Source organism: Mustela putorius, unplaced genomic scaffold (genome assembly GCF_011764305.1).
Source record: "Mustela putorius furo isolate JIRA1106 unplaced genomic scaffold, ASM1176430v1.1 tig00000854_pilon_pilon_pilon, whole genome shotgun sequence".
NCBI classification, from domain to species: domain Eukaryota; kingdom Metazoa; phylum Chordata; class Mammalia; order Carnivora; family Mustelidae; genus Mustela; species Mustela putorius.
Window position 1 is genome coordinate 7,212,800 of NW_025421496.1, and position 234,647 is coordinate 7,447,446.

General features: G+C 40.8%; 1 protein-coding gene and 1 pseudogene across 1 annotated transcript; both read left to right on the forward strand.

Moving 5' to 3' along the window:
• The first annotated feature begins 35,517 nt into the window (after positions 1–35,517).
• On the forward strand, positions 35,518–210,203 carry TRPM6 (transient receptor potential cation channel subfamily M member 6). Its single transcript, XM_045085383.1, has 39 exons — positions 35,518–35,780; positions 90,234–90,313; positions 93,578–93,616; positions 98,806–98,983; positions 102,518–102,731; positions 105,993–106,117; positions 109,578–109,749; positions 114,717–114,885; positions 116,252–116,375; positions 126,026–126,098; positions 126,216–126,316; positions 128,663–128,797; positions 129,874–129,927; positions 132,714–132,854; positions 136,771–136,905; positions 138,006–138,286; positions 139,531–139,759; positions 143,667–143,816; positions 149,120–149,266; positions 152,424–152,552; positions 154,004–154,255; positions 155,827–156,001; positions 156,207–156,321; positions 159,883–160,076; positions 164,135–164,267; positions 171,805–172,946; positions 173,593–173,705; positions 178,501–178,624; positions 181,852–181,943; positions 183,396–183,454; positions 185,024–185,049; positions 187,895–187,945; positions 189,394–189,459; positions 191,721–192,007; positions 192,287–192,369; positions 193,137–193,342; positions 200,455–200,506; positions 204,992–205,098; positions 207,498–210,203. Exons 1-39 carry the CDS (start codon positions 35,772–35,774, stop codon positions 207,629–207,631), a joined length of 6,096 nt encoding a protein of 2,031 aa, XP_044941318.1. The 5' UTR covers positions 35,518–35,771; the 3' UTR covers positions 207,632–210,203.
• LOC106007480 lies at positions 134,665–136,190 on the forward strand (annotated as a pseudogene).
• Positions 210,204–234,647: the final 24,444 nt, after the last annotated feature.

Consider the following 234,647-nt stretch of genomic DNA (forward strand, 5'->3'; position numbering starts at 1 on the left):
ATCTTATTCCATTAGCACAGTACAATTACGGAAATGAGAAAATTAATGTTCATATATTTCTATAATGCTATTATGAGGACATGGAAAGAGTGACTTCAGGCAAGTCTTAAGGGATATGTCAAAAAATGTACAAATACTAGACTTTTCAAATTTTACCGCCATCTCACTAACACCCTTTTTCTGGCCCAAGGTTCAATCCAGGGTCACAATTTATTTTTTACCTGTAGTATCTCTTCAATCTCCTTTAAATCAGTTCCTCAGAATTTATTTGCCTTTCATGACCTTAGTACTTTTTGCAGAGTACTGATCAGTTATTTCATAGGGTAGCCCTGGATTTTGGTTTGTCTGATGTTTCTCAGAATTACGCATTTTTGGTGAGAACTCTGTAGAAGCAATGTATCCTCAATGCGTTCACCCCAGAAGGCACTGGATATCAACCTGTCTTGTCACTGGTGACTATAAATTAATTACTTGGTTAACTTGATGTTGGCCAGGTTTCTCTGTTATAAAGTTAGTATTTTCTCCTACGTAATAATTATCCTCTAGAAGACACTTTGAGACTATGTAAATATCCCATTTCTCATCATATTCTGAATGAATTTTAGGATATGTTGATGATTCTTACATGACATATTTATTGCTCTGGCATATGTCAAATGGTAACTTGGTATTTCCATTATCCTTCCTACATCTATTAACTGGAATTCTGTAAAGCATCACCTTTCCTTTCACCCCCATTTTTTATTTAGTGATTTATAGCAGTATAGATTAGCAGGCATATATTTTATTATATGAATTATAACATGTTGCCATCATTATTTTGTTGTACAAATTATCGCAACAGATCTAGCCATATGGGAGGCCCTCTGAATTGGTTCTTGTGCCCTTCTTCTTTTTCTGACATTTATTGTGAATACTGGTCAACATTGTCAATGTACTTTTGCATTTACAAGATTAATGGATGAAAATTGTGCCACCTGTGCAATGCTGTGATTTTAACTGAACAGTTTGAACCTTGGCATCCTCTTCAGAGAATGGGGACACTAATAACCACCTCAGAGGAACAAAGTGGGGATGAAATGATGTGTGATGGTGATGGGTGATGGGTTATGCCGCAGCCTTCGGCCATAGTGGGCACTAAGTATATATATCTCAGCGGAGCGCCTCCTTCCCTCTAGTACTCTGAAAATCCATCTACTTGTGATTTCTCTCTGCAAATAAATAGGTAAATCTTTAAAAAAAAAAAAAAAGTGATCTCTGATGTGATGGTTATGCAGAACCCATAGTGGGCACTAAGTATATATATCTCTTCCTTATAGTACTTGAAAATGCACATTTTTGCCATCTTGCAGATACATAGGTAGATAGACTATTAGTGATCTCTGACAATACCTGAAACTGAGGCAAATGTTAAGACTACTTTTAAAGAATTTTAACAATTACCTGGAGTCCACAGACATAAATGGCAGTGTTCTAGCAATTTCAGTTTATTGGTTGCTGTATCTTGTCTTTTTGATACAACCCTGTGCTAGAAAGAATTCTAAAATGGGCCCCAAGATTGCCAGAGCACAGTGTATCCAGTCATTTGTTCAAACACTGATTAAGATACTACTGTGAGAAATTCTGCAGATGTCATTAAAGTTCCAAGTCAGTTGATCATGAGATGAAATGATCCATATGGGTATGACTTAATTACATGAGCCCTTTAAATATGGTGGGGAGCTCAGAGACAGAAGTTAGTGCAAAACGTGAAAGGGATTCAATATAAAAGCAATTCTGACTTCGAAGATGAAGGGAACCATGTGACAACCTCCCAACAGCCTCCACGGCTGAGAGAGCCAGCAAGGAAACAGGGACCTCAGTCCTACAACCTCAAGGATGTGAATTCAGCCAACTTGAATGAACATGGGAGTGGAGTCTTCCCTGGAGCCTTCAGAGAGGAACACAGCCTGGCTGGTACCTTGATTTCATCTTTTTGGCACTTTGGCCTGGCAAGTGGGACTTCTGACCTCCTGGATTAAACTGACTCTGTGTGTGTGTGTGTGTGTGTGTGTGTGTGTTAAGCTGCTAAATTTGTGGTAATTTGTTATGCAGCAACAGAAAACTTATATGGACTCATCATTTTTATAACTTCCATACCTTTTCACGCAGATGTTTTGGCACAAACATTTATCTTGTAGTATCTCCACTCTAGTTGTGGAATCATTTCTCCAAACAGCCCTGGTTCTTTTACTGAGAATGGTACTTAGAAGTGAAGATCTGGGTGTAAGATCTTCTCACTGTACTCCGTATCACTGCTTCAAGATCCTCTCAGTTGACAGAGCTACAAGATGTATGTGTATACGACTATATGTATTTCTTTATCAGTATACTTGTATCTGTATATATACTTAAAAAATGAGTTCACACTGATACTTCCAATCCAATACCACAGTGTTCATTATAAATGCCCTTATTTTTAATTCCTTTGAAAATTAGACCTCATATCCACCCATCCATCCATTCTTCCATCCATCCTTCCTTCATTTCCTCAATCCTCAAATACACATACCATAGTTTAGAAACTGCTAAGCTATACTCCTTATTCCAAACAGGCTTGCTATTGGAGTAGAATATCTGTACATACTTCTTTTGTGTTTAGCCTTTGGATATTCAATTAACATTGTGTTCTAAAGTTAGGTTGGTTGGTTCTTTTCCATCCTTCCCTTCCAAGTGGTTAAGTTATTGTAATACAGTTGGGTTCATTTGTTTCTGTTTTTATATCAGTTTTGACTCCCCATCTATGTTTTTTTTTTTAAAGTCTGTAAAACATTCACATGATTCTGTGCGCCAGAACTCTACAAAAATGTATAATCAGAGATGTGTCACCCTAATAATCAGAGATGTCTCCCCCATTTTCATTCCTCTGTTTTTCCTACTCTGTTCCCCTTACTCCTCCATAAATAAACAATTTTATTAGTTTCTGGTTTGTTCTACTGTTTTTCTTTTGGCCTAATAGGCAAATACACATATAATTTCTTTATATATTTATAACTCATACAAATTTATAATAAAACTATAATTCTAATAACTGGGTAATAGACATAGAAAAATAGTTTACAAAAGAAAAAATACACATGAGCATAAAAAAAACATTTTTGCTTTATTATGGTCTCAAATTTTAAACAAGAATCTATTTTTCTATATAAATTGGCAAAAGTTGCCCATAACACTTTATTTTTAGTAAAGCCTTTCTGAAGAGCAGCTTGGTAATACACTTTAAGAGCCTTATCATAATCTTTGAATTAGTTTTCTTTCTGTATCTAAAAATATATCTTGGGACGCCTGGGTGGCTCAGTTGGTTGGACGACTGCCTTCGGCTCAGGTCATGATCCCGGAGTCCCGGGATCGAGTCCCGCATCGGGCTCCCAGCTCCACGGGGAGTCTGCTTCTCCCTCTGACCTTCTCCTTGCTCATGCTCTCTCTCACTGTCTCTCTCTCAAATAAATAAATAAAATCTTTAAAAAAAAAAATAAAAAATAAAAATATATCTTAAGTAATCAGAAAACTAGATGCAAATTTACACATCACTGTAATAGTAAAAAATTAGAAATAAAAAATAGCTTGAGAAAATTGATGGATAATTAAAATACGCATGCTAGACTATAATGTGCTCATAAGTTGATGTTATTAGGAGTTTCAGTGATACAGAAAAGTGCTCAAAAATATTAGGACTTTCAGAGCTGATCAAACTCCCTCCCACTAAATACAACTAAAAGCCCAACTAAAATACACTCTTGGTCATGGAAAACTAAACGGAGACATTACTGGATAGAGAATGGAAGTCCAGCTTAGCAAAGCAACTCCTATGGAGTAAAGTTTTATGGCTTTGTTTTTCACTCTCCCAGCTTTGAACCAAGAGTGACTGCCCAGTAGAACTGCAGTGGCCAGCATGGACCGCCTAAACTCTTGAGAGAAACTCATCTTTTTGGCTAGAAGACTGGGAAAGGGAGCTCCTCTGAGCAAGAGTGCAAGAATTCTGGAGATGAGAAATCTGGGTAAGCGATCCCATAAGTCTCTATATAAACTGGTACTAGTTACTAGTCCTGAGATTTTTTTTTTTTCCTTTTCTTTTTTTAAGTAGTTTCTAACTGAGTTACTCGGGCTCCCCAATCCTGGGTTCATTCTTGAGATCTTATTTATTTATTTATTTGACAGAGACACAGTGAGATAGGGAATGCAAGCAGGCAAGCAGGGGGATTGGGAAAGGGAGAAACAGTCTTCTGGTAGAGTAGGGAGCCCAACATGGGGCTCCATCCCAGGACCCTGGGATCATGACCTGAGCCAAAGCCAGACACTTAATGACTGAGCCACCCAGGCATCCTGGGCTCATTCTTGAGGGACATGTGGCAAAGAATTTGAGAACTAAAATAAAATATAAACCTATGCTCAAATCCCTTTCTGATGTCTGAGTGATGCATGCATGGAACAGACCTAAACTACATAGCCAAGAGTTTGAAAATGGGCCTTAAAACCATGTCCATGGAAAAAGAGACTTTTTATGGTACAAAACTAAGGTTTGAGTAGGGGAAAAAAAATCAATATCATCTAGAAGGTTTTAATAAGACCCATAGTCTCAAAGTAATATTCAGGACACAATCCAAAATACTTGACATTGAAAGAATTAAAAAAAAAAAAAAATGTGGCTTGTTTTAAAGGGAAAGACAGTAGTCAACATTCAAACCAGGAAAATGTGACCAGTTTTCAAAGACAATTAATAGATGTCAATTCCAGGATGACCCAAATATTAGAATTACTCCAAATTTTATTTTATTTTATTTTTTTAAAGATTTTATTTATTTATCACAGAGAGAGAGATCACAAGTAGGCAGAGAGGCAGGCAGAGAGAAGGGGGAAGCAGGCTCCCTGCTGATCCCATGACCCTGAGATCATGACCCTGAGATCATGACCCAAAGGCAGAGGCTTAACCCACTGAGCCACCCAGGTGCCCCTTATTTTATTTTAATTTTAAAGATTCTATTTATTTATTTGTCAGAGAGAGAGAACGCGCGCATAGGGGAGCTTCAGGTAGAGGGAGAAGCAGTCTCTCCACTGAGCAAGGAACCCAATGTGGAATTTGATCCCAGGATCCTGAAATCATGACCAGAGCCAAAGGCAGATGCTTAACTGAGCCAACCAGGCATTCCAAAATTACTCCAGACTTTAAAGCAGCTTTCAAAACTGTGCTCCATAAAGAAAATGAACTGAATGAAACCATAAAATTTCTCAAAAGAGAACTATAAACAATAAAAAAAGAAACAAATGAAAATTTTAGAAGAGAAAAATACAAAACCTGAAAGAAAAGATTTAGTAAATGTGCTAAGTAGCAGAATATAGATGACAGACGAAAGAATCAGTGAATGGGAAGATAGATCAGTAGAGATTCTCCAATTTAAAAAAAGAAGAAGAAAATTAAAAATGAACAGAATCTGTAACATATGAGTGTGTATATATCTGTGTCACTGGAGTCCCAGATGTTATGAACAACTTTATTCCTATATATTTGACAACTTAGATGAAGTGAACAAATTTTTCAAAAGCATAAATTACCAAGACCATTAAAAAAAACAACAGAGATGGGGCGACTGGGTGGCTCAGCGGGTTAAGCCTCTGCCTTCGGCTCAGGTCATGATCTCATGAACTCGGAGTCCTGGGATCGAGCCCCACATCGGGCTCTCTGCTCAGCAGGGAGCCTGCTTCCTCCTCTCTCTCTGCCTGCCTCTCTGCCTGCTTGTGATCTCTCTCAAATAAATAAATAAAATCTTTAAAAAAAAAAAAGAAACAACAACAACAGAGGGACGCCTGGGTGGCTCAGTTGGTTAAGCAGATGCCTTCGGCTCAGGTCGTGAACCCAGCGTCCTGGGATCGAGTCCCATATCGGGCTCCTTCCTCCGCAGGGAGCCTGCTTCTCCGTCTCACTCTGCCTTCCACTCTGTCTGCCTGTGCTCGCTCTCGCTCGCTCTCTCTGACAAATAAATAAAATCTTTAAAAAAAAAACAAAAACAACAGATAATCAGAATAGTTTTTTATCTGTTTTAAAGAAATTGAACGCCTAGTTAAAAACCTTCCAAAAGTAAACCTCCAGACTTACATGTTTTTACTGGAGAATTCTACCAGATTTTTAAGCAAGAAATAATATAATCTCTTAGAGATTATATTGATATGAAAAGAGAACCCTTTTCAATTCATTTTATGAGGTCAGCATTACCCTGATACCACAACCAGATGAATATATTGCAAGAAAAATGTACAGATCAATACCTTTTATGAACACAAACACAAAAATTCTCAAGAAAATACTGACATAGCCAACAATATATTTAAAGGATAATATAGAGGAAGATGGCGAGAGATTAGGAGGACCCTAGGCTCTCTTCATCCTATGAACACAACTACATAACCATCAAGTCACCCAAAATACCTCAGAAATTGACCTGAACACGGACACAACCCCGGAAATTGACCTGAAGATTGAAAGAACAGACTCCACAACTAAAAGAGAGGAGGTAGGGAGTATACCAAAGAAGGTAAGAAGTGCAGAGATGTGGTTTCAGGGAGAAAAGGATCACAGCTGCTGCAGAGGGGAGGGAGCCATTGTTATGGAAAAGGACTGGAGAGAAGAGTAGAAGGGAATGCAGAAGGAAAACTTGTCCCAGAATTGGCTGGCTGAATTTCTAAAAATGAGAGGGCTGCATTTTATGAATTCTTGGAACCAGTGGGGCTTAAAGCCTGAAGTTTTAAAGGGTAGAGGGTTTGGCTGGAATACAGCCCAGAGGGCACTGTACCTGTTCCTGGAGAGAAGACAGACAATCCGGGGGCAGACAGTGTGGCAAGAGTGATCTGGAGAACACCTGGGGCACACAGGGGAGATTATTCACTCTTCTCCAAGTGCATCCCTGAGAGGCAGCATTCAGGGAGATGCCTCTCTGGGAATCAAGGAGCTGGCCAGCACCATTTCCCTCTCTTGCCCCTCAGCGTAAACACAGAGTCACCTGCAGGAAGTAGCACAGCACCAACACTGGTTACGGTAACTTGTTTACAAAGCCCCACCACTCTACACTCTGGTCTACACTCTGGTGGAACAGCCCTTCTCAGTCATGCTTGCTTTAGTCCCGGCACAGCAGACTCCTCCCTAAGAAGACCAGCACAAACCTCTGCCCACACCACATTTCTCAACCAGAGAGTTCTTCACGGCCTCAGTTCTGGTGAGGTGACGTTGGGTCTCATTTCACAACAGACCACAGCATACCTAGTTAAAACTCATCACATTCAAGCAAGGATCAAACACAGCCCACAGCAGGCAAGGAGACCCTTTGCAGATGACTGGCCTGAAGGATAGAACAGCCAAAACACAGTAGTAGAGTGCACACAGCACACAGCAAATATACTTCCTGAAGCTCCAGTACCTGGGTACCACATGACCTCCTCATAAAGTCATTAACTGCAGGAGCAAGAGACATAACTGGCTTTTCTAACACAGAGAAGGCAGAAATGGAGGAGTTGATCCCAAATGAATAATAAGTCAAAAGAAAATCAGAGTAGATTTTAAAATAACAAAGGGGACTATATAGTCATAAAGGGGACAATCCAACAAAAATAAAAAACAATCATAAATATTTATACCCCCAACATGGGAGTACCCAAATATATAAAACAATAACAAACATAAAGGAACTAATTGATGATAATATAATAATAATAGAGGATTTTAATATCCTACTTACATCAATGGACAGATTATCTAAACAGAAAATAAACAAGAAAACAATGGCTTTGAATGACACACTGAACCAGATAACATGTATTCAGAGCATTCCATCCTAAAACAGCAGAATACACATTCTTTTCAAATGCACATGGAACATACTGCAGAATAGATTACGTATTAGGTCACAAAACAGGCCTCAACAAGTACAAAAAAGATTGAAGTCATACCATGCACCTTTTCTGACCACAATGCTATAAAGCTAGAACTGGAAGCAACAACAAGAAAAAAATCTGGAAAGGACACACACACTTGTAGCTAGCACAACATGCTTCTAAACAATGAATGGGTCTACCAGGAAATCAAAGGACTTAAAAAAAAAAAAATACATGGAAACAAATGAAAATGAAAACAGATGTCCAAAACTTTTGAGGTGCACCAGAAGCAGTTCTAAGAGGGAAGTGTATAGCAATATGGGCCTACCTCAAGAAATAAGAAAAATCTCAAACTACCTAACCTTATACCTACAGAAGCTAGAAAAAGAACAACAAATGAAGCTACAGCCAACAGAAGGAAGGAAATAGTGAAAATTTGAGCAGAAATAACTGATATAGAAACTAAAACAAAACAAAAACAATAGAAAAGACCAATGAAACTAGGAGCTGGTTCTTCGAAAAAAATTAATAAAATTGATAAACCTCTACAGAGACTTGCCAAAAAGAAAAGAGAAAGGGTTCAAGACACATTATAATTAAAATGTCAAAGTTAAAGACAAGGAGAGAATATGAAAAGTAGCAAAAAGAAAGGGAAAAAAACTTATTACATCCAAGGGAACCCCCATAAGACCATCAGCAGATTTTTCAGCAACAACTTTGTAGGTCTGAAGGGAGTGGTTTGACATACTCAAAGTGCTGAAGGAAAAAACTTCAACCAAAAATACTCTACCTAGTGAAGTTATCATTCAGAAGGGGAGGAGAGATACAGAATTTTCCAGACAAGCAAAAGCTAAAGGAGCACAGCACCACTAAACTGGCCTTATAAGAACTGTTAAAGAGACTTTTTTAAGCTAAAAAGAAAGGGCACTAATTTGTACAATAACACGTATGAAAGAATGAAATTCACTTGTTAAGATAAATATATAAGTAAAGGTAGAGTTGCTTAGTCACTTACAAAGCTACAATGAAGGTTACAAAATTAAAGTACTAAAAGCTATGATTATAATGATTAAGGTATACACAAGATAAAAAGATGTAAAATGTGACATTAAAAACACAATATGTGGCGGGTGGGGGGGGATAATAACGTTGAGCTTCCCAGTGGACACAAACTTAAGTTGTTATCAGCTTAAAATAGACTGCTAGAGATGTAAGTTGTTATACAGAAGTAAAAATCCTAAAGTAAATACACAAAAGATAAAGAAAAAGGAATATAAGCATATAACTAAAGTACGTCATCAAACCACAAAAGAAGAAAGCAAAACAAGACTATAGAGGAACTACAAAAACAGACAGAAAGTAATTAACCAAATGGTGAGTTTAGTCCATTTACATTTAAAGTCATTATTGATAGATAAGTGTATGCCTATCAATAATGGCTTTAAATGTAAATGGACTCAATTCTACAATTAAAAGGTATAAAGTGGCTGAATAGATGTAAAAAGGGGACCCTTCTCTGTGCTGCCTAGAAGACACTCACTGTAGATAAAAGGACACACACAGACTAGAAGTGAAGGGATGGAAAAAGTTATTCCATTCAAATGGAAACCTAAAGAAAGCTGGAGTAGCTATACTTATATCAGAAAAAATAGACATTAAAACAAAGATTGTAATAAGAGACAAAGAAGGATATTACATAATGATAAAGAGTCAATCCAACAAGAAAATATAACATTTGTAAATATTTCTGTACCTAGCATTGGAACACCTACTATGTAAAACAAATATTAACAGACCCAGCAAGAGAAATAGAGAGCAATACAATAATAGCAGAGAATTTCAATATCCTACTTATGTCAGTGGATAGATCATTCAAACAGAAAACCAATATGGAAACATTGGCCATAAATGACCCATTGGACCAGATGGGCTCGACAGATATTTATAGAACATTTTACCCCAAAACAACAGAATATACATTTTTCTCAAGCACTCATGGAACACTTCCCAAGATAGATCATATGTTAGGCCACAAAATAAATCTTAATAAATTTTAGAGGACTGAAATCATATCAAGCATTTTGTTCTGACCATAATGGTGTGAAACTAGAAATTAATTACATGAATAAAATTGGAAAATACACAAAAATGTGGTGATTGAACAACAGGATACTGAATAACCAATGGGTCATTGAAGAAATCAAAGGAGATAGCAAAAAATAATTTCAGGTAAATGAAAATAGAAATGTAAAACACTACAATTTATGGTAGGCAGCAAAAGCAGTTCTTTTTTTTTTTTTTTTTTTTAAAGATTTTATTTATTTATTTGAGAGAGAGACAGTGAGAGAGAACATGAGCGAGAAGGTCAGAGGGAGAAGCAGACTCCCCATGGAGTTGGGAGCCCGATGTGGGACTCGATCCCGGGACTCCAGGATCATGACCTGAGCTGAGGGCAGTCGTCCACCAACTGAGCCACCCAGGCACTCCAGCAAAAGCAGTTCTAAGAGGGGAGTTCATAGTAATAAATGCCCACTCAAGAAACAAAAAAAGGTTTAAAATAATCTAACTTTAGCCTCAAGAAACTAGATAAAAAGAACAAATGAAGCTCAACATTAGTAGGGGGAAGGAAATAAAGATTAGAGCAGAAATAAATAGATTTAAAATATAACAGAAAAGATCAATGAAACTAAGAGCCAGTTCTTTGAAAAGATAAATCTTTGACAAACCATTGGTTAGACTCACCAAGAAAAAGTGGGAGGGGGCTCAAAGGAATAAAATCAAAAATGAAAGATACCACAGAATACAAAGAACCTAGGAGACTAGTAGGAACAATTATATGCCAACAAATGAAATAACCTAAAAGAAATAGATAAATTTCTGCAAACATATATCGTACCAAGACTGAATAATGATGAAATAGAAAATCTGAATAAATTATTAGCAAGGGGGTTGAATAAGTCATTAAAAGCCTCCCAAAAAATAAAAGTCCAGGACCAAACGACTTCATAGGTGAATTCTACCAAACTTTCAAAGAAGAATTAAGGCCAATCCTTCTCAAATTCTAAAAAACAGATTAGGATGGAGCTCTTCCAAATTCATTTTACAAGGCTGGCATTACCTTAATATGAAAGCCAGACAAGGATGCCACAAAGAAAGAAAATTACAGGCCAAGATCTCTGATGAATGTGGATGGGAAAATCCTCAACGAAATATTAGCAAACCAAAATTTAAAAATACATTAAAAGAATCATACGCCATGATGAAGTGGGATTTATTCCAGGGATGCAAGGAAGGTTCAACATCCACAAATCAGTCAATGTCATACATCACCACCAAACATACAATTACCTAAATAGTTGCAGAAAAAGCATTTGGCAAAATTCAACAACCATTTATGATAAAAACTCTAAACAAAGTGGGTATAAGAGGGAATGTACCTCAGCATAATAAAGCTAACATCATACTCAGTGGTGAAAAGCTGAAAGCTTGGAGCACCTGGGTGGCTCAGGTTAAGCCTCTGCCTTCAGCTCTGGTCATGATCCCAGGGTCCTGGGATCAAGTCCCGAGTCGGGCTCTCTGCTCAGGGGGGGCCTGCTTCCCCCTCTCTCTCTCTCTGCCTGCCTCTCTGCCTACTTGTGATCTCTCTCTATCAAATAAATAAATAAAATCTTAAAAAAAAAAAAAGCTGAAAGCTTGTTGTTAGAGTTCAAGAACAATACAAGACATCCCATTGCTAAGAAATGGAAAGATACTTCATGTTCAAGATTGAAAGAGTTAATATTGTTAAAATGTGCAAACTTGGGGCACCTGAGTGGCTCAGTCAGTTAAATATCTACCTTTAGCTCAGGTCATGATCTCAGGATCCTTGGATGGAGCCCCACAGTGGGCTGGCTCCCTGCTTGCCAGGGATCTGCTTTTCTTTTTCCCTCTGCCCCCTCCCCCTACATATGCTCTCTCTCACTCTCTCATGAATAAATAAAATCTTTTAAAAAATAAAAATGACAAAATTCTGAAAAGAAATCTACAGGTTCGATGTAAAAATAAATGAGACTAAATTAAAACCTTTCTGCACAAGAAAGAAAACCATCTAAAAAATTAAAAGCAACCTATTGATTGTAAGAAAATATTTATAAATCATATATCTGATAAGGGGCTATTAGCCAAAATATATAAATAACTCAAGCCACTTAATGGCGAAAAACAGTCCAATAAAAAATTGGGCAGTCCTGCTCTTACATTGTTGATGAGAATGCAAACTGGTGCAGCCCTCTGGAACATAGTATGAGATTCCTCAAAAAGTTAAAAATAGAACTATCCTAGACCCAGAAATTGCACTACTAGATATTTACCCAAAGAAGGTAAGTACTGATTCAAAGGGGCACATGCACCCCAATATTTATAGCAGCATTATCTATTATCATTATAGCCAAATGATGGAAAGAGTCCAAATGTCTATCAACTGATGAATGGATAAAGATGTGGTATAATATTACAGAATGACATCTTGCCATTTAGAATGATATGGGTGGAGTTAGAGTGCATTCTGCTAAAAATAACCATATTATTTCATTCATATGTGGAATTTAAGAAATAAAACAGATAAACATAGGGGAAGGAGGAAAAAGAGAGGTAAGCAAGCCATAAAGAGACTCTCAACTATAGAGAACAAACTGAAGGTTGATGGAGGATTAGTGGGGAGGGGTGCGGTGGGCTACACACGGGTGATGGGTATTTATTAAGGAAGGCACTTGGGATGAGCACGGGGTGTGATATGTAAGTGATGAATCACTGAATTCTACTCCCAAAATCAGTACTATGCTATATGTTAAGTAACTAGAATTTAAATAAAAACTTGAAACTAACTAACTAAATAATAAAAATCAGGCAGATCTGAATAGACATTTTTCCAAAGAAGACATATGTTGGCCAACAGGTGCATGAGAAGAGGCTCTGCAACATTAATCATCAAGAAACAACAATTGTTAGCAAGGGTGTGGAGAAAGAGAAACACCTGTGCACTGTTGGTGATGATGTAAATTGGTGCAATCACAAAGGGAAACAGTATGGAGGGTCCTCTAAATTTTAAAACTAGAACTACATATGACCCTGTGTATTTATTCTGCTTCCATGTATTTATCCAAACAAATCAAAAAAAACTAACTTGAAAAGATATATGCACCTCCACGTTCATTTCACCATTATTTATCAATAACCAAGACATGAAAATAATCTATCTCCATCCATGGTTGAATGAATAAAGAAGCTGTGGTATACCTATATCTATCTATCTATCTATCTATATCTATATCTATACCTATAGATATAGGTATATAGGTATAGATATATCTATCTATCTATATATCTATATCTATCTATATCTATATCTATACCTATATCTATCTATCTATCTATATCTATATCTATACCTATATCTATCTATCTAGATAGATAGATAGATGACCTCTTCTATAGATAGATAGATTTTATTCAATATTATCCAGCCACAAAAAAGAATGAAATCTTGCCATTTGCAACAACATGGATAGCCCTAGTAAGAATTATGCTGAGTGAAGTCAGACAAGTCAGAAAAAAATAATTACTGCATGATCTTTCTTACATTTTGAATCTATAAATTAAATAAATAATAAATTAATAAACCAAGCTCACAGATACAGATTCATGATTGCCAGATGTGGTGAGTGAGGGGTGGAAGAAACAGGGAAAAAATAAACGGATAGTTATGTACAGATAGAGAGCCATGTATTACACTGCTATGTTTGCCTGCAAGACTTCACAGGTGCCTATTTAACAATGGACATACAGTAATCAAATGGTGTCTGTAAAGCTCAGGGTTGGAATGACATTAGACTTTATTGGACACACCTACAATTTCACCCCTGCTGGCTTACAAGCTCGAGTTAGAAAACCTATCATGTTAGTAAAAATAAAAATATTGTTTTCAAATCTTAATAAGCATTACAGAGTTATGTAATAATGCCCTTTGTGATTCCAATAATTGCCACCTTTCTTCTAGAGGGTAAGCCAACATATTTTAAAGAGGTAATTAAAAAATATAGGGCCACTTTTATGGAGAGCAATACTATTTAAAATACACCAAGTGTTCAAAAGACTCGTTAAATCTTAGAAATACTCAAAATACTCAGCATCATTCTAACTTAGACTAAAAACCAAAAGACAAACAAAAATCAGAATTAGTTTAATATGAGGATGAAAGAATAATGTTTATATCTATTCAACTTATTCTAGTAGATCAGAGAGGAGTATCTATCCTATCCTTTTATTTTTTCAAGTTTTTATTTGAATTCCAGTTAGTCAACATGCACTGTAATATGAGTTTCAGCTGCACCATATGGGGTTTCAACACTTCCATAGAACACCCCGTGCTCATCACAACAAGTGCTCTCCTTACCCCCACCACCTGCTTCCCCATCCCTCACCCACCTTCCCTCTGGTAACCATCAGTTTGTTCTCTCTAGTTGTCTTAACTTTCTACTGTTTCTTGGTCTGCTGCTCTCTCTCTCTCCTTATCCTACTTTGCTCATTTGTTTCTTAAATTCCACATATGAGTGAAATCATATGGTATTTGTCATTCTCTGTCTCATTTTGCTTACCATAATACTCATAGCACCATCCGCGTTGTTGCATATGGCAAGTTCCATTCTTTATTATGTTTGAGTAATATCCCATTGTATATGTGTGTGTGTGCATGTGTGTGTGTGTGTATGCATACAGATACATATATCTTTGCATATATGGTCCAGTTTCATTCTTCTGCATTTTGTGTTCAGTTTTCCCAACATCATTTGTTGAAGAGACTGTCTTTTTCCTGTTGGATATCTTCTCCTCTGTTAAAGATTAATCGGCCATATAGTTGTGGGTTTATTTCTGGGATTTGTATTCTGTTCTATTGACCTCTGTGTCTATTTTTGTGCCAGCGCCATGCTGTTTTGATCACCACAACTTTGTAATACAACATGGAGTCGGGAATTATGATGCCTTCAGGTCTGCCTTTTTCTTTTTCAATCTTGCTTTGACTTTTCGGGGTCTTTTGTCATTTCATAAATTTTAGGATTGTTTGTTCTAGCTCTGAGAAAAAATGCTGTTGGAATTTTGATAGGGATTGCATTAAATGTGTAGATTGCTTTGGGTAGCAGAGAATTTTAAGAATATTTGTTCTTAAAAAAAAAAGAATATTTGTTCTTCTTCCAATCCATATGCATGGAATGTCTTTTCATTTCTTTCTGTCATCTCCAATTTCTTTCATCAATATTTTAGAATTTCCAAGTACAAGTCTTTGACCTCTTCAGTTAGGTTTATTCCTAGGCATTTTATTGGTTTTGGTGCAATTGTAAGTGGGACTGATTCCTTAATTTCTCTTTCTGCTGCTTCATTATAGATTTCTAGAAATTCCTCAGATTTCTGTGTGTTCATTTTGTATCCTGTACATTTACTGAATTATTTTATCAGTTCTAGCAGTTTTTTTGGTGGAGACTTTCAGGTTTTCTGTATAGAGTATTGTGTCACCTGCAAATAGGGGAAGTTTTACTTCTTTGCTGATTCAGATGCCTTTGATTTCTTTTTTTGTTGTTTGAGTGCTGTGGCTAGGATGTCCAGTACTATGTTCAATAACTGGCGAGAGTGGACATCCCTGTCTTGTTCCTCATAGTTAAGGAAAAGCTCTCAGTTTTTTTCCATTGAGGGCGTTATTAGTTATGGGGTTTTCATATGTGATCTTTATTATGTTGAGGTATGTTTACTCTCAACCTACTTGGCTGAGTTTTTCTCATGAATGGATGTTGTACTTTGTTAAGTGCTTTTTTTTTTGCATATTTTGAAATGATCCTATGGTTCTTATCCCTTCTTTTATTAATGTGATGTATCACATTGCTTGATTTGCAAATACTGAAGTACCCCGGAAAGCCAGGAATAAATCCCACTTGATTGTGGCGAATTATTTTTTAAACGTATTGTTAGATTTGGTTTGCTATTATTTCATTGAGAATTTTCACACCTGGATTCATCAGGGATATTAGCCTGTCATTCTTTTTTTTTTTTTTTTTAAGATTTTATTCATGTATTTGACAGATCACAAGTAGGCAGAAAGGCAGGCAGAGAGAGGGGGAAGCAGGCTCTCCGCTGAGCAGAGAGCCCGATGCGGGGCTCCATCCCAGGACCCTGAGATCATGACCTGAGCTGAAGGCAGAGGCTTTAACCCACTGAGCCACCCCAGGTACCCCCTGTCATTCTCTTTTTAAATGGAGTCTTTATTTGGTTTTGCTGTCAGGGTAATCCTGGCCACATAAAATAAAATCAGATATTTACCTTCCTTTTCTATTTTTTAGAATAGTTTGAGAAGATTGGGTATCAATTCTTCTTTAAATGTTTGGTAGAATTCGCCTGTGAAGCAATCTGGCCCTGAACTTTTGTTTGTTGGGAATTTTGCATTGTTGAGGTTCTCACTGCGTTCCATTCTTCTCCCAAGTTCACTGAGCATCTTTATGAACATTCCTTTGAGTTCTTTATCAGGTAAATTACTTATCTCCATTTCATTAAGCTTTTTTTTTTCCCTGAGGTTTTATCTTGATTTTACATTTAGGACGTATTTCTTTGTTTCTTCATTTTGCCTTAGTCTGTTTGGTTTCTATAGCAGATGAAACAGCCACCTCTCCCAGTCTTGAAGGAGTGGCCTTGTATAGGACATGAATCTTATTGTTCAACCCTACCTCGGCTCTTGCTTGGCTCTCAAACCTTTGTACTCATTCAAGCAGCCTATTATATTTTTAATAGCTCCTACTTGTTCAGGATGTGCCAAGACCTGTCAGTGTTCCATTCCAGCTGACTGAAAGCCAGATCCTCAGGCATCAGCTTTTAAAACTGTGCAACTATATGCAGTCCTATGGGACCATAAACATAAACCTGGTCACCAGGGCTGGGTGATCTGGAGGTGTCCATTGTACAACAGTCACAAAATCGGGGCTCCAAATGAGTGTGAAAGCCCCTTTCTGGGAGATTCTTGAAAACTGAAGCAAGGCAGAAGGAGAGCACCAAGGTGGCATCCACAGCCTACATTCCTGGAGAGCAGCTCCATTAGCCATTAAATGTCTGCCATACCGGAAATGTGCTCCTCAGACCAAAGCTCCAGGGCAAGTAAAGGAGCTTTCTTCACTGAAAGATTGGGGGTTGTACCTCAGCCTGCTATCCGGGTAGTACCTTGGGAGCAGTAGTCTGCAAGGAGCCATCTTTCCGATTGCCAACGTCCTGTGAGACCTAGGACTGCAAGCACTCATGGCCACCACAATTAGGTGATCAAGAGTTGTCCCCTGGGTGGCAGCCATGAAAACCAGTGTCTTAGACAGATTTGTGTAAAGCTGCCCTTCAGGAGACAGTGGTGGTCCTCAGCGTATCAGCAGGTGAGCGTGAATATAGTACCTGCCCTTTGAGGTCTCTGGAAAGGATTCCAGTCAGTCCCAAGATGTATGCTTAGTTAAATTAAAGTCCTTTTCCTAAAGAAAACCATGGTTAATATTTTAGCTTGTTTTTTAATCTATAGTTTTATTTATGTATTTGAATTCTTTATTTCTTTAGTTAATCAAAGTAACAGACAGGCTTAAATATATATTATATATATATATTTTTCCAAATTTACATTGTTATTAAAATACTCTTGAATTGTTTTAACATGTTCTTCTTTTGTAACCTTTCTGTGAACTCAAAATTTCCAAATATTAAAAAATATAAATGCTTTCACTTTATTAAAAAGGAGCATAGTAAATATTTAAGCAATAAATTAATAAAAGGAGAATGTAAAAAAAAATGTCAACATTATTACTTAGAGAAGTAACATTTGATAACATTGAGAATCCATTTAGCACCCCTTAATGGATAGGGGAATGGCTAGATGGAAATACAGAGTGGAAAGTAGAAAGATAGAAGTAGTTTGGTTTTTTTAAAAAACATTTTATTTATTTATTTGACATAGAGACACAGTGAGAGAGGGAACACAAACAAGGAAAGTGGGAAAATGGGAAAGCAGAATTCCAACTGAGCAGGGAGCCTGATATGGGGCTTGATCCCAGGACCCTGGGAACATGACCTGAGCCAAATACAGATACTTAATGACTGACACTTAATGACAGACACTTAATGAGCCACCCAGGCACCCCGATAGAAGTAGTTTTTATAAACTTGCATCATAAAAGGAATTACAGGGAGTTCTAATTGAATTTAATAGAAGACGTTGAAGTAAAATAGAAGAAATAGCTAAACCTCAGATAAACATTTCTTCATCATTAAATTTTTTAGCTAATAAATATTATCAGAGGGTCGCCTGGGTGGCTCAGTTGGTTGAGCATCTGCCTTAGGCTCAGGTCATGATTCCCAGGCTGCTGGGATAGATTCCCCACTTTGAAGGCGGGCTCTCTGCTCAGTGGGGAGCCTACTTCTCCTTCTCCCTCTGCCTGCTTGTGTTTTCTTTCTCTCTGTCCAAAAAATAAACAAAAACCAAAACCCAAAATGGAAAAACAAAGAAACATTATCTGAAGTTAAAAAGGAAAGACCACGAAGAATATGCATGACCTAGATGCTCTAATTTAGATTCCACTGATTGATTTCCATGATTAAAATACAAGGAATTTAACAGTCTTTTTTTAAAATTAACATATATGTATTATTTGCACCAGGGGTACAGGTCTGTGAATCGTCAGGCTTACACATTTCACAACACTCACATAGCACATACCCTCCCCAATGTCCATAACCCAACCACCTTCTCCATACTCCCATCCCCCCGGCAACCCTCCATTTGTTTTGTGAAATTAAGAGTCTCTTGTGGTTTAATTTCCCTCCCGATCCCATCTTGTTTCATTTTTTCCTTCCCTAACCCCCACCACCCCATTTTGCCTCTCAAATTCTTCATATCAGGGAGATCGATCATATGATAATTGTCTTTCTCTGATTGACTTATTTCACTCAGCATTATACCCTCTAGTTCCATCCACATTGTTGCAAATGGCAAGATTTCATTTCTTTTGATGGCTGCATAGTATTCCAGTGTGTGTGTGTGCGCACGCGCGTGCATGTGTGTGTGTGTATACCACATCTTCTTTATCCATTCTTCTGTTGATGGCCATCTTGGTTCTTTCCATAGTTTGGCTACTGTCGACATTGCTGCTATAAAATTTGGGTGCACGTGCCCCTTCAGATCACTACATTTGTATCTTTAGGGTAAATACCCAGTGGGTCATAGGGTAGCTCTATTTTCAACTTTTTGAGGAACCTCCAAGCTGTTTTCCAGAGTGGCTTGCACCAGCTTGGATTCCCACCAACAGTGTAGGAGGGTTCCCCTTTCTCTGCATCCTTGCCAACACCTGTCATTTCCTTACTTGTTAATTTGAGCCATTCTGACTGGTGTGAGGTGGTATCTCACTGTGGTTTTGATTTGTATTTCCCTGATGCCGAGTGATGTTGAGCACTTTTTCATGTGTCTTTTGGCTATCTGGATGTCTTCTTTGCAGAAATGTCTATTCATGTCCTCTGCCCATTTCTTGATTGGGTTATTTGTTCTTTGGGTGTTGAGTTTGATAAGTTCTTTATAGATTTTGGATTCTAATCCTTTATCTGATATGTTGTTTGCAAATATCTTCTCCCATTCTGTCAGTTGTCTTTTGGTTTTGTTGACTGTTTCCTTTGCTGTGTAAAAGCTTTCAATCTTGATGAAGTCCCAATAGTTCATTTTTTCCCTTGCTTTCCTTGCCTTTGGCGATGTTTCTAGAAAGAAGTTACAGCAGCTGAGGCTGAAGAGGTTTTTGCCTGTGTTCTCCTCAAGGGTTTGGATGGATTCCTTTCTCACATTGTGGTCTTTCATCCATTTTGGGTCTATTTTTTTGTGTGTGGTGTAAGGAAATGGTCCAGTTTCATTTTTCTGCATGTGGCTGTCCACTTTTCCCAACACCATTTGTTGAAGAGACGTTCTCTTTTCCATTGGAAATTCTTTCCTGCTTTGTCAAAGATTAGTTAACCATAGAGTTGAGGGTCTGTTTCTGAGCTCTGTATTCTGTTCCATCGATCTATGTGTCTGTTTTTGTGATAATCCCATACTGTCTTGATGATGACAGCTTTGTAATAGAGCTTGAAGTCTGGAATTGTGATGCCACCAACTCTGGCTTTCTTTTTCAACATTCCTCTGGCTATTTTGGGTCTTTTCTGGTTCCATATAAATTTTAGGATTATTTCTTCCATTTCTTTGGAAAAAATTGATGGTATTTTGATAGGGATTGCATTAAATGTGTAGCTTGGTCTAGGTAGCATAGACATTTTCACAATATTTTCCATGGGGAATGATATTCACTGTTGGGTTTTCATAGATGGCTTTGATTATATAGAGGTATGTACCTCCTATCCCTATCCTTTGAAGAGTTTTGATCAAGAAAGAATGCTGTACTTTGGCAAATGTTTTTTTAGCATCTATTGAGAGTATCATATGTTTTGTGCTCTTTCTTTTATTAATGTACTATATTACATTGATTGATTCACGGATGTTGAATCAACCTTGCAGTCCAAGAATAAATCTCATTTGGTCGTGGTGAATAATCCTTTCAATGTACTGTTGGATCCTATTGGCTAGTATTTTGGTGAGAATTTTTGCATCTGTGTTCACAAGGATATTGGTCTGCAGTTCTCTTTTTGATGGGGTCTTTGTCTGGTTTTGGGATCAAGAAAATGCTGGCCTCATAAAATGAGTTTGGAAGTTTTCCTTCCATATCTATTTTTTGGAACAGTTTTGGGAGAATAGGTATTAATTCTTCTGTAATTGTTTGGTAGAATTCCCCTGGGAAGCCGTCTGGCCCTGGGCTCTTGTTTGTTGGGAGATTTTTGATGACTGCTTCAATCTCCTTATTTGTTTTGGGTCTGTTCAGGTTTTCTATTTCTTCGTGGTTCAGTTTTGGTCATTTATACATCTCTAGGAATGCATCCATTTCTTCCAGATTGTCAAATTTGCTGGCGTAGAATTGCTCGTAATATGTTCTTATAATTGTTTGTATTTCTTTGGTGGTATTGTGATCTCTTGTCTTTCATTTATGATTTGATTTATTTGAATCCTTTCTCTTTTCTTTTTGTAAGTCTGGACAGGGGTTTATCAATCTTATTAATTCTTTCAAAGAACAAGTTCCTAGTTTTGTTGATTTGTTCTACTTTTTTGTTTGTTTGTTTCTATTTCATTGATTTATGCTCTGATCTTTATTATTTCTCTTCTCCTGCTGGGTTTGGGCTTTCTTTGCTGTTTTCTCCAACTCCTTTAGGTGTAGGGTTAGGTTGTGTCATTGAGACCTATCTTGTTTCTTGAGAAAGGGTTGTATCGTATATACTTTTCTCTCAGGTCCGCCTTTGCTGTGACCCACAGATTTTGAACCGTTGTGTTTTCATTATCATTTGTTTCCATGAATTTTTTCAATTCTTCTTTAATTTTCTAGTTGACCCATTCATTCTTTAGTAGAATGCTCTTTAGCCTCCATGTATTTGAGTTCTTTCCAACATTTCTCTTGTGACTGAGTTCTAGCTTCAGAGCATTGTGGTCTGAAAATATGCAGGAATGATCCCAGTGTTTTGGTACCGGTTGAGACCTGATTTATGACCCAGGATATGATATGTTCTGGAGAATGTTCCCTGCGCACTAGAGAAGATGGATATTCTGTTGCTTTAGGATGGAATGTTCTGAATATATCTGTGATGTCCATTTGGTCCAGTGTGTCCTTTAAGGCCCTTATTTCCTTGTTGATCTTTTGCTTGCATGATCTGTACATTTCAGTGAGGGAGGTATTAAAGTCCCTTACTATTGTATTATTGTTGATGTGTTTCTTTGATTTTGATATTAATTGGTTTATATAGTTGGCTGCTCCCATGTTAGGGGCATAGATATTTATGATTGTTAGATCTTCTTGTTGGACAGACTCTTTGAGTATGATATAATGTCCTTCCTCATCTCTTATTATAGTCTTTGGCTTAGAATCTAATTTATCTGATATAAGAATTGCTACCCCAGCTTTCTTTTGATGTCCACTAGCATGATAAATTGTCCCCCCCCCTCACTTTAAATCTGGAGGTGTCTTTAGGTCTAAAATGAGTTTCTTGTAGACAGCATATTGATGGGTTTTGTTTTTTATCCATTCTGATTCCCTGTGTCTTTTGATTGGGGGCATTTAGCCCATTAACATTCAGGGTAACTATTGAGAGATATGAATTTAGTGCCAATGTACTGCCTGTAAGGTGACTTTTACTGTATATTGTCACTGTTCCTTTAAGGTATACTACTTTTAGGCTCTCTCTTTACTTAGAGGACCCCTTTCAATATTTCCTGTAGGGTGGTTTGGTGTTTGCAAATTATTTAATTTTTGCTTGTCCTGGAAGCTTTTTATCTCTCCTTCTATTTTCAATGATAGCCTCACTGGATATAGTATTCTTGGCTGCATGTTTTTCTCATTTAGTGCTCTGAATTTATTATGCTATTTCTTTCTGGCCTGCCAGGTGTCTGTGGATAATTCTGCTGCCAATCTAATATTTTTACCATTGTTTGTTGCAGACTTCTTTTCCCGAGCTGCTTTCAGGATTTTCTCTTTGTCACTAAGACTAGTAAGTTTTACTATTAGATGTTGGGGTGTGGGCCTATTTGTATTGATTTTGAGGAGGGTTTGCTGTGACTCTTGGATTTTGATGCTTGTTCCCTTTGTCATATTAGTGAAATTCTCTACTATAATTCACTCCTATATACCTTCTGCCCCTTCTCTCTATATATACTTCTTCTGGAATCCCAATTATTATAATATTGTTTCATCTTATGGTATCACTTATCTCTTAAATTCTACCCTGTGGTCTAGTAGTTGTCTCTCTTTCGCTCAGCTTCTTTATTCTCTGTCATTTGGTCTTCTATTTCTCTAATTCTCTCTTCTGCCTCATTTATCGTAGCAGTAAGAGCCTCCATTTTTTAATTGCACCTCATTAATAGCTTTTTTGATTTCAGCTTGGTTAGATTTTGGTTCTTTTATTTCTCCAGAAAGGGGTTTTATTTCTCCAGTCAGGATTTCTCTAATATCTTCCATGCCTTTTTCAAGCCCAGCTAGCACCTTGAAAATAGTCATTCTGAACTCTAGATCTGACATATTACCAATGTCCTTATTGGTTAGGTCCCTAGGCTTCAATACTGCCTCTTGTTCTTTTTTTTGTGGTGAGTTTTTCTACCTTGTCATTTTATCCAGATAAGAATGTATGAATGAACAAAAAGAATATATAAATGAGAGAGTAAAATACTAAAAGGTTGGCAAAGACCTCAGAGAAATGTACGCTAACCAAATCAGAAGAGACCCCAAATCGGGGGGAGAAGAAAGGTGGTAAAAAGAAATGAAAAAAAAAATATATATATATATATAAATATATATTAGACTGGTGAATAGAAGAGAGCCACCCACTTGATTTTGGGAGTATTTTGGTCATTTAGAAGAAAATACCTTCCAAAATTTTAAAGAAATAAAAACTTATGTATATATAAAAATAAGGATAAACACAATGAAGGGTTGGAATAGGACTGTAAAGATGAAAATTTTTTTAAAAATTATAAATACATAATTGATAAAATAAGTTGGTTGGAAAAAGAAAGAAAAAGTGAAGAGAATTTGCTCAGGAGACTAAAACAGAGCCCTGTGCTAGATTTAGGGTATATTTTAATCTATTAGAAGAAATTGTATCTCAAAATTTTTTAGAAGGAAAAACCCTATATATATACAAGAAAGAAAGTTAGATACTATGAAGGATAAAATATGACTATAATAATGAAGGTTTAAAAAGATTTTTTTAAAGAAAGGTATTGTTAAGATAAACTAGTTATAAAATGTTAAAAGAGGAAAGAGGAAAAGTTTAAAAAATTAGAATAAGAAAAAAAATCTTAAAAATTTAATTAACTTTTCAAGACTGAAGAATCATGGGGAGAAAGCCATGAATTCCATGCTTTACTTTCCTCTCCTCTGGAATTCCACTGTTCTCTTTGATCAGTGAACTTGGTCTTGTCTGGATGTTCTTGCTGATCTCCTTGGGGAGGGACCTGCTGTAGTGATTCTCAAATGTCTTTGCCGGAGGCTGAATTGCGCTGCCCTTGCTAGGGGCTGGGCTAAGTGATCTGCTCAGGTTCACTCTTGGGAGCTTTTACTCCCTGAACACTTTCGGTAGAGCTCTGGAGGATGGAAATGAAAATGGTAGCCTCCCAGTATCCACCCAGAGGATCCTAGAGCTCAGTACACCCTCTGAGAAAAGCAGTGAATCCTTCCCTTCTCCCTGGTCTCTGGCCATGCTCCGAGCTCACCTGGCCTGTGACCCAGTGTTTCTGTCTCTGGCACCCAGCCCCATTTGGAGTCTCAAAACCCAGCAGATCCCTGCCTCCAGAGGAGGAAAATGAGTCTCCTTGGATCCGACACTTGTGGGGTCCCTGGTCAAAGAGCAGTGCCTGACTGTGCCATGGATCCAGTTTAAGGTAACCCAAGCTGCAAGCTCACTCCTTGGCTCTTTCTCTGTAGTTGGCTTCCCTGCTCTGATACCTGTGAACTCTGCTATACTCAGATATCCCTGATCCTTCTGTGACCCCATGGGACCTGAGACCACACTGTCCCTGGGAGGGCTCCACCCCCACTTCGCCTCTGAAATGATGTCCCCCAGTGGAGCAGACTTCTAAAAGTTCAGATTTTGTGCTCCATTGCTCCACTGCTTGCTGGGAGCTGGCCCTTCCCCCCGTGGTCTACCTTCCCATCACTTCAGATTCACTTCTCCACACATCCTACCTTTCAGGAAATCATCGATTTTCTGTTTCTAGAATTGCTGCTCATCTTCTCTTCGATCTCTTGTTGGCTTCATAGGTGTTTGGAATGGTTTGATAACTATCTAGCTGAACTCCTACGACCTGATGTCATCTCAGTCTGCTACTCCTCCACCATCTTGACTCTCAAATTCCCAAAGTTAACATTCTTATACTTTTTTGTTTCCCATCTCTTTCTTTTTGTTACTTATATTATTTTTACTTTGTCAAATAAAAACATTTACTTTCCCTCTGTAATCATAATTTCCATTTTTATTTACTTTTAGTTCTTCATGTAAGTGCATTAAATACTTGACTTTTTTTTTTTTTTAAATCACATCCCATCCATCCTAGAGGATTAAAAAGTAAATTCATCTCTCGGTTGGCTGATTTTACTGCTATATGTTTTTTTTAAAGTTCATTTTAATATGTGTTGCTTGCTTGTTCAAGAGTGCCTATGCCCTAGTCTTATATTTCTATTAGAACTTGGATAGCATACCTTTTTAAGTTAAATGATCTTTCCTGGAGAACAGACACTACAGATATTATTACCTTATGGTATTTATGTGTGTTCTAGTTCTTTACCAAAAGTTTCTCCTTTCATTTTGTATTCTCTAGAATTCATAATTGAGGAATATTTTGAAGAAGAGTGCTCAGTTACCATATTTCTTTGGCTCTTGTTTGGTGGACATTGTCTTCCTCTTGCCTTCACATGTGAACAAAAGTTGACTGGGAATAATATTTTTGACATAACATTTTCCCTCTCAGAACTTCTTAGGCATTATTCTAAGTAAAACACAAATTAAAAAAAAAAACTACTTAAAAGTGATAAATACCATGCTGAACAACAACAACAAAAGGGTTGAGGCATTCTTTAGTAAAAGAAAAAATGATATAAAAAGATACCGTATCATCATTATTATTCACCATTGTTTTGGCATTCCTACAAATATAATTGATCCTTGAACAATGCAGGGGTTAGAGGTGCCTACCTTCATGCAGGCAAAAATCTGTGTGTACTTTTTAGCTCCACAAAAACTTACCTACTGATAGCCTACTGTTGACCAGAAGCCTAACTGATAAGATAAAAAGTTGATTAACATATTTTGTATGTTGTGTGTATAATGCACTGAATTCTTCTAATAAAGCAAGCTAGAGAAAATAAAATGTTATTGAGAAAATAACAAGGAAGATAAAATACATTTACAATGCTCTACTGTATTTATCAAAAAAAACCTTGCATATAAGTAGACCCATATAGTTCAAACCCATGTTGTTCAAGGGCCAACTGTACAATGAAAATGAAATAAAATAGTGAATTACTCAATCATTTTCTAGAGAAATTAAGTGCAATGTGGAATGTCCAACATCACTATTTTAAAATTTCCTAGAGGCTTCAACTCTTCCTACTGATCATTTTGTTTTATAGCTCCATATCCCTAAATAATATGCTTTTCTTACTATTTCTTGGGTAGCTTTAGGTATTATGCTTTGACGTTTCACATGAAAGGTAAAGGTTCAACTCTCTTTTATGAACCCCAGTTCACATACACACTCATGTCCCTATATAGATGTATTATATATAAGCTTGTTTAGTTCAGTGTTCAGGACTTACAGTGTCATGACTAAGTAAGTGCTATTCGCAGATGAGTTATGCAGTATACTATGATTACTTTTCCTCATCTTCAGAGAAAAGGAAAAGGCATAAAAAGACTTTTCTTTTCCTGAAATTAATAATACCTTTTTCTTGCTTGTTCAGTTTTTTTAATGTATTTACTAGAATTTTAAGCCCAAACTCTCCCCAAATTTGTAATTTATTTTCAATATGTTCTAGGAATTTTATTACCTACAACTTATTGAAGCAAATTTTCCTGCAATTTCCAGACCTGCTCAGGTAGGCCTCATTGAACCTGCCATACAGTTCTCATCTTGTCTTCCCTTTCACTGCTATAGTGGATTCTCTTCACTTTTTCTTGTACTGGATTTCATTCCCTGAATACCATGCTTTTTAAAAAAATTTTATTTATTTCCTTGATAGAGAACTAGACTGCAAGAAAGGGAATAGAAGCAAGGGGAATGGGAGAGGGAGAAGCAGGCTTCCACTGAGCAGGGAGCCTGACACAAGGCTCGATGACCTGAGCCAAAGACAGATGCTTCAGCAACGGAGCCACCCATCCTTTCCTAATCTTGATTTATTCCTTTGTTTTTATAGAGCCAGTCCTCCAGTAGCCTCTTAGGAAGGGGAGCCTGGGGAAAGAATTTTGGGATCTTGCGTACCTAAAAATGTCTTTATTTGATCTTACATTTTACAGTGTAGCTGGATTTGTTATTTTAGACTGGAAATAATTTTCCCTCAAAATTTTGAAGTCATTGCACTAGTCTTACAGCTCCCAATATTGCTGTTGGGATATTTAATGACCTTCTGATTCTTCAGTTTTTGTATGATGCTTTTCTCTTAAAAGCTTATAGGAGCTTTTATTTGTTACCACTTTCCTAGAATTTCATAGTAGTTTGACTCACTTTTCATCCTTGGTTTAGATGTTCAATAGGCTCATTCAATCTGGAAATTTAGATTCTTGTATTCTAGGAAAAGGTTTTGAATTTGTTATTTGATATTGTCCTTGACTTTGGTTTTTCTCTTCTATCTTGACCTCTTGGCTTGGTCTCCTAATTTTCTTAGTTTTTCCAGCCATTTTTTCACATCATTGTCTTTCCATCCTACTTTATGTAAGATTTATTCAACTTTATCTTCTAATCATCCTGTTAATTTTTTTTATTTCTGGTACCAGACTTTAATTATTAGAGGTGGTCTTTTTTTTTTTTTTTTAAGATTATTTATTTATTTATTTGACAGACAGAGGCCACAAGTAGGCAGAGATGCAGGCAGAGAGAGAGAGAGAAAGGGAAGCAGGCTCCCTGTGGAGCAGAGAGCCCAATTCAGGACTCGATCCCAGGACGCTGAGATCATGACCTGAGCCGAAGGCAGCGGCTTAACCCACTGAGCTACCCAGGCGCCCCTCAATCAGTTTTTCTACCCTCATTTGTGCTTAGTGTTTCCTAGTATGACCGTTCTCTCTTTTTTAAAGGAAATGTTTTAATTGAAATATAACATACAAACAGAAAGTACACGCACATGGTATATATCAATGAATTCTTACATAGGGAACACTCGTGTGTAAGCACCACCCAGATCAAGACATAAAACATAATCAGTGCCTCAGATGACTACCTTGTGCATCTTCCCAGCCATTCCCCTCCACCACCAAAGGCAATTAACATTCTGACTTCTGTCCTTCTAGATGAGTTTTTGCCTGTTGTTTAAACACACACACACACACACACACACACACAACAGAGAAATAAATGGAATTTCCTTTTGTGTTGGCTTTCTTTACTCAACATTCTGTTTTTAAGATTTTTTATTTTTTTAAAGATTTTATTTATTTATTTGACAGACAGAGATCACAAGTAGGCAGAGAGGCAGGCAGAGAGAGAGAGAGAGGAGGAAGCAGGATCCCTGCTGAGTAGAGAGCCCGATGCGGGACTCGATCCCAGGACCCTGGGATCATGACCTGAGCCAAAGGCAGCGGCTTAACCCACTGAGCCACCCAGGCGCCCCTGTTTTTAAGATTTTTTAAAAAAAGATTTAATTTATTTATTTGAGAGAGAGAGAGAATGAGAGAGAGTGAGCATGAGAGAGGGAATGTCCGAAGAAGAAGCAGACCTCCTGCCAAGCAAGGATTCTGATGCAGGATTGAATCCTGTGACTCCTGACCTGAGCTGAAGGCCATTGCTCAACCAACTGAGCCACCCAGGTGCCCCCATTATGTTACTGAGATTTATCCATATTATTACATGTAGCTATTGAGAATTTATAATATCCAGTGGAGCTATTTAGAATTTTAATATTGAAAGGCAACTGAATTAGGGCCAAAGAAGTATGGTTCTATATTTCAGTTACTGTGTTTTTTAATTTTAACTTTTTGAGGAATAATTGACAATCATAATTATGTAATTATATTTAAACTATATAACATGTTGTTTTGATATCTGTGTCTATAGTAGAGTGATTACCAATATCGAGATAATTAACATATTTGTCACCTGACACAGTTAATGTAGAGAACTCTTTTTTGTGGTGAGAATGCTTTAGCTCTACCCTCAGCCACCTTTAAGTACACAGTATTGTATTATTAACTATAGTCACCACCATGCTGTGAATTAGATCTCCAGAACTTTTTCTTATAACTGAAAATTTGTTCGCTTTGACTTTCCCCTCCCCTTTCCTTGGCAACCACCATTCTATTCTCTGTATTTAAGATATCAGTCAAGCAATGTGTCAAATGCTTTATGTATGTGATCTTACATATTCATAACAATCCTAGAGTTAGGTCTTTTATTCTTTCATTCATTCCTTCATTTGTTTCTCATTCAATTAACAAATAATTTTTACCTGTTATATACCAGGTGCTGGTATATGGTGAGTGTTGGGACATCAGCCAAAAGAAAGAGACATATATCTATGAATAGTTAACCCAAAACAGTCAAGAATCTATACTTGCCTGGAGCTTACATTTTATAAGCAAAATATTTGATATATTAGATATGGATAAATGTTGCTGAGAAAAATAAAACAAGGAAGGGGATGTAAGGAGCTGATGATAAAGGAGGGATGTTTATAATTTTTTTAATTTTTTTTTTTTTTTTTTTTGAGGGAGAGAGAGAGAGAGCACGAGCACACCCGTGGGGAGTGAAGGGGGACTTGGAGGGAGAGGGAGAGAGAGAATCCCAGCAGACTCCACACCCAGCACAGCACCGGACATGGGGCTCTATCTCATGACCCTGAGATCATGACCTGAGATGAAATGAAGAGTCAGATGCTTAACTGACTGTGCTACCCCAGCCAGGCGCCCCAGCACTTTCACAATTTTAGATAGTGGGTGAAGGAAGATACCACTGATAAAAAGAGCTTTGAGTCCAAGCTTAAAGGAGGTGAGGGAGTAAGCCATGCAACTCTCCAGAAGAAGAACATTCTGGGCAGAAGAAAAGGCAAGAGTAAAAGCCTACAAGAGGAAGCTTTTAGGGTGTTCTGAAAACAAGGAGGGGGTTGGGGTGCCTGGGTGGCTCAGTGGGTTAAAGCCCTGCTTTTGGCTCGGGTCATGATCCCAGGGTCCTGGGATCGAGCCCCGCATCGGGCTTCTCTGCTCAGCGGGGAGCCTGCTTCCTCCTCTCTCTCTGCCTGCCTCTCTGCCTACTTGTGATCTCTGTCTGTCAAATAAATAAATAAAATCTTAAAAAAAAAAAAAAAAAACAAGGAGGGTGGTGTGGCTAGGAGAGTGTAAGGAGCTACAGTTGTGCAGGCAAAGGCTGGGTCAGATCTTGCAGAAAACTAACTGTAAGGACTTTCTTTTTGCCTAAATGAGACATTGGGGTCTTTGATCAGAGGAGGGACGTGATTGTACCTACATATTAATTAAGTCATTCTGTCTGTTTTATTGAATGGGGCAAGAATAAAGGCTGGGGGGCCTGTTATTAGCTATTAGTGTCCCCATGTGGCAGGTGAGGAGAATGAAACTTGGACATGACCCAGGTCATAAACTCAGCACAAGCAGAGCTGCACCATCCACATCACCTGGGACCTAGAAAGGCAGGCTCTCAGGTCCTACCGCAGACCAGCTGAATCCCAGTCTGCATTTTAGGAAGAACCTCAAGTGATTCCCCTGCACATGAAAGTTTGAAAAGCTTTGGTAAGCCTCTAAGAGATGACTGTTGTTGAAGCTCATTGATCAGGGAGGAATACTACGGAAGTGATGTTCTAATGGAATGTTACTTGGTAGCAAATAAATAAGTTTAAGAGAGTGGAATACCAACCAGGAGGAAAGATAATACCACAAAGTGTGGGGGTGAATGGCTGAAGTAAGATAATAACAATAGGAATGAAAAATAATTTTTAACAAGGAATGGAGGGAGGTGTTTTTTAAAGAAGGAAAAAGCCCATTAACTTAAGCAATGACCACATATACTAGTGTTTGGGAAGGGACCATGAGAGAGAGAGTTAGATAAAACATGGCACTGAATTTTCAAACCTTGGTAAGAGAGGAACTGGACCACTCCTGGAAAAAGAGAAGTAAGAACAGGCATTGCGAAGATGAGGTAAAAGCAAGTTTCAAATTGCTGAACTGAACTTGGTGCTGGTTGCAGATGTTCAGCAGGTGGTGGTTGCAAATCTTCTGGACGGAGAAGACTTGGCATTGAAGTACTGGTTTTGGAGTCATTTGCCTGGAGGTGCCCATTGAAGCAATAGGAGCGCTTGAGATACTGGGGGAGAAGACAGAAGGAAGACTGTGGCCACATACCTAGGACGTGTACCCCTTATAGAAAGGGTAGGAGACCGAGGAAGGGCAGTCAGAGGGAGGAAGAGAGTGTAACATCTCTAAAACCAAGAGCAGGGAGAGAGTTTCTATTTAGTTACATGCCGTGGAGGTTAGGAGCAGTAAAAAAGTTGGAGCTTCGTAGAAGTCAAATAAAGCTGTTGGTATATTTCAAAGAATGATTTCTCAGGGATGAAAGCCAGAGGCTTATAGAGAAGGTGGATGGTCAGGAAACATAATCTTCACCCTCAGAGATGTCTCAGTTACCAGAAAGGTAGACAGGATAACCCCATTAGGTAATTATCTGAGAAGATGCACTTATTGACAACTGCACATATATATAGGTCTGATTCATATTAGGTTTTTTTTTGTAACCCATCAACGTATTATAAAGATATATGTATGGTGCTGGGATTTGCAAAGCTCTAAATGGAAGTCAAACTTCAGATAAGATATATTTCTCTTCGGCCTTTCGAAAAACCTGATTAGAATTTTTTTGGTCACATTTTATCTGATGAGTGCACACTTTTACTGTGGCTCTCATTGTTTTTCGTTGCTGGTTACTTAGTGTAAGAGTTGTGTTTTTGTGTGTTGTTTGTTTACATGTTTGTTTTGGTTCATCTTGCTGCTTATCAAGTGTTACTCTGACAGTGATTCCATTGTTATGTAGCGCTAACGGCTCTGTGAAGCAATCAGCCCTGTGTAAATGGACCAAGAGCTATAGCTTCATGGGGCCAAAGGTCACTCAGTGATGCCAAGTCAAAGGAATGCTTTAAGAGCTGCCCTTGCAGTAAAAATCCCTCATGTCTCACTCATGGGTTACATTTCTATCAGAATCATAGTCATCACAGATTTTATTTACACTAAATAAATATTGGACAGCATTCTATTCAATGGCTTCTTAAAGATTAAATATGTCTACATACATCTTTTAGAAAAGATGTGGCTGAAAATATGAAAAATGTGAATATGAAAAATATGAAAGTATTTAAAAAGCATGAATATTAAAGTGCTTACAATTCCACTTTTTTCAAAGAAGCCATAAAAGTGTTTATTGTTGTCTCTAGCTCCTTGCCCTGGTGACGGCTCTGGACTGGCCTGTCTCACGCTTATACTTGAAGGGCTGTGTGTGTGCGCAGGTGAACTGCTTGTGGACTCTTGGAGAAGAGATCAGATAGGCAGCAAGTGTAGTATTTCTTCAGAAAATACAGAAGAAATAAAGGTTTACAATAAATAAGATGAAACAGAAGTAAAAGATATAATCCCATAAGGAAAATTAGGGAGTCCTGGTCTACTTCTTTCCAAGTCACACTGCTTTGACTTTAAGAGGATTTGGTCTGTGAAATGGGAATAATTATACTGTCCATCCTATAGTGTTGTTGTGAAGAATAAATGAGAAAAATGACTATAAAGCAGACCCGGTGTTTAATAGGTGCTTGAGGAAGGATGGTGCTCATGCTCCTCCTCCCACACGCGCTCTCCTCCACAGCGTTGGTGGGGAAGAATTGGATTTGCTTTCTCTCCTGTGGAAGAACTTTGAGGCAGGGTGGAAGCTGGTAAACCTATGGAATCTTTCTAGAAAGGGAGCGAAAGCTGTGTAAGAAGGAAAGGTCCCCGCCTCCTCCGGCCGCCTGGTTCCCACAGAGACCGTGGATGGGATGGTGAGAAGGAATCCATCAGGACTCAGGGAGCACCCCCGCATATGCTTACAGCTGGTGTTGGGGTTATCGCCACTATTGACAAATTCAAGCATGGAAAGAGAGAAATTTGATTTGACAACGTATTGGTAATGTGGGTTTCAGGCACTTGCATTTTCTTATCATTTGTGTCTTACCTTATAACACCGCACACACACACACACATATATGGCTATCATTAACCGACTCTGACTCAGTTGAATCTGCACCATGATCGTCTGTTCATTTGTGTTTTATGTTATAATGATAGTAACCTTATAATATTTATATATAAAAAACAAAGGTAATGATATTGTGTGTTCCTCAAAATAGTTAATATTTTGTTTTACCATAATACAGAGATAATATAATCCTTTCCTGATAATCTCGCTCCACCTCCAGAGTCTACTTGATGAGCCTCCACCCTGGAGACTGTATTTATTTCCTCCCTCCCCCCATGTCCCCCCTTTTTTGAGACTACATCTTTTTAAAACTTCTTCATGGTGGTGGTTCTTGCCCTTTTTTTTTTTTTTAAAGATTTTATTTATTTGACAGAGAGAGAAATCACAAGTAGGCAGAGAGAGAGAGAGAAGCAGGCTCCCCGCTGAGCAAAGAGCCCGATGCGGGGCTCGATCCCAGGACACTGAGATCATGACCTGAGCCGAAGGCAGCGGCTTAATCCACTGAGCCACCCAGGCGTGGTGGTTCTTGCCCTTTTATGTGTGTGTCATTGACACATTAAATTAAGCATCTGATGACCCCTAATTCCCTTTCTCCCAGGAAAAAATACATGTAATCATAAATTTTACATACAACTTTGGGTTCAGAGGACCTTTGGTTCCCTTAAAATTTATATTAAGAATCTCGGTTCTGGGGCACCTGGGTGGCTCAGTGGGTTAAGCCGCTGCCTTCGGCTCAGGTCATGATCTCGGGGATCCTGGGATCGAGTCCTGCATCAGGCTCTCTGCTCAGCAGGGAGCCTGCTTCCTCCTCTCTCTCTCTCTCTCTCTCTCTCTCTGCCTGCCTCTCTGCCTACTTGTGATCTCTGTCAAATAAATAAATAAAATCTTTAAAAAAAAAAAAGAATCTCGGTTCTGGAAGATTTGGAATTTTTTTTTTCATAGGGACAACAGAATAATAACGGCAAATGAGTATTTGGTGCTTACGATGTGCCAGACACTGTTAAAACAATAAACAAGAATAAACAAGGAAGATGCCTTAAACCTTGCGCATGCGTGTGTGTGTGTGTGTGTGTGTGTGTGCACACACATAGCATTTTTCTCCGACTTCCAGCTGTTTGTTGTGGCCCAACAAAAGGAAATGAGGGGTAGCAGTAAAGACTTTAAAGTGCTCATCATTGTAGGTACACTACGAGTATGTGAGATTTGCTTAGGGAACTTGCTAAATTTCAGAGACAGCAATATATGGGTGCAGAGGGAGAAACTCACTGGATTTATTTGGAATGCTTTGACAGCATTGAAACAGTTCCTGCGTGCTGTCTTGGGTGGAGGGAGAGAGGCTGTAGGAGGGCGGCCTGGTGATGCAACCGAGTTCCTAAAATGAGCTTGGCAATTCGTGGAAAATACCTCAGGAAGGGTGATAAGAACTCTGAGTCATCAGTTTACTTCCAAGTCAGCAGTCTAAGGGCTATGAGGAAAATGAAGTTTATAGCATAATAAACACATCCCACAGCTAGCTCTGAAGTTCCCTATTCAGCACTATGTTTAAGACCCTAGTTTTCCCTTTCCTCAGACACTCCACAGGAAATGCATCATCGACTTTGCCCTGTTGGTGGAGTGGAATTGCACCTAAAAGAAACCATGTGTTTGCAGATCCTGTATCAGTCTCCCGAGCACAAGGTAGCTGCACCGTTTATCTAAATAAACCTCGGCCATTTCTTTCTCAAATCTGGGTGAGGTTTCTTTCCCCCACCCCTGCTTCTTCTAGAAGCATTTATGATGGACTGATCCCATAGTAGTGGCTCTTTGAGGCAACCATCTAAAGAAAAAGAACATTCCGTTGATGACATGTGTACGTGTTCACTAGTTCTTCCTCATCTTTCCGTGCCCCTGGTTTCCAGAAAGGCAAGAAATGGCAGTTCAGAAAGGCACTGAAGTTTTTTGTTTGTCTTTTGTTGTTGTTGTTGTTGTTTTAAGATTTTATTTATTTGACAGACAGAGATCACAAGTAGGCAGAGAGGCAGGCAGAGAGAGAGGGAAGCAGGCTCCCTGCTCAGCAGAGAGCCCAATGCGGGGCTCGATCCCACTGAGATCACGACCCGAGCTGAAGGCAGAGGCTTAACCCACTGAGCCCCCCCAGGCGCCCCAGTGCTGAAGTTTTTAGACTCAAGCATAGTGGGGAAGAAAACAAGGCTAAGGGAACCCAGAGACCCTGCTAACGTTTCCGATAAAATTTAGGAATTTTAAGAAAAAGGATCTAAATGACAGCCCATTTTTCAAGGTGGGGCACCGCAATGAACAGTAAATACAAGCCTTTTTACACTTCAGTGAAAATAACCACTAACAAAGTTGGCAGAGGTTCTAAATCCATTTTTATTTTATATAACTTAATGCCAAAGTCGAACTCAGCGCGCTGATGAGCTGCGCAGGGAAGCACGCTCAAGTGCAGATGCTTAGCGTTGATGAGGTTCCCTCGGCCTGGGAGCTCTAGCAGAGTGATGACGACAGGAGTGTTAATCATTGCCCTGGCCAGGCAATCTTAGTCACAAGTTCCTGCTGAAAGTGAAATCACCCCCTCTGGTTTAAAAACGGCTAAAAACATTTTACTCCATTCACATTGCCATTTCTCCCTTTCAGGTTAAGTACATGGAAATTTGTTCAGCAATTCTTTTTACAGCACCATTTCCATTAGTGGCTCCCACAAGCTGGAGATTATCTGATTGCGCGGTGGATGGAAACTTCAGGATAAAATTCAATGGCCGAAGGCTGAGTGAAGTTTACCCTGGCTGTGGTTATGAAGAGGGTAAGTGAATGAACCTCTTTGTTGCTCTTGTGTTTATTTTCTCTTACACGAGATTTTACACGCCATAAAATGCAAAAGGCATACTCTTGCAATTACAGTTAACCATTGAGATTTGCTTGATGACTATTTTTAAGTGATCACAGGCCAAAACCGAGAAATTGAAACACACAATTAAGCATGCATGCCAAACAAAATTGCTTCAGTTTCCTCTTGACAAAAATATTTTTATTAATTAAACAGTCTGTTTAGTTAATTGAACTGTTAGCGAAATGTCTTTCTGCATTGATGGAAGGTTGAACTGTTCAGTAAACAGATTTCTTCAAGGCCTAGAACAGTCCTGGGCGCATAGAAGATTTTGTGGAAATAGCTAATGATTATTTCTCTCTCTCACTCTCTCTCTTTTTTTTTTTTTTTTACTCTGCACTACATTAATGGGTTGTAGAAGGTATTTTCCAGCCATTTGCATAAAATCTTATGTACTTGATACATCAGTGATGAATGAAAAAGGAAGTAGAAAATAAGACTTGTACTTAAAAATAATTTCACATCTTTTGCACTATGATTCCAACTATGATTCTGTTTTTGAGAACACTTCTGACTGTTCAAAAATTACTGCAGTTACACATGTTTTACAACATTGCCTGTCATTGTGAAAACTGGAAACAACCAGATACATGTTCACAAACAGGATGGTGACTAAATACACTGGAATACTATGTGACCATAAAAAAGAAGGGAGAATCTGTATTTATTAACATGAAACCCGCCCAGATTATATTGCTAAGTTAAAAAAAGCAAGTTTCTAAAAAATAAGGCATTAGTAAGTATAGCATATTTCCTCCTCCTCCTCCTTCTTCTTCTTCTTCTTCTTCTTGTTTTTTGTAAAAACAAGTACCACTATCTAGGTATGCAAGTCTGTAGTGATATTCACCAAACCATTTACAGTGGCTACTTCTGGGGCGCTGAATACAAAAGTTTTCCATCTATTCTTAGTCATTAGAATGCAAGTAGTAGGGATATTGTAGTATTTAGTGCTAAAACCTCAGTGTATATAAATAATTGTTTCTGGTACATATAGGCGTGCAATAAATAGTGTCGACTGAATGAATGCATGAATGAAGAGATTTCTATAATATTTCAGTTGTTGAGACCTGACATGGGTAATTTGCAAGGAAATACATTCACAAAATACCTTAATTTTTAAGTATAAAAAGTGATTTAGAACAACTTCCAAAGCCTCTAATACTTCTTTCCCACTTTTTGCAATACTTTCCCTCATTTTCCTAGTTAATTTTGCAAAGGAAAAGAAAATGTTGTAGTGCCTATGCTCACCTAAGAGCTTCTGCTGAGGCTTACTTTGGGTTTGATGTCTGCCCTCAGAAATGTGTGCATCTCACATCCCAGATTGCTCTTTATCTTCTTATGCACATGCCATCCTTCCAATTTGATTACAAACCCTGAAGATACAGACCCTGTCTGACAATCTTTTCTGTCCTCAATACTTAGCACAAGGCCCCCCTAATAGTAGGGGAATAGTTATATTTCCAGGTATTCTTTCCAGAAACATCTGTGAGGTTCTTAGCGGTGGAGAACTACTGGAATCCCTCCTCATAAGCCAAGCATTGCATATAATAAGGCCCCCCGGTGTGTGTTTGTTGAATGAATCACTGGGGCTTGATCCTGGCACGTAATCTCTGCATACACAGGTGATTAGATTTGGTTTTGAGGGGGTGGGAGGAGGCTGTATCAGTTTGGAATTGTTTCCATTGCCATTAACAGAACACCTGACTGGGATCAAACTGGCAGAAGCAGAAGAGAAAGGGAATTTATTGGTGCCCATGGCAGTTTGTTAGTGCAGCTGGCTTTAGAAATGGCTACCCACTGTGCCTCAAAATGACATCTCTGTCTCTCTCTTACTCTGTTCTCAGGCAGACTTTCTCTTTTGAGCTTGTAAAATAGCTGCCCCAATCTCTTCAAACCATATTCTTTTGATTGCAATCCAGCGGAAAACGTGTCTTTTGTTTCAACAGTCCTCTCTGGAAAATGAAATCAGGACACTCCGTAAACTAACACTGAGTGTACCCAGGAGACTTCCCGTGCACTGGCTTCATGAGATTCGAGGGCGAGGGGGAAAGCCTCAAGCAGGCCAGGGGGACTGAGGGGACAGCTGGAGCCCCGAGGAGAAGTCAAGGCTGTTGCCATGGGAAAGGGGAATGGATGCCTGATAGTTGAATGGCAAAGGTCAAATGCAAAGGAAGATGACTATATATCATTCTTTTCTTTTCCATTCTCCCTAACTATATACAAATAGGAGTAAGTAACAGATACAAGAACGGATCAGCTCTAGCTCTGTAAAGATGCGCATATCGGCAGTAACGGTCACAAAGGTGGCAGATGGAAGATGGAGGGATGAATTGAGTAAAGCCAGAATCACAGTATAGAGCAATGACTCCCAAATTTGTTCCCGACCGAAATTATCTGGGGATCATTCTGATGCACATACCACTCTTTATAACCCTTATCAGAATATCTAGTGTCAGGACCCAAGCTTCAGTACTTTCAAGCTCTCGAGTAAATTGTACAGTAGCCAAGTTTGAGAACCAGTGGCCAAGAGAGATGGTTTGAGAGGTACCAGAAAGTGTGCTTTGAATGTAGTAGATCCTCAATAAATAATCCGATAATGGGATTTACAGGCAGAAAAGAACACGACTGAACACAGCAGGGGCTATTTGTGAACTGGTTACGGTGTGTAGACATCACATTCTTTTCTCAACATTTATTTCTCCCCTCATAGTCAGGATCAAAAAATATATGCCTCTATTCACATTGAGGAACTAGAGGTTTAAACAGACAAACTTGTCAAAAGGCTAACCAATGAGTAAAATAGGTCCATTGGGCCCCAAATTGCATATTCTCTCGCAACGCTCTAGAGACATGGGTTTAAAGGTGAAGTCAGATGTTGGATGTAGCAACTAAATTTATCTGACTGAAGAATGGAGTATGTGAAGGCAGTCCTGGAAAATTGAGAAAGGTGACATTATCTGCAGCATGGATTGGCAACGTAGGGCCCATGGGCCAAATCCAGTCCACAGCTGCCTTCATAAACCAGATCTTACGGGGACACAGCCATGCACTGCTTACATATTGTCTACAGCTGCTTTTGTGCTATGTAGCAGAACTGAGAGTCATAACAGATACCGTATGGCTTGCAGAGCCTAAGGTATTTACTGCCTAGCACTTTGTAGAAGAAGTGTGCTGACCTGTGGCCTAGAGTTCACATTTTTGTGTGACCAGCAGTTCTGGGAAGGGGTGAGATTGCCATTATCCATTCAGGACTGATAATAACTCTTAGTCTTGTATGAGTGGGATTCTCCAAGCATCCACTCATTCATTCAATCAGTTAACATTTCCTTTCTTGAGCATTTACAAAGTGTCAAGCACTCTGAACTCATAGTCTATGAGACAGATAAAACAGCTGAAATACAGTGCAATAATTTCTACAATGAAAAATAGGATACTGAGGTATGATGACTTTTCTCTCTGTGTCTAGGCTACATGAGGGCAGGCTTTGGTTCTGTTTTACTTATCATTGTGCGCTCAGCTTCTAGAAGAGTGCCCAGCACGCAGCAGTAGGGGATCCGTAAGCATTTGATGAATGAACTAATGAATGAATCAGTTAATATGATCGAGGTAACCATAGGATGCTAGGAGAACATACCTAACCCAAACTCTGAGAGGATGAGGTCAGGTTATGAAGTTGAAGTAGAAAAAGTAAAGCGGGTTTGGGGAGTAGCAAAGAGAGCAAAGTGGCAGGAGATCCGTGGCCTCACCTTGGCCGTCCACCGCAAAGTCTACCACTCTGGGACTGGATGGAAAGAGAACTGTGAGCCTGAGCAGTATTTGCTGGGAGATTTGATGTGACAAGTGAAATAGACAACTCTGTCCGGTTTTGACTCAAATACCTCCAAAAGCTTCCTGTTGTCTACAGGATAAGATCAAGTCCTCCAGAACTTGTTTGCTGCTAATTTGGTTTTATTGTCCTTACTTTCTTATGTCATTTCCCATTGTCTAGTTTGATGCTTTCTGATTGCGTTTCATTTGGTCTTAACTGTGCTTTGTAGAAAGATACGCTTCCCCCTTAGGATGTCTCTTGCTCTCTCTCTAATCTATACTGCTCATCCTATAAGGCCCAACACAACTATGGCGCGTCAGGCAGATTTTCTTCCTACCCACCCTGAGCCTCGCTGACACCTCGCTCTTGCATCTGTGGCTTCCATCACACATCGACACCCACCACTCATTCTCAGATTTAGTAATCAGGACTGCCTTGGGCTGCTTCGTGCCATTTCATGGGCTAACGCTTTGCAGGAAGGTTCATTAGAATGTGGGTTCCTGGAAAGAGGGAGCAGGAGAGGTTTCCCTCATACTCTCTTAGTACCCAGAACAATATGTACATAATATTTGAGTAGACACTTACATACTTATTGAAAAAATACACAAATGAGTCAGATGATAAAAAGTCATGAGGTTGGCAATGCTGCCAAAAAGGGGAACTCAGAGAATGGAAAATAATTAGAGGAGATGCTAATAAGATAGGTATTTGTAATTAGAGTATTCGCAAAAAGTTTACGTTTGGAGGGCAAATATTTAAGTTTATTTTTAAAAATTTTTGGTAGAAATTCAAATGTGGGGAAATGAGTTAATCGGCTTTTCAGTTTAGGGCAATTAATCATTGATCTGTGTAAGGTACTGACCTTCTTTTTCATGTATTCATTTGTTTATTTACATACGTGTATGTTTTCCTTACTGTCTTCTTTCCCTATTACCATTCCCCTTCACTACCACAGGAATGGCTCTAATGGGATTGATGTGTATCTTCTTTTTGTGTCTGTTTATGAAAACTTCCTTTTATTTGTTTTTTAACATGTATTTAAAACCTTTAGATATGGGGTGATATGTTATGAATCTCAAACTGCTTCTTACCTTTTTAATGAAGCATTAGGTGTTGAAGATCTATACATATTCCTGTAGTTAGACCTATCATTTCTGTTGCTACATCATACTTCATGAAGTGAATTTTACACCTCCAGTGATGGAAACCAGCACTGCCTCCAACCTCTGTTACTACACATTATGAGGAACATCCTTGTATTGTTCCCTCCTAGACCTAGTGTGAGAATTTATTTGGAAAAAATCTCAAGGAATGGCACTGCTGGATCACAGGGTAAATGTCTGTTTAATTTGACTAAGGAGGACCAGATTCCCCTGCAGAGTGGTGGCGTTAGTTTATGCCCATGTCCCCTTCCTGCCCCATAACATAGTTTCTATAAACTATAACCCTACTAATACTTAGTGTTACCAGCTTTCTAATTTTTGTTATTCTAACAGTTAAAAATTAATATTTCATTGTTGTTTTAATTAGTGTTACTGTGTTTATGAAAAAGTTTCAAAATCTTGCTTGACTCAGTTTCTTTGAGTTTTTTTCCCCATAAATTACCTGTTTGTAAATATTTCTCCATTTTTTCCCCAAGGGAATTCTTATCTTTGTTGTTAATTAATAATTAAGTGCTTAATAAGTCATTTTTCAACCAAGAATATTTACTTAAACTGTAGCATTGAATCACTTTGCTGAATACCTCTTACTTAACTTAATAACTTTATTATTATTAAACATTATTTCTGATTTTGAGGAGATAGCAGTAGCTGTATAGTTGTTAGTCTTCCTAAATCCCCACATATAAAATACATGGTAAAAATTAAAACTCATGAACAACATTTGCTACAAAACTAAGTAGACTTCAGTCTCTCTTTTGGCATGTAAGGAGATAAGATGTGGTATGTAAGGCATACTCCTGATTAGAATATCAGGCATATTCCTGATGCCACAATAAGAAAATAGCTGAACAAACTGAAAGTTAACAGCTGCTCTTTGAAGAAAAGTCACTACTGAAACTGAAATGCAAAGAGAAAAAAGGAATGAAAAAGAAACGGATATCTGGTTCTCTGAGACAAGTGCAAAATGTTTAACGTGTGTAATGGGAGAAGTGGGAAGGGTACACAGAAATATTTGAAGCAGTAATGACTGGGAATTTCCCAAAATTCGTAACAAACACCAAACCACAGTTCCATCCAGGAACTCAGAGAACGCCAAGCAAGATAAATACCAAATTAAGTGACAAGTGAGCACTAGGAAACCCCAAATACAACCGAGTGGAGAGAATTGCCAATAACCAGACTGTATATTATCATTATCTCTGTGGGAGATAGCAAAGGGAGGCAACAGGGTGGCAGGTAGAGTAAGAACAGGAGAAACTCAAAGGGGCCAACAGATAGTCACTGACAAGTATGGTACGTTAATCAGACCAGCAGATAAAACCAGGAGGGGTTTGCCTATACTAGGGAGAGGTGGCGAGTGTCCTTGTTGTAAAACGCAAAGAGACTTTTGAACTCTCAAAATGGACCCTCTATAGTTTCTTTCCAGAAAGGTCAAGGTAGGAGAAAAATTACTGGGAATGAAACCAAAATTGAGCAAGAGGAGAAACCAGAGAAAGAAGAAAGAGAAGATCCCAGTAAAAGTTGGAAGTTGGGGGTGGAGTCAAGAAATCTCAGAGTTAGCATATTTCTGTACAGTACATGGAAACCATAAGAGAGGGAGCTCTGTGAAGACTTAAAAACTGTCCTAACTTTTCATCCTTCTAAAATATCAGGAAAATTCATTTTACATAAAATGAGCAATAGCAAAGTATTCAGTTAAAATCTCACACAAAATTGCTGTAAGAAATAAAGAGAATGAGAGTCACAATAACATCCTTAGACAACGAAAGTGTCTCAGAAAATATGATTAAAAAATAGATAAAAACTGTAATGATTTCAAAACATACTAACAGGCAATAAGGAAATAATACAAGCCATGAGAGAGCAATATAAATCAGAAATAGAAAAATTCAGAAATGAGGCAACAGGACTTAAGAAAGAATAAATCAACAATAAATTTAATGACTAGAAGATATAAGAGAGTACATAAACACAGAAAATAATGTCTTTATAGAAATAGAAGAATTGGAGAAAAAAATAGAAAAAGGAGAAAAAAAGAAGGAGGGAAAACAGAATTTGAGGGGGAAAAAGAACAAATATTGAAGATAGAGATGATTTGACACATGGTTCATAGGAGTTGCTGAAGAAGAAAACCTAAGTAGGAGAACAGAACAAATATTAAAAAGTATAATTTAAAAAATGTATAATTTTAAAGATTTCCTGAAACTAAAAAAAAAAAAAATTGAAATCTGTACTGAAAGAACACGGTGTGTATCTGAGGGCATTGATATAGAATAATGATGACCCAGTCTTATTCTGGTAAAACTGATGAACTTAAAAGGAAAAAAAAAAAACCACATAGTAATCTTTGGTCATCAAGAAAAAAAATCATGTGAGGTATAAGAGAAAGAAAATAATATTATCATCAGACAGTTTGAGAGCAATAATTTATGCCAGAAGATAAGACAATAACATATTTCTGATACTCAATGAAAGCACCTATGGGCTGAGGATTTTATACCCAACAGAACTGGCCTTCAAGTATGAAGTGCATAAGCTGTTAGCAACACGCCAAGGACTCAGCTTTTTCATGAGCTTTTCCTGAGTAATCTACTAAAGAACAGCTTAACCAAAATGCTGTGAGAGACATCATCATGAGTACTGGTGGTGGCATTAATTATACTGTGTGATTACTTGTAGAATTAATAATGAATGAGCTTTAAAAAGGGACAGTGTATATAGTATGTAATAGCTATGTGATCTGAGAATGGAGACACGGCACAACTATGGAAGAGGGAGACTTATGGTGGCATGGGCAAATTTTTTTCAGAAATCAAAACATCAGTGATAGTATTAGAATTGAACTGCTGTGTTTGCGTGGAATAAAGTAATGAAAAATTAATAGGTATTTTATTTTATCGACTCTGTCCTTGAGAAGCAAGATTCTTTGGGTAGTTGAACAGTTTACAGATTTAATATAAAGGAAATTAAATTTAAAAAATGTTTAATCTGAATTTCAGTTGTAAGTATGAACTAACAAGATATTTTATTTCTCTACTGAGAAAGTTCTAGAAATAATGACCAACCAAGCTCCACAGTGGCATCTAGACTATGGTCTTCCTCAAGTGAACCAAGACTTCTTAGAGAAATAGTAAATTCTAGTTTTGGAGCTATTAAAATTAAAATAGAAGAATTAAATTAGAATTATCTCAAATAACTCAAGAGACAATGAGAAGAGGCCCTCACTGACCAGAAATGGGACAGATTGAGTAGACTGAGTTTCAATAATGGTAAGAATGGCCGTGGATTGCAAATTGGTTATCTGGTGCTGTGTAACAACTGTTCTGAACCCTTGCTTAAAGCCAGATGCATTATATCACACAGTTTCTCAAAGTCCGGAGTCCCAGCTTAACTCCCTTACCTCTGTCCCAGAGTCTCTAATGAGATTGCGGTTAGGCCATTCACTGTACATTCATTTGCGTTTGGGCGTGGAAGTGCACAGCAGAAGATCACTCTTGTGGCTCTTGGAAGGATGCTCCTCCTCCTCACTGGTGCGGCCTCTCCGCAGGGCTGCGTACAATATGACTTGCCTCTGAGTGCAGAGAAACAGCGAGAGCAATGCAGTGAGTGAGCACCAAAGATGGAAGCTGCCAGCGTTTACAGCCTGATCTGAGAAGTGACACACCATCACTTCTGCTGTAGTGTATTGGCTACACAGACCAAACCCCCTTTTTTGGGTAAAGGACTGTGCAAGATGTGAAGGCCAGAAGGCAACGAGCATGAGGGGCCCTCTTGGACTCTGGCTTCTACAGTAGGAAACCCATCAGATACGTTTAAATCCATGAGTTCACAATAATGTTCAAAAACCAAAAGCCTAGTTGGTCTCTTGAGGATATGTTATCTTGAGAACTGGGGAAATGAAAGAATCAAGCTTTCCTATACAAACTGTAACTAGAGTGTTGAGCAAGCAGAGTAGATGAGTGAAGGATTCTTTTATAAAATTATTTCAGCTGGGGGTGCCTGAGTGGCTCAGTGGGTTAGGCCTCTGCCTTCGGCTCAGGTCATGATCTCAGGGTCCTGGTATGGAGCCCCATATTGGGCTCTCTGCTCAGCCAGGATCCTGCATCCCCCCTCTCTCTGCCTGCTGCTCTGTTTACTTGTGATCTCTTTGTGTCAAATAAATTTTTAAAAAATCTTAAAAAAAATTATTTTAGCTAAAGAGATGAAATGATAGGGTTGAAATTTTACATATTATTACAATCCCCCAGTAAATGAATGAATGTGGGCAGTGACCATGAAATGCTGCTGACAATGAAGAACAAAGAAAACCAGACGCATGTGCCATTGAGGAAAGACCAGGTGACCACCCCGACCTTGCGGAAGGGACGGAAGCTAAGTCCCATCGGGCCTGTGGATTCATTCGTCAATTTGCCGTGGAAGCAATAGGAGGAACACATTGAACTATACGGCGAGTGTGTCATCAGCGCACTCCAGACGAGGAAATCTCTACAGGCCAAGCGGCCTGGGTTATTCAACAGAAAAAGTGAAAGGAAAGAAAGGGATGGAGGGAAATACAAGCAACCGAAAAGAACAATTAAAAAAAAAATGGGCCAGACGACAGCAGCTAGGAATGCATTCTTGGTTGATAAAATTAGATAGAAATGCATGGAAGTTATCAAAGCCAGGACAGTGGAAGAAGGAAGGGGATTCCTATGTACGTCAAGACAGTGGTTACGGGGCACTTGGGTGGCTCAGTGGGTTAAGCCTCTGCCTTCGGCTCAGGTCATGATCTCAGGGTCCTGGGATCGAGCCCCACATCGGGCTCTCTGCTCAGCGGGGAGCCTGTTTCCTCCTCTCTCTCTCTCTGCCTGCCTCTCTGCCTGCTTGTGATCTCTGTGTCAAATAAATAAAATCTTTAAAAAAAAAAAAAAGACAGTGGTTGCTTTGGAGTGGAGGACAGGACTGTGATGAAGGGGCATGAGGAGAGGCTTCTGGGTGGCTGGCAAACTTTTATGTCTTGACCCAGTAGGTAACTATCAGAGCACTTACCTCATAATCACTCACTAATGTATTAATTTGTTTTGTTTTTTTTTAAGATTTTATTTATTTATTTGTCAGAGAGAGATCACAAGTAGGCAGAGAGGCAGGCAGAGAGAGAGAGAGAGGAGGAAGCAGGCTCCCCGCTGAGCAGAGAGCCCGATGCGGGACTCAATCCCAGGACCCTGAGATCATGACCTGAGCCGAAGGCAGAGGCTTAACCCACTGAGCCACCCAGGTGCCCCTGTATTAATTTGTTTTATATGATGTCCTTTATCTGTGTTTTATCTTATGATAAAAAGATTTTTAAAAGTTTCTGAAGATAATGTGTGACCCTAGTAAAATATTCAAATAGTGAAAAGATCTATAAAGTAAAAAGTTTTTCTCCTCCCCAACCTCAGTCTTTGAATTTCTTTTCCCCTAGAGGTAGCCACAGTCACCTGCTTCTTGTCTATCTATCCAGAGAGATCTCATGCATATAAAATCTCACACACACATGCGTGCTTGTTATATATGTATGTGTGTGTGTGTGTGTGTGTGTGTATGAACATATGTAATATGTATAATTCCCTCTCGTTTTAAAAGTATAAATGGGGGGGGGGCACCTGGGTGGCTCAGTGGGTTAAGCCTCTGCCTTTGGCTCAGGTCATGATCGCAGGGTCCTGGGATCGAGCCCCGCATCGGGCTCTCTGCTCAGCGGGGAGCCTGCTTCCCCCCACCCCCTCTCTCTGCCTGCCTCTCTGCCTACTTATGATCTCTGTTTGTGGAATGAATAAATAAATAAAATCTTAAAAAAAAAGCATAAATGGTAGAAGTAGAAGGCCATGCATGTGTTCTGATCTTTATTCTACTGAATATTTTGTAGACTGTTCGCTATCCCCTAGGGTCAAATTAGATAAAACCGATAACATCAGTCCTTCTTCCCAGGCTGCAACCAACATATTTTGACCTGTAAATAGAGTTTAAATAAGCAGGTACCTTTTCTAAGAATATACTTTATATTGTGTTCCTAGTTTCTCAATGTGGAGCTACTAGTCATATTGATTTTAAAGGTATACCTTTTTCGTAAAACTTAAAATGCACATGTCCTTTTTTTTTTTTTTTTTAAACTCAAGGTTTCGGGTTAAACAAACCTGCTCACCCTTTCATAAACAAGATCACCCCAAGGGAAGGGTGGTGGATTCTAGAGTTAGCAAAGTGCTCCTTCAGCATTTCCCTGAATGAACTCAGAGGTATTTTATGACAGGTGTCAAAACAGCCCACGTGTGACTAACCTTTGTGCTTCTCAGTTGATAACCACCTGTTTGTGGTGGTAAGTAGGATTAGGGCAGACAGACATGCCTTTAAACTCTAATCTTGGGCTAGGAAATATTTTCTGGGCATCAGATTGTCTTCTTAAAAAACAAAAAAATCTTGGTGAATTATTTTAACTATATCTCTATTTGCTTTTAATATTTTTTTCCTCTTTCAATCACCTAGGTAATATCTGTTGCGTACTTACCGTGCACTTAGCACTGGGCAGTATCCCAGTATCCCAAGGAAGGAGGTACGAAGACAGAACTTACAGTCTTGCTTGGGATTTGCGATACACACACATCTGAAACAGCTAGTGAACAGGAGAGTATTGTACAATCTGTGTGTCTGTCTCGGTGGAAGCACACATGTGTTAATACATGGAACACACATAGAAATACACAGGTAGGGGCACCTGGGTGGCTCAGTGGATTAAGCCGCTGCCTTCGGCTCAGGTCATGATCTCAGGGTCCTGGGATCGAGCCCCGCATCGGGCTCTTTGCTCAGCGGGAGCCTGCTTCTCTCTCTCTCTCTCTGCCTGACTCTCCGCCTACTTGTGATCTCTCTCTCTGTCAAATAAATAAATAAATAAAATCTTTAAAAAAAAAAAAAAAAGAAATACACAGGTATACCAAGCAGTGTGGCATGGATGATTAGAAAGCAGGCAAGGGTTTGGGAATTATGTGAAGGGATGGTAAGCCAGAGCTGGTTGTTGGGTAAGACTCTGTGTGGAAAGCTCTGGAACTGAGCTTTTATTTTTCTTCTGAAATGATTATAGATTCATTGGCAGTAGCAAGAGTGGCACACAGAAGTCCCAGGGACCCTTTGCTGAGCTTCCCCTAATCGTAACAGCCTACATATAACTATAGTACAATATCAGATCTGGCATGTGGACTGTGGGACAATGTATACGTCCTTTCCAAGTTCGCATGCATACACTTCTGTGGAACTGAGCTTTGATAAATGAAGTTCAAAAGACAAAGAAGAGGAATAAGGAAAAAAGCGAATAAGCAAAGCTCACAGGGTAGTTGCTTTCCAGAAATGTCCTCTTTCTCTCTCCTTCCAACTTGTAGGCATCCCACAGAATCCAATGTCCATTAATCACACCTCCTTCCCCACCAGGGTTGGCTTGCTACCTCCTCTTCACAAATGTTACCCGAGCACGATGTGTTCTTATTCCAGAGGTCCAAACACAGGCTGTCTTGTCTCCCTTCCAGAAATCATTCGCTCTGTGAGGTCATTTGTTGGGAAGTGGTCCGGAGCCCAGAACTGATTTTCCCATGGATTCGGAGGTGCATAGGGGATGGGTCCCCCGGCCTCTCTCCAGGCCTGTGTTAACTCAGAACATAACTAAGCGCCCTTCAGAGCACTATCTTGTCATTGCTGTCCGTGGTGGCAGTGTGGGGCTTCTGGGAGTTAGGGAGAAGGCTTCTCTGCTGTGTCAGATGGACTCCTGTCTTAACACGTCCCATTCTATTGCTACAAAGTGCCACTGTGTACAGTGGGTAATGTTAAAGGGAAAGCCCTTTTATTGACTTTTTTAATCACCCCAGATAAAATCTTTTGTAATTCAAGTACCAACCCACTTAGCCATCAGTTCCATAAGAAATAGGAAGTGCAAGACAGGGAGCTGATGAGGAGAATGAGGCAGAGAGATACTGAAAAGAGAAAAGAGAGCTTCTAGAAGGAATATCTGAGAGCAGGAATTAGCAGGGATTCCTTCTTCGTATTCTCTCTTTCTGTCCCCCGTGTATCTTCCTGAATCCTCCAAATTCTCTACAACGAACCCTTACTCCCTTTATAATCAGAAAAATCAGAGTGCTTCTGGGGTGAAAGGTGCATGCAGGTTTGTGACGCGGTTTCTAGCACGGCTAGGAGATGAGGGGACCCTGGACAGTGTGCTCCTTAAGGCAGAGGTGAAGCCCTTTCCAGCTCCAGCAGCTTCCGGTAGGAGGTCTGGAAACACGCAGCACATACACAGTTCAGAACTTCAGAGGAGAAGTGTCTACGCAGACAAAGAACAGAGGCCGCCCTCTCTTTGGTTTTCCTGATGAAATATGAAGGCTCCATGGCACCTGCGGACAGAGGCCTACCAGAGTCAAAAAAGGAAGCCAATTCTTTCTGGGTCACAAGTCCTTTAAACCCTTCACAACATCATTCCAGAAGTTACTCTGGAAACCTTGCACTTCCATTAAGGCAGGGACAAACACTGTGGTCTTTCAGTTCTTATACGGAACCTGCTAGCCCTAAGTGTTCGTGCTCAGCTAGGGGAAGAGAAGAGCCGGTCCAGACACTCTCTGGGTCATAGCCACCCCTGAGAGCTTTCGTTTTCTTGGGTTGTCCTGTTACTGGTTTGGTTCCATGCTCATGACTATAGATCCTTTTCTATATTATCTAGATTTTAATTTTCTTTTTCTTTTCAAATTTTTATTTAATTTCTAGTTAACATAAAGTGCTATACTGTTTTTAGTGGGTACACTTTTTTTTTTTAAGATTTTATTTATTTATTTGACAGAGATCACAAGTAGGCAGAGAGTCAGGCAGAGAGAGAGGAGGAAGCAGACTCCCCACTGAGCAGAGATCCCGATATGGGGCTCTATTCCAGGACCCTGGGATCATGACCTGAGCCAAAAGCAGAGGCTTTAACCCACTGAACCACCCAGGCGCCCCCAGTGGGGGGGGGGGCACTCCTTAATGCACCTAGATCACCTACTTAACCCATCCCTTACCCAGCTTCCTCCATCAGCCCTCAGATGGTTTTCTATCATTAGGAGTCCTGGAGGGGATGTTTAAGTCTATAAATACTTATTTCAGTCCCTTTTTATTTTCTTTTATTTATTTGAGAGGGAGAGAGTATGTGTAAGCGAGAGCTCAAGAGAAGGGAACAGACTCCCCTGATCCCTGGTTGCCAGGATCATGGCCTGAGCCCAAGGCAGACAATCAATTGAGCCACCCAGGTACCCCTGTCAGTCCCTTTCCATATAGTTTACAGCCCACAGGAAAGTATGTGTCTTCTAATCTCTGCTCATTTTACTGATGAGGTACATTATTTGCAGTAATCTTACTCTCCGTTTGTGTTTTTTAATTTCCATTATGCTAGTACAACTTCATAAAGCATTTTATTGAAATATGATACTCACCGTTGCGCAAGTCTGGTTTTTCTCTGTAGATACAGTCATGCTGGTCTAAGCATACTAATGCCATAAAAAGTTAAATGTTTCACTTGCTTTGTTCTTCATACTTTTTTAGTGAGAATTCCTGAACCACATAAAATATACTCAGCAATTTACATCTGTGTCCTGATGACTTTTAAAGTAAGAGAGTGTAGTTTGGAGCAAGCATGATACTTTACTAAAGAGTTATAGGTAATAAAGCTCTTATTTACACTTAGTTGGATTGAGTAAGCATTTCTTGCACACTGGGCCACGTAAAGGCTTGGTGATACAAAGAGAAAGAAGTGGTTCCTGTCTATACAAGGTACAACGGTATAGTCAAAACAAAAGGTGGTGAAAGCTGTTGAATGAATACCCCTTTTGTCATTGCACCAAGGGGGGAGTCTGTAATATTCAGAGGCCAAAGCGATTGGAAAGAACCTCTTGGCTGAAGGGAAGGGGGGTGTAGGAAGAACTGTGGGGTGTAGGTAGAATGAGTACATAAACATGGACCATTTTGAGAATAAAAAAGGGTGCTATTCATATTTATGCTTGTGTAGGAGGTATTATCTGGGTCTCTTTTAGGGCAACAAGGAGTTATGATGCCCCTCATTAAAAGGCCAGATTTAGGGCGAATCGTCATGAATCCAAATGGTGGAAAAGTGTATTAGTTTGCATGGCTGCCATAAACGGATGGCCTGCAGGGTGGAAATTTTATTGTCTTGTGGTTCTGGAAGTCAGAAGTTGAACATTGAGGTGTCAGCAGCGTTGGTCCTTCTGAGAGCTGTGAGGGAAGGTTCTATTCCAGGTCCTTCTCCTTGGCTTGTCGGAGGTTGTCTTCTCCCTGTGTCTTCATATCATCTCCCCTCTCCGCACATCTGTGCACATGTCCACGTTTTCCCTTTGCATAGCGACACAAGTCATACTGGGTTAGAGTCCAATTTAACGGCCTCATTTTAGCTTGTTACCTCTGTAAAAATCCTGTCGCCAAGTAATGTCAAATTCTGAGGTACTGGGGGTTAGGATGCCAACATACCTTTCTGCGAGGGTTACAATTTCAACAAATAACAGGAAGGATGGTAGAAAATTGGCGAGAGCACCATGGTGTAGCGAAGTTAACATGTGGATAGTTGGTGGACACTAGCTTCCTGGTACATATCATGATCAGGAGGCAAATCTAGGTGGTTTTTAAAAAATTTTTTAGTTTATTTTTTATTTTTTTAAAGATTTTATTTATTTACTTGACAGACAGAGGTCACAAGTAGGCAGAGAGGCAGGAGGCGGGGGCGGGGGGGGGGTGGTTTGCGGGAAGCAGGCTCCCAGCTGAGCAGAGAGCCCAATGCGGGACTTGATCCCAGGTCCCTGAGATCATGACCTCAGCTGAAGGCAGAGGTTTATGAGCCACCCAGGTGCCCCAAATTTAGGTTTTAATAAGTTTTGAGGGGAGGTAATAAACAAAATGAAGGATCATGAGAGAGATAGAGACTTTTACTTTGAGGAGTTATTTGTGTTCTAAGAGTCTTCTTTCCAGATAGGTAATAAAGATTGGATGCTGGTGATGGAGGGATCCTCAAGTGACAGTTGACTAGAGCATACTGAGTCATGGGATGCCATATCTGGGAGGTACAACAAACAGGCTGGCCACATTTTAGCACAGTAATTGATAATTCTCTGCTGTGAAAACTGATTTCATTTACTAATGAAATTAAAGCTATTTTACCCTTCTCCTGTCCCCACAGGGACTTTATGGTTCACAGAGTAAGGAATGTGTGATGAATTCTGAGCTCTGTGAAGGAACCATCTTGAGTTAGTTCAAAGTGTCTATAGCGACAAAAATTTGGGGGCACATTCAAGAAATAACATAAAAAGTTGAGCGGTTATACCTGCAAAGTTGTATGTAGACAAAAAGTCAGGGAGAGGAATATACACATTGCTTGGTGTAGGTATTAGGGGCTTAAAGAAATATCAGACCTTCATGTTCTTGCGAAGTGTAAGCTGTTGTCTGTGTCATTATTATAAAAGGCCAATGGGAAACTTCATAAACTATGACAATATGTGGATTCCTGCTGAAATTCACATAGAAATGTTTTCATTCTTATGTTGCTGCACTTTCATCATTTATCTCTAACTCCGTAAGTATTGATGAAATAGTGGTGCACACATTTCTTTGGCAAAGAAGAAATTGGCATCAGGGTTGTCTGATTGAATGGCTATAGCCAGAACAAAATTATCCTAGCCTGTGTGGTTGAGAAGCACCGGGCTATGGAGTGTAATACATGAACCATAAAACATAAAAATAATAGCACTGGTACTGAACTTTAGGCTCAAATGGTCTGGGATATGAGTGAAACTCATATTTTATTCACAAGGGAGAATGAATGATCAGAAAAAGTATAAAATGCTATAAAAAAGCATAAAATTTTAGGTAATCCCATGAGTCATTCCAAGATATGTGAGTTTTTCACTTTTAATTAATTTTAAAAATTGTAAAAATAATAAGACCACAGTACAGGATACTTGGAAAAACAAAAAGGAGACATTTCCAAATTTTTTCTACATAATTTTTTTACACAGTTGTACTCAACATAATATATACTCTATTCTAGCTCCCTTTTTGGCCTTCTTTTAGAATCTTCATTATTAGCAGTTTTCAACAGCCACATAATTACACATCTAGTAATTTAATCACTCCTCTAATAATAGACTTTCAGCTAATTTCTAACATACTGTATAGTTTTGATATAAATATCTTATTCAAATTAGCATCATATGTAAGATTTTTTGGGGGAGGTGAGAGTTCTAGATATGATCTTCATGGGTCACAAGATTGTAAAGCCTTTTATGACCACATTTTACTCTTAGGTGAGTAAAACAATCTCCATTTTGCCAGAGCTGTGAAGTTCCCAAGTGTAGGCCTTCAGTGGGCCCAGAGCTTCAGCCAATCCCTCACGTCAGGATACCCTAGGCCACCATCGGAAGAAAGACCACATGGAGAGACCAGCCGACCCTCAGGATTGATTTACTTAAGATGGCCAGATAAATTTCGTGGTTGGATTATAGTGACTCCAGACTTAATATCTAGACATAATGACCTGGTCTCAAAAAGGTTTGAATTATTATACCTTCAAGGATATTACTGCAATGCTTGGGCATGTTTACCATTACGTAAATCACACTCAATTTGTTTAGAGAAGGACATAATCTAAAGATCTCATCAGACCTGGATGCCTGAGGTTTCCTTTGCTGTGTGGATCTGCTACCGTACTGAAAGTTAGTTGGAAAAAAATGATTCTTTGCTCAGAGTTTATAAATACTTTCATTGAAGTAACATTAAAACAAAAGCAAAATGAAACCTCAGTAGTAAATAGAAGTTGAGATTATTCTGGGTAGGAACTCTAATAGGATGGAAACACCATGGGCCTTGGAGTCAGACAAACTGTTTTGGAATTTCAGTTTTACTTTCTCTGGACAAGTGTTGACTTTTTGGAAACCCCATTATTATATAAAATGGTGGTTAATAATGTGTTAAATAAAAATAAAGCATAGGCCTGGGTGGCTCAGTCTCTTAACCACCCAACTCTTGATTTTGGCTCAGGTCATTATCTCAGGGTGGTGAGATCAAGTCCTGCATTGGGCTCCATGCTGAGTGTGGAGCCTGCTTGGGATTCTGTCTCTCTCTCTCTCCCTCTGCCCCTCCCCTCCTCCTCTCCCCCTGTAAAATAAATAAGTAAATAAAAATTTAAAACATAAGGTGTGTATCAAAGTACCTAGCCCACAGTGAGTGCCCAATAAGTAGTAATGTCTTCCCTCCTTTATTCATGGCACCCATTGATAATGTAAACAATACTGCAGAAGGAATACTTAAAATATTGTCAATTTAAAATGCTTTCAAAAGCCCCTCATTTTAGTTCAAGGGATCCTATATGTGCTTTTTGTAACTCTCTGAGGTTCTAGTCATTTAAAAATAAGTTAAAGGAAAAAACAGTGCTGGATAAATGAGATAGGTGTGGAGGGTTTAATTAGTTGGTTTCTTCTAGTTAAGCCATGTATTATTATTATTTTTTTTTTTGTCCTTCAGTTTTCTCAACTAAAATGGAATAACAAAACTTCTTAAGCTACTAGAGAACTTGTTCCATGGATGAACAACTATGGTTCACCTTTCAGGGACAACAATAATAGGTTGAGTAGTGTTTTTTGTTCTCTCCCCGCTTCCCCACAGTTAAAAAAAAAAAATCTAAAGGTTAAAATTTTTAGTCATAGTAGACATTTCCTGTCAAATAGATATATTCTTAATTCTAATATATGCAGGTAATAAAAACCGACTTCTGATTCATTCAGTTAGTTACCCAACTAAATTGTAATGAATGCTCATTATGTTCAAGGTGTGTATAAAAACAAAAATACTATGGACTTTTACAGCCACGTAGACCTGTGTTTAAATTTTCATTGGCTTCACACCTTACAAGTTGAGAAATTGGTGAGACTCACAAAGAAGCTTGCTGACCTTCAGTGAATCCTCAGAGATTCAGAAATTTAAAGCAGAGATTTCATGAGGAAAAAAACTGAGGAAAACAATGAGAAAAGAAACTGAGTTCTGTATTGCTTCAGATGAAGTTAACCTCCAAATTGAGTAGCTTCAAATAACATTGGTTGATTATGCTTCAGGATTCTGAGGGTTGTCTGCGTACTTTTGAGGGCTGGCACCTCCACGTGGTCTAGCGTAGTGTTGCACGAGGGGAAGGCCGAAAGTTCAGGGCCACTTGAGGCCTAGACTCAGGAACTTTGGCACTTTGGCCATATTTTATTGGCCACAAGTCTGCTTCAGATTTAGGGCTGTGGAGAAGAGACTGGGCCTCTTCATGGGGCATGGGGAGGCTGTTGCAAAGTCCCATTGCAAAGAGGTGTGTGCTGGGATGGGGGGCGTTTGTGGTCATTGGACAAAGAATAGTATACACTATGTTTGTATTAAAGAAGCTGAAGAAGACGGTATCTACCCGCTGGCCTGGCATCTCGTTATAGGTGCTCAATCAGTTTTAAGACCCTTCTTTCCTTCTCTTCAAGAATCATTCAACATTGAACGTGAAGGTACCCGTCCTAATGGAGCTTAAGTTCGGTGTCACTATAAGGCACTCTTGAAACAGCCCCCATAGCTGCCTAAAGCTACCAAAGCAGGCTTGGCGGAACCTTGTGGGGCAGGATGTCTGGTTAAATTCAAATTTCAGATAAGCAATGAATATTTTTTTTAGTAGAAATATGTCTTCCCTTGTTAGCAGCTTGGCATATATTGTTCTAGAACTTTCCTGTGAATATTCCAACCTACACATAAAACTCTTAAAAAAATGAAATGATATTTGCTTTGACTAGTTGCTGTTTTCCCTTTCCCTATCTATGTACCTTTAGATCTAGGTCATTCTTCTGAAAGCCACATGTGCTGCACGGCCTGCACACACCAGAGTTGACTTATGTCAACATTCACCGGTGGCAGTGTGCGTTATTAGGGATTCCTCTACATTACAGAAAGTGCTACTACACGTATCCGTACTGACATATCTTTGTGTATTTCTGATGTACAAAGTTCTGGGATTGGCACTGTGACAAGAAAGGGCATGCCTTGAATCTGGAACACCTTCCAAAGGGTATCGTTTTAAACTGTCACCAAAAGTATGTGAAAGTTCCAATACTTCCACCTTGCCAGCCATCACTGTTCTAATCTTTGCTTACATAACAGGAGGAATAAACCATTTTCACAGCAAATAGAGAACCTAATTGGAAGCAGATTCCCTTTAGAAGAACTGAATAGGAGAGAAATTTATTCAGTGAGCAGAAGAAAACAGATCGCTTCCTTTCAGAAGGAAGTTTGGTTTGTAGCTTGTTTGCACACACAAATGCATGAAATTCAAACTCAACCCTTTGGGTTGAATAGGGAAGTCTAAAAACAGAAACAGTTACACAGGAATGGACTGGGAGGACTGGATGGCATCCCTCATTGCTGGTGATACACCCTCACTGGACTTCTTCAGTAAATTGCCCAGACCTTTAAACTTTCCCCACTGTGGAACCCACTGTAGCTTACCATATTTGCCACCACCCCATTCAGAATAACATGCACTTGTTCTGTTTCCTTTATGACTCAGAGAGGAAAGGGGTGAACGACCACCCAGGGTGAGGACCACAAACCAAAGATGATAACACACCCTTGATGCCAGAGATTCCCTGTGGTGCTTTTTCTTCTTCTTGGTGCAAAGGAACAGAGCTTTTTTTTTTTTTTTTTTTTTTTTTCTCATTTTTCCTGCTGCACTGTCCAGAGGGGATGGGAAGTATTACTATGCAGAAATCCCAATGACTCTCACTCCTGTCCAAAGAAACCCAATCAAAACCAAGTCCAAGCTGAAACAAATTTCTTCAAGAGAAGAATGCATATATATATATATATATATATATATATAATACATATATATCTATATCTATATCTATCTATCTATCTATATATATATATATATAAACTGCCCCTTAGTGGGCTCCAGTTACTGGGACTCGTTAAGATCTTGACACATTAAAAAATGTTGTCATACCCATTTTTCTCTACTGAAAAATCAGCTGTTCCTTTCCATTTTGAAATCATTAGACTGACTTTAAAAGTTGGAACAGTATCTTAAAACCATATTGGGTCTGGAAACAAACGTTTACAATGCCTGGGATAAAAAGCTAGGTCCGACAGAGAAGACGACATAGGAGTTAAGACTGGGAAGAGGAAGAAAGGGATACGGGAGGGCCACGAATGAGAAAATATAGCACTGTTTCTATTGACTAGGGTTACCAATGGCGCCCCAGGTACTGTTTCATTTTTTATTGTTCCTCCTCCTACAAACTTAAACTCCTTGTAGACTGGACAATGTCTTATTCATCTTTGTTTTCCCAGCACCCAGCAGGATACCTGACAAACAGTCTGTGTTCAGGAAATATTTTTTGGCCTGAGTCAAGTCACACTAGATTACTAATGACCATTCTAAAGTTTAAATTTCAGAGCTAGTTTTTGGGCATCAGTATGTTCGTGGTCTTAAGACTTCTATAGATAAAAGCCTTTAAATCGATTGAGGCACCTGTGAAAGATGCACATTCCTGGGCCCTACCCCAGAGATTCCAAAACCAGTAGTCTGGGAGGGGTGGGTGGGGCCTTGGGAATCTGTGTGTGTGTTTTTTTTTTAATTTTTTATAAACATATATTTTTATCCCCAGGGGTACAGGTCTGTGAGTCGCCAGGTTTACACACTTCACAGCACTCACCAAAGCACATACCCTCCCCAATGTCCATAACCCCACCCCCCTTTTCCCAGCCCCCCTCCCCCCAGCAATCCTCAGTTTGTTTTGTGAGATTAAGAGTCACTTATGGTTTGTCTCCCTCCCAATCCCATCTTGTTTCATTGATTCTTCTCCTACCCACTTAAGCCCCCAGGGAATCTGTGGTTTTAACAGATTCCTCAGGTGCTGCTGGTAACAGCTTGGGAACCCGGGGCAGCTTGTCGTCAAGCACAGCAGATGCCTTAAGCCCTGGGATGGCCGTGGTGTATCCTGGAATCGCCCTGGTAGTTTGGACTTTGTGCCTTGCAGCTTGATCAGAAAAGAACATGTAATCATAGTAACATGTACATTTACTAAAGACATTAAACTAGAAGTTAGTGATCCCAGTGCACCAAGATCTTAAGAATCTTGGGTCTTAAATGTCCAGTTTTCTTAGTGGGTCTGCAGATTTCTGAGTGCTCCCAGGGTCTAGCACTGTGAGAGACCTAACAGGCCGACGGGCTTCTGAACCTGATAACACCCTATATATCATTACCATTTTGAAGGAGATGGGTCAAGGAAAGAGTGAATGGGTTAATAGGAAAACAAAATGTTACGGCACATAGGAGATGTTTAAGTTTTCTAAAAAATGTTGGTTAAAACCAGGCTGAGAAATGGGGGGAAACCTGTTAACCATGTCTGCAAATGTGAGCTCACTGGGCAGAAACTCAGAATGGAGTAAAAGGGTAGATGCCCCCCATCTGAAGTCAGTCATCTGGGATAAAGGGCAAGCATTGTTAATTACAGCACCAGTTAATTACAACTAGCATTGTAATTACAAGTGAGCATCACCTGCCAACATACCAGATCTACCCAGAGTCACCCACCCAACCTAAATCAAGGCTGCCTCGCTAGAAGAACGCACCGAAAACAACAGAAATCAGGAAAGCATTTGGATGGTAGCTTACGGATTCCTTTTGTTCAGTGGAACCTCTGAGGAAGGTGAGCTTATTCGCTGTCCTTCCCACCGCATAGATAAGTAAACTCGGGCGCTGAGGGGGTCCCTTGACATACCCAGTAACTCCCAGATAGTACAAGTGCGGCTGTAAGGCTAACTCTTTCATGTCCTCCCCCTACCACTGGGACTCGACGGGAACAAAATAATACCGCAGATATGTCTGTTACTGAACATTCTTTTTGGCCCTCACTTTGATTTAGGTCAGGTTAGAAATACACCTCTTTCCTACACGGGAGGTACATGAGGCGAAAGCGTATCTTGACCATTCCACGGGCCGTAAAAGGCAGCGTGTGGAGGTGGAGCCCAGATCCGACTCCACAGGTCAGAAGCTCAGAGGAGGCTTTGCTAGCAGGCCGGCCCGTCAAGGATGAAAGCCCGACCAGCTGTGGAGCGCTTACAGGTGGGTAGGGCGGCCCCGGCCCGGCGGGGCAAAAGGGCTTCAGGCCATTTACCTGATCTGCACCCGGGGCCCCGGGCGGCTGTGGGTGGGGCCAGTCGCGCACGTATCTAAGTGGGATCTAGAATAGCTAGGACTTACGAAACACCTGCCTGCCGGTCCTCAGGTCCCCACCTGAAGCTGATTATCATCTCTGAGGTTTCGGCGAACGCAGGGCACCCACTCAAGGGCAGGTCCCGCAGTCCCCGTTCCAGGAGCTGGAATGGGGCCAGCGCGGAGGCGGTGTCCCAGCGGAAACCTAACGGGGCCCGGGGCTCGGCTGGGCGCGGTGGGGACAGGTCTCCGGAGAGGAGGTAGCGCTGCGGTTCCGCTCGCGACCGGCGGCGGAGGAGACCGGACGTGGCGTGAGCCGGCCGCGGGGAGGAGAAAAGGCGCAGCCCCGAGCGGCAAGGGCCGGTCTGGCCGGAGGGGATCGGGACGAGCCGGGCGCGGCGGTTCCCCGGAGGCCGCGGGAGAAGCGTTGCGCCGGCGGTGTGCGCCCGGCGCCGGAGGCCCGGAGCGATGAGAGTGCTGGTCAAGGTAAACTCCGGCCCCCACCGGCCGCTCATCCCTCGGCTCGCGCCGCCGGGGCTCGAGCCTCGGGACCCGCAGCCTCGGGACCCGCAGCCTCGGGACCCGCAGCCTCGGGACCCGCAGCCTCGGGACCCGCGGACGGGCTCCCCTCCGCTCGTGGCCCGGGGCGCCACTGGAAGTTCTGGCGGCTTGGAGAGGGAGGGCGCCCCCAGCCTCTGGGGACGCTGGGGACTAGGGAGAGGAGCGGAGACCCTGGTCCTGGCTTTGTCTCACAAGGCAAGCGAGCCTCACCCGGGCTCTCACTTAGCTACTCTGGAGGGGCACGCGCTGTGTGTGAATGCCTGGCGTTCGGGGCGCGCGCTGCATTTGCCGTGTTTCGGCACAGCCTGGTTCCGAGCACTGTCTGCGGAGCCAGAGCACCTGAGCGAGCTTACCTGCTCCACCACCGACTATGATCCTGAGCAAGTTACTTAGTCGGTGTAATTCTTCCTGATCTGGAAAGCGGGGTAATATTTATAATTGGAAGATTAAGTCCGATGCTCTATATGCTTGGCACTTAGAAAATGATGCCTGACCTACTTAGCGGGGTGCCAAAGTTTGTCACGGTTAACACCTCACCTTGGCAATAACCCTGTGAGGTCCACCCCACCGGTTTCCAGGTGAGGAAAACGAAGCTGAAGGAGGAAAATAAAGCAGCAAACCCAGGGCAGTGCTTTAAAACACTAAGAATGTGAGTATTCTGGCCGCACCTAGGATTTTGATCATTTGTTCCTAGGGAGAAGGAGGGTCACCCGTAACTGCCAAAGTGGGAGCTGAATTTTTTAGTTTCTTTTCCCTGGTGTATGAATTTTGATGTGAATGTTTCATCTGCTTTGGATTCTACCACAGCTGGTAAAGCATTAAATATTCTGATTAGACTGACTCCTGGGTTTGACTGTGAAGAGTCTGGACGTTTCTTCTCTTCCTACCCCTACCAGCCCCTATCTTCTAGGGATTATAAATCATTCCCGATGGCACTCGGCAGGAGCCTCCTTTTGGGGGCCAAAATTAGGGATCAGTTCTCTGGAATTAAACTCGCCTTGATACAAAGGGTATGAATAGCACTTTGAGTTCATCGTACCCTGGAGGAGAAGGAAAAGACCCCATACAGCACACTGGCGATTTGCCACAAATTTGGGTTTTATCTTGACTATTTGCAGTTTTATATCGTGGCTCATGTTTTTGGCAAGACATCTGTGCCAAAACTCTCAAGGACCTGAAATATGTCACTGGATTTTTTTTTTTTTTTTAAGATTTTATTTGTCAGAAAGAGAGAGAGATCACAAGTAGGAGGAGAGGCAGGCAGAGACAGAGGAAGAAGCAGGTTCCCTGCCAAGCAAGGACCCCAATATGGGACTCGATCCCAGGATGCTGGGATCGTGACCTGAGCCAAAGGCAGCGACTTAACCAACTGAGCCACCCAGGCGTCCCTGTTGCTGGATTTTTTGATCATGGGTGTTGAGGATAGGCTGAAGAGCCAATCTGAGAGTGACTTTCATTACACTTCTGTAGACTCATCCAGTGTTGGAACTCCCAAATGTCCATGCGCCCTGTATCTGTTACCATTATTTTTTCGTGTCCCATCAGAAATCTACATGGCAACTATTTCGTATTAAAAAAAAAATCATGTTAGGTAAGATATTCCAAAGTGGGTCTCAGTTGTGGCTTTTTTTTTTTTAACTTCTTAATTTTATTGAAGTTGTATATGTAGTTCAGAGTCTAATAATTCCATAAAGTTCGTTACTAAAAACAGCAGAACCCTCCATCATTTCCTGCTTTTCTGAAACTGCAATCATGTTCATCTCTTTTAGCTTGTTGATGCTTGTTCATGCCTCTGGATAATACTTATGTGGCTCCTTGATTTTTCACGTGTAGTCATTGGAATACTTTCCAGATGGAATATAAGGATTTAGATTTCTTTTGCATTCCTGCATATACCATTCACATGGTCCTTCCTGTTCATAACATCTACAGAATACAGCTGTCCATAATTTTTAGTTAGGTCAATATTTAGTCTGGTCCACATTATTATGCTTTCCTACACACACACACACACACACACACACACACAGTATTAAAAGCTAAGTTAAGTAGTTTATGATTACTCCCCCTTTCTATCTTTATATAGAAAGACAGAGTGGTCTTTGCGTGTTTCCAGAATTTTCTATGGTGTTTTCACTGATATAACTAAAAAGTTCTTTGCCTATATCTCCTCTCAAGATGATCTCATGTAATATCTGTTTTAACCAACTTGATCTTGAGTACAGCTTTCTGACTTGCTTCGCCTGTCCAGACCTTTCCAGTCTTGATGTTGGATGCACAAATGCAGATTCCCTTTTCCTCTTATGCTGGTTCCTGTTTCTTATATCCCATGTCCTTGTTACTTTTTCCCCCCCATCATTTTGGTGGAGCACTTTTTCCAGTAGCTTTCTGAGAAAGGGTACATGTCAGGTACATTGAATTGGTGTATTGTTATGACAAATTATCCACTTAGACTTTTTTCCCTTAAAGTTCTGCTAATAATGCAAAAATAATTTCTTGTGGTAAACCTTTCAAGTGTTAATAGAAATTCAAACAGAAAGTTCCCTTTCTCTCTCTCATCTTTATATCTCTCTCCAATCCAGAGGTATTCAAACGGTTGGATTTGAAGCATTTAATCACTCTTTGGATTCATTCAGTCAACAGATATTTATGAATTTATAAGTGCCAACTGTGTGCTGAGACCTATTCCAGAACTTGGGAATAGACAGCGAACAAAACTTCTTTTTGAGCTGGGGGGGAATGGTGTGCTGCTTCTCGATGCTGGACCTGAGCTTTACTGCTGCTTTGGTTAGCTGCTTTTTCTTCTCTTGGAATACAAACCTCACACAATCCAGGGTCTCTCTGTCTGTCTCTCTTTTCCTTTCTCGGTATAAAATCATGACCGTTACAAATTGAACTGCATAGCTGTGTGTCACTAGAGCACCAACATCCCAGAAATAGATTTTCTGAATGGATAAACACAATGTGGTGTGTTTACACGCGCATACACACACACGCACACGCAGTGGAATATTTAGCCTTAAAGAGGAAAGAAATTCCGACACATGATACAACATGGATGAACCTTGAAGATGTTATGCTAAGTAAAAGAGGCACTCATCAAAAGACAAATATTGTATGATTTCACTTTATATGAGGTATATAAAGTAGTCCAATTCATAGAAAGAAAAAGTAGAATGAAGGTCATCAAAAGCTGGGAGAGAGGGAAATGAGGTGTTATTTAATGAGTGTAGAGTTGCAGTGTTGCAGGATGAAAAGTTTTGGAGATTGGTTGCACAAATATGTGAATATATTTAACAGTACTAACCTGGACTCTTTTTTTTTAAATTTTTTTTTTTTTTTTTCCTTCATTTTTTTTTTTTTTTTATTTTTTATAAACATATATTTTTATCCCCAGGGGTACAGGTCTGTGAATCACCAGGTTTACACACTTCACAGCACTCACCAAATCACATACCCTCCCCAATGTCCATAATCCCACCCCCTTCTCCCAAACCCCCTCCCCCCAGCAACCCTCAGTTTGTTTTGTGAGATTAAGAGTCACTTATGGTTTGTCTCCCTCCCAATCCCATCTTGTTTCATTTATTCTCCTACCCACTTAAGCCTCCATGTTGCATCACCACTTCCTCATATCAGGGAGATCATATGATAGTTGTCTTTCTCTGCTTGACTTATTTCGCTAAGCATGATACGCTCTAGTTCCATCCATGTTGTTGCAAATGGCAAGATTTCATTTCTTTTGATGGCTGCATAGTATTCCATTGTGTATATATACCACATCTTCTTGATCCATTCATCTGTTGATGGACATCTAGGTTCTTTCCATAGTTTGGCTATTGTGGACATTGCTGCTATAAACATTCGGGTGCATGTGTCCCTTTGGATCACTACATTTGTATCTTTAGGGTAAATACCCAATAGTGCAATTGCTGGGTCATAGGGCAGTTCTATTTTCAACATTTTGAGGAACCTCCATGCTGTTTTTCCAGAGTGGCTGCACCAGCTTGCATTCCCACCAACAGTGTAGGAGGGTTCCCCTTTCTCCGCATCCTCGCCAGCATCTGTCATTTCCTGACTTGTTGATTTTAGCCATTCTGACTGGTGTGAGGTGATATCTCATTGTGGTTTTGATTTGTATTTCCCTGATGCCGAGTGATATGGAGCACTTTTTCATGTGTCTGTTGGCCATCTGGATGTCTTCTTTGCAGAAATGTCTGTTCATGTCTTCTGCCCATTTCTTGATTGGATTATTTGTTCTTTGGGTGTTGAGTTTGCTAAGTTCTTTATAGATTCTGGACACTAGTCCTTTATCTGATATGTCGTTTGCAAATATCTTCTCCCATTCTGTCAGTTGTCTTTTGATTTTGTTAACTGTTTCCTTTGCTGTGCAAAAGCTTTTGATCTTGATGAAATCCCAATAGTTCATTTTTGCCCTTGCTTCCCTTGCCTTTTGCGTTGTTCCTAGGAAGATGTTGCTGCGGCAGAGGTCGAAGAGGTTGCTGCCCGTGTTCTCCTCAAGGATTTTGATGGATTCCTTTCGTACATTGAGGTCCTTCATCCATTTTGAGTCTATTTTTGTGTGTGGTGTAAGGAAATGGTCCAATTTCATTTTTCTGCATGTGGCTGTCCAATTTTCCCAGCACCATTTATTGAAAAGGCTGTCTTTTTTCCATTGGACATTCTTTCCTGCTTTGTCGAAGATTAGTTGACCATAGATTTGAGGGTCTATTTCTGGGCTCTCTATTCTGTTCCATTGATCTATGTGTCTGTTTTTGTGCCAGTACCATGCTGTCTTGATGATGACAGCTTTGTAATAGAGCTTGAAGTCCGGAATTGTGATGCCACCAACGTTGGCTTTCTTTTTCAATATCCCTTTGGCTATTCGAGGTCTTTTCTGGTTCCATATGAATTTTAGAATTATTTGTTCCATTTCTTTGAAAAAGATGGATGGTACTTTGATAGGAATTGCATTAAATGTGTAGATTGCTTTAGGTAGCATAGACATTTTCACAATATTTATTCTTCCAATCCAGGAGCATGGAACATTTTTCCATTTCTTTGTGTCTTCCTCAATTTCTTTCATGAGTACTTTATAGTTTTCTGAGTATAGATTCTGTGTCTCTTTGGTTAGGTTTATTCCTAGGTATCTTATGGTTTTGGATGCAATTGTAAATGGGATTGACTCCTTAATATCTCTTTCTTCTGTCTTGCTGTTGGTGTAGAGAAATGCAACTGATTTCTGTGCATTGATTTTATATCCTGACACTTTACTGAATTCCTGTATAAGTTCTAGCAGTTTTTGGAGTGGAGTCTTTTGGGTTTTCCACATATAGTATCATATCATCTGCGAAGAGTGATAATTTGACTTCTTCTTTGCCGATTTGGATGCCTTTAATTTCCTTTTGTTGTCTGATTGCTGAGGCTAGGACCTCTAGTACGATGTTGAATAGCAGTGGTGATAATGGACATCCCTGCCGTGTTCCTGACCTTAGCGGAAAAGCTTTCAGTTTTTCTCCATTGAGAATGATATTTGCGGTGGGTTTTTCATAGATGGCTTTGATGATATTGAGGTATGTGCCCTCTATCCCTACACTTTGAAGAGTTTTGATCAGGAAGGGATGTTGTACTTTGTCAAATGCTTTTTCAGCATCTATTGAGAGTATCATATGGTTCTTGTTCTTACTTTTATTGATGTGTTGTATCACATTGACTGATTTGCGGATGTTGAACCAACCTTGCAGCCCTGGAATAAATCCCACTTGGTCGTGGTGAATAATCTTTTTAATGTACTGTTGAATCCTATTGGCTAGTATTTTGTTGAGTATTTTTGCATCTGTGTTCATCAAGGATATCGGTCTATAGCTCTCTTTTTTGGTGGGATCCTTGTCTGGTTTTGGGATCAAGGTGATGCTGGCCTCATAAAATGAGTTTGGAAGTTTTCCTTCCATTTCTATTTTTTGGAACAGTTTCAGGAGAATAGGAATTAGTTCTTCTTTAAATGTTTGGTAGAATTCCCCCGGGAAGCCGTCTGGCCCTGGGCTTTTGTTTGTTTGGAGATTTTTAATGACTGTTTCAATCTCCCTACTGGTTATGGGTCTGTTCAGGCTTTCTATTTCTTCCTGGTTCAGTTGTGGTAGTTTATATGTTTCTAGGAATGCATCCATTTCTTCCAGATTGTCAAATTTATTGCCGTAGAGTTGCTCATAGTATGTTCTTATAATAGTTTGTATTTCTTTGGTGTTAGTTGTGATCTCTCCTCTTTCATTCATGATTTTATTTATTTGGGTCCTTTCTCTTTTCTTTTTGATAAGTCGGGCCAGGGGTTTATCAATTTTTTATTAATTCTTTCAAAGAACCAGCTCCTAGTTTCGTTGATTTGTTCTATTGTTTTTTTTGGTTTCTATTTCATTGATTTCTGCTCTGATCTTTATGATTTCTCTTCTCCTGCTGGGCTTAGGGTTTCTTTCTTGTTCTTTCTCCAGCTCCTTTAGGTGTAGGGTTAGGTTGTGTACCTGAGACCTTTCTTGTTTCTTGAGAAAGGCTTGTACCGCTATATATTTTCCTCTCAGGACTGCCTTTGTTGTGTCCCACAGATTTTGAACCGTTGTGTTTTCATTATCATTTGTTTCCATGATTTTTTTCAATTCTTCTTTAATTTCCCGGTTGACCCATTCATTCTTTAGAAGGATACTGTTTAGTCTCCATGTATTTGGGTTCTTTCCAAACTTCCTTTTGTGGTTGAGTTCTAGCTTTAGAGCATTGTGGTCTGAAAATATGCAGGGAATGATCCCAATCTTTTGATACCGGTTGAGTCCTGATTTAGGACCGAGGATGTGATCTATTCTGGAGAATGTTCCATGTGCACTAGAGAAGAATGTGTATTCTGTTGCTTTGGGATGAAATATTCTGAATATATCTGTGATGTCCATCTGGTCCAGTGTGTCATTTAAGGCCTTTATATCCTTGCTGATCTTTTGCTTGGATGACCTGTCCATTTCAGTGAGGGGAGTGTTAAAGTCCCCTACTATCATTGTATTATTGTTGATGTGTTTCTTTGATTTTGTTATTAATTGGTTTATATAGTTGGCTGCTCCCACATTGGGGGCATAGATATTTAAAATTGTTAAATCTTCTTGTTGGACAGACCCTTTGAGTATGATATAGTGTCCTTCCTCATCTCTTATTATAGTCTTTGGCTTAAAATCTAATTGATCTGATATAAGGATTGCCACTCCTGCTTTCTTCTGATGTCCATTAGCATGGTAAATTCTTTTCCACCCCCTCACTTTAAATCTGGAGGTGTCTTCGGGCTTAAAATGTGTTTCTTGGAGGCAACATATAGATGGGTTTTGTTTTTTTATCCATTCTGATACCCTGTGTCTTTTGACAGGGGCATTTAGCCCATTCACATTCAGGGTAACTATTGAGAGATAAGAATTTAGTGCCATTGTATTGCCTGTAAGGTGACTGTTACTGTATATGGTCTCTGTTCCTTTCTGATCTACCACTTGTAGGCTCTCTCTTTGCTTAGAGGACCCCTTTCAAGATTTCCTGTAGAGCTGGTTTGGTATTTGCAAATTCTTTCAGTTGTTGTTTGTCCTGGAAGCTTTTAATCTCTCCTTCTATTTTCAATGATAGCCTAGCTGGATATAGTATTCTTGGCTGCATGTTTTTCTCGTTTAGTGCTCTGAAAATATCATGCCAGCTCTTTCTGGCCTGCCAGGTCTCTGTGGATAAGTCAGCTGCCAATCTAATATTTTTACCATTGTATGTTACAGACTTCTTTTCCCGGGCTGCTTTCAGGATTTTCTCTCTGTCATTGAGACTTGTAAATTTTACTATTAGGTGACGGGGTGTGGGCCTATTCTTATTGATTTTGAGGGGCATTCTCTGAACCTCCTGAATTTTGATGCTCGTTCCCTTTGCCATATTGGGGAAATTCTCCCCAATAATTCTCTCCAGTATACCTTCTGCTCCCCTCTCACTTTCTTCTTCTTCTGGAATCCCAATTAATCTAATGTTGTTTCGTCTTATGGTGTCACTTATCTCTCGAATTCTCCCCTCATGGTCCAGTAGCTGTTTGTCCCTCTTTTGCTCAGCTTCTTTATTCTCTGTCATTTGGTCTTCTATATCACTAATTCTTTCTTCTCTGCCTCATTTATCCTAGCAGTGAGAGCCTCCATTTTTGATTGCACCTCATTAATAGCTTTTTTGATTTCACCTTGGTTAGATTTTAGTTCTTTTATTTCTCCAGAAAGGGCTTTTATATCTCTCGAGAGGGTTTCTCTAATATCTTCCATGCCTTTTTCGAGCCCGGCTAGAACCTTGAGAATTGTCATTCTGAACTCTAGATCTGACATATTACCGATGTCTGTATTGATTAGGTCCCTAGCCTTCGGTACTGCCTCTTGTTCTTTTTTTTGTGTTGAATTTTTACGTCTTGTCATTTTGTCCAGATAAGAGTAAATGAAGGGGCAAGTAAAATACTAAAAGGGTGGCAACAACCCCAGGAAAATATGCTTTAACCAAATTAGAAGAGATCCAAAATCGTGAGTGGGGAGAAAGGGGATAAAAAGTGGTTCAAAAAGGAAAGAGAGAAAAAAGAAAAAAAAAAAAAAAAAAAAAAAAAAAAAAAAAAAAAAAAGAAAAGAAAAGAAAAGAATTTTAAAAAAAAGAAAACACCTAAGAAAAATGTAAAAAAAATATATATATATATATTAGATAAACTAGTAAAAAATCGTTAAAAAAAAAAAAAGGTAACAGTTTAAAAAAAAAAAATTTTACCCGAAGGCGAGAGAAAAAAAAAAAAAATGAAAAAGAAAAAATTAAATTAACTGCAACACTAAAAAAATTCACAGGAAAAAAGCCACGAGTTCCGTGCTTGGCTTTCTCCTCCTCTGGAATTCTGCTGCTGTCCTTGGTATTGAAACCGCACTCCTTGGTAGGTGAACTTGGTCTCGGCTGGATTTCTTGTTGATCTTCTGGGGGAGGGGCCTGTTGTAGTGATTCTCAAGTGTCTTTGCCCCAGGCGGAATTACACCGCCCTTATCCGGGGCCGGGGTGAGTAATCCGCTCGGGTTTGCTTTCAGGAGCTTTTGTTCCCTGAGCGCTTTCCGTAGAGTTCCAGAGGACGGGAATACAAATGGCGGCCTCCTGGTCTCCGGCCCGGAGGAGCCGAGAGCCCAGGGCCGCACTCCTCAGTGCGCCCTCAGAGAACAGCGCCCAGTTACTCCCGTCTGCCTGACCTCCGGCCGCGCTCCGAGCTCACCGAGCCTGCGACCGGTTCAAGGTAAACCCGAGCTGCGAGCTGACTGTCAGCTCTGTCTCTGTAGCCGGCTTTCCCGTTCCAATACCCGCAAGCTCTGCGACACTCAGACACCCCCGATCCTTCTGTGACCCTGCGGGACCTGAGGCCACGCTGACCCCGCGTGGGCTTCGCCCCGGTTTAGCCTCTGGAGCGATGTCCCTCAGCGGAACAGACTTTTAAAAGTCCTGATTTTGTGCGCGGTTGCTCCGCCGCTTGCCGGGAGCCGGCCCCTCCCCCCGGGGTCTATCTTCCCGTCGCTTTGGATTCACTTCTCCGCCGGTCCTACCTTTCAGAAAGTGGTTGATTTTCTGTTTCCAGAATTGCTGTTCTTCTTCTCTTCGATCTGCCGATGGATTTTCAGGTGTTTGCAATCTTTAGATAAGCTATCTAGCTGATCTCCGGCTAGCTGAAGTAGTCTCAGCTTGCTACTTCTCCGCCATCTTGACTCCTCCCCTTTTTTAAATTTTTTTTATTTATTTATTTGACAGACAGAGATCACAAGTAGGCAGAGAGGCAAGAAGAGAGAGAGGGGAAGCAGGCTTCCCGTGGAACAGAGAGCCCAATGCGGGACTCGATCCCAGGACCTGAGATCATGACCTGAGCCGAAGGCAGCGGCTTAACCCACTGAGCCACCCAGGCGCCCCTAACCTGGACTCTTAAAAATAGTTAAGATGGGGGGCACTTGGGTGGCTCAGTCAGTTAAGCATCTGCATTTGGGCTCTGGTCACAATCCTGGGGTCCCAGGATCAAGTCCTGCTTTGGAATCCCTGCTTACAGGGGAGTCTGCTTCTCCCTCTGCCTGCTGCTCCACCTGGCTTGTGTTCTCTCTCTGACAAATAAATAAATATTAAAAAAATAGTGAAGAAGGCAAATTCTATATTATGTGCATTTTATCACAATTAAATGAAAACAAACAAAAACCCAGAAGTTTTCATGCAAACTCCATAATGGGATGCATCCTGTAATTTGATGAGGGTGATGGAATCTGCTTGCAGCTGGGTTCAGCTACTGCCCGGAATCTGTGGTTTCTAGGGTATGCGGAGTGGGTAGCAATGGATTGCCCTGGAACTTTCTTTTGATGCACTTAGCACTAGAACGTTTGGCAGGTCACCTTGTTGGAGTGGACTAATGCTGCTTTCTCTTTCTTCCATGGGATTTCCATATCTCTGGGGAAGAGGCCCTCAGTTATTTATAGTGCTGATAAACTAACTCTGAGACTGTTGGAGTGCCGTGACCGGTTATGCACCTGGGAGCAGCAAGAAGTGGTAGTTTTGTTTGGCTTAGGGGTTACATTCTTTTTATGAGTTTGTAAGCATGTGCCTCTTGAGAGTCTCCTAACCCATTTCGACTGGAAACGAAGAGGTTTTCTTGGTAGCACCAGGAGGTGCCTTCCCCGCAATTTCCCTGTCTGTGTTTGCTCTACAGCTCTGTGCTCTGGTTCTTCAGACGTCCAGGCGTGGGCGTCAAATCCAGGTATCCCAGGATTGCAGTGGTGCTGTGTGTCTTGGCTGCAGATATCAGCCTGGTGGATGTGGCTGTGCTCTGTTCTACCTCTTTGTAAACTATGTATGGCCGTCACACGGAATTTTCTTCCAGGGACACCCGGGGGTCTCAATCTGTTAAGCGTCCTACTCTTGGTTTTGGCTCAGATCATGATTTCCAGGTTGTGAGATCAAGCTCTGCTTGGGGTTCTCTTTCTCCCTCTCCCTTCCCATTTACCCCCACCCCCTAGAAAAAGAATTTTCTTCCTGGCAAACTCAAAGCCCAGTGGGAGGAATGACTATGGGCAACTGTTGGGTCCCCCCAAAATTGGGTACCCCAGTAATGGGTCCGTGATTAAAGGAGCGAGACTGATACAAAGCGAAGGTCAAGCAAAGCTTTATTTCGCAACAAGCATCAGGAATCAGACCGGCCGTCAAACAGACCAGTTGGGGACGCCCCTCCAGAGAGGACGACCCCTCCCTGCTTCCCAGACTAACTCTTATAGAGTAAGAGCCATGTGGTTGGGCCTGGCCACACACAGGTGGCCAATGAGATTGTAACACACACAGGAAACTCCACAGTGATGGTAGGCGACAAATTAAATTACAGTTTATCCTGGTAGACACTTGAACCAGCCTATCACACCTTGGTTAGGATTGGCACCAAAAGGCTCCCAAAGGGTGGGGGCCCATACTCCGTGGTAGCTAAGGAGACAGTATGTGCCCCCACTGATTGAATACCTCCACCTGGCCTGACCCACCCTTGTACTTGGACTTGGTAACCTGGGACTGGTTTCCCGGACTTGCTTTTAAGTAAGTTCCCTGGTGGGGGTGGGGGGGGGGCAAGGTCAATTTAAGCTTTACAGCAAAATGGCAGTTCAACCAGGGTGGGGCTGCTCTGGCTGAATAGGCCCTTACACAACCCAAGTTCTCTGTTCAGTTTGCTGATGGTGGATTCAGAGTTTCTTAAAATGGTCATTTTTGACATGAGCAAACCACCTGGTACAGGGGTAGAAACATCCCTGTCTGAGACTTCTGCTTCTGTGCAGGTGTGTGGGGTGACCTTGGAGAAAATACCCTTTCTTAGTATTTTATTCCCCTGCCATGTGTGCAAGATCAACATTCTTTTTATCTTTCCTAGTATCGGAACGTGTTGGGATAAGGGCCAGGAGGGCCCCCTTAAATTGCCCATACCAGCTAAAGGGTCAGAGCTAGGCAAAAGTTTCCTTGTGATTAGATCATGGAGCCTGATAAGAACACACCATTTTGGAATGCCTGGCATGCTCTTCATCACTGATTTTCCTTACTTGTAATAAAAAAAAGGGGCAGAATGTGGTAATTAAATCTCTAGAAGTATCAGCAGCAAGGTGAGAAGAGTAATAAAAGGAATACTGGGAAAAGGTAGTTTTACTGCTGGCTGCATGCCCTTTCGCCTTAGGGAAGCTACCTCAGTTTCCTTAACTATAAAGCAAATAGCTACCTTTCACTGGTCACCTCCTTCTAAGAGCTCCTAATGTGTTTTGAGGCAGAAATTCCTTTGAAAATCCAAAGGAAGCGATAGATCCAGGAGCTCAAAAACTCAAACTCAAAAACCAGGCCTGCTGCGGACTCAGGTTTACTGGTCATTATAAGCCTCGACTAAACATGGCGGCCCACAGTTGGCCCCAGCTGACCGTTGCCAAGTTGAAATGCAAGCCAAGTACTGCCGGATTCTGTGCCCCTCTTCCTTTTTATAGAAAATGCAGATAAAAAGATTCTTTCTTGAATGTGAAACCTCTTGGTTTTTTACATTTCAGTAGTTGCTTCAGAAGATTTTTAGAAGAACTGTATTGGTTGAATGCAACACCTTTGTGGTCTAATTTCTTTCTGCCGGTGGGCCATTACTTACTTATTAAATACAGTAGTCCCTTCTTGTCTTTGGTGGTTTTCTGCGGTTTTAGTCAACCACAGTGTGGAAGCAGATGATCCTCCTTCCAGCAAATCATCGCGAAGCTGAGTCATCTCACGTACATTACTGTGCCTTTGTCATTCAGCTCATCAGCTCACTTCATCTCCTCACACAGGGATTCTAGCATCCCACATCGTCCTGGTCGTAAGGATGAGTACAATACAATAAGATTTTGAGGGAGGGAGAGCACATTTACATACCTTATTGTAATTATTTATTATTAGTTATTGTGCCTTATTTATTTATTTATTTATTTCTTAAAGCTCTTATTTATTTATTTGACAGAGAGCACAACTAAGCAGAGAGGCAGGCAGAGGGTGAGGGAGAAGCAGGCTCCCTGCTGAGCAGGGAGTCCCTGCAGGACTCCATCCCAGGACCCTGGGATCATGGCCTGAACCACCCAGGTGCCCTATGCTTCATTTACAAATTAAACTTCATCATAGGTATGTGGGTCCAGGAAAAAAAATATAGCATACATAGTATCCAATACTACCTGCTCTTTCCAGCATCCACTGGGAGTCTTGGAATGTATCTGCCATGGATTAGGGGGACTATTGTGGTTTTCTGTGATGGGTCAGTCTTTTTCTTTGCCTGTGCTTCTCCCCACTTAAAAAGTTTTGAGATATAATTCAGATATCCCATTATCCACCTATTTATTTATTTTTAGGTAGTCTTCACACCCAGTTTGGGTCTTGAACTCCTCACCCTGAGATAAGGAATCACATGCTCTACCAACTGAGCCATCCAGGTACCCCTAGTTCACCTAGTTAAAGTATACAATTTAGTGGCTTTTAGTATATTCACAGAATCATCCATCTATCACTACAGTCCATTTTATAACATCTGTCATCTCTAAAAGAAGCCCCAGACCCCTTAGCTGTCAACTCTTTGTCCCTATATCCCCACCAGCCCTAGGCAACCACTGATCTACCTTCTGCCACTATAGATCTGTCTCTTCCAGGCATCGTATATAGATGGCCACCTACAAGAAGTTTTCCTTTTTATTTGTTTCTTTCATTTATCTTAAGGTTTTCAGAGTTCATCCATGTAGGGTGTTTTTTTTTGTATTGCTGCATAATATTCCATATCACATTTTATTTGTCCATCAGTTGGTGGACATTTGGGTTGTTTGTGATCTTTGGCTATTTTGAATAATGTTTCTGTGGACATTTGTGTATAGGGTTTCATATGGACATACATTTTCATTTCTCTCAGGTAGGTACCCAGAAGTGGAGTTAGTAATTCTATGTTTAGCGTTTTGAAGAACTGCCAGACTGTTTTCCAGACAGATTGTGCACAGTGTATATGATAGTTTCAGTTTCTCCCCATCCCTTATATGATCTTACTTGTTGAGTATAGTATTCCCAGTGTGAAGAGGTGTCTCATTGTGGTTTAGATTTGCATTTCCTTCATGAGTAATGATGTTGAGGATATTCATGTGTTTATTAGCCATTTGTCTGTCTTCTTTGGAAAACTGTTGGTTCAGACCCTTAGTGTGGCCCTTATGTTTGACCCAGCTCTTGAGATTTTCTCCTGAGAAACACACATTTCACATCGGCACAAGAGGGGATATGTTCTTTTTATTATTTTAATTTTAATTTAATTAACAAAAGGGAATATGTCCTAAGTAAGACCCCCCCCCCAATGAATACCTGAAACTGTGGGTAGTATCAAACCCAAGACCTACATACTGTTTTTTCCTATATGTACACACTTACGGTGTGTACACACTATAGTAAGAGAGTAAGGAGATGACTGTAGCAAATAATAAACAATTCTAAGAATATACTGTAATAAAAGTTGTGTGAATGTGGTGTCTTGCTAAATATCTTCTCTTACCGTCCTTCCCCTTCCTGTGATGATGTGAGACGAGGTGAGATAAGAATATCGGCTTCATGACGTAGCATCAGGCTACTGTTGGTCTTTTGATGATTTGTTACACTGGGGTTGACGGCAGGTCACTAAAACCGTGGACAAGGGGGGACCGCTGTACACAGTTTTCAGGGGTTCATGACCCTCTTGATATTTCTCTGTGAGTCTGAGGATACTCACAGTAAGCCTCTGGTATAGCAGGGATTTTTCTGGGCATTTCACATGCTTGATCTTAGTCATATTATCTTTGAGGGACCTCATGGGACTCATGTGAGGATCAGATGCTCAGGAAAGTGATTTGTAAACCATAAAACAAGGTACAGCTTCGGGGGTTGCTATAAGTGCAAGCTCTGTAGGTGAGTGATAGTGAACTGACACTGGTAAGGGCATGGACGGAGTCGGGCGGCCATGTTTGAATCCTAGTGTCGCTTTTATGAGCCATTGTGTTTTGGGGCAGTTCAACTTCTCTGACTCTGTTTTCATTTGTAAAATGGAGTTAGTAACTGACCTACTTCCCACGTCTTCTTGAGCAGTTAACATAATAAAAGTACTTCGTGTGGTGCAGGTGGGTACACAGAAAGTGCTGCAATACGTGGTTACCATGTTGCCGTGGACTATTTGTGTCTCCCAAAATGTGTATGTTGAAGCCCTGATCTGTGCGGTGGTATTCAGAGGTGGAGCCTTTGGGAGGTAATTAGTCTTGAGGGTGAAGCCCTCACAACAGGGAGGGATGCCCTTATAAGAAGGCACACGGGAGAGATGATCTCTGTCGTGTGAAAATACAGTGAGAAGGCAAGCACTGCAAACCATGAAGACGGCTCACACCAGAACTTGACCGTCTGGGCGCCCTGATTTGGGACTTCTGTTCTCCAGAACTGTAAGAAATAAACATCTGTAGTATAAAGCACAGGTGTATGGTATTCTGTGGTTTGTAGTAGCCCAAACTGACTAAACCAGCTGCTATTAATAATATCTTGCAGAATGAACTAGGCATATTGTAGTGGAGCAGGTTGGTCTTTGAATATGGAAATATCTTCCTTCTTTCTGGAAAAAATAGGTGTCCTCCATGGATCTTTAAAAGAACCAAGAAGTTTTTGTAAATCAAATCTTAGAATCTTAGGAAAGAGAATTTTACTCCCCTAAGAACATAAGCCCACAGTATACTTCATAGATCCTTGGTCTAGCTCAGATATTCCTCTCCAAATTTTTCACTACTGTTAGTGTGTGCTTAGAAGTGATGTAAAAAAAACAAAACAAAACAAAAAAACAAAAACAAAAAAACCCAAAGCCACACCCTGCCCACTGCTTCCCCATAATCTTTGTCCTTACCTGGCCTAGAGGAACTCAGGATTCCAGGTGATTTTGCTCTGTGGCAGGAGGGTCAAGCAAGTAGGCATTGTTGTATTAAAGCAGAGAGGCATGTCCTAAATCGTAAAATTTAAACTTTCTAAAATTTGTTAGAGTCTTTAGGCCAGCAAACTAGGAGAGAATGGTGAATTGGCCTAAGATGTTGTAGAGTGGATCTTTGATTTTCAATGTAATAAGAACCATTCAGGCTCTTATTTTGGTCTCCTGCGCTTGTAGCCACTGCCCTTCAGAGGGAAACCACATTCTTGAAAAGCAACTCTTAGAGTAGACATTTTTCAGACAAAAATTGTATCTCTCTGGCTGGTGTTTGGGTTCAGCAAACATGGAGTGTGATAGGCAATAGGTGAGCCCTCTGAGGTCCACTCCGTGGAGTCATCTTCTTTTTTTTTTTTTTTTTAAAGTGGCCAAATAGGTAAGGATTTCTTTTTTTTTTTTTTTAAAGATTTTATTTATTTACTTGAGAGAGACAGTGAGAGAGAACATGAACAAGGAGAAGGTCAGAGAGAGAAGCAGACTCCCCATGGAGCTGGGAGTCCGATGCGGGACTCGATCCTGGGACTCGAGGATCATGACCTGAGCCGAAGGCAGTCGTCCAACCAACTGAGCCACCCAGGCGTCCCCCGTGGAGTCATCTTGATGTCAGAGTCTATCTTCCAGTTTAACTAAAGGGAGAAGCTCTGTAGGCTTCAGTCTACCAGAGAGTTCCTGAGAGTTACTGGGATGCCAATGTCTTGGGAGTTTTGTTCTCAGACCTACAGAGTGAGTGAGTGTGTGTGTGTGTCTTGGATTTTACTAAAGAAAACATTTTCATGACACTTGTTAAAGATGGTAAGGAAGATTTTCTTCAAGGGGGTCTGCTGCAGTGGGGGTTTTGCAGTGAGAGACGGGGCTCAACTCCTAGTACAACAACAAGTGGAGATGGATAGTGGGGGAGCGAAGTGGGGGGGGGGTCAGTGAATGGAAAATTACAAGAGAAAAGATTAAAGCCAGAAGGATTCTTGCTAAACCAACTCAACAGGATTCTTGCTGAAGGTAGGCCAGGGTGATGAGATACGAAGGGTGGGGGATTTTCACTTACTGACCCAGCAGATTCTTGCTAAAACTGCCTCAGCGGGGCCAACTACAAGGCCTAAGGGTTTCGGCCTAGTCAGAAAAAGGACTCAGCTCAGGAAGAGCCTGAACCAAGTTTGGTCAAGGAGAGAGTCTTGGTTGGTTTGAGACACGAGGTGGCTAAGGCAGACTGTTCCTGTTTACGTAATACAATCACAAAATACTGTGAGCATTTGAGGGACACGGCCTTAAAAGAGAAAAGCTGCTTTTCTTTTGTTTAATCCCTCTCTTATAATTGCCTTCTTGGGTCATTTCAAGGTCTTTCCCTTATGGATATAATATATTTCTTCCCGTTTTACAATAGCAGAAGACATACAGAAGAAATAGCCTAATGACTAAAACTCCGTGATAAGGAAAAGCTGCTCTGTAGTTTGGCTCCTCGGTGACAGAGAATGAGAAAGGCATCGTGTGGTAGTTATCTTCCCTTTTCCTTCCTGAATTGCACTGAAAGAACAGTCAGTTTCTAAACAACACTGGAATTTTGAAAACCAAGTGTAACAGCCAGAAAGAGTTGGGAAATGTCATCCTAGCAAATGGCCATTTCTCATCTGGCAGCCTCCATTATAAGTTCTCGGCATCCCACTGACAGACTTGTGATTCTCAACTTCCAGGACCACACCATTTTATTAAAACATCATTTTTCTTACGGAATACTAGTGGAATTAGTTATTGTGGATGAGAATTCTTTTCTTCTGAAGAAAACAAAAACAAACCCGGACTTAAATCTTTTAGCTTAAATTAAGATAAAAATCTTAAAGGTTTCTGTCCTTTAAATCAACTTAAACATCTCAAAGATTTTTTTTTTAAGAAGTAAGCTGAAAATCTTAGATAAACATCTTAACATTAGGGTATAAGAATTAGGGGAGGGAATATTCTGAAATGAGAGCTGGCAGAAATCTCTTGGAAAAGAGTCTGCCAAAATTGTACCCCGTTCAAACAAGTGTGTATACCCTCATAGATGATTCTTGGTCAAATACATTTAGGGGACCAATGGATAATAATGGATTTCTTTCTTCTGGAGAGTACACTATTTGCATATGTTTATAAAGCCACAAAACATTTTCTTTTCATCTCATGCAATACCTTTGTTCTCTAGGATATACTTAAACTCTGGTAAAGTGTTCGAATGTGTACCCAGAACTCAGGTGGACATTGGGGATACTACAATCAACAAGACAGTTCCCCATGTTCTGGGGCTTAGAGTATAGTTAGTCTAAATGGGTCAGGTTGTACAGGACCTGGGGGCAAACACCGAAGGCTCAGGGGGCACAGGGAAGGGAATCCTGATTCAGAGAGTTTCTATGAAGGTTTTCATGTTATCTCTCTCTCTATCTCTCTCTCTCTTTTTTTAAATTTTATTTATTTATTTGAGAGAGAGTGTGAGAGTGGAGAGGTCGGAGGAAGAGCAGATTCCCCGCCGCGCAGGGAGTTGGATGCGGGACTTGATCCTGGGACTCCAGGATCATGACCTGAGCCGAAGGCAGTTGCTCAACCAACTGAGCCACCCAGGCACTCCTCATGTTGTCTCTCTTGATGGCAAAAGGGGCGGAGTGGAGAATGTCCTTAGCAGAGAACAGCGTGGAAGGAGCGGGAGGCGAATGCGGAGAATTCGAAGTTGTTCGTTATATTTAGAATGTAGAGACTGAAGCAGGGAGAGGGAAGAGATGAGGGAGCAGCTCGGATGTGGTGCGCAGTGGGCTGCACACATGGTGAAGGACTTTTAAACATTCCTCATGACCTTGGGAGAACCACTGAAAGGTTTTAGGTGAGAATGACATGTTGACTGCTTCACTTTAAGAAGGCTGGAGGCTTGGGACGCCTGGGTTGGGTGTCTGCCTTTGGCTCAGGTCCTGATCCCAGGGTTCTGGGCTGGGTCCCCTATGAGGCTGCCCCTGCTCTGTGGGGAGTCTTCTCCCTCTCCCTCTGCCTGCCACGCCCCCTGCTTGTACTCTTGCTTGCTTGCTCTTCCAGGCTTTCTCTCGGGCAAATAAATAGGTCGAATCTTAAAAAACAAAAACAAAACAAAACAAAACAAAAAACCCTCTAGGCTTTACTGCAGAGAATGGATCAGAGAAGGGAAATCTGGAGGCAGAAAGACTGAAGGGAGGCCCATCTAGCCAAGAATTCATGGTGACTTTAGGATCCTGGCGATATAAATGCAGAGGTGGGCAGATGCTAGAGATATTGAAGAAATAGATACTAAGAAATAGAATCAATAGGTCGTGATGGTTGACTGGGAAGTACGGATGGGGAGGAATGAACGATGATGCTCTGCTTTCCCACTTGGACGCCTCGATATGCGGTCGAGCCCTTGGGGCAGGGAGGTGGGGGATAGGTTTGGTGGGGGAAACCAGGGAGACAGACATGGACAGGTTACTTTGAAGTAGCATAATCCTTTGTTCCCTTTAAAACCTGCTGAGGTCACTAAGGTGGGTTTTATATATCCCGCCACCAAATTGCATACCGTGAATGGACTGCCATAGTCAATGGGTGACTAAAACAGCCCCCCCCCCACCTCGCCCCATACTCTACCTCCTCCTCCTGTCCTTTCTCTGCTGTAACCCACGACTTCTCAAAGATGTGACTTCCATAGATAACAGTCAGCAAACCAGTACTCTCTTCACGGAAGTCCTTTGAAGTCTTCTGGTCCTCAGTTGTCTTGCTGCTATTCAAATTTTCATATATTTTCAAAGTTCTCTCAGAAATACTTTATAACTTCTGAACATTAAAGCCATTTTGGATGCTTGAGATTCTTGTTCCTCGGGCAAGTGCGTATTTCGGTATTTTATTTTATTTTACAGCTATTTTTAAATTGAAGGAATCTGGTCACTTCAAATTTTTACTTGGAAGGAAGTTGAGTATTAATAAAAAAATACTGTATACAGTGTATCCTCAGTGTATACACAGTATATTCTCTAATATTTTCTCTAGTTTCTCTAATATTCTCTACAGTGTAGTCTCTAACATTTAAGGGTTATTAGTAACTCAAACCTTTTTTTAAAATTTTTTTTTAATTTATTTGACAGAGAGAAATCACAAGTAGGCAGAGAGGCAGGCAGAGAGAGAGAGAGAGGGAAGCAGGCTCCCTGCTGAGCAGAGGACCTGATGCAGGACTCCATCCCAGGACCCCGAGATCATGGCCCTAGCCAAAGGCAGTGGCTTAACCCACTGAGCCACATGGGTGCCCCTCAAACCTTTTGCTTATAAATTGGCACACCTTCAATGGAGGACAACGTGGCAGTATTTGAATTCACTCAGACATTTTACTGGTAGGTTTTTATCTGATAGATACACATGTACGTAAAAGCTATGGTGTACGGATTTTAGCTAAATAAATTATGAGACTTCCATACAAAGGGATACTGGTCAGCCCCCCAAAGAATGAAGGAACTCTATGTGTACAAATATTTAAGAATGTCCAAATTGTTAGTGAAGAAAAAGCAAGGTGCACGACAATGTGTATAATATACCTCTGTGTAAAATATTATTTTTTGGTATATGCTTATAAATGCATAGAATATCTTCGGAAGAACACATAACAAAGTGTAACAGGTTCCTTTGGGGAAGGGAAGTGAGATGTCTGGAATACAGGGGTAGGAGAAAGAGTTCATTTTTCCCTGTATCATCTACTATACTTGTCAATTTTATACCCCTTTTAAAGTTATCTGTTAAAAAAAAATGTTTCTGAGTCCTGGCTTAGGTGTTCTACAAGTGATAGAGTGAAGGCTTACAATACAAGGACCAACACTATAGTAAATCTTGTTTGTTTTTTGCTATGTGGCAGTTAGGCACACAGTCGTAAAAGGTTTACCTGAAGTGATTATAATTAATTCTTTTTAAAAATAAAAGTGCCTATTTCTAGGTGTATCTAAAGGAATGAAGAATTTATAGCTGGACAGGTGGAGGTTTGTCTGACAACCTCTGGGGGTCAGTCACCCAGGAAGAAAAAGATTTCTCGAGTTTGCTGATAGAGATTTCTGACAGGCTGGCAAAGAAAGTGCATTTACTGTATACCTTGCCCGGGCAGTCCAACCGCCCAGTGATCTCTAGTTACATTTGCTCTTACACTTTACTCTGAATTCTTATTTGCTTAGTGTGGGTGTCTGCAGACCCACAGAGGAACACATTTTTAGGTTAGTGTATCGGGGACATCCTTGGAATATTGCAGGGCCGTTTGCTCCGAAGCCTATCCAATGGGATCCTACTGGCGTTCCCTGTCTATCTTAACTTGGGTGGATCCTCTGTTGAGAGAGTATCCCTATGCTTTGTGATTCGTAGAACGCATGGTATATGGCGTATTGTGCTGTTTCCTGTGAAGGGCTCGTCATGAAAAGGGAAAGTATGGTTGCACAGGCTTATCTTCTGCCTCCCATCTTCTCCCTTGATAAGAGGGGCAAAGGAGAATGCTGAGCTTTGCAGCCTTTGGGGTGACATGGGCTGACTTCTGATCCGTACATACGTAATGGGGTCTTGGGCAAAATTAAAAGAAGGAGGGGCACCTGGGTGGCTCAGTAGGTTAAAGCCTCTGCCTTCAGCTCAGGCCATGATCCCAGGGTCCTGGGATCGAGCCCCGCATCGGGCTCTCTGCTCAGTGGGGAGCCTGCTTCCTCCTCTCTCTCTGCCCGCCTCTCTGCCTACTTGTGATCTCTGTCTGTCAAATAAATAAAATAAAATCTTTAAAAAAATCCTTTAAAAAAAAATTAAAAGAAGGAAACGTCTGTCACCCTCTCTTTGCTTCCATCAGGAGAGGAAGCATTTTCTTCCAGGTTGAGCCTTCCTGCTCTGCTGTTCATACCTTTTTTTCACCTAACCCCTACCCCCACCCCCAGAAGTCTCTAAAGTCATGTCATTCTCTCTTGTATTTTCTCCCTTTATTGACTTCTCTCTTACCTACAAACAAGTAAGGTAGGTAAGGTACTAGGCCTTCCCAACATAATATATTGGTTCTTTCAACTTTGCCTCTTAAACATCTTGCAGAAGAGCTCCAGAATTGGTGTTTGGTAGCACCTGCTCCTCCTCCATTAAGAGGTAGTAATAATTGTACCCCTCCCTCAGTCGTGAATATTACTGTAGCTAAAGCACATAAAGCACTTAGCACAGCCTTTGGCAGATACAAAAGGCTTACACACTCGATGGCTTTTGCTTGATACTGTTGAGTTAGTGGCTGTTCTTAATACTGTTTTCCCAAGGGCATATTACACTAGCTGCCTCCTGTTTTGCAACCTATTTCTTTCTTTTTTTTTTTTTAAATAGAGTTTATTCTATGTTTTTATATATTTTTTTAAAGTAGGCCTCACACCCACCGTGGAGCCTAATGTGGGGCTGGAACTCCTAACCCTGAGATTAAGACCTGAGGTCAAGAGATTGAGTCGGACACTTAATCATCTGAACCGCTCATCTGCCCCTGCAACCTATTTCCTAAATCTCTCTCAATCTGCTCAGTGATCATGGCCAAAATTGCCATTCTGCTTCCTTCTTTCCTTCCTTCCTTCCCTCCTTCCTTTGATTTTATTTATTTGGCAGAGAGCGAGAACAAGCAGGGAGAATGAGAGGGAGAAGCAGGCTCCCTGCTCTTGGGGCTTGATCCCAGGACCCTGAGACCATGACCCTAGCCAAAGGAAGACACCCAACTGATTGAGCCACCCAGGTGCCTCTCTCGTTATTTTCTTGTCAGTATTAAACTTCTTGGCTTTTCTTTGCAACATCCTACTTTCATAATCACATTTAAAAAATTTTTTTATTTAAGAGAGAAACTTGCTCTCTTCTCTACTTCAGGTATCATGTCACCATCCTGTTAGTAACTCTTTGTTTGTTATCCCCTGAACTCTTTTACACCACATGTTTAGCTGTTTCCAGAAGTTCTTGGCTCTTTCATTTTCTCTGTTCTCTGCTCCCCAGTGACCTCATGGCTTTTACCAGAAGTGTTCTCTGAATTCTCCTCCAGGCTGAAATCTCTGCATTTCTAACCCCTGTGGCATTCTATCACCACCTCCTAAAACCTCTGTCCTCTTTCAAGGACTTTCCCAAGTCTCTTGTTCTCCCAGATACCTGCAGGCAGAGGGATTTCTGCTTCCAAGGAGCCCCACATACTTTTTTCTCCTTTGGTGTTGGTCTTCGGGACACAGTTTTACTTGTTTTTATTAGTATAATATATACCAACCAAAGTATTTTTGAATGAATGAATAAATGAATGAATGATGCTATTATTCTTAGAGATATTGATATTTTAAAGGAAGAATGGATGAACAGATAAACTATATGCTACCTATGGGTTCTCAAGGGCTCATCTCCCAAGGGCTCATCTCCCACTTATACTGCAGTGACATCTTTGGGATGGAGAATTTGGTAGGCACTAAAGTCAGCCATACAGTTAGAAATGAATACAGTTATCAAAATATCTTTCAAAAGTAACTCCATTGCTCATAAAGTATCATATGTGAAGATTTGATCTCTAATTGATTTCTCTATGTTGAAAAAAATAGATAAAAACTTTATGAATCTTAATATTTTTTTCATGAAAAGTATATATATTAACTAATAGGTAAACAGATTTATTACTGTTATTTAAAATGGGGCGCCCAGGTGGCTCAGTGGGTTAAGCCTCTGCCTTCGGCTCAGGTCATGATCTCAGGGTCCTGAGATCGAGCCCCACATCGGGCTCTCTGCTCAGCGGGGAGCCTGCTCCCCCACCCCCCCGCCTCTCTGCTTGCTTGTGATCTCTCTCTTTGTCAAATAAATGAATGAATAAAAATCTAAAAAAAAAAATAAAATGAACTAATGAGTAAATATCTTAAGAAGTCCTAGTTCTAAATTCTGGTACATAAAGGTTAGTAGAAATTCTCCTAAAAATGAAAGTTTTTTGGAGGTCCTTGGTAATGAATATGAAGGGGTTCCAAGCTCCAAAAGTTTGAGAACTGATGCTCTTGGGAATTGTGTACTTCTGAACTTAAAATCATATTGATCACACTTAGGTTTTTTTTTTTCCTCCTCCTCACGCTTCTTTTACCTCTTACTTACTCCTTTAGCAAAAATTTTAAATTCATCCAAGTTAAATGTGTGGTATGTGTCTCTGCTGAACTTCAGGAAGTGAAATCCTATTGCAATGGTCTTTCTGCTGTGCTGCACATATATAAACCTTACTATGGATGATCTAAATAAAATTGCCTTTAATCTGTAATTCCAAATAAAGGTGTTCTTGTCCCATAGTGTGGCGGGTTTCCAAAAAGTCAATTATTTAAGAGGATAGCTTCACTAATAACAACACTTGTAAAAGAGTATAGCTCTACCTCAAGAAAAGGCTTTTTAGACTATGTAGCTCACTCCGATGAAGTTCTAATCAAGTTTTAGATAATTTAACAGGATATTTGGAGCATCATTTAAGACCATCTGGGTACATGGGTACTCAGGGGTAGTTTGCTACTTGGAAATTGGAGAACACTGATGGTGTTAGAGGATTCCTTTTCCTTGGGTGCCCTGGTTCTTGGTCATATCCCTTCAAAGAATGAAGAGGTAGACCAGACGGAGAGTGGTGAGCAGCAAAGCAAAGGTTATTGAGCGACAGGCACAAAGCTCCTGGAAAGGGAGGGGAACTGAGAAGGTTGCCACCATAGTTTCTAAGTCTAGGGGTTTTTATGGGCTTGTTGGAAGGCTGCTTTAATTTGATGAACCTTTCATGAGCCTGTCACTCAGTCAGCGTTTTATCGTGTACGTATATGTTCCGATCATGTGGGAGCGAGTAGAGCCTCCTTCCACGGGGATGTAAAATCTTTTCAAGGATGGTTTCCTCTTAGGGAAGGGGCCCTTGTCCCTGGCTGCCTTTCTTCCAATTAGCCTGCATTAATTGCATCTGATTTGAAAATATTACCAGATTAGAGTAGTTACGTAACAAATAGGCCTGGCATTCGGTTAAACGCTGTGTGTTATTCTCCAGGGACAGCTGTAAAGAATACACATAAATGAACTTCTATATCTTTTCCCTTTTTAACAAAACGATTTAACATGATCAGAGATTATAAACATTTTATTTGCAAGTTGTATTCCCCCAGGGAACTGGATAAAGCCGAAGCCTATGTGACAACAGAGGAAAAGATGTCCTAATTGTGTTAGTGCTGACATAATGGGGACTTTCACCAGTTTGGGAAGGGGTAGGATTGAGTAAGACATCAGTTTAGTGTGAACCTTTATGATATGCTCTATTTGGCTGGTCACTGTTGAGTTCTTCTGATTCCCCATTAGGCCCCGTGGGGAATTCATAAATGTTTTACTCGTGTGCTTATGAATTTATATAACATAGACGTCCGTTCCGAAGTTCTAAATGCCTTTGCTTGACAAGACAGGAAATGAAAATATCAGCTAAAGAGGAGAACTGGCATTTTAGGAGATTTTCAGTTATTTAATGGACATTCTGTTTTTAATGATGCTACCAAAATAACAAAAACAAAAACAAAAAACAATCATTACCAGCAAAAATAGTGCTCACTTTTTTTTTTTAACCTCAAAAGAAGAAAACATGTAAGATTATTTTTTATGAAGTTTGCCTAAATGCTGCCTGCTGGAAAGAGTACTCATTGAAAGTGAGATCAACTTGTGGCACTGTTGGCGAAACAGATCCTTGGGTTTAGGTTATTATAGGTTTGCCCGAGACCATTAATCTTGGATCAAGGGCGTCAGATGAACTATCCCTGTAGGACGTGGGCAGAACCCCACAGGAGACCCTGAGCGGACTCTTCCTGTAGATGGACTTGCTTTGCCCTGAAGCGGTTCCCCTGAGCCAAGAGATGGCGCAAGTCGGTCCACCTGTGACTCGTTTGAAGCGGTCCTTGCTCCAGAGGCGAAGCTGTATAGAGGAGACACCAGATGTCCATCTGGAGTCTGAAAACACTGCTTCTCTGCTTGGTCTGTTTTGGTGCCTCCCTGCATATTGTAGATTCAAGATAACTAATCCAACACTTTATCCTTGTAGATTCAAGATAACTAATCCAACACTTTATCCTAACGTACATTATGATAACTTTAAGAGAAAAACAACTGTTGTGCAATTAAGCATTGTTCGTGCTATGATATGTAGAAGATAGTGTGTGGGAAACATAAAAAGGGGAGTAAGTAGTCTGCTTCACTTGGAAAAGTATTTGTTACACATTAGATTTTTTTTTTTAAGTACAAAAGAATTTTAAAAAAGAAAACAAATGACCGATAATCTGTGCAACCCGTCACCCCCGATCACCCAGCCCTCTGGATGTTAAAAAAGCAATTCATGCATACTTGTAGGATTTTTTTTTTTTAAATTAAGGAATACATCTAAAAACTATGCCTATGAGATCCCCTGAGAGAGAATTTTTTCTCTGGAAGATCTGAAAAGCCATAGTATAGAAAACTTTCAGGGAGGGGAAGGATTTGTTTTTGGACATTTCTGTGCTGTTGGCTACCCTCACCTCAGGCCTGGGATTGTAAGTAAAATCTGATTATGTTATAGGGTGAGCCACACATTGAGCCTGAGACCAACAGTTTTCCTTTTTTGTCCTCTGCCTTTCCCTCCTCCGAATAATAATGACAATCAGCAAGCACCTCCCCTCACTCTGCGGTGTGTGGGATGTGTGTGTCTGTGTGTGTGTATGTATGTATACACACGTATACATACAAATATCTATATAATGTATATATGCTATATAGAGATACGTTATGTATGATAATATATAATATATATATATTATATATAATACATATATATATAAACACCCAGCTTTGTAGGCTGCCGTGATGGCAGCAGAAATGGCATAATCTCCACTGTCAACCACAATCCATGACCGTTTTCTGCTCCAGGTGGTAGAAGCCAGCTCACTGGACATTTGTCCTCAATAGATATGGGCTATTGAATTAAAACCAACAAACATTTGGTTTCTAGTTCTCTGTTGTCCTAAACATGGGAGCCTCTTCTACATGTGCTTTAGAATATATTGAAAAGGCTATCACAATGAGGTGGGGGGGGGAGTAAGATTCAAAATTGGCAATTGTCTGAAACTCTTTCAAATTCGGCCTGCTTTTCTTTTCCTGTAGTATTGAGATAAGATCCTGAGAGTTGCCGAAGCAGAGTTTCCATGTTCTTATTAAGGCTCAGGCTTCCTGTTTACACCTTTGAAGGGAAAATTGTATTCATGGATTCCTGAGGTTCTAGTCTAGGTGTGTTCATTCTGTTGTTCATTCAGTAATGATTGGGCTGGGCCTTGGGGCAGCAGAAGTGACTGGCACAGGGCCTGTGGGCGCTGGAGTCCAGTGGGGAAAGTGGACCTGCAGAAGTCATTCATTTCTAGTATGAGAGGTCCCAGGAGGAGGATTTGGAGGTCAGGAAGTATTTTTTAGGGGAAAAAAAAATACATCAAAGTTAAGTTCCCTGGCCACCCACCAAAACCTAATTTTTTTTTCTTTTTGATATACTACTAATAATAGCTAAGCCGTATAGCCTTAGTAAGTCCCAGGGAGAATTCTAAGCCTTTAATTTATCTATTCCTTTCAACAGAGCTATGAGGTATTATTATTGCTATTATCTCCATTTTTAACATATAAGCAAACAGACATGAAGAAATTAGTTTGCTCAGATAGTCCTACCAGATGTCTAGTCTTGTAAAGAAATGAATGACAGCACAGCCTGCTTAATTTGTGTCTTATATGAGAGACCCGTTTTTGAGATTTTAATTTATTTCTTATTTATTTTTATTTTTAAGTAATTTTTATTTATTTGTTTGACAGAGCACAGGCAGGCAGAGTAGCAGGTAGAGGGAGGGTAAGAAGCAGGTTCCCAGTGAGCAGAGAGCCTGATGTGGTATTCCATTCCATTCAGACCATGATCCGAGCTGAAGGCAGCCACTTAACCAACTGAGCTACCCAGGCGCCCCTGGAGCTCCTTTTTAATAGTTAATTTGTGTACATGCAGTTTAATGATATCAATTCATTATCTGTTTCCTTCTTTGTATTCCAAGTTCCATCAGAGCCAACATCTTGTCTTACCTGCTGTAGTATTCCCAGCGTGCAGCTTGGCCTATCCAGTATATTGGTTGAATAAATTCAGCATGAAGAGCTCTTTGAGAGCATACTAATTCCCCTGTCACCCTTTTTCTCAGTGCTTTGCAAAAATTAGGGACTTAATTAATCTTGGCAGAATGAATAAATGAAATTGTTAGTTTTTGAAGAGGGGATAGGGCTTACCAATTCCAAAAGATTGTATTATTTTCTTACTATAATAAGTAGATTTTGAGTTTACTTTGTTTAGTTCATTCCAAGTTCTGTGACTCTGAATTTTTCCAAGTTTGTATGTTTTCAGTGCTTTCCCAATTTAGCAAATGTCTTTTAAAAAACTGCTGACTATGCAAAAGGGTTAAGAGGTAGAATGATTTTAAGATAAACTGAGTTTGATTTGGGAAGTTTTCCTTGTCTATAGTTTGGTTCCTGTGCATTTTAAACATATCAGTCAGTGCCCCTCCCCCCTTTTTGCTTAACAAGATCTGGATTCTGTTTACATACCATTATATTCAGTAGTCAACACTTAGGTTTAAGGTTGGTGAATATTGAACAAAATCCATGAGTTTAATATTAAAGTATACAGAGGATTCCATAACTGCCTCATGTATAATTAATTGTGGGAGAAGAAAAACTTTGCTCTTTCAGGTTTGATGGCTGGGTCTGTGAGGCAAATGGACAAGAAAAGATACCCAAGTTTATTAATTTTTAATATTGTGGTCATGACAGCATCCCAGAAAAACAGAAGTGAATACCCCAGAGATGATGATATTTGGGAATTTACATACTGTCTTCCTAGGGGAAGGGTTGGGAGATGTAGGCAATTTCAAAGAGAGTAAATGATTTTTAGAAAAGGGGAAGGGGATCCTAGAAGAAAAGGTGGGAGATACGGTAGTTAGAGACCAGGTTTGTCTGGGTGCGGTGTTGACTTCTCCTTCCTTCTCTAGAGATAAGAGTCCTTTTGGGCTGATAAAACTCCCAGGGATTTATGACAGTTGAGATCCTCTTGGAAGATCTGTCTTTAGGCAGATATAGAGAGTTCAGAGGAAGCCTCTCACTGCATCTGCTGTTTTTCAAGTGCCTCAAAATCACAGCTGAAAATCCCCTCTACACCAAAGCAGCATGTTATAGGGCGGCATGTCCTGAACATCGGGCACCTGAGGACGGTGTGATAAGGAGGTGGCACAGCTGGGACACAGATCGATTTGTAACCCCTTGTCTGGTGCCGGGCATTCCCTGGGACTGTAGGACGAGAACAGGGGGTCCGAGGGGGGCACTGCCCTGCCATGGAGCTTAAGAAGGCTCCCTTGCAGGTTCCCGTGCACCACCCTTTCGCCACCGCTGTAACACCTGTGTGTAAAACGTTGTATCTGTATTTCTATTTTTACACCACACAGAGCTAAAAGATTTTCATATTATAAGAAGGCCAAACTCATCCGTTGGTTGGGGTGTATTGTGGGTCAAGTCTCCTCTGCTTTTGGACTTCTGCTTACGGAGGAGCTTGGCTATGACTTGTACGTAGTGTAGTAGAGTGGGGGAGAGACTTTATTAAGGGGATGAGCACGGACCAGTGTCCCACCTGGATTCACGAAGGGTCGGGGTGGTGCAGATTGAAGCAGCACAGTCTGTGGTACGCCATGCTTACAGAATGCGTGTCAGGTTGTCTATCCAGTTAGGAGGTAAACTGAGGCAAACTGTAATGACGAGAAATCGAATTGATTCGAGAGGAGGGAAAGAATTACAATTCAGGAAAACAGTGGGGCAAGCTACCTGGGAGTCCATTGAAGGCTTGGGGTGGTTTATATTTACCGGCGAGGAGTGTGAAGAGGGGAAAGTCCAGCTAGGGTCCCGGCGGTAAGTTCACTGGCTTGAGGATGGAGAGAGATTCTTGGCAAATGTTCGCTGCTCAGGAGGTAAGGCTCAGTCTTCTGGAAATAAGGCATTTACTGGAAATCGGTGTTTTAGTTTTTAAGTTCTCTTCTGCTGAGGGTACATGTGTGAGATTCTACTTTTCCATATCCTCCAGGTCCTAGTTTTAGAGGAAATCCTTTCACAGAATCTTAATGAGGTTCCAGCTTCCATGATAGCTTAATCAAAGTGGGACTTTATATGTGAGAATTTTGAAATTTGAGAGCTTGAAATTCACTCTGTAGGGCTATGGCACAAGATTTTAGAGTGACTTTTAGCAGAATTAAGGGAATGCTTTAGTTATAACATGACTTCCTTCCTAGAGTTTTGTGCATTTATGGACATTTTGATGAAAACGAGATTATGGATGTATTAATTTTGTGAATGTTTTTGTGTTCACATTTGGTTCATTTGTGTCTGTGATGTGTGTGATAGAAGCCAATAAATGCTTAGCCTGTTTGGGGTTGATCTTGGCATTTTAATTCATCTTGATGATACTTGAATATATCTTGTCTACCTGAACTACTGTGGTTACATTGCTTTCTCATTTAATTATAAGGTAAAAATAACTACACTTTTTCTTTAGTCCCAGAAATCCTGGATTGAAGGAGTGTTCAACAAGAGAGAATGTAACAAAATCATACCTAGCTCAAAAGACCCTCACAGGTACAATTTTTAATTATATTTTTTCGTTTTATTTTAAGATTTTTTTTATTTATTTGACAGACAGAGATCACAAGTAGGCAGAGAGGCAGGCAGAGAGAGAGGAAGGGAAACAGGCTTCCTGCTGAGCAGAGAGCCTGACTCAGGGCTCGATCCCAGGACCCCGGGATCATGACCTGAGCCAAAGGCAGAGGCTTAATCCACTGAGCCACCCAGGGGCCCCTATATTTTTTCATTTTAAAACAACACTATTTTGAGTGACTGTTTAGGGAAAACAGTATACAGTGAATTGTCTAGAGGATTTAATCATACCTGTGAAGTTAGCATTTATTTATTTTTAATCAGTATTTGTTTGTCTTTATAAAAATAATATGTGATTATTGTAGACAAACTGGTACGATCAGGGACCTTGTTGTCAGTTTCGTACCTGACTGCAAGCCCAGAGCCTATGACAGTGCCCGTTGTGTGGAAGGCTCCTGATAGACATCTGTTTAATGACTTAATGAGGTATAAAGAAGAAAAAATTGATCATAATGACATCACTGGGATGGAGCCACTGTTAATTTTGTGGTGACTTTCATGTCTTTAATGCTCCTGTTTCTCTTAGTGGAAGAATAGAAATTAGGGAGTATTATGCTACATGAAATAATTACATTTGGCAGAGAAAGACAAACACCATATGATTTCATTCTTATGTGGAATTTAAGAAACAAAGAAAATGAGCAAAGGGGGAAAAAAAGAAACCAAGAAACAGATTTTTTAAAAATATTTATTTATTTGACAGACAGAGATCACAAGTAGGCAGAGAGGCAGGCAGAGAGAGAGGGGGAGGCAGCCTCCCTGCTGAGCAGAGAACCTGATGCGGGGCTGGATCCCAGGATCCTGGGATCATGACCTGAGCCGAAGGCAGAGGCTTTAACCCACGGAGCCATCCAGGTGCCCCGAAGAAACAGATTCTTAACTATAGTGAACAAATTGGTGGTTACCGGAGGGGAGGTGGTGGGGGCATGGGTTAAATAGGTGAAGGGGATTGAGATGCTCTTATCAGAATGAGCACTGAGTACTGTACAGAATTGTTGGATCACTATATTGTACACCTAAAACTAACATGATACTGTGTTAACTATACTGTAATTAAAATTTTAAAAACTTAATTAAAAAAAGGTATTAGGGAAATATCTAGTGCTATATCCATTCCACCATTCCATTCCCCACAACTTCTGAATACTGAATATTCAAAATACTGTGAATATGTCTTATCCCCAACTCAAGTGTTTATGGAAAATTGTGACAACAGTGACAGTTTGGGATATTTTAGGACACTGTATTCAGATTATGCGGACAATTCCACATTTCCTGTAAAGTCTTTTTGCTTGAGCAGATAATGGATGGCAGAATGGAATGACTTGAGTTTGACCGCTCTGAGTTGTTGAGAACCATTTGGAAGCTCTACTTGTAGAACAAAGTTCAAAATAGCAGCCAGTGAAAGATAGGAGAATAAAGGGCTATGGAAAATTCCCCAGGGTAATTGGGTAATTGGGTTCCTGAAATTAAGATTGGGTGGCATTGCCCTTGGAGAGTAGAAATTAGAAGGAAGGGAAAAATAGAAGAGCAGTATTGTAATTAGGGGGACCACTCTATTTTTAGGCTCTTTTTAGCATTTGACCTTATATTCATTTAAAGTTTAGAAATCACAGTTGTATGCCTATGAAGGGTAGCATGGTGAGGTCACTGCAATTCTTGTTCTTTGGGGATGACTAAAACAGTGTTCCTTGCTTTTGTTAAATATTTACTAGCCCTACCCTCACTGAATTACCTGGGGTTTGTAAGCCCCATGATTGGAAGTTCTCATTTTTCCCCCTAATAAAATGTTTACAGAATGGCAGGGTAAACTCACTTTTCCCCCTTCATCTTTTACGGTATCTTGTAATGTGGTGGTGGTTACAATGGAAGGCAGACTGAGCTCACACAGTCCATCTGTTTCTGTAATGGAATCATAATTATAATCATCTTCATAATCTTAAACGTCATGAAATATGATAACCTATAGGCCATTAGTCCACAGACTCAAGAAGAATATCGATGATCATAATTTCATATTATGGAATGGTCCAAGATCTGCATTTTATGTAAAAAGGTGGTCTTTATGTGATTGTGGAAAAAAAATTATTGGGTGATTACGGATCTTGCTTTGCCATTCTTTTTCTTAGATCCCAGTAAGAATCTCAAATTTGTAGCTTTTATGAATTTTTCTTCTTGATGGTGCAGAAGAAAAAAGTGGTAGTTTGTGATTTTAAATTTAGATAAAAGTTGATCTTTTATCAGTTATTTTTATGGTTCCTCATAAGAAACAGAAATGATAGATTTGATTACAGTGCCTTTTTCCTTCTTATTTTGAAATTGTTCTTGAAGTGAAGCTTCTGAGAAAAGATAGTCCCAAAAGGCTAGGACGGGAAGAAATGAAAGGCCTAAGTATTTGTTTCTGAATAATGTAGAATAACCCTGAGTCTTTGAATGCTGTCCTTTCTTGCATTGTTTTAGCTAGTATTCTCTTCTAGTTAAAACTTCTTTATACCTAAAATAAGACCTTTGATGATCACGATGATCCCCTAACTTCAGAAGGTTCTTTTTGAATCATGAAAAGAAAGATTAATAAGGATAATACTTACAATCATACCAACTGTCTTTTGATTTGATAGTGTTTTATGGTTTTAAAATAGTATCTATATTGTATTATAACTAATATATAATATATATTTAACATATAAATATATATTATATATTAAATATGATTATATGTCTATATATTGTATATTTATAAATATATAAACATATTTTTTAATTCTCAGAATTCTCAAGAATTCTGTCACCTTCATAAGTGTAATGAAAATAACAGCCACCAATAGTATATATACTGCAGTGTATCACTGTGAGACACATTACACACATCTCAGGTAATCCTCTTAATAACCTTACAGGCCAGATACTACTTCCAAATGCAGAAACCAGTGCTTAGAGAAATTGTTAAATACATGAGATTTCAATCCAGGTATTTAGGTTCCAAATTCAGCATTCTGTTAGTTAGGTCATGGTTGCTGCAGTGTAATTTGGAAAACAACATATGGGACTGTTTGGGGATGACATAGGAAGTACTCAGCAAACCCTGATTTTTAGACCAAGGAAAACAATGGGTATTTATGGTACAAGCATTGAATATACTTTCAGATATATCACTAACCTAACAGAGGTTTTGTGTTTTTAATTTAGATGTACTGCAGGATGCCAGGTCTGCCAGAATTTAATCAGGTAAGACCTAGATAAATAAGATTTCTGTTAATATTTAGGCGCTTGGTTTAAAACTTATTGAGACAGCTCTCTTACAACTTGAATGGACTCAGTGAAAGGGCTTTATTGGTGTGTCCTATTTACCTTGCCAAAGGAAGATTTTTGTTTGTTTGTTTAGATTTTATTTATTTATTTATTTATTTGAAATCGAGAGCACGAGCTAGGGGGTAGGGCAGAGGTAGAGGGAGAAAAAAGCAGGCTCTCCCCACCCGGATCGGGGACCCTGGGATCACGACCTGAGCTGGAGGCAGACACTTAACTGACCGAGCTGCCCAGGTGCCCCTCCAAGGGAAGTTTAAAAAAGAGATGTGGGAATTTTTTGAAGGATGGTGATTATTTGAATGCAATAGATTGATTACTTAAATTACCGAGACATGTAAATGGCAAGGGCCTTTGGCAAGAGCTTCTACCAACTGAAATACTTATAAAGCATCGCATTTTCATTTGCTTATGTTCTATTTTATTTGTCTGTTTGAGAGAGTGAGAGAGTATGAGCGGTGGGGAGGGGGCCGAGGGGCAGAGGCAGAGGGAGAGGGAGAGAGGATGTCGCAGGCTCCACACTCAGTGCAGAGTCTGAAGCGGGGCTCCATCTCAGCACTCTGAGACCACGACCTGAGCCAGCGTCAAGAGTCAGACACAGCTGGGCCACCCGGCTGCCCCTCTATTGTATTTGGGTCACAAAGATGGTTTGTTCCTGTAGAGCACTGTGTTTGACCTATGGTTTGTGATCATACCAAGCTCTATTTCTGACACCAGTTTTGACATGTGTGTGTTTTTTCCCAACACACCACCAGGTAATTAACTAGATTCTGCCAGCGTCTACATGGAGATAGCATCAGTTCCCATGGGTTAAGAGCCTAGTCACACTAGACTACCCTTCCTCCCCCTAGGTCAGGGGCCAGTCACAAGTCCACGTTATCACCTGTGCTTCTGACTGATAGGCTAGAGATCAGAGGTTCCCAAGAACTCTTCCATGGGTTCAGTTAGTGTGCTAGCTGGGCTCCCAGATCCCAGAGAAACATTTGCTTACAGTTTCTTAAAAAGGATGTTATAAAAGATAAACAGCCAGATGGAAGAGATGCATAAGGCCAGCTGTGTGCGAAGGGGCTGAGCTCTTTCTCAGCAAGCCACTCTTCTAGCACACCCACCCCCCCAACCCCCAATCACCAACCTGAAGTCTCTGAATGCCATCCTTTTGGGGTTTTATGGAGGCTTCATTATGTAGGTAGGATTGGCTGAGTCATTGGCCATTGGTGGTTGATTCTGGTTGAATCATTGTCATTCATGGTTGATTCAACCTTCAGCATCTTTATCTTTCTTAGCAGTTAGGAGATCTCAAGGGTTTTGGGCATCTGTGCCAGAAACGTAGGGTAAAGACCAAGTCTGTGTTTATTATAAATCATAATACATAACCTCATGGACAGAAATAACTCCAGCAGATTACAAATATTAGTGGTGATTTGCATTTTATTTTATTTATTTTTTTAAAAAGATTTTATTTATTTATTTGACAGGCAGAGATTACAAGTAGGCAGAGAGGCAGACAGAGAGGGGGGGGGGGGAAGCAGGCTCCCCGCTGATGCGGGGCTCGATCCCAGGACTCTGGGACCATGACCTGAGCCTAAGGCAGAGGCTTTAACCCACTGAGCCACCCAGGCGCCCCGTGATTTGCATTTTAAACTACATGTTAGTAACTGGTTTTACCTTTCTCTTTTGTTAATGGAGGAAAATGAAAATTTCCTTAATTTTGGTCCTAGTTCACCTTATGGATTGGCTCAATGTTAAATTTATTTTTGTAAAAGAAAAAATCTGGAATCCCAAGTTTGGCAAATCATGGGGAAAGGAAAACACCATCATCCACAGATGGAGGTGTAGAGGAAGGATAAGGTTGCTGGGTGTATTGGTCTGCTCAGGCTGCCGTAATAGACGACCACAGACTGGGTGGTTTAAACAATAACAGTTTTATCTCAGAGCTGTGTAAGTCTAAGATCGAGGTGCCATCAGAGTTGGTTTCTGATGAGGCCTCTCTTATTCTGCAGGAAGCTGTGTCTTCACATGGCCTTTGCTCTGTACCCTGATAGAGTTCTTGTGTCTCCTTCTCTTTTATAGACACTATCCCTATCAGGTTAGAGTCCCACCTCCAAGACCTCATTTCAACTATTACTGCCTTGTAGGCTCTGTCTCCAGACATAGGCACACGGGGGATTAGGATTTCAAAATAACAGATTCTGGGTGACTCGATTCATTTCCTCACACTGAATGAAGCTTTTCCATTTGACTAACCTCTTTTACCTTTCCTCCAATTATTTTTTATTTTTACTTTTTAGTAATTTACAATTTGCTAAAATTGAAAGCAAGTATAAGACTATATTGAAAAGAAGTGAAAAGGCTACGTTTACTCCTTCTGCTTCCTACTTTATTCTCCAGAACATTTCCCGGGCAATATTTTCCCAACTTTGCAATCTTCAGAGGTAACGAATATGAATGATACTAGAAAAACATCTATTTCACACTATCCAGAAATTAAAAGTTGTCGAAACTTATCATTTTGGAACAAAGCTAAGACCTTTTTTCATGTGGAGGGTGAAATATCCTGGGGTAGTTACTGAGCAGTCTGTCCTAGCCATTTCTGGTGTCATTTCTGTTATACAACAAATTCCCATGTTTGTGGCTCTGTTTCTAAGCTTTTTTCTTTTAGTGCCTTTGATCTACTTCTTTTCCTGGTAAATGCAACTGTTCTTCATTATTACAGTTTTGTAATGTATCTTAATATCTGACAGGGCGAGTCCTCTGCACTTTATTTTTTTTTAATACCAGCTTACTCTTTTAGACAACTTGCACATTCGTATGAATATTAGAATCGCTTTGTCAGATTCTCTGAAAAATTCTTTTAAGATTTTGATGGGTATTTTGTAGAATTTATTAAAATAATTTGGGAGGGATTTGGCATTTGGCAGCTTTACAGAGTTGGTTCTCAAGGTAAACTTTTAGTTAGTGATGTATAATTTGGAACTTCTGAAAGTTTTAATTCTAAAAGGATGGGACATGGATGCTTTAAAAAAAATTAGGGGTAATTGGTTTCTTCTATGGGGTCATCATGCCGCAATTTAATGACCTGGTAAAAACTGGAATGAACCTGTATTGATTCAAGTGAAATGGATTAGGCTCGAAAAATACTTAGAGCAAAGAGGGTTCAAACTGAAAAATGGTCCTTTGCAAGGTCAGTGACTTATCTTTCCAGGTGTGAATTAGGGTTGCCTGCAGTCGTTCATGTTCTGTTTAGAAAAACTCACAGGGAAGTGAATCATTCAGCTTATGAATAGATGTTTTTCCTTTTTGAAGACTATCGCTCATTCTGAAAGATAAGCAGGTGATACATTTCTCTCTAGCAGATTCTGATTATGTGTGTTCTGTGAATTTGAGATTATTACTCCAGCCTTTGAGTCAGGGGCCCTCCATATACAACTCCGAAATGGTCCTCTGACTTCTTGTTGTCATCCTGTTTCCTTGCTTAGTTGAACCCCATAACTTGTACACGTTTTTATGTTGCTTTTCACACATACACATACAAAAAAGCCTGAATCACTCAAAAAGCTGAATAACTTCTTTACATATAATAGATATATGAAAGTTCTACATGCTCAAATTTTAATTTTTCTTCCTGATTTTTTAAATTAATGAAACAGGAGAAGGTTATTGTCCTGTCACCAGTATGATGATTGTTATAGTTAGTTTTTATATAGTTTTACTTATTTAATTTATTTACCTTTTTAAAGATTTTATTTATTTATTTGTAAGAGAGAGATCACAAGCAGACAGAGGCAGGCAGAGAGAGAGAGAGGGAAGCAGGCTCCTGCTGAGCAGAGAGCCCGATGCCGGCCTCGATCTCAGGACCCTGAGATCATGACCTGAGCCGAAGGCAGCGGCTTAACCCACTGAGCCACCCAGGCGCCCATTTTTTATATAGTTTTAGTTTCAAAGAGATTTAACCCTCTAATTTGCTTCGTTTTGTTACACAATAGAAATTATGGCCATGTATCGAAAATAATTTTTAAAACTTTATTTGCAGGAACATTTATTAAATATTCCTTGGTAATTATATCGCCTATATTTATTATTTAATTTATATTCATAGTCAAGCCTCGTATATGGCTATTTTCTTGTGGCAGCTCTGTATTTATTCTCTGAAGTTGAATGTTTTTCAGCATTAATGTTCTTTCCTTTTGATGTACATATTATGTTTTACATGAAAACATTTTCTGAGTCTCCTTAAGTATTGTACGTTAGAGATTTTTAGTTTTTTTTCTTAACAGTCTTGTTGAGATATAATTGATATGAAATAAACCGCACGTATTTAAAATGTACAATTTGATTTTTTTTTTTACCATCTTAACCCTTTTAAGTGTATAGTTCAGTGGTGTTAAGTATATTTCTGTTGTTGTACAATAGAACTTTTTCATCTTGCAAAACAGAAATTCTGTGTCCATTAAACAATAACTCCCCGTTGGCTGCTCCTTCCAGTCCCTGGCCACCACCATTCTACTGTCTGTCTCCTTGGATTTAACTACTCTAGGTACCTCAAATAAGTGGAATCCTACAGTACTTGTTTTATGACTGATTCATTTCATTTAGCATAATATCCTCAAGATTTATCCCTATTGTAGCGTATTACAGGTTTCTTCCCTTTTTAAGACTGAATAATATATATATATATATATATATATATATATATATATATATATATATATATATATACCATGTTTTGTTTACCCATTCATCTGGATAAACTTGGTATTATGAATAATACTTTATAATACTTACATGAACAATGGACACTTGGTATTATGAATAATGCTTTATAATGCTTACATGAACATGGGTGTGCACAAGATTTTTAGCATTTTTTTTTTAAACATTCACTAGATGATTTTAAGGTGCACCTAAGGGCGAGGCCCACTGAGGGGGTTTCAAAACTCAGAAGATAACCTAGTGATATTAAATCTAATCTAAATCTTATGTGAGGTTTTAAAAAAATTGTCATATATGCCATCTGTATATTACCTTAGGAAAGTGTAGAAACATTACACCTGCTTTCTGTTTTGACATTGTGTGTTTTCTATTCTGAAACTGGTTTTCATCCCATATTTAAGGTGTTACTGTGGGCGACTGATTGGAGACCATCAGGGGATAGATTATTCCTGGGCCATCTCAGCTGCCAACGGTAATGAAAATGAACAATGGTCTGTTGAAAAGCATACGACAAAAAGCCCTACAGACACATTTGGCACTATTAATTTTCAAGATGGAGAGCACACCCACCACGCCAAGGTTTGCTAATAACTCACATTATTTTTGCTTGTTTTTAACAGAGGATAACCTCCAAATGTTTCTGCAAATCTTCTCTCCAAGTGTAGATGATCAGATAACTGAGTTTTATTGCAAAAATTATCTGTGTTATTGACCTCTTTGTGAAAATGACCTGACCCGTCTCTCTCCTTTCTGTCTGAGGGACATGGGACCTTTCCCGGGTGTGGTGTGGCAAGCTTTTTATTTGACCCGTTTTAGCAAGCTTATGCCTTCTCTATGGGGAATAGCTTATAGCTCTTGAGACAGTTGCAAAAGGGCTGTCCTTTTGTTAAGGAATGGAGGAAAGTCCCTGCCAAAGGCATGGTTTTAGCTGAAGCAAGGGCGTAGCCATCACTAGTACCTTGTGGCTGTTCCTGCCTGCTATGTCCTTATGATGATTGTCCGTAGGCTTTCCAGGCCAGTTTTGTTCCTGTCCCTAATAAGATAATTTTGCATGTAATTTGCATAATACTTAAGGGTCAGGTATCTCTGAGGTGTTTTTTCTTGAGCTTATTAATCACCTGCTGCTTTTTCGGTGTCCACTCCAGGAAAGCTTAGAATCAGCTGTGCCCTGGAGTGTGACCATCAGTTGGATGGATTTGAAACAACAGTTCTTAAGAATGCAATCATAATCAAGTTTTGTGATACAGTAATCTACACTTCCAGTTTTTAATTCTCTGTGTTTAGCTTTGTGTATTAGCTTTTTGTATTGGTGTTCTCTTTAGTTGGTGAGAAAACTGTCCTTATCTTCCTCTGTAATCTTTTTTAAAAGCTGACTCTCACATAACGCTGCATGTAATTTTCCCCTAAAGTTTTTGTCTTCTTCCTTTTGCTTTTATGTTGATTCATGATCCCCTTCATTTCCTCATTTTTTTCATCCACTTGACAAAGATTTATTAGGTGCTCATAATTTGCTATGCCCCAAAGAGCTTATGTTCCATGTACTAACTGCTTACAGTCTAGTGAGGGAAACAGGAGATAAATATACAATTACCCCGTGTAATTGTAGGGTGTGTATGGGGGTGCTCTGGCTGGGAATATAGGGTTCTTTGAGAAAATGGAAAGTGTAACTCCCGGTTTTCTGAGGCAGTGTGTGTGGGTCAAGGAAGCCATCGGGAAGTAGGGACAGCTAAGCTGAGATCAGAAAGGTGAGTGAGGTGTTTGATGCCAGCTGAGTTAGAGGACTAAGAACATTCTGGGCTTAGGGGAAGGCCAAGGGAGAATATGGTGCATACTGGAGAACGGAGAATATGGTGCATACTGGAGAACGGAGAATATGGTGCATACTGGAGAACTGAAAATACGGTTCAGTGGATCTCCTGATCACTCTAATGCTAATGCTTAGCATTAGATCCTGAATATCTGAATGAATTTTACTCGCTCTCTCAGAAGAGAAGAAGCTCCCTTTTATATGAAAGCCCAGAACTGTACTGCTTGCTCACTGTGATAAGCAGGAAAGCTGCGAGATCTGGTTACTCATTTCCCACCCAGCATTGTCCTTCCCAGCTTTATCCCTACCACCTCATTCCACAAAGGATTTGAGGGAAATCTATGTCTGAGTTCCTTATAAAGGAGGGGGCGGGGCAAGAAAGTCATTAACCTTCGGCACCATCTTGGCACCATCTTCCGTTGGCCTTTGGAAGAAAAGACTAGTGCTGATAATTTAGTTAATCGAGGTTGTTTATCTGACATCTCAAGGAGGAATATCTTCTAGGACTAAAAGGACTTTTAAATGAAAGAGAGGCACCTGAGAGAGAGTTGAGCTCAGTGGACACACGTCAGAGCTGTCTCCTCTGCCCTTATTCAAGATCTGGAGCAGCACAAACCATTTCTCAAAGGTCAACTTGTATTTTTTCCCATTACTTGAATATGTAATAAAGCCGTGGCAACTCATTTTCCTCACTTGCAAACTGAATCCTGATTATCCTTAGGTTCTATTATATTCTGTGATGGCTGTACCAACTCGATGTTCAGTCTAACATTTTAATAAAGGGATTATGTTTTAAGAATTTCAAAGGTAAATAGGCAATTGTTTTAAGTCACTAGTACATTCTGGAAGATAGGTGATGATTCTATTTGCCTTTGTATGAAGGTCTCGACCTGTGGTTCTTTATGGTATAGTTTCCTAATTCATGGTTTATTGTCCTTATTCCTATAAATCTGACTTGGTCTTGTTAGCTTATGCTTGAGGATGGCACACTCCTCTCATTATGATTTTAGGTCTGTATGTGGCTGCGTCTGTTGGGAAAAGAGAGCCATACACCGTGGTCTTGGGCAAAACACAAAATGATTCTGGTCTTACCTGCTGATTCAGATTTCTCTGATCTTTTCTTTGTGTTGCACTCCCTAGTCAAAAATATGACTCTTATGAAAAGTACTTATTTTGGAAAAATGATGGGCTAGTCCTATATAAAGGGAATGGTTAGAATTTAAATTTATAGCAAATATACATGCTCCTGGATCATAATTTGATTTAAATTATGGAAATGTATGAAATACTCAAGTCTATTAGAAGTCATGGTGATGTGTTTTTTAGAATATAGGTGAGGTTCGGTGGGTGAGGTCCAGAGCCCACCACCAAGAAAGAATTCTTGAGCCATCTTTGGTGCAAAATGGTGGTTTATTAAAGCACGAGGACAGGACCCTGTAGGCGGAAAGAGCTGAGGCACTGAGGCCCTGAGGTGTGGCATATATATATATATATATATATATATATATACATATATACATATATACATATGTATATATACATATATACATATATACATATATACATATACATACATATACATACATATACATATACATATACATACATATACATATATACATATATACATATACATATATACATATATACATATATACATATATATATATATATACATGTATATATATATATATATATATATACACACTAGGGAGTTGGGGTCATAAAAGGGAGGTTTCAAATGCAGAAGAGGACCTACAAGATAATGGAGGCCTTCCCATTGTAAGTTAAGGTTGTTTCCCCTCTAGCAATGTATTAGCATTACAATAGTTGGGAGAGCCCTGGAAGAATGTCACACACATCCCACACAGGGGTGGGGTGGGGGTGGGGTCAGCTTGTGCTTTGTCTTCAGCTAACTTCCTGCTCCCTCATCAATAACATGTATGAAAAACCCCACTTCACCTATTTCTAAAAGCTTTTTAAAAAAATGGGTTTCCTAGAGTAGTGGTTTTTGCCAGTTTGAAGCATTTCTGCCTCATCTCAGACCTTCTGGAGAACATTGGTGGGCCAACCCTGAGAGTCAGAGGAAGCCTTCCTACCGTGACTTGCAATTCCCAGAAGGAACTTACAGGGGGTGTGGGATCCTTTCAAAGTAAATGTTTCCATTATACAAAGATGAACTTTTAAAGAAATTTCAGACACTTCCTTTTAATTTTTGGCCATTTCAGTGGCCCTGCTGTGTGCTCATTGTTACTGGCATGTAGTTTTTCCTATTTTATGTACATGTGTCTGTGCATATTTTCCAGTATATTAGGACTTCTTATGATACAAAGTTGGATCATCTGTTACATTTAATGTTGAAAGAGTGGAAGATGGAACTGCCAAAGCTGGTGATCTCTGTCCATGGGGGCATCCAGAACTTCAAGATGCCCTCCAAACTTAAAGAGATCTTCAGCCATGGTTTGGTCAAAGCTGCAGAGACAACAGGAGCGTGGATAATAACAGAAGGCATTAATACTGGTAAAGTGCATTCCCTGCTTCACTTAAAAAAAAAAAAATCCCTCTTTATAACTGAATCTGGTAAGTGTGGCTCCCAATCTCTGCTGTGCAGAGCTCCCAGGAGACATGGTGACATGCGCAAGAAAGACAAAAAGCGTAATGACTAGGAAAGAACCCAGAACAGTCATAGACCTTTCCTGGAATGCATTTTTGCCATTGTTAAATTATGCTATTTTAACACAACTTTGGGTAAACTTCTGGCGAGGAAGATAGTCTTTTCCTGAACTTAAACCATGGTGAGGTTTGAAAGGATGCGGAATCCTTCAAGTATGGAGTATGTGGGCTGGGGCGTCAGGTTCAACAACAGAAATACAACCGAGTAAATCTGAAGATCGGTTGGCTTTATTAAGCAATTTATGAATTAAGCAGCAACCTATTCAAGTAAAGAGATGCTCACCGGTTTAAGAAATGGAAGGTTTTTATAGGAAGGGGAGTGGGCCAAGGAAGTTATTAGCAAAAGAAAAGGAAGGATTGTTACAAGGAAGGTCCTCTTCCTTCAAGGGGAATGGCAGGGGGTCTAATCGTGCAGATTACCTCATCTTCCTTTGTTGGGTGGAGGGGGGAAGGTTGGGATGAGGAGAGTTCTTGTGACCGATTACCTCGTTGGTACTGATCAGAAATTTTCCAAATGAAAGGTTAAGACTACATTTCTGGGGGAGGTTGGAACTACAATTAGGTTAGATTAGGTATTAAGCCCCAGTCTGATAACTTGGCATAAGTGATTCCATTTTGGCCCCATGGTGTCCCTTTTTAAGAACATAGCCTTTATTTTACGTACTGCTCGTGTGTGTGTGTGTGTGTGTGTGTATGTGTGTGTTTTAAGTGAAGACCGATTAAGGAATACAAATACAACAGTGTGAAGACTATTAAAATAGTTCATATAAACAAAAGAAATGAGAAATGAGACATACTAGGAGCTTTCTTAAGCAATAATCGGGATCTGACCCCATACAACCACAGCTCCTTGGGGCCTGACTGCTCAGGAAGGGACATCAGCAGCAGAATCCCCTGGAGCTTGCTGGGAATCTCAGATACTTCCCAGATCTCAGATACTTCCCAGACCAGCAGGACCAGGATCTGCATGTTGACAACACCCCCGGGTGATTCTTACACACATTTCAGTTTGAGACTTGTCACTTAGCAGCTTCTGCCTGTTCTTGAGCTGCTCCTCAACTGTTGTTGAACATTATCTGGCACGAAAGTTTGACATTTAATTGGATGCCAGAAGCCTTATGTATAAAGCATTTGGATAGATGCTGTGGATGAAAAATAAGTAAGATACCGGCCCTGGGTTTAGTGACAAGGTGGACTGTGATAAGAGTGAGCAACTAAGCACCATCAGTGCTGACTGGGTCATGGTTGAGGTACAGAGCACGTGTTGGGAATATAAGGAAGAGGAAGACACCTCCCACTTCCTCCTGAGGGCACCCAAGGAGGCATGGAGAAGGATATAGCACTTGCTGTTGGCCTTGAAGGAAGGGTAGGAAGGATCCTCCTAGACAGAGGTGGCAGTTCAAGGCCAGCCACACAGCTGGAGGTGAAGGCACAGGTAGAAAGAGGCAATAAGGCTACAGGTTGGATGTGCCCGTGGCAGAGGACAGGGACATGGGAGACGGAGCCAGACTGGGTGCCCTGCTGATGGGACTGAGGTTTTATTTTCTGTATAGCCTGGGGCCTCAAAGGAATTTAGACAGGAAAATGCATAGGAAATGATGCAGTCAGACTGGTTTTATAGAGAGTCTCAGTAGACAGTATGTACTAGGCCCACATGTGGGATGCCGAAGTGCATCCACCAGCCCCACCGTGCCGGTAGCCCAGGCCAGACCAAGGGAGTCCCGATCTCTACTGCCGCGTATGGCGGCATAGCTGATGCTGATACTCGCCGGTGCTCCCCATCCCCGATTCTAGAAAATGGCTCTGGGAAAAGTGCAAAAGATAGGGAGGGTTGGAAGATGGCAGAGAGGGGGAATGATGAGGCGCTGCGCGTCAGATGGTTGCGGCAGGTAGAGAGTGTGTGTGTGTGCGCGCGCGTGTGTGCGTGTGTACGTGTGTGTCTGTGCTAATGACACATACAGGACCCGGACTATAGATAACAAGGGTCAGTGGCGCAGTGCAGTGTTGTCATTAAAAGGCAGATGGAGCCCATTTCAAAGCCACATACGGCAGGATTCTAACAATATGACATCCTGGAAAAGGCGAAACTGGAGACAGGGAAACGATCAGTGGTTGCCAGGGCTGGTGGCAGGGGGTGAATAAGCGGAACACAGAGGACTTTTAGGGCCGTGAATCTGTTCTGTTTGATTGACAGCGACGGGTATAGATCATTATGTATTTGTTCACACCTGTGGAATCTACAGCCCCCATCCCAACATAAACTGTGGTCTTTGGGTGAGAATGATGTGTCAGTGTGGGTTCATCAGCTGTGACAAATGTACCATGGGGGGAGGTGTTTAGATTAGGGGTACAAAGGAAGTCTGTACTACTGGCTCAGTTTTATGTAAACCTGAGCCTAAAATTGTTTTAGAAATAATGTCTGTTTAAAAAAGAAAAGTCAAATATCCTGGATTGGAATACAAGCTCTACAAATTACCAACTCTATAACATTGGGCTAATTATGTAACTTCTTTATGACTCAATTCTTGCCTTTAAAATAGATTAAAGTTTCTACTTAAAGAGTAAATACCTGTGAAACACCTAAAAAAAAAAAAAAAAGCACCTGGTGCATTTTAAGTGTTTGATCAATGCTGGCTATTATTATTATTATTGCTATTAATTCTAGAAGGTCAAATATGAATGCATTAGTTCTGGAATATTTATGTCTATAAACCTATTAACTTAATTTGCTTCCATGAAGCAGGGCCATTTCTGTAGGATGTTCTGCTGGGACAGTTGAGAAGGTTAGAGGAAAAAAAACATATTTAGAACATTCATGTTGGCATCACAGGGCTTTCTGGTCAGTGAAAACTAGGGGCAGAACTGAGGTTGTAAGCCAAAATTGCCCAAAGGGAGAGGAGAATTGTTTAGGTAAAGAGGTGAGTGATAGGAGAAAGAGGTGTTAAAAGAGAACAGGAAGCCAGGATATCAGAAATTCATTCCACTGCCCTAGCAACTTTCCCTAAGAATGGTCCTTTGCATATACCCATGCCCATTTGTCTCTTTCCAGCAATCACACCAGTGTTTTGCATGATTTGCATGTTAAAGTTTGATCTCTGTTGTTCATAGGTGTGTCCAAACATGTTGGGGATGCCCTGAAAGCCCATTCCTTCCAGTCCTTGAGAAAAATCTGGACAGTTGGAATCCCTCCATGGGGCGTCATTGAGAACCAGAGAGACCTTATTGGAAAAGATGTAAGTGGGCATCCCATTCACAGCCAAAGGCAACGAATGTGTATCTAACTGCCAACTCAGCGCTATCCCTGGGTTTCTTCCTTTCTTTCTTGTTTTTTTTTTTTTTTTTAAAGATTTTATTTATGTATTTGACAGACAGAAATCACAAGTAGGCAGAGAGAGAGGAGGAAGAAGGCTCCCTGCTGAGCAGGGAGCCCGATGCGGGGCTCGATCCCAGGATCCTGGGATCATGACCTGAGCCAAAGGCAGAGGCTTTAACCCACTGAGCCACCCAGGCGCCCTAACGCTATACCTGGGTTTCTAGAAGGTATCTCAATGTAGTATACCCAAGTCAACTTTCGTCTTCCTACTTGGCCTATCTTAGAAAATGATCTTATCCTTGCAGTTGTTGAAGCCAAAAACCTCAGACTAATCCTGGAATGATCTGTCTCAATACCTCAAACGTAATCCATCAGTAAATTATCTCAGCTTCACTTTAAATATAAAAATATACCTGGAATGATCTCTTTCACTACCCCACTGTAACTGAGCAGGTCCAAACCACCATCATCTGACCCCTGGACGATTGTAGTAATAAGCCTTCCTTTCTCTTGTGCTTCTCACTTCTTGTCATCTAATCTCAACACAGTAGCCAAAATGATTCTTCTAAAATATAAATCAGATCATGCTATTCCCCTATGAAAAACCCTTCAATGGCTCCTGTCTTGCTGAGAGTAATGGTCGAGTTTCTTGTCGTGGTGTGTCTGATAAAACAAGGACCATTCATGAACTGACCCTTCTCTTTCCTTATCTTGTACTGCTCTCTGCTTTATTCATTCCTGTGTATTGATTCTTTGATCCTGGTTTTTTTTCTAAATAAGGAACAGACTTGTCTAGGTCTGTGTATAAGAATAGTGTGTGTGTGTGTGTGTATTTTAAGGTTTTATTTATTTATTTGACAGACAGAGATCACAAGCAGGCAGAGAGGCAGGCAGAGAGAGAGGAGGAAGCAGGCTCCCTGCCAAGCAGAGAGCCCAATGCAGGGCTCGATCCCAGGACCCTGGGATCATGACCGGAGCTGAAGGCAGAGGCTTTAACCCACTGAGCCACTCAGGCGCCCCAATAGTGTATATTTTTGGTGAAAATTACCAAAGGTATGAAGAGGAAGTATAACCACCATTAATATCTTGGTGTGTAGAATTTTTTCTACATATGTGTACGTATGTATAATAAAAAAATTTACATAAAAAAGTAGTAACAGAAACCCATCAAGGTAAATCTGTTTTTTATTTTTATTTGTTTTTGTGGATTGTTCTTTGGATTAACTATTTAACAGTTACTTCTCTATATCAATTAGCATAGACATGTGTATGGTTTAACTTTCATTTTGGAAAATCTCACACACATTAAGGAGTAGAGAGATTAAAATAATGAAATCCTGTGTACCCATCTCCCAGCTTCAGCAATTATGAAATTAGACCAGTTTTGTCTCCTCTCTTCTTTATCCATTCCCCACCTCTTCACTCCAATATTTTGAAGCAAATTCCAGACATCACATAGTGTCTCTGCTAAATATTTTAACCAGTATTTCTAATTTAGCAATTGATTTACCAATACTTTGCTATTTCTTTTTTTTTTTTTTTAAAGATTTTATTTATTTGACAGAGATCACAAGTAGGTATAGAGGCAGGTAGAGAGAGAGAGAGGAGGAAGCAGGCTCCCCGCTGAGCGGAGAGCCCAATGCAGGGCTCAATCCCAGGACCCTGGGATCATGACCTGAACCGAAGGCAGAGGCTTTAACCCACTGAGCCACCCAGGTGCCCCTACTTTGCTATTTCTAAATACCAATAAGTAGATATTTCTGAAATATATGGACAATTAAAAATATATAAAGACATTGCCATTTTCATGCCTAAAAAATTAAAAATTAATTCCTAAATATCAACAAATAGCTAGTCTATTTTCAATGTTCTGGTTGTGTTTAATTCCTTTTTAAAAAAAATATTTATTTACTTGAAGGAGTGAGAGACGAAGAAAGAGAGAGAGTGCAAGTAGGTAGGAGGGCAGAGGGACAAGCAGAGTCCGTGCTGAGCAGGGAGCCCAACGCCTGGCTTGATCCCAGGACCTGAGCTAAAGGCAGATGTTTAACCAATTGAGCCTCCCAGGTACCCTAGTTGTTTGCTTTCATTATCCAGAAAAGTTTCCTGTATTGTGATGGGTTGAGATGTCTCCTGAGTCACTTTCAGTCTTTTTTTTTTTTTTTTTAAATTGTTGTTAGAGAAGGAGAGGAAGAGGAGCTGAGGACAGAGGGAATCCCAAGCAGGCTCCATGCCTAGCATGAAGCCCGATGCAAGGCTGATCTCATGACCCTGAGATCATGACCTGAGCTGAAATCAAGAGTTGGATTTCAGCTGGCTGAGCTACGCAGGTGCCCTGCAGTCATTTATTTGACAGAGATCACAAGTAGGCAGAGAGGCAGGAAGGGAAGCAGGCTCCCTGCTGAGCAGAGAGCCCCATGTGGGGCTTGATCCCAGGACCCTGGGATCATGACCCGAGCCGAAGGCAGAGGCTTTAACCCACTGAGCCACCCAGGTGCCCACCACCACCCCCCACCCCCCGCAGTCATTTTTAACCTATGGATTGTCCCTCCTTCTCTCCCTCTCTCTCTCTCTCTTTTTTTTTTTTTTTTTTTTGGTGCAGTTTATTTGTTAAAGAACTAGGTCATTTTTCCTGAAGAATTTCCCATAGTTTGCATTTTACAAATTTAGCCTGTTATAGTAGGGTTTAATGTATTTCTCTGTCTCTTGTTTTTCCTGTAAATTGGTAGTTTGATCCAGAGGTATGATCAAATACAAGTTATTTTGTGCGAGTTTATGCCGTAAGAGATGGGTCCTTTCCTTGTAACTTATGATCATCTTTCTTTTTATGATGTCCTTGCGTAGATTCATGATCTCAACTGAGTTGCAAATGATGATATTTAATTATAGTGTTCTTTATTAGCTAAACACTCTGTAAAGAGAAACATATTCTCATCAACGATTTGTTTTTACTTTGTGGTACAGTTGTATGAGAAAAGGCAGAATGCTTGATTCTTTCTCTTTATCTTCCAGTTCTCAAAGCAATGATTCATTATCTATCATCCTTCAAGGTGAACAGTGAGATTTTTTTGGTTCATGAATTGAAACATACCGAATATTAAATATGTTTCAATTCATCTATTCTAGTTATTACTCTTAATTATGTCTGAGCTATCCCATTTTGGCCAGTGGAAAATTTTCAAATTGTCTTCTGAGTCCTTTTAACACAATTCTAGTTGTTTTTCATGACTTCCTTGTGTTTTAGTACTAAAAAAAGTTTCAGGCTAATGGTGCATATTTTTTTCCTCCTTGAGAATGGCTGGTTGCTTTTATTGGGAAATTGTATTCTGGGGTCAGAGTCAAGGTCCTTCTCTGACCTTCCCTCATATCTTTACTCTCTTCAGGTAGTGTGCCTGTACCAGACGCTGGGCAACCCCCTCAGCAAGCTCACCACACTCAACAGCATGCATTCTCACTTCATCTTGTCCGATGACGGGACTGTGGGCAAGTATGGAAATGAGATGAAGCTCAGGAGGAACCTGGAAAAGTACCTGTCTCTGCAGAAAATACACAGTCGTGAGTACCACAGAGGCTCAGCCACCAGGGCCTGGCTTGGGGATACTATGGAGAAAGGCATTCCTTTGTCATCCATACAGAGTAGAGAGGTCCAAGCTACTCCCTGCCTTAAATTAACATACGTGAACCCACAGTCAGAAGAAAGCAGAAATGTGGAATTGTGGGTGACAGGAGAGAGAGGAAGAAGTCTTGGGGGACAGCATAGTCAGGAGAGGTTTTCTGGAACAATGGAGACTTAGCGTAGCCTCCAGCTGTCCACAGGGCAGGATGGGTGGAGGATGGTTGTGTGTGTGGTGGGGGAGGTGTTGACCCCAGCATGGAGATGACTGAAGAGCCGGAAGGAGACTGGCCTGGGAAGAGTCGGGCATGAGTTTGACTGTCAGGGAAGATGCGTTTCATATATGGTGGCATGCCCCAGATAGGAGAGCATTAAAACCAGACAGGGCTTTTAGCAATAGGACCTTTGAAGGTTTTCAGTGTTGTGTGCTGCTTCCACGATGCTTCGAGATGGCCATTTTGGTAGTGTTAAAAAAACAAAATTCAGTTGAGTAAACTGAAAGATCTTACTAGCCTTCTTCAGTGATTCATCAGTTGGGTGGCATCCCATCTGGCAGGTGGAGAGGAATTCCAAGGAGCAGGACAGAGTGGAAGACTTTTATAAAAGGCAGAAGGAGGTGTGGCAAGGGAGTTCTTCTAACAAGGAGTGGATTGTTTTGGGCAAGGTCACCTTCCTTTGGGGGAAGGTGGGGTGGGCGTGGGGGTCCTACCAGGCAGATGACCTCACTAGTGCCAACCAGATAATTCCAGATGGACTGGTTAAAGGTTACATTCCTGGGAGAGGTTGCAACTGCAATTAAGTTGAGTATTATGTCTTGGTTTGCTGATGTGGAGCTTAGCACAAGTGACTCTATTTTGGACCTATTGTCTCTTCTTTAATAGTAGTATCTGCAGGAGGGAGAAGGGGGGAGAGGGCCAGAATCAGCAAACATCTTTGGGTGGAGAGGTGGAAACTAGGTGCTGCCTGAGCAATGGAGACGTTTTGTCCAAGGCAGCAGAAAGTGGGCTTCTGCCTCTTTCCGTGAGTTAAATCTTCCACAAAATCTCCCCACTGTTGGGGCAGAAGACCAGGGAGCCAAGGCCCTAGGGAGGCTCAAGTCCTGTTTAGTCTTTGACTTTGGCCTTATATGTTGAATGTCCTTTGAGTTTTTCACCTTGATCTTCTGAGGCAGAAGAATGTATGAGGTCAGATAGATCAAAGAAGCTGTATCATCTACTATCTATGTTCTTGGCCAAGGGAGTTAACATCTGTTAAACAGTGCTCTTAATATAAAAGGGAGGAAACTGTCTACCTTTCATTGTGAAAATTGAGATAATGTACGCTTGCTGTGCCTGCAATAGTGTTGGGTGCATAGTAGGCCCTCAGTAAATGTCTGTTTCTTTCTTTCCTTTTATCTTCCTTTGATACAGGTGTAATCTAGTCTGCGGAGGCCATGGTGGTGGGGTAGTGTGGGAGGGACCCTGGGAATTGTTGCCAGTCACTTAGAGCATAGTGTTAATGAAGGTTGGAGGCTCATTTAGGTAAGGAAAGGGGAGAGGGGATCAGGCATGTGGTCCTCTGTGGAGTGGGTGTAGGTGGGGGGGAAGGAGAGCCACAGAGCAGAGAAGATGAGGACAGGTGAGAGACTGACCTGAAGAAGAGTCTTTGCAGGAGGGCTCCCTCGGGGTCCCAACTCTCAATTACCTGAAATGTCCTGTTGCCTCTGCTGACCCATGCCCACCACCGAAATTGCTTAGGGTTTTCGTACAGCGTCATAATGTGTGCCCCCGGAGAGCAAAGTCTTGTCTTTCTTATTGCCTGCTGATTCTCCATTTGTGCATACAACCTGAAGCTTCCACATAGCATCAAGTAACATTTCTACTTTCAAAGATCTTGAAACTTGGGACTTATTTGGAGAGTTTTACTTTGTGTGTAAAAAGTCCATTTTGTGTGTGTAGTCCATTCCCGTGGATTGGTAACAATTATTATTCTAAGGAGAACCAATAGGAAGGAACAAAAACCGTTAAGACACCTACATGCACACACATAGGAAAGGAAGAAAGGAAGGAGCGAGAAGAAGGAGGAGGAGAAGAAGGAAGAGAAGAAGAAAGAAAAGAAAAGCCTCCAACAGACACCAAATTCTTACATAGCAGAGCTGGTCTTCGTGCCCACCATGCCCACTGGGGAGGCTTTCTACCATATTTGTACTGCTTAAAGAGGATTTATTTGGATGGAAAAGACTTAAATATTTTGTTGATTTCTTTCATTTCTTTTCAGCTGGACTTCTTGGAGTCCCTGGAAAACCCTTGGTACTCGCCAAGAGTACTCAGAAAAAAAAAAACCCCAAACCCTGACATCATAAAGTTGCTATAGGAATTCCTGGGTTTCGCCATTTGAAATGTGGCCATTGTCAGTTCCTAAGCCCCTGAGGATAGAAAGCATATAATCAGATGCCTCTGTATCTCTTTAATATCCAACTCTCAGTGGGGGAGAGTGCTTTCCTGGGATGTCCATCCTAGGACCTTTTAATCTGGAGCATGATATCATATTCCTGCCTAATCCTGGGGTCCAAGGGTAGAGGGAGCTTCCTGGTAAGATTTTTCAGCAAGAAATTGACATTTTTCTCTTTTTTCTTTTCTTAAACAAATTTAATTAGTAGCATCAGTAAGATCCTTCTTGTGGAAAACAATCACAAATATTTTTAGTTTTGTGGGAATTAGTTATCACTTCTAGAAAGACATACCTAATAGAAATTGAATTCCCTCTTTACCCTTATTCTTTTGTGATGATAAAAGTGCTATATACTGTCATATTCAGGTAAAGCAAAGATAACATATAGTAGAAGGAAGGGTTTTCCATAATTTCACACACACAAAAACCTAACCATTGTCACCTTTTTCATATATATGCTTTCAGAAATTTTCTACACGCCCACAAAGCAATATTTTTTTTAAAATGAACGCTAGGTTTGTATAATATCCATGCTGCTTTTGTAGTCTTCCCCTCCCCATGAATGCATTCCCACATCAGCAAGCATAGTTCAAAACATTTTTAATGGCTGTGTAGTATTTCATTATATAAGGTATAAGATATTCTCTTATAAAAGTTTTTTCCATCCATGTCAATAATTTATGATTAAGGGAATATTTATTTGAATTTTCTTCTAGTACTTCTATGTGTTAAGTATAATTTTCTTCATCTCATTTAGCTTTTATAAGACTATATTGTTAGAGGAATCCCATGACTATCAATTGATGTATCTTAGATTAACTTTTTAGTGACAGGGAGAGAATAATGAGGTAGAAGTATATGGAGGAGGAAAAGAAGTAGAATCTCAGAGCAATCAGACAGACTGAACTCCATGTTTGGATACCTGCTAAGGCACCTCCCTCACCCCCAGCTCCCACCCCCACCAGATATTTGTGGAGTCCAGGACAGGGTACACAGGAAAGCCCACATATTATCTGTTAGAATATTTAAAAGCTTTAAACCAAGCTAACAAACTGTATAATGTTTTATCCTTTTACATTTGTCCATATAGCTGGAAGGCCAAGGTTTGAGTTCAGCATCTGGGAAATTCGGGAGTTCTGAGCCAGAGCCAGGACTGTCTCGCCAGCCTACATACAGCCTGGTCTCTGCTTCTCTTTCTGCCCTTGGCTCCATCCCTCTGTGCCAAGGGCTTCACACATGTACTCACCTGCACACCCCAGCCTGTATGTCCAAGCTCGACCCACCTCTCCCCTATGCCCCAGAGTCATGGGCAAGTATGTCCTGCAGGAGGACGTAGCTGGAGCAGAGGCTTTGGAAGCCCCTAAAGGCAGGAATTTGGGGGTTGAGGTCAACTCTGGGAAATAGGGAAGAGGGCATAGAGGCGTCCCTCAAACGTTGGTCCTGTAGACTCTTCACTGTGAGGGGAGGGGCGAGACTAGACGAGGGCCTGTTAAAGTTGGGGCCCAGGAAAACATCCTCTGATGGCCAGGTGAGTGTGATATTGCCTGCTGATTTTTCTGCTTTTAAAAAATAAAAATAATGATTTAAATATATCGATGCATGCACTGTGTAGAATTTAAAGAGGTCTATAGAATAAATAAGGTCCCTTTCGAATGTTTCTCCAAATCCTGCCCTCCCTCTCCAGTATTAGTAGTTTGATGTGTACACTTCCAGAGTTTTCTGGTTTTATATATATATTCCATATATATCCAATGTGGATATGTATGTGTATAAAAATGTGTTTGTATATATACACACACACACGGGTATTTGGATATATAAAAATGTATATATGTATATATATAATAAATGCATATGTAACTGTATATATGGATATGTATGTATAATAAACATACATTTATACACCTATATGTATTGGGCAAGCATACACAGAAATATATATAATGCAAATATTTATAAATATATACTCATGTATGTGGTTTTAAAAATATAAAAAGGATCATACTATATATTTCATTCTGTAACATTTTTTCACCCAATATCTTTTCTTTAAAAGAGTTATCCATCCCATCTTGTTCTTAGAATCAGACTTAGAAGTTGATTAAATTAGCAAAAGGTTTATCATTTTAGCAGGTGAGTGATAGATGCATTGGGATCCATTATATCATTCTGTTTTTTCTTTTTTTAAAGACATGTTTGAAGTTTTCCACAATGAAAAATAGAGATTTCTCGAAGACTATTTAAAAAAATTTTTTTTAAACTAGTGAAAACCCTTAGCTACCTTTTTAGTCGGGGAAAAGCTTGAAGATGCTCTCACCATTATTTCTGCAACTTTATGGAAAGTGCAAGCTTCTGGCTTGGTCTTGAACTAGGGAAGCCTGGGGTGATTGAAAGACTTGTGTCCAGGAAATCAAAATGGATGATGGGCCAGCGTAAGGTTTCTCTGTAACACTTTGGTATCACTTGTCCTCTGAAACAGGTTCAAGACAAGGTGTGCCCGTGGTGGGGCTTGTGGTGGAAGGAGGTCCCAACGTCATCCTCGCCGTGTGGGAGACTGTGAGGGACAAAGATCCCGTGGTGGTGTGTGACGGCACCGGCAGGGCCGCCGACCTCCTGGCCTTTACCCACAAACACCTAGCAGATGAAGGGTGAGTTGTGGACTCCTCAGCTGTCAAACCACAGTAACTATTTATTCCTCAATTTTATTCCTCCATTGAAGCTCTGTGTTTGGGTGGGACGCATATCCTGGGGAGACAGAGATTAGACAGGAATTAATTTTTCAGTGATTTTTATATGTATGGATTAATGCCCAAATGCCCTCCACTGATACAAGTCGCTGTTTCTTTCGCTGAAGAATGGCCTGCTTCTCTCAGGGGTTCTTGAACCTTGCAGGGGATCGGAGTGGGGGGTGAGGGAGCACTTCCACAGGGGAGTGAGGGAGAGAGTGCTCCGGCAGTTGCTCCATAAAGTTGAAAAAACCCTGCAGTGAGTGAGACCAGCGTGGGCCCCAGATCACCTTTAGGATCATTTGTCATTAGTGAGAACAGAGGAACTGGGGAAATCAGCAACCCAGCATTAAACTATGGTCTTTTTATGAAAGGTTTTAAATCTTTAAAAAAAAAAAAAAAAAAAGCAAGATTTTATTTATTTATTTATTTATTTATTTGAGAGAGAGAGTGAGAGAGTATGAGCAGGGGTGAAGGAGAAGGAGACTCCCTGCTGAGCAGGGAGCCCCATGTGGACTTGATCCCAGGATCTTGGGATCATGACTTGCAACATGGGGGCTTAAGTGGGTAGGAGAAGAATCAATGAAACAAGATGGGATTGGGAGGGAGACAAACCATAAGTGACTCTTAATCTCACAAAACAAACTGAGGGTTGCTGGGGGGAGGGGGTTTGGGAGAAGGGGGTGGGATTATGGACATTGGGGAGGGTATGTGCTTTGGTGAGTGCTGTGAAGTGTGTAAACCTGGTGATTCACAGACCTGTACCCCTGGGGATAAAAATATATGTTTATAAAAAATAAAAAAATTAAAAAAAAAAAAGTAGATGCTTAACTGCCTGAGCCACCCAGGTGCCCTAAGGTTTTAATTCTTTAGCCTTTCCAAATGAAAAAAAAAATCTTTTTTCTAGCTATCCCTATATCTAGTGTGGTATTTCCAATTTCAAAAGTGTGGTATTTCTCCTGTTTAAGTAAATATAATGCCTATGAACTAAAATGTCGACCCCACCAATTTACTTAAGTAGACATGGATTGGAGCTCTGTCCGCTCAGGAGCCTTGCCCAAGAGTGCGTTCTTTCCAGGACCATGGCAGATCCGTCCGTGCTCGCTTTCAAATTCAGCCTCTCCTGGTACCTTCCTTCCCTCTGCTTCCTGCCCACTTGCTCTCAGAGCAGAAGTGTCCACGGAAAGCTTCTCATTCAGAGGCGACCCACAGGTGCTCTTGCCTGAAGTTACTGGCTTGTTCCCTCCTCTGCACTGTGCCAAGTCGTGACCTTTTCTCTCTCTCCCAGGGCTCTGCGGCCTCAGGTGAAGGAGGAGATCATCTGCATGATTCAGAACACTTTCAACTTTAGTCATAAACAGTCCAAGCACCTTTTTCAAATTCTAATGGAGTGTATGGTGCACAGGGATTCTGTGAGTATGATAACTCAAATGACTTTAAAACTGATAATTTGTACCAATCATAGTATCTGTTTCCACAAATTTTAAAAATAAGAACTTTTAAATTATTTATTTATTTTAAAATATTTTTTATTAACATATAATGTATTATTTGCCCCAGGGGTACAGGTCTGTGGATCATCAGGCTTACACATTTCACAGCAGTCACCATAGCACATACCTTCCCAGTGTCCATCACCCAGCCACCCTATCCCTCCCCCTAATCCCCCCAGCAACCCTCAGTTTGTTTCCTGAGGTTAAGGGTCTCTTATAGTTTGTTTCCCTCCCGATCCCACCTTGTTTCATTTTTTCCTTCCCTACCCCCCATAACCCCCTGCCCTGCCTCTCAAATTCCTCATATAAGGGAGATCATATGATAATTGTCTTGCTCTGATTGACTTATTTAACTCAGTATAATACCCTCTGGTTCCATCCACATCTTTGCAAATGGCAAGATTTCATTTCTTTTGATGGCTGCATAGTATTCCATTGTGTGTGTGTGTGTGTGTGTGTATGTGTGTGTACCATATCTTCTTTATCCATTCATCTGTTGATGGGCATCTAGGTTCTTTCCATAATTTGGCTGTTGTGAACATTGCTGCTATAAACATTCGGGTGCACATGCCCCTTTGGATCACTACATTTGTTATCTTTAGGGTGAATACCCAGTAGTGCGATTGCTGGGTCGTAGGGTAGCTCTATTTTCAACTTTTTGAGGAACCTCCATACTGTTTTCCAGAGTGGTTGTACCAGCTTGCATTCCCACCAACAGTGTAGAAGGGCTCCCCTTTCTCTGCATCCTCGTCAGCATCTGTCATTTCCTAACTTGTTAATTTTAGCCATTCTGACTGGTGTGAGGTGGTATCTCACTGTGGTTTTGATTTGTATTTCCCTGATGCCGAGTGATGTGGAGCACTTTTTCATGTGTCTGTTGGCCATTTGGATGTCTTATTTGCAGAAATGTCTGTTCATGTCCTCTGCCCATTTCTTGATTGGATTATTTGTTCTTTGGGTGTTGAGTTTGATAAGTTCTTCATAGATTTTGGATACTAGTTCTTTATCTGATATGTTGTTTGGTTTTGTTGACTGTTTCCTTTGCTGTGCAAAAGCTTTCAATCTTATGAAGTCCCAATAGTTCATTTTTGCCCTTGCTTCCCTTGCCTTTGACGATTTTCTAGAAAGAAGTTGTAGCAGTTGAGGCTGAAGAGGTTGCTGCCCGTGTTCTCCTCAAGGGTTTGGATGGATTCCTTTCTCACATTGTGGTCTTTCATCCATTTTGCGTCTGTTTTTGTGTGTGGTATAAGGAAATGATCCAGTTTCATTTTTCTGCATGTGGCTGTCCACTTTTCCCAACACCATTTGTTGGAGAGACTGTCTTTTTTCCACTGGACATTCTTTCCTGCTTTGTCAAAGATGAGTTGACCATAGAGTTGAGGGTCTCTTTCTGGGCTCTCTATTGTGTTCCACTGATCTATGTGTCTGTTTTTGGGCCAATACCATACTGTCTTGATGATGGTCACTTTGTAATAGAGCTTGAAGTCTGGAATTGTGATGCCACCAACCTTGGCTTTCTTTTTCAACATTCCTCTTGCTATTCGAGGTCTTTTCTGGTTCCATATAAATTTTGGGATTATTTGTTCCATTTCTTTGAAAAAAATGGATGGTATTTTGATAGGGATTGCATTAAACATGTAGATCGCCTTAGGTAGCATAGACATTTTCACAATATTTGTTTTTCCAATTCATGAGCATGGAACATTTTTCCATTTCTTTGTGTCTTCCTCAATTTCTTTGATGAGTACTTTATAGTTTTCTGAGTACAGATTCTTTGCCTCTTTGGTTAGGTTTATTCCTATGTATCTTATGGTTTTGGGTACAATTGTAAATGGGATCAACTCCTTAATTTCTCTTTCTTCTGTCTTGTTGTTGGTATATAGAAATGCAACTGATTTCTGAGCACTGATTTTATATCCTGACACTTTACTGAATTCCTGTCTGAGTTCTAGAAGTTTTGGAGTGGAGTCTTTCGGTTTTCCACATAAAGTACCGTATCATCTGCAAAGAGTGAGAGTTTGACTTCTTTGCCGATTTGGGTGCTTTTTATCTTTTTGTTGTCTGATTGCTGAGGCTAGGATTTCTAGTACTATGTTGAATAGCAGTGATGATAGTGGACATCTCTGCCATGTTTCTGACCTTGGGGGAAAGCTCTCAGTTTTTCCCCATTGAGAATGATATTTGCTGTGGGTTTTTTCATAGATGGCTTTGATGGTATTGAGGTATGAGCCCTCTATCCCTACAGTTTGAAGAGTTTTGATCAAGGAAGGATGCTGTACTTTGTCAAATGCTTTTTCAGCATCAATTGAGAGTATCATAGGGCTTTTTGTTTTCGTTTTTAAAGATTTTATTTATTCATTTAACAGAGAGGGAGAGTCCAACAGGGAGAGCAGCTGGCAGAGTGGGAGGGAGAAGCAGGTTCCCTGCTGAGCCAGGAGCTGGATGTGGAACTCGATCCCAGGATCATGACCTGAGCCACCTAGGAGTCCCGAGAGTATCATATGGTTCTTGTTCTTTCTTTTATTAATATATTGTATCACATTGATTGATTTGTGGATATTGAACCAACCTTGCAGCCCAGGAATAAATCCCACTTGGTTGTAGTGAATAATCCTTTAAATGTACTGTTGGATCCTATGGCTAGTATTTTCGTGAGAATTTTTGCATCCATGTTCATCAAGGATATCGGTCTGTAATTCTCCTTTTTTTTTTTTTTTTAAGATTTTTTATTTGACAGAGAGAGAGACAGAGTAGGCAGAGAGGCAGGCAGAGGCAGAGAGAGAAGCAGGCTCCACACTGAGCAGAGAGCCTGATGTGGGGCTCGATCCCAGGACCCTGAGATCATGACCTGAGCTAAAGGCAGTGGCTTAACCCACTGAGCCACCCAGGCGCCCTGTAATTCTCCTTTTTAAACTCTCCTTTTTAAACCCAATCTGGTTTTGGGATCAAGGTAATGCTGCGCTCATAAAATGAGTTTGGAAGTTTTCCTTTCATTTCTGTTTTTTGGAACAGTTTTGGGAGAATAGGTATTCTCCTTTAAATGTTTGGTAGAATTCCCCTAGGAAACCATCTGACCCTAGGCTCTTGTTTGTTGGGAGATTTTTGATGACTGCTTCAATCTCCTAATTGGTTATGGGTCTGTTCAGGTTTTCTGTTTCTTCCTGGTTCAGTTTTGATAGTTTATATGTCTCTAGAAATTGTCAAATTTGCTGGCATATGGTTGCTCATAATATGTTCTTATAATTGTTTGTATTCTTTGGTGTTTGTTGTGATTTCTCCTCTTCCATGCATGTTTTTATTGATTTACGTCCTTTCTCTTTTCTTCTTGATATGTCTGGTCAGTGGTTTATCAGTCTTACTAATTCTTTCACAGAGCCAGATCCTAGTTTTGTTGATTTGTTCTACTGTTCTTTTGGTTTCTATTTCATTGATATCTGCTCTGATCTTTATGATTTCTCTCTCCTGCTGAGTGTAGGCTTTCTTTGCTGTTCTTTTTCCAGCTCTTTTAGGTGTAGTGTTAGGTTGTGTACTTGAGACCATTCTTGTTTATTGAGAAAGGCTTGTATCGCTATATACTTTGCTCTCAAGACCATCTTTGCTGTGTTGCAAAGATTTTGAACAGTTGTGTTTTCATTTTCATTTGTTCCCATGAATTTTTTTAGTTGTTCTTTAATTTCCTCGTTGACCCATCCATTACTTAGTAGGATGCTCTTTAACCTCCATGTATTTGAGTTCTTTCCAACTTTCCTCTTGTAATTGAGTTCTAGCTTCAGAGCACTGTGGTCTGAAAATATGCATGGAATGATCCCAATCTTTTGGTACCAGTTGACACCTGATTTGTGACCCAGGATACATTCAGGAGAATGTTCCATGTGAGAAGATGTGTATCTGTTGCTTTGGAATGGAATGTTCTTAACATATCTGTGATGTCCATCTGGTCCAGTGTGTCATTTAAGGCCTTTATTTCCTTGTTAATCTTTTGCTTAGATGATCTGTCCAATTCAGTGAAGGGGGTGTTAAAGTCCTCTACTATTATTGTATTATTGTCAGTGTGTTTCTTTGATTTTGTTTTTAATTGGTTTATATAATTGGCTGCTCCCTTGTTAGGGACGTAGATATTTAAAATTGTTAGATCTTGTTGGACAGACCCTTTAAGTATGATAAAGTGTCCTTCCTCATCTCTTATTATATCATTGGCATAAAATCTAATTTATCTGATACAAGAATTGCTACCCTAACTTTCTTTTGATCTCCATTACCATGGCAAATAGTTTTCCACTCCCTCACTTTAAATCTGGAGTTGTCTTTGGGTCTAATATGAGTTTCTTGTAGATAGCATATTGATGGATTTTGTTTTTTTATCCATTCTGATACCCTCTGTCTTTTGACTGGGGCATTTACATTCAGGATAACTATTGAAAGATATGAATTTAGTGCCATTGTATTGCCTGTAAGCTGACTCTTACTGTACATTGTCTCTGTTCCTCTCTGGTATGTTACTTTTAGGCTCACTTTCTGCTTAGAGGACCCTTTTCAATATTTCCTGTAGGGCTGGTTTGGTGTTAGCAAATTCTTGTAGTTTTTGTTTGTCATGGAAGATTTTTATCTCTCCTTCTATTTTCAATGATAGCCTAGATGGATATAGTATTCTTGGCTGCATTTTTTCCTCGTTTAGTGCTCTGAATATATCATGCCAGTCCTCAGTCCTTTCTGGCCTGCCAAGTCTCTGTGGATAAGTCTGCTGTCAGTCTGCTATTCGTACCATTGTATGTTACAGACTTCTTGTCCCGAGCTGCTTTCAGGATTTTCTCTTTGTCACTAAGATTTGTATGTTTTACTATTAGATGATGGGTTATGACTGTATTTTTACTGATTTTGAGGGTGGTTCTCTGTGACTCCTGGATGTTGATACTTGTCCCCTTTGTCATATTAGGATATTTATCTATTATAATTTGCTCCAATATACCTTCTGCCCCTTTCTCTCTTCTTCTAGGTTCCCAATTATTCTAATATTGTTTCGTCTTATGGTATCACTTATCTCTGAGATTCTCTGCTCGTGGTCCAGTAGTTGTCTCTCTTTTCCTCAGCTTCTTTATTCTCCATCATTTGTTCTTCTATATCACTAATTTTCTCTTCTGCCTCATTTTTTGTGGCAGTAAGAGCCTCCATTTTTTATTGCACCTCATTAATAGCTTTTTAAAATTTCAACTTGGTTAGATTTTAATTCTTTGTTTCTCCAGAAAGGGATTTTATTTCTCCAGAAAGATATTCTCTAATATCTTCCATGCCTTTTTTTTTTTTTTAATCCCGCCCCTCCCCTTCCATGCCTTTTTTGAGCCCACCTAGCACCTTGATAATCATCATTCTGAACTATAGTTCTAACATTACCAGTGTCCATATTGATTAGGTTCCTAGCCATTGGTGCTACCTTTTGTTCTTTTTTTTTTCCCCCTGTGGTGAGTATTTCTGCCTTGTCATTTTATCCAGATAAGAATACATGAAAGAGTGAGTGAAATACTAATAAGTTTGCAAAGACCCCAGGAAAATATACACTGACCAGATTAGAAGAGACCTGAAACTGGGGGAGATAAAAGTGGAAAAATAAGAACTAATATATATATACATATGTGTGTGTATATATATATATATATATATATATATATATGTTAGATTGGTGAATAGATGTATTCCAGTCTCTTAGAAGAAACTACCTCCCAAAATTTTAAAGAAAGAAAAAAAAATGTATATGTATGCAAAAATAAGAGTTAACACAATGAAGGGATAGAATATGATTATAAAGATGAAAATTTAAAAACATTTTAAAAAAGGAATTGCTATAAGTTAGTTGGAAAAAGAAGGAAAAAAAAGAGAATGTGATCAGTCTGGAGCTAGATTTGGGTATATTTTGATCTGTTAGAAGAAATTGTATCCCAACATTTTAAAGAAAAAGAATTTACACAAAAAATAAGGTTAAATACAATGAGGGAATAAAATATGACAGTAACAATTAAAATTTTAAAAAGTTATTTTTAAACGGTATTGATAATAGTTAAAAAGAACATTAAAAGAAGAAAGAGGAAAAGTTAATAAAATAGAATAAGAAAAAAAAATTTTTAAATTTAACTTAGCAGGACTAAAAGATCATGAGAAAAAGCCATGAATTCTATGTGTTGCTTTCCCCTAGCTCTGGATATCTACAGTTCTCGTTAATAGGTAAACTTGGTCTTGGCTGGATGTTCTTGCTGATCTTCTGGGGGCAGGGCCTGTTGCAGTGATTTTCAAATGTCTTTGCCTGAGGTGGAATTGGACTGCCCTTGTCAGGGGCCAGGCTCAGTTACCTGCTTGGGTTCAGTCTCAGGAGATTTTGTTCCCTGAATGTTTTCCGTAGAGCTTTGGAGGACGGGAATGAAGATGGCAACCTCCCAACCTCTGGCCTGGAGGAGCCGAGTGCTCAGGGCTCCCCTCCTCAGTGCACCCTCAGAAAAAAGCAGTCACTCCCTCCCGTCTCCCTGGTCTCTGGCTATGCTCTGTGCTCACATGGCCTGTGACCGAGCATTTCTATCTCTGGTGCACAACCCTGTTTGGAGTCTCCAAACCCAGCAGATTCCTGCCACATGCTTGCATGCCACTTCTCCTGGAGGAGGAAGGATGGGGGGTCTCTCTCGATCTGCCACTTGTGGGGTCCCTGCTCGAAGAGCAGTGGCCGGGCTGTGCCTTGGATCATGGTTTAAGGTAACCCCGAGATGAGAACCCACTCCTTGGCTCCATCTCTGTAGCCAGCCTCCCCATGGCAATACCTGGGAGCTCTGCCAAACTCAGACACCCCCGGTCTTTCTGTGACCCCATGGGTCCCTGAGACCACACTCTCCCCATGAGGGCTCCCCTCATGCTTAGCCACTAAAGCAATGTTCCTCAGTGGAGTGGACTTCTAAAAGTTCAGATTTTGTGCTCCACTGCTCTACTGCTTGCCAGGAGCCAGCCGTCTGCCCACGGTTTATCTTCCTGTTCACTTCACATTCATTTCTCTGCATGTCCTCCCTTCTAGAAAGTGGTAGTTTTTCTGTTCCTAGAATTTCTGCTCTTCTTCTCTTCTATCTCCTGTTGAGTTTGTAGGTATTGGGAATGGGTTGATAACTATCTAGCTGAACTCCTGGGACCTAATGCTATTTCAGTCTCCTACTCCTCTGCCATCTTACTTCCTCTAAAAATAAGGGTTTTTTTAAAAAAAGATTTTATTTTATAGTTTCAAGTGATCTCTACACCAGTGTGGGACTTGAACTCATTACCCCGAGATCAAGAGCCTTGAAGTTAAGATCAATGCTCTTCCACCTGAGCCAGCCAGGCACCCCCCCCAAATAAGGAGTTTTTAATTTTAATTTGATTGTATATAACTCTGTAGAAGTTTGACCCTTAGTTGAGTAAACTTGACTTTTTATTCCCTCCTGTGACCACCTCCCCAAAATGCTTCAAATTTCAGACTGCAGTTAGGAAAACAACAACAACAACAAAACTCAGGGTACCAATATTACAGAAAAATGACCATATTTAGTGATGATCACACCTAAATATTGTCAGAGGGTTAAAGAACAGCTCCATGTGAAGTCCTGTCTGCTGGCTTAGATGACTATATCAGAACACCCAAGTACATCCTGCAGGAGATCTTTAGGGATACAATGAACAATGGGAAGTCCGAGATTATTCTCTGGGACAGAAAATGGAGGCTGCAAACTAGGGGCTGTCACCATAATGTAGATTCAGGAAAAGATTTTAGGTTTTTAGGGTACTTTGATCAAAATTTTGATCAATGACTTGGGTGAGATGAAACCAACAATTCTAGCAAATATGCCAATATGTCATGATTTATAGTGATCTTTCCAGATTTCAAAGGCTAGACCACATCATTCAAGATTTTGGTAATACCTAACCACTTGGCCTCAAAAAAAAAAGCACAAAAATAAACAAATGAACCAGTTTGGGCTAGAGAAAGCCTGGTTAAGCATAGTGATAAACACTTAGCTTCAGTGGACCCAATAACAACAAAAATAACAGCCATGTCTACAGTTAACAACTTTTTTCAGATACATTTTTTTCACCTTGTAGTGGCCCCATGAGTGAGTTCAGTATGGCAGTAATTGTTTCAGAGATGCCAAAGCTGCAACCTAGAGAATATAAGTGATTTGCCCCAAGTCATGAAGTTACAGAATGGTTGAACAGATACATGGGCTAAGAGTTGAAATCCTGTATATGGTCTACTACGTTTGATACTTCCTATATTTCGTATTGAGAAATCAATAAGAAATGAACATCTTAAAGAGATCACCCTTATATTTGTGTCTTCCCATCATCAAAGAGAGTAATGAAGGGTGTAATGATCAAGAGGGGACTAAAGTAGGTGCTAAAGGGTTTGCCCATATAAGGAATTAGGTCCTCAGCTCCTGCATAATTGAGAATTGATTTTATTCATGCACATAGAGGGGTGGTTAGTTGAAGGGAAACAATACCTGGATTGTGGAAGCATAGTTTTTCTACCTTTATGGGACCTTGGAGATTATTTAGTGGGTTCTTCTCACCTTGTGGATAAGAAATCTGAGATTCAGTGTGGATAAGAAATCTGAGATTAGTGGCCTTAAAATGTTTCCTTCAGACTGGCTAGTTAGTGGTGTATCTGGGCTTGCCAGACATGGCTCTTTGTGTTGAATAGTTCCCTTTACTATATAAAACACATTTTTTACTTAGATACATTTATTAACATTCATTAACAGCAGGCAAACTTTTTTTCTTTTTATTTATTTATTTGAGGAGAGGGGGGCAGAGGGAGAGAGAATCGTGAGCAGATTCTGCACTGAGCATGGAGCCCCACACAGGGCTTGATCTTAGACCCTGAGATTGTTGCCTGAGCCAAAACCAAGAGTTAGGCACTCAGCCAATCAGTTGACCCACCAGGCACTTTTACAATCAGAAACAAAAGCCTTATTTGTCTTACAGAAATTATTGTCTTACAAAAATTAGTATCATGGCAGGCGGCAGGAGGCACTACGCATTTCACAATGTGTACATTGTGACGACTGTCTGTCCTGCTCTTTCTACTTGTTCACCGGGCACATTGTAATTGCCTCACTTGTTTTACGATGAATCCTTAAGGACTCATCTCTCATTAACAAGCAAAAATCTTAGTCTCTAAGGTAAGGTGAGCAGAAGGATGTCCTATGGTATCTCTTCAAAAGGAATGATTGTTTTTTTCATTATCATTAGGAATTGACAATGAGTTTCTTCATTCTAGGCTGTACTTGGTAAATTCAGTGTAGTAATGTGTTACCAAGTGTTTCCTGTATTCCATGTAAGAAATCCCATGGATTTCTTGGTTTTTTTTCCCCCCCACTGAGTGTTCACAATTCTCCATTACCCTATTAAAAAAGTTTTCTGTAAAGTAAAAAGCGAGAGTAATCAAGAAGATTAAGTCTCAAGTTTCTCAACTCATTAGCTGTAGAGCACATTTTGTGGGGACTTTTTGAAAACATTTCTTTACTAGTTCCCAAAATGTATGGCTTCCTATTTTTCAACTGTTACAGATTACCATATTTGATGCTGATTCCGAGGAGTCTCAAGACCTTGATTTAGCAATCCTAACAGCTCTGCTCAAGGGTGAGTGTCTGAAGAGGGTTACATCTCTTCCACATTTCCTCTTTTCATGTTCCATGGAAAATTTTTTTTTCATATTGATATTTTAAATAAAATATATGATCCCTTCTTTTAAATTAGGCACAAATTTAACAGCATCAGAACAACTAAATCTGGCAATGACTTGGGACAGAATGGACATAGCCAAGAAACACATCCTGATTTATGGACAACATTGGAAGGTAGAGTGAAGATGAAGTTATTTGAGAAAAATATTTTGTGTTGGCTTTTTGGGCGGGTGGCTCAGAAGAAAAAAATTGAAGGATAGATAGATTGGTTTGGGAGGTGTGTGTAGATAGCTTCTGGGTAGCTGGGTGTCCACAGATACCTGAGACATTTCTTTCATCAACTTTGCCTCCCTAAAGTAATTTTTCCCCCCTCAGGCTCTGTAGCCTAATTGAAACTGGCAAATGAAGTTGGGAGAAGGACAGAATGGAAGGATATTTCATTTATGTTTTTATATGGTTGTATTTTTATATTGTTATTTAATACTTGAAGCTCTTCTTATTTTTGCATTAAAGTGTGATATGTACTCACAACATAAATAAGTGAAAACAGAGAAGAGCAGAAGAAAGTTACTTATAGTGGTAATGATAATCACTATTAACATTCCATTTTTAAAGATTGCAATTGTGACTGTACCCCAGGTATAATACATGCATATTAGTTAAAACATCTAATGGTACTAAAAGGCTACTAAAATAACAGTAGTTCCCTGCCCTGCTAATTACAAGAGTAAAGTATTTTTGACATTTTTGGATTGTATTGACATTTATAAATCTCCATAGTTTTAAATAGCAAGTCATATTGCTGTTTTCTGATTCATTCATTTTAGAGTCCTCTCAACATTTCTGTCTGTGGTCTGTCCTCACTGCTACAATCTGGACTGGTTGCCTGCTGTTCCTGATTTTGGGCTGTCATCCTGAGATCTACCATCATCATATTGGAGATTCCCTTTGCCTCTCTCCTGTGTTAGAAACCCCGCTTTCTTTATCCCGTGTCATCTTCTTCCCTGGTTTACTCCTTTATTTTAAGGGGGTGCATCCTTTAGTAGCTTTCTGAGAAAGGCAACATGGAAGATAAACATTTTGAGAGCTTACACGTTTGGATATATTTCAGTTAAAGATCAGAACTAATTTGCCTGAAGAATTTTGAATAGTTAGCTGCTAGCATTCAACATTTCTGATTTTTTGTTTGTTTGGACTATTTTGTTTCCCCTCTCTGGAAGTTCAAACAAATATCTTTCCAGTGTTTTGAGATTTCACAGTGCTGTGTGCTATTATGAGTCTCTATATCCATTATGCTGAGCACATGCTTTCAGCTTAGGAATTATGGGTTTCCATGCTGGGAAATTACCTTCCTGTTTTCTCTGTTTTCTTTCTGGAATTCATAACATTTAAATGTTGGACCTAAGGACTGTTCCTCTAATCTTACCTTTTTCCTTTAATCTTCCATATTTTTCTTTTTTTGATTTCTTCAACTTTAATTTTCATGCCTTATATGGAGCATTTGGTTTCTGGAAGCATACTACTAATTTCTATGAGCAAATTTTTTTTTTTTTTTTTTAAGAATCCTGAATGTAATATCTTATTTCACTGAGAGTATTAATGACAGTTTTTTCAAAGTTTTCTTCTTCTTGCATTGTCTGAGTCTTACTGATTGATGTTTTGTGGTGTGTTTATTCTGGACTTTTTATTTTAAGAGTGGAGGAGAGAAAGCTCTAGAAATTTGGAGCCTGTAGGTGAGACTTTACTGTAGGTTTGAGCTTCACAGAGGAGTGATGTGGCCTCCATTTGTTGGGGGGGGACCAGAGATGACAGCATAGTCCTGCCTTTTCTCTTAGTCCCTTTACTGAAAAGAATCCTCTAATCCCCTACCTAGATAAGGTAAACCTTGCTGCTAGTGTTAATGGAAGTCAAATTGGGGAAGATGAATGGGAAGGTCTCAACATTAGGGATTCAGTATATATACATTTATTTCATCCTGAAGCTGCCAGAATTCTGTGGCATAGATTTGTTTGGTTCTCGGCTTTTTCTAGTTTCAGTTTCTGAGGACTTTCATCTAGTTTTCTGGGGGACAGTTAAGCCTATTACCACTTGACCATCTGCTTTCCAGCTTTCAAAATATGACACTCTTGTGGACTCATTTCTTTTAAAAAATCCTTTTACAATAATTTTACTGAAATTTTGGGTCAGAGTAGAAGTAAATGAGTGTGTTCAATTTCCCTTATATGTTTAGAAACTGGGTATAGTCTAAATCCAAACATGCCAAGTTAAAAGAACAACAACAAAAGAAGCCTTGAGTTTTTTTTTTTTAGAATTGCATTAAACCTATGTGGGAAGCAATGAGATCTTTACAATTATCTGTCTCTGATATAAGAATGGATTTACTTCTGCAAGTATCTTTTATGCCTTTAAGTTCACTTTTTGTTATTTCTTCCATCAGGTCCTGAACATTTCTTAGTAAGACTGTATTTTATGATTGTTACTTTATTAATTATCTCTCTTATTTATTTCTACATTCTGAAGGCTGGTGCACTGGAACAAGCAATGTTAGATGCCTTAGTGATGGATCGAGTGGATTTTGTGAAGCTCTTAATAGAATATGGAGTGAACCTCCATCGCTTTCTTACCATCCCCCGACTGGAGGAGCTCTATAACACAGTGAGTATTGGAAAATTCTATCAGTCGCCTCCCTTAAGATTCATTTATTAATTAGCTTAATATTTAGCTTAACCTAAATATTGAATGTTCAAGTCTTCTTGAATATTGACATACAAAGATTATTTAGAGACAGATTTCTCAACCAGAGGACAAACATTCTTACCAAATCCATTTTATCCTATGGTCATTTCTGCATTTCTTATTTTAATTAATTGCACAGAGTAGAAACAAACCAAGTTAAGAAAATACAACAGGAAGACCATAATTAAAGCCAGTGATGTAAATAAGAACAAATTGCTTTTATTAAATTGTTGGAAGCATCTTGACCTACAGCCACTGTGAAAATTCTATTCCTGCAACTTTCCTATGCAGACCCTTTATTGAAACCAGACTAGCTTACTCATTGTAAAAGCACCAATTGCTCAAGCCAAGTGCCCTCCTTGCAATGTCCTTCCTTGTTCTTTGAATCTTAACCTTTCTTTAAAGCCCTCTTCAAGTTCTTTTTGAATACTCCAGTTTTCACTGATCTATTCCTATGGTACAAATTTTTTTGCAACTCTTTCCAAGCATACACCTTTGTAATTATTTTTTCATGTAAGTCCCCCCTCTCTTCAATTAGACTGTAAAAACTTTAAACAAAGTACTTATATTCTTCATTGGCTCCCTCAAAAGCTGAATTGAACATAGAGTGTTCAATAAGTAATTGTTGATGGAGTGTAATTGTGTGATGGGGTTTGTCATGGTGTAGTTTATATATGATAAAGGATAGTTATGAATTACTTAAAATTTATTTTTGTCTCTTGAAAGAAATAAAGTTAATTAAATTTTTACTACCTGCATGTGCGCGCGCGTGCGCACATACACACACACACACACATTTTACATCTTATTTTGAAAAATATTTCTAATTATATCTTCTTCTAGAAATAACTTATAATTAATTGAGGTAAACCTTATTACTAAGGATGTTGAAGAAAATTTTCAGTATTCTGGGTTATGTATACATTCTGAAATAAAATATTTTCCCCGAGCATATGGTAATTAAAAGGAATAAATTTTTTCTTTCCCTATTATAGAAACAAGGACCTACTAATATGCTCTTGCATCATCTTGTCCAAGATGTAAAACAGGTAACCTAATTATAAATGTGTGCAAATTTCTTTGTGTATTGTTTTAGCTCTGTGATTGAGGTATTGCCAGATTTTGCTTTGTAAAATGTCGATTTGGATTTTCTAGTGAGTTACCTACCCACTTTGCCTAGGAGTTTGAGCAATTTCATCACCAAACCATACTCTTAAGTTTTTTTACTTGTAATTTATTTTATATTTTAAAGATTTGATCCACCAGGTAAGTGGCATTACTAATAATTATTTTCTCTTACAAAATATGGATCAGGGACATATAAAACTTTCAATCAGAACTTTACCTCAACATGATACAACAGTATTTCCAAAGATAATAATGCTTGCTGAAAATAAAGACATTTCCTTGTCCTGTCATGTTAATTAGAGGACTGATATGTGATTTTCATTGTTTTTTTTTGTTGTTGTTACTGTTTTGACTATGAGTGATGGCTTGGAGGCCCTGCTGCCTTTGTGAATCTGAGCATTGTTTTAGGGAGCCAGGATGAGTCCTACTAGTCAGTACCCTTGCTCATATTTTGCTCATGGTGCTTTCCCTGAACTTTGAGTTAAATCAGACTTAAAATCAAATCATCTTCTGTTAGTTACTAAACCTTTAACAATCTCTTATGCTTTAATTGCTTCTCTTTTAATCACCAAGAACTTCTATTTACATCTGCAGAAAACTAGAAGAGATGTTTTTTTGTCCCCATGATTAAACTCCGTCCATGGCACACTTTAAGAGTACTTGCTCATTTCTTGGAAGTGTGGTATCTTGATGGAGAGATTGCGGGCATTCTGGCTGTGTTGTTTTGGTGGGAGAGCCAGAGTAAAAGGCTAGAGAGGAAGACATTTAGTTGGCAAATTAGAAGTAAGCAAAAGTATCCATGCTGATGTAAATTTAGTTTGCATGATTTATGCCAGATCAAGATGATTTTCCTTAAATTATTTCCTTGAACTTTGATTCCTTTACAGTAAACTGAAGAAAAAGGAATAGAATAGGTTAAATATGCTTTTAACTAGTAGCAACTAAGAGCATTAGTTTTGGTGTTCCTTAAAAAAGGTAAATTATGCATGTATTTGCATTTATTCATATATGAATCAATGTAATAACCTTAATCGGTGAAGGGTAAGATTAAGAGGTATAAACTCGCAGTTAGACAACAAAGAAGTCATGGGGGTGTAATGGATAGCATAAGGAATATAGTTAATAGTATTGTAATAACTTTGTATGGCAACAGATAGTATCTAGACTTATCATAATGTATAAAAATATTAAATCACTATGATACACACCTGAAACTAGTAGGATATTATATGTCAATTATACTTTAATGAAAGAAAGTACTGTGAATGGTAGTTGAGAAGTAATGATTATGAAGAGGTAGTAAGGCAAGTTTTTAAGTGGTCAGTTACCTTCATTTAGACTAAGACTCATATACTTGGAGATCTGCTACTCAGCCCTCTAATCAGCCATAACATTTATTTTGGCACAGCCTCATATTTTGATCTTATTTTATTCTGCCATACCATGTTTTTTATTTCTATGTGTTCTACCTCCTTCCATATTCTCATTTTGTGTATGATGTAGTCAACACAGTGCCAAGTGCTATAGCCAATTCAATAGAAAAATGGAAGTTCTAAGCCAATGTTAATTTTGAATCACTTACATTCAGTATATTGAAGGGGAGGAAGAAATTTTCCCCAGTCTATGGTTCTTCCAGCTAACCTAAGAATTAATTGTTATATGATATAGATTAACAGGAGAAAAAAATCAGAGTTTTATTGTGTGCACATAGAGGCCCAATGATGAAATTGAGACCTCAAGAAATGACCAAGGTGGGGAATTTTTATACTTTTCAGACAAAGAGACAATAAATGTGTGAAGAATTGACAAGACAAAGAAAACTTAACATTGGAGCTTCAATTAGTAAGGAATTCTAAACAGAATTTCACCTGGGGTAGTAAATTAGTAAAAAGTAACGAGGGTCCCTTATACAACCTTCTTTGCTCTAAATTTCTCGTCTCTGGTGATAAGGATGTCTCTTTATCTCCCGGGACAGGGATGGTACCTGTCACATGGGGGAGTTATTTCCTGCTTTTGGGAAACAGAAGAGGATCTGAGTGTCCTTCTTGTATGGGCTGTCTCTCAAATAACTTTTACTTAATATAATCAGTATATCAAAATGGCACATTTTGGCAATATCCTCCAATGATTTTACTTCTGTTGTAATAGTTATATAATTTCCAGTTAAAAACAATCTTTTATACTATATTTAAGTGTGTTTTAGTATAAAGTGTATGTATGCATGAAAGAAAGAGAAAAAAGTGTTGAATGAGCAGATATAACCACATACTTGGTATCTGTGAAATTAAAAACACATTAAGACTAGGTTTTTTCGGGACGCCTGGGTGGCTCAGTTGGTTAAGCGGCTGCCTTCGGCTCAGGTCATGATCCCAGCGTCCTGGGATCGAGTCCCACATCGGGCTCCTTGCTTGGCGGGGAGCCTGCTTCTCCCTCTGCCTCTGCCTGCCACTCTGTCTGCCTGTGCTTTCTCTCGCTTCTCTCTCTATGACAAATAAATAAATAAAATCTTTAAAAAAAAATAGGCTTTTTCCCCTCTGAACAAGCAGACTGTATCAGTGGTTGGTCACATGAATCGATCAGTTTGTAAAGATGCTTGAAAAGTATGAGTCTGCCTCTTTGCAGATGATTGGGTTATGTTCTAACAGATGGCAAAGGAGACACAGCACGGGAACTGAAAGTTACAATGCATTGCATGGTTTTGTTTCAGCATGCCCTTCTCTCAGGCTACAGAATAACACTGATTGACATTGGACTAGTAATCGAGTACCTCATCGGTGGAGCATATCGCAGCAGCTACACTAGGAAAAGTTTCAGAGCCCTCTACAACAACCTCTACAGAAAACACAAGGTACCACCACTGATTAGTACCCTCATAAACTATGGGATATCTAGGAGTTAGACTTTTAGAAAAGTGGCTTAGGAAGTTCAGATGGGAATAGCTTCTAAAATGGACGTATATATTTTTCAACATTCACTGAGTCTCTGCTACATGTAAATTACAGCGCTGGCTTAGCATGAGCTTGAAGACCAGGAGTTCAGAAACTCTCAGAGGAGACGGATTTATGAATAAATCTTACTCATTATAAAATGAATAAATAAAATAAATGAAAAAATAAATGAATAAAAAATCTTATTATAAAATCTTATTCATTCTATTTATAAATAAAATCTTATTCGTTATAAAGGTTTATGTATAACTAGCCATCACACAGAACAGGATACAGCATGTGCTATATTGACATAGAAGAAATGTCCTGAGAAAGATTTGAGGGAGAGAGAACCAGTTTTTTTCTTTCCTTTTGAAAATGTAGAAGACAAAAGCCTAATGGGCTTCCATCTATAAACTCATACTAGTCCGTAACCTGGAGACAACAAACTTGGGACAGGTGTGTAGAGGTTATGTTGGAAAATGCATGCAGGAAGTCTATGTAAAAATATTTCATTTGCCATCAAGATTTTTGAAAGTCTAGGAATGTAAAGTCAGAGTTGCTCCCTGGCTGATTAGCTGAGAAAACATCGCTTGTTTTCAAAGAGAGCCTTTCTTCTTGAAGGATAATGGAAGGTGTTAGAAAGCAGCGTTTGGGCATTTGGGTTGAGGGAAGAGCAGAGGCAGTGAAAGGCACAGTGCTCTGGACCTCTGGATACGTTTTTGCAGTGATGGGGGGGGGGGCCTTTGTTGCCATCAATGTACTAGAAGGTAGTGAAGGCTAAGACTGGAAAGGTGGTTTTGGATCACAGAAAAGTCCAGAATATCAAGCCACTTTTGACCTTTAATTATAAAGAATCAGGTGATGTGAAAGCCTAACTTGTCTTTAAGAAATAAAAGAACAAAACAAAAGAAACTCAAATTTCACAGAGAAAATGATGTTCCTTACGATCTCAAGAGGCATAGAGATGCACCTGAGGTATCAGTTCCTTCACTAAAACCAAATACATCTTGCTGTGAGGTTACCTGTGACAGGTGTGAGGAGACTGTGCCCTTGCTGTAGCCCAGTGGGGAGTTTGCGAGGCAAGTACCCCTCGTGCTTGTTTTCCTTCTGAAATGGTGTGAGTTACTGCCCATTTCTCTGACTGTTTTCTAGGGAAGGAGTAGAGTTTAGTAGTGAAGTCTCATAGTAAGTTAGGTCATAGCAGTTACAAATACATGGTTTGGAGTCAGAAGGATTTGGGATGGAGTTTTAGTTTTGCTCGTTAGTAGTTATGAAGTCTTGAGTAGAAGCTTAACCTCTCTGTGTGTCACATTCCTTATCTATAAAATGGGGATAATAATATCTCATAAATTTATAAAAAGGATTAAATTATACCTGGAAAACCTATATTCCTGGTACACAGAGTGTACAACACAACTGTTAATAATAGTCAGTACGATCACTCCTGATGATGCTATTAATTCTGTATTACAACCATCATAATAATAATTTGAGTATGACTGTTTAGAAGCCAGGACCCATCACTTCTTTGTGTAATTTATATCCATAAAATGCAAATGAAAATAAATGTGTAAATACAGGAGCTTGGGCAGGACGGAGGTGGCTTCCAGGTGCTGCATTTGCTGCTGAACCCGTGGGGTCGCGCAGGCCAGGGGTTCCCCAGGGAGGCCCTCAGTTGCTGGGTTGAGAAAGGGACCAGGCCTCAGATGTGTCGCAAGCCGCGCTACCATGAGGCTGCGCGCAAGGCGGGGAGAGTGCTGTGGGAAGTTCTCCGCTAATCTTTCTGTGTCTCTGGATCGTGTGCCTTCAGAAATTTTGCCAAAGATCTTTTCCCACTTGGATGCTGGAACCCTGCTGTGTACTGGATGCATGACTAGGCGCTTTTATCATCTGACCAATGACCATTTTAATTGGATCACAATCTCTTCAACTGCTTTTTCACCTAAAAGATCTACCTGGAAAATTGCTTCAGCAGAGAAGACTGCTGAATCTATGAACTTACTATTGGTCAAGGATAAAGAAGCTGGGTACGGGAAGAAAGAATCTCTCAGAAGACAAAGAGCTTTTGCAAAAGCCACGCTAACTCAGGTTCTCCAGCTGGTCAACCCTTCCACAGGCCGTGCAGTTCAAACCAAAGAGGCCCTCAGAATATCTGGTTCAGGTTGGGTAATTATGGTGAAAGAAAAAAGTGGAAAAGAATCCATCATGGAGGGCATTGACCTCTCCATATAAGATTCTTCAGTGAGGATTATGTTGTACGGCCAGAACTGGCCATAGCTAGCCATGTTGTCAACCTTAGATTTGTGTGCTATGACACCAGTTGTTATGGACCAGTCTAAAACCCCCTCCAAAAATGGACCTCAGTGGCATTGTTGAATTGCAAAATACAACCTGAGTAACTTGGCTGGATCCACCATGATTGGCTGGGACAGACTCCTTGGGTTCTTCTGCTTAAACCCAGGCCTCCTGGTGGGGCTGTGGAAGGAGGAGGAAAAATGGGCTTTTGTTATAGCAGATCTTCATTTCCATCACTTTGTGGAAAAGAGCACATTAGGCTCAGCCACTGATCCTTTGAGCTACCTCCTCCTACGCCCCCTGTGGATGACAACCCAGAATATGGACTACCTGGCCACCAATTCTGTGCTGATTTGCATAGCAGTGGAATGTTCTACCTGTGTGGCACATTTCTCCATCTCTTTACCAAGAAAGGATACATTGAAAATGGATATGTGAAGCTTGCTGTTTTAAAATTATTTTATTATTTTATTATTTATTATTTTAAAAATAATGCAGAAAACTACCTCTTACTGGAAAAGATGGCCTCTCTTGGAGAACTGGTATTTTCAAAGGCTGTATAAAGAGTTGTTCTGTGTGGCCCTAATAAGTCTGTGGGATGAATATGGGAAACCCTTTTGGTCTTTCAGTTCCCTGGTTTGTATGAGATTTCTGGTCCTCTGATGGTCCTAATTTCTTGGGACAGACTTACTATGTTGACTATGTGGACACACAAGGAAAAAATGCTCATGGTGTGGATTAAAGAGACAGAATACTTCATCGTCAGCCTGGTCCTTTTCCTGAGGATAGCAAAAATAAGCCATTGCTTTGGGACAACATATTAAGTATTAGCAGAAGGTGGCAAATGATTGTTGCTGTTTGTTTGTTTTGGACTAATCAGCTTTGTTCTTGGTGTTGGAAGTTGACATAAAGCGGTAGTCTGTTTGATGCCTTCTTATTTCGAAAAATAAATAAATGAAGTATCTCAAAGACCATGGTATCATCCATTTTATATCAGCCCCTTTAAGAATGCTTCTTTTATTTTCTCATTGAAGAAAGTTTCATGCTGATAAGCAATAAATTATGTTGTTATTGGGCTTAATCCCTGGAATTCCAGTGGTGCTGTGTAACATCTGGGGAAGTTCCATAACTTTCTAACTTAACCTTGGAGTTGTTTGCGAATGGGAACTTTTTCTTATCAGAACTGTGAATCTTTACTGCCTATTCTGAACTTGTTCCAGGTATAGAAACTCCATTGATTTTTAATGGAATTTCCACATAGAGAAGGAATGCAGATATATAATAGGGAACAAAAGATTATGTTCTCTGGGATGTTAGGAAATAACATTGTGCTTAATAAGGAGGAGATCATGAGAGGCTTTTGTTGGACGAGTAATTAAATACTAATCATGGGCTAGAGACAGAACCTTGGGATACTTGGTAGGACACAATATTATATTTTGTTTTCATTACTGTCTGGAAATGAAATGTTCATTGTTACCATGATAATCTTTTTTTTCCCTTTTTTTTTTTTCTTAAAAATAAAATAACACCTTCCAGCGAGTGACCAGTTTTGCTCAAAGCCTTTCCCAGCCCCCTCTTCACCGAAGACGCCCCTCAGGAAATAGAAAAGAATCTGCAGAAAGCACACTTCATTCCCAGTTCATTAGAACTGCCCAGCCTTACAAATTCAAGGTACCACTTACTTCTTTTTAGATGTGAAAATAAAATTGTTCTTGCAGGCTAGACCATTTCTTCAATTTAAAGTTGGAGGAAAGAGCTACAAACAGGTCAGTTAGAAGTACCCTAAATAGATGTGTGCTGGTCAGCAGCGTAACAACAAGGGAGTGATGTGAACAGTGTCGTTAATCCAACTCTCCTCATATTAACTCAGTCCCACTTTCCTCCGGGGACGAATGGATCTGCTCAGGAGTTTCTATATAAATGATACTCATGTTGGCTGAAAGGGGTTTACTTTCCATAATTCCTAGGATGAAAAGATATTTTATAAAATTATCCTTGATCACCAGCAATGAATGAAAATTTCCTTTTATTTATAGAAATAGAGGAAATGTATAATTTTCTCTTTTTCCTTTTATTAAAAGGATTATCAAATCCTATTACTTACCAGGCAATATGTTGGGTGCTTGGTTAAATTTGGGAGAAGGTATAATGATGATGGAGAAATGATCCCCCTCTCCCCAAAGTAATAACCATATTGCCATATAATGAATATTGAAATAGAAATACATACATAGTGACATAGAAGAACATACAGCTCATAGTTGAGATGAGCTGTAAAGGGTTAGTTTACATGGTGAAGAGTATTGCGGAAGGAAAGGAAACTTAAAGCCAATCAGTCTGGATGCATTTTGGCAATGCTAGTGACATTTTCCTAAGGGAAAGATAATTTATTTATAAAGTGAGGTTAGAACTTTGTTTTCTTTTCTTTTTTTTAATACGTCTCATCTATCCAATGTTATTTCAACCCATTTCCTTGAGACATTGAAAATTCTCATGTAGTTATTGGGTCTATCCAAAAGGTGTAGTGTTTTAAGTTGTGCTGAATGAACACAAGGTATCTCAGCTTGTAGACCCTGGATCTATCAGACACAACAAGAAGTGGATCACCTAAAAGGCCAAAATTTTGGTTTCTGATTTATAAAGTTGTATTGTTATTTCCATCTCTTTTCTGAGATTTAAAAAATATTCTTAGGATACCAGATATGTTTCATTAGGTCACATACCATGCATCTGACTCTTTGGGAATCTGTTGCTATTTTATTTTCCAACAGGAAAAGTCTGTAGTCCTTCATAAATCAAGGAGGAAGTCAAAAGAAGAACAAAACGTATCAGATGACCCTGAGTCTACTGGCTTTATTTACCCTTACAATGACCTGCTGGTTTGGGCTGTGCTCATGAAAAGACAGAAGATGGCCATGTTCTTCTGGCAGCATGGAGAGGAGGCTACGGTCAAGGCAGTGATTGCCTATAAACTCTACCGAGCCATGGCCCAAGAAGCTAAGGAGAGCAACATGATGGATGATGCCTCAGAAGAGCTGAAAAATTACTCAAAGTAGGAGTTCTCTCTTCACTTCATACTAAACATCGACAGTGCTTAGAATGGTTAGACACTTTTATCTCCCTTGCCTTAGAACTTGTAAGATGCGTGGACTTGCTGCCAGCATTTCCTAGGCCCTCCTACAAATAGTGGTCTTTTTTTTTTTTTTAAGATTTTATTGATTTATTTGACAGAGAACATAATTAGGCAGCGAGGCAGGCAGAGAGAGAGAGGAGGAAGCAGGCTTCCCGCTGAGCAGAGAGCCCGATGCGGGGCTTGATCCCAGGACCCTGAGATCATGACCTGAGCCAAAGGCAGAGGCTTTAACCCACTGAGCAAGCCAGGCGCCCCCAAATAGTGGTCTTTAGGTATTTCAAGGAGCTTTGTGGAGTAAAGGGAAGAGAGGTAGCCCTCCAGTCAGGAGACCTGGCTTCGGTCCTCGTCCAGCTATTTACTAATTGGGCAACTCAGCTGGCCAGATTTTGGGACTCTAGTTTCCTCACACAGAAAGTTCACTTAATGATTTTGAAAGTCCCTTCTAACTCCCAAACCCTTTGATGCTATGCTATGTGAAAACTTGTCTACTTTTAGTACCTCTCAGGCAGGAAAATAAATAAATATGTTATGTACAAAAGAACTGGAGCTTGATGGCAAAAGATAGAAAAGTTGGAAAACTTTTTGAAAACTCAGCATTGTAATAGAGAAGGGGAGCTAGAGTTCATAGAAACTCATGTATAATTGTGAATTTAAAAGTCCTAGAGAGTAAGTGTCTATCTACTTTTTAGAGAAAACAACCTCCCAGGAAATATCTCCATGTCTAGCTTGTTACTTAAGTCATCTATGTATTTTCTAGAAAAATAAAAAAAAAAGGTGGCCCCACGATTTCCCTTAATTCCTTATTCAGTATTGAATAGTCTTTTCTTTGTAAAAATTCTCTACTTGGTCTTGTCAGGGAGTCCCAAACCAAGCTATATGTAGCCTGTTTTGTGGTGTGGAGAGGCTTCTCCCCATGGGTAGATAGCTCAGCCACTCCTGGTGTAAACCAAATTCCGTATACTGTGGTGTAAACCCTCCTGCAAAGGGAGAACGTCCATTTCCTGAGCTGCAACCACTTTGAAATGGCTTCTGTAGTCTGAGGCGTATGTTATTGTTCATTCTTTGGTATTGCTTTTTGCTGAGGCTCATAGCTAATCTTTTAAAGTGTTTCTGGGACTCTGACCTGCATTTTTTTTTTGCCGCTCACCGCTGTGTCATCACAGACAGTTCGGCCAGCTCGCCCTGGATGTGCTGGAGAAGGCCTTCAAGCAGAATGAAAGAATGGCCATGAAACTGTTGACCTATGAACTCAAGAACTGGAGCAATTCTACCTGTCTGAAGCTGGCCGCGTCTGGAAGATTGCGGCCCTTCGTTTCGCATACTTGCACCCAAATGCTGCTGACTGACATGTGGACTGGGCGCCTGAAAATGAGGAAGAACTCTTGGTTAAAGGTACACCGACTTCCAGAGAAAAAACTGGTGGTTGCCAGAGGAGAGGAGGTTGGGGGTTGGGCAAAATGGCTGAAGGGAGTGGGAGACACAGGCTTCCAGTGATGGAATGAATACGTCACAGGGATAAAGGTAGAGTGTAGGGAATAGTCAGTCAGTGGTACCGGGATGGTGTTGTGTGGAGACCAGTGGTAGCTACAACGGCGGTGAGCACAGCGTAACTTATAGATGTGTCAAATCACTGTTCTGTAGGCCCTTGTGTATCAATTGTACTTCAATTTTTTAAAAAAAGGGTATATTTACTGGCTTTCAGAGTTTAACAGTTATTTATTTGAAGGTCTGTACTCTTGAGTTCATTTTTCCCTTGTTCTACAAGACTCCATTCAGGAAAACCAGTTAGTATCTTTGGTTCTCACAGATGAACTGGGTTCTTCCCAGTGGAATCCTGACAATGACATCATCTCCCACCACCACAGTTTCTTTTTTTCTTTTTTTTTTTTTTAATATTTTATTTATTTATTTGAGAGAGAGACAGTGAGAGAGAGCATGAGCGAGGAGAAGGTCAGAGAGAGAAGCAGACTCCCCATGGAGCCGGGAGCCCGATGCGGGACTCGATCCCAGGAATCCAGGATCATGACCTGAGCCGAAGGCAGTCGTCCAACCAACTGAGCCACCCAGGCGTCCCCCACAGTTTCTTTTTAAGAAATGGGGCTGATTACACAAGCTCTATCCATCAAAAGGCATTCTCTTGTGCAGATGGTTGGAAGTTAAAAGCAGATAAAAGCATCTACAAGATTCCATTCTTAGTACACTCTATGACCTCTGATAATTATAAAAGAAGTAAATGAGCCTTTTTAGTGAAAAATATTTCAGCTTAAGAGCATTAATCAATAATATACTAAATTAAATTAGCAATTTCTGGTCTGTTCATCCAGTGTGATGTTTGAGAGAATAGATGCTCCTCTTGTTAAAGCGCTTCCCTGAAACACCTATTTCCAAATTCTTCTATCAATTATAGTTTGGCCTCATCTCTCATCTTGAATCATCAAGAGTAGTTTAGTTAACTACTAAAGACATTTAACTTTTAACATCACACCTAGCCTAAAGCTTTAGGTTGTGGTCAAGCTTCTGAAGTATGTAAGCTTATAAAACTGAATGAAAAGGTAGAAAGCATGAGCATTAAAAGCATCGTAAAACTATATATTTCAGTTGTAGTCTTCCTACAATTTTAAAAAATAGAATGACTTAAATTTTTTTTCTTGGACACACCATAGAAAACACAAAGGAATAAGACTTACTATATAAAATATATAGAAGAACTTGCACATTTGAAATCCACTTATGAAATTACAAAAATAAGAGAAATGTGAATCAAAAGTTATTTCACATAAATTCCTCTTTAAAAAATACTGAAGAGGGAAGCCTAGGTAGCTCATTCATTCAGCGTCTGCCTTCAGCTCAGGTCATGATCCCAGAGTCTTGGGATCGAGTTCCACATCCGGCTCCTTGCTCAGCAGGAAGACTGCTTCTCTCTCCCTCACTCCCCCTGCTTGTGCCCGCTCTCTCACTGTGTCTCTCTCTGTCAAATAAATAAATAAAACCTTGGGGGGGAAAAAAACCCAATGGAAGAAATAACAGTTATTTCCAGAAAAAGTTCTCCTTTGGTCTGTTTTGATTTCAGCCTTGGAAGTGATGAAACAGAGAAGTGAATGGGTCCACCTCAAGCCCCAGAAACCCTGACAATAATTCTTCTTAAATGTGTAGAGAGCAAGATTGGGTATAGATGGCTGCAAGTATGAGCAGTAATTTCCCCCACAACTGTTTTCTGTACAGCCGTGGGGAAAATTATACCATTTTGCTCCTCATATACCTTATGTCAGTAAAGAGACGTAAGCGAAGCAAGGCTGAATATTTTGTCCCCCAAAACAGTGAATGGGCGAAGAAGGCTGAATTAGCTACTTAAAATCTCTGAGCTGCTGGACATTGCTCTCTCTGCCTAGATTGTAATTCATCAGTGCTGGACTTAGAGGGGTTTTTAGGAACACGTTTGCCAATAAGTGTTAAGATACCCTGGTTTGATTAATTCCAAGGATAAAGACCAGAGGAAGACCTTATTGGGTCTTGGAAGAGAAAACTCACCTAAGTACGTTTAGTGGGATAGGCTCCAACAGATCCCTTGGGAAGGGGATACCGATGTCAGTGAACACTGTTTCGTGAGCCAGTTGTTCTGAGATGGACAAAGGCAACAGATTGTGGAGCCTTTTCAGGGAGAGGGTTAGGAAGTAATGTGACATTATCAGTGGGCCTGATATCTGTGGTGTTTCCAAACCTAGAAGCCTGTAGGTATCTTGGGTTCTGCATCTGAAGAGAAAGCTTATACTTGCACATAAACAAAAAACCTTGTCAGAACTGGATGTCCCGAAAAACTTCGCAGGAGTTCAGGCTTTAAAACCAAACAAAAGGTCATTTCAGCAATGAAAGTTGGCAAAGATAAGACTTCATTTTATTTCCTCATGTATGGTAGACAGTTAGGGTGAATCTTCTTTTTGTTCAGAATCCCAGAATACTAAGGCCTAATTTAGCTTGAAAGAGGTAGTATGCAACAAGTTGATTTTATAACATTTAGTCGATCTCCTGAACTGTTTACTCTGAAAGGCCATACAGATTGAACATAAATATTCCTTTGAATAGCCTATAAATAAATTCATGAATGATAGTAATAGAATGAAAAATTACAGATCTGTACCTTCCTTGGGTTTTACTGGCAAAGAAAATAAATATTTTTATTTAAGTTAAGCATCAGTTAAACATCTGCCTTTGGCTCAGTTCATGATACCAGTGTCCTGGGATCGAGACCTGCACCCGGCTTCCTGTTCAGCAGGGAATCTGCTTCTCCCTCTGCGCACCCCCCCTTCCCTGCTTGTGGACACGCACACACACACTCTCTCTCTCTCTCTCACAGAAATAAATAAAATCTTTAAAAAAATAAGTATTTGTGTAGGCTGTGAGATAAATTTAACAAAGTGACAGTATGTTTTTGTATTCTTGATTTTTTTTTAAAGATTTTATTTATTTATTTGACAGAGAGAGAGCACAAGCAGGCAGAGAGGCAGGCAGAGAGAGAGAGGAGGAAGCAGGCTCCCTGCTGAGCAGAGAGCCTGGTGCGAGGCTCAATCCCAGGACTCTGAGATCATGACCTGAGCCGAAGGCAGTGGCTTAACCCACTGAGCCATCCAGGCGCCCCTGTATTCTTGATTTTATAATATGAATAAGCTTTAATGTGTTTTATGGGATAATAATTACTTAATTGCTTTAAAGAATTATGAAAGCAATCTGCTTATGTTCTTTGAAAAGTAATACTTCTCACTGCACCGCCCTGGGGATAAATAATAACAGTGTGGTATACAAATTTTTAAACCTTTAAATGTATATATATTTATGAACATATCTTTTCTAATTTTTAATTTTCTTTTTGTACGATAATGGGATCGCACTATACATATTATTATATAACTTCCCTTTATTCATTTAACAATATAACTTGGATGTCTTCATTACACTGAGAAGGGATTTTTATCCTTTTAATGATTGCATAATATTCCACTGTTAGGTTGTCCCCCACCAGCTAGCCCTCTATATAGATAGATATGTAGGTTGACAGATATTTTTGCTATTACACATAACCCTGCAGTGGACTTCCCTATACACATAGGCTTGCATTTATGACTTTCTGGGGGAGACACTGCTAGATTTGGAATTGAGTCAAAAAATATCTACAGAATCAGGGTATCAACTGATGTCGGGATAGGTCTGGTGCTTTATGTACATCAAAATCATCATTTGTTGATTTGACTACTACTTGTGCCTTGTTTTATAATCCCTCCTACTTATCTTGCTTTTTCTTTTAAAGATCATCATAAGTATTCTTTTTCCACCCACCATTTTGTCGTTGGAATTTAAAAGCCGAGCAGAGATGTCACATGTTCCCCAGTCGCAGGACTTCCAGTTCGCGTGGTATTACGGCGACCAGAACCCCGGCGCGAAAGAAAGCGCTTCTGTGGTTAGTACAGTATCCTGATGAATGTCGTTTTCATGGTATGGACCACACCCAAACACACACATGCACAAAGGTTGCTTATTAAACAATGTAGTTAGTGGTCTTAATCATATTATCTATGATCGGGTATAGCACGTATGATACATCTAATTTACCCCCATATATGATTAAGCAAAATATCCTGTTCTTTGGGAAAGAATATCATTATTATATCTTGGCAGGCGCTTAACTTTTTATTTTCCTTTGTAACTAGTAGAATAAATAGAGTCACTATTTCTCTAAAGGGACAATGAAGAGGAGCACCTCATGGGCTCAGCTGGTTAAGTGTCAGACTCTTGATTTCGATTCAGGTCATGACCTCAGCCTGTGAGATCCGCCCTGCATCAGGCTCCACACTGGGCGAGGAGCCTGTTTAAGATTTTCTGTCCCTCAGCCCCTCCCTCATTCTCAACCTTTCTTTAAAAAAAAAAAGAAAAAAAAAAGGAAGTTATAATGAAGAATGCCTCATATCCTTCAGGTTTAGGTTTTGCATTACCTCCAGAACATTGAATCTTGTCTGGCACAGAGCCTGCTTCTCTCTCTGCCTCTGCCTGCCATTCTGTCTGCCTGTGCTCACTCTCTCGCCCTCTCTCTGATAAATAAATAAAATATTAAAAAAAATAAATAAATAAAATAAAATTGCACTCAGTAAGTATTGGGGCACCTGGATGGCTCAGTGAGTTAAGCCTCTGCCTTCGGCTCAGGTCATGATCTCAGGGTCCTGGGATCGAGCCCCCGCATTGGGCTCTCTACTCAGCAGGGAACCTGCTTCCCCCACTCTCTCTCTCTGCCTGCTGCTCTGCCTACTTGTGATCTCTCTCTCTGTCAAATAAATAAAAGCTTTAAAAAAATGCACTCAGTAGGTATTAAATGAAAAATAAGTAATTATAAGTAATCATTAGTTTGTCTGGCTGCCATCTGTTGTGATGGGGTGAGAATCCATTCTGATTTGTTAATGCCTCTACCAGATCAGCTGTTAAATATTTTGACCTTTGTGCCTGCCTGGGGATTCCTCTCCTTTACCCTCCCCTGCTTCCTTCCATCCCCGCTTCACTAAGCCCGAGCGTTCTATTTGGGGTTCTCAGAATACAAGAGATGACAGGTACATTTTAACCTCTGTGGAATGTGTGAGCAATTATCTTACAAAGCTGGGCAGTCAAGTTATTACAATTGTGATTGTTCTGGCTTAATGATCTGGTTCATAAGCTTAGACCACTTCAAAATTTCTTTAAGGAAGGATAAGAAATGTAGTGTTGACTTAACATCTTTAGAAATAAAATGAAATCTTTATATGTGAGATATTTTGTTTGATTTTGCTTATTTATGTGTTCATGTTTAGTTAGTTTGTTGAAATGAAAAATGGAGAGAGTTGCTTATCTGCCTACCTGTCTATCTATAAACAAATATGTAAATATGTTGGCAGTTGGTAGCAAATTGTGGTTTGCAAGTGGATGTTGCTTCACTTTTGGCACCTATAAGGTTCACGGAAAGATAAGCTCTCATGAACACTTAAGTCCTTGTAGATGGCTGGAACATTCCCCTAAGTAGTTGTTAAAGGGAAGCTTGTAGAGAAGAAAGTCCTTCCTTAAATGGCAATTAACACGCTTTTAACATTAAAAAATGTAGTAAGTTCTCACAGGTTCCTGAAAAATTAAACTTTGGCTGTAGTGTAGTGGTCCTTTTTATCACGTTGCCCATCTGGATGGCTGGGACATGGCCATATTGATTTATTAATTCATTGACTATTTAATGGCCACTGCTCATGTGCCAGACAAGATTCAATGTTCTGGAACACTGCAGTAACTAAGGCAGACGTGACCCTTGCCACCACAGAGGTAACCAGAGATAACCAGAGATAACCAGAGGTAACCAGAGATAACCAGAGGTAACCAGAGATAACCAGAGATAACCAGAGGTAACCAGAGGTAACCAGAGAGGATATCCTTGATACCTCAGCATTATTCAATTTAAAACTTTTATTGAAAAGTGCCCCAGACCTGCTCTGTTATGAATTATAATCACAACAACAATGTTCTTTTGCCTTTGAATTTAAATCAGAGCAGTAGTTTTTGATTACCTGCTCTGTTTGGAACATTGCTAAGCAGAGAGAGTGTGGGTGGCATCAACATTAGATGGAATGTGGAAGATTTCACATTCCTGGTTAAAGATGATACATGTGGGGCACCTGGGTGGCTCAGTGGGTTAGGCCGCTGCCTTCGGCTCAGGTCATGATCCCAGCGTCCTGGGATCGAGTCCCACATTGGGCTCTCTGCTCAGTGGGGAGCCTGCTTCCTCCTCTTTCTCTGCCTGCCTCTCCGTCTACTTGTGATTTCTGTCTGTCAAATAAATAAATAAAATCTTAAAAAAAAAAAAGTTATAAAAAAAAATAAAGATGATACATGTGATTAGTTGAGGAACACAATTTGTGTTACAGATTTTGGAAGCAAAATGAAGACAGGTGAGATGGAGATGTTCTTTGAGTGGATCTCGGTGCTTTGGCCCTGTGGTCATCGTGGGTGTTAATGGAGAAGGAAGGCCATTGTCCTGAAGCTGGATAGAGTCAACTTCTGCATCTGCCTCATGAAGTTTTATAAAAGTCCTTGCTGAAGCCTCTACAGGCAAAAGAACTTTGCCGTGTGAACTTTCAATCTCTCTAGCTGCTAGCCCTTTAAAAACGTGACTTTTGATGACTTGAGCTTTCTTATAGCAAGATGGCAGAATGGCTTAACTAGGAGAAGAAGAAGAAGAAGAAGAAGGTTCTTCTCACTTGGGGTGAGCGAGGATTACAGGCTGGTGGCAGCTTCGTGCACGAGGTGGTAGATAAGCTGGGGCTTGACAATGTGTGGAAATAGCATTTCCTTGGGGAGATGGACAGTAAGTAGGGGTACAGAGGTAGGAAATGCAAGGCATGTGTCAAGCACTGTAAGTTCTATGGTTTGACTTGAGTCTAGGTTGTAGTGGATATGGGACAAGGAGGGACTATTTGCAGGTATGGCTGGGAAGGTAGATGGAGGCTAGATCATGGAGACTCCTGTATATGCTATGAAGGAATGTGGTGTTTTTTCTATAGGTAATGGAGATCCAGGGACGCACATGACCAGAGTAGCAGGATGATCTGACCATTAGGAGAATTATTCTGCCTCCAGTGAATAGGATGACTTAGCAGGAAGATAGGCTGAAAGCAGGGAGAGTGTCAGCTGACAAAACTGTCCAAATGAGAAGGATTAAGGGCTTTGACCAGAGTTAGTAGCAATGGGCATAGAGAGGAAAAGAGAGCTCTTAAGTGAAGAATCAGGTAACGTTTGAACGCGGGGCATGGGTAGAATGGAGATCGCAAATACGATGGAGAGGCTGATGGTTAAAACAAGGCCATCTTGAAGGGCTATGGGGGTGATTGGAAAAGAAGCAGCTTTGGAAGGAGAAAGACAAAATTAGTCTTAGACATGTTGATCAACCACAGTGCAAAAATAGTTTCTAAAGTTGAACAATAAGCTATTTTATCAGAATGTCATTAAGTGGAAATGACAACAGTGACCACGATGGAAAATAGGTATGAGTTGCGGTAGAGTTGATTGTGGCAGCTGTGGTTGTATTCTGCGTGCCTGCTGATCAGAGTCCGGTCCGAGCGAGAGGAGACAGAGAGGATGGGGAGGGGGAAGGACGGGGACAGGAAGGCGGAGAGGACGGAAGGCAGAGACAAAGAGAGTTGGATTGATTATGTTGAGATTTGAGTAGAATAAAAGCTAGGTACGTGAAATATTCTTGTTTGCCTTCTTCTAAGGTGAGGCGAGGAGGAGGATGTTCTGAATCTGAACTTACATTCTTACATGGTCTTCGTCATGGTAGCTGGTGTCTTGGGAGTTCAGCTGAGAGAGAAGCTCAGTTAGGACTTTATAATCCATACCAAACCGTCAAGGGTAAATAATACCTAATGAGAAACTCCTAGGAGAAAAAAAGAAAAGAGAGTTATTTAATTACATAGTCATTACTGAAATTGCTTTCTGGGGTCTTTTTGAAGTGGTACTGATGTCATTAAAATCACAGTAAATGATGACTTTTCTCATTGGCTGTAAGCTATTTTAAGTCTAGACAGGTTCAGACCTGTTAAGAACCAGGTCATTTCCTACACTTTGAGTCACAGTGCCAATTTCACTGCCCAAAACGAAGTGAATGACAGCAGTCTGTCAGGCCATCCCAATGCCTGAGACCCCCCAAATTCCATTTGATCAGGGTTATGGACAATTCAAGCAACATTGATTGATTTCTTGGCAGGTAAAATCATACCAGTCTTGCCGGTGTGACACTAGACGGACATCTTTTGTGGATAGGTCAAAGAAATGGATTCATCTAAGAAGCAGCAGAAAACATTGCTGTGTTTTCATTTAGTATTTTTTCAAATCACCCAAGTAGTGCATTTCCTGTTTAAAAATTAGAACCACACAGAGCTCCATAAAGTAGGGTGACATCTCTTTGGCTTCTCTTTTACCTTCCCTAAATTCCCTCTTCCTAAAAGCAACCGGGCTACAGGTGATTTTTTTTCTTTTCAGTTCTCCGCCCTTCCGCCCCGACTTTATAAAAGGCTCTTCTCTGTGCACACCCATAGGGCACTACACAGCCACTTGTCTGCCTCTGAGATGCTTACTACTCATCACAGACAAGGGTTAACCTCTTTGGACTGACACACACACCCCTAGCAGAATGTGTGTATAACACAAATACTTGCTTATAGTCTCAGGAAGTTCAAGGAACTCTGGAAGCTCCAAGAGTCCATGAACTTCAGGCAAAGCACCTCTGCTATCAAAGCTAGAATTCTGAAAGTAATGCTGTGCCCAACTTTCCTGGGAATTGGAAACTGTATCTGATGGATGTCCATTTTGACCTCCTCTATTACGGAAGTAATTATCTGTTAATGATTTCATTGGGGGTTTTATGATATTTTTAGATTCTAAAATACCAATAAAGGAGACTAGGCAGAACAGGAATGGGGACCATTTTTAAATCCTTGGAACTATCCTTAGTTTGACTAGGTTTTGCAGTTGGAGACTTAGCTCGCATTTCAGAGAAGCCTGTGCTCCTTACCCCAAAGTCAGAGGTTTATACAATACACAGTTTTCTTTCTTCCAAGACTAAGATTCTAATTTGGCAGGTGGGTGCCCAGTTAATTCCTAATATATTTATTATCTTCATATAGATTATATATTTTGGATACTTGCAAATGTTAGTATTTTACTTAAGGCTCTAACAATAAATCTTTATGTATTTTGCAGAAAGACTATGATTTGGAAAGAGGCCCCGATGAGAAACCAGATGAAAATCAGCACTTTGATTTAAAGAGCGATCCCCAAAGCCTTCCATGGACCAGGAAAATCTATGAGTTCTACAGTGCTCCAATTGTCAAGTTCTGGTTTTATACGGTTGGTCTCAGTGCAGCAATTAAATATAGTCTTCATGCTGGCCAGTAGTCAATGATGATTTTGGCAATGATATGCTTGGTTTTGTCAACTTGCGAGAAAATGAAGAAATTCAGTGAGGGAAAAACAAAAAACCCCAAATGAAAAAGGGGTTAGCAAAGAAGATTGGAGGGAGGTGAGGAAAGGTTAGAGCCCATCTCTCCCACCATGGGAATGAAGGAACAAGCGTTTTCTTCTTTCCTGAGTGCTTCCATTAGCTCTGCTGGGACTGAGGGAAAAAGTGGTGAAAGTGGTTGTAGAATTAATGGTGGGGTGGATTCTTTTCTCATCTTGGGCAAAGAAATCAGCAGTTGAATTGATTTTTCTGTTTGTTAGAAACAATGTGTAATATAGACAGGAAAAATGCGAAGTGTTTGCTTTTTGTCTTCAATAACATAGGACTATAAATATATAAATATATAGGACTATAAATATATATAAATATATTTATATATTTTATTTATATTTATATTTATATATAGAGAGAGGACAATAAAATTTTATTTTATTTTATCCTCTTTATTTTATTTTATCCTCTGACACTATCCCCCCCACCTTTTGGAGGACATTAAAATTGTAGAAGTTAAATTTATGAACAAATACTATATCTAATATTGATTATAGTAATATAGAGAGATCATTAATAGCACTTTAAATGTGATAAGTGATTTTCACATTTATTTAAGAGCATTTTTCTAATGCTTATATATACTTTAAATTTCTCATGGCCAAGATCGTATTTCTAAAACATTTGAAGTGTGATTATAGAAGGACATTTCTCTAAATGTGTTGTATTTCAGAATATTTACTCGCCCATTCAAACATTTGTTGCATATACTTACTAAATATGTACATAGCTCTGTTTTCAAAAATCAAATATTCCTTCAAACGATGAAGTTTCATCATTTTTGCGAATATGCAACAAAATATTCCAAAGGCTCTGATAGTAGCTTCAAGAGATTTTTAACTGTAGTCACATCATTGGGAAAAGAGTATTCAAGTATTTATGTCTGTAGAGATTTCCAGCTGGTGAACTCTTAAAGAACTATTTATTTATTTGACAGAGAGAAAAGAAGAATACACAAGCCGGGTAAAGGGCAGAGGCAGAGAATGTCCAAATAGACTCCTGAGTGGGGAGCCGGATACAGGGCTTGATCTCACGACCCTGAGATTAGGATCTGCACAGGACCTGTGCCGGATCCAAGAGCCAGATGCTTAACTGACTGAGCCACTGAGCACCCCCAGCTGATGAACTCTAAGAGACAGGAGTAAAGCTCAGAAAATAGAATAACAACAACAAAGAGTTAACAAAGGGAACCAATTAGCCAGCCAGGTCTGCCCACCATAATGGAAGGGAGCATGGGCATTTTTGTCTTGGCTATCACATTGCTGTGTTACGATGTGTGTGCTTTACTGAAGCAGTGTCTTGTTATATATGTGCTGGTGAAGAAACAAAAAATGTAAACATGTTTGGATCTTAAGATGGAAAGAAATCAAGTGTCGGGAACAATATTACCAGTATTTGTGGTGGTTTAGGATCTTGCCACCGTGAAGCCAAAGAGAAAAATTAAAAAGAAAGAAAGAAAGAAAGAAAGAACAAATTTATTTAATTATGTGTCTAAGCAGTCATCAAACATGCTTAGACTTTGAGGCATAAGCCTAGAGAAATAAAGAATTAATAGAATTTACCTTAACTTTCTTCTATGCTTTTCTAGCAGGTTCTTTATCTCAGAGGCAGCAATACCCATCATACTTCATGCATGCCTCAGGCACCGCCTGTTGGATATATGGCTTCCCAGCACACACACACATTCTCTCTATTGATCTGGCACTTTGATGCATCTGAGGCTATTTAAAGAACTGCCCTGTCAGGGTGCCTGGGTGGCTCAGTGGGTTAAAACCTCTGCCTTGGGCTCAGGTCATGATCTCAGGGTCCTGAGATTGAGCCCTGCATCGGGGTCTCTGTTCAGCAGGGAGCCTGCTTTCCCCTCCCTCTCTGCCTGCCTTTCTTCCTACTTGTGATCTCTGTCTGTCAAAAAAATAAATGAATCTAAAAAAAAAAAATAAAAATAAAAAACTGCCCTGTCTCATGCATTGCTGGTTTTTGTGGAAATTGGTAAAGCCTTTTTGGTGGACAGTTGAGTAATATGTGTCGTGGTTTTAAAGGTGTATGCCCAGCGATTCTACTTCTGAGAATATATTTTAAGAAAATAAGACTTTAGATAAGATTGCAAAGCTATTCATCACAATGTATATTTATGTGTGTGCTTACTGTGCCTTAATTCTTTGGAGATCTTGGAGATCTAGTTTTAATATGAACAGTTAGTAATTAAACATGCATTTCTGGAATGTCTACCATGTGTTAGGCCAAGTGCTGAGTGCTGAAGATACAAATGCCAACAGTCTTTAATTACAAGGACTCACAGTTGGACAGTACTTTCCCACTGACCAGTATGTTTTAATCACATAAAATAAAGCTCCCAGAAGGGGCATCTGGGTGGCTCAGTTTGCTCGTTGTCTGCCTTCAGCTCAGGTCATGACTCCTGGGATCGAGCCCCGAGTTGGGCTCCCTGCTCGGTGGGGTGTTTGTTTGTCCCTCTGCTCCTCCTCCCTCTTGTACTGTCTCATGCTCTCTCTCTCTTTCAAATAAATGGAAAAAAAAAAGTTTTAAAAAACCAACCTCCAACAAAAGTAAATGTCACAATTTATGACATTTGAAAATAGACACCTACGGCTACTGCTCATTGGTATTGGTGTGTTTGGGATACATGTTTTCTATGCTTAGATGGAGGGGAAGTGTGTGGTTCTTTCCTGGCTTCTTGGCATGCTGTCATGTGCAGGATTCTGGAAATTCCAGTCAGGAGCATACAAGAAGAGACAGTGTCCCCTTCCATGCATTTGGGAACAGTGACCTTCATTCCTTCCTTTGAATTCTGGGACAGAAACTAGAGATTGTTCTGCCTTCCTTGAAACCAGCTTATCGATTGGGGGGCAGTCCCAGTTACATTGCCATGTTATGACGTTGATGTTCCTGTGTGTTTCTGACTGGCTGTTTGTCTCTGCTTGGCCTTCTCCATTACGACTCTCACTCACATCCAGGGAATGTGTGTCCCCCTCCTAGATGGCATATTTGGCGTTCCTCATGCTGTTCACTTACACTGTGTTGGTGGAAATGCAGCCCCAGCCCACCGTGCAAGAGTGGCTCGTTATCATTTATATCTTCACCAATGCCATTGAGAAAGTCAGGGAGGTGAGTCACGCCTTCTACCTTTGTCTTCACCTCTGCAATGAGGTGTTTGGGGCTCATAATGAAAACGGGCAGATGGGTCAAGAGTAGGGGTGAGACAGGCAATGCTAATCCTAATTTGCTTGCTACAGGAAGGGTATTCAGGGGAACATCTTGGAGCTCAACCCTTACTCTTTGCCATATACTTGGCTGGTTGCTGTTCCTTGAAAGCAGTTATTTTTAAAGATGTCCTTATGTGTTTATCAGTCTTAGAGGGACACTATCTAATTATTGTTAGACCCGTCAACTATTTGACTTCCCAGAAGTTTTTTTTTTTTTTTAATGAGATTGATTTTTGTAGCCTACCATCACTTGCCCGTTGTCAGCTCCATTTCACACAAGGCATGGAAATGGCCGGGCTGTGCAATAGGTAAAGACTTCATTTATAGCTTTTGAATTATTTTACTAACACCTTTGAAAATTGAAGCTGCAAATCCCTGAGGCAAGGAGTCCAAAAAAAAACAAAACAAAATGTTTATTTTTAGTTTTGCAAATGAGTCACTTAAAAAAAAAATAACTTAGCATCCATGCCATTGTACCTGCAATCAGTTACGTACAGGACAGTTAGGACTTTGTTTTCCGTATCGATGTCTGTGTATCTCGGTGTGTATGTATCTCTGTGTCTATGCACTTAGACACTTATTTTGTCCTGGAGCTGATATGACCAACATTATACACCAAGTAAATGGATTCTTGGTAATTATACCTAAATCGCCTGCTAGTTACTATTGTGGAGTCTATAAAGAACAATTGAGAAATATAAAACAATTACCTGAATTCCACCATTTTTTAATGCTCCAGGGGAAGAAAGTTAATTATTTTACATTTGAATTTGATACTCTGTTGCAGGGGTAATTCCTTAGTAGTGACTTCTACTATGACCTTCTTAATAATTTCTCAGCAACTCACTAAGTAGCAGGAGCAGGACCAAATTGCAACATTTCTTCATTTCAAACCAGTCTCCTCTGCACTTGACTATCCCTCACAATGATAGAATTGTAGGTATATAGCTCTGCTGTAATAATTGAATTTTAAAATGTTTTTCTGGTCCCTTAGCTTAGGATTAATGAAAGCTAGGAAAAACTTTATTATTATTATTATTATTATTATTATTTTGACTTCTGGTTTGTTTCTCAAATAGCTGGTTCACACTAGCAATGACATTAAAACACACTTACAGAATTGTTTTAATAATTCATTACCCAAGGATCACTGAAGTCTTTAAAATATCTAAGTGATCGTGTGATCGTGTCTCGGCCTTTGGCTAAGGTCAAGTGTAAAATATCTAAGTGATCTAAGGTTTGGTGGGATTCAAATTACTCTTTAAGGGAGGAGTTGATGGACCAAAGAACATTATTGTGAGTCTCTTGGGTTATGCCCCATTCTTTAAATTTCCCCCTTTCTATCTTCTTTAGGTCTGTATTTCAGAACCTGGGAAGTTTACTCAAAAGGTGAAGGTATGGATTGGTGAGTACTGGAACATAATAGAAACTGTGGCTATTGGCCTATTTTCAGTTGGTTTCGGCCTTCGGTGGGGCGACCCTCCTTTGCACACAGCTGGAAGACTCATCTACTGCATAGACATCATATTCTGGTTCTCACGGCTCCTGGACTTCTTTGCTGTGAATCAACATGTAGGTCCGTATGTGACCATGATTGCAAAAATGGTGAGTACGATCTGCTTGTATATTCTGGAGTCCTTTGTAGTGGTTCTTTCATGGTTCACATCCAACAGTTTAACTTTTAGAATTATTCATGGAAGCACAGACATCCAGCTCATTTTGTCTCTGCTTTCTTTATAGCCACAAACTCCTATTTAACAAATGTCCTTGGAGAGTATATTGGTTGGTTGATTTGGATACTCTGCTTATTAGCTTTTTGGGTAGGGGCCAGATAATATGGTTGAATCAAATTTGTCTCTAAGCACAGTAATTCTCGAGGGTGAGATTTGCCTGAGGCTATCACCAGTAATATTTTCTGCTAAAATAGCAATTTCTCTCTTTATCTGCTCACCTCTGGCAGACTCTTAAATAGTCCATATTATGGGCCGCACCTTGTTCTAAGTACTTTGTACCTATTAACTCATTTAATCTTCAAAATGACTTTATGAGATAGGTACTATTATTATCCACATTTTGCATATAAGGAAATGGAGAGGAAGCAAATCTCCCAAGGGCATTAGTAGGGGAGTCAGGATTCAAATCGGGGCTGCCCGGCTCTGTGCGGCTGGGGTTAGCCTTCTCCAGCGGGCTCTGTACAGGGCCTGAGACCCACCCTCTGGGAAGCACAGTACTTCCAGATCATCTTTGGCTCTTCTTCCTGGAATACTCACTGCAGGGAAGGGGCAGGTTCTGGAGAAAGAAGGTTGGTACGAAAACAAAGGAGAACAGAAAAGGGAGCGCCTCCAGGACTCCAAAGACAGACTTTTTCTTTACGCTTTCAGACAGCAGTGTTTTCTCTGGTCTTGGTGACCCTGGCATTTATCAGATGGGCTATACTGAGCTAACTAATACATCTTAGTGACTTAGCACAAGTTTATTTCTCCCTAATGCAAAGTTTAATGAGTGTTCATGGGGGCTGACCTCTACGCTATAGCTCAGGGATCCAGAATCTTCCATCTTGGGATGGAGCCACGTCTGCATGTGGCTTCCAAGGTCTCCTATGGTGGGGAATGAGAGGGATGGAGAAAGTCTAACAGCTTTGAACTGTTCTGGACAGGAAGTAAAATAACTTCCTGTCACTCCACAGGCCATCGGCTAGGTAAGTCATGTGGTCCCAGCTTCGTGGAAGGCAGGCTAAGAATTGTGGAGGAGCTCACGGAATCCCCATGGCACAATTGTCTCTGCTACAGTGAACAAATGGGTCGAGTTGATGTACATTTGTAAGTGAAATGAACCCGACCTGATCAATTTCTCAGACTATCACCAACTCCTGAAGACAGTCGTCAGGATCAGGACTCATTTGACTAATTTGAATACTCCCTATTTTTTGTTTAAGCACAGATTCTTTACCCTCAGCACAGTTAATTTTTTCCTGTAGACCCCATGGACATGGAACATATGCGCAGAGAGAAGGAGATGATTTAGCCAGAGGAAGCCCAGCTCTTCATGGCCTGGGACACTGTGCTCAGTGACTAGACAGTCTTCTTACTGGGGAGGCATAATCATGAATGCTGCTAGTGTTTGTTTTAAATTTCAAGTCTGCGGTAAAATTCGGGTCGTGCCTTGCTCTTTTGCAGACTGCAAACATGTTCTACATTGTGATCCTGATGGCCATCATCCTGCTGAGCTTCGGAGTGGCACGCAAGGCCATCCTCTCACCAAAGCAGCCTCCGTCTTGGAGCCTTGCTCGAGACATTGTGTTTGAGCCATACTGGATGATTTACGGAGAAGTCTATGCTTCAGATATAGATGGTAGGCAGGGGGTTTTGCCCTCGTGCCGAAATCAAACCTTTGTAGGTAGACTACAAAAGCAAAAAAACCTGGAAAACATTCATCTGCCTCATGCAGATGTCAAAAATTGGTGGTATTCTGCTAAGTTAATGTGCTAAGTATTTCTGTGGAGCCGTAGGACTGTGATTCACCGTATCTCTCGTTCTTTTAAATTCTTTATTTGTAGTTTGTGCAAGCCAACCGTCTTGCCCTCCTGGTTCTTTTCTTACTCCGTTCCTCCAAGCTGTCTATCTCTTCGTGCAATACATCATCATGGTGAACCTGCTGATTGCTTTTTTCAAGTAGGTCATTTTAATTAAATGTGCTTATTTTATTTAAATCAAAATCAAAATTACATCAAGATGATTTCATTTAAATCAATATCAATTTTGAGTAGATGCTCATATTTGGAGTATGTAGCCTTTGGTTTTTGTGTGTTCCATTTTTTTTCCTTTCTCACTGTAGTTTTAACACGTGGGCATGAAACTATGGGTAGGAAGAGAGCAGGGCAGGAGGAAAAAGGAAAAACACAGTAAATGGACAGAAAGCAATACAAGCAGAATGAAAGGAGATCACACATTGTAGTAAAGGAATAAGTTGGAATCATGGAAGAATAACAGTTGCTAAGATTAAAAACTGGCTGAGGGGTTCTTGATGTCTTTTCTTTACTTGGCTCCAATGTCTCTTCTTCTACCTCACTTTTCATTTCTTCTTGGTCTGCTTTTCTGGGTCATCTCCTTCTCCTCAGTCTTGTAACATTGGAACATGCCCTGGGCCCAGATCTTGCGCATTTCTTATTTACATGTTGTTTGGTGATCTTGGTCAGTTTCCTGTATTGCCGACAAAGTCCAATGTCTGTCTCCAGCCCAGATCTCTTCCTCACACTCCAATCACAGATCCAACTGCCCCCTTTGAGCACCAGTTGCTCGTATAATAGAATTCTAAAATTCTAAATGTTCAAACTCCCGATCTCCTCTCTTTCCCAGAATAGACTTCCTCTACTCCTCATCTGTCCCAGATCTATGGAGAAGACCCACAAATTTCTGTCAAGTCTCCATTTCCCCAGTTTCTGGCATCAGAAGCCTTGGAGTCATTCTCAACACTTACCTCTCTACCTCTGCTCTGTCAGGACTGCCTGTTGACTCTGCCTTCAAACAGATCATGAACTCAACCACCCCTTGCCACCCCACTGCCACTAGAGAGCCTCCTACTTATTTCTCTGCTTCTGTCTTGGGCCTATAGTCTTTTCTCAACACAGTAGCCCCTGGTGACTCTTTAAAAACGTATGTCAGATGATGTCACTACTCTGCTCCAAACTCTCAGTGGTTTCCCATTTCAAAGCTCCTGAAGAGACCTAGAGAGCCCCGGTGACCTGGCTTCCCTGCGGCTTTTCCAGTCATGCCTCACACGACTCTTCCCCTGACCCTCTGCTCTCCAATCACAACGGCCCCTTGGAGGTTTTCAACCAGCACAGGTGTGTTTGCAGCTGCTGTTCCCTTGGCCTGCGGTGCTCTTCCTTCAGGTGTCCCTGCGGCCCATTTTCTCAGCCCCTTTCGAGACATGGCTCAGCCGTTTCCTTTGTCATTAGGCCTAGTCTAAGGATGACATTTGAAAGTGCAGCCCCCTCTCCTTCAGCCATCTCTGTGGCATGCCGGGTCCCCCTTACTCTTCTTTATACCCACTTATAAATACAAATATATTTTATTATTTATACTTTTTTTGCTGTTTATTTGTCTCCTCTATTATAATATAAGTCCTACAAGGACAAGATATTTTATTGTCTTTTTTTGCTGATGAATTTTCCCCAAGTACCAAAAAGAGTGTTTAATGGACGAAAGAAATCAGGTGAAGAGATGGGAAGAAATGAGTATTTTTTGAATGCTTCATTGATGCCAGGCACGATGCTGGGTGTTTTAAAGATTTTATTAATTTATTTGACAGACAGAGATCACAAGTAGGCAGAGAAGCAGGCAGAGAGAGAGGAGGAAGCAGGCTCCCTCTGAGCAGAGAGCAAGATGCGGGGCTCGATCCCAGGACCCTGAGATTACCACCTGAGCCGAAGGCAGAGGCTTAACCCACTGAGCCACCCAGGCGCCCCAATGCTAGGTATTTTATGCATTAATTATTTCACTGAAGAGGGAAAGATAAATCAGTGCAATGGAATCTAAGTAAAAAAAAAAAAAAAAAAAAAAAGCAAAAATATATCAGAATACTTAAAAAAAAAGACTATTGTTATAAATATACAAGGAAGACCTATCTCCCTCTTTGTTACAAGATCATACAATAGCTGTCATCTCTTTTAGCCCCACCATTCTATCTAACATTTACTGGTGTTAGTTAATATGGCTGGGGTTTTTTGTTTTTTTTTTTTTTGACATTTCAAATAACATTCAGAGAGGGTGTGAGACTTTTGTTTCTCACAAATGACAGGTGTCCAAAGAGAGGTTGAGAAATCCTCACAGACCAGTTGTCGCTCTCTAGAGAGGGAAAGACGGAGGACCAAACAAGCTGAGAAACCCCAGATCTGATTGTCCAGGGCCCCATTCCAGATTCTCCTTAGCGAGAATTACAAAAACCCCTGACCTACACTGTGAAGATCGCCACCTGCTGGTGGGCAAGGTGTAGTCTCACGCGGAATGAGCGCGTTTAACTGTGGTGGTTCTCCAGCTAGATGGTACCGGAGAATCTCCCGGAGGGCTTGTGGAGACCTTGCCGTAATGTCTCTTCTGGAGTTTCTGATTCAGTGGTTCTGGGTTAGGGCCCCAGAATTTGCATTTCTGACACGTCCTTAGGTGATGCTAATTCTGTGGTTCCGGCCACACTTGGGAGAACATTGAAACTCAGTTTTCTATCTTCCCATCATCTGCTTTACAGAGTCTGTGAAACTTTCTCCCTTGCTCTTATTCTCAGCTGGCTTTCTCCAGGATAGTTCTGCTTTCTTCTCTTTATCATGGCCCAAGGGTAGGGCTGCCTGTATTTTTATTGGCTCGTTCTGGCTTTCCTCCTCTAGTACTTCTTTGCCATCTTTCTCTAGAGAGACTAAACATTAGCCTCCGCAGAATGTTAGGATAGACATCCCATGGGGTCCTCTCCCCACCCCCATGATGGTGTAGACTTACAGGTAAGTAATTAGGAGATGGCACATTGTTTTAGAATAATGCACCACCCACCACAACTTCCATTGCCAGTTCTATGGTATCAGTATTTAACATACTATCTGCATATTAAAATTGATGTCATGAAAGGGATAATCCAGGTGGCCTACCCATAAGGGATTATTTTCATTGTAAAGTTAATGTAAATAATTTTTATGTAGTTTCTAAATCAGAGTTCTGCTTTTTGATTATTTTAGGATGAACCGATTTTTCTTCTTTGTCTCTTCATTAGTATTCTTTCATTTGGGTGTGTTAACTAGGATTATTCTGTCGGTTCTCACATTTGACATTGGGAGAATCTCTTCTAGTTCGTTAATGATACAGAGAAACGTTAGCAGTTTTTACTGTGAATGGCAAATTATGGACTGAAAAGAGCTGCTTATTTGAGAAGAGATGGTGAACCAAGAATAGTGTTAAGTTCCAGAGGGCAGTTTTATGTTCATTGCATTTAAAACATTAGCATTTTTCTCTCTGATTGTAATTTCTATCTTTTTATTATTATGATTAGCCTATTTGATTGTAGAAGGTGCTTAATATATCTTGTATGGGTAGAGGAAGAATCACAAAGGCAATGGATATTATTTTTGTTGACTAAGTGCTGGGAATATTGAGCGAGCCAATCATAAAAGTTGGAAAATAGAGAAAGAATCTGTTATATTTTAGGATGCTGTTTTAAAACATTATCCCTCTATTCCCTGCAACTGACAGTAACGTCTATGTAGATATGAAATCCATCTCCAATAAACTGTGGAAATACAATCGCTATCGCTACATCATGACCTACCACCAGAAGCCGTGGTTGCCCCCCCCTTTCATCCTGCTGAGCCACATTGGTCTCCTTCTTCGCCGTCTTTGCCATCACCAAGCTCCGAACGACCAAGAAGAGGGTGATGTTGGATTAAGTACGTTTTCATTTATGGGGCCCTGGGTAAAGCGTGGAGATCCAAGGTGAAAGTATGAAGTTGGGTTCAGGGCATGGGATGGAAGTCTCTGGGCCTTCCCATACAATAGCATATCGGCCCAGACCCCGGGTCTAAGCAGTTACATTGATCTCATCATGTAGTTGTGGTACCTTATGCGGAGATGAACCAGTACTTTGAAAGAAAGGAAGAGATAAGAACGGGATCTCTGCGTGAATGTTTAAGGCTCCATGTCACCTGGGAAATCAGTGTTTTCTCTGATCACCTGGGAAGTCACCCGAGTAACTCCTAGGGAGTACTCGCAGTGACCCATTACTCGTTTCCCTGTTGTCGAAGGGGGACTCCAAACAGAGAGGAGTCACAGGAGGTCTTGCGGGCTGAGAGAAATTAGAAAGACAGACTTGGCTTCACTTGGAAATTAGAGTCCTGATTCTCTGCTTCCTAATCTGCTGAGAATGGAGATGATTGCGTATGGTTGTTTCATATTTTCAGTTCAAGATGGAGAAATGTGGATTCTTATTTTTCTTTTCTCCTTCTCTTCCTCTTCCTCCTCCTCCTCCTCCTCTTCCTTCCTTTTTTTCTTTTCCTCCCCTTCCCCCCGCTCCTTCTTAGTGCTTTAGTCTGCATATTTGGAGATTCTCTTAGTTCATTTTGCTTATCCATGTCTTCTCTGCAAATATGACTCTGACGCTAATTGTTATAATAGCACATTTCTTATTGTGGTTTCAGAGATCTATTGTAGTTCCTCTCAAGCAATTTCACAAATGGTAGCAGGCCCATTTCGAGGTAATTCCTATGTATAGAGGAAATACGTAAATCCATAAACCTTATCTCAATTCCTACGTCCAAAATACCCCTGAAAACAGAAAGCTTTTTTCCTCTTAAGTTAGAGAGTCATTTGGACGAAAGAAGCAGATGGGACTAATGTGAAGCCATTTATTCTCTTTATCCCTCGTAGCGTGAATATTCATTGATTCTGCTGCAAAAAAAACCCGGTGTGTTGGCTTTTAGGTACTGCCCTAGCCTCAGGTAGGGGTTTTACTTCACTTACGGCATATGCACTGTGTTGCCTTTCTGAAACGAGACCAGGCAAACTCTTAATTCTAAAACACAGGCGTTCCAGGAGTTTCAGATAAGGGAGTGTGCGCTGATTACACACTTCACGGTGCTCTTAGGGGGCGGGTGTTATGACAAGGTTGCCAGGGTGGATATGCTTTGGTTTCTCCTGGCAGTTGTCTCAGTGCAGCATTTCTCTCTTTTTTCGAGTCACTTCGGAGTTTACTTTTCTTTCCCGCCCTCCCCAGCTCCCCTGCAAATATTCAGCCAAAGTACAACTGGACTTAATTTTTTAAAAAGATTTATTTATTTATTTTAGAGTCGGGATTGGGGGGAGGGGTAATAAGCAAAGGGAAGGAGAATCCGAAACAGGCTCTGCACTGAGGGCCGAGCCCAATGCCCAGCTTTCTCTCCCGTGACCCTGAGATTGCGACCTGAGCAGAAATCCAGAGTTGGCCGCTTAACTAATGGAGCCACACAGGCACCACCTAACTGAAGTTAATTTAAAGGCTTATAATTACACTATAATTTTTAGGCTTCTCATAGCCCTCCCGGGGAATGGCTGTGGAACGCCTGCAAGCTGTTAGCATGTGAACCTGGTGAGAGATCCTGGAATTGGCTGGGATTTGGTCAGATTTCAGCTTCTCTTTCATCTGGGCTTATAGGATGATTCTGTATATAACTCAAGTATATTTCTGATGGATAGTGTTCATTCAGAGTCCTGGAAAATTCTTGAATTTTTGTGAAATTTCTTCCACTGCGTTAGTGAAGATTGACGTGTGCATACAGGGCAGCAGTGCCACCTGGTGGAGAGTCATGGGAATGTTCCACAGACGTTAGCCTCGCCTGTCTTTGGGTGGTTCTGTCTTTGGGTGGTTCGCTTTCAGGAATCCACAGAAGGATCAAATCAAGATAACTGCAAAGTTTCTCCCTCACTAGAGATTCTTTAATGCAAACAGGCATTTAGAGTTTGTTGGTGGGCAGGGGATGGGGGGTTGTTACTGGATTTTTTCAGTATCTGATTCTTCCACACCATGAAATCATAAAATAAGTATGTCCTTGAGTTGTGGATAGATTTTTATGGCTGAATATTGTTTTTTCTTTGCCCCATTTTATCAATTTAAAATTAATATTTTTGTCTCATTTTATTGGAAAATAAATGTTTGGATTTCTAAGTTTGAGGGAACATACGGGTTTTTCCCTAATTTAAGTGAAACCACTGAAGGAAAAGAATGCTCCATTTTAAACCTTTTTTGCAGCACCACTTATATGTTTTTCAAGTATTAGAAACTTGCTTATGAGCTAATATTATTTTTTTGTTAGGTCAGACTGAGGGCCAAAGTAGTAGATGGAATGTGATCACTGAAGACTGACATTGATGTGTGTTAGCTCCACAATATCATGAAACAAATGTGTCTCTTTGTGAGTTAATTATAATCATGTCAAGGAAAGTGGATAGCTTCAGCCTTTGGCCGGCAATAATACCTCTGTTTCCAGTAGAGCAACTTACACAGTTGGCCCTTACGCAATGTGGGGTTGGGGTGCCAGCCCCTTGCACAGCCAAAAATTAGTATATAACTTTTGACTCCCCTCAAACTTAACTCCTAAATAGCTTTCTGTTGAACAGAAGCCTTACTGATAATATAAGCAATCAAGTAACACATATTTTGGGTATTACTTGTTATATACTAAGACTTAAAAGTGAACTAGAGAAAAGAGAAAGGTTATTAAAATCGTAAGGGACTGGGACGCCTGGGTGGCTCAGTTGGTTAAGCAGCTGCCTTCGGCTCAGGTCATGATCCCAGCGTCCTGGGATCGAGCCCCGCATCGGGCTCCTTGCTGAGCAGGGACCCTGCTTCTCCCTCTGCCTCTGCCTGCCATTCTGTCTGCCTGTGCTCGCTCTCTCCCCCCCCCCTCTGATAAATAAATAAAATCTTTAAAAAAAATAAATAAAATCGTCAGGGAGAAAAATACAGTAGTGTGCTGTATTTACTGGGAAAAAAACCGCAAACAAACAAGAGCACATATAAGTGAATTTCAACTCCTGTTGTTCAGGGGTCAACTATATCTACAAACTCAGTGTAACAAAGTGAAACTTTCTTACACTTGCTGGATTAATTTAACAGAATAGACTTCACCAAACTTGATTTTAACCTACAGTTTATTTACCAAATAGTTGGCAGGGAAAAAAGACAATCAGGTTCTTTCCCCCATGTGCATATAAATGTAGTGAAATTTTGTTAATGTGTAGAAACAGTCTAATCTATGAGCATATTGGACAGAAAATATCTCTTGCACATGAGTCATCTTCAGATTCCCACACCTGTTTATAAGACAATAGGGAAGAACCGAGTTGGTGTTTTTATTTGTTTCTGCACAGTGCTTCTCCATTAATATTAGGAATTTGGCATGGCAAGGCAGCAGCGTTTTCTCACACAAGCAATAGTTTATTGATTTTCAACAGCAGTAGAAGAAAAGCCACTCCTACTCCGTATCAGCTTCCTATTAAAGATAAATAATGGGGAGCACCTGGGTGGCTCATTGGGTTAAAGCCTCTGCCTTCGGCTCAGGTCGTGGTCCCAGAGTCCTGGGATTGAGCCTGGCATCAGGCTCTCTGCTCAGCGGGGAGCCTGCTTCCTCCTCTCTCTCTGCCTGCCTCTCTGCTTACTTGTGATCTCTCTGTCTGTCAAATAAATAAATAAAATCTTAAAAAAAAAAAAAGAAAAAAACAAGGGGCGCCTGGGTGGCTCAGTGGTTAAGCGATTGCCTTCGGCTCAGGTCATGATCCTGGAGTCCTGGGATCGAGTCGCACATCGGACTCCCTTCTCAGCAGGGAGTCTGCTTCTCCCGCTGATACCTCTCCTCTCATGCTTGCTTTCTCTCTCTCTCTCTCTCAAATAAATAAATAATTAAAAATTATTTTAAAAAAGACAAATAATGTTTGGTTTTTTGTTGTTTTTAATGTACCCTGCTTGTTTACACAGAACTCTACCTGAGTGAGGAGGATCTGAAAAGACTTCATGATTTCGAGGAGCAGTGCGTGGGGATATACTTCCACGAGAAGATGGAAAGTCTGAATTATAGCTGTGAGGAACGAATCCGGGTGACCTCAGAAAGGTGAAAGATACATCCTTTTCCCAGTTCCCTAAAGCTGATTCTGCTGCTAGTCTGAAGAAGTAGAAAAATGGACTTTCAAAACCCAGAGGTTTGGGTTCTGCCATCCAAGTACTAACCAGGCCCGGTCCTGCTTAGCTTCCGAGATCAGATGAGATCGGGCGTGTTCAGGGTGGTATGGCCGTAGATGAGGTTTGGGTTCTCTACAGTTCTGTCTGGTAGAGTATAATATTTCTGTAATGGATAGATATTTACTGAGCACCTACTATGTCCAGATGCCCTTCTAGTCACTGGAGATAAGTGGTAAATAGGAGACAAGAGTGCCTGCTTTCATAGGATCTGTGTTCTAGTGTGTGCGGGTAGAGGGGCGAGGGGTGTGGAGGATAAATACGCAGAGAAACACATAAAAAGATGTAATTTAATGTCAGGTAAGGAGTGATGAAAAAAGTCAATTGCGTAAGGGAATAGAAAACAATGGGGGGGAGGGGTCTGCCAGAGTCAGCCCCCTGACTCGGTTGAGTTGGGTTGGACTCTTCAGGGCATAGCTTAGGGCAGGAAGGCCACTGAGAAGTTGGAGGGGAGAGACCTGAGGGAGGCGGGCCAGGCAGAGACATCCGGCGGGACCGCAGCGCCACTGGCTGCAGGGGTAGCCAGTGAGGGTGCCTGAGACAGCATGGGGTGTCCACCAATGGCAGGTAGGACTAGAGAAAGCTGAGTGCCGGGTGCTGATAGCACTGGGGAGACGGGGACGGGTGAGGCTCCTTATTTTGTTTTCACACGGGGATAACAAATATCTGTGATCCTGGGGGTGATTCACCAGAAAAGGGAGAAACTACAGGAGGAGAAGCAAGGCTGCAGTTTGCCCCGGGAGAAGGCTTAATGCCTGGGCCCTCTCCCAGCTATAAACGGTTATACCTCATTATGCATGTATTTTTTCTGACGTCCCAATGAATAGACAGTGAATCCTTACATACGGTGTTCTTTAAAATTGAGTTACATGAAGAGCTCTCTGAATGGCTTGCTATGGGTATAAGTCCTATTTCTAGGCTTTTCAATTGCTCCCATATTATAATAATATATGATATATAATATATGATATATATTATATATAAAATTATATTATAATAATATATTATATAATAGTATATCATATAATATATATAATATTATATATATAATATTATATTATGTAAATATGTATTTAGATGGCCAATTGACTCTCAGACCAGATTTTATATTGAGAAAAAAATCAAAGATCTGTGAGCACGCAAATTCTGTTTTCCTTAACTCATATCTTTAGGCCGGAGCTTGATGAGCTTCTCTCCCCTTTTCCTCTTCCACACATTCTGCCTCCTTCGTAGATGTGCTCAGTGAGCCCTGTGGGCCAGCCTGGCTCTCTGTTTTCTAGGACACGTGCCAGATAGGAGTCGATGGAGCCGGATGAAGACTGGTTTCTCCTCTTACTGGCTCCATGGACTCGGGCAAGCTGGCTCTGGGTGTCTGTTTTCTTCCTTGTGAGATGCACACAGAACTAGACCTTCCTCTTAGAGGTGCCGTGAGGATGACCTGAGGTGACGTAGATGAAGTAGGTGACGGAATGCTGACCGATCGGAAGGGTTCAAAGAAAGTAAAAACAGGCTTCAAAAACTGTGAGGGTGATTTCTTTCTAAATACATCTTTTCTTTCAAATCCTAAGAAAAGGGGAGTAAATCCATAAGATGAGATGACCTCCCTGCCCCAGATTATGAATGGGGCCGAGGTCACGGAGAGCCCCTTACTTTTTACGCTGTAAACGAAGGAAGGAGTTTCAGGTGTCAGAGACGGACTGATTGAAGTTCTAGGCAGATTCCTCCAGTCACGGTGTAGATGTGAAGAGTCGGAATTCGAAATGTGAAGACAAGCAGGGATCAGTCCCTGATCCCTGGTGACTAATCCTATCACCCTTGGGGGTTAGCACGGCAACAGGGGGTTCAGGGAGATACCGACATTCAAGCCATAGCAGAAGGGATGAGTAAAGACATGTTTAGAAAGAGTAGTTCAGGGGCGCCTGGGTGGCTCAGTGGGTTAAAGCCTTTGGCTTCAGGTCGTGGTCCCAGGGTCCTGGGATCGAGCCCTGCATCGGGCTCTCTGCTTGGTGGGGAGCCTGCTTCCCTCTCTCTCTCTGCCTGCCTCTCTGCCTACTTGTGATCTCTGTCTGTCAAATAAATAAATAAAATCTCAAAAAAAAAAAAAAAAAGGCAGTTCATGAGGGGTGTTAGGGATGGACCTGCGGCCACGGGAGAGGGTGGAGTCCAGGAAGACTGTCCGACCTGCCATGGGGGTAATTAGGTGAAAAGTGGCGCCACCATGATAGAACAAAGATGTGCAAAAGACGCGGGGAAGGGGACAAGCAATGAGTTTCAGCTTTGAGTTGATCTCGAGGCTCCTGTTGCATATTTAGCCAGAGATTTCTAGTCTTGGATGGGAGGCTATGAAGTCCTGGGGCAAAGACTGAGCTGGACAAGGAGATTCGGGAGTCGCCTGACCCTTGTAAGACAGGAAGGGCCCGACGGGGGAAGTGATGAGGCCCGGGAAGCAAGAAAGTGAGGAAACTCAGCCGGCTGAGGGCGGCTGGTGATGGGTGCCAAGGCCCGCGTAACGGAGCAAGGAAGAAGGGCTTCTGGGGAGGAGGAGCCAGCATCGATCAGAAGAGGAGAAGGTCGACTAGGAAGCGTCGCGCTCCGAGTCAGAGGGACCTGGTGTGAACCTGGAGGACCAGACATGTACAGACGAGGAATCCAGTAACAGCCGTGGCGTCGGCGGTCGTAGGCCGAGCACCATCAGTCTTTGCATATCGTTCTCTTCCTCCTCGGGTTTCCCTTGGGTAGAGGAAGGCGCGGAAGGGAGATGGGTACGTAGCTTCTGAACCATATTCTGGAGGCGTTCGTGGCTCTAGAATTGGATGACGCAGCCCCCATTTCACTCTTGAGAACATCGAACATCCGTGTTCCCTCGTGCGCCAGCGGCCTCCCCAGGCTTCCGTTCAGGCGGTTAGCCTCCGGGAGCCCATCTCCGGGGGGTTCACAGCGGAGCCGTGGGGGGTCCCGGAGGCAGCGGAGCGAGTCTGAAGAGGAAGGGAAAGGAGATGAGATGTGCGCGGCCCCTCCCGTGAGGAAGAGGTCCCCTGCCACCTTCCAGAACTGAGTCAGTTGTGAGACGAGAGGAAGAGGAGGCCTCCAGCGGTTCTAGGTCTTCCTCTCTCAGGAACCCTGGCTACTTTTTGGCCCCAGCGATAGAAGCCAGCACTTGCCTGTCTCTGTTCTTACTCAGTGGAGTAAGATGTTAGTGGGATATTTCCCCATATTAAGCACGTTACATTTCGGAAGTGCTGTATTTTATTTTCTTAAAACCATCTCTACACCCATCGTGGGGCTCGGACGTACAACTGTGGGCTCAAGAGTGGCACTCTCTACCTGCTGAGCCAGCCAGGTGCCCCTGGAAGATGCTCCATTTTTAAACAAGTCACACTGTGACTCAGTAGAGTCCTCGCGGGAGCAGGTCCTGTCGTTGTTTTGCTGTGAAACATTTGTGAGCACCTCCCAGCACGGGAACCATTAGTCTAACTCATTTAGCACTTCCCACACCTCGAAGGCCCCCAGTGAGAGCCTTGCCTAGATCCCTGCTGAGCTGTTCAGCCGGTGCCCAGTGCCCAAGGGCGGGGGTTAATGCCACTGGATGTGGAGGTGGACTGCCTGGGTTCGAGGCCTCACTCCATCTCGGCCATGTGACCTAACCTCTTTTATGAAAGGGGTAATAGGAGTGCCTCCATTATGGGGTTGTTACACGGTTTACATAAAAATAATAAGGCAGAGCCTTTGTAACATGGCTGGCACAGAGTGAGCCCTCCGTGAGTATTGTGATTATCATGACGATTACCAGGATACTTCTTACAATCTTACTTTAAAACATCTTCTCCAAAGACCCACAGTCACACAATGACCGTCCTGGTCTATGCTCCACGCTCCAGTCATACACAGGGGAAACTAAACCGGTAAGAATTGATTTTGTATGTCAGAATGACTGAAAGTCTACATTAAGTTGATAGAGTTGGTGGGTGAGGAATATAATTAAAATGCGTTTCCCGGGTCATAATGCTGTAGGGGAAAAAAAAAAAATGCCTGTGAAAGCAAGAAGACCCGATGTGAGGGTGACCAGGTTATTTGTCTAACAGGTCTGTATTGTCACACGTTACCTGTTGCTGTGAATCGTTCCTGGTTTCTATTGTATCCGTTGGATGCGGCGGCTGCTAATGGAACTTAATGAGCCTCCATTACTGCCGCTCAAACTGTTCTGTTTTTGAATTAGATGAAACAGTGCACTAAATGGAGAGGCTCTAATTAAGCATATTTGGAAGGGAATATACATATATTTTGCGCTTCTCCCCTCATCATCTCTGCTCATTCTCGTTTTGCAGGTTCCAGAAGGTCAGAAAGCATTTATTAAGCTTCTGCTTGGTTACAGAAGTTGAATTCTATAGCGGAAGGAAGAAAGAGAGGGTCCCACCCCCCTATAATAAACACAGAAAGTATCACCCCTTTGGTTCTTTGATTCCTGTCTGCCAGGCTCCCAGAAAGAGGAGGAGGATTTCTCAATCCATGTGACTTGGGATACATTCTAGGGAGGGGATATCGCACACTGTTTTGGGAAATGCTTGCTGCCGCCGAATGCTAAATCTTTAGAGTACAACCACTGCTTTCTGCTGCAGCCCCCACCTGAGACCGGGGATCATTTTTAATTTCTGCCTCTAGTCATGTCAGCTGTGAAACTGTTGATGAGATTCCCTTCCTTGCTGTTTTTTTTTTTCCTTTAATCCTTTATTTCTGTCTATCAAAGATTTTTGTTGAGAATTTGGCCAGAATACTTACTTACCCAAATAAAAGAATAGAACAGGGAAAGAAAAGAAAGAAAAAATGTCATAAGCCAGAGCACACTGTGAAAATTTCCTTTTCCCCATTTAGTCTTTCATATGTTTTGGGGGTGCCTGGGTGCCTCAGTCGGTGAAGCATCCGACCCTTGATTTTGGCTCAAATAATGGTCTCAGAGTTGTGAGATCGAGCCCCGCCGTGTCAGGCTCTGAGCTCCGTGTAGTCTGTTTGCAATTCTCTCTCCCTCTGCCCCTCCTTCCACTCTCTCCCTCTCAAAATAAATAAATAAAATCTTTAAAAAAAATTTATACAAGTTTTTATGTTGCACCCCTCCCCCCATATACATCAAAAACATTTCTTCAAATAATTCATTATTTGTAAACATATTTTTAACTTTTGTTGTTTCTTGACTTAAAGTTTTTATACCAAATTTTGAAGTATATAATACAGAACATAACACACATCCACATCCCCATGCCTACCATCAGAAATAGCCAAAGGAAATTGCTATCAGTAATGTAAGTGTGATTTTTTTAATGACTGCCTAATATTGCATAATGTAAAGAATATCTGTTTTAGCGTAGTGAAATCATAGTCTCTTTGCGTACATTGCCTAATTGAATGTCCCAATGGTGTACCTTTGTTGCCATTGAATTATTTTAATCATTTTCTAGGCAAAAAAAAAAAAATGTTGTTACAATGTAGATGAACTAATTTTAATTTCCATTTCTCTGCATTCCTAATGGGGTTGAATATTTTACCATATTTCCCTAACTTCTTTGTTTTATCTTTGTGAATTGTTTGTTCACATCCTTTGGAGTCTTTGTAATTTTTTCCATAACAATTTGTAAAAACTTTTTTTTTTAAAGATTTTATTTATTTATTAGAGAGACAGTACATAAGTGGGGGGAAGGGGCAGAGGGAGAAGCAGGCTCCCCACTGAGCAGGGAGCCCAATGTCTGGCTCCATCCCAGCACCCTGAAATCATGACCTGAGCCAAAGGCAGCTGCTTAACCAACTTCGCCACCCAGGTGTCCCAACAATTTGTAAAAGCTTTTGATTTTTTAAAGGATACAAACACGTCATCACATTTGTTAGAATAATTTCTAAATTACAGTTTATTTTAAAATATTTTATTTTTTGTGGGTATGAGTTTGTTTTTATATAACCAAATAGGAGATACTTTGTAATTTATTATTTTGTTAAGCTTAGAAAGCTGTATTATTTTCCTAGGGCTGCCATAATGACGTAGCAAATGTTGGGTGTCCTATAACAACAGAAATTTATTGTCTCAGAGTTCTGGAGGTTACAAGTCCAAAATCAAGAAGTTGGGAGGGCCATACTTCCTCTGATGGCCATAGTGGAGAATACTTCCTTGCCTTTTCTAGCTTCTGGCATGTACTGGTAGTCCCTGGTGTTCCTGGGCTTGTAGACCCATCACTGAAGTTGTAGGGTGAGCTTCTCTCGGTGTCCAAATTTCCCTTTTATAAGGACACCAGCCACAGTGGCTTAGGTTCTCCCTGATGACCTCATTTTTTTTTTTAAGATTTTATTTATTTATTTGACAGACAGAGATAACAAGTAGGCAGAGAAGCAGGCAGAGAGAGGGAGGAGGAAGCAGGATCCTTGCTGAGCAGAGATCCCGATGCAGGGCTCGATCCCAAGACTCGGGGACCATGACCTGAGCCGAAGGCAGAGGCTTTAACCCACTGAGCCACCAGGCGCCCCTGATGACCTCATTTTAACTTGATTATCTCTGTAAAGACCATGTTTCCAAATAAGGTCCTCATCTAGGAGTACTAGAGGGTTAGGACTTCAACATATCTCTTTTGAGGGGAGGTACAAAATGAAACCCATCCCCAAATAGAGATATTTAGATATACAGATAATATTCCAGCATTTCCTTCATTATTTCTCTCTGTCTCTAAGTCAGTTATCACATTTAATTGGATTCGACTTGCCATTTAACTTTTGACTTTCATAGCTGAAAACGTCTTGTGTTCCTTTTACGTAAATCAATGGCTGGACATCGTAATATTGGGTTAAAGTATTCAAAATAATTGTAAAAATTTGCCTCAGACTTTATTGGACTGTAGGACTCTTAAAATGGATTTTGTGTGAAGCTTGGGAAACCTGTTTGAACTGTAGACTTGGATTTTTTTTTAAGATCTATAAATTTTTTTTCTAATCACATATTTGATTATTAATTCTGTTCCTCTCATTCTGGCTTCTTCCTCAAGAACTCCTTTCCCTATCCAGAATAACCTGGTGTTTGTCAGTAGGAGATTTTTGGATATTTGCCATGGAAATGAGTGAATGTTAATGAATACAGTAGGGCTGGTGGATGGAATATTCAAGAGAGAACTAGCAGGAAGCCTGAAACGCGGTTCCGAAATGCTGGAGAGAAATAAGGGCTAGAAAAGTAGATGCATAGGGTTTCCTCATTGGAGTGGTAGTAGGAATTATAGGAGGCGTGACATCACCTGAGATGAGAAGACAGAAGATGACTCCCCCAACTTGGGGAAGCAGCTGAGGCTAGAGAGCCTTCTAAGGGTGGGAATAGGGTGGGAAGAGAGCAAGGCAGGTTCCCACTGGCTTAACGTGCTCATTGGTTTTCTTCCTCCCTTTACCATTAGGGTTACAGAGATGTACTTCCAAATGAAAGAAATGAATGAAAAAGTGTCTTTTATAAAGGACTCTTTACTGTCCTTGGACAGCCAAGTGGGACACCTGCAGGACCTCTCTGCCCTGGCAGTGGATACCCTGAAATTCCTTTCTGCTGTTGACACCTTACAAGAGGATGAGGCTCTCCTGGCCAGCAGCAAGCAGTCGACGTGCAGAAAACTGCCACACAGCTGGAGTAACGTCATCTGTGTCGGGGTTCCAGGCAGCACGGAGATCTCTGCGGAGAAGAAATACCAGTATTATAGCATGCCTCCCTCTTTGCTGCGGAGCCTGGCCAGAAGCCAGCACACCCCGACAGTGCAGAAGGGGCCCCTGCTTGAGATCACAGACAGTCAGAGAGAGGCTTCGAATGTAAGAGATGAGCAGGAAAAGCATGAAACAGGAACCGCTTTCATGGCTTCTGGGGTGTCCCTTGACGGGCAAGCACAGCCAAAGCATGGCCAGTTTCTCCTGGTCCCTTCTTACCTCAGGCAAGCTCCTTTTCCTGCACAAACGGACTTGCCTCCGTTCAGACCATCCGTGGAAGCTGGTGCAGATGTGCTGGCGACCAAACAGGTGGCCCAGAGCGAGGTCCCTGTTCGTCTGACTTGGCCGAGCCCCGGTGTCTCAGCTCAGGACTCCGTGCCCAAACCCGAGGCACAGCACGGATCATTCGCTCAGAGGCCAGCCAGACAAGACAAGGGGGAGCAAGTTCTGCCCACTTTGATGTGCACGTCTCCGCCAGTGAAAGTGACCTCCCTCCCTTCCCAAGGCGACAGCGTGGGAACTGCGGGTGGATACGTGAACTGGGCGTTTTCCGAAGGTGATGAAACTGGCGTGTTTAGCGTCAGGAAGAAATGGCAGACCTGCCTGGCCTCCACTTGTAACAGCGACTCTACAGAGAGCAGCCAAGGCCAGAGGCAGATCCGAGCTAGATCCCTCTCTCAGCACGCATCAAACTTGGCCCACAGTAGTGACTGCTCAGCCACGGGACGGTGGCTGCAGCCAAACACGTCCTTTTGGATCAGTCCTTTCCGCAGAGATAGGCCCTTCACGCGGAGTCATAGTTGGAGATTCCACAAGGAGGAGAAACTGAAGATCTCTAAGATTAAAAGTAAGAAGTGAACATTTTTGTCCGTTTGTTTAAAAACTAAAAATGCAACAAGGTGGGACCGGGGAGGGAGACAAACCATAAGAGACTCAATCTCAGGAAACAAACTGAGGGTTGCTGGGGTGGGGGGGAGGGTTGCTGGGGGACGGACATTGAGGAGGGCGTGTGCTGTGGGGAGTGCTGTGAAGTGTGTAGGACTCAGGATTCACAGACCTGTACCCTGAAGCAAATAATACATTATATGTTAATAAAAATTTTAGGGGTGCCTGGGTGGCCCAGTGGGTTAAAGCCTCTGCCTTCGGCTTAGGTCATGATCCTAGGGTCCTAGGATTGAGCCCTGCATTGGACTCCCTGCTCAGCAGGGAGCCTGCTTCCCTTCCTCTCTCTCTGCCTACTTGTGATCTCTAACAAATAAATAAATGAATGAATGAATGAATGAATGAATAATCTTCAAGTGCGTATGTACTAAAAGATTAAAAAAGGTTTTTTTAAAAAACTCTTAAATTACTAAATTCTGTGCATTACTAGTATTTTTAAAAAGCGGATCACCTTCGACTATATCCTCATTCTCCCCATTCTCCGTCATCTGTAGAGCAAAATGGCTCCCTGAGCAATCTTAAACCTCTTTTGCTAACCCTTTCCCTTACAGATCTTTCAAGATCCTCAGAAATGGGGCAGTCAGCATGGATCAAAACAAAAATGCTGATCAGGGATAAGAGGTCATCAAAGAAAAAGAAGAAAACACAAGGGCTGCAGGTGCCAGTAAGTGTGTTTTATGTCGTTGGCCATCGAGGTAGTCGCCTGTCTTAGCTCGGTTTCTCTGGATTGTCAGGTGTCCGGCACACTACAAAATGGTCCTGTACTGGAAGGAGTAAAGACATAAATGTAAGAGTCATCAGAGTGGATCTGCCACAGCTCATTTATCAGCTCACATGTTCAAGGACACTTGTGTTATTTTCAGTTTTGGGCTATTCCAAACAAAGCTGTTATGAACATTTGTGCATAAGTCTTTGTGTGGACATATGTTTCAGTTTCTCTTTGGTAAATATTTAGTAGTAAGCATGTCAGAGTCATATGGTAAGTATTTGTTTAATTTTAGAAGATACTTCCAAACTGCTTTTCAAAGTGGCTGTACCATTTTGTTTATGAGGAGTGGCTTATGAGTGTTCCAGCGGTCCACGTTCTCACCAATCCTTAGTATGCTGGGTCTTTTTTTTTTTTTTTTAAGATTTTATTTATTTGTTTGACAGAGAGAGATCACAAGTAGGCAGAGAGGCAGGCAGGCAGAGGAAGCAGGCTCCCCGCCAAACAGAGAGCCTGATGTGGGACTTGATCCCAGGACCCTGAGATCATGACCCGAGCCGAAGGCAGAGACTTAACCCACTGAGCCACCCAGGCACCCTACTGGGTCTTTTTAACTTTAGCCATAGCTGGGGGTATGGAGTGGGATCTCCTGGTGATTTCATTTGCATTTCTGGAATGACGAGTGCTGGGAGGTATCATTTATGTGCTTTTTTGGGTCACCCATATATCATTTTTGGCGACCTGTCTGTCTGAATATTTTGACTACTTTTAAAAATTGGGTTGTCTTACTCGGTTGTGAGAATTTTTCTAGATTTAAGTCCATTGTTGGATATATGTTTTGCAAATATTTTCTCTTGGTGGCTTGCCTTTTCCTTTTCATAAATGTTCCTTGAAGTGAATACATTTTTTATTTTGATGAAGTCCACTTCTTTTTTTTTTTTTTTTTTTGAGTCTGTGCTTTTTGTACCCTATTTAAGAAAATTTGCAAAATCCAAGATCACGGAGATTTTCTTTCATGTTTTCTCCTACATGCTTCATAGTTTTGGCTCTGATGTTTAGGTCTAGTACCCATTCTGAGTTACCTTTTGTAGCTGGCGAGAGGTGAGGAGTGAAGTCCCTAATTCTTTCCCTTTTTCTCCCCCGCGCCTTTATTGCTTTGTTCCTTCCTTCCTCCTGCCTGCCCTCCATTCCTTCCTTGAATGCAAATACCAATTTTTCCCCTACCATTTTCTGGTAAAAAGGTTGTCTTTCTCCTATAGAGTTGCCTTGACATCTTTGTCAAAAATTAATTGACCATGGAATCCATAACATGGATGGATCTATTTCTGGATCTGTTCTGTTCCATTTATCTGCACGTCTGTCTTTATGGTATTACCATACTGTCTTGAATACTGTATTTTATATCAAATACTGAAATCATGTAGTGTAGCTCTGCCAGAATTTTTCTTCCTTTTCAAAGTGATTTTTTGTTTTGTTTTGTTTTTTTTGTCTTGTTTTTTGGCTATTCTAGTTTCTTTGCATTTCCACATATATTTAGAATCAGCTGTACAGTTTTTACAGAGAAGCCTGCTGGGGTGAGTGGAATTGCTTGAGGACAGTTGGCATCTTAACAGTAATAAGTTTTTTGATCCATGAACATGCTATGTCTATTTATTTAGAAATTCCTCAATTTCACTCAGTAATATTTTGTAGTTTTCAGTGTACAGTTTTTTTTTTTTTTTAAGATTTCTTATTCATTTGAGACAGAGAGAGAGCCTGAGCAGGGGAGAGAGGCAGAGGGAGAGGAAGAAGCAGACTCCTTGCTGAACAGGGAGCCTAACATGTGGCTTGATCCCAGGATTCTGGGATCATGAGCTGAGACACAGGCAGATGCTTAACCATCTGAGCCACCCAGGTGCCAGAAGTGTTCAGTTCTTGCCCATGTTTTTAAAAATGTCTCCCTAAGTACTTAATATTTTTTATTTTATTATAAATGTAATTATAAAAAATTTCTGATTATTTGTTGGTGGTAGGTACAAATAAATATGTTTTAAAGATTATTTATTCGAGGGCACCTGGGTGGCTCAGTGGGTTAAAGCCTCTGCCTTCAGCTCAGGTCATGATCCCAGGATCCTGGGATCGAGCCCCACATTGGGCTCTCTGTTCCGCGGGAAGCCTGCTTCCCCTCTCTCTCTTCCTGCCTCTCTGCCTACTTGTGATCTCTGTCTGTCAAATAAATAGAATCTTTAAAGATTATTTATTCGAGAGAGAAGGGGAGAGAATCTTTGAGCAGACTGCCTGCTGAGCACAGAGCCCAACACAGTCTGATCCATGACCCTGAGGTCATGACCTGTGCTGAAACCAAGAGTTGGATGCTTAACTGACTGAGCTGCCCGGGTGCTCGTATATATAGAGAGAAATATATTTTTCTAAAATATTGGTTTTATATACTACAACCTTACTAAACTTGCTAATTTATTTGAGTAGGTTTTGTTCCTTCTCTAGAATTTTCTATGTAAATGGTCATGTTAACTACACATGAAGATAGTTTCACTTTTCAGATGTACTTTTTACCTTTCAAATCCACACATATTTTATTTATCTTTCTTGCCTTATTACACTGGCTAGAATCTCTAGTATAATATTGAATAAAAGTGGCAAAAGCTGATATGCTTCCTTTTCTCTGCTCTTAGGAGGAGAAAACATTTAGGCTTTTACCAGTAAAAACCATGTTATCTGTAGCTTTTTTTGTAGATGCCCTTTATCAAAAGAACTTCCCTTCTACCCCTAGTTTCTGAGAATTTTTGTCATTAATAAGGGTTAGCATTTGCCAAATGCTCTTTCTGTACTTCCTGATACAATTAGATGGTTTTTCCTTTTTACTATGTTAATATGATTAATTATAATAATTTATAATATAGAAGGACTGTTTAGAATATTAAGTCAGCCTGGTTAGGATGAAATCTGCTTGACCATGATGTATTATCTTTTTTGTATGCTATATTTATTTTTCTAAAATATTACTGAGATTTCTTGCATCTGTATTCTTGAAGAATATTTGTCTGTAGATGTTTTGTAATGTCTTGGTCTGATTTTGGTATCAGGGTGATACTGGGCTTAGTGATTGAGTTGGGAAGTATTCCCTCTTCAGTTTTCTAGGTGAGTTTGTATAGAACAGATACCATTGCAATTCTTATTATTTGGTAGAATTAACCAATGAAACTATCTTTTGGGGAAAGTTTTTAGCTATAAATTCATGTCTATAATAGATGCAGGACTGCATATTCAGGTTATCTGATTCATCTTCAGTGAGCTTTGTTTGTATTTTTCAAAGAATTTGTCCATTTCACTTACGTTGTTGAATTTATTGGCATCTAGTTTTTTATAATATTCTTTTCTTATCCCCTTATTGTCTTTGGGGTCTGTAGTGACATCACTTCTCTCATTCATAATATTCTATATTTGCATTTCTCTGTTTCATGTTTAGTTTGGTTGCTGGCTTATCTGCTTTAGTGATCTTTCAAAGAACCAGTTCTTGGTTTTATTGATTTGTCTCTGAATACTGTTTTATTGATTTCTGCTCTTCATTATTTCTTTTGTTCAATTTGGTTTTATTTTGCTTTGTTTTTTTTCTAGTTTGTTTAGAAGCTTTAGTCATTGATTTGAGACTGTCATCTTTTCTAATATAGGCATTTAGTGCTATGAAATTCCCTCTAATCATTGTGTTAGCTATATCCCACAAATTCCAATATGTTATGCTCACATTTTCACTTAGTGAATCTTTTAATTTATTATTAGGAAGCTTTAGATCCGAGTTAGTAATTCCATAGGGCTTCATCTTTCATGATCTTAATGCCCTGCTTCATTTTTCTGCATAGTAATCTGGATACATTTTTAAAAGCACCTCAGCTCTTTTTAGAATGAGAAGAGGAAGCAAAGAAAGAAGTATTAAGACAATTATGTAAAATTACCTTTTGCAGGGAGAGATTTAGCTTGTAAAGAAGACTCTTTTACAGGGAAAATGTTATGAGTTGCTGGAATCTTATGAAATATGAATTTAGTGGATTTGTTTTTTGCAATAGTTAAAGTGGCCAGAAATTAACTAGAATTTAAACTAGGGTTAGGTACTAATAACTTGAACTTGTTTATTGCTTGGTATTTTGTCAATTTATTGCATTTCTTCTCTGTCCCTGGTTCATTCATGTGGAAGCCATTATTGTTGGCTACCTGTTACTTTAATGACAAAGGGAATGGGGTTCACAGACATTAAATGATTTACTCAAGTTCATGTAACTTCTAAGTGATGGGTCTAGAATTCCAATACAAGTTCTTTTTGATCCAAGCCTATGTTTTTTTGGTCTATGCCACTGGTTCTCAAATTATGGTCTTCTATCAGCAGTGATAGCATTACTTGGGAACTTACTAGACATTCAAATTCTTTCTCCCTCTAGGCCTAATGAATCATGGATCTTAGAAGTGGGACCTGGTGGTCTGTGGTTTAGCATAGCTTTGAGTGATTCTGCTGCATAGTCAAGTTTGATGACTGCTGCCCCCTATCCTGGTTCTCAGTCATGACCACAAATAGTAATCACCTGGTGCTTGTGTCCTGCCAGCTTGACTAATGGGAGTTTTGAAAGCTTTCCAGTTGATTCTAATGTGCAGCCAATGTTAACAACCACTGCTACTCACCATAGTACCTCTATGAGTCACATTAATGACTCAGAATGTTTTCAGATTAATGTCACTGGGTTCCAACAATCGTCTTTCTCTCCAGGTCATAAAGGTTGACACCTGCTCTCAAAATGACAAGCTGGATTCAGAGCCAGGGGAAAGGAACCTCTCAGAAGAAGAGACCTGTAGCAAGAACTGGCTCACAGTATCCCAATTTAGTCAGATAAGTATGTAACAGTCTACTCTTGGATCTCAAAAAGTTTGGGAAAGTTTCCTCATTGTGTTCCCAGACCACTGGTGGTCCCTGCTGTTCTTTCAAGTGGAGATGGAGGAATGAGAGGGTGGCAGTATCCATTTAGAAACATAACTCTTTTTGATTTTTAATTTTTATGAAAACTATGGAAACTATTCCATTCGTTTAATGGAATAGTTGTTGGGATCCAGAAAAATTAAGGTTCAGTCAGTTTCATATTCAGAGCTGTTAAATCTGGCTCAGGGATTTTTCATTTAGTATGATGTATGGAGTGGGGTTGTCTCATGTTATAAATTCTCAAGGTTCATGAAACGTTGATATGAACCCTTACACAGAACTCGGTGGGATGAGTTGTGGTTGGTTATTTATTACTCTTGACATACAGTATTTATTCCATGGGCAAGTATCCCTTAATGGTGGTTTGTAAAGGAGAAAAGATGGATCAGCTGGCTACAAATGAAAACTCTGAGGTAGGCAGAGAGTGTGAAATAAGCCTGGACAAGTAGGATAAGGCCAAATTATGAACAGAATTGGGAGCAACGGTCAGAACTTTGAACTTCTTTTGTTACATGGTAAGAGATCATTACCAGCTCTTTTTTTAAAAAAAATTATTTTCTTTCACACATTTGAGGTTTAGTCTTACTTAGGCGAAGCCCTGTGCAACTGTTTGACAGGCAGCCTCCCATCCAGGGATGCGGGGACCATGTTCTGACCATGCTGCAGCTCTGTCATGCATGTTCAATGTGGGGCTTCCAAGATCTCTGCAGGGCATCTCCGTGGATGCCATGGCAAGACAGAATGCAGTTAATATCTATATTTTGTTTATCCATTAATTAGTGGACACTTGGGTTGTTCCCCCATCTTGGCCACTATGAACAATACCGTCACGAGTGTGTGTGTGCAAATCTCTTCTTTGATGTGGTCTCTTCCCTACCTTTCTTTGTGGGGTTTGTTCTACCAGTCTTCAGGTCAATTTTTGGAGTATTTAGGATACTCCTAGTTGTATCTAGTTATCTAGTTATCTAGATAGTTATCTAGTTGTATTTATGGGAAGAGGCAAGGCTTGGGTCCTCCCTCTCTATCACCATCTTCCTCACACTCCCTCTTACTAATTTTTAAACAGAAGGAACTATGTGATCAGGTCTCATAAATATTTACAATTACTTGAAATACTGAAGTTAAGGTAAAATAGACACTGTATTGAAATCTATGTTATTATGCTTCTTTAAAACCTTGCTTTGTCTTATGGTTGGTGGTTTTCAACCAAGGGCCAATTTTGTACACATCCCACCTCTCTTTCCTGGGACATTTGACAATGTCTGAAGACTTTTGGTTATGACAACTAAGGGAGGTACAGGTATTCTTGACTTCTAGTGGGTAGAGGCCAAAGATGCTGCTAAACATCCCACTACAATGCATGGGATGGTCTCTTTCCTCCCGAAAAGGAATTAGCCAGAACAAAATGTCAGTGCCAAGGTTGAGAAACCCTGATTTATATTTGAAAATACTCAATTGTCTGTTAAATCTCTGTGAATCAAATGGACTCTAAGCTGAAAGAGACATTAGAAATTAAATTATTCAGAACCCCCTTAACCTACAGATATAACTAGAGAGCTTAATTATTGTCTTGCCTTAAAGCACACAGTTTATAAGAGCCTACAGTACGGAATAAACCCAAATACCATACCTGAAGATACGATTGATTCTAGGACCAGTTGCCAATGTATTCATTTTATTTATAAATGTTTATTTATAATCTGATATTTAAGTTGTATGTTTTTCTTAAATTATTCAAGTCCTTTTTTTATCGAGATATAATTGACATATTAGTTTTATGTGTACAACATGATTTGGTGTATGTGTATGTGTATGTATGGAGTGAAATGATTGCTGCAAGTTAAGTCTTTTGCATAGTTACAATTTTTTCCCTTGTAATGAGGATGTTCAAAGATTCCTTCTTTCAGCAACTTTCAAATATACACTATTGTTAACTACAGTCACCATGCTGTACATTACTTCCCAGGACTGACTTATCTTACAGTTGGGAGTCTGTACCTGAGACCGCCTTCACCCATTTCACTCGCCCCCCAACTCCCGAGTTGTTTCTTTCCAGTGACTTTCAAATAGAAAAAGATGCAGGTGGCAGGAGGGTTCTGGGAAAGAATCTTAAGTCTGATGATTAGAAAGAAGATGTAGGGAAATAGGCTGACTCCAGGTACCTAGTTAATCTGAGGAGACCAGGAGGCCCACTGTCTACCTGTCTACTGTCCACTAGGAAAAGTATATTTTTAACTTTTCCTAAAGGTATTTTAATTTTAGTTTTGCACTCTCATTGAAGCCATATTGATCATACCTTTACAATATTATCAAAATGTCATATGACATTTTGTGATTTTTCTCCCAATAGATTTTTTGCACTGTGTGTGTGTGTGTGTGTGTGTATATATTTTTGGCAAAAAAAAATCATTAGAGAAAAAAATGACTGCTCTTATTTCTTATCCTCCTACATTTAGCCTGGGACTCTTAAGCATTATTCTCAGAATTAATCTAGATCAATAATTTAATTATTATTGGGCAGCTACTACACGCCAGTAATGCTGCAAGTACTGGTATAAAAACTAACGACAATAATGATCCTTGCCATCCTTTTTAAGAAAGAGCTGAAAACGAAACGTGTCGTCTGGCATTCTTTTCTGTCTTTTGTTTTTGTTTTATTTTTTTCGGGTAGCCTACTATGATGCTTCATGCAGTTGTTAAGGAAGGTTGCCCTAACACTTTGGAATGAAAATTTCATGTGTTTTACATCAAGCATGGACAATAGGGTGTAGGAGAACAATTTGGAGTGAAAATTTCATGTGTTTTACGTAAAGCATGGACAAAAAAGATTCACTAAAGGTGTCCTTCTGTAGGGAGGACTCAAGTTACGGATCACTTAGTGCTTGACTTTGATTAGAGAGCATAAATTATTATAAATGTAAAGGAAACTACTGGCGAATAGAAATACTGTAGAATATATAGCTTTCAACCACTTGCGGAAAAAAAAGGACAAAAGAATCTTGGTAACACTTGCTAAAAAGAGAAAAAGAAGCTATATTCAAATTTAGATGAATGCACTATGTTCAGATCTTTCTATTTAGGAATGTGATTTGAATGTAACACATTTTCAAGCATTCTCTAATTTTTTTCCTTTCTTTTAACAAGGTCTAGAACCCTCTATATTTCAGAAAATGAAAACGAAAGAAATGGAACAGCATGTTCTCCAAGTCAGTGATTATCTAAAGCAGTCGCAAGAGGTAAAAACATCTTATTTGATATTAAAAAAAAATCTTATACGCACTTCTGTAATTCCTTGACTGTGTCTGTTTTACCTTTATGACCCTTAATTGGCTTTTACTTTTTATTGGTACTACATTTAAATCCTTGCTTTGAATATACACTCAGATTTTTTTCTACTCCCCTTCAGCCCCACCCCCACCCTTTTTTTCTTCTCTTGTTGGTTTTCCTCCGTTCAGTTGATTGTCCACCAGTAATTCATCATGAGTGTTTTTAGCCTGAAAGATAAATAAGTCAGGAATTTTTGAAAATGTGCTGAAGTTTGTGAATGTTGCCAGGTGGAAGAAACATAGGTATCTTCAATCTGCTTTCAGGGGTGGGGCTAGAGTCAACCGATCAAAACCCCTGGGAGGCAGATTGAGCCCAATTTGAGCTGGAGCTTTTAGCAACTGGAGCTTTCTAAGGATGGGATGGTTTATTTCCTGAAGTAGGAAGCCCTTCGCTTGGTGTGGTTTGGCAAACAGACGGAGCCGGCCTCTCTGCAGACGTGCTGCAGGGGATTTGGGCATTGCCGCGTGTAGGGGCCTCCAACACTGAGGGTCTGTGATGTTACAGCCTGTGTTCCTTACCGTCTGCAAATATGTGCTCGCTTTCCTGCCATCGACCGTGTGGGAAGCACGAGATCTAACTGTGGCCATGGTTTGGACATTATTTCGATGAACTCAGAAACTCTGTCCACATCACCTACATTAAAAGCCTCATGAATGTGATCTGTGGAAGGTTCAAACTAAAATGTAAGACTGCTTGGAGGGGAGTGGAGGCAAGAACCTGTCTGCCATTCCCAGGTTTCAGGGCCAGGTATGGTAATTAACCTCTGAGCTTCGTTAGCTGTGTCTCTAATATGGGACCAGTGCCATCCTTGGGAGATTATTGGTCGTGGATAACAAAAATAGGACCACGGGAAGTACCTAGAGTGATGCCTGGAATGTAGTAGGTTTCAAGAAGTCATAGTTGAGTCTACCTAGGAATTAGAATGATAAATTCCAAGTAATGTTATTCTAAGTAATTATCCACCGAAACAACAGTGTCCTGATAGAGGACATAGGGATATAATGATTGATGTTTCTTGTCAACCTAGACCTTCCTTCCTTCTTTCCTGTCATTAACTGTTCACACTCATTTCTGTATATTGTGTTTCCTCTGGGATGTCCCCATGTAAGTAATTTCATCCTGTTAAAGTCAGTCAACACACTGAATTGTTCAGAGATTGTGCTGACATTATACATCTTTCTAACTTGAGTTTCCTGCATCCAGTGAAAGAGAAATACTGAGTTAGAGGAGATGGGTTGGAGAGCTGGGGGAGGGCGGAGAACTATCCCCTTCAAGGTGTGTGTTTTTGCAAATGTTATTACTGGAAGCCTGGGGTGGGTGAGTGTTGGGTGAACAGGTAATGACCTTTCCCTTCTGCTCAGGATCCGAGCAGAAACTCTTCGTGGAGCTCCAGGAGCACGGCCCTCAATAGGAACTCCCCGTGAGTATTTTGCAGTGTCTGTTTTTAAGCATCATTGGCTTCTATTTTTTTTAAGCCTGATTTGTAACAGAGGTTTAATTGGGTCGGAAAAAGAGGGAAAAGAAAGTGTTTCCAATGACAATATTTTCCTTTTGTCGTAAGACAAAACTTGTTATTCTCCAAGTTTTCCCGTTTCTGGCAATAAGATCCCACCTCATTGCCTTCTAAGAAAATAATAAAACAGGTACTCCCCACAGCAGATTAAGCATTTGTCTTTTCAATGTCAAAAAAGCACACGCGGAATCATGAGTTTCCCATCTTTTCTGACAGATAAGATTGTGACATTTGCATTCAGGAATAGGAACAAGCCTGTCTGGCTGAAAGAAAAAGACTGAAGACCAGATAGTTCTAAAAAACTTTTTTCCAAATTTTTAATTTCAGTTTTTGAGGTTGATCTTTTTCATTTTTGGTTTCTCATGAGCATCCCAAGTGTCTGTCAAAGCAGTCACCGTTCAAGGATGGAGACAAAACAGAGGGAAGACAGGGACCAGAAGAGAGGGGAGCTAGAGAACCCCCATGGTGTAGGCTAGAGTTTTTCCCTGGAATTTTATTTATTCAGAGAAATGAAGTTGGAAAACCAGCCAAGCAGAATGATTCTGTTTGGTTCGTAGTATTTTCTGGACCTTTCTAGTTAACATCATCAAAGGATCCTTCTGGCTCTGGGGCCCGAACTCAAAGCTGTCTTCTGTATGAAGGGCCAGTTGATACCAGGCAAGTGGAATGTGACTTCCAGTCTGCAGCCAGCTCCATTCGAGGTGGCCTTTCAAAGTTGTTTGTTTTTTTCTGGAACTCCCATCCAGGTCTCTGTGTGCAAGCCTGCCTCTAGACTTCGGGTGCACATGACTTTCCCCTCCCAGAGGTTCGGTAGTGGGGCTCATGCCGAGTGGTGGGTTATTGCAGCATGAAATTAAACAATAATTGTAATTGTACTCTCTTCCCTAAGGACCTTCAATACCAGAGATACTCTTTGAACGCGTTTATTCAGACTTGCCCATGGCCACTTGTGCACTTGAGCAGGGCAAGTGACAATTTACAGAGAGCTAATCTCAGCCCGTGAACATCTAGGGGCCACGTGGGCTAATGAAACTGATTTGTAGGCTTGTCCAGAGACATTCGCAGACTCATTTGTAGGCATCTGTTTTGCATAGTTCAGGAACCCTTTTGTTTAATTGATCCGGAACAACACAAACACGGTTAAATCTTATATGTGTCGTGTGATCATATAGCTAATTAAAAACAAAACCAACAACTGCTTTTCGACTAGCTTAGGGCATGCACAGTAAGTGAATTATATGCATATGCGGTGCTCACTTTTTTATGAAAATAATTGTAGGGTTGCAAACCATTTCTCTGTTGATAGAGGTAGAGGTCAAACGACACTTCTCTTTCAAAGAAAGTCTACATACATACACGCATACATACACATGGACGTACAGACTCTGTATTGTTACTGTTGTACTTATTTTTCCTTTCTTATTTGTCACTGAAAAATTTAAAGCAGTTTCTAAACAACTTCAATTTTTCATACAGGTTGAGAAGTTCAAATGGAATTGACAGTAAGTTTTTTATATTTAAAGATGTTATTTTTTTAAAATCCCATTAATAGCAAGGTTGCCTCTCCTACTGAGATTTCTGCAGTCCTTGAAATTCTGTATGTGATTTTTGTCTACCGTAGGAAGTAGAAAGTTCAATAGAAAAGTAGGAAGTTGATGGTCTTCACATAAATCAGAATTGATGTCTGGTTTACAGTTCTGGTTTTTTTTTTAATTGCCCATTTCAGACAGTGATTTTCCAGTTTTCTCTGTGAGTGAGAGTGTTCCCACTGAGTTCACTTCGACTGTTCAGCAAGTCTGTTTGTCTGTTACATACCGCTCACGAAGAGCCCTTCGTCTTGTATGTGGATACCTTTTCCTGTATGGCTTCCGTAGGACTCTGTGCCCCAAGTGGCTGAGTAAGGCTTGGTCATAGGAGACAACTCCCTGGCAAAGCCACTGTCAAGGCTGTTCTCAAACTTGACCACACTCTACAAGCTCCTTTTCAGGTTCTTGACCTCTTGACGCTGATTGGGCCCTTTCTCTTCCCCAGCCCTGTGTGTCTCGCTCTCTCTGGTTCCCAGTCATCAGCTTTGCCTCCATCCTGCCCCGACCCCATCCTTAGGAGCTGTGTTGCTCTGGCCCATGGCTTCTGCCTTAGAGCCTCTAATATTTATTTTCCCATGTAAAAAGTTTTGCCCTTGATTTTATGCTAGCTTTCGGGTGGGTCTCTCTCCCTTTGTACTTTCCTGTGTTCCCACTGGAGTTACATTTCTGAACAATAATTCATCACTTACGTCCAGGTTTCCAGTGGCTTCCCATTACCTACAGGATAGGCTGCAAATCCCTTCATCTTTCTCCGGCGTCAGTGAGGGCCCTCATCCAAATATACAGGCTCATGTTCATTCTTCCACTCAACATTTCTACCCTGAGGAATATGACAACCTACCTATCTGTCCCTTCCCTTGGGTGTCTACAGGCATCTCAAACCAGATGCGCCACCTCCTGCCTCACCCGTCTTAGGAAATGGCGACTCCATCCTTCCAGTTGCTGAGGCCAAGGTCTTGCCGTCATACTCTATGCCCATTTTCCCACAGCTCCACGTCCAAACCATCGGTATCCTCCAAAATATATCAAGAACCTGATCACTTGGCTACCTTCACGTACCACTTTTCATCTCCTCCGTGGATTACAGGCTGACCTCCAAACTATTGCTCTCTGAGGGGCGATTTCCAGAGCGCAGTCAGAATAACACTTTGAAACTGAAAGTCAGATCAAGTCACTCTTCTGCTCATGTGGCATCTAATCTCACTCTGTAAAAGTCCAGATGTGGTCTACAAAGCCCTGTTGATCTACTGCTCCTCCTCCAGCTCTCCAACCTCATGTCCTCTCAGCACAGCCCACTCTGGCCACACTCTCCCTGGTCCTGCCTCAGGGCATTTGCACCTGCTGTCACTCTGCCTGGAATTTTGCATCATTTTTCCATATGACTTATCTATCTCTCCCTTTGGGCCTATGCTCATATTTCACCTTTTCACAGAGGCTTTGACTTGCCATCCTTAAAATAATAAGCTCCCTTTCTCCCACTTTCTAGCCCTCTAACTTGATATATATGTAATACTATATGTACTATATATTTACTTTATTTTCTCTTTCTTCTCACTAAAAGGTAGCCAGAGATTGTGTCTGTTTTTACACTGGTCTTTTTCTTAAGCACCTAGTAGGTGTTGAATAAATACGTGTTGGATGAATGTGAACAAATCCTCACAGCTCCTTAAACGAGCCGGGATTGAAACTCAGCATTATCAGATTCAGATGCCCACACTCTTTAAGAATATCACGTTGTTTGTCTATGAAGGTTTCATAAGCCTCTGTGTACATCTCTGGTCTGTTACCTAGCCAGCTGTGTTGTAACTATAGTTCACAGGTGCTTAGCTCCCAGTATTTCACATTTTCTTTTTTTCTAGGGTGGGAGCCACAACTTACTCAGATCTGTCCTGGCTAGCAGGACCTAAAGCGGGAGCTGAATATGTTTTTATTTTTTATTATTGAATGGATTCAAAAAGAAAGGGCCTTTTCTGCTGATCTTACTTTTTACGAAGCACCCCCAGAGGAAGGGATTTTTGTTCCTTTCCTTATCCGGCAACAAGAAGCCAGTGAGATCTGTGAAATTGGGTTCATTATACTGCTTCCTCTACTAGGTATAAAGCAGGTACTACCATGAGACTAAAGCTCTCCACTTTAATTTTAATTTTATGAAATGGCAAAACTGTTGCAAGGGATTTCTCTGGAGACTTGTACTTTAGGACTTGAGCAGATAGAGGAGAACGAGTTAAGCCTGCAGGAGGTGAGCCCATCAAACAAGTCCCTTGGTGTCCTAGTCTCCGCCCACTCCTTTGTTTCTGGTACATGCCTCTTAATTTGTTTTCATCACTTTGTTGTCATTTTAGGTCAGTGAAGTAGACTGCTAATAACTTGGTATTAATAATGTCTTCATATGGGTACTGCATCTTGGTGGGAGCGCAGAGAATTGTGCTTTGGGGATGTCAAGAGGTGTGATGGGCAGCCTAGTGCCTTCTGCAACCCAGAGGTGTAATTGGTTCAGAGAAAATGCATCTTTGAGGCTAATATTACCTGTCTTTCTTCAATTCCCTATATAAATATGTTTGGAGATATTACATTGATGATTGGAAGCTGTCAGGATACCATGCCCAATAATGTGGTTAAAGAATATTAGGCCATCTCTCTCAAATACGGAGAAGCCGTTCCGATGAACCTGTTCAATAATAACTTTGAAAGCAATATATTCATAAGCATGTATTTATCTCCAGCCAAGTAATTAAAATGCCAATCTTCTCTACAATTTCAGAAATCTCAGCCTCCTTAAAAAGCCCTCCAGAGCCTCGCCATCATTATTCAGGTAGGAAGCATGTGCGCCTTGACGCGTCAGCTGAGCTAAAAGTCTGCGATTCTGCAGTTGTAAACAGAAATATTGATGAATCGCCAAGTATTGACATGATTCCCGACTTGAAAGGCTGTGCGTTCACTCTCGTGAGAAGAGCATTCAGACTTCTTACCTTGCCATTTATTTGGGAAAACAAGTTGTTAGGATTTAAGAGATTGTGGGATTAAAAAAAAAAATGTATGGGCAAGTGCCAAATGGTGAAGAAAAGTGACCTCGGCGTCTAAACATTCCTTACAAGCCCAAAGCCAGACATCTCCGTATTTTAGATTGGGGCCGGAAACGAGTTCTTTAAAGGAGGATTTTATACCCTCACTGGCCCTCAGCAAACACAGCCTCTGAATGAAGGCCAGCCCCTGCGAGTAGGTCCCACAAAGACACCTGACAAGGGTGTTATTTAACAAGATGTCAAGGGCCTTGACTCTCGTAAGCAATATCGCTTCACGGCGCTTCGGCTGGCTTCCTTTCAGAGTGGGAATAATTGTACTTGCCCTTCCTGAGGAACAGTCTGCCAAAGGGCTAGCTGGGAGCGAAGAGGGGAACACTTTGAAATGCAGAGCCATAGAACAACCAACTGGACTTGTGCCACTGGTTGGTCTTTTGCTTGCCGTTGCTCTCAGCACTGGAGGAGATGAGACACGGGCAAGGTCTTCGATACAGTCTAAAGCTCAGCCCCAGCATACAAGGTCGGTGGTGTGACACATACCATTAGTATCATGTCAAGGTCACGTGCTCAGGGCCCAGTAAGAGCCTCCCTTATCCTGAATTCTCCCCCGTGCAGGATTCCGGACTACATTCCGTGCCCTTCGAACTGCGTCTTTGAGCTCAGCTCGTAATCCAATATTTTGACTCTGGCTGTCAACTTTAGAAAGTCTGCTGAAGAATACTGTGGCTCATATTGACTCTGATATGTTAGGGTACAGCTCTCAACAGGAAAATGCAGATCACTTGCTTCTAATTAAAACTGGCCTTCAGTTCTCTCTGGAAAAGAAGGTGAACTGTGCAAAGTCAACAGTAGATGTCCCCACAGTCCACTGTGTGCTCGGTGTGCTCTGGAAAAGGAAAACCAGAGAAAGGAAGATCACAGAACCCTCTTTAAAAGAAAGTTCCACATACGTATGGATGAGTCTGTGATTTGGTATTCAGGAGAGGGGAGGTAATAGCCCCACTCAGACCACGTTATGTAATCTCATATCATTTCGAAGACTGGGGGATGGCCTTCCTGTGTTAAGGCACAGTTTATTTTAAAAGCTGGATTATGGAAAATATTTTTGAGGAAGGCAAAGATAAGGGGTCTTTGCAATGAAACATTGTAGCCTTATACGAATAGGCTGGTGTGGGGAGGCTTTCTGTAAGTTCAGTCCACTGGTGCATACTTAAAATAGCAAATCTGTTTTTGTTTGCAGCCATTGAAAGGAACAATTTAATGAGGCTTTCTCAGACTATACCATTTACACCAATCCAACTATTTGGTGAGTGTGCCATTTCTACCTTCTTGAGGCTGTGCCAGGGCAGAGGCATAGCGGCCGAGGAAATCACAGGAGAAACCCTTTTGCATCGTCTTCATTGAAAATTCTGTTTTGCCGGTGGTTGCCGTTTAGTGCAATTAATTTTCTAAAATGGGAATTCTTGTTAACTGTCCAGCCAGCATCTGAGGTCAGAATCAGATACTGTGCGGACGGGACCTTTAATGGGCAGCATTTGGGGGGAAAAAAAAAAAAAGCAATAATGTTGCACCGGGCATTCACTGATTTAAGGCTGGAAGTAAGTAGGAAAGAAAAGAACCAACCAACCGTGTGTAATGAACACAGAACAAAGCGATAAATGTCAATACAGTAAAAACTAACAGGCATCTAAAGAGAAATGCTTTGTATATTGTTTTCGGTTTGTTTTGTTTCGTATAAACTAATTGCACTTAGCTCAGATAGTAAATGTCATTTTTAAAGGCTGGATGAAGAACAAGCTCGCCTTAAGCCAAGGCTACCAGAGTCTCTCTGTCCAGCCAACTGACAATGTAACAAGGGTCCCCACTCTGTCCTAGATCTTAATTCTCTTCACATGGGGACAGATCAGGTGGCTCCTGATCGCGGACGCAAATGCCTTTCCCTTCCCTGTGGCTCCACGGCTGGTTTTGCAACTCAGAAGCCATGCTGTAAATCCTCCAAATATTTAGAACTCTAAAGAGACCTTCAGTGGCGTTTATCTGGGCACCAAGAATAAATATTTGAAAATGTGTTACTAAGGATTACCTAGATGTGTTCTGTTCAACTCAGTGCAAGAGTGAGCAAATAGATTCTTTTCTTGGTGAACCAGTATAGTGTTACGCAAAAAAGAAAAAGATAGAAAAAAAGTAAAAAGAAAGAAAAGCATTTGAAACCAGAGGTGTAAGGAGAAAATCAAACCCAGGCTGGACGGAAGCTGTGTATAGAACGTTACTTCTGCTATGAAGCATTAAACACTGTAGTAGGTGGCGTCTAGGCTTGCATTGTTCCCTGTTCAACAGCCTAAAAGTGGAAACTGTCCAGCAGCTCGAGAGTATTTTATGTGTAAAATCTTTTAAATGGGATTGAGTTTGTATCTGAAGTTCTAGTTCACGTTAGCCACATTGACATATTTAATCTTTACAACAACCCAGTGAGCTGAGTGTTATTTTCACTTTCATTTCACTGATCAGGAAAGTCAGGCCTGAAGTAAGTTATCCAAGGAGGGAGAGGAAGTAGGGAGAGGCGGCAAGGTATGACCCGGGTGCTAACTCCGATTGTGTTAAAACACAAATCCTCAGTGGGCGTGTTAATGTCACCCGCAAGGAGGCAGGAATAGCTTTTTCTGTATAAAGTGCGTATATTTGTGTGTACTTGCTTGTAGATATATACAATGTATTTTCGGTATTAAAATGTCATAGAAGGAGGAATTAGGAGGGGCACCTGGGTGGCTCAGTGGGTTAAGCGTCTGCCTTCAGCTCAGGTCGTGATCTCAGGATCCTGGGATGGAGCCCCACATTGGGCTCTCTGCTCAGCGGGGAGCCTGCTTCCCCCCCCTCCTCCCCACTCATGTTCTCTCTTGCTATCTCTGTCTCTCTCAAATAAATGAATAAATGGAATCTTAAAAAAAGGGGGGAGGGGGAATCGAGGGAAAAAAAAAAAAAAGCCTAATAAGGCTTCTAAAAGGTTTGATAGTGAAAACATGGGGTTAAACTATCTCTTTGGAAGTATTTGTCTTTAAAAAGGAATCAGAGCCCTACTTGTTTGTTTTTGTCTAGTTGTAGTTTACAATAAGAACAGCCTAATTCTTATGTATTATGTATTAGTGGAAATTATGTATTAGTGGGAATGTATTATGTATTAGTGGAAAATCTATTAGTGGAAATTAGTGGAAATGTATTATGAAAATAGTGGAAATTATGTATTAGTGGAAATTAGTGGACTAAGCTTTCTTTCTTTTTCTTAAATTTTTCATTTTTTTAAATGTCTTTTAAAAAAATCTTTTATATAAATATTTATATTTATATAAATGTATCATTTGAGGCTTGTCCTCTCCTGCCCTCTCCCCCTACTGGAAAATAACGTGGCCAAAGTCCACGCCTTTATCCTGTACTCCGTTGTGCCTAGGTGAACTCCCGCTCTCTTCCGAACATTTGGGAAACTGAACTGATTCTGAGTTGTTATTTAGGACACTGTAACATGTCAAAGACGTGAGATGTCCTTGAACTTCTCACCTGTACTGCTTTTTGCAGCAGGAGAAGAAGTGACTGTCTACAGGCTGGAGGAGAGTTCCCCTCTGGCCTTGGACAGGAGCATGTCTTCTTGGTCCCAGCGCGGGAGAGCGGCCATGATCCAGGTGCTGTCCCGAGAGGAGATGGATGGCGGGCTCCGGAAAGCCATGAGAGTCATCAGCACCTGGTCTGAGGATGACGTTCTCAAACCAGGGCACGTTTTCATTGTGAAGTCCTTTCTTCCCGAGGTTGTGAAGTCATGGCACAAAATCTTCCGCGAGAGTACGGTGCTTCACCTTTGCCTCAGGGTAAGTTTGAGACCCGGTGCCCACCCGGAGGGATGGGTCAGAGAAAGCCTTTCTGGCTGCATCCTGATTAGAGGCCATTTCCTTCAACCCAGAGGACAGCCTGTTCTGTTCTGGATGTGGTGGTGTTCCCCCATCTCTGTTGTGTAGAGCTTTTGTTTTTGGAGTGGAGTGTGGTGGAAGCTGAATAAGGCTAAAAGTCATACCGGCGAGGACTCTGGTGCTTCTGTGATCATTGATTGGCGCGCATATGATAACGGATCAATGTTCCCTACTTTGTAGGAAATTCAGCAACAAAGAGCTGCTCAAAAACTGATCTATACCTTCAACCAAGTGAAACCTCAAACCATTCCCTACACGCCAAGGTGAGTACAGGGAGGATGGGCACCCTGGCCCTTCATTTTGATTACAAATTTCTCTCCATTTTTTCTCAGGCCTGTTAGTCATGAGAAATGCCAAAGCCATGAGGAAATTCCCCATATGATCTTATTTTGGGGTTTTTCCTTCTATAGTTCTGGGGACTGATAACAAGAGAGTTAGATGTCCCAGGAAATCTTGGCTTAAACACTGAACTCATGTGCGTGGGAAAGAGAAGCTCAGGCAGAAGCCATGACGGGCAGAGCCTAGATGTAGCTACTAATGTCCGGGAATATTCTAGAAGAAAAACATTTCTATTGGAAGCCCAGTTTTCTTCTCCTGTTTTCTTAGAGAAATAAGGAACTTTCTGAGAATGAACTCCTGTTACTTTTGCTTGGATGTCTCAAGACTCTTACATTCATTAGTAAGATAGATCATAATAGATCAAGGTAGATCATAATTTGGTGCTGGGGATTATGGTAAAGTTTTATCGCTTCAAGTAAGAAGTAACTTCAAGTTACGAGGAACTTTATAGAGCACAGCAAGAAAAGTTGAGTCCGGTACTCTTATAAAAGAGTTGGAAGGTTTCTTCAAAGATAAGGGAGGTGGATAAGTGTGGGGAAGACTGCCAGTCCCTGCCGTAGAAAGGTGGGGCATGTGCATTGAGGCTTCATCGGGCCAGACTTTAGCTATTCCCCCGGGCTGCTGACTGTAATGTAAGTTTCACCTTTGCTGCCTTGTGGGGACTCAGTGGCCTCCTTTTCCTCCCTCATAGGTTCCTGGAAGTTTTCTTAATCTACTGCCATTCAGCCAACCAATGGTTGACCATTGAGAAGTACATGACAGGAGAGTTCCGGAAGTACAACAATAACAACGGTGATGAAATTTCCCCCAGCAACACCTTGGAGGAGCTGATGTTGGCTTTTTCCCACTGGACCTATGAGTATACGCGGGGAGAGCTGCTGGTTTTAGATTTGCAAGGTAATTGATCGTGCAAGCGTGATTGATACAAGAAGTATGAGGCACGGGTTCGGGAAACATTGACCAGGGATGGTTTGTCCATGTCCTTGTCACCTACACGTGACCCTGCCTCTTTCTTTGCCCAAAGCCATAGTTAAGGTCTTTCAGTAGAGATATTCCCCAATAGTGTGTGCTTTTTAATTTTTTTTCTTAATTTGAAAACTGAAAGATGGTATCTGTTTTCTGAATTTATTATTCTCGAAACTGTCCAATATGCGAGGAACCACACGGGTGTCGCAAGATATCTTGCAAGAACAGGGATGGGTAGTGTGTGGAGTTGCTCTACCTAGTTTTGAAGGGAGGCGGGGTCACTTATTTCAGAGACATTGTGCAGTGGTGGTCGCGAGCACCTCTTATGTTGTTTCCCACTTAGCTCAAGAGGAAAACACAGGCATAATTAGCTGCCTAAAATTTAAATATGTCTTCAACTTTGATCTAAATGGGGAGTGATTTTTTTTAAAAAATTTGCTTGAGAGAGAGAAAGTGTGTGGCAGGAAGGGGCAGAGGGAGAGGGAGAGAGAAGCTCCAAGCGAACTCTGCTCTGAGCACAGAGCTCCGTGTGGGGTTTGATCTCAAGACTCAGTTCAGGACCTGAGCCAAAAACCAAGAGTCAGTTACACAACCAACCACACCACCCAGGTGCCCCTAAGAGGGGAATTATTTTTGTACCAAAGTTTTTAGTTTTATGGCTTTACCTTGAACTCCTGTTCATAATAACAGTAGGCATGCATTTATATACCTAGGAAAGTGTAAATTCAGGGCATTTTTCATGATTTTGAGCTCAGGGCTTTGGGAGTTCATAATTTGGCTTGCTCTCTTTGCTGTGTACCTTGATATGACAGTTCATGAAAGTACAGACTCAGCCCGAGAGAGGTGACACAGTACACTCATATTTAATGGAAACCTTTGATCAGTGCATCTCCCCACTATCAACACCTCACATGTCACTTATAATCCTGCAGCACAAAACAGAGTATCTCTAGCAGGCTTTCCTTGCAGACACAGAGTGAAATAAGGATTTAGGTCTAAGTTTAGTCCTTGGGCTCACTGACTGGGGCTTTGGTTTTAAATAAGGGATTTAGTCCAGAAACGTTCACTGGAGCGATCTCATTTAATCCCAGAAGCAGCACTTCAAGGTAGATACGATGGGGACTGTCAGCCCAGAAAGTTTAAATAACTTGCCCAAGGCTGCACAGCTACTAAAGAGGGAGCCAGGATGCAAACTGACCATTCCGTATTCTTTCCTTCTCACTGTACTGTCTTTTTTTCTCTATGAGTTTCCTAGGACATAGCCGTGTTTGGTTCCTATAAACAGATGGGGCATATTGCTTGTCCTCTCTGACTTTCCCACCTCTCCAGTCCTGGGATTCTGTTCCGAAAGCCAGGCTTGGAGGCTGGGCACAGCTGACATACACAATCCTGAGGCGTTGTGAACAATGTCCAGTAAATTCTGATGGAAATTTATGCCATATGTTCCAGGATGTGTACAGACTTTTTAAACTACACATAAGTCTCTGTCTTTTCAGATCTGCACTGTTCTCAGAGTGGTTATATTTCTAACCCTCAAACACAATATTTAGGGAAGCCATATAAACAAAGTTAAAACAGTCAACATGATTCAGCTTTCCAACCAGCAAGTGTGTGATCTATGTAACTCAGCATACGCGTGCCCACGGCGCTGCTTTTGTAGCTCATGTTGGGGAGAGGCTGATTGTTTTCATCTGTATTCGAACGCCTGTGCTTTGAGTTTTGGGTGGAGTTGTTTAAAAAGCAAAAACAGAAACAAACAAACAAACAGAAAAAACAACCGAAGAAAAACTTTAAGGAATTAATGATGGCTCTTTAGTGTGTTTTCTATTCCACTTGAGTAGGTTTTTGTTTAATGATGTTTATGTTTGGGGATTTTTATGTCTCTAAGTAATCCAAAGTGACATTAAACAGAACAAATGCTGCGTTGATAGTCTTGGGGGGGTGAGGAGGGAAATGGAGTTAACTTTATTCTTTTCCTGGGCAATTATGTGAATTGCAGAAATAGGCCACTCCAAAAACTATGTCAAAACACTGACCTTCAAAGAGGAGGACTGTGGGCCTCCTAGAACGAGCATGAAGCAATTGAAATACTTACTGGAGAGTTTTGGCCAATTGGTGAAGCCTGAATTTATGGAAGAAGATGAATCCTATAATAGTAACTATGAGCAGTTACATGACTACAGCTAGTAGCTAACGCTTACCAAGCACTTATTTTCTATCAGGCCCTTGGGTAAAGACTTAATGCATTATGATATTTAAGCCAAACCAAGTTGGAAGGGAAAAATGAGGAGAATATATGTATTTTTTTTAATTTTTATTTTTTTAAATTTATTTGACAGAGATCACAAGTAGGCAGAGAGGCAAGCAGAGAGAGAGGGGGGAGCAGGCTCCCCACCGAGCAGAGTGCCTGATGTGGGGCTCGATCTCAGGACCCTGAGATCATGACCTGAGCTGAAGGCAGAGGCTTAGCCCACTGAGCCACCCAGGTGCCCCGGGAATATATGTATTCTTAAAATGCCATCATGGTTTTGGGTTCGGTCTTGGATTTAACTGATGTGTCTTTCTGTCATCGGAGAGATGATGATCTCTGTTGTTCAGGTGGTACGGAGTGGAGACTGAGAGGCCTGGGAGCAGCAGTCTGGAGGAAGATGCCTGGAGTTGCAGTGCTGGGGTCTGACTCCTGGCTCCAGCATGAAGTAGCTGTGTGATGGGGGCAATCACTTTGAGCCCTCCTACCCTCATTTGTAATCGGGGAAATGCTATTATGCACTTAACTCATTGTTAATCCCTCCTATTAAGGAGCTAGAATGAGGCAAGTTCTTGGCCCATAGTAAGACCTCGTAATGCTAGTTATTGTCATTAGTATTCTCCACGTGGCTCTTTAAAACAGAAGTGATTCTTTATCAGCTTGCTGTGGCTCCCAGTTGGCTTAGGGGGGAAAGAAGAATGAGAAACACTCTGGCAGTTTATCCTGGCAGTTTTTCTTTTTCTTCTGCTTTCTACTCTCTTCCCAGGGAGTGCCAATCATTAACCCAGGAACTGCCTGCCACACCGGGCCTGGGAGCTGAACTCGAAGGAAAGGCTTGACCAGTTTCTGCTCACTTGTAATTTATGCTGTAGTTTCTCACTTGCTTTCCATTTAGAAATCCTACATGTGAGGGCCTGCATCGTCAGCATTACATGTGAAATCCAACATTTGATTCTCAGCAATGGCAGTGAAAAACAATTACACTTCAAATTACAGTTGTCTGGAGAAGTCTCTCTCTCTCTTTCTCTGTCTTTTTTAAGAGGGGTTGGGTGGGGAGGCTGGGGGAGGAATCGAGGGAGAGGAGAGAGAGAGAGAATCCCAAGCAGACTCCATGCCTAGAGCAGAGCCCTTTTGGGGCTCGATCTCACAACCCTGAGATCATGACCTGAGCCAAAATCAAGAGTTGAACACTTAACCGACTGAGCCACCCAGCTACCCGTAGATCACTCTTTTTTTTAAAGCTCATTTTAGTGTTCCGGGGTGGCTCAGTTGGTTGAGCAACTGCCTTCGGCTCAGGTCATGATCCCGGACTTCCAGGATCAAGTCCTGCATCGGGCTCCCAGCTCCTTGGGGAGTCTGCTTCTCCCTCTGACCTTCTCCTCTCTCATGCTCTCTCTCACTCATTCTCTCTCAAATAAATAAATAAAATCTTAAAAAGAAAAGTTCATTTTATCTTTCAGAGAACTTTGGAGATAGCACATTTTTTTATTCAACAAAGCATTTCCAGAATAAGTCAGCATTCCCATCAGCACTACCATCATGAATTCTGCCGCTACAAAGAAAGTAACTTATTTCCACGGATTTAGAGGCTCACAGATGTGTCCCGGGGTGGTTGGGATTGCAATGTGTGTGTCGGAGTTCCTCACGAGGGTATGCAGCGTGCACCTGCACGTGGGCATTTACCTTGTTAATGTCAGTAAACAGGTGTGATTTGGATTTTTGGATGTTGAAATGCCTAGTTTTCTTCTGTATCTTCTCACTCTTTAGAACGTTCCTTCTGCCATTGGAGGGCCCCAAAATATGCATTTAGTAGTAAGGCTTTGAACCGTCAGATTGGGTTTAGGGATATAAAGATTTGTGGAGACTCCACCGTCATTCTTTTAGAGGGAGTTATTCATTAGGGAAATGGGATAATCAGAACATGATTTTACCAGTGGTAAGAAAGTAGAATTTTATTTCAAAAGAGGTCTTGATAGAGTAAAGATAATAAAGGTAGCAGTTAACATTTTTTAGCTTGCTCTGGGACACTTTGCTAAGCATCTTGCATACAATAGTTCAGTAAGCATATAAGAGAAGGCCCATTATTATTCACACTTTCAGATGAGAACAGCGAGACTCCGAACACAGAAGGTATCCAGGTCACAGAACTAGAAGGTGACAGAGCCATGGGACCCAGACCCTTTGACCCCTGCCTAACAGGCAACAAGATTTAAAGTCAACGGGAGCTGATGTGATTTTGATCAGAGTTGTTCTCCCCTGTAAACTTCCTTTTCCCCTGTTGGTATGACCACTTTAGGTACTGAGCATTTCCAGCTTAAATTTAGTTTCCTTAGTCATCAGCCTTGTCATTGCTGGGAAGTCCAGGCTTAAAGTTAGATCTGAGCATAAGCATGAACAGGTTTTTAGCTTCTGTAGTCTCTCTGCTGACGATCCTCGGACTATCTTTGTGTCTGTTTTTCTGTGTATTTACTCCATCATTAGAAAAGTGGAGTCAGTGGACCCTGTTCCTTCTTGTATCTGTAATGAGAAAAATATAAAGAGCCTAGTCACTTCCTATGACTTTTTCTTTAAAAAGAATAAAGCCCGGGTGCCTGGGTGGCTCAGTGGGTTAAGCCTCTGCCTTCAGCTCAGGTCATGATCTCAGGGTCCTGGGATTGAGTCCCGCATGGGGCTCTCTGCTCAGCAGGGAGTCTGCTTCCTCCTCTCTCTCTCTCTGCCTGCCTCTCTACCTACTTGTGATCTCTGTCAAATAAATAAATAAAATCTTTAAAAAAAGAAAAAAGAATAAAGCCCGAGCCAATCACATTTTACACACCTCCCCGTGAGCCTGAGTTTCAGCCTGGCTCTTCCTTTCCCTGTGCAGAATCCGTGTAAGGAGATGGTAAGCCAGAGGCTCTTAAAGAGAATGCAGAGGGTCTGTGAACTTTGATGAGAAAACAAATTACACCACTATTTTCACTAACCCACAACTGAAATTCATCATTTCCTTCGATTATAGGGGAGACCACAAACCACAGTGGCATTAGCGGTATCCATGACTGTTTGCAGTAGCAATTACCGATATTAACAAAGCACATTACAGTGTTGGCAGATACTGCAAAACGCTGTTTGTATGACGTGGCGTTATGGTAGTTATAAACTTGCACTAGATTCTGTTATTTAATGTGTTAATGGAGATGCACATGTATTGCAGCACAACTTAAATATTTTGATGACTGTATTTCAGTATCATTGGTTTCCTTTGTCATCCTATGTATTTAAATTTCACATTTTTTAAACATTAACCCAGACTGGCAAAGAGGGTCCTGACACGAAAATGGTTGAATACCCTTACAATAACCAGGTTATTTTTCTAAGGAAGTCAGTTTCTTGGGAGAAAGGTCTATAAACTATAAGGATTACATTTTCTTATGAAAGGTTTAGCATATGGTAAAACATACTGAGCATGGCAAAAAAAAAAAAAAATCTTTTTAAAATAGCGGTTAGAAAACATGAATATTTTTTACCGAATAGAAATACATAATAAATCTCTACATTTCATTTGATTTTCTTAAAAAAAATGTTTTATTTATTTACTTATTTGAGAGAGAGGGAGCATAAGGGAGGGGCAGAGGAGAGGGAGAGGGAGAAGCAGACTTTCTGCTGAGCAGGGAGCCGGATGTAGGGCTCGATCCCAGGACCCTGGGATTATGACCTGAGCCCAAGGCAGACACTTAACCAACTGAGCCACCCAGACACCCGTTTCATATGATTTTTAAATAGTTTTCCCGCAAGGTTGCTCTCTTCCAAGCGAAAAGAACCAGTGCAGTCTTGAGGCCAGTCTCCAAAGGGGCTGGAGTGTGCCCAAATGGTGCAGTTCCTCCCCATCGGCTTGCCCCAATAAGTTATATCCGGCAGAGAACTGCTCCTCCCCACTTGCATTTTATAACAGCTTCACTCTAGGTGTTGACTGCTGTTTCGATCCATGTCGGTGCTGAGTTCCACTCCTGCTGTCCTTGTACGCTTTGGTGTCCTTTTTTTTTTTTTTAACAACTAAATTGTAAGAAAGAGAAACGCTGGTTCAGGAAAGTGCACACAGCAGGAGTATACCCCCCAAAGAATTTTCACAAGTGAACCCGTGTGCAGCCAGTGTCCGCATCCAGAGACGGGGGGGCGTCCATATGCTCCTGTTGGTAAAGGCTGTGTATATACAGCATCTGGTGGGCGCCTCTGATGGAGGAGAGGTTGTACCCGCAGAATCTCGCAGCCCCTTGTGCCTCGCTGGGCGCCGGTGGACTCCACCTCCAGACCCCACGTCCTCACGGGGAGGGACGCAAGGTCCGGCTCAGCCCGCATCCTGTTCTCATCACTGGTGAACTGTGCAGCCTCTGACACACTGCTGAATCTTCTCGAACGTCAACATATTCGTTGGCAAATCGAGGATACGAGGGTGCTAATACTTTTCCTTTATAGTCACAGAGAATTACAGAGACTATAATTAGAATGTCTAGTGTAGACAAATGGTAAATGAATGACGGATGCCGCTATCAGGAACTGTGAACACACCACCGAAATGTTCGTTTGCGGCCTCCTAGTTTATTACAGCTTGGGGGGGGCTGTGGGAGACAGTGGATTAGCTAAAATGTTCGGGCACACCTGCGTCATTGTTATGGTCCATTGAATTCATATAATGTCGCATTTATTACAGGGTGAATGTAAGTTTAAAGAAAGAAATTAAGATCTGGATATTAGTTTCTTGAATTTCTGAGGAGATGAAATCCCCATTTGCTAAATGCATTTTATTTTTTCTTTGGAGGTGTTGGAGAGAATTTGACTGATCCATCTGTTATAAAACCTGAAGACAAACAGTAAGTTGATTAATGAGGTTATCATTTAGAAAATTGCTTTTAACACATTGTATCTTTTTTTGAAAAAATAATTTTTAAGCATTTATATTTCTTGCCTAGATCCTAGAAAATTTTGAGATGGCTTATATGTACAGAGAAGCTGGATATCTCTATTAGATATCTATATATCTATATCCAATACAATGAGATTTTTAAAAAAAAAAATCACAGATTAGGAAATGGGGGAAAAAGAACATCTGGAAATAAAATAAGATGAAATTCGGAGTTAATACCCGTAAGTGGAAAGTATAAAGACCGATGTAGTAACTCGGGTTTTGTTGCAGATTTAACGCTGAGTTTTCTGGTGGCCCAAGCCAGTGAAAAATATGGGTGGGCTCAGATTCTGTAGGCTTTGACGAGAAAACGATGTCATAGGAGAAGCCCTGCTCCCCTTGCTGGTCTCACAGTGGAGTCACTCCGTCTTCTCACGGCAGGGTGTTCTGTCACAACGGAAGGCATCATGTGTGCTGGTCAGTAACAGCCGACCTACAAGAGGCCAAAGCAGCAGGGCTTTTAGAGGAAGCATCAGAGAGCCTGACTTAATTCAGGGGTGCTCTTTAAACTATACGGAAGAATGAGTCGTCTCTCTGTCCTTTGAATTCTCATGGGCATTTGATCCCATACGGAGGCACCGGAGGGTCTGAGGTTGTGCTCTTCTGTTCAAGGTGGAGGACAAAGTATGGTGAGGCCGATGAAGGACTGATAAATGGCAGACGACGGTGGTTCTTAAACAGGAGCTTCCTCTACCATCACAGAGCTTGCTAAAACACAGATTGTGTGTTCTTGATTCAGTGGGTCTAGGGTGAGGTCAGATGAGGCCAAAAGCTCCCAGATGATTCTGACGCTGCTGGCCTGGAGACCACACTTTGAGAACCACTAGCATATGGTATTTTTTATTCTCAGTTGTACTACGTGTCTGTATTTGGCCCCTGTAGGAAAAAAATGTATAAAAGAAATTACATATGTGGGCAATGTTCATACGATAACTTCTGAAATTTTTACTTCTCTCCCACAGCCCTCATATTGTAAACATTCATGCTTTTATGCTCTTCTTTTCCTCAGTGGTTTGCACGAAATATCTTCTCATCTGTATAGGCATCTTTGCAGAGAGGTCCGTCTAAATGTGTATTAGCTTATCTCTTTGGACTAGGTGAGTTAGAGGAGATGAAGGGGATCCCTGTGCCCGTATGCATCCAACTTCTATGATATTTGAGCATTGAGTTCACGCTGTAACCCTTAGGGTACAGGGAAAGGTTTTATTATTATTTTTATTTTAGCACAGCTAAAGTGTTTTTAGCTAAGGATATTATTTCTTCAATAGCCCTGTGCACCCAAAGGTTTTGTGGTAGGAAACTTGTACTATAAGTACTTGTTTCTTCCTTCATTAATTTTGCAGTGAAGAATGTTTTGCATATAGAACGAACCCGGTTTATGTCTAATCTATCATCTGTTACATTTTGATCTCCCCATGTGTCATTTAATATGACCTGAATATTTCCACCTTTTAGGATTCTAAGAAGATTGCGTTTATCCCACTTGACCGTGGAGTATTTCATTGCGTTCTGTAGGCCAGTGGGTCTCAATTTCCATTAAGGTCACCTAGGAAACTGAAAAAAGAAAAAGGAAGGAAAAAAAGCTTCTGAGAATGAGTATCAAATCAATATTTTGAGGAGGGGGCCCTGATGTTTGTATTTTTTGAGAAGTCCCCCCTCGAGATTCTGCTGGGCAACCGAAGATGGGAACCTCTTGTCTTAGGACCAGCTTCATTGTTTATGACTTGAAGATAGGAACTCTGTGGAGATTGATAGGACGGCATCACTGGAGGCTGTCTGGTTTTGTGGGGCGCCCTCCTTTGGGGGGCCCTTGGTTTTCCCGGTGAAGGTAAACCTCTCACAGTGGTGGCAGGTGGCGTCTACTAGGTTCACTGAGACACACATTTTTGAGAGCCGTGTGTGGTGAACTCTTTGCTGCCCAAAGCAGGAGCCACGGACCAGTCCTGGCACAGTATCTGGGGAACTGTCGGCCATGCAGACTCTCCAGCCCCTCGCTAGACCCACTGAATCAGCTGTGACAAGATGAGCAGGTGATCTGGTGTAAACCACAGACGCTGGAGAAGTGCCAGTTCAAGCAGGCGCTCTCATGTGCTTGCTTTACCCCTCCCAGCAACACTGGCAGTAGGCCTCTCCCGAGGATACCGAATCTGGGTGGAGATGGGTAACTTGTCTGCGAGGACCAGGGGTCCACGAAAGAGAAGAATCCTCGACCAGAGAAGAGTTCTTGCAGTACAGATTCGGGTATTACCTGTAGTGCCTGTTGGCCCCATCCTTCCCCACACTTGTGCACGTGAAGACACGGTCATCTGCCCCCCGCCCCTCCCCGCCCAACCCTGTCTGGCCGCTGGGTCACCTCCTTGGGTCACTGAGCCTCGGAGGAGGTGGCTTCAGTGACCGGCCGTCTGGGGTTTACTGCCTTGCTGGATGGGGTCCTGTGACAAATACAAAATGACAGTAACAGAGATGACATGTTCTTTAGGAAATCTGTGTGTACTTGGCCCTGCCTGGCGTTCCTGCGCTCCCGGAACCGAGCTACCACTTGCTTTCTCCTGTGCGGTAGAAGATCCAGAAAACAGCTTGTTGTTGTTGCTGTTCTTTTTCACTTTGCTGAGACGGCAAGTCCGTCGGCATGCTGTAGGACTGTAGACGCAGCAGAGCCAGACGAAGGTTTCCGTGACCCCCTCTCCCTCTCCCCTGCACGGGGAATGGTCACAGCCCTCGCACAGACACGAGAGAAACGTGGATTCTTTTGTGTTCACCTTCACAGAGCTCCCAGAGGACAGTTACTTAGCTTACGGCTTTTATCTGTGGATCAGGGTTACATCTCTACGTTGGGGGTTTTCCTGCATTACGGGGAGGGAGCAAGTGGCAGGTAGAAGCAGGACCGAAGTAATCCAACGGGGTCGCGCTAGAGAAGAGCAAAGGAATGCTCGCGTTGGAATGACTGAAACAGCACCTTCATTTTTCACTCTGCCGGCATCAGGAGAGTTCTAGTACAAAGTAGCCAGTGGTTCTACTTTTTTATTTTTTTTTTTTGGGAGGGGGGGCACATTCGGTTTCATCTTATTGAAGTCATTCCTTAGCAGATGCCTGGAAGAGGCCGGTAGTAAACAAGAGGCGGCTTATGCAGCCGGTAGATCCCAGCAGAGCCGCACTTTGTAAGGGCGATTGAGTGACCAGGAAAGTTAATCCTGGGTGTCCGTTCACGTTGTCCTCCCAGGAGATTTCCCCCAGCTCCTCGCCTCGGAGCGGCGAGGCGATCCGAGAGCAGACTGACATCAGCCCCTGTCCCGAGCTTGGCACATCTTCAGAGCAGCTACTGTTGTTCTGCCAAAAGGAAGTGGAAATTGAGATAAATGTTTCAATACTCAGATGGGGGGGAAAAAAAGTCCATTTTTTATACCACGTCCCTTTTGAAAAGCCACATTCCTTAGAAACGAAGTTTATGGTTTCCTTTTGTGCGAGTTTGCTTCTCTTTTTTCCCAAGACGTGGTATTTAAGAGTGGTAATTGAGTTCAGATTTTAGAATGTGCCGTTTCCACTCCGCATGTCATTAAAATAAAATATTAGCTCTCGTAAAGTTTCTTTGGAAGCGTTTCTGGTGTGCTGTGCTCCACGGCGTGTGGGGTGTCGGCTGGGGAGATGGTCGTGCGGGATCTAATCGCGGGTGAACATCGGTCCTCAAATCCGCCGGGGAATCGATCATGTTATGGAATATTCGAAATGTGCCGAAGATAGGCTGGTTCTGTCTATAATTTTGTCACTCACACTTAGCATATGTAGTTTACTTCTACGAAGTCACTGTCTCCTAGTGGTCTTGTCTTTGCACAAAGAAAGAGCCCAGCTAGAGCAGTTTGTGGGATAAAAACCAACTGTCGAAAGAGCTGTGAGTCCCGGAAGTAGGGTTGCAGCAGGAATTTATTTTTGAGGACATCAGTTACTCTCCGAAAAGCATCTGGGTTCGAAACAATGTATATGAGCCTTTCCAGAAGGTGTGTTCCAACAGCAAGTTTATTTTACGTCTCACCTCACCTTTTGGGGCCGGGAGTAGAAAGAACATTTGGTGATGAATGTCATTCTCTCACCCCATATGCGTTGAAAAGGGTCTCACTGTATTTTGTTTTACTGTGGTACATAGAAAATTCACTCTTCTATCAGATTAGCGTTGAAATGAGTTTCACAGCAGGTCTTGGAGTTGGGTACAAAGATTGAAGTGCATTTGAATTTTAAATTTGCAAACCTAACATTGTTGCTTCTCCAAAGTGCTCTGTTCTTTGTTGGCTCCTTCGAATTTACTGGGTTACTATGGGATACTGTTCGGTATCTCAGAGAATCCCGGTTGAGCTCCTTTTGCTTCGCTGTGATCTCATTGATATTCTGATATTTCCTCTAGATCAAGAGGAATGGTGTTTGGACCAGCCAATTTAGGGGAAGATGCAATTAGAAACTTCATTGCAAAACATCGTTGCAACTCCTGCTGCCGGAAGCTCAAACTCCCGGGTACGGCCCCAGACAATTCCATTTCTCTCTGAGTAAATCTCTCCTAGAACAACATCCACTGTAACCTGGGATCGAGTCGAAAATCTCAATCACATTTTTATCTCATTCATAGTCGAGGCCTGACTTTCCGACTGCAAATTTCTCAAGTCCCCGAAGGGATTAAAAGGACGGGGATTTACTTCAGGTTCTGCCAAAATGTGATAAAACAACATTGGGCCCAGTGCTTGTCACAGTCTCTCCAAGGGGAAAGGTTTACTGACTTAATTGGGGTAAAACTGAACTGAGGCAGGTTCCCCCCTGCGCCGCCCCCACACTTCCCACTCTGAGTCCTGTGTGGTGTCCCCAGGATTTCAATTCTTAGTTACTCATTGGACACTGGGGACCGGGGAGTAGCTAAGGAGACAACAGCTGTCAATTAAAGTAGTGCTTTTCACTACAAACGCCTGCCACGTTCAACATTTTTGCAGTGTGTATTTTTAAAAAATCTGATTTGACAATATGGCACACTTTCTCCGAAACTGATATAGTCACCACAGACAAATATTCTTAGCATAAAAGCAAGCAGCTGGAGGTCTGTGTCCCCCAAACTGGCAGTCCCAGCTCTGTGGAATTCTTTTCTTTGATTCCAGAAGGGATGCTTCATGTCTTCCCGCTTGTTCGCTGTTTTTCTTCGGTCGTACCAAACTTGTCCTCAGACTGGAGTCTCACGTGCTTTAAGCCCAGTAGCCCTTCCTGCCTTAGGCTAAAGGATCCTGCCCCCGGGTGGGAAATCAGTAAAAGATCAGCATCCACTGTAACTCGGGATGCAGTAGGTGCAAATGTACGACAGAGAAGGGCAATTTCTAATCTCGTTGGAGGTCGAGGTAGGCGGTTGAGAAGCTCTTGCGGGCATGGCAAAGCCAAAGATGGGGATGGGGGCAGGCTTGTCGCTTCAGTGGGAATGAGTCTGTCAGCCAGCGGGGTGGCAGTGGGGCTGTGGCTGGGGGTGGGGAGGTGACACAGGAGCAGAAGGGGGAGGCTGTCACTCTGGTCGGGTAGCGGCTCAGAGCTCGGTCTCACAGATACGCAGTAGATGAGGGCACAGAGGTCAGTCCACAGCACACTGACAATGCTGCCCAGTGGTGTCCCGTCCGGAAGACACAGGGACTGTTTCTCCTCAGCCCGGAGAAGAGAGGACGGGAGGCATAACTCAGCGCTTGCCTCCTGGAGCCCAAGTTAGCTCTTCTCCATGATGAAGGCCGAGATCCTTTTTTTTTTTTTTTTTTTTTGACTAACTGGTGGGTTTTGACTAACTCAATAATCCTTCCATTTATAGCTTTAATTTTTGTTTTCTCTCAACACTTCAGTTAACACGTTTAAGTGGAAATAAGGAATATCCTCATTTATTCAGATATTTATTAATATGAATATTTTAAAAAGCGTAGTTAGGAAAAACAGAACTGCAGGTGATTTTTCTTTGCTCTTGATTATGTTTTCTCAGTCTCACACTTTTTTTTTTTTTTTTCAAGGAAAGCTAGTTTAGAATAGTGTATAAGGGCAGATAGGTTGAGCTCATATCCCAGTAATGCTTTTTACTAGCTATGTGACCCTGAGCCTTGATTTTTCTCATCCATGAACTGAGTATAATAGCACCTAGCTCATGAAATTGCCGTGAGGACCGAATTCATCTGTGGATATGTTCAATAAGTGTTGGTTATTAGTAAATGATAGTATGTATTAGTTTGATGTCTGGATAATCCCCTTTTAGCACTAAAAAATAATATAAGGAATACATATTTAAGGTTAACAAACTTAATCAATATGGCACTACATGCTACATAAGCATAAAAGAGCCCGACCTCCTCCATAAGCTTCTCCCCAGGGGTTATACCCCATCAGTATTTTTGTTTGATAATTTTCTTTCGCAAATGGAAGGAGGCGGCTTCAGGGAGCGTAGAATCCGATAACTGGATGCAACCTTCCTCGGCTCTTCGGGACCCGAGGATCGACTTTGCTGCAGAACACTGACCCCTGAAATCTCTCGTATCTACCTTTTTGGCGGAACTCCCTGCCCTGTGCCTCATCCGGCCATGAAAACGCCCTGTTTCCAGGTTGGCTTTGCTTAACTCCAGCCAGAGTGTGCTTTCTACGGCACTGCACGTGGAATTGGGCGACCAGACCTCCCCCACTCGGTGCCCCCCCACGGCCCGGCCCCCGCAACAGCACTGGGGAGCTAGAGTGACTCGCGGACTCTGGGGCAGGGGGTTTGGACGCGGCGGAGGGTTCGCGTTTCCCGTCTCTGCAACCTTAGGCCGCAGGGTCCGTTCTGAGCACTTGGCCAGACCTAACGTTCAGTCTGTCTGTGCGAACACTGCCTTCTGGAGGCTCCCCTGTAACCGTCTGCCTTGTTTTCCTTGCAGATTTAAAAAGAAATGACTATTCCCCTGGAAGGATAAATTCCACTTTTGGACTGGATGTCAAAATAGAACCAGCGGAGGGGCCTCCAGCACGGGAAAGGGGGCGTCATTCTCCAGAAGACCTCACCCGCCTGTAAAAAGGGAAGGAGAGGAGATACCAGCTCTGTGGACTCTGCTAACAGAGACTGAGTGGAGCACCGTCGGCGGCACCAGAGTGTGCGTGGGACAGACAGCCTTACCCCGAGGGCCTCCCTGAGACACGCCCTCGGAGCCTGGTAGCTCGCCCTGCCTAAGGACCTCACAGGGGTTTGACACACGGATTCTCCCTGACACTGACCTGTGTGCACTGTGTGCACCTGACACTGATCTGGGTGCTTGGTGTGCTCGTCCCCCTGTCCTGTGGCTGGGTAGGAAGACCCTCAGACGAGCCAGCTGGGAACACTGCTCCCTCATACCTCATTGCCTTGGGTGGTTTCTTAGAGCCCTTGGAGCAGGGTGGTGGGCCCTGTAGAACCGGGAAGATGAATTTAAGTTATTTTCTCACTGTGTGCACGGACTCGAGCCCCCACTGCTGTTCATTACCTCACCCCCATATTGTTTATGGACGTACGTGTATAGACATTCGCCTTCCGACTCTCTCCTTCCTCCTTCCCAGGGGCACAAGGCTTTGAATAGCAGCATCAGGGGAAACAGTGGGCTGGGGTGTCTTTGCTCAGATTGGAGCACCCTCCCGCATGGGCTCAGCAGTGAGAAAGTTAGCATCCTGGTGAAATCCAGATGGAGTTGAGGTTTTGTCAGCCATCACATGATGCCTGGACATTTCGGGTTTCTCCGAAAGAAAGGAAAAGGGAAATCTAAAACAAATGCTCCTGCTTCCTTTTTGTGTTTTTTGTTTTGTTTTGTTTTGTTTTTCCTTAAAGGGGAACCGGGGATATGTAGAACTAGGAATTGCCATGAAATATTTTCCCTTTCCTTAAGCTCAGGGTTACTATCAACTAGAGTTGACTAAGCCAACCTCTAAAACAGGACTCCCCTTTTCAAAGTTGTGCATATAATACAACAGGCCAAGTTACTCTTTCAGGTTCTCTGGGGAAAGATGGAGTTCCTGACTGAAAATGTGCTTGAAGGTGTTTTCTTCATTCTACGGCAGAGTGCCGGTGGCTTGAAGGCGGAATGCCCCAGTAAGATTTGAAGTATGGCCTGAGAACATGTAATCAGGCTCCGAGGCCCAAAGGAGGGCTCCCAGGTCACCTCACCACCCAGAACCTTTGGGGGATCAGCCATCTCTCTTTGGCACTGGTCAAAGTCACCCCACCTCAGAATAAGCATGAACTTTTCACACAAGGAGGGAATGGAAGGCTTGAAAAATGTCAACCCCTCTTTATCTAGAGCTCTTCCGTGAGCTGGTTTGATATATTCACCGACATAACTGCATTTCTAGATGATTCTTTGGGGGAAGTGTGGCCCAGGCATGTAGGGCTGGAGAGCCACAGATTTCATTTGCCCAGGGTTGTGTCTGGTTCTTGTGTGCATTGCAAAGGACACATTTCTACCCCTTGTACTTTGGTCTTGGGGGGTGGCAGTGGACAGGAAATTTGGGTGATTTCTTGATTGGCAGTGGGGATAACATGTTAATGTGTTTTTCAGGGCTTAACAGCTTTATCCTGTTCTGCAAATCAATAAGGGATCTCTTGGTACTTCAGTGCTGTGTTGAACTGTGGAAAAGAGGCAGTTTTACTGTCCAAGAGCCAAACTAAAGGCGTTAATTGAGGGGGCAAATATTTGTTACTTGGCATGGAACTTGAGAACAAATGCGCTTTGATTTCAAATGTCTGTGTTGTGCTTTTCTTTCTTTCTCTCTCTCTCTCTCTCTCTTCCTTCCTTCCTTCCTTCCTTTCTTCCTTTCTCTTGTTTTCTTTTCCTTCTTTTCTTTCAGAAAAATCACCAGAATATTATGTTAAAAAGATGAAGTGCTGGGCAAAGTTCCCTATGGGATTGCTTGTGTGCAAATGCCGATGTGACGGTCATGACTTTTGAGTGATTCATGACCACAGACGGGTGGGTATTCATTCATTCATTTAGTCAGTTTTAGTCAACAGATTTTTAACAAAGTGCCTTCTCTGTACTGTGTGAGTGATGAGGACGCAATGAACAAAGCATTTCCTTGCCCTTAAAAAACGTTTCTGTCTGGTGTTTCTGTTCCCCCCAGCCCTTTGGTACCAACTGTAGATTTGTGGTTAATATTAAAAAAACTGTCTTCTGGGAGAACATTGGATCCAGTGATATGTCCCATGCTTCATCTGCTAGTGGGTCTGACTGGGAAAAGAGAATTAGGGTAAGTAAGAAGACCCAGCTAAGGATGGTTTTAGGAACCACTGAGGAAGAATGAACTGTAGAGTCCTTGCATGAGCACAAAACCCATCTCCCAGATGCGATGGGACTTGGGAGATTGGAGAAGCAGCCGGGTTCACAGGAGACCCCGCAGGAGGGCATCCTGTCTACATGTAGTCCTCTCAGAGAGGCTGTGTGTTCCTGCACGACTTCTGCCTCGGGACACTGGAAAGCCTCTGACAGTTCTAGGGAATGAGCTCAGATATGGTCTTGGGTCTTTCTCGCCCCATTCCTATTTTCTGTGGCTTTGCAAACCAAGTTCTCGGTGATAAAGTCTTCCCAAACAACCATTTACTGAATGTTTAAAAAACAATTTTATTTTCTTGGTAGTGGTTATTTGTTAACTATTTTGGATGGGACCACCGAGGTTCTAGAAGTCATGACACAGCTGCCCCTGACATAGTGAGTTGTCTTTCTCCACTAGTCACCAGCATCTGGCACAAGACACGGCACACCATAAGCTTCCAATGTTATTTGTTGGAAGAAATAATAAAACCTTCAAATGGTAATGGATTTCATTCACTAGGTAATAAATCAGATTTGCATATTTAATCTAGAAGAGAATGATTACCAATTCCTTAAGACCCCACACAATTCTTTTGATCTCTCTCTGTTTTAATTTTCCAGGAAATAGCTTTTAACAACCTACACCTTGTCTATTGAATTCTCAACCAGTTCTTGCCCTTATCATTGTTGTGATACCAGAATACGGTCCTTCTTACTGGCGACTGTTGAAATGAGATGATAACTTCCCAGAAACTGCCTAGAAATAATCATCACTTTATTACCCTTTGAAAAGAAGATTGATAGAAAAGTCATTTGAAAGATGGTTCATTACCATGCCCTAGTCTGATTTCTTTACTCACATCTCTCCAAAGCACGAGAAAGGGAGGATTATTCTCTGAGGTCGGAATTTGAAGGCTGTGTGTTTGCCTCTTTGAAGTCTTGGTATTTAATTTTCTGTAGTCATTTCTTGGGCAATTTTCTAAGAAACTAGTTGAAGCTAATTTATCATAAGTTAAAGTCAAATGACAGAAAAGATTTTTTTTTCCCCTTAACAGTCTTTTATTCCACAGAGGTTAGCTTCTGAAGGAAAATGAGACTTAAAATAGCATTTCAAATCTCGAGGCACATGGGTGGGTCCGTAGAATGGAAAACGTTCTGGAAACCACACTCTTTGTTTTGTCTTGTCTTGTTTCACAGTTATTATTTCCTGACTTTTCTTTGTGTACCATGATGTACAGATAAAATATATTTTTGTAAAGTGGCCTCCTAAAAATATTAAGTTGTTTAATGTTTCCAAGAGAGATTTTTAGTCCTCAAGACCAGCAGACCTGGGTCTGTATCATTGGCAGATTTTGGTATAACTTTATATAATTTGTTTAACCTTTCTCTTAACCCCTAACTCTGAAATGGAGATGAGATGCTTACCTTTTCAAACAAAGGTGAGCAATAGAAGAGCGTTTATAAAGCCCTTAGAGAATCTCACTTACCAGGCTTCTTGTGAGTATGAGATTCAGTTCGATAAATTATAAGGGATTTTCATTTTTGATATTATGTGATCATTATTTAATGTTTACCGAGGATGATCCGTGGACCTGTTTCAGTGTAAACACAAAAGCGGGTTCTGCTATTTCTCCATTTCCTGAGGGAAAAAGCTCATTGCTCCCTTTTTGTTTGGAAGCTTAATTAAATAGCTCAAAACCAGGAAGTTCACCATTTCAAAGTGTCTCCTATTTATTTTGCTTTTCGTTGTATTTAGGTTATGCAGTGAATTTCTTTTGCCATCTTCTGCCCAGAGAAAGCCTTCTGGAACAGTAAAGCCCAAATCTAACACCATGAATGGTGACATTTTTGGGAATACACAGAGAGCAGGTTTAGAGTCTTGATGTTTGCAAAGCTGGATGTTTTACAAAAATTTTAATTAATGGTGACTTAAGTTTTGTCATAAGAAAATTCCAGCCTTTAGCTCACCAGCATCTTTTAGCAACTACAATTGACCATGGAAGAACTGGTTTGAAGTGCATGGGTCCACTTATACGCAGATTTTATATGGTGTGGCACTATAAATGTATTTTCCTTGTGATTTTCATATTTTCTCTGGCTTAGTTTACTGTAAAAATAGAGTTTATAATATATATAACATTGAAAATAGGTGTTAATTGATCATTTGTTATTAATAAGTCTTCTGATCAAGAGTAGGCTATTAGTAATTAAGTTTTGAGGGAGTCATTTCCAACTGTAACGGGGCGGGGGGGGGTTGTGCCCCTGATCTCTGCCTCGGTCAAGGGTCAACTGTAACCTCCTATAGAATTCTGCCCTTTAGCAATGATTTTTTTCATTGTGAACCTTTAGAAATCCCATTTGCTATGTTAGTATCACCAAGTCCTCACAAGTATTATAGTAGAGACCCTTTGGCTAATGACTGTCCAAATGCCTTTCCTTGGAGATATTTGGGGGAATCATTATCGATATCATGTGGCTGCATTTTGGCTTCCCATGAATCTTTTTCTCTGTTTCCCTATGGGTCACTAACTAAGAGGTTACAGAGCCTCAGGATGCCTTGGTAAGCAGAAGAAACTCTTGGTCTGGGTTACAGGCTGAAATGTGCCTCCCTACCCCTCCCCTCAAATTCATGTGTGGAAATTCTAACCCCCAGTACCTCAGAATGTGACTTTATTTGGAAATAAGTTCTTTAAAGAGGTAATTAGCTTAAGTGGGGGTCATTAAGGTGGGCTCTGATGCAGTATTGTTGATGTTCTTATAAGAAGAGAAGATTAGGACACAGCACACTCGGGAAAGATCATGTGAAGACACAGAGAGAAGGTGGCCACCTGCAAACCAAGGAGAGACACCTCAGAGGAAACAATGTGCCGATGCCTTCATCTTGGACTTCCGGCCTCCAGAACTGTGAGGGAATTAAGTCTTTTTGTTTAAGCCACCCAGTCTGTGCTACTCGGTTATGGCAGCCCTAGAAAACTATCACAGTTTATTGTCATATTTTGGAATTCTCTATTATCTTTGAAATTTCATAGCTAGGGCCTTGGGGAGCAGAGATGCTGGTAACAACAGAGGAGGAGGAGGAGAAATGGTTGTTGGATGCACGCCTCTGCTGGGGGTGAGGATAGAGAGTACCATGGGTTGTGGTAGGACTAGTGAATTGTTTTATTGAGATAGTAGAGGGGCGTGTGTTCTAGAAGATCACATGAATGTTGCAGATGAAAACTAACATGGGCTGGGCTTCATGAGGTTGGCCATTTGCTTGTTGAAGGGCTTCTGGGGATATCTTAGGGGATAGGGTGAGAAGGGAGGTGCAGTCCTTAGCTTTGTACAACTGTTCAGTATATATCTTTCTCCGAAATGTTTATGGAGGCCAGCCACATCTTATGCCTAGTCTTACTAGATAAGACCTATTTCTGTCTTCAGGAGTCTCCAAGACAAATAAGGAATTTACAGTATTACTGCCTGTAAATTTACAGTGCTGATCATCATTACCCAGCACTAATAACAACTAGAAAGATAACTTTTTAATATCTTTATTATAGGCGACATGGGTTGAGCCCTCATTGTGTTTTAGGCATCGTGCTAAATGTACACTACACGTAATTTCATTTATCCGAACAGCAACCTGATGGCTATGCTCATTATAAAGATTTGAAAATACTGGTTATAAGTTCAATAACTTGATTAAATCAGCTACTCAAGGGAGAGCTAGGAGTGAAAGCTACATCAAATCAGTAACATAGAAGACAGTACTAGCCAGCACACTCAGAATTACTACAGCATGCCTGAAAACTGTAAAACACTTATGTAGGAAATTGAAGACACAAAGAAATGGAAAAACATTTCATGCTCATGGATTAGAAGAACAAATATTGTTAAAATGTCTATACTACCTAAAGTAATTTACACATTGAATTCAATCCCTATCAAAATACCACCAGCATTTTTTATAGAGCTGGAACACACAGTCCTAAAATTTGCATAGAACCACAAAAGACCCTGAATAGCCAAATCGATCTTGAAAAAGAAAAGCAGAGCTGGAAGCATTACAAGTCCGGGTTTCAAGTTATATTACAAAGCTGTAGTGATGAAGACAGTATGGTACTGGCACAAAAACCAGACACACAGGTCAATAGAACAAAACAGGAAACCTCAAAATGGACCATTAGCTCTATGGTCAACTAATTTCCAACAAAGCAGGAAAGAATGTCCAATGGAAAAAAGATGGTCTCTTCAGCAAATGCTGTAGGGAAAACTGGACAGGTACATGTAGAAGAATGAAAATGGACCACTTTCTCACATCAGATACAAAGATAAATTCAAAATGGATGAACAATGTAAATGTGAGACAGGAACCATTAAAATCCTAGAGGAGAAAATAGGCAGTAACCTCTTTGACCTCAGCCATAGCTGCTTCTTACTACATGTTTCCTGAAGCAAGGGAAACAAAAGCAAAAAGGAACTATTGGGACTTCATCAAGATAAAAAACCTTCTGCACAGCAAAGGAAACAATCAGCCACTCCCTTTTGACATCATCACAAGGTAAGTGCAAGACGATGAGTGGGTTCTCTTGGGTCCAGCATTGTGTCTGCCAGTGAAATTTTCTGCCTCTACTGTACACTCCCTTTCTCTCTCACTTTTTTTTTTCTGCCTCCCTAGACAATTAGATTTTTTTGATCAATACAAGAACTATTGGATAGCATCTAGTGACAGTCCACTCTATCAAATTATAGTGAAAAGTAGAATCTGTGCAAACTACAAAAACTTAAGCCTGACCATCACAATGTGTCCTTGGGGGCCTTGCAAGATGGATTATAATCAGAGGGTTGCTTGAAGTGCATGGAATCAGAACAAAGAGAGTTAGATAAATCAAATATTTAATGATGTTGGGCTAAGACATCCTGTTTCATCCCTTCTTCTCCAGAGGGATGGGCCTCTTGGGGGAGTGGAATACCAAAGCCTACAAAACTCCAGACTGGGTCCAAAGGTTGCAACAGAATTTCAATTGTTTATCAACCTTAAGAAATTTGGACCATAATGAGAAAATATTTCTTTCTTCTCTTGCATTCTTTTTCTCTCCTCTCCCTTCCTTTCCCTCCCACATTTTCCTTTCTCTGATTCTCTATTATGTTAAATCTTTTTACACTACATTGACTGCAAATGTAGACGAAAAAAATCATTAATTTTATAAGTGAGGTACCAATTTTTCCAGAAATGTAGAATCAGAAAATGTGATAGCTACAAAGATAGATGCAAGTAATGAGATCAAAGACATTGTGCTTCACCCAAAGTTAATATTAACTATTGTCAGAGGAAGGACTAGAACCCAGGCCTTCTAAGTCATCATCATTTATCTTAATAATGACCGAATTTGTGTTAAGGCAAATAGTGGTCTCTTGTATTAAAACCTTTCTGTGTTTTCCTGGAAAATATTGAGGTGTTTCTGTGACTGAGTTTTGAACTTGGAAATCTTTATATGGCTGTCATTAAGATGAGTCAAATGAGATTTAATCATCTACGCTTTTCAGGATGTGATTTCAGAATTCTAGTTGCAAGGCGACATTGCAAATTAATGATTTTAGCGATTCTCTTTACTTCTTTGTATATGTGTATGTGTGTTTGTATAAATGGAAAGTAGCTATGTGAATACCAGGCTTGGGTAACCATTGAAGATACAAAGTGAAACGATTCTGTAAGTCTTGGATTTCAGTGAGTCTGTCAAATACTCATTGATTGAGGATGATTTATGATTATTTCCTATTACTAAAAAGCCTCATGGGCCTGTGGAATGCCTTTAGTTTTCCCAGGCTGGGTTACAGGGAATGGCAGAAAATTCTCTAGACTTTGGGGCCAGTGGACTTAGGTTTGAGCAAGGTTTGAAGCTTTAGCACAGAATAGTTTGTGACCTTGGGCAACTTGTTGAATGTCTCTGAACCTTTATTATCTGAATATGGTAGGATAATCTGATAATATACTGACTTGTGTTTCTTGATATTTTCTATCCCAAGAAGATAGGTGGACATACTCCCCTCAGGGCATTAATGGTTTACTGCAGAAGTTGCCAGGCCCCAATATGATATCCTGTCACTAAGATTTCTGGAAAATTTATGGGGGCTAGAACTTGAAGAGGCAGAGGACATCTACCCTGGGAAAAAGAAAAGAGATTCATTCCTGGAGATAGGGAAGATGGTGGTTTTTTCAAGAGGGGTATAGGACTTGTGAAAGGGCTAGTTCATGGATATCAGGAGGGCTGACTAAGAGCTATTGCTTGAGAAGTCATAGGGAGCAATTCATGTCCATGCTGGTCATGGATCAGATGGAGCCTCCTGCCTCTCAACGAGTCCCGTGGGCTGGGACCATGGGCCCGATGGCCTACAAGTTAGAAGCCCCTCCCTGTTTTCCCAGTGCCCAGTAAACTACCTTGGTTATTACATATTTTATAACTGCAAAATATGACTGAGATTGATTCTCGCCATTTTAGAGAGAGGGGACTTTCTTCTAGGTTTAGAAAAATAAGGAAGTGTGCCATTTTTTGCACCTGAGCATTGTGGGGAACATTATCTCTGCAACCTAAGCTCTACCAAGTAAGATTATTCTGGGAAAGAGAGATAATGTGCCCAGGGCACTTAGGACAGTGTCTGGCACAAAAGAGACATGCTGAGAATTATAAATAATTATTATGTAAGCCATTTTTATTTCATCATCAAAACAACCTCTGACCAAAATTGGTGGAGTGAGAACTGCTTTCTCTCTTTTTAAAAAAGAGACTTTAATTTTTTAAAGTTTTTTTTTTTTTTTTTTTTTTTTTAATTTATCAGAGAGAGAGAGGGGGAGAGAGCGAACACAGGCAGACAGAATGGCAGGCAGAGGCAGAGGGAGAAGCAGGCTCCCCGCTGAGCAAGGAGCCCGATGTGGGACTCAATCCCAGGATGCTGGGATCACGACCTGAGCCGAAGGCAGCCGCTTAACCAACTGAGCCACCCAGGCGTCCCTAATTTTTTAGAACAATTTTAGGTTCACAGAAAAGTTGAACAAAAGGTACAGAGATTTCCCATATACTCCTTGCCCCAACACATGCATAGCCTCCCCCATCTCTTCTCTTTGCAAGCAGAAGATTAATATGATAGTTCTTGAGATTGCGCCTAGAATGCCAAAAATGAAAGAGTCCTATATCAGTCCCAGTCCTAAATCTGGGCAACAACACCAAACAAAAAAATGGGATGACTTAACACAAGTGACATTGATTTCTTGTTTGCCTAATAGTCAAGGGCCCAGCCTGACAGTGGTTCTTCCATTTTTAACAGATGGATCCCAAGATTGCCCTTGGGTGTCCACAGCCCAGGTGCCAGGAGGGAAGAAGAACATGGCGGAGATATATGGGAGGTCTTATGGGCCATCCCTAGAAGTGAAACACATCCTTTTTTTCATACCGTCGGCTAGAACTCAGTCTGTCACAGGGTCAGGCCTACTCGCAGAAAAGGCTAAGAAATGCCGCCGAGCACTGTATCTAAGAAAAGACAAACAGGAATGTGATGAATAGCTAGAAATCTCTACCGAATTATGGATTATCTAGTCTGGTCCAGTACCTCGTTTGACTGAGTGTGGCTCTGAAGATGGAGTGTTTTTCGGTATGGCTTTGGAGAGTGGATTTTTCCCCCCTTCTTCAGAAGTCTTCATTAAACATTCTCCTTATTTGGTGCAGAACACACTTTTGACTAACTCCCCATATCTGGCACCAGACATCTTCAAAATATCATCAGATATACTCCCTTTTATTTTCCCACAATTCATTTATAATGGCCAAAATCTATTGGACACAAGTAAAATCTAATTAGAATGAGAGTAGGCTTTACTGAGCACTGTTTGGTGACAGCTATAAAATATGTCCGTTATAACTTTCTTTTCACTGCTTGAACCCCACCCATTCTCCCCCCTTACCATCCCTCTAAGCAACTTCATGTGAAATCAAACACATCTTGCCCTCATTTCTAAATTGCATACAACCAGCTAGCAGGCATAGAAGCAGTGAGGCTAAGAGTAGAAATTTACATAAGGAGCCTATTAATATACTATACAAATGAGGGTCCTGCGGAGAATGTTAATTCATTTCTTACACTGGATGGTCATGATCACTGTAAATTTTCATCATGGCAAGAGCTAAGATGGAGGTAGAAAACTTGGATGTACATAAGAGATGGGAACTGACTACATTTTATGAAGACAGTTCATTATCACATACCTTTCCCACAAAGTAGAAGACCTTAAGGGGTGTTTTGACTTTAAAGTTTGGGTGTGTATGCTTGAAAATGATTTTTAAGAGTCATCTTGGATCATTTCATGAAGGGCACTGGGTAGGGGAATTGGAACATTTTAATATATCAATTGATCAAATTTTAAAAGTGAGTCTATTTCTAGAGTACTTTGGTGAAAATTTACAATCTCTTCTTTAAGCTGCCTAAGTACCAAGGCTGATAACTAGATTCAACATGATTTTTTTTTTTTTTTTTTTTTTTTTTGGTAAACCTCCTCCTCACCCCACCCACCCAGTGGCTGCTCAATTATTTTATTGGTTGAGTCATTAATTTATTGATTTATCTAAGATTCAGTAAGTGTCTAGCATTTGCCAGACACCGTGCCGTGATCAGCAAGGTGGGTACTCACAGGTTCGTGGGGAGACAGAGGTGTTTGAAAACCTCACTGCGCCACAAGCTACAATGGAGACATTTGCAAAATGCTTTGGGGTCAAGTCAAGGAGGGACTCCCTCGCTCGAGAAGGAAGGGGGGGCTTCACAGAGAATGATAGGAATTTGTCCTGGAGAAGGGAATGGCAGCCAGAAGAGAGGCTTGTGGACTGATGAGGACCTGGGTGGCTATTCCTTATCATGTCTTTATCATGTCCTTATCATGGGACAGAGCAGGAGGTGGCAAGACAAGAAGGTGAGGAGAAGGGGGAAATTTGTTAAAAGCCGTGCATGTAATCATAAGGAATTAGGTTTTACCACGCAGGCTACGGAAGTTAGGAACTGTTCTCAACACAGTTGATAGTGGGTTAATTAATTAATCAGCCATCCACGGAGTATAAACTGCTTGGCCTTGGTAGGATAGCACTGAGTATGACGTAGGCTCTGCCCCTAAGCAACTTGCAAAAGTTGAGCAAAGACCATGAGTACAGATGGCTCCAGGGGTTTCTTGGGAAAGCTTTAACTGCTTGTAGCATCAACTCCCTCCAAACTCACTTCGTATCACCATTAACTCTGTTCTATATGGCTGATAGACAGACGTTTTCTCAATCTTCTGTTCAAGGGCATTTTTGTAATTTATTGCTCTATTTTATTGCTCTATGGCATAAAAGTGATGAAAACAATGTCCTTAAGAAACAAGCCAGAAAAGATCCCTTGTCTGTTTCAGTCAGATGGTTCCCTCCATACCTGCCCCGTATAGGAAGTCCGGAGCAGACAGCAATGACATGTTTTACTGCTACAAGGGGCTCTCCTAGGTGTGTACTGAGGGACACGCAGACCCAAATCAATCGTTAGAGCACAGGGGAGAGAGCGAGCAGGCGCGTGCAGAAGCTCTCCTGTAGGCGCCTCCTACTCACGGCAAGGGGCGGCTTCCTGTAGGGGCTCAAACCTGCACTGAGTCCTGGGGAACGAGGAGACTGGGGATGTCGGGGCGTGTCCTGCGGAGGGCATGCCAGGGAACAGGAGCATCAGTGTTCTGGACCAACTGCTGTGGTTGCTGTGCAGGAGAGACGAGAGGTCGAGGGTCGGAGAATGACGTGGTCACCTTGACAAATGAAAGGTTTGGAAGAAAGGCTCGTTGGACCAACATCTATTCCTTAGATGCAGTTCTTTGAGTGAGATGTGTGGCGACAGGGGGGAAAGAAGCCTGCTTTTATTGACTCAGCCTATTTGTCCCACAAATTCATTCTCTTTCTCCAAGAAATTGCATAAAACAGTGAGCATCAGGGCGGCTGGATGGTGCAGTCAGTTGAGCATCTGACTTCTGGTTTCGTGATCTCACGGTCGGGAGATCGGGCCCCGTGTCTGGCTCTGCTTTCTGTGCAGAGTCTGCTTGAGACTCTCTCTCCCTCTGCTTCTCCCACTCATGCTCTCTCTCAAGTAAACAAATAAATCTTTAAAAGCAAAAACAGAGGCTGCCTGGGTGGCTCAGTGGGTTGAAGCCTCTGCCTTCCGCTCCGGGTCATGATCCCAGGGTCCTGGGATCGAGGCCCACATTGGGCTCTCTGCTTGGCGGGAGGCCTGCTTCCTCCTCTCTTTCTGCCTGCCTCTCTGCCTACTTGTGATCTCTGTCAAATAAATAAATAATCAAAAAAATTAAAACAAAGCAAAACATCAGGGCCCCAGTATAAACTGCCAAAGATTTCTTTGGCCATAATCTGCTTTTCAGGGTTGTTGGCATGTCTTTCCTGATCTGTGTGTCCGGTCTGAGAAGCTGAGCGTTGCGTATTCGAGCTTGGTTAGTGGTCCTCAGACTAAGAGGACCGAGTGGTTTCATTGTCGCTCAGGGTCTTGACTGGGGGACTCAAGGAAGCTTCCTGAAAAAAAAACATAGACAACTGTGCACACCTGTGACTTCAAATAATGGAAACTGGCCTTGCCCCCAGTTCATTTTTAGAGAAAGTACCGAAGGTGGAGGGTTAAAGCCTCTGGGAGGGAAGTAGTGTTTCAGCGGACCAGAGAGGTTTCTCAGCCTGCCGTGGACCACTGGCCCTCCTCACTGGGGCCATCGGCTCCGCACTCTTCTAGGAGTGGGAGGCATCTCCTGATGTGTGCTCTGGTCACAGTGTGGTCTAAGGTTTTTTTTTTACCAAGGGAAGACAAGAGCAGGGTTTATCAAAAGGAATAAAAAGGTGCAGTGAACTGTTTTTACTGTAGCATCATCTTTCCAACTGTAGCCATTTTAAAATGCCTGCCAGTAGTCTCTCCTCGCAATATTCACTGACTGACCATCAAACTGTTGTGGGCCTTGGGCCTAAGCCATCTCTGACTCCTGCCCCTGCTGAAAGCAGTTCTTATATCATGAGTTAAATTTTTACAGATAGACCTTTGACTCCTGCAGAGGAAGCATTTCATTAGATTTTGGAGAATTAGTTGAAAATTCCATTGACCTCTGGGCAAGGGAGGATTCTAGTACCCAGGCCTTCCCCGGGGCCACATGCCCTCTGGGAAGGCTAGTGTGGCCCTCTTTTCTGAGAGGCAGGAGGCCAGATAAATCAGCAATACCAACGGCTCAGGTCCCTCTCTTCTGACACACAGAACACCCGTGCCTTCTCATTTTATTTTTGGCCTCACTCAGGTATGGCTACCTCCCCCGTGTGTAGCCAGATCAAGACACTCACCCCAGCCTCCATACTGGGCGTTCCGGCCCCAGCAAGGACTTGAACTTGTGGTCCCAAGAGCAGGCTGGATTAGCTCTCGGGGCTCCCACGCCGACTCTATCAAAGCTTTCCTCTGCACATCTCCATTATGTGAACAGCTCTGTTAACCAAACCTATTATCTTTCCCCCTTGGTTTCAAGTTGAGGAAGGGAAAGCAACTTCTTTAATGGCCCACAGATTGATGATTAACATTTTACATGTCCCTGCTGCTAAGTAAAAGAACTGCTTTGTGGACAGTGAAAACGCCTCGGAGAAAGAAGTGGGAGTCAGCTTGGTTTATTAAGTTGTGCTGCTTCATTAATCACAATCTTTTTTTATGGCGGTACTTAGAGACCCATCCATTGTACTTCTCGGGAATGGGGTAGATCAAAAACAAGTGCTTTTAGTGCACCTTTGACATCTGGCATAGCAGCCGGCTATCTGCGATATTGCTCTCAAGCAGTGTGGGGAACTGCAGCGACTGTGACCGAGCTGGCCCTTCTGATCTAAGCTACTGCAGAGGGCAATGAATTACCTTAAAGGAGCTCCGCCGCCGAGCTCCCAAGTTTTATGCCGGACCCCTGCCAGCTTCCCCACTTTATGAGTATGAACAATCAGACAATTGAACTGATTTGACTTTGCCACTCCCGGAGTTTCATTGCCGCGAGCCTGGGGAGGTTATGATGGCAATGCCACGCTCAGTGCAGCTCTGAGTTGCAGCGGCGCCCGCTGCCCGTTCAAGTAGGGCACCCCTCCTTGTTAGCTGAAAAACTCTCCTGATTTGCAGCAAGGGGGGAAAGAGATCCCATGCAATCAGATTAATTCAACTCTAAATGTTATTTTCATTTAACACTGAGGAACTAGGCAGTGTCCCAATTTTTTTTTTTTTTTCCCAATGGTAAACTCATTAAAAGGCAGGGTTCTTTTGCAAGGAGCCTTCTAGCACGGGTGCGGCAGACACCTGCTAAGTCCTGATGCAGATTTGCAGACACACACACAGACATGCGTAGAAACTTACGTATATAACACATATCCACCTACCTACTCCACAGGCTGGCTCAGGCTTAACTTAGTATTGCCAAAAAAGGGCATCCGGTCCGGTCATAGTCTGAAAATGGGTAATTTGCATTGTTTAAAACTCACAGCGTTACGTCCTCATTCTGTCTCTTTGTGTGAAACTGAAGGTTTCAGTAGGTTTAGTTTCAATAACTAAAGCTAAGGTTTAGTTGTATACATTCTGGTTCAGAGAACATACTTACTTTCAGGATTTATTACATGTAAATTTCCTCTAGTATCTTTAGAAAGTAGCATTGTTGTGTATGGAAGGATAATCTAATGCTCATTGTAGAAAAAAATTCAAACAGTGCCGTGAAGAATCTAAAAAGAACGTCCAAGTCACTCGCTATCTTACCACCTACAGATTCTGATTATTAAAACTTTATCCAGACTTCTCTGTCAATATGACCCGATTGACTGATTGCTTCCTTCTTTCATTTTGTGTCCATACACAACTCTTAATGTTAGAATGGTGTGATAAATGTGATCCCATTTATATAAAATTAACACACAGCACACACATTTTTAAAAAATGCCCTAGAATATCAGTCCCCTATGTTTCAGTGCTTTCTTGACCCTGAGTGCTAGCTTGGGAGTCTAGCAGACATCCTAAACGATTTAATACCTAAACCCCTGATTTCCCCCAAATCTATTTCTCCTGCATTCTCTCACATCTCAGTTAATGCCTTTCATCCTTTTGGGTGCCAAGGTCAAAAATTTTGGAGTCATCATTGATTCCGCTTCTTTGTTTCACCCCATGTCCGGTTTATTGACATGGGATCTAGGGTCTGCCTAAACACATATTCCGTCCATGATCACTGCCTGCTCTCTGCAGCATCACTGCTCACCCGGAGGACTACTGTAGCCTTCATGTCATTCCCTCGGACTCCCGACTGCAGTGTGATGAAACTCTACCTCTGAGGAGTGTCACTTGCTTTTATGTCCTTCAGAAATATGGTGACAGTGGGGTGTTTTGGAAAGAGCAGGTACTTACCACCAGATAGGCCTTTGTTTGAATGTTAGTCATAATGGTTACGAGCTGCGTGGCCTTAGGAAATTTACTCTGATTTTCTGAGTCTCTTGGGTTCTTCTTCGGTATAGCGAGGTAAGGAAAGGTTATCCTTACCTTTCGGAATTTACACTCCGGAGCAATAGTCTGGCACACAGTAGGTGCTCGGTAATTGTTCTTACTCTCCTGCACATTTATTCAACTGGGATAGTGTCACGCTCTTTCCCGTGGCACAGAAGACCTTCACATTGTGACCCAGCCTCTTCAGGCTACACACCTCCAAGCCCTTGCTGTGTCCCATGCTCCGGCTACAGCAAACACCCATCCTTCCCTAGACTCACACTCCCTGCCTCCTCCCCAAACACATATTCAAGACACTCAACGGGCCTCCTCAATGCCGTATTTCAGTTTTCCACGTTGTTACCAGATTGACTTAGCACATATGGAAGTCTGGCAATATTATTAATGCCATTCTTCTAGCCCACCAAAGGGTTTCTACTGCACCTGTAATAACGCCCAATCTTCCTGATGTTGCACGCGAGTCCCCTTACCTCTCTGGGTGTAGGTCACCATGTTCTCTGCCTCGGGCTTCCTTCCTTCCTCTTGCCTTTGGTGGGCTGCCCCTTCCGCCTGGAGTTTTCTGTCTCCAACTACTCTTTGATGGCTGAGACTTACTTAGCCTTCAAAAATCCCAATATTTCTTTATTGACATGTAATCAAATGTATGAATCTTAAGCATACAGACTGATGAACTTTTTTACAAATTACTCATATAATCATTATCTTGACCAATATCGTGGACAGTTCCATCACCTCAGGAAATTTTCTCGTGTGTTGTTGCAGTCAGTTCCCAGTCCCTACCTTGGTACTGATTTCTATTACTGTAGATTATTTTTTGCTGGATCTTGAACTTTTTATAAATGATATCACAGGGTATATACCTTTTTGTGTCTGATTGGTTCTGCTTAACATGTTTTGGGGGATTTTTTTCTGTGTGATTATATGTATAAAGAGTTTTGTTTTATTGTATTTTTGCTAAACATGAATATTGTATGTAGTGGTATCTCATAGTTTTAATTTGCAGTTCCCTGCTATCTAATGATGTTTAAAATCTTTTCCGATGCATACTGGCTTCTTTCTCCTTTAAACCAATGTTTTACAGACTACAGGTTTAGTCCAATGGTGACTCATGAAATCAGTTTTGTTGGTTGTAAGCCACATTTAAAAGAAAAGAAAGGAAACACAAGTAGAACAAATTATCATAGGATGCATCAGAGAGACTCATATATGGTAAGGTTAAGTACAGTTTTGTGAAACTTTTTCGGTTATTGGCATGAGTGTCTGTGTGTGTGTGTGTGTTCGTGTGTGTATACTGACAGCAATTACATTTGTGAAAAGGAGTTTAAAAAGGGCTTAAAAGCAATCATTTAAATTTCAATTAATAGAAGTATTCACTGGGCACAGCAGAGGATGGAGAATGGACTGGGGTGGGGGAGATGAAAAACAGGAAGCAAACATCGTAACTTTTTAAGGAAGTTTTACCTGCTTCCCCAAACAAGATTGAATTAGATGCCTCATCTCTGATTTTATTTTGCTAATGTTTTGTCATTACTGAATTTTGACTCATGAGTGTGCTTATTTTTATTTGTTTCCCCTAAATATCTACTTTCATTTTTCTTCTATTTTTTTTTTTTTTTTTTTTTTTTTTTTTGTTTATTTTAGTCACCTGGTGTTCATCACAATTAAGTGCCTTCCTTAAACCCCATCACCTATTTCACCCATTCTCCTCTAGGAACCATCCGTTTGCTCTCTATGGTTAAGAGTCTGTTTTGTTTTTGTTTTTAAAGATTTATTAATTTATTTATTTGGGGGGAGGGGAGGGGGCTCAATCCCACAACACTGAGATCATGACCTGAGCTATAACCAAGAGTCAGGCACTTAACCAGCTGAACCACCCACCTGCTTCAGGAGTCTGTTTCTTGCCTCCTCCCCCCCCTTACTTCCCCTTTGGTCATTTGTTTTGTTTCTTAAATTCTACATATGAGTGAAATCCTTGGTATTTGTCTTTTTCTGACCAACTTATTTTGCTTAACGTAATACTCCCTAGCTCCATCCATGTTGTTGCGCATGGCAAGATTTTTCAAGATTTTATTCTTTTTTATGTCTGAGTAGTATTCCATTATGTGTATATATGTGTGTGGTGTGTGTGTGTGACCCACATCTTTATATCTATTCATCAGTCAGTGGACACTTGGGCTGCTTCCATGTTCTGGTTATTGTAGAAAATGCTGCTATAAACATCACAGTGCATGTATTGCTTTGAATTAGTGTTTGTCTATTCTCTGGGTGAATATCTAGTAGTGTGATTGCTGGGTCTTAGGGGAGCTCTATTTTTAACTTTTTGAGGAACTTCCATACTGTTTTCCAGAGTGGCTGCACCAGTTTGCATCCCCAGCAACCTTGTAAGAGGGATCTCCTTTCTCCCCATCCTCACCAACACCTGTTGTTTCTTGAATTGTTGATTTTAGCCATTCTGAAAGATGTGAGGTGGTCTCTCATTGCAGTTTTGATTTGCATTTCCCTGAGGTTGAGTGACGATGAGCATCTTTTCATGTGTCTATTGGCCATCTGGATGTCTTTGGAAAAATATATCTATTTGTGTCTTCTGCCCATTTTTAATTAGACTGTTCTTTTTTGGGGTGTTGAGTTTTAGAAGTTCTTTATAGATTTTTGGATACTAACCATCTATCAGATATGTCATTTGCAAATAATCTTCTCCCATTCTGAAGGTTGCCTTTTAGTTTTGTTGTTTCCTTCACTGTGCAGAAGCTTTTGTTTTGATGAAGTCCCAGTACTTCATTTTTGTCAATTTCACTTTATATAGCTGTCTTTTAGTCCTACTTATCGTTAGTCATAATTTGTTAGCCAGATATTCTTACAGTTCATCTTGTGTCTTTTATCTAGCATTTTTATTTATCTGAAAAACTCGTTCTTTCAATTCTGAAGGACAGTCTGTCCAGATAGAATATTCTTGGTTGGCAGTGTTTTCTTTTAGTACTTTGAATATATCATTCCACTCCCTCTGGCCTGCACAGTTTCTGATGAAAAATATGTTGATAGTCAAGTTGCTTTTCACTTGCTGCTTTTAAGATTCTCTCCTTTCTTTTCTTTTCTTTTTTTTTTTTTTAAGATTTTATTTATTTATTTGACAGACAGAGATCACAGAGAAGCAGGCAGAGAGAGAGGAGGAAGCAGGCTCCCTGCTGAGCAGAGAGCCCGATGTAGGGCTCAATCCCAGGACCCTGGGATCACAACCCGAGCCAAAGGCAGAGGCTTTAACCTACTGAGCCCCTATTCTCTCCTTTTCTTTAACTTTTAACAATTATAATGTGTCTCAGGGTGGATCTCTTTGGATTAAGTTTGTTGGGAATTCTCTAGGATTCCTGGATTTGGATGTCTCTTTTCTTTCCCCAGGATAGGGGAGTTTTCAGCCATTGTTTCTTTGAATAAGATTTCTGCCCCTTTCTCTCCTCTGTTTCTAGGTTTCATATAATGCACATACTGATCCAGTTTATGGTCCTATAAGCCCCTTAAGCCATGTTCACTCTTTTTTATTCTTTTTAAGTTTTCGCTTCTCTGATTAGATGAATTCTGCAGTCCTGTCTTTGCATTTGCCAACCCTGTTTTCAGCTTGGTCTAGTTTGCTGTTGAACACTTGTATTGTATTTTTCAATTCAATTATTGTGTTCTTTAGTCCTGTGACTTTGGTACTTTTTAATATTTTCTATCTCTTTGTTGAAATTCTCACTTTGCTTATGCATTGCTCTCCTGGGCAACTTTATAATCCTCTTTTGAATCCTCTATCAGATAAAGAATTCTCTTCATTTCATTAAGCTATCTTTCTGGAGTTTTATCTTGTTATTTTGCTTGGAATATATTCCTATGTTTCTTTACTTTCCATCTCTGTGTTGGTTTCTATGCATTAGATAAAACAGCCACTTTTCTTATTCCTGACAGAGTGTTTTCATGTGGGAGATGAACCTTGTCAATCAGCCTGGTACCATCTCTTGGCTATCTGCACAAAGCTTTGTGACTGTCCAAGCCACTTCCTTTGTTCTTATTAAGGGTGTGCCAAGACCTCCAGGGTCCAAAAGGGGAGGATTGCAGTGAGCACCTAGATGCAAGTTGATTGGAAGCTGGGAGCTTAAACAATAACTGGAAAGTTATGGTGTTAAGCCCTTTCCAGGAAGAAATAGAGAGATGTGGGTATTTTTGCCGACTTTGTCTCTCCTTGACCTGGGTGGATAGCTAAGGGGGTGATCCTATACCTGTTAAGAATAGCGTCTTTGTTTGCTACAGTATTGTGGGACTTGTGAATGCAAGCCCCCTTGGCTGCCAAAGCCAGGAGATCCAGGGACCCATCCTTTGGGCAGCAGCTGCAAAAACTGGGGAACAGACATATGTTTAAGCCCCTTTCATGTAGTTACTGGTGATTTAGACTGGGCTAGAGGGAGAAGGTGGAGGATGCATCTGCTGGCTTCCCAGTCTCTGGGAAGGATGGCAGTCAGCTGCCATTTTGATGTGTAGGTATTGCTTCTGTAGTTTTTGGATTTCTTTCAAAGGAATTTGCTTGCTCTATGTGTAGCTGTACACTTGGTATGTTCATGGAAGAAAGGGAGTTCAGGAGCCTCCTATGTCAACATCCTGGACCAGAACCTTAAGTGATTTATCTTTGAGTCACTTCTACTCCCAGACAGGACAGTCTGGTCCCCACGTTCCGGGAGTCCTGGGCCTGGGGCTCCTTCTGTCCTGATGCTCCTGACTTGTCCGCTATTTAGCATTTCAGATGCCTTCCATGGAAGTCTGATTTGAATCATAGGTAGATATTCTTTTAAATACTTTATGAGTGATTACATCAAAGTTTTTAAAGAAAGCGCATTTAAAAAAATTTTTAGGTTTATTTATTTATTTATTTAAGTAATCTCTACCCCCAATACGGGGCTTGAACTCACAACCCCAAGATCAAGAGTCACATGCTCCTCTGACTGAGCCAGCCAGGTGCCCCTAGAAAAGAAAATTTTTAAGCCTGTATCTATCCAGTCATCAATATCAAAATCAAAACCAGTTAATTTTGACTCTTCTTTATAGGCAAGGGTTAGTATCTTTGTTTTAAAGAAGTGTTCTCTACTTTTTAATCTTCATTAATTTTGGCGGGGGGTGTGTGGATTCTGCATTGTATTCTGTACATTCAAATGATTTGTATCATTTGAAACAAAAGCTCTTTCTCTTGTGTTCAATTTTGTAACAATAGCTGAAGTACATATTTAGATTCATCAATTAACTTCTGTGATCATGTTCACAGCCTTATTAAAAGCAGTAAGGTGTGAGGTCTGTAAGTTTGAATTCAAATCCAGAATGCTGCCATTCAGATCCTGGTACCATTTCTCATTGACTGTGATTTTGAGCAGGAAAGTGAACCTCTCTATGTATCGTCCTCCTCACTGGAAATGGGGAATAATAGTAATAGTTACCTCACTGGTTTGCACAAAAAGACTTCAGTGATTACTATATGGGCCAAGGAGAGAGTGCCTAGCGTATAGCAAGTGCTATTAGCTATTATTATCTTCTGTTTCTTTGTGTTTGGCTTATCTTCCAGTGTTTTGGTAAATGTCTTTTGAAAGTGTCTTCTTTATCTAGTAAAAGTATATAGTTACTGTTATTTGGCAATCTTGCATATTTGAATATTATTTTTTTGCATCTCATAGGAACAAGAAATTGGTGGAGTAGGAATCTTGGGTAATAATTTTTTTCCCCCTGAAAGCTAGTAAATAGTGTTTTACTGTCTTCTAGTGTTTATTGTTGCAAAAGTCAATGCAGTTTTTGTCCCTTGAAGGTGAGTTGTTTTATCTCCTTAGATTAATTAATCAGTTCAATAAATATTTCTTATGCTGTTTCTATGTATAAGATAGTTACATGCTTGGGTATATAACAGTGAACCAATGCTGGTGAAGCTGACAACTTTGTTGGAGTATGGGTTGGGAGGAAGACAATACCTAAAGTTAAGTCAATTACCCAGAGCTGGCTAAAATCCAAGGTCTGAGGGAACAGTTCCCATAAGACTGTTCTCGCTTCTTAGACTGATTATAAATTTAGGGTATTCACAAAACCACTTTCAGATTTGATAATTCACTGGAAGTTCTCACAGAACTTGCTAAAGGCTATTGTATTCATGGGTATGATTTATTATAGGGAAAAGATACAAATTAGAACCAGCCAGAGGAAGAGACACATAGGGAAGATTCTTAGAGGGATACAAACTTCTGGTTGTCCTCTCTCCATGGGGGTCATGGTGGCATTACCTCCTCCTGACCACAGTGTGTGACAATTTGCACAGAGTACTGCCAACCCATGAGACTCACCTGAGACTTTGGTGTCCTGAGTTTTTCCTGGACTCAATTGCCTACGTAGCCTGCCTTGCTGTCTTTTAGTCTCTAGCCCCTCCTGGAGGTTGGCCTCCTACTCTATCCTTCTGGAAGTTGGTTGATGAGGCACAGTGCAAAGCCCCCACCATGTTAGACCTTCCCTGGACCAGGACCCCCAGACAAAAACATTCCTATTAGGACATTACAAGGCCCTCTTGTTCAGCTCCCAGTAGCCAAGGGCAAAATCCAGACCTCTTTTAGGGGAGAGGTTAATTCTTCACTGCACACCAGTATGTATATAGGAAATGCAATGAGGAATAATAAAGCATGGTAAGGGGGATAGAGAGGGACATGGAGGTGCTCCTTCCCGTAGATGGATTGGCAAGAAAGGCCTCTCTTGGAGTTTGTCTGTTTTATAACTTCTTTAAGGGTCAATTCTTTGTCTTCTTGATACACCTCCTAAATTTTGATTAATTTCTGCTTTTGTCTGCATTATTTCTTCCTTTCAACTTTGTGTTTATTTTATTCTAATTTCTTGAGCTGAAAGCTTAGTTTTGTCTTTTAAAACATATGAATACATATCCACATATGTATTTATTGCTTTCTATGTATATATAACGTATTATGTGTAATATATATTTTATATATATATATTTATAACATCCCATAAATATTGATATTTAAAGCTTAGATTACTTTTATTTCTAAACCATTTGTAATTTAAGTTTTGGTTTCCTCTTTATCCAGGAATTACTTAGAAGTTTATTTTTAAATTTCTAGATGCTTTCACTTTCTTCTTTCTTTCTTTCTTTCTTGGTGGTGGTAGTATCTTTATTTTGTTGTTTAGCTTCTAGTTTTTTCCATTGTGGTATATACTTTCTTCTTTTTGGAATTTATTGAGACTATCTTTGTGACTCAATACAGAGTCTGTTTTTATGACTGTTCCATGTTTTTGAAAATAATGTGCATTCTTTGTTTATTGGGTAAACAAAGAATGTTAAATATTTATCTTAGATCAAAGTTGTTAACTGTGTTATTAAAATCTTCTCTAAATTTCCTTGAAAAAATTTGATGTATGATCTGCGATCTGTGTGATTTCTGTTCAGTGTAGCTTTTCCAGTTTCTGCTGGGAACTCGAGTAGATTTTAATGTATATATTTCCAAACTACATTGATAGGTACATTAAAAAATAAATGACTATTGAATATTGTAGGTGGATTTTTAATTTAAAAAAACACTAAATAGTCCATACTATAATTTTCTTGAATCCTTTTTTTTGTTTGATTACTATTTCTACATCCTTAAATCATCTTTTTGTTAGCATTATCTAGGGCATCTTTTTAAGTTTTTTAATTTGCAACATTCCTGTGTCAATTTGTTTTAAAGCTCTCTTAAAACACAATATATTTAAATTTTTACAAGAACCTGATTTGTACCTCTACCTTTAAAAAAGGGAACTAACACATCTCTTCTAAATTATTACTACCACAAACTTCTTTTTGAGTCATTTTATTATGTTTTCTACAAATATGCCTTCTGTTATTTCTTTCCTCATTCTTCCTCTAGGAATGCAATGCATTGAATCCCTTTTTCTGCCTTATTGAGAAAGATCATGATTTTGTTCATATGAGCTCTGTATTTTTGTTGCTAATTTGTTCACTGAACTTTGTAGTAAGTAGTACTGTAGTGAGTGAGATTTTTTTTTCCATTTCATTTCTTACTGACATAGAAGTTTAAAATTTAGGTTGTTGCATATTTATCATCCATGAAGCTAGTAAAATTATGTTTTTAATTTGAATAGATTTTAGAAAAGTAGTCTTTTGGATTTTCTAGATACTGTGTAGACTATAAGGATGATTTTGCATTCCGTAGCTAAATTTTGCAAGTACTGATTACAAATATAGGATGATTGTCCGTAACACATATTTTCCACATAATGGGCTGTTGTGATGCTCAAGTGAAGAACGTACGTGAGAGGCACCGTAAGGTGTCAAGGACTCTGCTGTGGTTGGGCACTATTAAGAGAGTGGGTGCTCAGTCTGAATGTGCTGATTCAGTCTGATCTCTAACTTGGCCACTTCTCCCACATATTTCCTTTTTTAATTATCTGTGCCCTTTTCAAAAGGCATATGAGATCCTGTGTTCAGGAACATAGGAGATTTGTGGGAATTTTTACTTAGAACTGGATTACCACATAAAGCTTCCTTTTAAAGTCAGACATTAGGGTCCTTTCCTCCCCCCCTTCTCATTTTTCTGTTGGTTCTGCCAACATATCTGTGGAAAACGTGCACCCCTGTGGTCATTTTGGTCAAACACAAAGCTGAGCAGATGCTTGCTTGAGCCCCAACCACCTGAGAGGCCTTTGTTGTCTTGTCAAGAGTCTCCAGACTGGAAATCCAAAGGACACAATTCATTGCAGCTGATGGCAGGATTATGAGCTGATGATTTACTGTGAGACCCAAGCTGGCCTGGAGGCACTGTTTGGAATGGGTAGCATGGGGATTTGCATCCATCGGGCACAAGGACCAGGAGCCAGGAGGTGAATTAAGGACCAAAGCTGTTTCGCCCGCTGGTGAGACTTCGTGATTCGGGGCCAGTGCAGGTAGAGTTGGGTTCATGAGCAAAGGGCATCAGGCAAGCTGGGAGGAACCTTGCCTGCGAGGGCAAGGGTATTTGCATAAAAGAGCACTATCTTCCCCTGTGGGAAGTGGAGACTTGGAGAAAATACCCTCTGGCTTCTCCTCGCTTGAGTTCCATGAACCATCTCCCAACCAGAGAATGGGAGAGCCTCAGAGACTCTTTGCTTCAAGCTCAGCTGATGTGTTCGGGTGTCCGAGCTGCTGGGACTCGTCTTGTTCCTTACAGAAAAATAAGACATTTTTTTAATCAAATATTAAGATTTGTCATAATTTAAGACATTAATTTGTTTTAAGTATTATTTCATCAGTGATTAAGTTCTACTATTAACTTAGTATTGGCCAGAGCTTTTCCTTTCTGAGATCTAGCTTAAAGCATGCCAATTCCATGTGTCTGTCTAATACCTAATTAAAGAAGTCTAAACTTCTTCTGATGATGTCTGTGAGTATCTGGATAGCTAAGTCCTCAAGGCCACAGAAGCATTTTGAGGTTGACATTACTGAAAATCAGAAGCCACATCAATGGGAGGGGGTGGGATATGTGTGTCCCACATTGTTCATTGAGCAGCAACTAACCTGAAACCATACATTTACCATCCCTGCTTTAAAAACCCTTTGGGACATTTTGCCACAGAGAGTTTCTTATTGATCCTTTGGCCCACTGATGCCCAAGCTTCATGGTCTCACTGACTTCTTTCTTGGTGTTTTTCCCCCACTCTTTCCTCGTGTCCTACCTTTGTCTCGGAGAGCCTTGGGACCTCTGTATCCTCCAAAAACTCCGTTCTCTTGAGAGTTTTCTTTTTAATAGAAACTGCCTCCCTGAGCAGGAATTTGTGGTTATAAGTAACAGACATTTTTTCCTAATAGACCAACATAGAAGAGTGGCAACCAGTCCCAATATTGAAAAAAAAAAAAATTATAAGGAGAAACAGATCAGCTATTTGATCCAGCTTGTGGGTGACCAGTTCTGTAAGGCAGCGTCACAGAAACACTGAACTAAAAATAAGCTGCTCAGGTAGGCATTCCAGAGCCTCTGTAACCGGCCTACTTTTGACTTTTCTCCACTGATCTTCCATCATTGCTCGCCGGGAACTCACTTGTCTAAGGAGCCAGGCAGGGCAGGAAAGGCGTGAAAGAGCTAAACTAGAGAAAACATGTCTTGTCTAAAAGCGACAGTTTTTCCAGCTGAGGATATGGGCACAATGTTGCTAGATCTTCTATTTTTTTTTGCGAAAGCATCTGGAGAGTCCAGTTTTATACAGATTTTACTAATGAATGGTCAACCCGAGCAAAACACGGCGGGGGTGACACTCTGAATGCAGCCACAGGGCTCCGTGTTCTAGACTTCTCGCCTTCTGTTTGCTCCGGCCTCTTCCCCAGCCAGAAAAGCTCCTCCTTCTGATAAACACCTTGTCACCCCTCAGGGCTCCGTTCCAGCAGCGCTGTTTCTCTAGACCTCCCATTTCCTCCTGCAGCTATTTCCACATAGAGCTGACTCCTTCATGGTGATCAGAATCCTCTCTGTAAATACCTGTTTTGAAATGTACGGCTGCTTTTGTTTGCCCTTCTGGTGGCTCTGCTACACTGTGAAAACCTTGAGGCCAGGGACTGTGCTGTCTTTTATCCTTGCGGTGTGGCGTGTAATGCTTAGTACATAGCAAGCGCTCAGTGTTTGTTGAATGGATGAGGGAAACAGACATGCCTTCAGGATGTGGGGCCTGAGCTTGGCTTTCTTTCAGTCTGCTTATTGTATTGTTCAGATTGTTGGTTTTTTGTTTTTTGGGTTTTTTGTTTGTTTGTTTTTTCTTTTTAACATTTGATCACAGTGCCTTGCCTTTCGGCAGTTCTTATCCCTGACCTCTGGGGACTAGCAGCAAAATAGCTAATACCATGTCTGTGAAAAAATGAGTTTTTACAGGGGCACTCAGCTTTTGGCCCTGGGACTCAGCTTTTGACCCTGTAATAGACTGACCAAACTGTCTATTGGTCATTTTGAGCAAATATCTGGCCTCTTTCACTGAAGAGTTTATTTTATTTTTTTTAAGATTTTATTTACTTATTTGACAGATCACAAGTAGGCAGAGAGGCAGGCAGAGAGAGGAAGGGAAGCAGGCCCCCTGCTGAGCAGAGAGCCCGATGCAGGGCTCGATCCCAGGATGCTGGGACCATGACCTGAGCCGAAAGCAGAGGCTTTAACCCACCGAGCCACCCAGGTGCCCCTGAAGAGTTTATTTTTAAAGAATATTTCACTGCGC

Coding starts and splice junctions, on each gene's coding strand:
- TRPM6 (XM_045085383.1), top strand. Junction 106,118..109,577: donor GAGACCTTATTGGAAAAGAT/GTAAGTGGGCAT, acceptor TACTCTCTTCAG/GTAGTGTGCCTGTACCAGAC. Junction 200,507..204,991: donor ATAAAACCTGAAGACAAACA/GTAAGTTGATTA, acceptor TATTTCCTCTAG/ATCAAGAGGAATGGTGTTTG.